At 36.2% G+C, this 288,358-nt stretch overlaps 2 protein-coding genes across 4 annotated transcripts; both read left to right on the top strand.

Annotated features, from left to right (window-relative positions):
• Positions 1–51,436: 51,436 nt before the first annotated feature.
• On the top strand, positions 51,437–261,344 carry LOC149566736 (U3 containing 90S pre-ribosomal complex subunit). 3 transcript variants are annotated; one of them, XR_016362294.1, is made up of 7 exons: positions 51,437–52,036; positions 102,540–102,735; positions 130,416–130,488; positions 140,229–140,278; positions 184,905–185,018; positions 253,515–253,600; positions 257,232–257,751. XR_016362294.1 is itself a non-coding variant. In XM_089820082.1 (6 exons), exons 1-6 carry the CDS (start codon positions 51,718–51,720, stop codon positions 260,947–260,949), a joined length of 831 nt encoding a protein of 276 aa, XP_089676208.1. In that variant the 5' UTR covers positions 51,437–51,717; the 3' UTR covers positions 260,950–261,344. The 3 variants fall into 3 exon arrangements, 2 of the variants coding, with proteins under 2 accessions (XP_089676208.1, XP_089676209.1); XM_089820082.1 differs by lacking the exons at positions 253,515–253,600; positions 257,232–257,751 and adding an exon at positions 260,871–261,344; XM_089820083.1 differs by lacking the exons at positions 253,515–253,600; positions 257,232–257,751 and adding an exon at positions 257,780–258,182.
• On the top strand, positions 255,820–256,929 carry LOC149566737 (uncharacterized). Its single transcript, XM_089817428.1, has 2 exons — positions 255,820–256,265; positions 256,392–256,929. Exons 1-2 carry the CDS (start codon positions 255,945–255,947, stop codon positions 256,512–256,514), a joined length of 444 nt encoding a protein of 147 aa, XP_089673554.1. The 5' UTR covers positions 255,820–255,944; the 3' UTR covers positions 256,515–256,929.
• Positions 261,345–288,358: the final 27,014 nt, after the last annotated feature.

Below are 288,358 nucleotides of genomic sequence, written 5' to 3'. Positions count from 1 at the left end.
GCAACCAATATGTTACAATTGCCAATAAAATAAATGCAAAAGGAATATATATACATTGAAACTATAATGTCAAATACCTATATTTCCCACACACAATAGTTTCCACACACATGCATATATCAATAAGCAATCAATTAATCAAATCAGTAGAGCGAAAATAATTTCATGAAGTCTAAGAATTTAAATACCTAAAGAAACAAGCCAGCCCACTGCCAAAACATCAAATGATACAAGGAAAAATCCTTACAAAAACCCCAAGTCTATGGATACATCCATATACATATACACACAATAATTAGACCCATTTGCACACACATAAAAATCGAAAATCAAAACATAGACATACATGCTGAAAATTCAAACACTCAAATTAATAGTGCAGATGACTTGTATATATGAGGAGTAATCCTTTTTAAAACCAAAATCAATGCACATATACATGTATCCATGCATATACACAATAATATCGCTACCTTACAATTACACTTAACTAAAAATTCAAACATGGGAAATGAACAAACCAATTAATATATATGCTTGTACACACAAACTGAAGATCCAACAACCAAAATAAATAGGGCAATTGACTGTGCCAGAACTCTAAATATTAGTGAATAAGAAATAATCATTACATATACTCAAATCAACACTACATCCGTCTTTGGGCGGGGGCCCTAGCTCGGTTGGCTAAATCTTCCCTGTTGCAGGGGGTTGGTCACGGGTTCTAATCTCCCCCGTCCCCGTGGTACCGGTGGGCATGTTGCGCCAGTGCTACCGGTCACGTTAAAAAGTTTACCCAGCGAATTAAAAGAGTTAAAAAAAAAACACTACATCCATCTTCAGCTATAAATGGATAATAAGCAATGCTTGTGAATACCCAAATCAACACAACATCCATGGAAATTTGTATAAATATCTAAAATGAATACATTCAAAAAATAGTCAATCGGGCACTCACCTTCACATCATTTTCCTGAAAATATATGAACATGAAATATCCAATGAATAAGCCAATTGAAATGCCAAATCCAAATTCAATAAGACTCAAAATAGCACTGAAAAAAACCCATCATCCCGAGCTAGACTTCTTTAGTTATAACTCAAATTCACAATATTTGTTATGTGGAAATTCAAAATGAGAATATGTGGAAATTCTCAAGATTTTAATATTGCATACTTCTCAAACCCAATGTTACTATCCACTACTCTCAAGCATCTACCCAAATTGAAAGATAGCAAACTCATGGTTATTGTTGACCAGTACTCATCCATGCCTTTTTGTTTGGAATAGAATGAAATGTTTATAATGTAAGATATCAGATAAGATATGAGCCAATCATGCTAACCATTTGACATAACACCTCTACGAAGATCAACTTGAGTGTGATGAAGTGACCAATCAAGATGAATAAAAAATAGAAGTAAAGTCTTTAATGAACAGTGTATTTTAATACATGGAATATAATATGACTATTATCTACATAATGGTTTAGTGAAGTCTTTTCTAATTATGTAGCCTTCTACCAACATACTCTTAAGAATAGTAGCCTTCCACCATAGATGATTTTTAGTCCCTAGATAGAATTAAATGTACAATTACAATAATAATTGTCATCTTACACCCACAATAACAAAAATTGTTACCATACCAATTATTCAACCACAATTGATTCATGTAAGCATTAGGCCTTAGAACATTGGTAAAGAAAATGGTAAGAAATAAGTATGGATAATTTTCATTACTTAAAAAGATTTTAAGCTTAGTCTCAAAACAAATAGGAGCTCCCATATCAAGTTGTTCAGATGGTGCCACAATGGCCCAGTATTTAACATCACAGATAAGAATAAGGAATGGAAAATCAAAAAAACTTGATAACCCTTTTTTTTTATTCTTTTAATGAAACAGAGGATATACATTACAAGTAGACTATCCTCAAAATTAGAGAGAATGTTTCTTAGCTCTTGGCATACTGCTAAAACATAGAATCATCCCATCAGATCATCATAAAGGTACCTTTTCAATACAGAGGGTAGATAAAAACATCCAGATTTTTAATTGCTATCCCAAGATCTAGAATGCTCTTTGACTATGAAAATAACATCTACAAACTTAATATTTTCCAAAAAACTCTACCCTCTTTTATCAACCATAATGTTCATGCCATTTTTGTAGAATTTAGATACTAGCTTGCAATTTTATATTCGATTTTTTGATGTAGTCACTCACAAGCCAAAGAAAAATACAATCCTCCATATTTTTCAATTTTTTTATTGTATAAGAATTTGAGTTTTCATTTCTTAAACTAATTTTATCATGTTTTTTCAAACTACATAGCCAGAAAATGACTTTTAACTTCCATAATATTTGACAATGTCTTTGGTATATTTCATTTTATGGGTAATAGTTGCCAGTAACGACAATTCATCTCTCAATCAACACAACATGAAATATGGTTCAAGTTTGATACAAAAGAAATACACTCAGCACAACCATCTCTTCAAATAATCTTGATTCTAGATCATAAAGTGCACAAACATCCAAGTAACTTACATCAGAGGATGGGTGTATGTGGAGGGTGGGGTTAATGGGCTGCCCACAGTGGTAGATTTAACCCAGGAGGATTCACATTTAGGTGGTATAACTATAAACACAAAATCCTATGAATTCCTTTTTGTAAACATGTGCTTTTGAAGATGGTAGCGCTGAATCTATTTTGTTGATATGGTATGAGTTAAAAGTTTGGATTTTAGAAACAAGTTGTCTTTGCAATGACATTAATATTTTGTCAACCTAAGCAATGTGTCAACCACATCAGTAATATTTTGTTGCAAGGAAAAAACATATAACCTGATTATCATTTCCACCTAATGCAAGCTACTGATTATCATACAACCATTTCAGCCCACATACCTGTGAACTAATATAAAAGTAGGCCATGACTCAATTTTCATTTGCAAAGAATGTGATTGGGACTTAAATGCCACAATAAATGGAGATTTATATATACAAGCAAATCTCTAGTCACTTTGTCAATATTATGGGTTTACCTCTGACTTGTGGCCTACAAGCTTGCTGACAAAGTCATCTTGAGCACGACTATCACGTTGAAGGATGTTTCAATCCCTGCTTCCTAAAGATAATATGTTGGAACTCCAAGCTAATGCCCCTACTCTAACACGGTGACCCTCTGTGGTCCAAACTTGTTTGCACTGAGCAGCATCCTCTTCAAAATATCAAGTTTTCAACTCCAACCATGAGCAAGCAAGGGTAGAACTAGAGCAAGCGCATCAAGTTTCCAACTCCAAAAAAATGCAAATGATCCTGCATGAAAAACAACAAATAGGAAATGTTTTTTGTTTTTCAAATTCCATCCCTGTGTTGGTCAAAATTTTGATCAACACATTCTAACCTATATGTGTTGGTCAAAATTTCAACCAGCACAGGCCTAAAATGTGAAAAAAAAAAATTGCCTTCTACATTCTAACCAACCTAAACTTTTTTAGTTGATGGTCAAAAATTTTGGTAGAAAAATGAGGTCAAATGAAGTAGTGGTGGGAAAAAAATTGTGTCATGATCAAAAATTTTCATTACAAAACTAAAACACAAGTACTCCCCCTTAGAATATAATCCATACCTTAACTCAGTATACACTATACATATTTTGGCTCTACACTTGGTATATACTTGTTCAAAATTGCAAAAGTTCAAATTTTCAAAAATTGTAAACTCCCAATCTATCCCCCTTTTTTGTCACATATGTATGTCAGGGTGGAGATGTCAAACAAAAATTATCCCAAAATGGTTTTTTAATTTGCAAAATACTGCTCAAAGTATTATCCCAGTCAGTCCTTATCGACTCAATAGCTTGAATCTCTAGCTCCAATTTTACTGCAAGATCCACCAAATTATCTACAAATGAAAATTTTGGATCAACGTGGACTAACTCCTTTGCATTCTTCAAATGCAACTACATAACCTCAAGGTGAGGTGTCATCATTGCTTGTATGGAGATTAATTTTACTCTAATCCTGCTATACTCAACACTAAACTTTGTAATCCTTTCCTATTGAAAATTTACCTAAGATAGGTGGAAAACACTAGAATTCGAATCTATGGTTAGTGCATTTACACTATACTGCAAGTTAGCTTCTAATTGATCCATCCTCTCTGTAATATCCTTTGTGTAATTTGAGCTATCATACAAATTTCTTAACATTATATTTACATTATTTGAAACTTGTTCCAAATTGCTCACAAGTTTAGATAGCTCAACCTATCTTACAAAAATTTCTACTGCTACCTTTTCCATCACTTTCTTTTTAAACTTTTCTTTTAACCATTGCATAAATTTCTCATTTCTATCAAAATCAGGGTCATTTATTTTTTCTACAATTTTAATCAACTAATAAAAAATGGAAGCATTCTCATCCAAATTATCAATAACAAAAGAATCAAAAAAAAAATATTTTATGTCATATAGCACCTATTTTGTGTTTGTTTTTGTTGGTGCTCTCTTCTTAGGTTGGCTTGTTTTTCCTTCCATGAAAATAGTTCACTTAATATTTTCATTTGGTGTTTAGTCAAAGTTGACTTGTCCCAATTTGGTTTAACTATGTCCTCATCAAGCATTGTAGACTTGGCTTGAAATGAAATAGGGGACTAGACTTTCTTCTTCTTAGTCCTTTTACATGCAGTTTTGGAGCTCAACATGGATACTTGAAAGCTTTGTTTTTGGAGCTCCAAACTTGGTGGTGCAGGAACACCTAGGTAAGGTTAACTAACAACCTAGAATTCCTAGTTGAGTTTTGGCTTATAGTAGCCTTAGCCAAGCCACTACTAGAATAAAAATTGATAGAGAGTCCTAGGGTAGGACTTAGCCATTAGGAGATCTAATTGGGCCTTCATTACTACCTAGTCATCCAAGTTGCTTAAGGTATTCAAATTATTGTCATTTTTTATAGAATGAAAATTATGCATCTATAGGGCTAGAGTAGGAAAATAAGGGGTGGAATGATGTTCTCATGTCATAAGTGACATAACTAGGCACTTGGTGGAGTTTCATGGGATTCGGACCAAGTTTGGCCTAACTAGGACAAAAATGGTAAAGTTGCTTGACAATTTTACAAAATTGCAAATATTGTCATGACAACTTTTCTTACAAAAGTGAAACTTCATTTAGATGGTTCTGTAACCACCTCTAAGTAGTTTTATTAGAGGTGATAGACCTTTATAAGTCCTCCCATGACTTGTCACAGGGTTTGGATGTAGTTTTGGAGGAAGAGTACCTTCTAAACGAGCAAGTTTTTTGAGCATTTTGATGTATTTCCTTATTAATGGTGTCTCGACAAATTGAACTTAGAATTGTGACTTTTGAATGAGATATTCCTTGTAATTATTAGATTATGTGTGTCTTCATTTATTATGTTTGGTTCAATTTCATTTATTTTGTAAAATATTTAGTTTTGTGCATTATCGTTGGTTTGAAATAGGTAGCTTGTGTAAATGGGGTTATAACTCACCATTCCACCTTGGCATGTATACAGGCTCTTACAATTGGTGAGATGACTCCTTGTACCATATGTGAGGATAATTTTAGGCCTTGGAAAGGTGGTTACCTATTTTTGCAATGATGCCCTAGGCGAGCCAGTAGAGCATGGCTAGGGAACACAAAGCACTGCAAGAGTCTTTTAGTGGATTAAATGCACTGGATGCTTCAATCTGAGCATTTGGAGAGGAAGAAAGAAGTGTGAGGAGGCTCCATTCCCAAGGAGAATTTTTGGTGATGATTTTTGGAAGATGAAAAAGTAAACCCTTGTGCAAACTGCTCAAAGTCTTTAAAACCCTTATTTTTAGGCTATAATAAAATATTCTAGTGTACAGACAATTTGATAAGTGGAGACCAATAAAATATTGAAGGGATCCATAAAGGGTATCAGGAAGTGAAACTTTTTTGACTTTTTGTTTCATAAAATTTGGAGTTATTGATCAAATATTAAGAAAGTAGGCCTAATTCCTTGTAGCCCAAATCAGGATAGTTTGGTGCTAGATTTTGAAACCGATAGGGATTTCAATGCAAGTAGGGTTGTTTGGTGTTGTAATGGACTAAAAAGCTTATAAATATGCCTTCCTCTCCATGGTTGATTTTTTTACCATATTTTGGTTATTCAGTATAGGGTATTCAGTATAGGGGATGCAAGAAGACATCCAAGGGCAAGTTTATGGTTTAGTTGGTTCTAATGATGATGTTGAAAAATTTAAGAGATGAGGTTCAAGTTAGGAACCCTCTTGAGTTAAGGTAGTGAAGAACCCTGATAGACTAGAGTAGTGGCCTAGAGAAGATGATAAGACAAATAGGGTCAGTGAGCAATATTTTTCATACATCAAAGTGGTATCAGAGCCCCAAAAGATTTGGGATTGTGGATAGATGTTTTAAACTGTAGAAGAGTCATTAGGTGAAATAAACATGGTGACTAATGCAGAGTTAGCCAAGAAGATGGGTGAGAAAAAGGGGAAAAATAAGATCCCTGAAGAAGCCGTAGAAGAAATGAAGACTAAGTTCAAAGAAGTTGTGGAAGCAGCCAAGAATAAAGATGAAGAAGGTGGAAGCAGTGAAAAAGTAAAGGCAAAGGTTGATGAGGAGGACATCATACCTAAACCAGACCCTCCATTGAATGAAGAACCATTCTTGAAGGCCATCAAAGCACTAGGAGGAAAATCCCTAGAAGGAATTCCATTATTTAATGGAAAGATGGACACTAATATAGTGATGGAATAGATTGAGGGGGTGGAGAACCATTTTGAATGTGAAGGTGTCACAGAGGCACGAAAGGTGAAGGTTTCCAAATCAAGACTTAAAGGATCAACATTGACATGGTGGAAATATTTGCAAGATGAAACAGTCAGCATGAGAAAGAAGCTTATAGCTAATTGGAATGCTATGGTGACCAAAGTTAAGGAGAACTATCTGCTAAAAGATTATGAAGTACAATTACATATAAAGAGGCAAGGTCTAAAGTAGAAGGACTTGGATGTGGCCTCTTATGCTGAGGAATTTTAAAGACTATGCTTAAGGTCCAAAATTCAAGAAGATGAACCTTTTAAGATAGAAAGATACTTGGGTGGACTTAAATGGGGCATCCAAGTGGAGCTAAGTCTATGGACCCCTACCACTATTGAGAAGTGTCATCAATTGGCACTTAAGGTGGAAGAGAAGAACATGAAGAAGGGTGATTGAAAATTCAAAGGTAGAGGTAGAGGAAGAGACAAAAGAGGGCATAGAGGTGGATACCAAGGCAGAGGTAGTGATAAGAGAAACCAAGGTGAGTCTAAACTAGTAGAGTAGGGCAGTAAAACTACTCCAAGGGGAGGTTATTCAAGAGGAAGATGCAATCAAGGAGGCTTAAATAGAGGAAGAGGTACAAGTAGGAGAAACTCATATTTTTAAAACATGAAGTGATATACTTGTGGTCAATTGGGCCACCCTGCCTATAAATGTCCTGATAAACCTACTTCTTCAAGTGGTGATAAGAAAGTTGCCTATGCTCAAGAGGACTCCTTGAGTTCTAAGGTATTTGAGGTGGATCATATTGAGTTAGAGAGAGGAGAGAACTTAATTTTCAAGAGAGTGTTGATCAAACAACCAGCTAATGATGAACCTAAGCATAGGAGGGCCTTGTTTAGAATTAGGTGCAAGATTTTGGGCAAGGTGTGCAAGGTGCTTGTGCATTTAGGCTCCATGGAAATATCATATAAGAAGAATTAGTGGAGAAGCTCAAGTATAAGAAGGTACCTTGTGTCAACCCATACAAAGTTACATGGTTGAACAAAGGACAAAGTGTGTTGGTGAATGAGTAAACTTTGGTTGAGTTTTCAATTACAGGCTACAAGGACAAATTACTTCGTGACATATTGCTTATGGATGCATTCCATCTACTATTGGGAAGACCTTGGCAATATGACAAAGGTGTTGTCTATGATGGGAAGGAGAATTCTATTTCTTTCAAGAAGGATGGAAAGACTTTTATGATTCAATCTTTATTGAAGGAGAATGAATCATAGTCCAAGACTCCTAGTGTGTTGTTGAGTATTGGGAAAGAGTTCATCAAGGCTCTTAAGCATTAAGACAATAAGGGATATGCCATACTCCTTAAGCCTAAGGATGAAGAGAAAAATAAGCAAGAGCCCTTACCTACTAAAATCCAAGATATGCTTCAGAAATATAAGGACATGGTAAGTGATGGGACACCTACAACTTTACCTCCAAGGAAAGTGATAAGTCATTAGATTAAATTTGTGCCTAGTTCTTCATTACCTAATAAGATAACCTATAAGCTTATCCTAGATCAGAACATAGAGGTAGGTAGGAAAGTGTATGAACTCCTAGATCATGGTCCGATAAAGAAGAGCATTAGCCCTTGTGTAGTGTTAGTAGTTTTAGCATCCAAGAAAGGAGGGAAATGGAGGCTTTGTATAGATTCAAGGGCCATCAACAAGATCACAATAAGGTATAGGTTTCCCATACTAAGAATTGAAGACTTGATAGATTGTCTTGGAGGAGCTCAATGTTTCACCAAGTTGGACCTCAAAAGTGGTTACCATCAGATAAGGATAAAGGAAGGTGATGAGTGGAAGACAATGTTTAAGACCATAGATGGATTGTACGAGTGGATTGTGATGCCATTTGGGCTCTCAAATGCTCCTAGAACATTCATGAGGCTCATGAATGAAGTATTGAAGTATTACAATGGAAGGTTTGTGGTTGTGTATCTTGATGATATACTCATTTTTAGCAAGACAAAAGAAGAAAACCTAGAGCATGTGGAGATGGTGTTAAGGAAGTTACATGAGGAGAAATTGGAAATCAATTTGGAGAAGTGTGAATTCATGAAGCAAGAGCTTGTATACCTAGGATTTGTAGTATCCAAGGGGTCTCTGAAGATGGACCAAGACAAGGTTACAACTATCCTAAATTTTCCACCTCCAACTATAGCAACAAAGTTAAGAATTTCCCATGGGTTAGATCAATTCTATAGGAAAATTATTAGGAATTTCACTGGTATTTGTGCACCAGTACTAGATACCATTAAGGGTGGAGTGAAAACCAAGTTTAGGTGGACTCTTGAAGAAGGAAATGCATTTGAAAGTTGAAAGAAAAAATAGCCACACAACCTATCCTAAAACTATCTATTTTTTATCAATTGTTTACCCTAGAGTGTGATGCAAGTGGGATGGAAGTAGGGAGGTGTTGAGTCAAGAAGGTAGGCCAGTAGACTTCTTCAGTGATAAGCTAAATGAAGCTAAGAAGAAGTACTCTTCTTATTACTTGGATTCATATGCTTTGGTTCAACCTCTTAGGAAATGGAGGCATTACCTTATACCCAAAGAGTTTTTGGTATTTACTAACAACCAAGCCCTTAGCTACATCAATACCCAAGAAAAGTTAAGAAATAGACATTTAAAGTGGATGGAATATCTTCAAGCATTCACATTCACCATCAATCATAAGAAAGGGCAGATGAACAAGGTTGTAGATGCACTAAGAAGGAGGATGTTGACCATCCAAGAAGTTCAACTCCATAGAATTGGTATGGAGAGTTTCAAAGACCTCTACAAGGATGATGAAGAATTTTTTGAAGCCTACAAGGTATGCTCTGAGTTTCAAAATCATTTTCATAGCTATTTTGTTGATTATACATTGTAGAGTGGACTATTGTTCAAAGGAAACTAGTTATGTGTTCCTAAGGATTCTATAAGAGAGAACCTTTTCCAAGAAAATCATAATGGAAGCCTAAGCAGACATTTTGGCATCAACAAGATCCTAGAGCTAGTTCAAAGGTTTTACTTTTGGCCAAAGTTGTCAAGGGATGTGACAAGATATGTTGAGCAGTGTATAGTATGCATGAAGGCAAAAGGAGGAGCTAGTAATGCAAGGTTATACCAACCTTTACCAATCCCTAGTAGACAATGGGAGTGTGTTAGCATGGACTTCATTATGTTACTACCCAAGACAAAATATGGCTATGATGGCATCTATGTAGTGGTAGAGAAATTTAGCAAGATGGGATACTTGATATATCTTGTAAGACTTCTCATGATGCTATCCATATAGCACATATGTTCTTCAAGGAGATTGCAAGGATCCATGGACTACCCCTAAGCATTGTGTCAGATAGGGATGTCAAGTTTATGTGTCATTCTTGGAAAACCTTGTGGAGTAGGTTGGGAACTAACCTATCTATTGGATGAGCTTACCATCCTCAAACTTATGGTCAAACTAACATGTTTAATAGGACATTGGGTAACTTATTAAGGTGCCTAACCAAAGAATATGGTCAGATGTGGGATGTGATTATTCCTCAAGCAGAATATGCATATAATGATAATATGAACAGGACAACAGGTAGGAGCCCATTTGAGATTATTTATGGGATGCATCCAAGGGGTGTGTGTAAACTTAGGGACCTTTGGGCTATAAAATACAAGAGTGGACAAGATAAATACTTCACTCAAACCATGAAGGATATTCAAGAATAGGTTAAGAAGACTATACAAGAAACTACATAAAAGTTGAAGGCTAAAGTGGATGAGAAGAGAAGGGATGTTCAATTTGTAGTAGGTGACTAATTCATGGTACATTTGAACAAGTTTATATTGAAGAGGGGGGTACCTATCAAACTACAGATGAAGAGAGTGGGACCTTGCAAGATCATGGCTAACTATGAAGCCAATGCATACAAGGTGGATCTACCTAAAGAATTGAACATCTCACCAGTCTTCAATGTAGCAGATCTAACCAAGTTCAAGAGGCCTCTAAGTGAAGTATATGGAAACATACATGAGGCCAACAAGGATGTAACATCTGATTTTCTACCTCCCAAGATACATCTAGAGTCAGAGCAGGTATTGGATTCAAGAGTCAAAAAGACTACTAGGCACAAGGTGTACATTGAACACCTCATCAAGTGGAGGAGTAAGCTAGAATCAGAGGCAACATGGGTTGTTGACACATATTTCAAGAAGATGGGAATAGCTTATGACATAATGTCTACAAGAGTGACATGATTTTCTCTTGTGGGGAGCATGGTGTAGGAGTGCTTAGGTAAGGTTAACTAACAACCTAGGGTTCCTAGTTGAGTTTTGGATTGTAGTGTTCTTAGTCAAGCCACTAGTGGAATAAGAGGAATAGAGATTACTAGGGTAGTACTTAGCCATTAGGAGGTCTAATTGGGTCTTCATTACTACCTAGTCATCCAAGTTGCTTAGTGTAGTCAAATTGTTACCATTGTTGATAAGAATGGAAATTGTGGATCTAGAGGGCTAGATTATGAAACTAAGAGGTGGAATGATGTTCTCATGTAATAAGTGACATAATTAAGCACTAGGTGGAGTTTCATGGGATTTGGACCAAGTTTGACCTAACTAGGACAAAAATTGTAAAGTTGCTTGACAATTTTGCAAAATCACAAAAATTGTTAGGACAACTTTCCTTCCAAAATAGCAACATCATTCAGATGGTTGTGTAACCACCTCTAAGTGATTGTATCAAAGGTGATAGACCTATATAAGGCCTCCCCTAACCTGTCAAAGGGTTTGAATGTAGTTTTGGAGGAAGAGTAACTTATGAATGAGCAAGTTTTCTGAGCATTTTGATGTATTTCCTTGTTAATGGTGTCTCGATAGATTGAACTCAACACTATGACATGTGAATGGGATTGTCCTTGTAATTAGTAGATTATGTGTGTGTTTAGTTAGTGTTTTTTTTTCATTTTCATTATTTTTGTAAATTCTTTAGTTTTGTGTACTATAGCTAGTCTATAACAGGCAGTTTGTGTAAATGGGATCATAACTCACCATTCCGCCCTAGTATCTTTACAGGCTCTTGGAATTGGTGAGAGAATACTTGTACCATATGTGAGGAGAATTTGGGCCCTAGAATGATGGTTACCTATTTTTGTAGTGATCCCCTAAGTGAGCCAGTAGGGCATGGCTAGGGAACACAGAGCATTGTAAGAGTCTTTTAGTGGATTGAATGCATTGAATGATTCAATTTAAGCATTTGGATAAGAAGAAAGAAGTGTGAGGAGGTGCCATACCCAAGGAGAAGTTTAGGTGATGAGTTTTGGAAGGTGAAAAAGTAAACCGTTGTGTAAACTATTCAGGGTCCTTGAAACCTTATTTTTAGGCTATAATATAGCATTCCATTGTACGGAGAGTTTGAGTTGAGACCAATAAAACATTGAAGGGCTCCATAAAGGGTATTAGGAAGTGAAAAAAATTTGACACTCTATTTGATAAAATTTGGAGTTATTGGTCAAATAGTAAGAAAGTAGGCCTAATTCCTTTTAGCCCAAGTTAGGATAGTTTGGTGCTAGATCTTGAAATCGATAGGGATTTCAATGCAAGTATGGTTGTTTGGTGTTGTAATGGACCCAAAACCTTAGAAATAAGCCTCCCTCTCCATGGTTGATTATTTTTTATCACATTTTGGTTATTCAGTATAGGGGATGCAAGAAGATATCCAAGGGCAAGTATATGGTTGAGTTGTTTCTAATGGTGATGTTGACAAATTGAAGAGGTGAGGTTACATTTAGGAACCCTCTTGAGTTAGGGCAATGAAGAACCCTAATAGGCTAGAGTAGTATTTTAGAGAAGACCCTAAGTAAAATAGGGTTACTGAGAAAGATTTTCCATACATTACTCAGTCTTTAAATAATTGCTTGTATGCCCTCAAAATTGTTTGGTTCATCTTGTGGTTTTTGCTCCTTGATCATTGTGAGCTCAACAATGGAACTTAGCTGAACCATCTCCTTTTTTCCCTCAATCTAAGGTCTTGAGACATTTTTCCTTTCACTACTAGGAGTAGATTTCTCTACTTTTTCATTTTGGCTCTCTTTCTCCTTAATCACATCTTGATTTCCCTTTTTGGAAACATATGTTTGATCTCTTCTTTCATTTTCCAAAGCACTCCACTACTCGACTATAGCAACATTTTTTGCCTTTGTTGGTACATGCACATTAGTATCAATAGTAATTGTAGTTGTATCAATTAGACTAATTTTTACCTATTTATATTGTTGCTACTCATCAATCTTAGGATATTCCTTGATCCGTACAACCACTGGATTGGTTTCTATCAATGCATCTTTGATTGATTTAGGAGCTTGTTCCTTCTTTTCTTACTCAACAAACGCATTCCTTTCTAACTCTTTCTCAGTAGTATTCACATGTGGTAATATATTTTATAGAGTTTGATCTTCTATAGTGACTACTTTAGTCTACTTCTCACTTGCTTGTGTCATCTTATGAATTAATTCAACCAACTTCTTGGCTTCATCATAGATATCTTCTTTGTTATCTAACTCTACTTCCCTTGCATCCTTCTCTTCCTTTCTTCTTGCTCCTCATCTCCAGGCATAAGACCAAAAACATTCTTCCATACTATCTTACTCTCATGTACAACTTCTCCTAGTTTATTTTAAATAATCTTATATGCCCTTCCCTTTAGCACAAACTTCTTAGCATAATCCTTCATAGCTATTGACATGTGATCTTTGCCTAAATTAGGCATAACTTGGGATAATGTGGCCTCTCTCATTTGTTTTTATGTGGTTAGTGCTCATTTCCACTTACAATCTATCTTATTATACAGTTCTTTAGGTAATCCTTGGCCTAATTCTATTGGTGTATACTTAAAATTCACCATCATGTCAATAATAGTTTTTTCAACCTTTTCTTTATCCATCTTTTCTAAGGTATCATATTTTATCTAACTAAATCCTGCTAAACATGCTAAACCTCTCAAGTTTTCACATACATTATCAATATCTTGAGGCTCTTTCCTTGGAATAATTTGGAATTGAATCAAGTCATTAGATCCAGTCAGTTCTACCTCATCCTCATCGTCATTAGGCTTAACTACCAATTTTCTTTCAGTTTCTTCTTCTGTTGGTTTTGCTCGACCCCTGTTGCATCTGATAACCTCTTCCTTGGAATTTTTCCTTTAAGTAACCTTGTGATCTTTACAATTCTTTTCTTTGATGTCTCAGTAGCTACATAACTTGTTGCCTTGGATCTTTGCCTAGTTATCCTCTGCGGTGTGGTTGTGGGCTTAACTTTCACCTTCTTCAAACTTTTCTTCACTTTTGGATCACCCACAAAAATCTCCTTTCCTTTGGATTCCTTAGGCTCAAAAACTACCAGTTATTTTCCTTAACCTTCATGTTCTTCTTCTTCATCACCTTCATCTCCTCCTTTACTCTTGAGGTCTTCACATTTACCCTCTGTAATCTATAGTGGTGCTTCACTGAGTTTACCTTCCAAGTCTTGAATCATTTTCTTTATTTTTCTATCCATTTTGGGAACCTTTGTTTTCATCATCATTTTAATCTTATTTGTCTCATATGTGTCAAAGGGTTCAACATTCTTTTTAATCTCCTTAGTTAGTAATGTTGTAATGAAAGTTGATACTTGATCAATATTTACCTCATAATTTAAAGGTCTTAGCCATGCCACTCTAGGAATTACAGCCTAAACATATGTGTAATTAGTATCAACAAGAAAATATATGTGATCATAATATTGGTCCATGACTGACTTAGGCATTTTGAGCTTGTTCTTCATCTTTTTTTTTGAATCTTTAAAATATTCATCCATAATTGTTTCAAAGTTATCACCTAACTAATTGATGAAATCATTTATCTATTTGGTGACTAGCCTCTTTCTATCCCATACTACATCTCTAATAGTGGGAAATTAATTTTGTGCGTAGAAGAATATATATACAATGAAAGAACCAAACTTACATGAAGTATTTTTTTCCTTCCTTATCACTCCTAAGTTCTCTACTAGTCGGATTAGTTATAACTTATTACATGAAGTATTTTTTTTCCTTCCTTATCACTCCTAGGTTCTCTACCAGTTGGATTAGTTATAACTTAGTCATATCATAACTGTGATTCTTCTTGAAAAGTTTGTATCCCATGTAAAAACCTATGCATGTCACACTATTCAATTGACTCGACCGATAAAAGTTGTATGCAATTACTCGAAAAACAAAATCAATCACATGATCTTCTATGGTGTTGATTGACATGACTCCACCATTCCATTTTTCCTTTGCAAGGTTTTCAATTACATCCCTTTCTTGACATCAAACGGTCTTCACTTCCTAGGTTCTCTACCTGTTGGATTAGTTATAACTTAGTCATATCATAACTGTGATTCTTCTTGAAAAGTTTGTATCCCATGTAAAAACCTATGCATGTCACACTATTCAATTGACTCGACCGATAAAACTTGTATGCAATTACTCGAACAACAAAATAAATCACATGATCTTCTATGGTGTTGATCAACATGCCTCTACCATTCCATTTTTCCTTTGTGAAGTTTTCAATCACATCCCTTTCTTGACATCAAATAGTCTTCACTTTGTCCAAAATAGGGTATCCAGTCACATGATGAATGATTTACTTTGTGATTCTAACTGGTCCACTCTCCAACCACAATTTCATGCCATATGTTCATCTTAGCACAATTTTTATCCATTCAACCTTAAATACCTTTGGAAATGCTAGGGAAAGAGTTAACCTTTTCTCATTCATGACCTTGATCTTGTCTTTCAACCTACCATTGTCACACGATTTATCATAAGCACTCCTCAACTTGAAGTCACCTATTTCTTCAATCTTACACATATAATATGACCTAACATTGTGTACCATGATCACTCTAGGTGTAATTAAAAACAACGCCTCTAAAGAATCTCCTATTAATTCAATATCTGGGTATGCCTTCAATTTTCATGGAGGACGTGCATCATTTTCAATAATCTATGCATTTCTATCCTTCAATACCTCCTTCTCACTAGCAAATGTCGATGATACCATCTTCACAATCTAGGTTTTCTAAACCAAACAACTTCACAACCTAGCTCAAATAATCTTGCACAACTTACTCGTTAAGCTAATGACACACACTTGAATCTCATTGCAACTTCAAATAAATTGCTCTGCAATTGTCTAAAAAAATTTCTCTGTAAATTTAAAAACTTGGTGAATAGAAATGAGCTTCAAAATCCACTATATAGGCTCAAACAATCAAGTTTAGTATCCATTAAATGTTCTATATGATTATTAGGTGTACAGTAAGTGCATAATAGTTTTCTTGACTTACCCAATAAAACTTGGTGCACATACATCCTTCAACTTTTCCTAGTCAATTTCATGGCTCAGTTCATACACACATTCAATATTGGCACTTGGTCTCTACCAAATTTTCAACTCGGTACCAAAAATCACTTCTCTTTTGAAACATTGGATTTGTCCTTGTGCATCTATCATACAAATTTGGACTTACATGCATACAGTATGAAGAACTAATGCATGATTTGGAAATTTGAAACATAGTTCCATACATACCTTGTCATCTAGTTTGAGGTGAGGGAATCACCTAATCCATTGGATTCAGTGATCACAACTTCTTCATTTGCACTACTGCCTCCATCTGACTTCTTTTTCCATGTTTGATTCATTTCATTCCTTACTTCTTCAAATTTTACCTTTTCCTTTCCATCGCTTACCTCAACATTTGGTGCTAGTGCTTAGTTCATACAATCATTGCTTAGATGACGGACCTTCGAACAATTGAAACATGCTGGTCCAAAATTTCTTCGATTGCTAGATCTTCCTCTGGGATGTATGCTAGCACAATTTTTTTGCAATGTGTCCATACTTGTCCACAATATTAATAATTTACCCAAGTATTTTAATCCCAATTTATGGTATTACCTTTCTTAGGTGGTTTGTCTTGATCCTTATGACTGTACTCCTAACATATTTAACATTAACCTTCAAATCTAGAAGCAGTTGGTGCTTTATTGACCTTTGATCTACACTTATGTGCTTGATGACCGTGTTTTTTGCAAATAAAACAAAAACCATTAACTTTGGCTTTAGGGTGATACATAAGAAAACATGGGTATAACCATTGACTTATACTCTTTGAAGTTGTTAGATAGTTGGCTTCAGCCTATAACAAACTAGGGAAGATGCACAAGCAAACATGGGTATGACCAATCACCATAGGGCATTTTGAGCTGAAGCAAAAATAAGACATTTCCACATATGAAATTAAATGGGACCAATACCCCTTAGATGATTATCTAGTGCCCCACCCCTACTTTAACAACATTGGGTTGTTCTAGCATCTTGTGGAAAGGGGGTTTATACCTGATGCAAAAATTGAAGGTCATTCGATGAACTGTATAGATGACTATGATGTTTGAGTCAAGAATTGTTATAGGATGAGTCTGTAACTTAAAAACAAGGCACTCAATTTGACTATACCCCTAAAGGTGTGGAACAAGGATAGCCTCAATGTATTGGACCTCCTCTAAAAAAGAGACAAAGTCTTTGAAAGACCCATAATGAATACAGAGATTGGTCAAGAGGAAAATGATGATATACAATATTAGGAAAGGCATGTCATTCAACTAAAAAAGGATTGGGTTAAGAAGTCATTCTACTTGGAACAAGTTCCCAATGTGCCAACCTTACAAGTTCCTAGACAACCTAAGAAGGGTAAAGGAACTAAGGTCACAATTCCAACACACCAAGAGAAGTCCCCTGTTAGGATAGAAATCATATATAAGCACGAGATAGAAGTGGCATGCTTTCACAATGACAAAATGAAGTAGAAGAAGAAGAGGAAGAGGTCCAACTAGAATAAACCCAACATGAAGAAGCCCCTACACAAATAGAGGCATCCTCGTCAATGCTCTAGAAGGCTAGGACAAAAATGGTGGTGGTAGGGGTGAAGAAGAGGAAATTGAAGAAGAAAAGCATTCCTTCACCCTGGATTCCTAAAACCATACCCAAGGAAAAGGGTGAAGAGAAAGAAGAAGAAATTGAATATCTCCCTCTAAACAAGAGGACCCAATCAACAAGGGCCAAAGAAGAAAAAAGGACAAGTTTGATGCAAATGCCATTAGACACCCAAGGATAGCTAATTTGGGTTGAAGAGTCTACGAACCAAGAATAGGAAGGTTGGACTGAGTTTGTGGAGGGAGATGGCCCAGATGTCTTTGATCTTATAGATTTTGATTGTATGCTCATAGGGACTCATTTGGAAGGAGGGGTGATAAAGGATACTCTACATAGATAATCATTGGGCAAGGGTTGGAATAAACTGCTTCCACTCCTACAAGATCCATTAGGCATACCTCCTCCACCTCCAATGAATCCACATTCTCTACTTCCTCCTCTACTAGAATAGTAGATCACCCTAGTACCCGCTACAATCATAGAGCCTAAAAGTCAGATGGTAGTGGGGGATGAATATGTCCAACTACACAAAGATGATGTCTCAAAAGAGGGGCACATTGTTGGAGAGGGAGAAAAAAATACCACCAATGGAAGAATCAAGATCCTCTTGTTTGAGAACCACGATGGTTGCCTTAGTAGTGGAGCCACTAAGAATAGAGAAAACCCCAGAGAGGAGTGGTAGGGGGAAAGAGCAAGCTTCAGAGACAACTTTATCATTAGGTTAGTATATGTCTCTTATGGGTATGACTCCAACATGGTTGAAACAATAAATATCATCTTGTCAAAAAAGGTATGTGGAGTATACAAAGTAGAAGGATTGGATGCCTTGACGAAGGCAATAAGAATACCAGCACTTGTTCATAGTGATCCTAAGAAATTGACCTTCATCATGAAGAACCAAAATGATGCATATTGTTATTTCCCCTCCTCATGTGGATATAGAATATGTTTCCCCAAAGGATTATCATATGAAGGAAGTAGTATTGGGGAAGGCCACCAGAGATACAACCAAAGTTTTGACTATCATGGGCCTCAAGAAAGTATTTTAATACTTGGATCAAGATGAGGCAAAGATCTTTGAATTCAAGAAATATAATGATCTATTGTGGGAGTATATAAAGGAGATAGTAGGTCCTTTGGACCTTGATCATCCTGAGATCACTTTAGCGGCTACCCTTGACAAACAAGTTTTGGCCGTAGTACATAGTCATTCATTTTTGGACTTGTGTAAAATATGGCAATATAGTTTTGAGGATAGAGGTGTATAGATAATTGAAGGAAACATGAACCTGTTACACAATATCCAAAGGAATGTTGGCAAGTTGGTTATAGTGGCTGACCAATATTTTGGGTTGATGGATGAAGTGGCCACCTGGACCAATGACTTGGAAGCACTAAAGATCATAAAGGGTCAAACATACCATATGCTATTAGATATATATTCGAAGGAGTAATTGGATAAAGTAGATGATTGGATGGAAAAAAATAGCAATGAGTAAAGGGTTATGATTGAATTGTATGAAGATATCTAGGATGTGAAGAAGAGGGATCTTGATCAATTTTTGGAAGTAGATAAATATTATAGAATTGCTAGCTTGGAGATTTTTGGAGATGACTATAGGGCACAATTGTGTTTAGTCAAAATAGATGTACAATCATTTTGAGTATTATTTTAGACATCATCCTCCAAAGGTGATGTTAGGCACATTTTCAAGACCAATGAATCATTAAAAGAGTTGGACTCCAATCTAGAAGATTTTAATGAAAATAGGCAAGAGGTTAGCAAAGACCACCAAGAAGTAAGAACCAAGTATGAGTCCCTTGACTTTCTAGATTATCAAGAGATTGCCATTTTTATCCAAAAGTTTAAAGTGACACATCCATACATCATTTTGGAAGAAGGGTGAGAAAACCCAAATGCTAAAAATTGAAATTTTGGGACTTAGACAAATTTTGCCAATTTTGGTCTTGCCACCTTTGAAGTTACGCACATGTGCTAGTGGGAAGGTGCACAAGTGCACCAATAGTTTTGGATTAGTTATGGTAGTGTCAACAGTTAACTTCTAGTTCTATTTTTTGAGTCTTTCATGCACCAAAAATGTGTTTTGGCGGTAGCTTAACTGATAGAGACACACAATGGAGCCTGAGTTTGCATCTAAAGAAGTGCCAAATACTCCCAAATCATCCCAAGTCTCCTCTCTTCTTACCTTCTCCTTCTTTATGAGTTTTTGAGTCATGTAAAGGTCCATGCGCCATGTAATTAATAAAATAAAGAGTGTGGGCCTACTTAGCACCTAGTTACAAGTATGTTTGTACACATTTTACTTAAAATTAGTGATTTTAGCATGTGTTTTGCAAGGAAAAATCCCTATATACAAAAATTGCATTAAGGATGGGATTTCCTATAAATATAGAGATGTATTATATACTCAAGGCCTATATTTTGATGTAATAAAGTATGTTATTGGTGCCCTCATTCTGTGTGTTGTGTTTCTTGTTGTAATGTGCATTTCCTTTATGAATTTTATGTTATTGAATACTGATAGTGCCAATGGTTTTATTGTATGTTAGCACTCGTGCGATCAATTAGTCTCAGTGTTTGTCATTTGCTAACAAATTCATCTAGCGTGACAAATTGGAGAAATGATCACCTTTGAGTTCTTGCATAAAAATTTGCCTCATGTAAGTGCACTTTTCATGGCTATATGATTTGATGAGTTGTGAAACATCCGATGGTTTTCATTGTTTCCCGTGACAATTGCATCGACAAAGTTGAGGATGCACTACTCCTAATTTCATTGGTTTTATTCTTGATCTCTTTCAAAAAATTAATTCACAAATGCATTGTGGCTATGACTCATGTCCATTAGGAATTTTATTTTCAGCAATTTACTTTAACTTTTTGCTACCTTATCTCTGTTATTTTCTTTTAAACATGTGGTCATAATAGGAACTCATATAGTTGCATTCATAGAATTCACATACATCATAAAATTGAAAAACAAAAAATTATATCAATTTGTGGTTGCATTTCTTCTAAAGAGTTTTTGCAAATTAAAGATACCAACAAATGCCTCCTTGTGAACATTCACATTTATCTTCAATTGAGCTACCTAGTGCATTAAAAAATAACCATCTCGAACCTTGGAGTTGGTTAAATCAGTCAACTTTTCAAGAGACAAATTTATAAGAATTTATATCATCGACATCATGCAAAATGACCGCTCAACAAACACAATTTATTTTATACATTTTATTTTAATTATGAAATATACAAATATATTTTAGGCAACAACCTACAAGATAATGTTAAATTGTGATGCTCTTATTTGGGAGGTCTTAGATTCGAATCTACTTGAGCTTAAAAAATAATAACAATAATAATTAATTTCAAGATTTGAAGATTTCACTAGAATTTTTTATATAAGAAAATAATAATATCTATTTTACCTATTTTTGAAAAAGAATAAATCTCAAAACATTTCTTTAAAAATAAAAATCATAGACAAAACTAATTGCCTATATTTCTAACGTTCGATTATTTTAAATTCCACAATTAAATATTTTAACTAAGCCTCTTAATCAAATATAAGTACTTATTTAATTTTCATTAATTAAATAACCTTATATTTATTATTTCTATGTTCCAAAAAAATATAATTAATTTAGAATTTAATTAATCTTATTTATTTTCTTTAGCTATCTTAATAACACAAACCACATGACATATGACAAACAAGACTAACTAAATCCAAAAATGTAAAACTATGCCCAAGAAAGAGTTCACGAATTCACGTCACCTTGATGAATTTGAATGGGTATTCAATTAGATATTTTCCCACTATTTTAAGATAAATGATAGACTCAATGTAAATTTCACGTAAACGATTTTCAATATAAAGTAAGCTTGCAAATATTATTTATACGTGCCTATGTGCCCTTGAACCATGTAAGAATGATATACTTATTTTTTGACATGCATATGTATATTTTTACATGTATAAATATATTTATTTACATGTATACATATATTATTTACATGCATATCAACATTGATTTACACACGGACATTTTTTTTTTTTTTTTTTTGAAAAAATAACCCTTTGTCAGTACAATTTATTTTATATAGTTTATTTTAATTATAAAATATATAAATATATTTTATACAACAATCTACAATATAATGGTAATGGTGAGCCTCTTATTTGGGAGGTCTTGGGTTTGAGTCTACTTGAGCTTAACAAATAATAATAAAATTATAGATTTGTAGATTTTACTAGAATTGTTTATACAAGAAAATAATAAATCTTTTTTTCCCAATTTTTTAAAAATAATAAATCTCAAAACAAAATCCAAAAATTAATAGACAAAACTAATTCACAATATTCTAACAATTGAATTAAGTACAACTTGAAAGACACAAGACAAGTTTTTTGAAAGTAATTTTTTTTAAAGATTTACACCAGTTGAATATGATGTAACACAAACCAAACATTCACAATCCAAAATACTCAAGCTTTTTAATAACTCTCTAACTTCATTGTTAGTTCAAAAACATGTAACCTTTGTGTAAACCTAAAAATTTTGACTTTGAAAGATGACTCCAAAATATGTATGTGTAAAATGACCAAAAATAACTCTAATAAACCTAACCCTCTAGGATTTCTAGATTTGCAAAATCTATAAAGGGAGAACTCAACTTAAAATTAAATAATAATTTTTTTAAAAATTTATTCTCTCCTTTGCATGCTAATTTAATTTTATTAATTTCTCACTTTATTAATGTAAGCATAGTTAAATTACACAATTAATATTTATAATATGCTAATGATATGCAAGCTCATAGTTAATTCATATTATATTAATTATGCATTAAATTTCAACATATCTGTACTGTTTAATTAAATTTTCAAATTTTATAATTAGACATTTTGACTAAGTCCCTTAATTAAATATAAACTATTTACTTGGTTTTCATTAATAAAATAACCTTATATTTAGCATTTCTACATTTCAACAGAATATAATTAGTTTAATATTTAACTAATCTTATTTATTTTCTTTAGCTCTCTTAATAACACAAACCACATGACATATGACAAGTGAGAAAACTAACTAAATTCAAAAATGTGAATCTATGCTCAAGGAAGAGTTCGTGAATTCATGTCACCTTGATGAATTTGAATGGGTAGTCAATTAGATATTTGCTGACTATTTCAAGATAAATAATAGCCAAATTAGGATTTAGGCATGCATGCTACCTCCTCTCTCTTATCATTGAGATAATCTGATAACACACACTCATCCTCACAATTTAGAGAAGTTGATGTCTAGTACCTACAAACTTACATAAAATTCAAGTGTGTATATACATATATAATAGAAAATGGTGGGGACTAGAGAATTTTACTCACAAGTAGGTTAATGTGACTCTACCCTCAACCACATCAAAAACATCAAACATAAATATAAAACATACATGATGACTATACACATGCGAGTATGGGATCAATAACATCATAAATATAAATATTATCATCATACACAAGTAATCATCATCATTATCCAACTATCAAGATATAAACATATCTGGGGGGAAATTCCCATCAATGAGTCTAATAGTGCAAACATGAGGCTAACACATTCTCCCTAAGTCATTCAATACAAGAGAAAGAGTGTCTTCCAAACATAACTCTCAGTATGACCTAGGCTAGATAAGTAAAACTCAAGTATGATAAAGAGATTCCAATACTAAACCCAAGCTATATTGAGGACATACACAAGAAAGGCATCTTTCATGCAATGTAATTTGATTAAAGATACTCAATGTAAATGAAAAATTGAACTATTTGATTAAATGAGAAGTATAAGATAGGTCTAGTTATTAAATATATACAATCAACCTAATTAAGATATATAAATAGGCCCACTCTAAAAGATGAAATAAATAATAAAGTACTCACCTCAAGATGTGCAAGGGAATGTGCCTTTTTACTTCAAAAATCATGGATTTGAGATAGTGACTAAACTTTTGATTGCAGATCACAATCATGATAGAAAACCCAAAAAATGTTATTTTTCTTAGACTTCCAAGAAGATGTCAAGTTGGTGGTAAAGTGTCTGAACACTTTACGAGAAGATGGACATGTTCCTAGGACACCACAACAAAGTCAACCCAACTTCTTTGAAAAAGTTTCGATGAGTACTTTCTAGATCTCTGGTCACAAATTTGATAACCTCCAAGTTTGTTATAGAATTGGTGTGTGTGGATGGCTATAAAGGGGTTTCCCTTAGTCAACCCCACTTTTGGTGAATTCTACCTCCATGAGTAGCCATTAGAAAAAAAATGTTATGTGTATATGTAGTGCTTGTGGGTCCTAGATTATAGATCTAGAATGTAAAAGAGCTAGGAAATGCTAATAATATACTCTAGGAGTGAAACCTTAGCATGTAAATGTAAATGTGTGCAAAATATGAAGAGAAAAAGATCACGTCTGAACATGGTATAGAAAGTATACCAAGCCCCCAAGGCTAAAAGTACTCTACCCTTCTTCATGATCCCCTTACATTTCCATGTTGCCATGTAATGATTAAATGCTTGAATTAAAGAAATGTTGATGAAGACCTCACTTTACAATGAAAAAATTAGATTCAACCCTTAGCTTCCACCTCGCAATTTATTTATGTCAGATTGGGATGTCCATGTGTGCTTTTACCTTGCTTCCATCATGTGCAAATGAGGCCCTTGATGCCCTTTCACAGTAAATTTCTAAATTTACCCTTCTGGGAGCCACCTATAGTGAGAAGGAATTAATCAACATTTAAAATAGGATAGGGACCGAATTTGTGTGACCACTAGGGAACATGTCAACTTGGGTCAACTCATTTTGAAAGAGGTTGACTAGGTTGATCTATTCCCTAGGAGGCTAGGGTCTTGGGTTTGTAACCAAGGATTTTAGGACTATAAAAGGTCCAGGTATAATGCACATGGGAATTGATAAACTGATATTAGGAAAGGGAAATGAGGATTCTTACAAATTAGATCCTACCTAGGAGAGAGAGAGAGAGAAATGGGGAAAGTGTGTGCTCCAAGTGCAATTGTGCAATGTAAACACACTAAAGAGGAGCTAAAAGGTCATAAATTGAAGTGCTTCTAATTGAAGATGATACAAACCAAATAACCTCAATATTGATACTATGGAAAATCCATAGATATTGTAATAACATTAAAAAAACATCAAATATCACAAAATATATAGCATGCACACAAAGAGTGGTTTGAAAATGTTTGACATTACAATGTACAATAATAGTAGAGGGTATTGTAGTTCTTGTGATGGAGATGTCCATCTTAGCCACTTCTATAGTTTTGATGGCAAATATTCTTATATATGTTATGTCATTTTTCATTTGTGTTCCTAGATGCATACTTTTCACTAGTCTTCCTAGGGCTCCCTAGCTACATGCTTATTATGGTAGTGGGTGGACTCATGAGGGGATAGTTTCCAATAAGAACAGTTGTTTTTTTTAAGAGCCTAGTTTCAATTTGTAGAATTTTTGGTTTTGTTTGATTCTAAGAAACTGGTGTTTGTAAGGGAGAATGATCTTTTGATGATATATGGTGTGAAAGAAGTGTCGAGATAACTAAAAATAGAGTTATACTCTTATTTTATGGAAGTGTTATTTATGATGGTACAATTTTAGTTGTGAGGAGGCTCGTTACTTATTTTGAAGGATTCTTGGGGTTCCTTTTGTCTCCCCTAGGAATGTGGCGGGTGTGGGTCATAAAGGTGTATACTTGCACTAGGCTTCTTGTTCAATGAGATTTGGTGTATGCCATGATGTGCTTCAATCACATGTGTGATTACATCTTTCTTTGAATGACAATATTGGTAGAGGAGCTCATTTTGGTTACCCTAGTTGTTGGTATTTTAAGGAGACGTTTGGAAGCTATATTAGGATTTGGAGAATGATGGCAGTTTTCTAGCACAAGCTATTATTTTGACTAATAGGCTCCTCATAGTCTAAGTTATTGAATTTGATTTAATGAACATATTCTTCTCTTTCATCCCTTTTCTTCTTTGTGTGGGACTATCCTTTTTATTTGGTTGTGACAACAATGTTTCTTTCTCTGGTGGCCAAGTGAATGTTGATAGTTTTCAAGGGCTCACTTTGGGGTTTCATTTTTTTGTTGAAGTTTGCAACTAGGTTGGAGAATTCTTTCAAGCCTTTGGTAATGTATAGTGTGTTGTTTTTCAAAAGGTGGACTTGGTACTCTCTATCAAATTATTTTTTCATGGTTTTATAGAGGTGGTATAATATCCTATTGAGGTGGAGATTACTTTTGCAAATTTAGAGGTGGAAAAGTTTCCTTTTGAGGTAGATATTTCCTAGGCTTCTTGTTTTGGGTATGTTGATAGGGGTATAATGGTTTGTTCCTTCTTGTGTTGATGATTTTCCTTGTTTTTCCTATTAATGTGGGACCCTTTACTATTAATATGCAAAAGGAGATTGTAGTTGGTGCTTGATTTGATAATCAAGGTGTTGTTGTTATGCACAAGAAGACCTATGCCATCCTTGTCTTTACTAAAGGAATGTGGAATGGTCCATTTCTTATAAATGGGCAACAATGTGATAACAATTGCCTCTTTTGGAACTTGCTTTGTGATGGTCAATTAGAGCCTTTGACTCGATGTTGTACTTGTTGACATTATAGTCAAGTATGTTATTAGTGACACACACTTATTCAAATAGTAAGTATCTACCGAGCTTATTTAACAGTATTAACCAAGAATTTTAGGCTTTACTAAGTTCTATAGTTGCTATCGAACTCAAGGAATAGTATTCAATTTGCATTGAGTAGTTTCTACCAGATTGACGATCAACGGTGTAAACTGAGCTTTGTGGTATTTACCAAGTTTCTTTGTGCAAATTGAGTTGTGCGATGCTTACCGAGTTTGCAATTGTAGTGATGTGAATCTAGTTTTGACTAAGCCATTGAGTGTTAACCAATTGATTCAGTTTATACTAAGCTCATAGTGATAGCATTGACTGATCTAAGCAGTATGAATCTAGTGATTCAATTTATATGTCGACTTTCACTGTATTCACCAAGTCACCAATGCAGACCAAATTTAGGCTACTTGGAAGTGATCAATATGGACGAAGCTTCTACATTTACCGAGTGCATGATTGTTGAGCATTGATAGTAGATGTTGAGTATCAGAACCTCACTAAGTTAGTCTTCGGAACCTGAGTTCCTGTGGTTGGGTTGACTTTGTGTATTTTGTGTAAACTTGTATTGTAGCCGACTTTGTTGAATTGTAATTTGGATTGGTATGTATGTAATGTATTGTGTCACATCCAAAATAATTATGAAAGTAATGTAACAAGAAGAGAACAACAAAAGTGTGAAGTACAAAGGCTATAGTAGTATAAGGAGCAAAAAAGACTTATCTATCACAGCAAGGTGATCATCACACTCAAAGGAATCTTGCTCAGCAAACCAAGTTGCAGATTAGAGATCAGCTATTGTTTCATCCTAATAGGTGGATTAGTTAAATCCTTTCACAAAGTAGACTTAACAGTATTTTGTAAATCTTTTTACCAAGTGCATACTTCATTGTATATTTGTAAATCCTTTTGCAAGGTATACCTAGCAATCCTTATTGCTCCTAATTGGGCAAATCATTAGAAGTGATAATTATAAGCCTTAATAGGCCAACTCTATACTACAGTACTAAAGCTTGTGGGTATCCTCCCCACCCCAGCTTTACTTTCTATTTGGAAGTTTTTTGGGTCACCATATTGTGTGTCAAAAGTGTTATGAATGTTTTAATGCTTTCAATTTCTTTTGCATGCAATTAGATTAGAATACACACAAGGATTAATTGGTAAATAAATGATTAAGTTTTATTAGCTAGTGATTCACCCCTCCCCTCTTAGTAACTTAGTCTATCATATATATTTGCAACAATCAGTATCAGAGCTTTTTGGTTCTCAGAGAAAAGTTTAATAGCTTGAGCAAAGATTAGAAGCTATGGAGGTATTCAAACTTGACAAGGCTATTGACAATGATAAGCTAGATATGGAATTGGCTATTGGGCAACTCAAGAAAGAAAATGAGTAACTTTCTCAATCCTTGAAAAGAAGAAAAGATCTTGCAATTCTGATGAATGACAAACTCCATATTGAAGAAAGAATTGAAGACATCAATTCAAAAAGCAATTCAGACGAAGCCAATGAAGCAATCAGAGAATTGTTAGAGAAAAATAGTAACCTTCAAGAAGAAGTAAGAAAGTTGAGAAGAGAGCAAGAAATCCAGTCAATAAGATTGTCTAAATTCATGGAAGAGAAAAATAAGATAAAAGAAGAGTTAGAAGGAAAGAATAATGAAATTCAACATTTATCCCTTCAGCAGGCAGACTTCATTAATCATCTCGCCAATACAAATGAAGAAATCATGAATCTAAGATAAGAGAATCAAAGATTGTAGAATGATCTAAACACTGGAAAGAAAACCAATGAGAGAATGATGAAATATCAAGCAGACATGGATCAAATAAATGAGAAAATCCAATATAGACAAGAATTAGATATACAGAAGAAGGTGATTCATCAAATCAAGGAGCTCAAAAGAATCAAAGACCTACTTGCAATCACTGTGGTAACATAGGACATATATCAAACAAATGTTGGAGCAATGGGAAAGCAAAATTCAATGGAAAATGCTACAATTGTAATCAACATGGTCATAGAGATAATGAATGCGAAGAAACACCTAAATTTGAAGGCAAATGTCACAAATGCAAGAAGCATGGGCACAAATCCTTTGAATGCAAAACTAAGATATTGAATCCAACAGAACAGATTGTAAAAGCTATATTTGGTTGGGACTATAAAAATTGGTGCAGATGTCATTACTATGGAGAATTTGGACACATTGGAATGAATTGTGTAAAACATCACATGAGGACAAGAGACTCCACTAGAAGATGTTTCATTTGCACAGAACTTGGGCATCTTGCCAAGAACTGTATGAATACTAGAAGAATTGAAGATGAAAAGAAGGCAAAAGATGATAATATTAGAAAGCGGATGAGACAACAATGGATTCAAAAATCTTTTGAGAATGCTAGTCCAAGCAATGAAGCAAATGTCACTCAAGAATTGGGTCACTCAAGCATTTCCTCTTGATCTCCCACAAGGAGAACTAGAACTAGGATTCTAAAGCAAACATCTTACATCAGTTCTAGTCAAAATAGAAAGATCCATATCAGCATTAAATATGCAAAGGGATCACTGAGTATCACAGAAAATGTTAGTTATTACCGAGCAAGGTCGAGTTGCAAGACCCTGTTGAGCAAGGTCGGGAGTAACTAAGTTTTATGAGGATACCAAGTACTGATCATTTAATGCAAGCCAAGTGGAAGACAATCTATCATCTAACAAGTGATTGTAGAGGCATTTATGGTGATTGAAAGGAGAAAGTTGTTTAAAAGGAAAAATTGAATTCATTTGTCACCGTGAATTTTCAAGAGCTATTTGTGCAGAATGATTTTAGTGTATCCAAGCGATCTATGAGAATTAATGTTAAAGATTTCCATGTCTTTGCAAACCCTACTGAGAAAATGACATCCTCCAACAGTAAGACAAAGAAAGGATAAGAAATGTTGGTTCGATGCATTGAATAGAAAGCACAAGATTTCAAGCTTAGTCTAGCTATTGCAAAAACCCTAGATCCAACTAGAGCACAATCCTAGATTCCATCCAAGGTACTATTGATTAACAATATTTATTCATATTTTTTATGTTCAATTCAAGATATTGGAACTCTAGAAATGGATGAGTTGTTGGAAAAATTGTGTGTGAATGTCATATTAAAAGTAGAAGATCAACACCTTGAAGCTAAGGGTTTGACTCACATTCCTCACATGCCATGAGACTTTTAGATTAAGTGGATAATATTTATTCTTAGTTGTGTGCATAATGGGTAGCTATGGATAGAGCAACCTATTTTGATAACAAATAAAATGATCCATTAGATAATAGGGCTTCTAATGTTGGCAAAAGCTAAAATGACCAAAACCCTAAGTCGAGTAGAATTAGAGAAGAAAACCCTTGCTGAGTGGGATGGAAGGGGAATGAAGATCAATTATGTCATAGATATGGAACTAAGATATGGAACTAAAGTTCAGTATACATGTCATTGCACATAAGATATATAGCTCAAGCAGACTAGATAGTGTATCTTGTGAAGCAGTGCATCTCGCATTCAAAGTGGTCGAGAACAATATGTCATTTGACCTAGTCGAGTTGATGTTGAATAGTTCAACAAGAATATGGAGAGCATAAGAACCTCAAAGAACAACCCTTGTAAGTTTGGTTCACTCTTAACTTGTCTATTTTTCTTTGTGCAAAAGTTCTTCCCATAAAAAGGTATAGTTGTGTGAAGAAAAGATGTATCCATTCTCTATCAAATTAATGAATATATAGCAAAAATGGGAGATAACTATGTTAGTATTATGGATAATTATTTTGATGCATTTAACAATTATATGAATAAAAAATTTAGAATCCATTAGAAACTTGTTGAAGACTACAAAGATGATTTTTTTTTCATGATTAATTGTGATAAAGTGTAGATACAAGTAGTAAGACCAAGAATTGTATGGGTCAAGCCTCTAGGTTATGAGGTTAATATTGATGAAACCAAGGATATCATTGAAGCATTATTAAATGAGCCTATTGATCCAAAAGCTACATTTTTTGGCACATATGAGGAAGCAAAAGCAAAAATTGAATTAGAGATAAAACTCCCTCAGGCGATCAACAAAGGGGAGAAGAGAATAGAAAAGTTGAAACAAACTAGCACCACACTCCTGTTGACTAAAGGTAAATAAGATGGCATTGAGGAAGATGATGCAAAAGATAAAGAGAAGTTAGAATAAGAAGAGCGTGTAAAGAAGAACTTGGTAAGGTTCTTATAACCAAACCTGCAAAATCATCTATTGCAGTGTTCACAAGGAGGACTTCCAAGAAGAAATTGAAGATGGGTGAAGAAGAAAGAGGATATAATTTCAAGAAGCCTCCTCCCACCTTTTAGGAAAGATTGAAGGAAATTGATTATGGTGTCAGCATAACAATCTTCAAAGAATTAAGGTATGAAACCAAAACTGCAGAGGAGAAGAAGCAAGTTGAAGACATGGTCATGTCTAAATTGGGAAAATGGAAATACTCTCCAGATCAACTTGTACAATAGAATCCAAATGAGTTAATGGAGAAGATTAAGCCTAGATGGGAGCATTCAAGACAAACTACTAAAGACATCTGTGAGCAGACCATGAGGCAACTTATGTCAAGTTTAAGTGATAAAGATGTAAAGGAATCTATCAAGAAGAATGAAGAAAAGCTTACATTGATATTCAACACTTGTCTGATATTGATTAATGACATTGAACATGTGGTAAGGAATGCCACCAACACATGGAAAAACATTTATAATATTCATAAGCAAAGTGATTTTTTTGTTAATGTCAGTGACAAGGAAGATGATGGTGAACATGACAAGGATGAGGAAATTAATGATGAACAAGTAACACATAATGATAATATAGATGATGAGGACTAGGAATAGGAATAAGAAGCCACTGAGGAAGATCTCCCTAAGGTTCAGAACATTGAGGAGACTGACCCTAAGAAGATTGCAATAGCAGTCATAGCCTCACTTCCTCATTCTCCGAGCAAAACATTGAAGACATCAAGCTCAGAGAAATCTATTGTCATGTTGGTTGCATCAAATATTGTAAATCCAAACACTCAACCAATCTCCACACTTGTTCAACTAAATATTTCATTGATAGAAGTGACAAGCACTTCATCTACTAAGTAGACAGTACTTCCTCCACCATCAATTTTGGTCACACAAGGTATTTCTTCAATAAGTGTAGTATCTACTTTTTCTACCAATCCTACTATTTCTACTATTGTTTGTATGCCTAGCATGTAAATAATAAGTACAAGGACAATTGAGACCAAGCCTCAACCAAGTAAAAAGGTTTTAAGTAAAGGCTAAGAAAATGAAGAAGAAATTTATCTTAATGAGGAGATAGTCATCCCGAATTGGGATATCTTCAATCTTAATCTTGATCAAATGCACATAATAGGAGAACTTCTTAAGAAGAAAGCTAAGTAGTAGAGGCTTAGAGATGAAAGAAATAAAGAATTTCAAGTGCTTGAAGATGCAACAAACATTCTTACAGAGGCACTGAGCACAGAGGTTGACACTTTTCAACCAATTTTGGCTTAGTTAGCAGAAGTAGTCCAAAAATTCAATAAATATTTGAATGGACAAGAGAAATTAGTGTAGAGAGTAGAGAATAAATTTGAGAATAAAGTTTTGGAGCTAGTAGCACAAAAGATTGCAATTCATCAAGTAGAATTGTCTACTATTCTAGGTTCATTAGAAACCTCTTGCAACAATGTGACTTCTTTATTTGGTAAACTCTTTGACACTTCCAATTTCACCAAGGAAATTAAAGATAAACTTTCAAAGATTGATGAAGATCTAAAGGCAAGTGCAAAATAGTTGCAACTTGACTCGAGCTACAACTCTGCCCACTATACAAAGATCATATTTCTAATTGATATGCAGGAAGAATTGTTAAAAGACGAAGCCAGGATAAGAGCTACATTGGTAGACATATAGGGCATGATTCTCTCAAACATGGATGCATTGCAGAAACATATTGCACATGCTAGAACCCTCATCCCTAATAACAACTTCTCTATTGCTAACCATATGATAGAACTATCAAAAGAAGTTCAGATTGCATTACACACAAGCAAGGTGTTGCAAGAAAATTGGGATAAGAAAATGACACTGATTTTTTGTCACATTTTGGTATTACTATATAGAATACACCTTTGGCATTTATGTCAAAAAGGGGGAGATGATGTATATAAAGCATATTGTAAAAGGGAAGAAGATGTAAATGTATATAACATGCAAAGCATGTGTGAAGGGGGAAGAGATGTGATGTATAAAGGGGAAAAGATGAGAATATGTATATAATATTACATATATATGTATGGGGAGCATCATAATATCATACTATCATACATATACATGTACAAATATTCAAAGAAACATCTCTTACAAAATCAATTTTGAAAAATCCCAAAAATAGTGTATGCTACTGAGTTGAAGACACAAGGATGAAGAATAAAGATTGTGTTTTGGAACTTTTGAGAATTCAGTTTTTTTTTATAAGTGTTTTTGTCACTAATGCCAAAGGGGGAGATTGTTGACATTGCAGTCAAGTTTGTTATTAGTGACACACACTTATTTAGATAGTAAGTATCTACTGAGCTTATTTAATAGTATTAACCAAGCATTTGAAGCTTTACCGAGTTCTACAGTTGCTACCAAATTCAAGGAATAGTATTCAGTTTGTGCTAGGCAGTTTCTACCAGATTGGTGATCAGCAGTGTAAACTAAGCTTCTTAGTATTTACTAAGTTTCTCAATGCAAACTGAGTTGTGCAGTGCTTACTGAGTTCACAGTTGTAGTGATGTGAATCTAGTGTTGACCGAGCCACTTAGTGTTAACCAAGTGATTTAGTTTATACTGAGCTCATAGTGATAGCATTGACTTTGCAATGTAGTATGAATCCAATGATTCAATTTATACGCCAAGTTTTGCAATATTCATTGAGTCACCAGTGCAGACCAAGTTTAGACTACTTTGAACTAATCAGTACAAACTGAGCTTCTATGTCTATCAAGTACATGACAATGTCAAGTATCAGAACCTCTCCAAGTTAGTCTTCAAAACCTGAGTTCTTGCAGTTGGACCGACTTTGTGTATTCTGTGTAAACTTGTATTGTAGCCGACTTTATTGAATTGTAATTTGGATTGGTATATATGTAATGTATTGTGTCACATCCAAAATAAGTATGAAAGTAATGTAACAAGTAGAGAAGAGTAGAAGTGCAAAGTACAAAGGCTACAATAGTATAAGGAGCAACACAAATTTATCTATCACAACAAGGTGATCATCACACTCAAAAGAATCTCACTCGGCAAACCAAGTTACAGATTAGAGATCAACCATCATTTCATCTTAATAGGTGGATTAGTTAAATCCTTTCACAAGGTAGACTTAACAATCTTTTGTAAATCTCTTTACCGAGTGCATACTCCATTGTATGTTTGTAAATCCTTTTGCAAGGTGGACCTAGCAGTCCTTATTGCTCCTAATAGGACAGATCATCAGAAGTGATCATTGTAAGCCTTAATAGGCCAACTTTATACTGTAGTACTAAAGCTTGTGGTTATCATCGCCACCTCAGTTTTACTTTCTATTTGGAAGGTTTCTGGGTCACCATATTGTGTGTCAAAAGTGTTATGAATGTTTTAATGTTTTTAGTTTTTTATGCATGCAATTAGATCAAAATACACACAAGGATTAATTGGTAAATAAAGGATTAAGTTTTATTAGTTATTGATTCACCCCTCCCCTCTCATTAACTTAGCCTATCATATATATTTCCAATAGTACTTGGCCTCTCTTGGTCTTTCATAGTATAAGTAAAATTTCTACTTTTTTTTTGTGCTCATTGTTTGTCGTTAGTGACATTATTTTTTATAATTCCTAGCACACTTTTTAGTGTTGTTATTTCTTTAACAATCCTATGATCATCAATCTATAAGGGCTCTCCCCTTATTAGGTTGATATTTTATCAAGAACATTATCATAAATTATAAATATAAACATAACCCTCATTGTATAAAAATTTAATTTTATTCTTAATTGAATAAACCATAACCCTAATCCCAACTTTATAACTAATGTTACTACTTATTGTAAATATATTCTCACCCCTAACCATGAACCAACCAAAGATAACTAATGTGGAGAAAAGGAAAGAAGTAAAGATCCAGAAAAAGATATGGAAACCTAAAGCAATATCTAAGGAGGTGACTAGGGAAAAATATATCCTTGAAAATCAAGAGTCAAGAATGCAGATAGACCTAGCTTTGGCCTCTCCTGTGCAAAGTAAAGAGAAAATGATAGATCCTATGAATCAGTTGGTTATCTACTAGAAAAAGGAATTAGAATGGGAATATCTAGAAGAATTAGAAGAGATAGAGGAAGGTGAAATTCTTGAGGAAAGGAGTAGATCTTTGGCTTTAGAGGAACAACAAATTGTTGTAATCCAATTTCTTGAGTCTCCCTTGTGTAAAGAGATTATATCCTTTAAAGATGGATTTGAAGTGGAAGGGAAATCTGAAAGGAACCTAAACCAAAATAGACTCATAAAGAAAAATAGAGAAGAAAGGTAACACTGTTTCAAAAGGAGTGAAGACTCGAAGCAGTAAATTGGAGTTGTTTCCAAAATTAAAGGAAAATGTTGGTACCCTAGAGAAACCTGGAAGGAAAACAAAAAAAAAAAAACTAGAGGAAGTGAAAGCTTACAAAATATTGTTGATGGGAAATAGGCAACTATTATGGATTTTACCCCTAAAAATTATAATGAATATTATAACTTGGAATATTAGGGGATTGAATAGTATCCATAAACTCGATATTGCTCAAAATCTTGTTAGGGAGCATAAACCAGATATCTTATTGCTCCAAGAAACTAAAATGGATAAAGTGAAGGCTAAGAAGATCAAGTCATTTAACAATTATTGTATAATGGCTAGTAGTTCAAAAGGAGCTTCAAGGGGAACAATGATTTTGTGGAAGAGATCTCTATTCTCAGGAACCTTGCTGGATGCTAACAAACATTTTATGGTGATTAAAATTAAAAATATTGACTAGAATAATGATTGGTATATTGTCAATATGTATGCACCTAACATCAAGAATGCTAGAAAAAAGGTGTGGGAAACTCTTTCTAACATAAAGAGTAAAGATTTCTATGGAAAATGGATTTTTTGGGGGGATTTTAATGTTCCTCTTTATGAGCATGAAAAAAAGGAGGAAATGCTAGTCATTTGGATGGGAGGCTGGATTTCATGGATTTTATTAACAAGGAAAGCTTAATGGATCAAGATCTACAAGGCATTTAGTTTACTTTGAGTAACAAAAGGATAGGTGTTGAGTGTATCCAAGCTTGCTTGGATAGAGTTCTTATTTCTCCAGACTGGATTAAAAACTTTTTGTGTAATCTTAAGGCAATTTAGAAGATTGGTTCAAACCACTTTCCTCTAATTTTCATTGTTGAGAATATCCATATCAAATAAAAAATTTCCTTTTAGATTTGAAAAAATGTGGTTGCAACATCCACAGTTTGAAGACCGTTTGGCTGAATGGTGGAACATTAACATTGATGGCATTGCTCTTTTTTGGGTAGCTTCTAAACTCAAAAATGTTAAAAAGAAAGTAAAAGTCTGGAATAAAAGATGTGTTGGTAACATTTTTTATAACAAATATATAATCAAAGAGGATATGAAATTAATCCAAGATAGGATTCAAAGTGAAGGATATTCTTTGGCTTTAGTGAGGGAAGAAAATGAGAAAATGGTGGAGTATCATGATATTGTTACTAAAGAAGAAACTTACTAGAGGTAAAGATCTAGATCTATTTGGTTGGATGAAGGAGACAAAAATACTTTTTTTTTTCATTTATCTACCCTAAAACATAGAGCTAAAACTCGTATTTCAAATCTTAAGAAGGGCAACATGAAGACAATTGAGGAAAAGGATATCATGGAGGAGATGGTCTCCTTTTTTTATTCTTTAATGACTTCAAATCCTAACATTGACCTAACTCATCAAGTTGAGTTATTAGATGTTATTCTCTCTTTGGTTACTGAAGAGAAAAATAGAATGTTGTTCTCTACTCTAAGGAAGAGGAAATTTATAAGGTTGTTTGTTCTTTAGGAGGGGATAAATCTCCAGTACCAGATGGTTTTCCTATGTTCTTTTTTTAGAAGGAATGGAAACTGATTGGGAAAGATGTGCGTGATGTTTTTAAAGAATTTAGGGCCAAAAAATGTTGGAGGAAATAAATTCCACTTTCCTATACCTTATTCCCAAAAAAGTTGGGCCTGACTCTTTGGAACAATTCAAGCCTATCAACTTATGCAACTCTTTTTATAAGATTATCTCAAAAGTTCTAACCTTGAGGTTGTTGCTTTTGCTACCCTCACTTATTTTTGAGAAATAAAATGGTTTTGTTCCTGGTAGACAAATCCTTAATTCTATTATTTATGTGCATGAGAATACCCATTCTTTATCTCTCTCTAATAATGAGGGTTTTATTATGAAAGTTGATATTGCAAAAGCTTATGATAGAGTTGAATGACCCTTTCTTCAGAAGATTTTAGTGGCTTTGGTTTTAGTATCAATGTAGTGAAGATTATCTTACAGATGATCTCTACTACTTTGATAGCTATCTTGGTTAATGGTTGTTCCTTAGAGTTCTTTAAACCTTATAGGGGATTGAGATAGGGAGATCCTTTATCTCCTATCTTATTCACTATTATGACTGACTGTTTGGGTAGATACATTGGGAATCTTGTTTCTTTAGGGGTTATTAAAGTATTTCAGCCTTCTTCTCATCCTCTTATTTGTTCCCATGAGCAATTTGTCGATGATACTATTTTCCTAGGTAAAGCAGAGGTTAGGGAAGCTAGGAATCTTAAAATGGCCCTTAACCTCTATACTTTTGCATTTGGTCAATTGATTAATTGGAATAAGAGTTCCTTGTATTTTATCAATACTCCAATATCCAAATAGAGTAAAATTCCTAAGATTTTTGGGTGTTTTATATGTTCTTTCGCTTGCATTTATCTAGGCCTCCCTTTGGGTCCTAATGCTTCAGACTCTTTTTGGGATGATCTTGTTAAAAAATTCAACAAGAAACTGACAAGATGGAAGGGTATTTTTTTGAGTTAAGTTGGTAAAATTATTCTCCTCAAGGCTAGTCTCCAAAGTATCCCTATGTATGTCTTGAGTCTCTCCAGGATTCTAGCTAAGTATGTTGATTATATTGATAAAATTCAAAGGAACTTCCTCTGCTCTAGTGCTAAGGAAAGGTAGAGAATGGCTTTAATTTCTTGGGATCAAATCTGTAAGCCTAAAATGAATGGTGGTATGGGAATAAGGTTGGCGAGAAGTATGAATAAATCTCTTCTTGCTAAGCAGGGGTGGAGAGTTTATCAAGATGATAAGGAATGGAGTACTATCTGGAAACCTAAATATCTCTTTAATGCTCCTTATTTGTCTGATTTTCTTGCTTATCTTAACATGTTATCTCCTTCTACCATTTGGGGAGTAGTACAAGGAGCTAAAAACATTTTAATTAAAGGTTTTTCTTGGAAAGTGAGTAACGGGCAAAAGATCAAGTTCTAGAATGATGCTTGGATTCTGAATCATCCCTTGATTGAGAATTTTGAGGATAGAACTCTGATTGGCAAAGTTAAACAGATGTTTGGTACTCTTGTGGAACATTATTGGATTAATAAAAATTGGGTTAACCTTGCTGATATTAATCAAGCTTTTCATAAAACTTAGTTAATCTTGAATGCTTTTAGCCTTTATCATCATATTGAAGAGAAAATAATTTGGGGTGCTGATGCTAGTGGTTGCTTTAAAGTCTCCTTTGTTTTTAGAACTAAGGAAATAGGTCCTCAACCTTTGTGGACCAAAGATTGGATAAAAGGTCTCACTCCTAAAATCAATTTTTTTTTTGGATCTTGCTTCAAAACAAAATTCTTACTTTGGATAATTTGCAAAAAAGAGGAATTAATGTGGTCAATAGATGCAACTTATGTAAAAAGGACTATGAAGAAAGAAACCATATTTTCTTAAATTGTAGCTACAATCAAAAAGTGTGAAGTTACATCCTTAACTATTGGAATTTGGATTGGGTTCATCACAATAAAATTGATCATTGCTTCTAGAGTTGGACTTGTCCATCTAATGAGGGTAATGTTGGTTTTTTTGTGGAAAATTACTATGCCCCATCTCTGGTGGGGAATCTAAAAAGAAAGAAATAATAGAATTTTTAGAGACAAAGAAATGCATGCGTGGGTTCTTGGGCATAACATGATTAGAGCTATCAAAGAAAACTTCAACTCACAAAAAATTTAGTGATGAATTCCAAATCAATAATCTTATGCAAACTAAAGGCTTTAAAATGATGATTGATGATCAAAGATAGAATGTCAAATGGAAGTCTCCACCTATAGGATGGATCAAAGGAAACATTGATGGTGCTGATAAAGGTAATCCTGGCAAAGCTGGTTGTGGAGGGGTTTTGAGGGACCATACTTGTAGAATTTTTGATGTTATTGTTATTCCTATAGGGATCTCTACTAGCCATAAAGATGAGGCTATGACAATGCTATATACTATGAGGCTGGCTATGGAAACTGGTTATTAGAATCTTTGGATGGAAGGAGATTTGCTTAATATTATTAATACGCTCAATAACAAGAATCTGATCACTTGATCTATTGAAGCTAGTTTAACGAAAATCAAAAACCTAATGAATAAATTTGATAATGTGATATTTTCTCATATTTTTCAAGAAGGAAATTTTGTTGCTAACTGGATTGCTAACCAAGCTATCTATTAAGAAAGTAAGCTGAGGTGGCATGCTGATCTAAGCAAGAGCTTGGAGCTAACAACGATTGTTAATAATGATAGGACAAATTCGAGAGAAGGAAAGATTTCCTAAGATTGGAAAGTTTATGAATAGTGGTGGGTTTATGGAGGATAGGTTGAGATTCCTAATGAAGCATAAGCATGCTATTATGATTTGCATTTGGCATGTAAGTATAGTTATTAGCTCCTTGGTAATATTCATTACTTTTCTTCATTTTCTGGGTTGTGCTACTCTAGTTTTCTATAGAGATTTTCAAGTTTTCAAGATGGGTGGTGAACCTAGAAAGCAAGAGTTGAGCAATTGTAGGGCTTGGAAGGAAAAGGTTTCTGTATGGAAAATCTTGCAAAAAGGAAATGTGATGACCTATTTGGAGTGGCTCCATGGTTATAAACCTCATATAACGAAAGCATTCTTCAAAAATTGGTTTGAAGATAGGGTGACTTTGCATGGGGTCATAGTGAATTTGACTAAAGATTTTATTGCAGATGTTACGTGGCTTCCAAATGAAGGGTTAAAATTCAGTAAGGAGACTAGCATTTCCAATGCGGCCTTCAAAAAATTTCCAAAGATAGAAGCCAAAGAGAAGAGGCTAGAGAAAAATGGGGATTTCTACAAATTGAAACAAATTAAAGTTATCTGGAGGGATGTGTTTTCTTGTATCTATGAGTATTTTATTATTGATGGTAGGGCTAAAAGGGTCCATAAATTTCACTTTGTTTTCCTAAATCATTTTAGGCACAAAGATAGGATTTCCTTCCTATTTTTTTTGAAATACTCTGTGCTTCTTAGTCTTTATGCTTATAGAAAAAAAAGAATCTCATCCTGTGTTGCATGAAGGTTTAATTTTACTTATTGAAAACTATTGTAAAAGTAAGGCTATAAAGCCCTCTCTGGTCAATGAGAAAAGGAAAGGGACTGGAAGTGTGACCTACCCTAAGAGAATTAAGGTTGAAGAAGGAGCAATTGTTAACAAGAAGGTTTCAAAACAAGAAAGAACTAAGAAACATAATAAGGAAATTACAGAGTTTGAGAAATTGGATAATAATGAGAAGATGGAAATGGACAATGATGAGAAAATGGAAATGGGGAATTTAAGTTCTAACCTGGATGGGTACTCTAGGAGTAAAGGAGTGTCTATTGGTAAAGATAATGTGGAGTGAAGTCATGATAGAAATATAGGGTTGGAATCCCACAGTGAGGAAGATGAGAAATAGAATGGTCACCCTTCATATAATGCCAGTGAGGAGAAAATGGAGGAGGAAATAGGAAAGGAGTATGAAGGAAAAGATCCTATTGGTAAGGATGATAGCTAGAGTAAAGGTGTGAACAAGGAGAGGACAAAGAATATGGACATAAATGTTGATACCAGATCAATACTGTTACTTCCTTTGAGCCCAGGCAGGAGGATGATAGGAGGGATGATGTTAAGCTCTCCTTTCTTCACACTACAAAGCTTAAGGCATAAACTTCTCTTAAGAGTGATTCATGGCTATATAATGAATTAGTGGCTCCCAAAAAAAAAATGGGGATAATGCAGAGAGATTTGGATGTTGAATGGGCTAAGATTACCTAACTAGAAGTACAAATCAGTAGCATTCTTGATAAGCTTAAAGAATATGAATAGGATCTTTGTCACCTTATTAAGGAAAGTGGGCTAAAAATGGAACAGGTAACTTCTAGTCTTTGTGCAGCGGCGACCAGTCTGGGAGAGAAAAGTACTGAAGAAATTATGTCTCCTCGTAATGCTGGAGTGGAGAGTCCTGGTGGGCCTAGTAAGAGAACAAGGCAGAGCACAAGGAAAAAGGATGATGAGGCTCTTGGGGGACATGTTCCTTTTCCTACTAACATTATCTAGATTATTGTGGAAGTAGGTAAAGAGGTGGCAAATATTATTAAGGAGTTGCTATAGGTACGAGCTGTGGATCGTGCATGTTGATTTCTAGTCTGGGTGATTTTGTTAGTTTTGTCCTTTTTCCTATTTGTTTAAACTCTAGGTTCCAAGTCCTTATAAAACTTGATCTTTTTATATGGTTTAAACTCTTGGTTTCAGGTCCTTGTAAAACATGGTTTGGTTGTTTTTGAACTTTGGGTTTCAGGTCCTTGTAAAACCTGGTAGTGTTTTAAATGTTTATCTTTAGATGTTTGTAAAGGGTTTCAGGTCCCTTCAAAACTTGCTTTTATTGTAATCTAAAACATTGTTTTGATTAAGTAAAAATAGGTTTGAAAGGAACCAAAACCTTTACAATAGTAGAGTTCTAGAGAGAAGCAGGATAAAAGAACAATAGAGAAAAGAAACCAAGAAAAAACATGAAACAGACCTTAGACAACAAAAGGAGGTCGCAGAGGATAGTGCTGGAAAAGACAACAAAAGTCTAGCAGAGGTACAACAATCGACTAGCTAAGGAGTATTATCAAATTCACAGCCTGGTCCACCAGAGAATGCATGGTTTCAGCAGCAGCTTTCACCTCGTCTTTCCTACTAGTTTCCTTGATCTTCTTTGAATGGGCTTGGGTACGCATACTAGGTCCTTGAGAATCAGCCCCCAGGGGAGAATCCTGGCTTTTATCTACCTCATTCTTCTTCAGGAAATTGGTTACTTTATCAACCATTTGCTTGAGTTGCTTATCCATGTTGCCAGTTGTAATCTAAAACATTGTTTCTAACTCAACAATAGTAATATTTATAACCAAAATTCAATTTTTGATCCTAATATTTAATTTTAATAATAATAAAAAATATATTACCATCAATATATATGCTCTAGTTATATTAAAAATATGATGTAAGATACATAAACCAAATCATCAAAATAGAAGCTAACTCCAAAGAAAAAGAATATATGAGGATAATGATATGAAAATGAGGGATACATGAATTTCTACATTCAACATACACATATGAACTATACATATAATATTTAGGATTCACATTAAAGAAATGAAACCACCATTAAAACATACACTAATAACATTCTTAGCAAAAATAAAACTCATAATATATTTTCCCATTGATGAAGTGAGTGCCATAGGGTCAAAGCTACAACTAAAAATAAGGACTAGGTTTTGTGAAGCCTTTCCACATAAAAAAATGTATATTTTGATGTTGTAATAATTCTAAATAGTAACTTCATGCAACCACCACTTGCAATAGACAAGCCTATCTAAATCACATTCAAATGTCAAAACATTGTGAGAATAATTTATGATAGGTGTCATCTTATAAACAATATTTTGTCAACAAAGAAAAAGTTACAAACACAACATTTTCAAGCATTGCAAAATATACTAATTGTAGAACCCAACACAAGATGATTGACAACTATAAATGAACCACACACAAAAAATCACAACTAAAAAGAACAATTTAACTACTAATAATATAGTAAAACTACACATTAGAAGAATACTCAAATTTTTGATCTATATCATTGCAATAAGTATTACAACTATAAGAAGTGAAATTTACATTGAAGGTAATGATGAATATATTGGTAAATAAGAGCTATCATATAGAGGCCAATAAATCATGCTCACAACCAACATATGGATACGAGTAGATCTTGTAATGGATCTCTTGGAAAATTCATTGATATCATTTGAAGTCTCGTCTCCAAGCCACTGAATGCTCCAATGTATGTTATTACAAGGATTGATAATTAGAGTGGGCTACTCAAGAATCAAGACGACCCCAAAATAATACCTATAGCACTAGGTAATTAAAGATAAATACTACTCACAATGACATGGTTTGCGACCATACACAAATCACAAAGTATAAACTACGAAAATAAATAATCAATTTTGCAAAAAATAAACGAGAAATATTGATAGTTACAACTATATCGAGAGTCAAACCATTGTTTTACCTCATCATTCAACCAACATTATTGTTCAAGTGATAGTCTAAGATATAAATTTCTCCATATGCAATCCCTTAAGAAATCAAGGTATGCAATTCCAAGTCCACTCTCCATCACACTTATTTTAATTCTTCACAATACACAAGTTTCACTTTTCCAAATTTTCATTTAGTAGATATTTTCTCCGAGCCACAAAAAACTCATCTTCGAGAAATCAATACCAAAAATGAAAAATACATATCTATGGCTAACAACAACTACACTCTACTTCTCATCTAAATTATATTTTCTTCATACAATTTCTATTATAAAACTTCAATTATATAAAATACATAAATTTAACTCTCTTAAAATTTCATTGTCTATGAATTGAATCAAATGAATGATATGGTTATCTTCAAAAGATAAACATCAACAACAAAGAATACATTCTGACAATGAAAACAAATGTATTCAATGTAATAATTTTCTTAAGTTAATCATTTTGATATGTTATAAAAATATTCTGAACAATTTATATTTTTTAATTACTTTACATTTATTAATATAGATATATTTTTGTATTCTAAAACTAATTCATTTACATTACAAATAATTATCACTTTAAAATATCATTTTTCATTTTTCATTTTGCATTTTCTAATGCAATTTTTGTTAGGATTTGACAGATCCAAAACAATATAAGAATAAATAGTAATATGCAAAAACAATAGAAGAAAACACAAAGAACACAGATAACACACATATTTAACATGGTTCACCCAAAACCTGGGCTGCATCCACCCACACAGCCTTCAACCTTTCTATTATCTAGCAAAAATGTTTACCAAACTTACAATGCATTATGCATCTCAGCCACTTATAACAACATTTTAGGGAAATCTCTAAAATCAACCCCCACTACATGATTAGTCACCATAATATCAACAATCTCCCAGTTGGAGATTGATCAAGCTCCGCACCAAATAATCTCCCACTTGGAGACTGAACCCATACCATAATGTAGTACATGCAACTCCCATAAGATAAAAAGCCTTGCTGTGTAGTACCTCCACAATCATCAATCAAGAAACCCAATAGAAGCTGAGCAAGAAACCAACTTCTCCTTGGGGAAATAGATATATTTTTGTATTCTAAAATTAATTCATTTACATTACAAATAATTATCACTTAAAAATATAATTTTTCATGTTTCATTTTGTATTTTCTAATGCAATTTTTGTTAGGATTCGACAGATCCATAACAATATAAGAATAAATAGTAATATGTAGAAACAATAGAAGAAAACACAAAGAACACATATAACACACATATTTAACATGGTTCATCCAAAACCTGGGTTGCATCCACCTACATAGCCTTCAACCTTTCTATTATCTAGTAAAAATGTTTACCAAACTTACAATGCATTATGCATCTCAGCCACTTATAACAACATTTTAGGGAAACCTCTAAAATCAACCCCCACTACATGATTAGTCGCCATAATATCAACAATCTCCCTATTGGAGATTGATCAGGCTCCGCACCAAACAATCTCCCACTTGGAGACTAAACCCATACCACAATGTAGTACATGCAACTCCCATCGAATAAAAAGCCTTGTTGTGTAGTACCTCGATGATCATCATCAAGAAGCCCAATAGGAGTTGAGCAAGAAACCAAGTTCTCCTTGGGGATTGTCTTCGTGAACATGTCTACAGGATTTTCACTTGCACGAATCTTTTCAAGCCACAATTGGCCATCCTCCAAAACAAACCTTATAAAAAGGTACCTGAGCTGTATGTGCTTTGTCCTTGAATGAAAAGCAAAATTCTTTGCAAGATGAATGGAACTCTGCGATCTTCCTACTTCTGACCCAATTCCTCCAAAAAACATAGTAACCAAATCATCTCCTTGCTAGCTTATGTAGCAACTACATACTCAACTTCAGTGGTTGAAAGTGCATCAACTTTCTACAATCTAGAAATCCAACTGATTGTAGTACCACCTACAGTGAAAACATACCCTGTAGTACTCCTCCTTGTATCAATATCTCCTACAAGATCAGAGTCAACAAATCCACTCAGACCAGAACTTGATCCTGTGAAATATAATGCCTTTGTCACAATACTTTTCAAATATTGAAGAATCCATTTGACAAAATTCTAATGTTCCATACCCCAATTTCTCATATACCTGCTGACAACTCCCACTCCATGAGCAATATCTGGCCATGTGCATACCATTGCATACATCAGACTTCCAACTGCTGATGAATACAGGATGTTAGACATTTTATCTACCTCTTCCTATGCCTTTGGGCACATTTCCTTAGTCAATTTGAAATGACTAGCCAAAGGTGTACTGAGTACTTTTGCATCCTACATATTAAATCTTTTGAACACCTTCTTTATATACTCACTTTGGGACAAATTTGAGGTTCCATTTTTCCTATCTCGTGTAATCCTCATACCAAGGATTTGCTTAGTAGCACCCAAATCCTTCATAGCAAATGAACTTGCTAATTTCTATTTAAGTTTTTTTTTTTTTGTTGCACATTAGACCCAACAAAAAGCATGTCATCAACATAGAGTAATAGGAGAATGTAACTGCCATTATCCAATCTCTTAAAATATACACAATGATCAGAATGACATGGTACCCTTGTTCAACCATGAAACTATCGAATTTTAAATGCCATTGTCGAGGTGCCTGCTTTAGGCCATACAAACTTTTCCTTAACCTACACACCAAATTCTCCTTACCCTTGACCTCATATCCCTCTAGTTGTTGTATGTAAATTTCTTCCTCCAAATCTCCATGGAGAAAAGTTGTCTTGACATCTAGTTGTTCAAGATGCAAGTCATTTGCAGCCACAAGACTTAGTACAGTTCTAACTAAAGTCATTTTTACAATAGGGGAGAATATTTCATCAAAATCTATAGCCTTTTTTGTGCAAAACCCTTCACCACAAGTCTGGCCTTATACCTTTTCTTTCCTCCATCTTCCTTCTTCAACCTATAAACCCATTTGTTAGGCAAGGGTCTTTTCCCTTAAGGTAGAGGGACTAAGTCCCAAGTCTTATTTTTCAACAAGGAGTCCATCTCCACTTTCATGCCCAACTTCCACTATTGTTTGGCATCCACTTGCATTGCTTCTTCATATTCTTCTAATTCACCAGAATCAATCAATAAAATGGAATACAAAGAAGGAGAAAACCTTTCAGGAGGTCTACTTGACCTTGTAGAACGTTTAACACTTACAGGAGTTTGTGGGATAACCTATTCTTGTTGAGCATCAGGTACTAGTGGCTTTCTAGTTTTAGAATCCAACACCCCATATTCTTGTTTGACCTATTCATGCTTCTTTTCCTACAACTATTCTTTATACACAACCTTCTCATTGATTATAACATCTCTACTTTTGATTATTTTAAGATTTTCAAAATCCCATAAGTAACAACCATAGTCATCTACTCCATATCTAATGAAGGTGCATTTATTATAGATTTAGCATCAAGCTTGGTTCTATTTTCTTTATCAACATGGACAAAAGATTCACAACCAAAAGTTTTCAGAAATGAATAATTTACCTTTTTTTTTAGTCCATGCTTCGTCTGGAATACCACTATCCAAAGGGGATGAAGGTCCTCTGTTTATCAAATAAATGACAGTGTTTACAACATCTATCTAGAAATGAAGAGGCAAACCAACATGCAATCTCATGCTCTTTACACGTTCAATGATTATCCTATTCATTCTTTCTGACACCCCATTGTCTTGTGGGGTTCCTGGAACTATTTTCTGCCTTCTAATTCCATCAATAGAATAGTAATCCTCAAAGGCTGTGCTATAATACTCACCTTCATTATTGGTTCTAAGATACTTCAACTTCTTTCCTGTCTCATTCTCAAACAAAGCTTTCCATTTCTAAGATATTTCAAAAACATCAAATTTGTGTTTCAAGAAATACATCCATGTTTTCCTGGTTGAATCATCTATAAAAATAACATAATAATGAGAGCTACCAAGTGATGATGCCTGAGTTGGTCCCCATACATCTAAATGCACTAGCTCTAACTTCTCACTCTTCTTTTCTTTCCCAACTCTAAGAAATCTGACTCCTTTTTTTGGTCATAAACACAATTTCATAGAACTCTAAATCAATATTTTTTAGTCTCGATAATAGAGTTTTAGGGTGAAGGATTTTCATCCCTTTCTCACTCATGTGTTGAAGCCTATGGTGCCACATTTTTGAATTTGTTCTTGCAACATCTATAGTAGCTTTCCCTGCATTAACATTATCAGTCACAACTAAGGTAGAATAAATGTTACCAGTACACAGATATAATGTGCCTACCTTTGCACCTTTAGCTACTACTAATGAACCTTTAGTGACCTTCTAGATATTGTCTGAAAACATGACTATGTATCCTTCACTACCAAGTTGTCTAGCATAAACTAAATTTCTTCTTAAATTAGGGACATGACTTACCTCCTATAGTATCCAGTCATTTCCGTTTGGAAACTTGATCTTTATTTTTCCTTTCTCAACAATGGGATAGAACTCATCATTGCCCAAATATACCTGTCCAAAAGATCATGTTGAACATAATCTTGAAAATATTTTCTATGGGGTGTAGCATGGAATGAAGCCCCATAATCTATTACGCAAGAATCATTAACATTATCCAAACATAAGATTAAAGCATCTTGTAAAGTATTACTTGCAACATTAGCTTCCTTGTTGTAATCTTCATTTTCGTCTCCTTGTTTATTTTTCTGAGACCAATAGTCTTTCTTTAGGTGATCAGGCTTTCCACAATACCAATGATCTTTCTTTCCTTTAGATTGAGAATGCCCTTTCCTTGAATTCCCTTGTGACTTTTCATGCGAAGGCCTTTTTCCTTTTTCCCTTGTTCTTCCTTTATTCTCCACATTTAAAGCGGAACCTGATGAGGTCAAAGTTTCATTTGTGCTTTTCCTTCACATTTCCTTGCTTAGGATAACACCAACAACTTCATCAAATTTTAAAGTATTTGAACCAGAGACAAAACTACTTACAACCACAACCAAGCTATTCTAGCTTTTTGGCAAAGAAAATGAGATTAAGAGAACCCTAACCTCTTCATCGAATGAAATTTGTACGGATGACAACTGACTAGTAACTATGTTAAATTCATTTAAATGGTTCGCTATAGATCCTCCCTCACCCATTTTCATATTAAACAGATGCTTCATAAGAAATACTTTATGGGTTTCTCGTATAACGTAGCCAATGTCTCCATCAATAGCTCTTCTGTCATTTTTGCCTTTGATATGTTGAATGTTATAGATGGTGCAAGGCATAGTCGAATAGATACTAGTGCTTTCCTATCTAAGATCTCCCAATCTTCGTATGTGATGGTTCCCTGTTTCTTCATTTTTCCTTCTAATGGCTTCCATAGATCCTTTTGATACATGTAATCTTCCATATGCATTTTCCATAACTAGAAATTTTGGCCATTGAATTTTTCAATCTTGAATATGGAATCCTCCATTGCTCCCACTCAAATCTAAAAGTCCTGTCAATCTACATCAACAAAACTTGCTTTGATACCAATTGTTAGGATTTGAAAGATTCAAAATAATATAAGAATAAACAGTTATATGCAAAAATAATAGAAGAAAACACAAAGAACACAAATAACACAGAGATTTAATGCGGTTCACCCAGAACCTAGGCTATGTCCACCTACACAACCTTCAACCTTTCTATTATCCAACAAAAATGTTTACCAACTTTACAATGCATTATGCATCTCAGCTGCTAATAAAAAACATTTTAGGGCAACCTCTAAAATCGACCCCCACTACATGATCAGTTGCCACAATTTTAGAATAGATTTTACATTGTGTAACCATTTCACCTTCTTTTGATACAAGTATTAGTTATATGATTTTATTTTTGATAAATAATGTCTCTCTCTATTAATATAAAATTGCTATTCACAAAATGTTAATGAAATATAAGTTCTACCTTCGAGAATATTACACTTAAGAAATAACATTATAAGTAGTGCCTCAAAAAATGAAATACAAATAAAACACAGAGAACAAATCAAACTAAAAACAACAATCACCACCTAAGCAACGAAAACAATACACAAAAAAAAAGTTTGAACTCTCATATAAGACATCAAATCAAAACCTTAGGTTTTCATTTTACATCCCCATGTCTAGACGAAGATAGATAAATAATTTTTATGCCCATAACATTTTTTTTTGGGTTGTCCCTATGAGCATCACATATGCTTTTCATGAACTTACTTAAAAAAAAGGGCTGATTTGATTCACACATACACTTCTTATTAGTTCCTGCCTTTGGTAGGAAAGTAGTGGAATCAATTCAATTTTTCAATTCAATTGACTGATCAACTCATAAGATTTTAAAGATTAAAAAAAACTTCAGATGTTTATATTTTTTTCTAATTTTGTCATTATTTTATAAATCACATTTTTCATTCATTCTATTGGACCATACTATTTTTGGTAGGGAGAACATTTAATTTTATCCAACAAAAATACAACTATTTTCTAACAAAGTCTATTATGCATTAATGAATGCATTGATTACAACTTTATTTTTCCACATTTTTCACAAGTGGATTAACTTTTCAATGTATATTTTTGTCATTTGTAAGAAAATACAAATATTTTCTAACATTTCTATCATGCATTAATGCATGCATTAATTACAACATTACCTTTTCCACTTTTCTGACAAGTGGATTAACTTTTCAAAAAAAAATCATTTTTATCTTCCACTTCACAAGTGATTGTCTAATTAATATTAATTAACACCATTATATATTTTATTTTAAATATATTGATTAGTTAGCTTTACATTGATGTTTATTTATGTCATTTGTAAAATGTTATTTCATTAAGTTTACACTATAGTTTACTGGGTACTATTTTACAATCTTATTCCAATTTTTTTTGAATACCATTTTACAAATTGTAAAACTAATACTACCCCTCAAACTAATTAGATATTTTGGTAATTTGAATTAAGTAATCAATGATTTGTTTTTTTAAATCAAATATTTCAACTTATAACTGAATTGGTAGAAATGACTAGTTCATTCATATTATATATTCTATTGTTATTTATACATAATTGAATATAATATAATTATTAATTTTAAAAAAATTTCCTTCAACTCTCTCTATCGTTCTAGCTTTAAGCTAGATAGAAAAAAAGATCTATTATGTCAAAGAATTTAATCCCATATGCAAACATGACGACAAAGCATATTTAGGAGCCGAGATCAAAGGAAAGACAAAAATCCTAATCGCTCAATTGGGATTAGGTTCCCACTGTTTGAGATGTGAAATTGGTAGATGGAAGGTCTCTAAGAAAGAGTGGGAGGACAAAATTTGTAGATTTTGTAACAAAGGTGTGGTGGAAATAGTGACACTATTTGAAGGATTGTACACCATACAAAGGCATTCATAGCCAACACAAAGAAATGTTAAAAGTGAACGACATAAAAGACTTTTTCGAAGGACCAAGACTCTTCAAAGGGGTTATTTTACTTATACAGATTCAAAACAAAAGAGACGGGCTAGAGAAAAGAGTGACTAGAAGTTTTATGTGGGTCTCTTAAGCTTGTAGCCTTGTGGATGTCATTAAAAATCTTTCATTCATTCATTGTCCATATAATATCATTCTCATTTTTAGCTCTCTCTTCATATCGTTCCTTTTGGCCCCGTTTGGTTGCTGGAAGATGAGGGCCAAAATCGGGTTATCAGAGGCAAAACCAGGTTTTGCAAAAAAACTTTGGTGTTTGGTTGGTTAAAATTATAACCTGGTTTTCAATTTCATCTTCCAATTTTGGTCAAAAATTGGAAGAAGTTTCTTCCAACAAAAAGGTGGAATTCGAAATTAAAACCAGGTTTTGAATTTTATGACAGTTTTTTTAATAATATTGTGGGGTCCACAGTATATTCATCTTCCGTGTCAACCAAACGGACCATTGGCTTTCCAAACCACAAAATCAGATTTTCGAAAACTTAATTATAAGATAACCTGGTTATGTCAAAAAATCATCTTCCCCAACCAAACGAGACCTTTAAGAGAACTTTTACGCATTGCGTCTGTTGTCACTTCTCTTTGTAAAATCAGTCTTCCTTGTCTTAGGGTTCCACCAAATTTGAACAAGCAAAAGAAATTGTCTTTCGAAGATTTTCCAACGGCGTCGAACGATTAAATTGAACAGCGAGGTGGGCGCTCACTAAAATAAACAAACAAATAATTGAAACCCATTATTACACGTTCGATTGATATACCATGGCGAATAGAAGAAAACTGAGCATAATAGATTTGTCGCAGGCTCTTCATTAGCACTAGCCAAAACTCAGTCGAGTCTAAACTGATTGAAAAATGGCCAAGAAGGTTGGTGAAAAGCAGAAGCAGGTCAAGAAAAAAAAACCTACCAAGTCTTCCTTCTCTAAACTCATTGTAAAGTCTAAGAAAATCCATGCTAGGCATCCTAAAAACGAAGAGGAAGAAAAATCGCCACCGAAGAAGTTGAAGGTCCTGACACAAGCAAAAGATGTTGCGGGCCCTGCAAAACTAAGTGATGCTGACATGAAAACTGTGGATTTTGGGAGTTCTGCAGAGCAGTTAGATTACTTTCTGAATGCCTTCCAAGCTGGCACTAGAACAAAGCTCTCTTCTTTGGAGTTGCAGGAGATCTCAGGTGCTTTCTTCAGTTTCTTAAACTAGAGTTTATGCCCTATTTCAAATATATAACCAAGTTTAAATGTAGGAGATTTTCCTAATTTAGTTTGGCCTTACAGTAAAGGTCCCATGGAGGGTATTAGGCTCCTATTTTCATGGAATAAGATGTCCCATGAACAACAAAAGAAATTACTATATGATTATTTGGAATTAGGAGGGCGGAGGGAAAATTAAGTTTGTCTATTTCTTGTCCATGTACAGCATTACAATTTTTTTAATTAATGTCTTTAAACAGTTGTATTTTATTTTTACTATGTACATGTTTCTTCGGTTTCTCTATATTCAGTGGCCATTTGTTTTTCTTATTTCGAAAATATCATATAGAGAAAATAATTACAAATGCATTGTTTTTTTTGGCAATCATTATGCAATGAGTGAAGCAGTAGAATTTTATTAGTGTTCAAGTACTATTATGAGATATAACTTTTTTGTTGAGATCAAATTTATTGAAAGACATTATAAGAAAAACCCAGGACACTCCTTCCTTAAGTTTTGAAGCTGAGCTTCATTAGAAATCAGCGGACCTCTAAGTTTAAAACATTCCTAAAAAATCTCTACAACAGCCTCTAAATTTTTTAGGAAATCCCCCTTATGGGACCCCACCTTACTTGGATGCTAGAATTGCTACCTATTCAAGCTGGACAAAGAGAGATTCCTCTATTGGTGGTACTAATACTTATTTTCTACAAGTGATTCATTAAATAATATATAGTTAAATAATTAGTCTGACATTCATTGTCACTGACAGAAGCCAATTGGTGCTCTCATCTTGTGGTGATGATATTTGAATTGAAAATTTGAAATTTATATAGTATCACACATGAATAATCAGATTAAGAGTGGGGTTCTATGGATTGGGGCTTTTTATAAATTTTCAGCAGGTGTTGCTTAGAGTTTTCAGGAATATTTTAAACCTGGCAGTCCCATGAATTTTATATGCAGATCAGTTTAAAAGTTTAAGCTTGGGAATATAAGGAAGCTAGGGATGAAAAAGAAATAGATAAGCTTAGTTTCTCTCTAGAAATTTGTTTTGGTAAGATTTTTTTCCCGTTTGGAAGGAATCTAAATTTTTAGAGGTTTGACAAGTGGAAATAACTTTCCAAAGCTGGTGGGGCAAGTTGTAGCCCCACCATATATTTTCTACTCAAATATGCAGCTTTAAAATGTAAGGCCTTTAATTTTCTTGGAAAAGATTCCAAATAATACTTAAGCAATTTGTTTTCTTCTTCATTGGACCTCCTCTTCCTTGAACATAGAAGCTTAATCCCCCTTATGGGATCCCACCCTTGGTTATTGAAACTGCAAGAAATAAACAATTTACTGTAAAAGTTTGTTATAGAAAGAAAGGTAAATCATAAATCACAATGAGCTCCTTAAACCTCTGGAATGGAGGTCGAATAAAAGAATCTAGAGATGAATACATAGAATTGTGTTGATGGCTCTTAACAATGCAAAGTCTGTGTTGGGTCATCCCTCTAATAAATAAAACAACACATTTTCTGCAGAACAAATTTCTTTCCACTTGATTCTCCTCTTTGTTTGGTTTTATTTTCTCCTCTGCCACTTCCTCTCTATAGCCAATATCACCTCCCCCCTTGGAATTTTAAAACAAAACAACTCTTATTATTTTCTAGACTACACCTTCACTCCAGTGGATTGGTTTCCTCAACTACTGCCACTTCCATTTTTATCCTCCGTTGATGTAACCCCCACTCATACCCTGTTTTTTACTTCACCGATCATTTGTTGCCACCCCAATCCATTATGTTTGGCAAGTCCCTTGATTTTTAACCCTTTCATACTATTTCCTAACTCTCATAAATGCCGCCAATTGAAGTTTGCAATAAGGGGTTAATGTTGCTGCATCAAGAAAACCTTTAATTTGAATGAATTCTTAAAATGAGTAGTAGTAATGAAAAGAAAGTAATATTTATATTCTTTTCAAAGGATGATGATAGAATTACTTTTAAATTAAATATATATATTTTATTTTATAGAACTTCAAGAAGTTGCAAGTAGAAAACTATAAATGTGTCATCTACACATAAAATGCAATGAAAGCTGATGCCAAACAAATGCTGCAAAATTGTCATTCAAGTTCAAAGTATATGTGCTTCAGAATGGATCTTTGAGCCTTACTTCATTCAGACACCTAAAGTACCCACATATTCTGATTTGGTTTTCCTCCTTAAGGATAATTATAATCAACAAGACCTACTTACTCATTTCTACATCAGAAATTATGCCCGTGCCTAACATTTTCAAATTTCCTCATACACCTTGGTGGCATAATTTTGTTCATCTTGCACGATCTATTTCATATTGTTGTGCACTAGGTACAAGGGGAATTATGTGTACGTTGAGCTCTGGTGGTGGGTATACTCTTCAAGTTCTTGTATGTCCAAGCGAAGGTGTCCTTATATTCCATGAATACTTTGAATGCAATTTTGCCTTCAGTATGAGGTCCTAGTCGTTATCAACCAAAATTACCTTCAAATTCTCTTTATTGCCCAATTTTTCTTTATGCTCGACTCTTCTTATTTTATTACCTTCTCTCTTTACAGCGATGGGTCAATGTATCATCCACTCATGCTACTCCCTTCTTCTACTCCTCTTACTCCAAAGGGAAGGTATTGCTCCTGATACCTTAGTTGCCTTTATTAATTTTCCCAATTTGTAGCATGTTGCATTTGTGGTGGAAGACCGGGTTCACTTTGTCTCCTCGACTTGATGAACAGTCGGAAATGAAGCAAGCAAGCGAGACTTATACTAAACTTAGCTATGGTAGCAGCCAAAATGTGTTAAGAATGGAAGATGATAGGGTGGACCCAATAACTTGGTTCCAATGAGTAGAGTCTTCCATTTGTTAGTGGAATAGTCCATTTAGGGAACTTCTCTCATCTTTAGACTAATCCTACATTTTTGAGTGCCCCTTCATTATTTGGTTCCATGCTTATTTTTCCTTCGTCAATACTTGACTCTCTATCTTCCAACTTTGATTTGGGGGATGCTAACTTCTCACACACTACCTATTTTCTCAGGCAATGACATACTTCTTGTACACTTGATCAAGAGCATGTTCCACTTCCAATTGTGATCTGCGTTGGCAACAATCAACCTTCCTCTTCCAAGTATCATGTCGTATACAAGATGACAACAAAGTTTGAGAGGAATTGTCGTGTCCCAATCATTACTTTCTGTGCTACCATTGCTCCAAATGACTTGATGCCATATTGGTCAATACCTACCAAGTTGAAGGTCGATGACTAGAGTGTGGTTTCCTAAGACACTTCTAGGTTTCCTTTGGAAACACATTGACTCCCAAGCTTCCATTGACAATGGTGTTTGTTAACTTTTCCCCTGTTATTTCCATCTTGACGATGGTGACTTCCTCTCAATGCACATTGTCAACAACATGGGATTAGTGGCTTAGTTACCTTCTGGTGGCGGTGGTTTGATTTTTAGTTCCCCATGTGACTTATATTGGTTCTGGCTAAGTGTGTTGTCACTTACTATATTTTAGATTGCCATTTTTAACTGTGGAATTGTTTGCAGAAGGTTTATCATATTTACATGTATTGTTGTTTGTAGCACTTGTTGTATCATGTTCTTCTTGGACTCCAATTGCTAAGGAGTATTTGTAAATTCATTGGGGGTTCTTCTCTCATTCGCCATCGCTTGTTCAATTTTTCTTTGGCTTCTCAAAGTGTAAGAGCCCTTCAGACTCTCCCTGTAGCTATTCTGAAGAATGTGTTTCTTTTGGTGTTTTTTTTTGGAATATGTAATTTTTTGGGTTTTTTTCAAAGATACGTGAAATGTTGAAATGAACAATTAAGCAAAAACACATAACAATGCCAATATAGAATCAATGACTTGCAATTTTATTACAAATAAGTTTCATGTATTTTGCAATTAAGAATAAAAACCTGATTGTAGGCGCCTAGACGAAACTTGCAATAGATTAAATTCCCAAAACCACACTAGTATATGTTTGCTAAGCAAGGAGACACTACTTGCATAGTGTTTCAGTCACCCATATAAACCAATAAACACCTACAGGATTCAAACTCAGACCTTACTCAATCATACTCTGCCTTATGATAGGTATTGTTAGATTTTGAGCCCAGAAAATAAGATGATAAACATCAATAAGAAAGAGCCAAAATTGAAACAATAAACACCAAAAATATCCTGGGAAAATCCTTCGAGAATGAAGGGAAAACCCCAACCACAAACAACAAAAGATCATTTTATTGATAATGAAATACAAGTGTACAATGTCTTTCACTTGATGCGATATATATAACAATAGGAGAGACTCTTCGTATTACAACCAAAGGTCTCTTGAGTTTTCCAAAATATAACTCTTTAAAATACAACTCTACGTATTTCCATGCTTCAATGCATGTTGAATGACACATGTCATAATATTTAATATTACAATTTAATCGTAAGTGTCCTCTTCAACTGAAGGTGACCATAATGATAATAATGTCCATATTTCCAGAAATAAAGATCTCTATGGCAGCTACATACTCCCAACACTCCCTATTAGCTAGGCTGAGATCTTTAATTGCTCAGTCACACAAGGTTGCAACCAAAATGTCAATGATAATATTTAATCACATAGAAAAATAAATGGAATCACTCAACATGAAAATCCTGCAAGAAACACAACCAAATTCTCTTATGATGCTAAGAGAACAATTTACTCATGGAATCACTCAACATTATAGACCTAAAACAATTACTCATAATCATGGAATTACTCAACACGATAGATTTGTAAGAATCCTAGCTAAGCCTTTAAACAAAGATTTTGTCCACATGAATTGTTATGGAATTACTCAACATGATCCAACTCCCATCACAGATTCTCTCCATGTGATGTCACCATGGATTCTCTCCACATGATAATCACTCCTAGAGCGAAAGAGTTATCATTGCTGATTCTTACAATCTTATTCATTCACACAAGAATAGAAGTAAGCATAAAAATGAGACTTAGTTCCATTTAAGTCTTAAATATTACAACTACCACAAGAATTATAAGCATATATCAGAATAAAGGGGATTACATAAGCACTCCCTCTTAATTATGAAGCCTCCCTTTGAAGCTAAAACATCTCCCTCTTAATCATTGCTTTTCTTGTTGCATCCTGCAACGAAGGGAGATGTTGAAAATTGATAAGATTAATTATAATGAAGAAATATATAGAGATCAATACCAAAAGAAAACACTAAAGAATTAGTCTTTAAGATATAATCAAAGAATACTTATCTCTTTGCACAAGAACTCAGCTCTCCTACAAAGCATTCTTATACTATAAAATAATGTGTTCTTGGCAAAAGTGAATATGAATTCAATGCAATCCTTAATTCTGATTTAGCATGCTGGAATTAAATCAACTTCATGTGCTTTGATATTATGCCCAATCAAAGGTACAAAAGCTCTCACACACTTCCCAAACCACAACCCCGTTGCTCCTCCTATGTGGATCATGCACAAGCACCGATCCTCAAATTGAAACATTATGAATACACTTGCTCTAGTTTCACACAGGCAATTAAATTGATCCAGTATGAGAATCTTGAGCTTCACCACAAACACCCAATCACTCATACAAAGAGCAACAACAACAACTTGTTTGTTAGGGAAGATACGCCCGAGAGAATCTGTAATAGCAGCCAAAGTACCACTAGGAGACAGTGCAAGCCTCTCACCTTTCCGAGGATAATCTTGTAAACATGTCATAAGTGATGTTGATGGTTGCCCTAGAGCTGAATGCATATTATGGATTATTGCAGAATGGTGATTCACCGAGTGCTCGCTGTTAGGTGTTCAACATTGTCAACCACTCCTCAAATTCTTGGTGTCACTACTGGAGATGCTTTTGCCTTGGTTCTTAGACCACACACTACCTGCTACTTTGTCTTCGGCTTGAGGAGAGATTTGTTGCTGGTCACGACTCAACCTAACTATAGCAGATGTCGACATCTCTTTCAAAAAACTCATTCAACTAGAGTATGCAACTCCTATCTTGTCAGTCACTTTTGTCATGATGACCACACTACTCACTATAGACATACAGTCTGCCAAGAAATGCATTGACTTCTCTTGAAACCTTAAACTCAACCACTTGCATAGACGACTTTTCATTCTTCTAGAGATAGTCACTACTGCTTTCAGGAAGCAATATTAGGGATTCCAAGTGCTACGTCCTCCAAGTATCAACTGGGCGAGAAGTTCACTACCAGTCTCGGAATGGTTTTCGAATTGACTCGTTCTTTCTTCATTCGTACTTTTTCTTTTTCAAGTCGTTGAAACAATAATCACCTAGATGGGCCAGCCGGTTCTCTGTTAAATGGCATAACCCAATGCTTTCAATAACCACTATCTCCCTCTAAATGCTCTCAAGCATCTGCAAATTTTTGCATGAACTGTGCATATAAAATAACACATCATCGTTACTCTACCTTAAACAATTGACCATTACAAAAATGACAATCTTGAAAGAAAACAACTGATGGGGGAAAAGATAAATGAGTGAAAATGGAAATGAACCGCCGCATAAACATGACAGGATGAATTAAAAATGGAAGCCATAACACAATATGGAATCAACAATAAAGGAAGATAAATTCCTGACGCAAACCACACAAAGGTTGAGGATGCACGATGAACATAAAAAATACAGAGCCGGTGAAAATGAAGACCTCCCATGAAAGCATATATAAGACCAGAAATTTTATACTAAAATAATACTTATACCATACAAACTTGCGAATATAAGCCCACAGGAGACTGCCAAAACAACTACCAAAGCACTCACAGAAGGAAAGCATTTACGGGTTTGAAGCAAATGCAATATTTGGTGGTTACCGTGTGAAAGGATGTTAAAAAACGAACATACTTAGCACTTCTTTTATGGCCAAAAAAGGGCCTGACATTCAGCTTCAAACACGATTTGAACATCCTCCTTTAGAGGCAATCACAACAATGCATTATAAAGTGACATTCTTACTAAACGGTCGACACATCAAAATAAAATAACCCTTAAGAATGAAATTAATATATACGAATGGAGCCCAAACAAACATGAGAACCATGATATCAAAGCAAATAAATGCCCAAAATACATAAGAAAGATCGCATATGCATATAGAAAAAAAGAAATGAGAAAGCTCTTTCTATGATAAATACCAAACATAGAGCGAACTATGTCAAAAGAGACTTGAATTAAATTTGTCATAGTCTCCATAATACAAAACAATTTCCTTATTAATGTTTATCAAACTTGGTTTTGATACCATGTTAGATTTTGAACCCAAAAAATAGGATGATAAACAGTAATAAGAAAGAGTCAAAACTGAAACAATAAACCTAGAAATACCTTGGGAAAACCCCTAGAGAATAAAGGGAAAAACCCAGCCACATAACAAAAGATCATTTTATTGATAATGAAATACAAGTGTACAATGTCTTTCGCTTGATGCGATATATATAACAATAGGAGAGACTCTTCGTATTACAACCAAAAGTCTTTTGAGTTTCCCAAAATATAACTCTTTAAAATACAACTTTATTTATTTCCATGCTTTAATACATGTTGAATGACACATGTCATAATATTTAATATTACAATTTAATCATAAGTGTCCTTTTCAGCTGAAAGTGGCTATAACGATAATAACATCCATATTTCTAGAAATAAAGATCTCTATCGCAGTTACAAACTCCAACAGGTATTTGCAGCCCTTTCAAACCCCATGATCACCTCTTAAATTGACCGCTCAGACCTCATGTACCTTTGCTGGTGAAGCATATCAATTTGCAGACCAAATAGGCGCCTTCAAGCAACAAAAAGAAACAGTAATGAAGGCTAAAAATGTATGGCGTCCAATAAAAAATTATTGCAGAAATGAAATTCCCCAACAACAGCCTGAGAATCAGGCCTTCAAAGCTACAACACTTTGTATAGAAATGAGGGCAAACTTGGCACCAAACCCCTGATCGATCTGCAGCAAACTATTGGATAATTTTGGTATACAACAGCACCAAAATTCCAAACAGAATCATCAGAATTACAGATCACAATTCACCATGTCTTCCAATGGTTCAAAGTGCAAAACATAGAGGAATCAGTGCTCACAAAAACCCTTGATGAAAACTTTAAGCAAATTCCCAATGTAATAAAATCAATAGGAAAGAATGAATCCCTTTCCTTCATGAAGTCTCTTTTATAATACAAAATGCAACTTGGATACTTCCTCACACTTTTCATTAAAGATGCTTCATCAAAACACTTTTCAATTAGTAGCTTTGCTTAAATAATTTTGAATAAATAACTCCCAAGGTAAAAGCTTCATGAAAACACTTTTCACTTAAAAGGCTTCTTCAACACACCATCAAATTATAACAATATAGTGATAAAGTTAATCATTAAGATAGCCTTGATAAATAACTTATAATATGAAGCTCCATTAAATGATCCAATCAAACCTTGATGATGCCAAACACTAGGTGCCTCCATTGTAGTGCTAAAAATAGTATTCTCCCACAGTTGCTGTACTATAAATAGCAAGTCAATCAACAAAGATCTTCAAAACTATCTGTCAACTCACGAGGGTCACAATGATGAACTGACCTCTCCTAGCTATAGGAACCTGCTAAAAATGGGTACATTATACAAAGTCTGTCCTTCCTATGGAGATCTTTGTACATTGCCTTCATTTGTAGCTTTGTGATGGCCATGGCTTTTTTATTCACATCCTCTAGACTAGTACATTCACTCCTTTCTCCAAGTGATTGGCATCTCATGGTTCTCGGTTTCATACTACTTGCACAACATGCTTGTGTTATTGTGATTACTTTGTCACTCTCGGGCAAAGTGATCCCATTTGTTGCATTTCTAACGTTGAATCATCGGTCTTACTTTCATGTCATTCTATAGTCTACTTCTCCAGGCACTGTTATTATTTCCTTGCCCACTGTGGTACTTGCTAGGTGATGCATTGGAGTTATCAGGTGGTTTTGGTGGTGTGGATTGTGGGGTTTATTATTGTGTGCTTCTTATTTTTAGGTTGTACGGGCATTTCTTGATGGATTGTCTTAGTACCCGACAAACGTTCCAAACAAAGTTTTTTAGATAGGTTGTTTCCATACGACCTACTTTATAATTAGTGCACCACTTTTCTTTGTTTTCCTTGGAATTTTCTTTCTCAACTTTCAATTGCTTCATCATGTACATCATATCTCGTTGCAGGGCTTGGACGGTTTTGGATTCATTTATCTTGGAACTCTTATCATCATCCCTTCTTTGGTTTCCTTGGGAAGATGTTTTGACTTTTCTCTTGCATTAGTGTACGATGACATATGTACTATCTTCAATATTTGTGTAGCGAGGTTATCAATCCCTCAATGAACCACCTTTTCTTTCAGCCATTAGTTGACTGGTTCTCTAGTCAATTTCATTGTCATCTCTTAACAATTTAAACTCTGTTTCAATTACCTTCTTTAGGGCTTCCTAGGAGTATTTGTCATTCAACCTTTAAGTCTAGTTAATGGCTGGTCCCTATAATGTTGTTGGAAATGCCCTAAGCCAATAATCTTTGTCCATTTGATTGCTTGTTGCCCAAATCACTTTGCACCAAAGTGCCACACTGGTTCCTTTGACTTGTTCCTCATGAACCTGGGGATTTTTTGCTTGGGGGAATCACCCAATGTTTTTCTCTTGACATTCCATTGCAACTCACAACCATGTTTAAGTCCTGTACATGTCCTCACTCAGTGCCCTTGTACCTTGGTTACCTTCCTCTTCATTCCTTTATTCTCTTCTTCCTAAGTTGTTTCTCCAATATGGATAGATGTTTGATACAATGTACTTTGCTCTCTAGTATCACTGCAAACTTCGTCACATGATTTTCTTATTCACCCTCTTTGTTTGATATTGAGTACCGATGGGTTGCCTCTTAACTTGAAAGAGCTTTGTACACTATGTTAGCGAGTGGTAGGTGTCTAGCAAGTTCTACCCATGTACTCTACTTTTGCTCATTGTGGGTGAGATTCCTTTTCCTCCCTTAGATACGACTATGACTAATGCCTTCGATTGACTAGGGCTTTGTGCCTCGGTGATTCTTTTTAACTATCTTTGTTGCTCACTTTGATTTCTTAATCAAAGAGATCTTACAAATTCCTCAACGATTCCTAATTGCCTAGTTTATGTCTTTATCCTTGTTAGGTTGTACAAGCATTGATTTTCAGGGTTGTCTTATGTTAATGGCATGCTCTTCTTCTTCCCTCCATTTTCATTTTTCATACGGCTGTCCCTTTCCTTTTAAAAAGTTGCAGAGGTTAGTGAGTTTATGTACCAACAACCTTGGCAATCTTGAAGGAATGATTGACTTCATTGTTTGTTGTTAAATGTCTCAGATGATGCTCTCGAGAACCACTTGTTGGAATGCCTTCTTAAATGTACAAGCTTTTGGATACTTCCTAGAAAAGCACCAAGTGTCGAGTGAGTTCATCTTCCGCTTTGTATTCCACTTCTTTGGTTTCATTTACTTTCAATTCTTCTATGAATTGAGCTATTACACTTCCATCCTATATTTCTAGGCTTCATATTGGCAACAATGCCAAATCCGTACGCAAATAAGTTAAAGTTATTTAATACACAGAGTAAACAAGAATATAACATACAACACATAGAATATTAAGCGAATGTAGTTTCTAGAAAGATAGAGCATGTATTTCATTCCAATGTTATGCAAATAAGTACAATCAACAAAGAGAGATAACTTGACAATAACCAACTACTAATAAAATGTACTGGGTTGATTAAGACTACAAATTGCTGGTAACATGCCAACTACCAACCATACATATTTGGGAACTGGTAATTTCTATTGTAATATCCCTAATGCAGAGCTTACTTGTTTTACCCTAAAATTCTCAATTAGGTTTTGACTTCGAATGGAAATGGCAATTTACCTAGTCTTTGAGATATTCCTTACTAGGTAGTTGTCAATTCCCAATGATCAGCATGCATCACTACGCATTTAAATCAGATTAAACAATTAATATTTAATACATTTGATTGTTAAGATACTTGGGCCCCTTTCCTTATCCTTTGAACTCTGGCTTAAGACTTTGATCAGATTGTTGAAGGTTGTGAATGTATAGTTGACATCTACATACCTTTAATTTAATATTAATATGCAGAGCTCGCATTTTGGGATTGCCCTAAAATTGCAAATTCCATTAAACGAGAATGGTCAGATGGTCATAGATATAACCTTACCAATAAAATGCCTTCTGAAAAAGTAAATTTCGATTTGGGCCTTGTAATCACCAAATAGGGAACAAGTGCATAAATACAACTAACTATAGTTTTAGAGTAATATAAACTTCCTTAAGCTTTACAATTTGATAGTACAAAGAATTATACAATCCTAAACTAGAGATTAGGTAAAAATATAACGCATAGTTAAGATTATGGAAGAAACTTACTTATAGAACTTAACCTTCAGGGCCTTAACCATAATGAGAAATGAGACAAGAAAGACATGATGAGGTGTCTTTATTGTCACCGTCCTAGGCCGAAGGGCAGATACTCTGCTCTCCTTGACACCTTATGGGGTTGGCATAACTAGTAGAATTACTATGCTGTTCTTCTCCATCGTTCTATATTATTTTTTACAATGTGGCTAAGGTTCTTTAACTTTTGTATAAACTCTACCATATGTGTTGGGGGAAGGATTACAATAGGGTGTCCTAACTCAACCCTAAGCCCAAGAGCAGTATCTCTTGTCCCTCTTGGCCTCATGCTTCATGAGCTGGTGTACTTAGTGAGACCTCACCGTTCCCCTTTATTGCAATTACTTCTCATCCATATGGACTATCATTCACAATCAATGCCTTTGTATGATGTAGCCCATGTCCATTCCATTGTGGCCTTATCCACTTGCCTTTGTATTATGTAGCTCAAGCCCATTCCACCACAGGACTCATCCCTTGCCTTTGTATGATGTAGCATGACCCATTCCATTGTAGGACTTATGTATCTTGTGAGGTATTAATATAATGCAATTAAGAATATAAATATACATAGCATTCCACCCAAGTCACATTTTCCATATGCTCATGCATCAATCTGTAGATAAGATAAGATAAGATAATGATATTAATGTCCAACAAAAGACCAAAAAGAGGTCTATGGGACTGAAAGATTACAACAAAGCAGGGCTGAAGCCAGCAGGAGCACACAAAGGTGTCCGAAGAAAAGCAACAACAACAAACAAATACAAGCAACAGAAAGCACTAGGAGTCTTTCTTGGGTGAGAAGAAATCAGTCATAGAATGATACACGTGTCAATGCGTAGAGGTACTACACTGTCTCCGACCTGTCCCAGAAGAGTGTCACTGGCGCCTATAAGCAGAACGGGATCTGACGCATCTAGAAAGATCACTAGGCCGAATAGAGCTAGAGGGCCTTTTCACACCACGCAAAGGTGTAAAAAAGGCAGTAATGAGCTGAGTAGATGAGTGCCGGTGTGGAAGTAGAGTCTGAATCATGTTATCCCGGAGCATAGTGGCCTCACGCAGATACAGTGCAAGGCATCTCTGATCATAGTAGCTGAAGAAATCATAGAGAGAGAAGCACTCTCTGAACAAACAAAAGAACCTCCCTCTGATCTCATAATAAATAGGGCATCGAAAAAGAAAGTGAGCCTCATCCTCCACCTCCCCTAAAGAACAAAACAAACAAGTCCGCTCCTCCTTGTCAATATGATGATCCAACTGAGCCCGAAGACGGTGGGAACCAACTCTGAAAGAACCTAAAGAGATCCGCAGGGCACGAGACCAGTGCTGTGAAAGATAGCTAGGTCGGGCAACAATCCTATCTGAGATCTCCAAAAAGTGTGTTGCATAAAATGACATCCGTGGGCGTAATCCACCAGGAGGGTTAACCCAGGTAGCAGTAATGTAACATCTATAAATATCAAGGCGAACATGCTCATTCAACTCCTGTCGAGAAGGGAGAAGATGAGTAGGGGCATCCAAAGAAAACTGAAAAGGGGGGAGACGATCAATATCAATCCCAATCGAACTCAACAAAGAAGAGACTTGTGCATACCAACACCGCGCACGAGCACCAGACTCAGCAGCCGCCATGGAAACCGAAGAGCAATAAGCTAAATAGGAGTAACGATCAAGGTCTCCAACCATATCAGCAAACCTACGAAGGCGATGAAGAAACCAAACTAAGTAAAAAATGGCTGCAAGTCTGAAAGGATGAGCCTCGAACTCAGCAAGAATGATACCATGAGGAGTAGATCTATGACATCTGATAATGCGCCGCAAGAACAAAGTTTGGACCCGCTCAATCGAGGCCCAATTAGTGCTAAGGAGAGAAGGACCCCAAACCACAGAACCATAAAGAACAGTCGGTTGAACAAGAGAATCTAGGAGAGATAGCTTAGACGAGGTATCCTGAAAATGATGTTTGAAACACTGTTTCTCAAGCAAAGCAAGAGAAGCCATGCCCTTATTCACTCTGGGCTGAATAGCAGGTCTCATGCTAAAACGCGGTCGGGAAAACATAACACCTAGACACAAATAGGATGAAGTAATCTCAATCTCCTGGGCCTGAAATGTGAAGTGAAGATGAGAGGTCTTTAAACAATTAAAGACCATGATCCGAGTCTTACCCAAGTTAATCACTAGTTCTCTCTGATCACAAAATAAAGCCAATCTATCAAGAAGTCTCTGTAACTTGTCAGGAGAGGAAGCAAGGAGAACAATATCATCCGCAAAGAGAAGGATCGAGATCAGAACTTGATGAAGATAACAACTGTCACTCGGGAGCGAAGACTCCAAGAGGAAGTCCTCCAGCTCATCAATATATAACCCAAATAAAGTAGGAGAGAGAGGACAACCCTGCTTAACTCCAATAGTACAATGGATCGGATCTGAGAAGCCAACAGGAGTCCGAAATCTGCCGACCACAGTCTCATATAATCTCATAATAGCAATACGTAGCATCTCGGAAATACCGATCTCCCTAAGTCTCTCAAACAGAGCCACCCTAGGAACAGAATCAAAAGCTTTGCGAAAATCAACAAAGCAACAGTATACCTTTTTCGATCTGTGTTTGGCCTTCTCAATAATAGCCTGTAGCATGAAGATGTGGTCCATAGTCTGATAATCCGTCCGAAAGCCCGCCTGTCCTCTAGCCCTACAACCAATCCTGTCGAGCTCCGCTGATAGCATAGTATTAAGAGCAGTAGCATACAGTTTGGCAAAGTGTGCCCAATCATGATGGTTCTGTAGTTGCCTGGATCAGAGACAGGCCCAGTCTTGTGAATGGGATGAATCAAGTGCCTAGAGCAAGAAGCCGGAAACCCAGTGTGAATCACTCTATTAAAAAGAATAGAGAGATAGGGACCCAGAACTGAGGCACCGAACTTGAAAAGCTCAGCCTGAAAAACTTCCTCATTAGCAGCTCTACTACATTTCATGGATCTGATAGCCTCATAAATGTGGGAAGGGGTGAAAAGGCGAACGAAAGGAGGCGAGGGGGGGGTGAATGGAAAGCTGCCCAAGAATATCATAAAGAGCCATGGTATGCAACGTAAGGGAGTGAAAGTCAAGGGTGGAAGGCGGAGGGGGATGACGGGGGAAAAGAGTACGCCAAAAGAGCTGGGGATTGCTAACCAGTGTGGAACAAAGTGACTTACACTTTGAGGTAGTGAAGTTATGCTTCTTACTCCGAAGCAAGCAGAGATAAGACGAGCGAATACTGGCCAAGTCAGTGGAGTGAGCCTCAAAAGCAGAGCGCATAGCACGATGAAAGGATTTGCAGTCTGAATCAAACCACTGGTTCATGGGGCAAGTATTATGACGCTTGCTACGAAGGAGCAAGGGAGGGCGGTGAGGGATGGAAAGGGTGGCAGACTTAAGAATAGCCGATGCGAGTAAGTCAAACATGGGGGTGGCCTCGAATGAGTTAGAGAAACCCGAAGGGCTGAGGAGTTTGGAAAGATGAGCGGAGAAGAGCTCCCAGTCACCATCAATGAAATGGAAGCGAATGGGCAAGTGAGCGGTAATAGAAGAATGATGAGGTGACATGAGTGAGGGCGCAAAAAAAGGGGAGAGGCTACAATGAATGCTGAGGAGAGAGTGATCCGCAAGAGGAAGGCGCAAGATGGTGAAACTGCGAAAACACGGGATGAAGGAGGGATAGGCAAGAACATAATCTACGACACTAGCACCACCACCATGAGGCCAACAAGTGAAGATCTCAGAACCAGGGAAGCAAGAGAGGCCATTCAGGATCACCAAACCAGAAGACTCACAAAACCGCAACAAATGTCTACCATACACGGATAACGGCCCAAGAGCATCCTCAGAAAGTGTATGAAGCCCTAAAGAAGTAGGATCAATCTCGGTGGAGCACAAGGGGTCAGAACGACGATCATAAAGTGGAGTCTGTAGTGCTTTGGTTCTCGCATTGAAATCCCCAAGAATAATAATGTCCCCTAAAGCAGTAAACTGAGAGATAGTCTCGGAAAGATCAATAAAAGGATCACCGTCATCGGTACCATGAATAGCATAGTGAGATACAGCCGGTGGAAAGTAGCAAGCAGCCAAGTAGATATCCCTCTGATGATAACACTTACGATCAATACGGACCCACATAAATCTGGCAAACAAATCTGAGTGTACGATAGAAGTGCTACTGAAAATATCATCCTTAATCAAACATGCCACACCCCTTGAACCCCGCACACCAACCGAAACGCGAACTTCCTCCCTAAAAACAGATAACCACTGGAAACCTGTGACACCTGGCAGAGGATGCACATGACTCTCGTGAGTCTCTGATATGACAAGAATATCGGCGGAACCCATAGCATCAAGAAGAAGACCAGGTAAGGACCATAAAGATCCATTACCATTCCAGCAGTTAACAAGAAGGGAGCAAGTGGGGGCCTCCCTCTTGTCCGACTGCTGGTGGGACCGTCATTTGGCCTTGGGGGCCTGCCTCTTTTCCCAACCACTTGGGGGGGAATCTCTAATAACAGCTCTCAAATTTCTGATAACAGCCCATTTACCATCTTGCCTAGCTTTAGCAACAATACCACGAGCATGTTTGAGCTCTGCAACCTGGGATTTCGTGAGATCTTCATCCAAGAAGATCTTCGAAGGAAGGGAAAACAACTTCCTCTTAGCATGGAGATCCTGAAGCCTGTCTGCAAGTGAAAAGAATCTGATAAAAAGGACCTCCCCCTGTCCAAACCAACACCTATCCAACGTAATCTCGTTAAGACCAAGTTGATCATAGAGGAAAGAGCGTCCCGCTGCGAGAGGATCATGGGTAGAGGGGAGTCCACGAACTCGTAGATTGAGCTCACGGACCCACCTCACACGCTCATCCTCAATCTTACCTTGCACCATTTTATCAATATTGGCCAGAGGTTGAGAAGTTGTGTTACTACAAAGAGAGGCCCATGTCTTGACTTTCTGTTCTGTATCAGAAATAAGAGAGGAGTGTTTAGCTGCTATGATGGATTGTTGTTCTTTAATGGCATCAAGACCCTCCAATTGTGCGATGATAGAATTGATATTAACTTGCAAACCTGCTGTCTCCTTGGCAAAAGTATCTGAGAAACATTGAAATCGAGCCGTATTAGAGGTGGTGGCACCCTTAAGTTCGGAAATGGTAATACTAAGGGAGGGAACCTGTTCTCTCAACTGAACATTGTCAGGATTCAAGTTTTGCAATTCTGTCACACAACCTCCTTTGGTAAGTGTTGATCTGCTGTCTCTAAGTTGAGTCTGATTCCATACAGTCTGCCATAACAGACAGGGAGCAGAATCACTGCCAATTGCCAGTATTCTGGAAATGTGCGTTGAATGCTGAAGTGGTACGAACTGGATGTATGCAGACCCGACGTCCTCAATATTCAACTCAGACTTGGTATATAAGCTCATAACCTGCTCCCGACGGATTTAAATGCCCTTTCTCAACACCTCCTGTGAATTTGTAATGACATCCATAAATGAAAAATGTCACTCTTGTTAAGTCGAGCTTGCTGGTGAAGACTTGGTTGTATGGAGTTGACTGTATAAACTCCCTAACATGCTGTAGACCCGAAACTGATACAACTTCCTTCCCATCGTTAATCCTTGCCTCCTCCAGTAGCGTAAGCTCGCAGAAACCTTCCCCACGACTTTCAATAGCCAAACCCGTAAACTGTAACTGATACAAATCGACAATTATCTAAACATAAGCACAATGCATCCTATCTCAAAAGTATGATACTATACGAATGTTTTCAGTGAGTAATATAAATATTCAAGTATTAATTTTATGCTCTCAATGATGAGCAATAATAATTACTATATCATGAATATTAGATACTCATACCAGATATCATAGATAATCTACTATAATGATTGTTGTATGTACTTTACCTTCTTTCTTTCTATTCGATCTATTCGATAATTATTTCCTTGTCTCTGCTAATGGTTCTCTAGTAATCTCTTATTCAATATTTTTATTTGCCGTGTTTTTTGTGTCTTCCATGCTTGGCATCTTGTTCTTCTCTCTTATATCTCCTTTGAGTGCAAGAAGTCACACCCTTTCATTTGTAAATGCTCTTATGAAAGGGTCAGACCCTTTGGTTATGAAAAGATCAAATGCTATTTCTCCCTTCTCAATTCTGTCCTTTGTACTTTTCAGATCTGCACATATCCCATTGAGTATCTGAACATCTTCTTCTTCTAGATCTTTATATCTTATTTTCTTATTTTCTTCTCCATTCTTATTTTAGATCCCTCCTTATACTTCTTCTGTCAATCTTGTCTACTGCCGCTCTTGGTATGCACTGTAATATGAATTATGCTGAAGCAACGACTGTACAAGGGTGTATAAAGATCACAAGTATATTTGTGAAGTAGAAAAGCAAGCAAGAGAAGGTAGTAACTCTGTTTGCGGTGGTATGCTTTGTTCGAGATGAGAATATTGTATATACTCAATGAGCTTTTGCACAAAAGACTTAGCCTTATTGGTTGCGTGCTCAGTTACGATCAAGATTGCAAAGGTGGCAAGAGTTATAGATACAAGGCCATCAGTTCGATGTGGCAATAAAATAAATATTAATGTGGCCACCCAAACAAAATAATATAGGGCCGATGGAAAACATTATAGAATATGGCCGCTCAAGATGAAAGATAAACTATTGCCAAGGAATAATATTAGCCCATGCTTTTTTACCTTAGCATAATAACATCATACTCCACCTACTTAAACTTGTGTATGTATGTACATATATATATGTGTGTGTATGTATATATGTATATATATATATATATATATATGTAGATATATATATACATATATATATGTAGATATATATATACATATATATATGTAGATATATATATACATATATATATGTATATGTATATATATGTATGTACATATATATGTACATACATATATGTATAGATATACATATATGTATATGTATGTATGTGTATATATACATATGTATGTATATATAGATATACATATATATAGATATGTATGTATATATATATATATATATATATATATATATGCATGGCATTTTAACAATGCATTTAACATATACGTCTTATATTGAGTGGACGTATACATACGTCTAATTCACATATGTATACATATATGTGTGTGTATATATACAAGCATACATAGATAATATGATAATATTGTACTAAGGCATGGCAATATCACATGAAGCTCTAAGATCATCAAAATCATAAGGTAACATATTTTAATTAAATGTTCAATGTTCTTTAATAATGCATATTTATTGACTGGGTGGCTTATGGTGGTTCTTAGTATATTCTTGCTTGACTAGCCGTTTACCCCTTAGCTTTGGTAGTTAGAATTCACACCTGTCGACTCATAGGTTAAGTGGTGTCCCTTGCCCAATTTCTTGGTAATGCTTCCCCCCTTCGACATGCTCCTGTAAGAAGAAATTCTCCACGATAATATCATATTCCTCAAATAATCATAATTTACTATAACAAGTTATTGTTATAAAACATCATAACGACTAACTACCATTTTGGTTCTCATGAATGAGTAATCATCTTTCTAATATTTCTAAATAACAATATAATAACATCGCAACAAATATAACATGTCATCTTCACATGAAATCCTAATGATTAACCATCTTACCATTTCACATGATTATAATTAATTTTAACAGTCAATTGACTTCATATGAAAGCGCAACGACTATATAAGCAATTTAAGATTTGATGAAAATTGGGATGTAACATACCCTCACCCTTGTGGTTCATCATCTTCGATGAATTGCACAAAAGAGAAAAAACAAAAAATACTGCATTTACATCTTATTTATCACTTTATCGGTTTTTGAATCAATATCTATTCATAATTCAAGTTTTTGCAATTAAATGTGGAAACTTCTGGAAGATTTCATCATAATCTTCCCAAGTAGCATTTTCTTCGGTATACTAGTCCCACTGGACCTTGCATTGGGTGATATCTCAATGCTTCAAGTGAAGCTTACACACCTCGAGTATTCTGAGTAGCTTTATTTCCACCACCCTTGGCTCTTGCACCTGCAAGAGATTTTAGTCAATAACATGTTCATGGCTGGTTACATATTTCTTAAGATAAGATATGTGAATACATTATGCATTCTGGTAAGGGTTGGAGGTAGAACAATTCTGTAGGCCACATTTATGACTTCCAACACCTCAAAGGGTCCCACATATCTTGGGGCTAATTTGACATTCCTACCAAACTTGATAGTACTTTTCTATGGTTTGACCTTTAAGAATACCTTTCCCCCATCGAGAACCCCAGTGATCCTCTTTGCATTTGCATTAATTTTCTTCTAGTCATTCCCTTCTTTAGTCTCTGACGGATCTAAACTACTTTTCTTCCATCTCTAGAAGCATCTTGGGCCCGACGATGATTTGGTCCTCAATTCTATTCCTACTTGTAAGGGTTCTACATTTATGCCTATATAGAGCCTCAAACTGTGTCATCTTAATAGCAGATTAATATAAGTTGTTATAGGCAAATTCAACCAAGGGAAGGTGCATCTCCCTCTAATATTGTCGATCCATGCAGTATACCCTTAAAAGATCCATTAACACTTGGTTTACCCTTTTTATTTGACCATCTGTCTCTAGATGTTTAGCTTTGTTCCTAAAGCTGAGAATATCTTTGCCAAAATCTAGATGTCATCCTAGCATTTTTGTTAGATATGATCTTTTTTGGGACTTCGTGAAGTCGGAAAATCTCTCTTACAAACTAATGAGCTATTTCTCGCGCTCCATCTATTAAATTTCCGGGGATGAAATGTGCTACCTTAGTTAGTCGATCCACAACTACCAGAATGGTATAATGCCCGTTTCGTGTCATGGGTAACCCTTGGATAAAATCCATTGTGATTATTTGCCATTTCCATTTGGGGACTTCGTTTAATTGTAGCAATCTGGTCAGGTATCGGTACTCTGTCTTAACCCTTTGGCATTCAAGGCATCTTGCCACATATTCTGCCGTTTCCTTCTTCATGCCTTTCCAGAAGTACAGGGGTTTTATATCAGCCAACATCTTGGTTACTCCCTGGTTTCCTAAGTAAGGGGCGACATGTGTCTACCCCAAAATCATCTTTCAGATCTCTGGATCATTAGGTATATACATCCTACTTTTATATCATAAGAGTCCATCTCTTACCAGTTGGTATCCTTCGTATTGGGGACTTGAGGATCCCTAAGGAGTGCTTGGCGAACCTCATTGTAAAAGTCATCTCTTGGTAGTAGCTAAAGTACCTGCTCTTTGAGCCCAATATTTATTGCTACCATGGCTGAAATGTGCCTTCTCTCACTCAAGGCATGAACTACTTTATTCTCTTTACCCTGGATATAACAAATCTCAAAATCATAATCTGCTAAGAATTCTACCCACCTTCTCTGATGAGCATTAAAGCTGTGTTGGGTGAATAGATACTTTAATCCATGATGATCTGACTTGAGTTCAAATAGTTTTATGATTAGGTAATGTCTCCACATCTATAGAGCATGGATAATAGCTACTAGTTCCAAGTCGTGTGGTGCATAGATTTGTTCATTGTTTTTAAGTTTTCTGGATTTATAAGTGATGACCTGGTCTTGTTGCATCAAGACACCCCCTAGTCCTTCTCTCGATGCGTTTGTTATAACCACAAAAGTATTGGTGCAAAGATCAACTTATCTTTTAAATATTCGAAGGCTGCTTGACATTTTTAAGATCATATAAATTTCTTCCCTTTTCTTTGTAGGGTGGTGATGGGATGTGCTATCCTAGAGAAATCCCTAACAAATTTCTTGTAGAAACCCGCCAAACCCATGAAGCTTCTGACTTTTGACACATTCCTAGTTACTGGCCACTCCTTGATTGCATTGATCTTGGCAAGATCCACTGCTGTTCCCTTGGCTGATATAATATGCCCTAAATATTGGATTTCTTTTTGGTAAACATAACACTAAGATAGTTTTCTGTACAACTTGTGTTCACGCAATATTTGCAGTACTATCTCAAGATGTTTTTGGTGCTCTTCCTCATTCTGGGAATATATGAGAATATCATCGATAAAAACTAGCACAAACTTGTCTATTAAACAGTCTTGGAATAGTATTCATGAGATTTCTAAAAGTAGTAGGGGCGTTAGTTAATCCGAAGGGTAAAACTGTGAACTCATAATGCCCATAGCAAGTTCTGAAGGCAGTTTTATAGATATCCTCTTGCTTAATTCGAAGATGGTGATTTCATCTTAGGTCAATTTTGGAAAATACTGCTATCCCCTAATTTGATCAAATAAATCATCTATCTTAGGGAGCGGATACTTGTTCTTGATGGTGACTTTGTTAAGCATTTTATAATCAATGCACGACCTCATGGTTCCATCCATTTTCTTGATGAATAGCACTAGGCTCCTTAAAGTGATACACTTGGGTGGATCAATTTCTTGTCTAGTGAATTCTGTAACTGAACCTGTAATTTGATCAGCTCTATTGTGGTCATGCGATACAGTGCTCTTGATATGGGCTTTGCCCCAAGTACTAGGTCTATGGTGAAATCAAATACCCTAGAAGGGGGTAGGCTGAGAAGTTCCTCTGAAAATATGTCCTAAAATTTTCTGAGATATGTATATTTTTCTTCAAAAGATTCCTTCAATCTTTCTCTAATCTCCCCATCTTTAAAGATGTAGTCATCCTGATAAGTGGCTTCTAGGGGTTCTCTCAAGTCTTCTATCTTTCTTGCAAAAATTCACACCCTTTCCTTCGGCATCTCTTAAGTTGCATGGCTGAGATTTGACAAAGTTTCACTTCATGCATTACCCCTTAAATGCTCACAGGATTTCCTCAATTGTCTAGATACTCTATTGTCTTTGCAAGGCAATTTACCTTTGCTTTGTGCTCACTGAGCCAATTTATTCCCATGATGATATTGTAGGACCCTAGAGGTGCTAGGTACAAATTAACTAGCATAGAAAAATTTGGAAAGTCTACCTGTGCCTCAAACAAATATTGATCTTCCCAGGCTTTTGATTGGTTTGCATATTCAACAATCCAAGGTTGGGCCATAAATCCTGTTCTCTCGAGAAATCTACTTAATAATTTTGGAGAGATGAAACATTTAGTAGCTCCAATATCGATTAAAATAGAGATAGGGTTATCGTAAATCTTACCAGGGGTTTCTATGGGGCCCAACTGCTGCTCTTCCTATCGGTTATCCATGGCTGCATGGATCTTTTGCTGAAAAACAACTTGTTGACGAGGTAAGGGAGGTCATGGTTGCTGTTTAGATATGCCCTAATTAGGACACCAGTTGATGTAGTGGTCTCCGCCACAAGTGAAACAACCTTTAGGTGGTCCTTTTCTCTCACCTCCCTTATTGCCACTACCACTGGTGGAGTTGCCTTCACACTCTTTATTATTGTTTCCCTTGTCTTCAGGCTTGTTGGGCTTAAGGTTTTTGAAACTCTTCTTGTGTGACCTGGAATCAGAACCATTGGTACTCCAATTCGTCTTCCTTTTGTTGTCGTGGATGGAATCATCCCTTTTCACCTTGTGTTCCCGAAAGATGGCTCTTTCAAGAGCTTCCTCCATAGTTTGTGGGGCAAGAACATCAAACGTTCCCTCGATTCTATTGTTTAACCCCATGACAAAATTTCTAACCTTCAGGCTCCTATCTTGTTGATATGGGGAACATATTTTAAGAGACGGTTAAACTTCTCCTAGCACTCGTGTATTGTCATACCTCCCTACTTAAGATTATGAAAGTCCAACAACTTCTAGTCGTAAAAGGTTTGGGGAAGCCATTTGTTCTTAAAAATGGAGAGAAACCTGTCCTAGGTGACATTAGTAGTCTTAAGATTGTAACATGCTAATTTTCCATACCCTATTTAACTATTGATTAAATGAAATACCTTACAATCTTAACCAAATGATATGAGTGACTGTTATATTAGTTATTCTACTCATTCACATGAAAGGGAAAACACGAATTAACTATAGCTTACAATTCACATATTGAAAGATAAACTAACATTTCAATTTCTAGGTTCTTATGAAGTTTAATTAAAACTACCACATCCATTGCATTTCCATGTAACATATATATATATATATATATATATATTTATATAAATTTTGTTATTTCTTTATTCTAACTGTCAAGATTCATTCTACTCATTTACATGAAAGGGAAAACACGAATTAACTATAGCTTACAATTCACATATTGAAAGATAAACTAACACTATATATATATATATATATATATATATATATATATATATATATATATATATATATATATATATATATATATATATATATATATGTAGTCAGTATTTAAATTTTGTTATTTCTCTATTCTAATTGTCAAGATTCAGTTACATGGAAATGCAATGGATGTGGTAGTTTTAATTAAACTTCATAAGAACCTAGAAATTGAAATGTTAGTTTATCTTTCAATATGTGAATTGTAAGCTATAGTTAATTCGTGTTTTCCCTTTCATGTGAATGAGTAGAATGAATCTTGACAGTTAGAATAAAGAAATAACAAAATTTAAATACTGACTATATATATATACATCAAATGAAATGTGGAAATATGAAATAAATACTTGAGAAAAATGCAGATAATGGCCTTGGGTTGTGCAAGTCTTGGCAATTGGAAGAGAGGAGAAACATTTCCATTAGCTTAACCTCCCAACCATGGACCCTTAAGTATCCCACACAATCTCTATCGAGAAAGGCCCTCCCTACCTTGGGTGTAGGCTTGGGACACTACTGTCGTGCCATTGAGCTTCCTGGTGATAGAGTGTCGGCTAGTTAGTTGACAAGGTAGTGGACACCTTCCATCAACCTATCTTCTAATAGTTAGCACTCTGACCTCTGGTGATCACAACAACATTCATGCCACTAACCTCCCTTGGCCAAGGATTTTGGATGGGCGTCATATAAGCCCAATTACAGACTGCTCAACTTGACAACAAGAAAATATACAAAGGATCCCATTAGTTGACTTATTTATTTAGATTTGATTATTGTTACTGATTTATGTTTACTTTTCTTTGTAGTGACATTCCAATTCACACCCTTCATCTTGACCATACCGGTCCTCATGAATGAATTCCTGGGTGATTGCTTAAGTGATATCTGGTTTATGAAATATAAACATTGCCATCTTTTCATGGCCAATCTAACCTATGGCATTACAAATGAGAATATACTTTCCTTTTGAATAATTCATTATCATATAGGTGCATCACTCATCTCAAAGGTATGTTGACACAACCCCTATATGAGTTGGCACTCTTTGACAGAGAACATATGCACGGTCATACTCGAAATGTTATCATGGACATGATCTTTTATTAACAAGATGACTTTGTATATAAGTTCAACAGAAAGAAAGAAATACGTAGGCTGAAATCATTCCAACTATGGACTCGAGAAAAGAAATAATGAAGCCTTCCTTTATAGGCAAATTGGGTAATTTATGCATGACTTCTGAAAGATAAAGAAAGAAAATCAGATTATAATGGATGGCCTGAGAATGGTATAGTGAGATTTGGAGAATGCAATCAATTGACATTGAGTATGTCAGCTCTCTTGTGGAAGTTGGATCTTGTGTCTACATCCAATATGGGGACACTGGGTAACTTAGCCAATGCTCGACTTTCCTAGAACAGTCATTGTTTATGATCACACATTAGCATGGAAAGAGCAGAAGCTATGGTGAGCAAAAATGATTAATGACAAGAAGCAAAAATGATACTTGGAAGTGCCGACTGAAATGGTAAGATGCAATGTTAATGAATCCGTCGCTGGGGCGAGCAAAGCTATGCATGCTTAGTTACGCAAGAAATTCTTGAGATGGCAATGACATTCACTAAGGCCATCGGTTCAAAATTATGATTAAATTATGACTGAATATAAGGCCATTCGGTGCCCCATTCCTAACTCCTATTTTGGCAATATTCCCCCCTTCAACGTGCTCCTGCAAAAGGAAAGGTCCCGGAGTAATAACATATTCCATAAATTTCAAAATATCAATTAAATTTCAAAATACCACATAATCTTTTTTATTCCATGCATAACAACTAACATGTCATATGAAATTCCAAAAAATAACATGTCATGAAATAATAACGATCAACAATAATTTCCATTTCACATGATCAAATATCTTAATAACTTTACCAGTCAACTAATTTCACATGAATTCTCAATGGCTTTAAGCAAAATTTGGGATGTAACAAACATTCAGTTCTATTTTGGTGCTTCCCCACCATGGGGTTGCCTCCCTCGAAAGGTTGTCAATTCTCCAGGTTTTAGAGGAACTTCTAATCTTGAAGTATCATTCCATCTCGGTTAACCAACTGTCATGTCCCCATTTTAAGATATAATTTTAATAATAATTAAATAAATAATGATAAGAAAAATCATATTCAAGTATAGAAATAAGAAATAACAAATAGCTGAACGGTGGAGAGTAGGGTTCCCGAGCAGGTATGAGGATGGTTACAGTAAACATGGTAGAAAATTTCAACATTCTAGAAGGTTTGAACCGTTCAAAAGGCATGAAGGTTTGAACTTTTGGGGGAATAGAAATGGGAGATGGCAGAGGGAGGAAAGAAACTTTCAAAAAAGGACTTAGTGGAAAAGTGTGGATCAGCAAAAGGAGGGACTTGGCAAAATGATGGAGAAAGAAACTGTTTTAATGGATAGAGAAGCCATCCAATGCAGAGGTTCACATCCTACAATTTGAGGGGTAAAGTGGATTTTTGAAGAGATTGCAAGGCGACTAAGGAAACCACAAGTAATGGTGAACCAAGAGAAGCAGCTGATTGAGGAACAACAAATGATAAGATGCACAGTAGAAAGGGTTGTGTTAGAAATAGGTCCTATGAATGAGAAGAGGAATCTTCTCGAAAAAGAATGCTTTCTTTTTGGAATGTGGAGGACCATGGCTTGCAATAGGGAAGATAAAAAGGTGGTGTGATGAGAAGAAGTGGGGAAAGGTGAAAGACTTCAAAACTCTGGAGAATGGGTTTTGTATGGTTATGGTGGAGATGGCTCAAGATAGAGATTGGATTCTAAATGGGGGACCATATTTTCTACAGGGGTTTGTCTTTTATATGAAAGCTTGGGTTCCAAACTTTGACCCCACAAAGGAAATAATAAAGCAATTCCCTATATGGGTGGTCCTGAGAAACCTTCCTCAGGAATATTGGACTGAACATTGTTATAGAAAGATTGGAAATAAATTGGGGACATTTATTAAGGTTGTGGAAATTGTTGATAAGGAAACTTTACAAATGTTTCCAAGAGTATGCATAATGTGGAATGATTGTCACTCTATATGATTGAGGTTTTTTGTGAGGGGGAGATATGGAGACAGCCTTTGTCTATGGAAGAAGGTCTGATGGTGTGTGAACATTGTTTATGTGAGGAGCACAATTCAGAAAAATGTAAGCAAGAGAGTTGACAAAAAGGGAAGGAGGACGAAAGGCTACTAAATAAGGCGGTTGAGATGGGTATTACAAAGGCAGGGATGTAGGGATAGAAAGAGAAGAGCTTAAAGGGGGCTGCTGCAGAAGTGGAAAGTGTTATGATCTGGAAGACCAGAGAAAATAATTGTCGAGATAGTGAAAAGGTTGAGGTTGAAAAAGTGGTGTTGGAGCAGGGGGTAGTGTTTGGTGAGCATGTGGCAAGGAATATACAACAGGAAATCCAGGAAGAGAAGGAAGGGGAGGCTATCCCGCAAACTAAAGTTATGGAAGGAAATGAGGGGAGTGTGTGCATGCAATGGTTGGGGGGGACAAAGAATTGGGGGATAATTCCAGTTTGAGGAAAGAACAATTAGCTATTGTTACTAGAGAGGAACCACAATTTTTTTGAAGTAATTTGTGCTAGGAAGATGATGGGGTTATAAGGACTGGGGAAGCACAAAAGGGTTTTGAGGAGGAAGAAGAGTATAAGACTATTTTAGAGGAGGAAGAGGAAAGATGTGAAGGTGAGGTTTTTAAAGATATTGAAATTTCCCCAATCAGAAACTTAAAAGGGAGCTATGGAGTTTCAAGTTCAGATGAGAGCTCGAATGAGGAAGATTTGGAAAGGGAGGAAGTAGTCGAAGAGGATTACCTGGGTTTGGAGGAGAAAATGGCTCTTAAAGAGAAAAGTACCCTAGAAAAATCAGAGAGTAAAAGGCATAAAGTTTAGGTGGGGGAGAGCCAAAAGAGAGGTAGGAGAACACTAAATGCTTTGATTCAAATTGCAGGAAGTGCAAGAGGCCAAACTAAGCTGAAATCGGGAAGGGGAAAAACCCCTCCCGAAAGGGATGAAGATCCTATCATGAAATATCAGGTGCTGTAATGCCCCTGACAAGTTTTGCTTGACCAAGAGAGGCATTGATCAAGCAATACCGGATGTGGTGCTATTTCAGGAAACAAAGATAAAAATAGATGATTTGGTAGGAGTTAAAAGGAAGTTTGTGAAATGGCAAAGTGACTGGGTTGCTGCAGAAGGAGCTTCAGGTGGAATAAATGTTTTATGGAAAGGAGATTCGGTGATTGGTGTAGTGATGCAGAAGGAGAAAAATTGGTAATGGAGCAAGGTAAGTTCAAAACAATTAGGGACAAGACTCAGTGCGATCAATGTGTATGGGCCTGTTTAGAGTAGGGAGAAAAGAGAGTTATGGAAATCTTTAACAAAAATATTAGAGATTCTAAAAGATGAAATAACAATCTTGGGTGGTGATTACAATGCTATTCTCTTTCCTAGGGAGAAAAAAGGGGGGGGGGGGGGGTGGTGCAGGAAGACTTCTCAGATTTTGTGATTAATAATGGATTAGTGAACATTTCTATTAAGGAAGGTGAATTCACTTGGAATAACAGAAGACCGGGGTTTGTGAATATACACAAAAGTTGGATAGGTTTCTTTTAGGGGGTGATTGGACGCAGGTGGAATGGATGGTAGAGGCTGAAATTTTACCAATCTATGGTTCAGATCATTTTCTAATTAGTTTGAGAATTCAGGAAGAATGTTCCCCAGATAGACGCCCTTTCAAATTTGAAGCAATGTGGCTAAGAGCGGATGGTTTTAAAGAGTTGGTTGAACAATGGTGGAAAAATGCCCCTTTTTGGGAGGGGAATAAAGCTTTCAATTTTTTTAAAAAGTACAACATATCAAAGGAAAGTTGAAGGTTTGGAATAGGGAATCTTTTCAAAAGGAAGGAAGAGTTGGAACTTTCTTTAAAAAATTTAAATGAAGGAATAATTCAGCAGGGAATGAAGGAGAACTTCCAAGAGGAAAAGAAGTTAAAAAAGGAATATGAAGAAATCCTATTAAGAGAAGTGTTTTGGAAGCAAAAATCAAGAGAAACATGGCTAAAAGAAGGTGATAGGAATATCAAGCTTTTCCATAATTCAGTCAAAGTTAGAAGAGCTCATAATAATATTTTTTTCACAGAAAATTTGGAAGGACTGTTGGTAAATGATCCAAAGGTGATTAAGGAGGAGGCAATAGACCCTTTCAAAGATAGAGGAAGGCTAGAGGATAAAGGGGGTGATTTGGAAGAGGAAGGCTTGGAGTGTATCCTGAAGTGTGTTACAGAGATGAAAAATGTAATGTTAAGTGCAGAAGTAACTAAAGAAGAGGTAAAAAAGGCTCTGTGGGAGTTAGGCAAGGATAAAAGCCCAAGTCTGGATGGTTTTACAGGAAGTTTTTTCAGATATTTTTGGGACTGCATGGGGGATGAAGTATGGGAGATGGTAGAGGAATCCAGGAGAGGTGGGTTTGTTTTAAAAGATATAAACAATACCTTCATTGCTCTAGTGCCAAGGAAAGAAGCGTGTAAGACTTTTGAAGATTTCAGGCCTATTTCTTTATGCAATACTTTGTATAAAATTATATCCAAAGTGATCGGTTAAAGTTGGTGGTTCTAAATGATGTAATCTCAACGGAGCAGAGTTGTTTTGCATCAGGGAGATCTATTTTTTAAGGGGTGATAATATCCCATGAAATGATTCATTCCATAAGAGTAAAGAAACTAAGTAAAATGATAGTGAAACTAGATATAAGGAGAGCCTATGATGAGGTGATTAGGGGATTTCTACTCAAAATTTTGAATAAGTTTGGTTTTAATGATGAATGGATTAGATGGGTTAAAAGTTGTTTGAGTTTTGTTAGATTCTCAGTTTTGGTAAATGGCAGCCCTCAAGGTTTGTTTGAGTTAGATAAAGGCATAAGACAAGGGGACCCATTATCCCCCTTTCTTTTTATCATTTTAGCAGAAGTTTTGGGGAGAATGATTCGAGAAAAAAGAATTAGAGGTTTGTTGAAAGGGGTGAAAGTGGCAAGGGGAGTGAATCCTATTTCTCATCTTTAGTTTGTGGATGACACATTTTTAATAGGAGAAGTTTCAGAGAAGGAAGCCAGAATGATGAAAAAGACTTTGGAGAATTATGGAAAAGTTTTAGGATAAAAGATTAATTGTGCAAAATCGGAAATCTTCTTCTTTGATATCGCTGTTAGTAAAAGAGTGGCAATATGCAGACTTCTGAATATAAAGCGAGGTTTACGTCCAAGTAGATATTTGGGGATCCCATTGTTTTAGGGTAGAAACAAAAGTGATATGTGGAAAGGTTTAGCAGAAAAGTGTTTTAAAAAAGTGGAGGGCTGGAAGGGTAAGTGGCTCACATGATGAAAAAACACGCAAAAAGAAGACGAAATGATTAAGCTTTTCAGCAAATGGAAAGTAGTGCAAAAAAGGAGACTAGTGACATGCTATAAATATAGTAGCTGAAAAGGAAATTTTTAACAAATCCAAACAATAATTTTAAGATTTGGTGAAAGCGACAGGAGAAAAAGAGAAGAAGATGGAAGCTACCTTCACTTTCAAAATGCCCAGACAATAGAAGGCGTTGTATGGCCTAGTTCAAAATCAGAGGTTGAGGTTGTTGTTGAAGTGCCCATCGCAAGGAGTCTTGGAGGCAGTTAAGGAAACGATGGGGGAATTGTTCCAAAATTCTACCCACCACTGGAAAATCAATGTAGATTTAGCAGCTATGGTGATGGCATGGGGTCTAGAATTGGCGTTTCCAGAAGATGAGGTGGAATGGGTGATAAGAATGTTATTCCCCAAGGACTTGATTGTAGGGATAGAATCTCTGTTGGAATGGGTGTGGCCGGGGTAGGGGTTTGATTATAGCGAGTGTTTTGAAAGTGAAGAAGAAGGCAATGCTCGAGGAAAATTTGGTTTCGTTTGGTGGCCAATGGGGGTGGATGAAGAAGCTTACAAAGCAAAGATCAAATTGGCATGGCTGCGATTGGTGGAAGAAATTTGCATTTTTAGGGAGAGGGAGGGACAAAAGGTGACGGGTTTCTTGGTCGCCCATCCAAAGCGGCGAAGGAGTGTTGGAAATAGGAGAATTCGTTGGGTGGTGAGGGTTCGATTCCCAGTGAATGTGGAAAAATAACTTGTAGAGGGAATGTCTTGTGGTTTTTTGCTTTTTCACTGATGAAGCCAGAGCAAGGTTTTGAAATTTTGATTTTGTAGAAAGGATTTGAAGGATAAACCTTGTAAATGAAAGTTGATGGGTGCCAATTTTGAGAGGAAGATTGGCTAATGTTAGATTTAGGGTAAAATTTTGAGGAGTTGGGTTTTGATGGAGATTACAGAAGGCAAAGCTTCACAGGATAATCCAGGAAAATTGGCCATGGCTAAAGTGGTTAACGAGCGGAGAAGTAAAGCGGTTGTAGCTGTTGGACACAAGCAGAGGAAGGACAGGTGGCAAAAATGTTATAGGGTCTTATGTGTAAATCGGTCTCGGATGAATATGTATTGTAAATGATGTGTAGCTCGTGAAAAGGGTCAATAGATGAATAGGGTAAAAAGATATATAGGAAGTTGATGAAAACTAAAGTTGTAATAGGGGAGGAAAAGCTAATTAAGATAGCCTATATATTTACTTATGTAAAATCTTTTATATAAATAAAGAAAAAATATTTCCAACCAAATCAAAAAATATTTAGTATAATCATTAAAATAATTAAATAATAATTTTTAAAAAATGAATAAATAAATAAATAGAATTATATACAAGAGAATATTGTAGAAAGTATGTTATCTTTCTAAATAAGATTTAATAAATGATAATAAATGCAAAATAGATAAATAAATAAATAATATAATATAAATTAACTAAATCTAATAAAAAGTAAAGAGATGTAATAAAAAAATTTGACTCTTTAAAATTAAGGTATAAAAAGGAGGAGAGTTCATTTTAAAGAGCATGAAAGAAGAGAAGAGTTAAAGAAGGATTATTAGAAGGGGAATGAGAAGAAAACAAACAACTTTTTCAAATATTTTCAATCATGAAAGGATGTGACTCTTTGAAAGGGTTGTGATTATGAATGGTTGACTCTTCAAAAATATTTTAACTATGAAGAGTTGTGAGTTTTCAAAAGGATTTTGATTATGAAAGGTTGTGACTTTTTGATAGTATTGTGATTATGAAGTATTGCAACTTTTTGGCAGTATTGTGATTATGAAGTGTTGTGACTTTTCAACGGATTTTGATTATGAAGTGTTATGACTTTTCCAAAGGATTGTGATTATGAAGGGTTGTGACTTTTCAAAAGTATTGTGATTATGAAGGTTTGCGTCTCTTTCGAAAGGACGTGGATTGTAAATAAAATATGGGAGGATAAAAAAACAATTATACCTAAGAGAGTTGAACTACAAAACCATCAGAATAGAGATTAGAGGGCATTCTTGATTGAATGTCAGGATTCTGAATTCGAACCCAGATAAAGATTTCTAGAGAATCTCTTGAAGACAATATATATTGTAGTGGTTAATTATATGCATATGTTAGAGACAAGAGGCTTGGTTATAGGTGGGATCTCTACCAAGTATGTATTGTTAATGAGTTCACTCATTAACAGAGATCCCAAAGGCCTTAGAAGGTGCTCTTATTATGATGATTTCCTAACTGAGAGTTACTCTTATTAGAGGGTTAGGTAAATCTGAGTAGAGCCTTCTTCAAAGGATTAGGTGGGTTTGGTGTGGGAATTAATACTTAGATGATTTTAATAATATTCATCTTGTTAATTTCTAATAATTGTTTTATACTCGTATATGTTTATGTTGTCTTGTCCATCTACTAACATTTGTTATAGGTTTTAAGCATCAAATACTCAAGATAGGAGAAGGGACATTACACCAAGTCTCTGCGGCTTCACCGGATTCAAATCCGAAAAATCTAGGAGGCTTTATCTTTTTAATATCAGTGGATAAATCATTGACTATCTTCTGTTTCTTTTGTTTTTCAAACTGTGTTCTAGGAGGTCTGATTTCATGTTTGCTATGAGCAGATATCTCTTGCTCAGTCCTAGGAGGGGGAGAGGAGTGGGTGTCCTCTTGACCTTGCCCAAGCTGAGCTTCCAGGGCATTTATTCTTTTCTCCACATTTCTATTCTAGTTTGAGTTTCTTGTAAAACTTGGACCAATAGGTTCATAGGGTTCGGTGGAGCGGAATTATGGGAACAAAATTCTGGGGAATGGTCTCATTGGACATGTCATTCTCTATGTTGTTTCCTTTGTTTGCCATGTTTTTTGTGTGCATGAAACATACAATTGGTTCTTTTTATCAATATTATGTTTTGATCCATTTACTCAAGAAGGGAAAATAAAGTTTAATTATTTGCTGAAACAATGCAAAATGCCATTTATTTTATTACAAAATAGAATATTTTCTCTTGTTACAATTGCAACCAATCTTATTGACAAAATTTCCTCTTCTAAGGATACATCAAAATAGCTCACATAGATCTTTTAAGAAATTGGACACCCTATTCTTGGGTATTCTGTCTGTTTCCATCTTTGGGCATATCCTGCACTTTACAAGGTTTTGAATAAATCATGAGTTGATTTGTTTGCTTGGCATTTCATGCCTCAATGAGTTTGGTTCTAAAGATTATGGAACAGAGAGAGTAGTCGTACGTTGGCACGTTTTTAATTAGAGAAAAGAATACGGAGTGACAGGGTTTCTTTTGAGGAGTTGTCCGGATATACATCCTATTTTCCATTTAACACTGCATTTTTCAGTTCTCTAGCTAGGATAGTGACGATTCTGAGGTTCAGTGCTAAACCCAGTGCTCTGATACCATATGTAACATGCTAAAAATTCATACTAATTTAATGAATTGGAAATATCTAAAAATAATATTTCTTTTCAATGTAATATGAAAGACAGTTATAACTACCTATGCATGGATATCGTTTTCCTTTCCATTTATACATAAACAAGTAAATGATTAATTGAATTAACTGTCTTCATCTACATTAAGAAAAGCTAACCATTTTGTCTAACTATAAAACTTAATTGAAAATGCAAAACATAAATATAAAGTAAAGTGTCCAAATTTCAAATGATTTCATAAAGACTTTGACCTTGAGTTGTACAAACCTTGGCTAGCGGAGGAGAGGAGAAGGATTGCCATTGGGCTTAACCTCCCAATAGTGGACCCTTTGGTACCCCCACACAATCTCTACTGAGAAAGGCCCTCCCTTCCCTGGGAATTAGGCTTGAGGCACCGCTGTCCAACCACCAAGCATCCTGGTGTTAGAGCGTTGGCTAAACAACTACCTAGGATTAGAATACCTTCCATACACCTATCTACCAATTGTTAGCACCTTGACCTCTAGCGATCACAGCAGCAAGCATGCCACTAACCCACCTTGGCAAAGGATTTGTGAGGGCACTATGTATCCGATCACCCACCGCTTGACAACAAGACTACACTAATGACTATCATGAGTTGACACAACTTTTTAAACAAATCATATTACTTGCTTGAGTTACAGATGGTTCTTTTATTTTTATCATGGAGGAGTAACCATAGTTCAATGATTTCTATTTCACACCCTTCATCTCAACCATGCTGGTCTTCTTGGATGATTCATTTGGTGGATGTATGAACAATTGAAATCACAAGCAATGTATCTGCCGAATTGGCCTTGGCATTATATAGTAATTCTAAATGTTAAAGCATTTATATGTACATCTGCCATTATGGCATTGGCATTACAAAAAGATATTTGATTGTTTAAGCATCCATATACATAGCCAATACATCTATTATTCTGGTGTTGGCAATGTAAAGATAGCTTTTAAATATCAAACACTTATATTTGCAGCCATTACATTTGCCATTCTCGCTCTATCATTATACAATGGTATTGAACTTAGAATGTATACCAATCTTGATTCACAAGGTGCAGTTCTCTTATCTCAGAGAGTATATTTCAAATGCCCCTGTATAAGTCGCACTCCCATTAGTTATGATTCTGAAAGAGATTTTCTTAAATGAGAAATGCTACAGTTTAGGGACATTTATATAGTGTGTGCATAGAGAATGAACATCAATTCATTTCATTTTCGATACAATTAGCAATATATTATCTTTCCAAACGGCTTCTGTTGAGCCTCGTGATTCATTTGAACATATATTCACAAGCAAAACAGAGATGATAACATGACTTGATTGACGGTCATGCTTGCACGTATGAACAACTCTTGAAAATGCTCGGAATACTCATCTCCGAAGGCTATAAAAGCAATAATCGGCACTGCCGCTTTGGGTATGCACTGTGTTATGAATTATGATTGAAGCAATGACTATAGAAGGGTGTGTAAAGATCGTAAGGATATTTTCGAAGTAGAAAAGACAACGAGAGAACATAGTTACTCTGTTCGTAGTGGCATGCTTTGCTAGAGATGAGAAGATTGTATATACTAAGCTTTCGCACAAAAGACTTAGCCTTCTTGGTTGCATGCTCATTTACAGGCAAGATTGCAAAGGTGGCAAGAATTACAAGATACAAGGCCATCAGTTTGATGTGGCAATACAATAAATATTAATGTAGCCACCCAAACAAAATAATACAAGGCCGATGGAAAACATTATAGAATACAACCACTCAAGATGAAAGATAAACCATTGTCAAGGAATAATATTAATCTATGCAATTTTACTCTAGCACAATAACATCATACTCCACCTTAAACTTGTGTATGTATGTATACACACGTGTGTGTGTGTGCGTGCGCGCGTGGTATTTTAACAACGTATATAACGTATACGTCTTATATTGAGTGAACGCATACATACATCTAATTCACACATGCATACGTGTGTGTGCGCGCGCGCGTGTACAAGCATACATAGATAATATGATAATATTGTACTAAGGCATGACAATATCACATGAAGCTCTAAGATCATCAAAATCATAAGGTAACATATTTTAATTAAATGTTTAGTGTTCTTTAATAATGCATATTCATTGACTGGGTAGCTCATGGTAGTCCTTAGTATACTCTTGCTTGCCTAAGTATTTACCCCGTAGCCTTGGTGGTTAGAATTCATACCTGTCAACTCATAGGTGGAGTGGTGTCCCTTGCCAAATTCCTTTCTTGGCAATGCTTCCCCCCTTCGATATGCTCCTGCAAGAAGAAATTCTCCACGATAATATAATATTCCTCAAATAATCATAATTTACCATAACAATTTATTGATTATAAAACATCATAACAGCTAACTACCATTTCATTTCTCATGAATGAGTAATCATCTTTCCAATATTTCTAAATAACAATATAGTAACATCATAACGAATAACTAGCATGTCATCTTCACATGAACTCCTAACGATCAACCATCTCATCATTTCACATGATTATAACTAATTTTAATAGTCAATTGACTTCACATGTATGTTCAACGACTATATAAGCAATGTAAGATTTGGCAAAAATTTGGATGTAACATCATGAATGATCTATATATACAAGATACAAGAGAATGATTCTATAACGAACAAGAGAGAGGAAATAGAAACATTCTTGTAGAGTGAAAAAGAAAGTTTCTATAACAAACATAAGGAGTTTATGGAAACATTACAAAAAGAGTGACCATTAGAAAAAGAAGAAAGATAGAGTAAATAGAAACTATCTAATATTGTAATGCCCTCCCTTAATGGTCAATCTATCTTCAAAAAACAAAAATTTGTATGTCCTCAAAAGGCATAAAAGGCAGCCTTGGGTTGATCAGAGAGGTTTGCATGTTCTTTAGTGGTGGCTTGTGGTTGAGAACCGCCTTGCTTCCGCATATCAAAAGCAATGCGAGCCTTGATACCATGTTATGATAAATTGATGTTGTTGTAGTTGTATTAAACAAAGGAGATGAAAGCTTCTTATATAGATTTACAAAGACAATGTGTCTAAAAGAAACAATTGTGAACTAATGACGGAAATAGAAATTGCATAATAAACTGAAGATTAACTAAGATGACCATTAAAGAAACATTAAAATATTCTAATACCCTCCCTTAATGGTCATTGTCTAAGTACTGTCTTTTGGTCACAAATTCTACAAAACATTTTGCTGTTGCTGAGACCCTCCCTGGATCTACAAAATGTTAGTGACCAAGAAACCAATATTCGTCCATAAAAGGTCAGAAAAGGGTGCCCCCTTCTTGAATGCTCTGCAAAACGAGACAAGAGCCCGCCACTAACTTTGCCATTGCGATAAGTTTGCCACTAACCTTGCCAGAATCAGCGGAACATATGACCATAAATCATCATAATAAACACCCAACCTGATGTTGGATAATGGAGCTGCTCTTCCTTGGAGACAAAGACAACCATTAAAAACAGCTAGCACGATTTTGCGGAAAAATCACCAAACCCTACAAACTATGCAGATGAGCATGATGCCCTCAGAAAGACTACAAAAAGGCATATTTTTTGGAGAAAAATCGGGAAAACTGAACATGATTTTTGAGGTGAAAAATTAATTAAAACTAGAAAATACAAAGCTTCGTTTTTTAGGAAAAGAAGTAAAAATCCACTAGATAATTTTTGAGGAAAAAATTATAAACCCACAAAAGAATCCAATGCAACTTTGCGAATTATGGAATCAGAAATTTTAAAAGGAAAAATAATAGAAACCCATAAGAAATTTTTTAAGGGAAAAAATTATGAAAACCCTTCAGAAAATTTTTAATGGATTTTTTTTTTTGAAAACCCATAATTTTTCTTTAGGGCGGCAAAACTTAAGACTTAACACGGTAAATTAACACATTCAAGTACATGCAAGCAACATGCAAGTACATGCAACCCTAAAAAACAAAGACGTTTGCTACAACCAAGAAATCGCGAGATCAAAACCCTTAACTAGGCTTGCGATTTTCAGCAAAAATCCTCGAAGACAAACCACATAAGTTTCATAAAATACCTCAAATGATTTTTATTTCTAAAAATCGGAAAACAAATTTCTGAAAAAAATTCAGATCAAAAGAGGCTCGAATTTTTTAAAGAAAAATTCGCCAAATTTTATGAAATCGCATTGACCTGCTCTTATACCATGTAAAATAATGAATGCGTTATTAAACAAAGGTCATGAATGATCTATGCATACAAGATACAAGAGAATGCTTCTATAACGAACAGGAGAGAGGAAATAGAAACATCCTTGTAGAGTGGAAAGGAAAGTTTCCATAATGAACAAAAGGAGTTTATGGAAACATTACAAAAATAGTGGCCATTAGAAAAAGAGGGAAGAGAGAGTAAATAGAAACTATCTAATATCGTAATAGTTACAACCCTTCATCATTACTATCTTTTGAAAGAGTCACTTCCCTTATTTTTTTACATTCATTTCTTCTTCTATTAATCCTTCTTTAATTCCTTGTTCTCCTCCTCTTCTTCCTTCTTCCATATCCCTTTCAAATGAACTATCCTCTTATATCTTATTTTAAGGGATTCACAACTCTAAATTATATAACTTTTGACCTTTCATTAAATGTAAGTTAATTTAATTTATTTTAATTAATTAATTTTATTTTAATTATTTATTATTAATTTCTAATTACAGACAGGACATTGTAAAATGATTCATAGAAAACAATTCTGGCAGATAAATCTCATTCCAGAATTTCTATTTGAAGTCTTTTTACTTCTTTGGAGTGTGGAACATCTACACAATTTTAATTTGATTGTTACGAGCAACTCTGGAAATCTTTAACCCCCTTATTGGTGGTTATTTTTATGTAGAACTGCAGGAAAAAATGTTCTTCCCTATTTTGTGTCTGTGTTGACACAGTGGAGTATTGATATCCAAGCCCATAGAAAAGAAATGGGATTATTACTTGATGATAAATGTGAAAAGTGAAACTTTTTTTGGAAGGTATGTAAAGCATCAAGAGGAATTACGAGATGAAATAGCTGTTGGAATTTGAACGAGAAATATAAAAGTTAAAGAATAAACTGAACAAACAATATTATCTTGGGAAAATCCCTTCTAAACGAGGGAAACAACCCAGCCTACCAAAATATGCACTTTATTACAAAAGGAATAATTACAATGTTCAGATACTTTATGGCCTTTTCACACAGACTGAATAATTTATGGCCCTTTCATATAGTATGAACATCAGATATAAAAACCTTTATAGAGATATACTGCATAAGCTAAGTGTAAACACCAATTACAAAAACTCATGATAATGACAATCAAACTGAATATTACTAGGTAACCTGAACAATCAGAATAATTTCCCTGAAGGATGAGATATGGTAGTGAATGCACAAAAAATCAATCTAATTGAGAACTCTGCACGTCAGGAATCATACCATATTATCAATTGCTCTTCACTATGTCGTCAGACCTGGAAAGATAGAGAGAGTGTAAAAACTGCACTTGAAACTTCTTACCCGTATATACAAAATCAACCTTTTAACATCCTCCATTGTGTTGTCTAGCTATCGAGATAGCATACAAAATGCCAACATGGAAGAACCATTACAAAGGAAGATGGACAGGGCAACCGACCATAATAAAGGAGAGCCTTCGAACCTCCAGTGAAGAGCTAAACAAGAAACGGAGCTGATATAAAATCTACCGTTGAAAGGTGACACATATCAATAACAGTTTTGCATGATAATAATAAGTCTTCTGTCCACATGACAGATATGAAAAACGACACATATAAATGCATATGAGAATAAGACAAAACACATGACATCCGGTCATGCGTTCTCTTATGGTAGCTTTTGTAATAATAAGTTAGCATGACTGGCAGTAGCTGAACAAATTAAATAGATTATAACAGAATCTAGGAATTTAAGAATTTCATAAGTACCTACTAATTTAACACTCCCTTTTAGCAAATATGAAATTTAGTAACTTTTTCTGTCATGGACTCTCTCAACATGACAATAAATCAACTTATTAATATTGAAAACAAAAATCATGGAATTACTCAACATGATAAGCCTGCAAGGAATGCTGTTAGCTTACATCACAAACTCTTTCAATGTGGTGCTGTCATGGAATCTCTCAACATGACATCTAACTCTCATCATAGAATTTCTCAACATGATGACATCATGGACTCTCTCTGCATGATGTTCACTATGATTTCCCTCTTAAGCGAAAGAGTTATCATAATTGTCCTTACAACTTTATTGATTTCACATTAATAAGATAGAAAAAATCACAACTGAGACTTGTTTCCAACAAGAGTCTCAAATTCTACAATACCTAACTTGTCTCTAAAATAAGATAACTTCACCTTGGTTAGAGGTTTGGTAAGGATATCGACAGCTTGTTCATTATTGTTGATATATTGCAACTCCACTAAATTTCATAAAGCCTTTTCTCTTAAATAATGATACTTGATTTCCACATGCTTGGACCTATCATAGAAAACATGATTGATTGAAAGTTTTATACAACTTTGATTACCGTAGAAGATTGTGGGAGATTCAAGAGTCTCCAAATAATCCAGCAAGAAGTTTTCGAAGCCACACAACTTCTCAAACAACTGTACAAGCTGCAACAAAGTCAGCTTCAACTGTACTTTGAGCAACACATCCTTGTTTCCTGCTGCACCAGGAAACCATAGCAGATCCAAGGCTGAAACAGAAACATGAGGTGCTCTTTTTGTCTGATACACATTCTGCCCCATCAGAATCAGAGAAACCATGAAGATGAAGATCATTTGACTTGGAAACATTCAAACCATAGTTAATTGTACCCCGAATACATCTTAGGATATGTTTGGCAGCAATAAGATGAAATCTTCTAGGCTCACTCACAAACTAAACTTAATGTGTTAATTGCATAGTGTTTATGTGAGTTTTGTTCCACTACAATATGCAGAATCGAATATTCACTGTTTCAAGGAGAAACACCGAACACTAAATCCTCTCTTGATATAAGGTCATCTCTCATGCTAAGCTTGCAAAGTAAGAGCATGAAATGACTTCAAGGTTCCTTCTTAATCATGTACTTCACTCAGTGAAATAATGTGATTTGTTGGTTATCACAAAGGGACTTACGCTATTCGTACAATGGAAATCAACTCTTGCACTTCTCAAGATTTGACTTTATAACGTGCAACAAAAATATAGTTAACTTTTCAATTCTCCAATTCAACTTAAACTTCTAACCTCTGTCTCTACGTCTACTTCTACTTCTAATTGGGAATGCAAAGAATCATGGATGAACTTGGACTCTACTAGATGTAATCTTGCTAGCGACTCCACCTGCCTAGTGCAAGCTTCTAAGGATATGCATAAATGGTTTTCAAATCAATATTCTTTCTCTAATCCCATCATCTGGATGCAAACCAAAGATTGAATATCAATTGATGTTGAGTGCATTCAATCATTAGCTTACATACAAGGCACCCTTACCATTGGCCCGAGGCTAATGGCCCAAATTTGTTTCAATCAAACAAGTAAACATCTACAATAGCTTCCATTCAACTAAAATAATTCAACATGAAAATAAATCTGCTCCAAGTGAAAGATTGAGGAAACATGCAATACTACAGAGCAATATTAAGTAATCCACCATGAAGAACCAACAATGAATTATCAATTACTTTGACAAGTATTATAGCAACAATTTGATCAAGTCTCTCCCTTACCTATCCTACTCTACTCTAGCTCTCTACGACTTTCAATCTCTAAGCTATACTAATCTAATGAATTACAAATGAGAAGGCCTTGGCCTTTTATAGTAGTTCCATTACAATGAAGGGCGAAGATTTATTAAAGATCAAGGGCTGAGATTTCTTCCCACAAATCCTAATTAGGGTTGCCGAATTTACAACCAATTACATGAAGGCACCAATTCGAGGGCCAATTAGAAAATTACAATAATTTTGATAGCCAATGAGAAAATGGGGCTCTTGGCACGATTTGATTGATTGTGCTTGAAATTGACTTTTTTGAATTGGAGGAGGCAAATAATTGCCACCTCATCCTTATCCTCTGCTTGATGTCTTGGCTTGAGAAGATGCTTGTTAAATTACAAATATTTCTCAATGTTTGAGATTTCTCTATCCTTTGAAATTTCCTCATGGAATTGATTTGATTCACTTGCATCTTTGTGAACTTGTGATCTTGATCTTTCTTGATTTTCCTTGGGTACGTCCTCATGTAGCTGGATCTTCTTTGCTTTCTAGAATTTTCTCTTGTTTGCAATCCGAATTTGCTTTTAATAGCTTAAACATGAATCCTTCCTTCTCACTTGAGTCCTCAGGCTTAAGCTATCTCCTTGTAGTATCCGTTTGAACTCTTGAGGCCTTGGTCATCACCTACCCTCTAGCTTCGTCTTCTTGAATTCACATTGCCAAAACAAAGGAGAAAAGCACTAAGCTTGTGAAAAAAAATCTGAAAATAAAAATCACATCAATAATAAACAAAATTCATTCTGATTTAAAACTAACCATTTTGCAAAGTCGAGGCAAATTTTAATCTCATCCCAATCCAAAACCATTTATTATTATTATTTTTATTTTTAATTCTCATCACTTTCTCTCTCCCTAATTTTTTCTTTTTTTTTAGGAGGGGTAGGGTCGTTTTGGCTATTAATTAATGATGAGAGCTGGCTGGGGGAAATCTTGGCAATTAGGAATTTCCCCCCAGGTAATCCTGAGAGTTGGGAATTTCCCTTGAACATGGTCTTTAAAATTTCTCAATTCAACATTCTTTAGTGATTCCTTGTTCTATTCTTGCTCATTATGTTGCCTTCATGCCATAAATCGGTCTTTAAATGGCTTAAAAGATGGTAAAATTTGGGAGACTCAATGTGGGGAAATTCTTGAGAGAAGTGAAATGTCCCGAGGAGGGAAATTCCTAAGAGATGTGAAATTCCCTAGGAGGGAGATTCTAGAGAGATGTGAAATTTCCCCAGGAGGGGAATTCTTGAGAGACGAAATTTCTCTAGGAGGAAAATTCCCGAGAGATGTAAAATTTTTTGAGCACTTGGTTCGCTCACAAAATTTGTCCCATTTCTCTAACATGCAAACCCTTCTCTCCTACACCAGAATTCCACTCTCCACTTGAATTCAAGCTACTACGAAAATCCCTCTAAGTGACATCAAAGTGCTCGCACAAACTTAAGACCAAAATTGCTTCCCAACAAGCCATAATTGCTCAAATTCATCCTGAACTTGGAGATTTGAAAAAGTTGCCAACTAAAACCACCTAAGGCAAAGACCCCTACTTCCTAAAGCAAAAGATGACGTTCCCATTTGCAAAGGGTTGATGGTGTGAAAATGTAAAAACCTTGTCTGGTTTAGCTAAATCAAGTGTCAGTTTCTTTCACATTTCAATTGTTTGACATTTTGTCAAACACTTGGCAAGCAACTTAATAATACTGATATGAATTCCAAATAGTTTAGAGATAAGGAAATTTCTGAATAACAATAATGATTGCCAAACCAATTCAGATTTCAATGGAACATTTTGCAAATTGTTTGCTAGGCCAAATGAAAGCGAAAATTCTGAAATTCTGAATGAACACTAGTTCTGAAATTTATTGCAAATATATACTTCTCTGAAATTTATTGCAAATATATACTTCAAACTAATAATGAAATCAGAATTTCAACATGAATTGCTTGGACCTGATGTTCACTACATACCGATTGCAGATTATTAGACCACTATAAAATGAGCAGCAAATCTGAAAATACTGAACCCCAAAGAAAAGAATGCAAACCTCCACAATTTTGAACGCAGGTCTGCTATTAAGTTTGCAGATTTGAAAGATGCCTTGAATGCTGATTACTTGGGCTGCCAAACAGCAGTGTTAATATGGTGTCCACTGCCAATCAGTCCACTCTCTGAATTATGAGAACCGCAACTTCAATCAGTAATTTCTTCAGCCAATAGCTGCCTCTCGACAACAACAAAACACAGATAAAAAGACGTCAAATGCATATAGATTCAATTGCCCAGCGCAATAGAATTCAGCTTGACCAATCCACAGTATGACATCTGCCACAAACTCTCAGCACCAGTGATTTACAACACAAGGGGAAGGATTCTCAATCCAATGCAATTAAAGTCGAACTCCAATCTACTATACCTCAGCAGCAGATGAAATGCAGAACTCAGAGATTCACAGCCCTCCTAGGAAATACCAAGCAATAAACAATATCTCCCAATTATAGTATATACAGCAAGAGATATAGATAATAATTTTCAGAACTTTAATCCATAATACCTCAGCTATGGTTTAAAGGCACATCCCAACTTTGAAACCTTTACACCTCAGCAAGGGCGTCAAAATTCAAAACATCAGAAAAAGTCACAAAGGTAACAAAAGCAAATAAATTATCCAAGCGTGCTTTCCTTAATAAATGGGCTTGTATTTATAACCTCCAAATTCTTTTTTGTTGCCAAAATTTAACTTCACTCAAGAAGCTTCTCCACACAACATTAATTAGAAGCTTTCATTAGATTCTCTCACTTGACTTGGCTTAACTAATTAATAAATGACACTTTCCAATGATAACTCAACTCTCAAGTGAAATTATAACTTTATAATAAGCCATTTAATAATTAATAATAATTTGGCCACTAAAAATATAATAACTCCCAAAATACTCATCATTTAAATATGTTGTCTGATATAGGAGTCATACCTATCATTTCTCCATGTGACCAAATGCATTTTTCAAAAATAGAAAGGGTCCATCTCGATCAACACCAACTTACCACAAATAGTAAGTACACAAAACTAAGCCCAAAAAAAGTCCGATCTGAGCCAAATGAAGACCAACTTGTAGCTTACTGAGATGTGGATAAGATAAGACCCTCCCAAGCCAAGCCACTGCCATAGAAAATCCTCTATCCACAATAATTAGCCTACAAAGATCACAATAATAGGCTAATCCCTGAAACTCTAATGCTGGGAAAAATGGGGACATTACAGAAAACGACACAATTACATAGAAAATATCAAGCTTGGTATTAACTAGATACATGAGAGAACCAATCCACTGTCATATAAGGTGCAATCATTTAAACTTGAAAGCAGCAACAACTTCTTGAAATTTCTTCAAATTTACGTCTATAAGAGTCACATTGGGTTTATAGTCGAGCATACCAAATCTCTTAAGAATTTCTTTTGCATATTTCCCTTGACCAAGTAGAATCTCATTTGGTCTTTGTCATTTTTCCAAATCAAGGAAATAATGTATTAAAGCAAGGTCCTTCATTTCAAATTCAGAAGTCAGCTCTTCCTTACATTTAGCGATAAAATCATCTTCGTCAGTTATAAAGAGATCATCAACATAGAGTACTAGAATCAACATAAGATTATTATACCTTTTGAAGTAAAGATTTGGACCAGTCTCATTTTTCATACAACACAAACTTAAAAGATAACCATTAATATGTTCATCCCATGCACGAGGAGCTTGTTTAAGGTCATATAGGGCCTTTTTCAGCTTGTACACATGTGACTCTTTGTCATGAATCGCAAACTCTGCAGGTTGCTCAACATAGCTTACTCTTCGATGACTCCATTTAGAAAGGCAATCATGGCATCCATTTGTTGTAGCTTCCATCTTTTAGTGTCTGCAATTGCAATGATCATTCTGATTCAAGTGTAGCTGGCTACTGGAGCAAAAGTCTTATCATAATCTATCTCTTCCTTTTGTGAGAAACCTCTAGCAAAAAACCTGACTTTCAATTTTTCCACACTACCATTAGCAGTATGTTCAGTTTTATTTAGCCATTTAGAAGAGATAACTGATTTGTTTTTAAGACGAACAACAATTTCCCAAACATCATTTTTCATAATGGATTCATATTCTTCCGACATAGCATCTCTCCATGCTGTCCTATAATTGCATCAAAACAAGAGGGTTCAAAACCAATAATATTACTCATGAATGCAACATAACCAACAAATTTCTGTAGCCTTTTACTTTCCTGAAAAGTTCCACGAGGAGCTGACAAGTTTTCAGCCTCTTGCATAGTATGCCTTACTCACAAAGGTCTCTTCTTTCCTTTCAAAGTCTCACTAGGACTGACAACTGAAACAATATGATTTTTAGGAGAATGTGGACAATCTGAAATAGGAGACTCCCTTTGAGAGTTACAAGGAGAGGTTGGAGCAGCAAGAGACAAGTCTTGAGGATCTTCAGAATCTTCCATTTCTAATTCTAAAGAAAGTTCATTAGATTTTACAAAATCAATATTTTCTTCGAAAGACACATCTATGCTTAATTCAATTAGCTTTTGACCCGAAACATAGACTCTATAAGCTTTGGAAGATTCGCTATATCCAACAAAAAATCTTTTCTTTCTAGAGGATTCTAATTTGGATCTTTTGTCTTTAGGAACATGAATGTAAACTGAACAACCAAAAACTTTTAGATGACTTACATCAGGTTTAGAACCAGTAAGGCTTCTTCTAGAGTCATGTCATTTAGAATCTTATGAGGGCACCTATTTTGAACATACACTGCTGTCGTGCAAGCCTCAACCCAAAGAAAAATCTGCAACCCTTGATCATGATTCATAGCTTTTGCTGCCTCAACTATGACCCTGTTTTCCCTTTCAACAATACCATTCTCTTGCAGGTTGTAGGGGACACAAAATTCCATCTTAATCCATGCTCTAACACAAAAGATTGAAATGCACTTGAGGTGTATTCACCTCCATTATCAGATCTAAGAATCTTGATTTTCTTATCTGAAAGATTTTCAACAAGAGCCTTGAATTCCTTAAACTTAGATAGTGCCTAATCTGATTCTTTGGATTTAAGAAGGTAGATCCATGTCTTACGAGAGAAATGATCAATAAAGGTTACATAGTACCAAAAACCACATAATGAAGCGGATGACATAGGCCCACATAAATCAGATCTAGAATGTGCTTGACCCTACTTTCACTAGAATGGAAAGGACTTTTCCTTTTTTCGCGCCTTGAATTCCTTAAACTCAGATAGTTTTTAATCTGATTCTTTGGATTTAAGAAAGTAAATCCATGTCTTACAAGAGAAATCATCAATAAAGGTTATATGGTACCAAAAACCACATAATGAAGCGGATGACATAGGCCCACATAAATCAGATCTAGAATGTGCTTGACCCTACTTTCACTAGAATGGAAAGGACTTTTAGTGTTTTTGCCCAATGCACAACCTTTGCAAATACCTTCATGTGCTGCACTTAGTTTAGGATGTCCTTCAACCAGCTTATACATAGAAGAAAGAGATCTGAAATTAAGGTGACCGAACCTTTTATGCCATAGCAAATTTTTTGTTAGAAGCATTATGACTCAAAACTTGTACTTGATTTGCTGAAAGTTTTTATATGCTTTCATGACGCTCCCCAATAACTTGAGCTGAATTAAAATCAGAATTTTTCTTCCAAGCAAACACGTTGCCATCAGCAAAAGTAACATTAATAAGCCTTATCCTCTAAGGCTGAAATAGAACTTCAATTCCTTTCGATGCCCAAAACAAACAAAAGTAAAACATTACTGAGATGTAAAGAAATATTAGAATTCAGTTTGAATGAAGTGTTACCAGCCCCTTTTATTGAGTAAGAAGCATAATCACCAATGATAACTTGTAAAGGAGAGCCTTTTTCAACTAAATTTGAAAGATGTTGCTTGTAGCCTGAAATATGGCGAGAGGCCCCATTGTCAATGAGCCATGTATTGCAATCAGCTGGTATCTTACTGAACAAGGCTGAAATGAGTAGGAATCCTTGTGAATTATCACTAGAGTCTGTAGATGGAGAGGAATCTTTGACATTTGAGGCAGCAGCTTGATGCTTTAGTTTCACTGTACAATTCCTAGCAAAATGACCATACTTTTCACACCTAAAACATTTCATTGTGGACAGATCTTTTTTCCTTTTAAAATCTGAAGATGCAGATGGGTCCTTGTTATAGTACTTGAAATTCTATTTTCTCCCTCTTTTGCTTGAAGTATGAGCAGCAAGTTCTTTATCTTCTTCATTGTGAGATTTACAAGAGTTCCCTCTAGCTTCCAGCTTGCATTCCTCGTGAATACAATCTGCCCTTAGTCTATCAAAAATTGACAATTCATCTCTACCACTGATACCTTGAATAAATGATTCCCATGAATGTGGAAAACCATTTATGGCAAGCATAACAAGTTCTTTGTCATCGATAGAATCTGTAATGGCACTCAGCCAATCTTTCAACTTAGCAATCCTTAAGAAAAAGGAAACAATAGAGTCTCATCTTTTTGTGAAGAAGCTGCTTTGCTAGTGTTATTGAATTCATACATGTTCTAAAGGCAGTCATACATTTCCTTTGCAGAGTTCAGCTTTAGAGATAATTGGGACTAAACAATCTTTTACAGAATCAATAAGAATTTTCTTTGCCACGATGCAATTCTTTTTCCAAGTAACTTTCTCTGAATCATTAGCTGGCATGTTTACATTAGATTCCCCATAGTTGAGAATATCATTCTCTTAAAAAACCATCAAAATTCTACACTTCCAGGATGTGAAGTTAGAAGCTCCATCGAATCTATCTTTGACTTTAAGACCAATCGCCATATTGGAACCTGGTGGAAGATAAATTGAAGCAAGAATACCCAAGGTTGGCTTGAAGAGTTAATTCTGGTTCAAACTTATTGGTTTGAACTTGGCTCTGATACCATGTTCGAATTTGAACCAGAAATATAAAAGCTAAAGAATAATCTGAACAAACAATATTATGCTGGGAAAAACCCTCCTCAACGAGGGAAACAACCCAGCCCGCCAAAATATGCACTTTATTGCAAAAGGAACAATTACAGTGTTCAGATACTTTACAGCCTTTTCACAGAGACTGAATAAATTATGGCCCTTTCATACAGTCTGAACAATCAGATATACAAAACTTTTCAGAGATATACTGCATAAGCTCAGTGTAAACACCAATTACTGAAGCTCATGATAATGACAATCAAACTGAATAATACTAGGTAGCCTGAACTATCAGAATAATTTCCCTGAAGGATGAGATATGGTGGTGAATGCACAAAACAATCAATCTGATTGAGAATTCTGCACGTCAGGAATCATTCCATATTATCAATTGCTCCACTATGTCAGCAGACCTGGAAAGATAGAGAGAATGTAAAAACTGCACTGGAAACTTCTTACCCTTATATACAAAATCAACCTCTTAACATCCTCCATTATATCGTCTAGCTGTCCAGAGAGCATACAAATGCCAATACAAAAGAACTGTTACAAAGGAAGACGGATGGGGCAATCACCGACCATAATAAAAGAGAGCCTTTGAATCTCTGATGAATAGTTAAACAAGAAATGGAGCAGATAAAAAATCCACTGTTGAAAACTGGCACATATCAATAACAGTTTCGCATGATAATTACAAGTCTTCTGTTCACATAACAGATATAAAAAAATGGCACATATAAATGCACATGAGAATAAGATGTAGCACATGACATCCAGTCACGTGTTCTCTTATGATAGCTTTAGTAATAATAAGTTAGCATGACCTGGCAGTAGCTGAACAAATGAAATTGGTTATAACAGAATCTAGGAATTTAAGAATTTCATAATTACCTACTAATTTAACAATAGCCACAGATTACAATAAATTTTATTATGTATACATGTGACTTCATGTCACTCTTCTCTAACAGTATGCAAGAAAATCTCGTAATAACAATGGACAAGCCCTAAAATATTTTACTGCAATTATTTATCTATAATAAAAATTGTTAACAGATTTGGCTGAATTCGGACAATTCTGTATCTTGATTGGGTCTTTCATTTTCTTTTACAAATTCTGGCCTTTCTTTTTTTGGGGTTTATTGTGTTAAAGATTTTCAACATTCTCATATATTTTTTGAAACAAAAAACTTCCTCTATCAACTATGAATGGTTATCCATATTTTGCTATAAGTAGAGAACTTACTTTTTTTATATTGGAGAAGAAATCAGCACCTTTTAGGTGGTTACAACATGGAATTTGCCATTGGACTAGATGTCCTTTGACAAGAGAACAATCTCGTAATAACAATGGACAAGCCCTAAAATATTTTACTGCAATTATTTATCTATAATAAAAATTATTAACAGATTTGGCTGAATTTGGACAATTCTGTATCTTGATTGGTTCTTTCATTTTCTTTTACAAATTCTGGCCTTTCTTTTTTTGGGGTTTATTGTGTTAAAGATTTTCAACATTCTCATATATATTTTGAAACAAAAAATTTCCTCTATCAACTATGAATGGTTATCCATATTTTGCTATAAGTAGAGAACTTACATTTTTTATATTGGAGAAGAAATCAGCACCTTTTAGGTGGTTACAACATGGAATTTGCCATTGGACCAGATGTCCTTTGACAAGAGAACTTTGCTTTTGGCTTCTGGAGTGTTTTCCTGCTTTTTCCTCAAATCTGTTATGTAAGGCTGAAAATTGTTTATGAGCTTATAAATTAACAGTTATTTTTTATTTTCATAGTTTACTTAATTGATGCAATATTGCAGGAAACTGTATGATAAAGCTATCGGATGAAATGGATCACAGTATTCAGAATCTTGGTAAACATGTAAAGGCCATGTTTGGGACTTCGTGGAAAGATGTTCTTTGTGCAGGGAACCTTATTGAAGGAAATGTAAAGCCTGGGAGCCCTGCTATTCTTGCGATTAGTAGCTCTGCTGCACGATGTGTGGAGGTTCTCAGGTTTCCCCTCTCCTAATTTACTTTTCTTTTCTATTTAGCTCACTGCAATTTATTGCTTGCATGAATTCAAGACAAGTTTGCCAATAAATGTTTTCTCAGTTATTGTGAATCTCAAATGCAACAAAGCTTTTAGCAACACTGTGTTTTCTGATCTAAGTTTAGTAAATACAGGTATTCATGAATTTTGAATATGTTTTTTTTCCTCAACTCAATAATGATGAAGTAAACCAAATTGCTAGATGATTCTTTAGAACTATGCAGAGAAATACTATGAGTAGGCTTCGAAATTAGTTTACTTAGCTGATTTCAGAAGACAGTTTATTTCTTCTAATAGGTGAATGTATGATACATTGAACACTAGTATTGTCAAGAATAATGTTAAATTCTAATTACATACTAAATGGAAACATTGCTGTTAAAAAAATGGCCAAATATGTTATTTCCAGAGAGTGATTTTTGCTGTATAAAATAATAATTTATAAAAACAATTCTTGGAAGGAATTTCTTCTTTTATTGTTGTCCACTGCAAAATATGACTGGTGAGGGCTTTATGCTCAGATTTTAAAATCTTCAAGATCCCAGTAAATTTTTGGTTCTTGAACAATCAGAATGTGCTTTTATAATAAAATACGTGGAATTTTTCATGGTTGTTAGTTCTCAAATCTTTGAGTATATTAATTTCATTTGTCAAAAAAATGGAATTTAGCTGGTTAATCAATAACATAGTGCTAATGGATACCTGCAATAGCAGGAATTGATGCCAATAAGGATGAAAAACCAAAAACAGTAATGAGATTGTGGGTGTTCCCTTGCTTGAGGAATGGGTTCAATGGGTTCAATGTTTGTTAGCATAATTGGTTGCAATTTGTATCTTGGTTTAAATATTGTTAAAAATGCTGGCTAGAAGGATGAGAACGGAATATGTTGCTGTGCATATAATGTATAAGCTAATAGGATTGTTGTTCCACATCTCTGCATGTCTCCCCATTTCCTAAATGCATCCTTGTCAAGCTCAGTTTACAGATGAAGTTGAACATCCCTCAGAGTGGTAACGACCTAGTTATGTGGATATGCTTCATCAATCTAGCCATTACACTCAACTTTAATTTATGCTAGGGTGTTATAACAAGTATTCTTTATTCCAATTCCTAGAATAAATTGATAGTTTTTGGCATTTCCCTATATTCAGTTGGGATCCTTGCAGCTTGCTCCAATTCTCACTTCTAACAGAATATCCTGTCTCATGCTAGGGGTAATGGTAAGTTATCTAATTCTTATGAAAGCCCCTCCTGCGGTTTATTATCATTAATAATTATGTTTCTATTGTGACAAGCAGTTTCAGTATGGTTCTCCTTGAAAGCTTTGAACCCAATAGTTATAGTGTCTAATTTAAATCTGCTATTTTTTCTTACGAGACTACTAGTTAACTTGGCCACCATCCTTTTTTGGGACTGTTAGCTAAATACTACCGACATCCCTTATCAGACTTTCAGCTAATAATTCTCATTTATTCAATTACCTAAGTTGCCGGTTTGGATTCAGGTGCAAAGTTCGTTCAATTTTTTTGGGTTGGGTTTGGATTTATTTTGGGTTCATTTATACAAAAATATGTTGTTAAATCTATATGCACAAACACAAACACATGTATATGTATATGGCAGCAAATAAGTTCATACATTACTATGCTAATATTAAAGCAACATAACAAATTACACCACCATATATATTAACGCTTTAATCCAAATGACAGACCAAAATGCCAAAATAAATAATTACACCATTGTTTCAGTTAAAAAATAATAATGTCAACATTAATGATCAGCCATCACTAATCAAACATCATAAAAAATCATCATTCAGCTGCTACAAATTAGAAGCACAAATGTTGCCACTAGCATTGGTAGTAGCAATGTCATCCTTAGGAGCATCATTAGGTAGCTTGTGACCATCATCATCAACTGCAAGTGGATCAAGGCAGGCAATCGAATCTTCCAACAATGAAGGCTTTGGTTCGACATCCCAATATGCTTTGCCTTTACTTCTTTGTAGGCATTTTCTTTGTGTGTTGTGAGCCTTAGTTTGAATGCACATAGACCAAGTCTTCAACCTTCTTGGAATGTAGTCTATGAACGTTTTATTGAGTGGATGAAGGAGTATGTCCTCTTGAAGGATGATGAACTAGCAATCTATATAGAATTCCAATTTTGAAATTAGAGAGTTAAGAGTTTTGAATAGTTTAAAAAAACAAAGTTCAACTTTTATCAACAATAATTTAGAAATTACAATCTTAAGAGCTAAGAACTAATTTGTGATAAAACTTTGATGGCAATGGGTTGTAGGTGCTAGTACATTTCTCCATGGAAGTACTACTATTATGAGCATCAACATTGTTCTTGTCTTCAAGAGCCTCATGACCATAATCATTGTTTCTTGTGAAACTCATGAATTTAGACCTCACTATAGGCCATATGTGATTGGGATAGGGTCAACAAAGGGCTTCCTTGTACCCATAAGCAACTTAAGGATTTCTGTAGTGGTACTCTCTTTAAAGACTGACTGACTAGAGTACTTGTGGCTCAATGCAAAGGCAAGAAGATACAAAAGCGTAGTTGTTTTCTTCCATATCTCCACCATAGTTTTTTGTAGTTCCTTGAAGAATCTTTCTTCAGGATCTTGTTCTTTCTCATTTATGATTTTTTTAATACCTTGAATAATGGAGTCTATGCCCTCATCTACCTCACCCAAGCAAGGCCTATTTATGTCAATGTGTCAGATCATGCACAATATAGGTTCAGTGAACCTCAGGAGGTACTCAACACGATACCGCCAAGTCATCTAATATCGTAGCTTAATGACAACTGCCTTTGTACTATTAGATTGTCTCCATATGCTCCAATTAGCATTGACTACCATTCTAGCCTTCACAAGGCATCTCGACACAATATTGTTGGAGGCAAAATGGGTCTTAACAACCTATTTTAAAATCAAAACAATAATAAATTAAAATTAAAAAACACAAATGGTGTAGTAAACTAAAGTCTAAAACTTGATTATAATTTAAATAATTTAACTTACCTTCAAGAGCTCCAATCTAAAGAATTGTCTAAATATGGCTTGCGTCAAATGGTGGTTTGTGATGAACATTTGGATCTCTTTTGTTTCTTTGTACATTTTTTTTGATCCACTCAATTCTATTGCTAATTTATTGCAGGATTAGGTTGTGTGAGTGGACAACACAAGGTATCCAAATAATGTGTTTGAAGTGCACCTCAACCAATAACCCAACAACCATACAATTTTTGGCATTGTTGGTCACTACCTTAACAACGTTTTGAGGGCCAACTTACTGCATGGCTTGGATGACAATGTTTGCAATAAATGGACCATCCTTCACCTCTCTTACACAATCCATAGCTCTCTAAAACATTGTACCTCTTATGGACACTGCAATAACATTGACCGAAGGGCAATTTTTTGCATCTTTCCATCTATCGTATACTATGGACACACTTGTTTCGATCCATTAATCCTTGATGGGTTGCATGGAGGCTTCTACATGGTATACCTCTCTGTACAATAAAGTGGTGGACACCTTCTCATAACTTGGGCCCTTGAACCCCCTTGGAGCCCCATTAATTGATCTTACCCTTTTTTGCCAATACATTTGATCAAATAACATTAAATGCCAATCCATTTGGATAGATGCATCTCGCTATGTCTTGCTTGGCAATGTCTCCAGCTTGATTTTGAAATGACATTTCCAAGGTCCCTTTTGCTTTCTTATTTGCAATGGGATCTTGAGGAACACACAAGAATGGATGGCCCTCTATAGGTTGTTCATTGGAAGTGGGAATTGAAGCCATGATATTTTTAAGTTTTACTTCTAGTCTTTTACTAAGGATGAGCATGTGCATTCCCAGCTGCTTCATCTACTTGTGTTTTCTATTGAATATGTTTGTTCATGATATGGTTCGCAAGAAGGGTTTTAGGTATTACCCGATCAACTCTTGGCTTCCCTCTACAAACTTTATACCTTTTGAGGGACACATCACAAATGTGCTTTCACTCTACTATTAAAAGCTACTATGTTCCTCATTTCAATGGCTGTAAATTCAAACATAACCTCCTTCACTTGGCATTTGCCAAACCGTTTCCACATATTTCCATAGTGAAGACCATGGATTTGTTTTGTGTTGGGAGTTTTTGGTGCTAGAGACAACTCCTATCCTATGAATCTACAAACAACATACAAAGCCACAAATCAAAATGGAAAAAAAAAACTAGAGAGCTCATTTCATTTTGTAACAAAAATGCAATTTTTTTTATAAAACAAACAAATTAAACAAAACCCTACCTCTTTAGTTGAAGCCTTCCTCCTCTATGTCTTTTGAGGAATTGTCTACACTTGCAACCAAGTAGGAATAGCTCAAAAACAAGCTTAGAGCATGGAATGATCACTTGTCAACATAACATGAGCAATGACAACCAAAAAAGAAAATTTAGCAATGGAGGCAAGAAGTTTTCTTTTTCATTCATAAATGACGTATAAACCAAGATTTTTGACCTTTTTAGGGGTCGCATTTAGGGTTAGAGAGTTGAATAGACCAAATTAGGCAAAAAAATAGCATTTTAAAAAAGTTAAAAAATGTTTTCCGACCAAAGTTGGCCTGGGTTCGTCCGATGGAAGAATTCACCACAAATTCTTCCGAATTTCTCTTGGGTATGTCTGTCAGAATTTGTGGCAGATTTCAGTGACCATGGCCAAATTTATAATTTGAAAAGGACCCAAGTTTGGACAGAATCAAACCCGACTTTAAGGGGTCTGGCAGCATATTTGGTAACTTAGTCGATTACTGATGTTTTTTTTGTCATCAATCCACAATCCCTTGCAGGGCTGTCATGTGAAGCATCTTATTGTCACTTTCATTATCCCTTTTGGGATACTAGCCAAATAGATCATGTCATAATATGATTAGGCTGTAAGCTTAAATCTGACTACATGTACATCCTTATGCCAAAGTTCTCTACAATGCAACTTTTTGCTTTTGCACACATTTTTGCATTTGTGCATTTCCACATGCTTGCACGCTTCATAATTGCATTTCTGTACCATTACACTTCTTTTTCAAGGCAATAATAATTGTACCCAACATGCACCAATTTCAGCCTAATCCATCTTCCGAATCAAGTGTTGCTTGCACCCAAGCATTTACAGTAAGATTGGCACCTCATGATATGTTTCTCTTGTTCACTAGATCATTATATTAGTTGTCTAATCAATTGGTGATATGTTTCTCTTGCACCCAAGCATTTACAGTAAAAATGCATATAATTAATGAAATATATGTCAGATGTGCAAATATGGCTGAGTTGAGAGTAATCAAGATATTTGCTTGAGTGGGTTACAAGAAAACAATGCCGTGACAACCTTGGTTTCCATGTGAAGGTTGACATGTTGTCACATGATCTTACAATGTTTATCAATGGCTGCAAAAAATTGCCTAAGATGCGAATGGTCAGGTAAAAATTAATATCTTTACACATATATGTGCATTTACAGTTAAATAAAAATTCAGTCCACCTAAAAATAGAAAGCTGCCAGATTGAGTGTTTTTGATGAAGGTGGAATATTTTAATGCCAGCTAAAAGGGATTAATAAATCTTCCAAAAAATGAATATTTGAAAAGATAACAAAATATTATTTATTATATTTGGGTTCTTAGGTGCATAGGTTCCTCATATTACTGAAAAGTAATTGGTTATTTTTTCTTGTATTTACAAATGATTAAACAGATCATTATAAAGAATTTACAAGAATACAATCTTATCTACATATTTTACATAATATACAAAAGATGACACATTGAATAGAAATATTTGAATATTCTAATACCTTCCCTTAATGGTCAATCTATCAACACCACCAAGCTGCCCCCTAAATTTATTAAACTTGTCTAGGCCAAGAGGCTTGGTGAGAATGTTTGCAATCTGATCCACAGTTAGAAGATACTTCAATTGAACTATGTCGTCTTCCACCAACTGCCGAATGTAATGACAATGAACATCATGTTTGGTTCTTTCATGAAAGATAGGTTTCTCGGCAAGTTTGAGAACTCCCTCATTATTAGAGAACAAGGGAGTCAGACCTGCTTGAGATATTCGCATATCCACAAGCATCTGGCAACACCAAACTACCTCACAAGCTGCTTCAACTACTCCTCGATACTCTACTTCTATAAAGGAGAGAGACACCGCCTATTGCTTTTTACTAGTCCATGTGACTACACCAAATCCCAAACTAACACATATCCAGAGGTTGATTTCTTATGAGCAACCAAACCTACCCAATTTGAATCTGTGAACCCATTAAGTCTAGGATCACGACTCCTAGCGTAAAGAAGTTGAATTTGTGAACCCATTAAGTCTAGGATCACGACTCCTAGCGTAAAGAAGTGCATAGTCAGAGCTGCTCTTTACATAATGTAGCACACGCTTCACTGCTACCCAATGATCAACCTTGGGGGCTGTCATAAAGCATGAAATGTAGCTCACCGCAAAATTGATATTAGGTCTAGTGGCAGTGAGATAGATGAGACTACCCACTATTTGCCTGAAAGTGGTTTCATCAATAGTAGAATTAGACTTGGCTAACAACTTCAGTCCTTTGTCCATAGGCGTGGAAGCAGGTTTACAATCTTGCATTCAAAACTTGTCAAGCAAGTTCCTGGCATACTTAGATTGGGAAATAAAAATGCTATTATCATTTTGCCAAACCTCGATGCCTAAACAATAATGAAGCCCCAAATTTGTCATATCAAAATTCTTGCAGAAGTCTTATTTGGTTTTGGCAATCAAATGTGTTGAACTGCCTATAATGATCAAGTCATCCACATAGAGAACATGAAATTGAGCATGACTACCAGAGTGTTTGATATAAAAAATATTATCAAAAGGGCTACATTGACAACCATGAGAAACCAAGTATTGGTCAATTTTTATGTACTATGCTCAAGGGGTTTGTTTGAGTCGACAAAGTACTTTCTTGAGCCGACATACTTGGGAGTCATTGCCAACAACCTTGAAACCAGGAGGCTGCATCATGTAGATGTCTTCTTGCATCTCACCGTTGAGAAAGACACTTTTAACATCCATGTGATGGAATTTCCATCCGAACTGAGCTACAATGGTGAGAAGAAGATGAATTGTACTCATCTTGGTAGTAGGAGCAAGACTCTTCTCATAGCTAATGCCCTCCTGTTGTGTGAATCCTCAAGCGATTAATCTGACCTTGTATTTATTTAAGGTACCAATTGCATGATAGTTGACCTTATACTCCTATTTGTAGCTAATGGGCTTCTTCCTTAGAGGAAAATTAGGCAGAATGTAGGTTTTGTTCTTCAAAAGATTGGTATTATGCATCCATTGGAATCCCTTTTCACCTCTACAAATGTTTGAGGCTCATAAATACTATGAATCTTGGCCATGAGAGCCAATCTAATTGTATTTTGTTGCTTACCCTTATTTTTAGAAGATCTACTCTCAATGAGCTCATTGGGATGAAGATTACTGATGGTCTTAGCCCACTATTTAGGCTAGAGAGTGAATTTGCCAACATCAAATCGACGAGGAATAAATGGTGTTGGAGAAGGAAGAGGATTTGGAATAGGTGGAAGATTAGAATTTGAAGGAAAGTTAGGTAGTGCATCATCAAATACAAAATTTGCATCATCCCTCCCATTAGGTCAACCCAATGGACAGTGGACACCAAAATTTGAAGCCTTTAAAGGTTGATTCTTAAAAATTCTCCTCAGACGAGGAAAGTTGAAATGATCCTCATTCTCCATCAATGACAACATCATGACTGAAGATAAGACGATTAATGTCTATCTCAATTAGCCAATAATCTTTATTGTTTATGTTGTATCTTGTAATAATAAGCTTCTAACTCTTGGAATCCAACTTGGAGTGTTGAGCATCTGGAATCCATACATATGCTAACGAGCCAAAAAATTTCAGATGGATGATTCTTGATTTACAAGCAGTCTAGGCTTCCCCAGGAGTCTTCCCCTTAACAACATGTGTCAATGATCTATTACAATGATAGATCGCAGTAAACTGCATCTGCCCAATATTCCTTGTGAACATTTCTTTGTTCCATCACAGACTTGGCCATGTTTGTAATTGCGTGGTTGTGACATTCTACAATGCTGTTTTGTTGAGGGGTGTATGGTGTTGTTAACTGATGTTTTATGCTATGTGTATCACAAAAAGTGGAGAAAGTAGTAGAGTGAAACTCCCCCCCATTATTACACTTAAGAGATATAATTTGATGTTTTCTGCCATGTGTATCACAGAAAGTGGATAAAGTAGTAGAGCAAAACTCCTTCCCATTATTAGACCTAAGAGACGTAATAGAACAACCAAACTCTTTTTCTAGTAAGGCCTTAAGTTTCTGAAATACAATAAACACATCTGATTTTTGTCTAAGAAAGTACACCCTCATTTTACGACTAGAATCATCAGCAAAAAGCAAGAAATACTTGCACCTAGTAATAGGAGTATTCATTAGACTACATACCTAAGTGTGGACCAAATGTAGTACCTTAGAGGCTCGCTATGAGTCACCATCCGTGAATGGTGTCCTGTGCTTCTTCCTAGCCTGGCAAGCTCCTCAAATGTGCAGATTCTAAGTTTGAATTTCAGGTAGCCATGTACTAAATCTTCTTGAACAAGCTGAGAAAGATAGTGAATGTTCAAGTGACCTTATCACCTGTGCTAGAGGTTGTTGATAAAAGATGATCTTGTTGCAAAGGATTGCTAAGAGAATCACTTGTATCTACAAGTCAATATAGACCATGTATTACGAAGTAATTGATAAAATACTTGCTTGTTATTAACAGAGGCTAAGAGGTCATTATATACAAAAGAATGGAACAATGTTTCCTTAGGATACAATCATAAAGAATATAAACATCATATTCTAGCTGAAAGAAAGCTAAAAAAGCTACAAGTAACTAAAGCTAACTAAATATTAGAATTCTAATATTTATAGTAGATTACAAAAAGATTACCATTAACTAATAATACAAGATTATATATTATTGTAATACCCTCCCTTAATGGTTAATCCATCTACAACACCAAGCTATCCTTTGAAATTGACAAACTTATCAGGACCAAGAGGCTTGGCGAGAATGTTTCTAGTCTGATCTGTGGTAGGAACATATTGCATATCTATTGTCCGTCTTCAACTAGTTGTCGTATTTAGTGGTAGTGAACATCTACATGCTTGGCTCATTCGTGGAAGACTGGATTTCAGGCTAACTTGATAACACCTTTGTTATCAACAAACATAGTAGTCAGTCCTGCGTATCCCTAAGCATCCGAAGAAGCCACACAACTTCACATCCTGCCTTAATAGTCCCTTTGTATTCAGCCTCTGTAGAGGAGAGAGAAACTGCCTACTGCTTCTTACTGGTCCATGTGACTGCATCGGATCCCAAAGTGAACACATCTAGAAGTTGATTTTTTATTGTCAACAGAGCCTGCCCAATCTGAATCTGTGAACCCACTGAGTCTAGAATTAGAACTTCAAGAGTAAAGAAGTCCATACTCTGAAGTGCCCTGCACATAAGGAAGCACACGCTTTGCTGCCATCCAATGATTAGCCTTTTGAGCTATCATAAAACAGAAGATGTAGCTGACTGCGAAGCTAATGTTAGGCCTAATAGCAGAGAGGTAGATGAGGTTGCCTACTAATTGCCTGTATGCAGTATCATCAATGGGAGGAGAACTAGACTTGGCTGATAACTTGAGACCTTTCTCCATAGGTGTAGATGCAGGCTTGCAATCCTGCATAGATAATTTATCTAACAGAGCCTTGCCATATTTGGATTGAGAGATGAATATACCTAAGTAATAATGCATGAGCCCAAGGTCACTCATATCAAAAGACTGGCATAAATTCTGTTTGGTTCCCTAAATCAAAGATGTCGAACTGCGAGTGATGATCAAATCATCCACATAAATAACCAGAAGGATGATGTCACCATCAGTAGTCTTGATGTACAAATTTGAGTTTGATGAACTCCTCTTGAAGCCTTGATCATTGATGTACTTATCAATTTTTATGTGCCATGCCCGAGGGGCCTGCTTCAAGCCATAGAGAGCTTTTACCAATCTAAGAACCTGATGGTCTTTACCAACAACCTTGAAACCAAGACGCTGCGTCATGTAGACCTCTTCATGGAGATCACTATTTAGGAAAGCACTCTTGACATTCATCTCGAAACTATGTTGCCATGGCTAGGACTAATCTGATTGTGCTCATCTTTGTAGTAGGAGCAAGGGTCTCCTCATAATCAATGCCCTGATGTTGAGAAAAGCCCTTCGCAACTAAATGAGCTTTGTACTTATCCAAAGTACCATTTGATTCGTATTTGATTTTGTAAACCCATTTGTAGCCAATGGGTTTCTTCCTTGGTGCAAGATCAGAAACGACCTAGGTGTTATTCTTCAGTAGGCTCTGGTGTTCAGATGTCATGGCCTGTTTCCACTCTGGAATTCTTTTAGCCTAACACATTGTGAATGTTGGGTATGAGAGCAAAGTTAATAGACCTTGTAGGTTTGCTCTTTTTCTGAGCAGTTCTCCCATCAATGAGCTCATCATAATGAAGATCAACAAGTGTCTTAGCCCACCACTTAGGCCAGAGAGGAGAACGACCAGTATTAGTATTAGGAAATGCTTGGTGATCAGGTTCCTCATTAGAAGAATCTAGATCAAACTTAGGTGAAGCATCTACAAATCGAGGTGATCCTACAAGAGAAGCTAAAGGTGTCTGTACAGGGATCATTGGTATAACTAGAGCTGCAGGAGCTACTGGAGCCCTCCCATCAGGTGGACCTAATGGAAGCCTAACTCCCAAATCACAAGCCTTCATATGCTGGTCTACTGGATTAGGAGTAGGAGAGACAAGCATGAAAGGTCCTCGCTTCTCATCAAAGACTACATAACGACTGTAGATGAGACGAGATGTCTCAACATCAATCAGGTGGTAGGCTTTGTGAAGACTACTGTATTCTACAAGCATGAGTTTTTGACTCTTGGCATCCAACTTGTTGCGTGACGCATCAGGGATCCAAACAAAAGCAAGGGATCCAAAAACCTTCAGGTGATTGATTATGGGCTTGCGACCTGACCAGGCCTCTCCTGGAGTTTTACCTTTGACCGCTACTGTGGGTGACTGGTTCAAAAGATAAATTGCAGTGTTGACTACTTCTGCCCAAAACTTCTTCAGAACATATCTGTGTTTGAGCATAGATTGAGCCATCTTGGTGATTGTTCTATTTTGTCGTTTAACTACACTGTTTTGTTGTGGTGTGTGGGGTGTGGTTAACTAGCGTTTGATGCCATGAGTATCCAAGAAACTAGAGAAATCATTAGAACAAAATTCCCCCCATTGTATGATCTAAGAGTAATAATAGATTTCCTAGACTCTTTCAACTAAAGGTTTAAACTTTTGAAATACAGGAAATGCATATGATTTCTTTTTAAGGAAATACACCCACATTTTTTTATTGAAATCATCAACAAACAGAAAATACCTGGACCCAAGAATAGGAGGAGTGGCCATAGGGCCGTAGATATTGACATGAACAAGTTGGAGTACCTGAGAAGCTCGCTATGAACCGCCACTGGTGAAAGGTGTGCGATATTGCTTCCCAGTGTGGCATGCATCACAAACTCCAAGCTGCTGAGTCTGAATCTTTGGCATCCAAAGACAAGCTCATCTTGAGCAAGCAGAGAGATAGTGTACATTTAAGTGCCCATATTGCTGATGCCAAAGTGTGCTAACAGAAGACCAGAGAGCAGCCATAGCTAAGTCTTGAGAATCATGAAAATCAGTAAGTTGGAAAAGACCATGATCCTCAAGACCCATTGCAATAGTAGATTGAGTCGCTCGATCAGTAATGGTACACCAATGTGAACTGAAGGTGACATCCAAGTGTGGAGAATGTCGCAGTAATTGATTGACTGAGAGTAGATTTAGTTCCATCTCTGGAACATAGTACACATTGAGGAAAATGAGATTCCTCCCAGTAGACTGAATCTGAATGTTGCCTTTGCCGACAACGGTGTACTCTTCTTCGCCACCAAAAATAACAGAATATGAATAAGGCTGGTAGTCAGTGAACCAGTCTTTGCAGTGAGTGAAGTGACAAGAGGCGCCTGAATCAATGTACCAGGCATATGACTTCATATGATTTGTAGGTCTTTTAGCCATGAAGGCGTAGAAGGCAGATTGCATCTGCTTAGTGTACTTTGGACTGTTCGCTTTGGGCTGCGAACATGATTGCTTAGATTGTGCAGCTAAGCGTTTTTGACATTCAACCTTCATGTGCCCAAACTTGTGGCAATAGTTGCAACGGATGTTCTTCTTCTGGGAGTCGTCTGAAGCTACAGTAGAAGACTTCTGTTGAGATGACTGTTGAAATTTGCCTTTATCCTTCTGAAATTATTTAGTGCCAAAGGCTTGCTTTGTGGAGGTGGAGTGGGAACTGGTACCAAACAGTTGTTTCCATCGATCTTGCTAAAGTAGAAGTGTGCAGAGATCAGCGAACTTCAAATCAACACCAGAAGATGTGGTGTTGAGTCTCGATAAAATGCTTATAGGACTTTGGTAAACTCCGAAGAGTGATAACCATAATGTCCTCTTCCTCCATCTTGTGACCGATGGCAAGCAACTAATCACGGATTTTCCGAATCCTATTCAGGTGTGCCTGGAGGGAGGTTCACTCATCCATGATAATAGAAAACAGTGTTCTTAAAAAAGAAAGCTCTGCTTTTGTCAGAAGTTTCATGAAGACCTTTGAGATGTGTCCAGATCTCGACAGCTGTCTTGCCGGATGGAATCTGAGAGAGCCGATTTGAGAAACATCACCACCTCTCCATTATTCGAATCCCATGTATCCTGACCAGTAGTAGGAGCAGTCAGATGCTTCGTTACACCCAAAACAACTTGATCTGTATTTTGATATTCAAAAACTGCTATGATCCGCTGCTTCCAAGTGCCATAATTTCGACCATTGAATTTTGAGCTGTGCTCGAGCAGAATGTTTGTCAGAGATGCCATGGCATGTTTTTCAACGAAAAGATAAATCTGTGAATGCACGTTCTTCGAGGCACAAAAATGGAAGACCCAAAAAATTTGAAGGATGACCCAGAAGAGAGCTCGAAAAACCCATAAACATGCTTGATTCAATGCAAAGAAGAAACCCACAAGTGTAGTCATAACCTCATAGTATCTCTATTGATGAGGCTTGACTTCCATCTTTAGTATTACTAAAATGTCTTAGATCATAGGGTCATGCACAAATGCAATCCAATAATCATTTCTAGTAACAACAACTGGATAACAATGATCTTACATAAGAGGTATGAATTGGTGATAATAGGAGACTTGAGCCAGTCTAACTTGAAAATCAAATAGTTATTATACACAAAAATACCAATTTATTTATAAAATAAAATAAAATCGCTTGTGATGTTAGTAACAAAATCATAGAAGAAAAAATATATTGAACAAAAACTAATTGGTAATAAGGATTAAGATTCAATAACATGAATGTTATGCTAATACTTATCTTTATTGATCATCAATTTATTAATGCCCCTTCATCTTTTAGGAAATTCTATTCTTTGTCCTTTTGTTGGACACAATGATACTTTAGTTTATCCGCAAAGTAGAAAGCTTTTATAAAGCAGCGACGATAATCATGCATCCAACACACCACCACAAGATTGTTATATACGCTCTTACTTAGGAGTTGCTCTGTGGTTATGTTAATGCTTGGTAGCTTTTGTCTGATAAGCCTAGTTTATATATATATAATGAGGTATAAATTTATATATATCTTAAGTATTTTTTATTTTTACTTTTTATCGATAAAAGGTAAATGTCCATTTTATTAATATTCAAAAACTTTACAATATTTACAAAAACCCTGTTCAAGTGTAGGCACCGGGGGAAAAAGAACGAGGTAAGCAAACCCCTGGTGTAGACCAGGACCGAAGTCCTATATACGTAGAAGTGCCCATTTAGGGGCTTGAAGAGAGCATTCCCTCTTTTACAACATTTCAAAGGCATACCCTCCATTATAAAGTTTGATAAAAAGTTTACAAATTGGAAGTTTACATATTTGATAAAATATTCACAAGTAATTCTTATGTGTCCCATAACAATAGGGAATGATAGGAGCCCAACACATAAGAGATTGGATGGAGAAGAATCTTCCAGGAAGTTGTTGTGTGGAGATTAGATCACCTGCAAAAATACTTGCCAAAAGACATACCAAAACATGGCAATGTCATTACATTTGCAGCAACCCTCAAACCATCAACATGGTATTAGAGTGAGGTTGCAAATGTAAGAGAAATCTCCTTACATGGAAATTTGCTTTGAATCCTATATGATCTTATCAATGCTACTGCCTTGGATTTCTTTGATTTAAATTGATTGCAGTATAGACTTTTGAAAACAAGGACATCAAGAAGAGTACTAATTAATGCAAAAAATTGGTGCACAGTTGTTCTTCCGCAGATAACAGAATAACTATCCATCGTTGTTGATTTTTAAATTTTTCTTTGTCCTTTTATTAGGATAGGAAACACGTCGCGTATAAGTTTTGGTCTTATAGGTAACTAACCTATTTAGTGATGCACCGACCTGATGGGCAGGTGACCAAATGATGTTTTCAATACAACTCTACAATGCATAGATCGAAGTTGTTTACGGGTGAGGAATTGAGTGCCTTCTAGACTTCACGTAGTTTCCCTAGTACATTGGAATGGTTATATAAGGCCTCACAAATAACACTTATTATATCGAAAATCAAAAGCAACTTATCCATTGTAAGGAAAACCATGGCTTCAAAGATTAAGAGCTCTGGAATGCTTTTGATGGTTTTTGCTATTGTGGGCGTATTAGTCGTTTTAGAATGCAGAAGTTGGGAGGAACATAAAAGAAGTCCAATTCCCATTTGGCACGGATACAGAGGAAGATAATATCTATTGAATATTTAACATTGAGCTGACCTCATCAGCAACATAACATTGGGATAGACAACTCTCATCAACAATCCCTTTCATATGGTACATGTGCGCCAAGTATTTTAAAAGAGGAGTACTGATAATATATAGAATAAGAGGATTGTGGGACCACCATTAATGTGTCATTAAATCTGCACAAGAACCAAGGAATTGAGGCTATAACCAAACACACAGGATATAAGTAGGGTGTTTAGTAAGTGCGAAACCAAAAGGGAATAATATATTTTAAATCAATTCCCTGTTTAATACATTGGATGTAGAGAGGACAAGTGCCAAGCCGATTCTTGGTGAAGGTATGATATGTATTTTATTTTATTCTAATGTTATAAATCAATTTATTCATACTATATGTATGTATGCGCGCGCACACACACACACATATATGAATTAATTATTATTAAGTATTATGTTACCATATAAAATTATGTTATTTTAATTTTATTATTGAAAATATAAATAAAGAGTTATGTTATAATCATTTATGTTGTTAGTAATAGACATGAGATAAATAACTAACATCTAAATTAATATTAACATTCTTATTTATTATTTTAATATATATTATAAGAACTATGTGCCTTGATCTTTTCGTCAGAGTACGTTATTGCAAGAAGAAGAGATTGAGATTTAGAGGGAGCCTGACATTTCATTAGAGGCAACCTTGAAAGAGAGGGAGTAGATAGTGGATATGGTTCAATCAACCTTCAACGATCTCGGTTGTTTGATTTAGAGGGAGTAGACCATGTTGAAGATGGATTTTGCAGTGATCAATAAATTGTAGTAGTCAAGAGGATTGTGATTCATGAGTGTACTTCATGACTATTTGGGCCTACCCCTTGTGTACATCATGAGGAAGTGACGACTTCCAAATGATTATCACTTGTATCTATAGAAGTTATTGAAAGGTGACGATCTTTCAATAACTTAACTTTCTATTGTGATAAACACTTTATGATGTTTGAAGTAGATCATAATAGATTGTAAACTTGCATGGTGGATTAAGTTCCTTAAATAGACCATGGCCTTCTATTGTGACAAACATCTTATGATGTCCAAGCAGATCAAAATATAAGATTATTTGCATGGTGAATTGAGCTTCCTAAATAGACTATGGCCTTCTATTATGATGGACATCTTATGATGTCCAAGAAGATCAAAATAGAAGATTATTTGCATGGTGGATTGAGTTCCTTAAACAAACCATGGTTGTTCATATGGTAAGCATTATGAGAATGTGTGCGCACATACCTTATGAACATTTTGAGTACATGGTGAATGTTATGCAAATTGATGTTCAAGAGGCCATTACACAGAATACTTGGTGAATATTATGTGACTTGATGTTCATGAGGCCATTACTCATAGTACTTGGTGAATATCTTGCAACTCGACAATTAGGAGACCATTGTTCAAAGAGTATTAGGTGAATATTATATGTTGATATTCTGGAGGCCAATACTCATGATATCAAATGTGATATCAAAATGTTGAATATCTTCTGATCAAAGATATTCTTATATTACATTGAGGTAATATATGGTCATGTGTTTATCCTCCCTAGCTAAGAGGGAATGTTAATGTTTGGTAGCTTCTATATATATTATGAGGTATAAATTAATATATATCTTAATTATTATTATTATTTTATAAATAAAAGGTAAATGCCCATTTTATTAATATTCAAAATCTTTACAATATTTACAAACACCTCGTTCAAATGTAGGCACTGGGAGAAAAAGAACGGGGTTAAGAAAACCCCTAGTGTAGACTGGGACCGAAGTCTTGTATAAGTTCAAGTGTCCATTTAGGGGCTTGAAGAGAGCATTCCTCTTTTACAACATTTCAAGGGCATACCCATCATTACAAAGCTTGATAAAAACTTTACAAATTGGAAGTTCACGTATTGATAGAATATTCACAAGTAATTCTTATGTGTCCCATTTCAATGGGGAATGATAGGAGCACAACACATAAGAGATTGGATGGAGAACAATCTTTTAGGAAGGTTTTTTCTGGAGATTAGATCACCTACAAAACTACTTGCCAAAAGACATACCAAAACATGGCAGTGCCATTACATTTGCGGAAACCCTCAAACCATCAACCGTTTAATCTCTAATTTTGGGAAACACAAAGGAGGAAAATGGAGCAAGCCAGAGGGCAGTAGTTACAGGGATCCACAATAACCTATTTCCAGAAATCTTGAGACCTTTGAGCAGCTATTATTGATTTTTAACATTTTTGAGCTCATGCCTCCACAACTAGAAATTAAGCTTGCATTTCAGTTCGGATTCACACGTGAATTTGTCCTAATTTTCTCATTTGAGATTTGCATCTTCTGCAAATATAAGATACCAACTAAATACACAAATGATATTGAAAACCAAAATAAGCAGAATACTCTGCAACACATGATTCACAAATCTCCATAAATAGCACATATGAAGCACACAATCAAATTCACTAACTTTGCAAAATATAAATGACGCACAATCTTTGTATCAAACATGTACAAAACACGAGCTCATTGGAATATATACATGAAGCACAAACTCTTCTTTTGCAAACAATAAATGTTTGAAATACGAACTCCAAAAAATAATAACCTCTCATGCATGACCATTTGCATTACCCAATGATGCCGAGCAATCATAAGATGCATGCACAAGCTCAGATTGAGTAGTCGATTTGGAAGGCCATCCGCTGTATTCTTATAATGTGTGAAATCAAGAAGAGTAACTTTTGACAATTTACTGCCATGTATATCACCGAAAAATTGGACACCAATGGCAGGAGAGGCTGCCAACTAGATGTTTCCAAAAAGACTCTCGATGACTTATATAAACACGGCCAAGCAAAGTTGTCACTGTAGATACAAAGAGAGAATGCATGAAGTACGTAAAGCAATTGGAGCACATGAAGGGTGACACAAAAAAAAAGAAACTGACATAGGAAGCAATCACGATGGCATGACAATATAACGTAAATGAAATAAAACTTGTATGTTTGCAAGAGACCCCATTTGTTTAATAAGACCGCAAACGGGATGTTCAAGTTGTCGATCTCCTGGTTTGCACACATATAGTCTGGCTCTGGTGTTTCCAACAATACTCAATTTTGTTGACTCCTCATGACAAATCCTAAATGTCTATTGGAGCTCTGCTTACCAAGAATTTGCTCCCTAATCATCCTTTGTTTGGTAGTTACATGTCATGAAAAAATCTCTGTGCTCACTTCCAAAATGCAAAGTGCGTTAGTTGAGTAGCACGATGCTGTTAATTGATTTTGTGAGCCCAGCAAATTTATCGCAGCAAATATGAATAGTTCTTCCTTACCAAAGAGACACGATATCAAAGCAAAAGCATGAAATGAGGCAAGAAATATTATCATACATAACAACATCCTTCAAGACTAGCTTCAAACATTGTCGGTACAGTGGGCACATGACAATTACATTTGAAAAAGGATCAGTTTCTGCAAAGTCGGGTTATGAATCTTTGACTTTGCTAGCTTTCAATACCACTAAAGATGCATGATAATCTTTCCAATGGAATATGTGTTGACCAAAAAGAAAAAAGAAGGGAGAGTATGAGAACACATATGGACCAATCTTACGAAAGGATCAAATGCCCCAAGATATGCAGTGATTGAACACTATATTCTCTTAGCAGAAAAACCTCACGCACAAATACAGATAGAGCTTCTCCCAATGCCTAGAAGACGCAAGAGATGAAGACATCCAAAGAAAAGGGGATGACCTTGATAACGCATAGACACGGTGAAAGAAAGTATCACCTAGCTACTCCAAACAGAACATCAGCCTAGGTGTTCGGGTTACTATTGATGTTGGTTATCTAGATTTGATAGCCAACTGACTGTAAATGGTTTATGTTGCCCAATTTATCTCTATGATCACACTATTGTCAAGAATTCATGATGCTCACAATTGAGCTCGGCAACTCGAACAATGTCCACCCATGCTAGACTAGTAATCTTCTATTGCACAAGAATTGTAAGTGACAATAAAACTTCTCCTCCATCTTTGCATTCCTGTGGCACAAGAATGGCCTTTGGTTATAGTAAAGAAGTTTATGAGATAATGTGAGTGATAATGTCATGGCTGGTATCATTTTTGTCACCGGTCTTAGCAAGCAAGTGAACACAAGGGCCACTATAATGAAAAACAACACATCATCAACGCATCCCTTCATTGCTGCTATAAACCTAACTCTGATACCATGTTAAGTTTTTGCCTAGTAATAAGATAAACAACAATAAAATAGGATAAACAATACACAAAAGACTCAATACATTTATCTTGGGAAAACCCTTCCACTTGAAGGAAAAAACCCAACCACACCAGCAAAAATCACTTTTATTGATAATCAAAATGTTAGGGTACAAGGCTTTCACTTGATTGATTTACAATATACCAAGCAATCACATAAATATATTGCATAAGACTTCATCTTTCACACAAAGTTCTCTTTGAGTCACAAAAATAAGACCCTTAATATTTCCACATATACAACATATCACATTCCCATACGCATGCCTCTTCGCATGACGTATGATACATGTTTGTTTACATAATATTAAGTTAAATATAATCACAAATATCTCTTTGAGCTAAAGATGACCATAACAGTCATAACAAACAAATTTGTATCTTATAAAATTAGAGATAAAGATCTCTATCGCAGCTACGAACTTCAACAACACCTTGCCATGCTAGACAAAAGATGACAACACAAGAGAGGGACATAGGGGAGACATTGGAAGAAATTGAGTTTATACATGTACAACAAGGGTCGCTATCTTGCACAATGCCAAAAAATGTGTTGGAGGTACCAAATGAGATCGTGACATAGGAGGTCCAAAAGGCGACACAAGAGTCAAAGATCATACAAAAGGAGTTGACTATACTAATGAAGGGTGCACGACACTACATAGTACTGATGGGAGGCATATGAGGGATGGTAGCCCATGCATGAGAAATGGCAATAGACAACAGGAAGATTGCAGTTGGTAGTGGGGAGATGGCATTTGGCACCCAAATGGCATTTTGCAGTGGGAAGATAGCAGTTGGCAGTAGGGAGATGGAAGAAGGCACAAGATGGCAGGAGATGATACATAAACAAGAAGGATACCTCAACAAACTATACCACACAGATCGCCACTCTTTCTAGATTAGGGGGCAAAGTGGATAGCATTTACACTATCACAACTGTTATTCGTCGTACACCTGGCCACGCTAGAGAAGTTACCAAAGGCTAAGGTGGTAGATCTTAGAACACATAAGGGAGAAGACTACACTATGAAGATCACCACCTTGCATAGAACTAAAAGAGCTCAACTTGCTGCACTTGTGGTCTTCCTTGCACCCGCATTGATACCTCACCTCAGTGACGACATACACCACTTCATTGGCACCACTAACACCGAATCCACATTCAAAGATGGATGGATGTGATCACGAAGGGGTAAATATGGATGTAGAAGTTAACAACTTACAGGTAAAATTCCAGATGGAGGTGCAATATCGCCATCCTCTCCCACCTTGATGATGGGTTACCGAGATAAGGAGGCTACCCAGGCCCAATGAGAGATTCTTGAAATTCAGGGAGGGAGTCAACATATGGGGAACAACAATTATTGGGAACCATTGGTGGAGAAAGTCCCAATCTCCTTTTAGAGACTCAACATAGAGATTCTTGGTAGAATTGGAGGCTATCGTAGTTGCTACGCAAGACATGACAAATCAAGCAAGGGAGTTGGATATGGGGATCTTTAACTATGGAAACAAAGGCATTATTGAGGTTTATGATAGAAGGTACTTCACAAATTCATTAAGTGTCATACAACATGGGTGGCTAGAAACAAATATACATGAGAAGGTCTAGGCATTGAGTATGCCACACGTCATGACAGGGCATAAAGGGCACGCATAGATGATGCACACCCTTACTAGCATGAAGAGACTTTCAGAGTTATATTTTTATAGTTGGAGTAGGCTAAATGGATGGCTTAGAAGTATGAGGAGGAGCATATGCTTTCTGGTTAGAAGGAGATTGGCCTATAGACTAAAGTGCAGGAGCTAGAGAGTGAGCTCACACAAGAGAGGTTGACATGGATGGAGAAGGAGCAAAAGTTGGGGACTGTTGAGAAGGATCTCATGAATACTCTCTAGTTGTTGAAGGCCACACGTGAGAAGAAAATGGTAGTTCATAGAGACTTGAAGATCATGCGTCAACAACTTCCATGCTCCACCACTTTGATGACTCTAGGGAGGTCCTCTTACCCATTCTAGTAGATTTTTTGATTTTTTTTGTCATCTAGAAGACGACAACTTTTGGGGAGGATGATGTAGGTGGTTATAATGCCATAAAATAATACTTTTGTTAATTAAAAGGTAGAATAATAAAATAGTTGTTTTCAAAGTGTCTGTGAGTGACGCTTTGCAGGCTTAACCAACTGTCGAACCTATTTATATTCACATTTGAACGAAGTAAGGGGTTTTGGGGGATTGGAGATTATAATGCTATGAAAGTTATGTCATTTGTGATTCATGTATAATATTATTGTCAATGGTTATAATTAAATTGTCTTGGTTAATACATTTCAAAGTAGGCATCCAACAAGCTTCCATAAACGAGGGCAACAAAAATGGTTTGCTATATTACTTGAAAGTGAAGTTACAAAATGAGTATACTTGGCATCAAGAATTCCTTAATATAAAACAAGTCCTTACATTTGGAAACGACTAAAAATGCTAGAAGAGAAAACTAAAACTCAGCTATAGACTAAACAAGGCTACGTTAGGCTCAATTAAAGCTCCACTAAGTGAACTTGAGCTAGGCATGCATTTGCTCAAGCGTATAATCAATTATGCATGAGCATGTGCACAAATATGAAATACAATAATATGCAAATATGCATGATGCAACAAATATGCAAGCTCTAACACCTTGCCTTGGGTTAAACTTAGGGAGAAGAAAAATGTTATAAGCATGAAATGCAAGAATGAATCTTGAAAACAAAAGGCTTGATGAGGTACTCATGTACAAAGAATGCAATTCTCCAATCGAGTGGGAGAATGCTCTCCAAAAGATTAAAAATGTGGATGAAGAAATAATAAGCCTACAACAAAATAGGAACATAAAGAATGTAGTGAGCCAACACTTTTATTGTCTTCACCATTGACATTAATTACAAAATATTCAACAAAGGGGTGGTCATCTTGTTCCAAAGGTCAACAATAATTGTTGCACAATTTTGGAAATGTATTCGTTGAGTCATGTTCCTTGGTCTATATTATTGCCGTTATTTTGTCCACCATGGTGGCCATGCCATCATAAATTTCACCAAAATACGGGGTGATCGATATCAGCATACCAAATCATGTTAATGATGGACTTGGTGAAAATCAACACATATTACACACAACCCTACCACTCATCATCAAGGATCCATGCTCTTATTTTTTGAGCTCTTCCCATGTTTGACTACTTCCACACACTTCACAAGGCATTGATGACCATAGTACTTAGGGCCAATTGCATCTTCAGAAGTTGTATTGAGATGACTGAGGGAGATACAAATGTCTTTTGGCAACCTAATATGGAAGAAAGAATATACGCCATATATCAACTATAAAAAACAAAAACTCAAAATTCAAAAATTAAAATTAAAATTACTTTCAACGACTCCAACTTCGAGAATGTCCTAATATAGCTTGTGATGTGTGATGATTAGTCACATTTGAATCTCCTCAGCCTTTGTCTAAACTTGTTTGATCTAGTCAATTTGTGTGCCAATCTTTTGCATGATTAAACTGAGCGTAGAGTGTGCTTGGTGTCCAAAAAATGCGATTATATTTAACATCCATTGTAGACCTAGCTTCCTCACAAATTTTTGTATTGTTTGTTATTTATGACTTGGATAACATTTTGAGGCCTCACCATGCCAATCGATTCTATGAGAATATTGGCGATGAAACTTGTTTCCTTTACTTGCCCCTCATAATCCACTGCCTTTGAAAACAGTCCCTCTTTGGGGGACACTGCTATAAAATTGATCAATGGCCTGTTCTTAAAATCTTTCCATCCATAAAAAATGATGGACACACCTATTTCGAAGCATGTTTCTTTGATCACTCTCAATGATGTCTTTATGGAAGCTTTCTCCTTCACAAATGAGTTTTTTTTGCACCTTTTCATACCTGGACTAACATAATCAGGATTTATATTACAAAAGGTATTGTTGACCATCTCTTGAAGGTGATCTTACAGAGTTGAAAAGAAGTCCATTGCCATGAATGCAATAAGAAATCCTTTGATCTCGAACTTCCTTGATTTAATTTTTGAAGGCCCTATCCAATGACCCTCTTTTTTGTGTAGCCGCAACATTTTTCGTTTAGAGAGTTGTGGCATTGACATGAAAGAATGTGGGCCAACCAATTTTGGAGAGCCACTAGGAAGCCTCTTCGAACTTGTCTTGGCATGAGAATGATCAATCTTTGATTTGTTGCTTTCACATTGGCTTTATCTTGTTCTCTAATATGATCTAGGATTAGACCTTATAGATATCTTTCTTATTTGGCCACTTATAAAATTTTTTCCCATGTTTAGAAACGACATCCTCAATAGCCTTCCACTCAATAGTTCAATCTTGTATATTTGTGCACCACAACAATATAACTGCCAAAGGAAATTCCCACCACGAAATATTTTCTTAATAATTGTTGTATAATGCCAAACTGGAGAACTTGCATTAGTTTTAAAAGGTTTCTACTTCTCTTCATTTCTGCTTTGGGAAACTAAACTAGAACTTCCACTTCTGGTCATTATGTATGAGTAATAACCCTAAAATAGAAAACACAAAACAAAATTAAAAAAAATTAGGCATCATAACCCCTTATTATGCATACAAAGTTCTAAAAACTATTCAAAACTTATGTGATGCCCCCATTTTAGCTCACATTGGGTTGCAGTTTGGATTTGCCCATTAATAATTGTCGTAGGCTAATTAGAGGGTTAGAAGGTCTAAATGGTCGAGACAGGGATTGTATTTATACTTTAGTGGGGTCATCGATAGAGCTTCCAATTTAGGACTTACTAGTTGTAGTTAGTTTAGCCAATTTCTATGTTAGGCAGGTTGTCTAGGCATTAGTAGAGGTACTTGGATTTCATATGCATCATTAATGTGATTTAAAGCTATTTATTTGGCTTATAATTATTTATTAAGGCTGGCTTAATTAATGATTAAATTTAAGTTTATTATCAAATATTACAAGTGCATTTATTATTTGGTTGACCAAGATGCCTAAGTCAAGTTTGGGGGCTTATAATGATTGAATAATTACTAATTAAGTTTTATTTAATTAATAAAGATAAATGGAGGCTTCTGCAAGTAAGGGCTTAATGTTTTATATGACCCTTTATTATATGTATTTGTACGTCATTTTTCTAAAGGAGGAAATTTTAATTTAACTTTTTAATTCAAACATTTGAATGAGGTGAGGAGATTGTGATTAAATAGTATAATTCATACATTAAAGTGGGGGAGGGAGAGATGTTTATTGGCACAATGATTCAAATAATTAAACTATATAACTTATGCCATGATTATCATTTGATAGCTGCTCATTCACAGGTCAACTAACATCAATCAAAGTTCTTTACAAGCTGCTGTGTTTTTAAATTTGAAGATAATATATATCATCTCAATCAATCCAGGTTCATTTTCCAATTTGAATTGAATAAGAAAGTGCTGTGTAAAAATTAGTAATTTTCTGCAATATAATGTACTGCATATAGGGATTCAGTGAATCAAAGTTTAGTAAATAGAATTTCCAATTGATTTCAGGTCTTGCATTGTAATGATGTGCATTTGAATTTAGATAGGAGTGCAAGCTTATATTGTACCTTCATGTATTGTAAAAATGCCAAAAAAAGTATATGCATTTGAAAAACCATTAAAACATATATTCCAAAATACAAAAAATTGCATAAAGAACACAAACTTTTCAAAATTAGTCAAAATCCAGAGCCAGAATTGAAGGCATAACCCGCTTGGGTTATTACAACTTAATTAAAATAAATAAATTGAAAAGTCATGGAAAAATTTGAAAACTTGAAAAATGACGATTCACTCACCTTTGATGGCTAAATCTTCCTTCCCCAACATTTCCTAGGCCTTTGGTGTGTGTCTCTCTCCTCTAAAGACTTCACCTTCGACCTTCAAAACAAGCTCAGAGGAAAAAAATGCAATTGGTGATGAAAAATGAGTGAAATGAGCAAAAGGAAGCATACGTAGGGGAAATTATTGTGTAGTATGGCTTTTTAGGTTTTGAAAGTGTTTTTATTTTAATTTAGTGGGATCTTTTTTTGGGCACCCACGATGTCAGATATACCTAGGTTCTTCCTAAGTGCCCGAATTCATTGCGGCTTTTGGAGGTTGAACCCATAGTGAATCTGGATACTTGAGTTGAACTAAAGACGAACCTTGGGGCAGACCTGGATGAAACCTAGCTTTAAATTGCATTTGGACTAGGATCGAGCCTTGGGGGCATGATTCTGGTTGGAGTATTCCAGATTATTTCAATTTGATTGTACTTGGAAAAGTCAAAGTTTCTTGGTAAAATGTCAAAGTTGTGTTGGGACATAATTATGATTAGAGACTTGATTCCATTGCTATACATCATTCAATCAACAATTATTATAAATAACTTTACCATAAATTCAAAATCAAAGTGCCAATTGTAGGAGTTGCAACCCCACTACTCAATATGTTGCAAATGTTTGGGTGACTTTAAATTTATTTAACAGTTTTATAAAGAAAATGACCAACATTGATGTAATTTTTGTCATTATGTAAGTTCAATAACAAAAGGTAAGTTATGCAAGGTGTGAAATCTCGCAAGAATTGAAGAATCACCAGCATTGGCCAGTGAAGAATACTTGACTTTAGGGAATAAATTTTGTGTTCAAGCTTTTTTCTGCATGGTTTCAGGCATTTGAAAGTTTTTTCAGAAGGAAATTTAATGCTAGGCAATGAACTTATATCAGGGGTTGATATGTTCAAGAAGTTATCATAATCGATCTTGCTTCATGATTACTTGAATTTGTTTGTTGTGAAATTGCTACGAAGGCAATGCAATAATTGTTCATAGATCAATGTTCTATGATACATAAAATCAAATGTTGTTTTATACAAAATGTTACAAAATTTTAAATATATAGATCAATGTGTCTTAGTAATTTTATGTAGGATTGTTTCATTGAATGACAATGCTAAGATTTTCACATGAAGCCAAATTCAAGTCAAGGCAAATTGAGCCAAAAATTGAAGTCAAACGTCTAATGTTTCATACTGTAACTTTTAATTATTATATAGAGGTGTAATATTAATTCATCCATATAATGAAGGTTTATTTATGAAGTTAGAAAGTGTTTGGAAAATTTGGTTGATGCATGAAGGTGGTTATGGAACTTTGGGTGAAACAGTATTGGTATAAAAGACTTGAAGATGAATTTCTTTACTCTGCTCTATGTAGGGTTTGCAGATTCTTATGAATGTTGATGGAATGTGCATGTAATGAGTAAGAAACAATATTACTTTTAGTGAATAACTAGTTCTTGTTTCTTCAAGAAAATCGGTTTTACTGTTAGATTGGGGAAGTATATCATTTTGCATTTGATAATATTCAGCTACATGCATTCATTTTCACCTCTATAAACAGTTTTCTATGAGTGTTTGAATGGTGAGTTGTGAATGAATCACATGTATGCCATCATATACTTAAAGTTTCTTAAGGAATATTTTTTCTTGTACTTACAAACACTTATCTTTATTTACAAATTGACTGTAGAGAGAGCACCCTTTCACTATTTCCATTTTCTCACAATAAGTAGTTGGTTCTTTGTATTTACTGTGTGGTGGGCCATTTTTCTTTTATTTTCACATTTTTGACCTTTCATGCTTCAGGTTAAAAGTTAAAAGAAAACCAAAATATATCGTACAAGGATCCCACTCACTAAATTGTGGGAATTCTCTTGTTCTAAGTGGTTTCTATAATTTTTGTTGTACACTGGGCATGAGTTGATGGAATCAGCAAAGCAGTGACAAATCTATATGCTAATATGAAGTGGTGTGGAAAGTACTGTACTTATATTGAATGATTTCAACGTGATAGACTAGCCATGGTGCTTGAAGTTCCATTTCAAGTAGTTTTTAAAGAGTCCCATACATTAGCTACTCACTTGTGGAAGGGAATTCATTTAATTCTGTGAACTCAGTTTAAACATGGAGTTCCTTTTGATGACTTAGTTTTTAGCCAAAAAAATAGAAGTGTTACAATGGTAACTTCAGGGATTGTTGAGTCATCAAATGGACTAAATAATGCAATAGTTTTTCTCATTGCCTTTCTTATTTTGTGGGGTGAAAAATCTCTTTTTACCATCATTGCTGCAGGAGTTTCTAATGTTAAAATTTTAAAGAAATGATAACAATACTTGATATTAATTGTACTGTTTAAACCATTAAAGTCTATTCTTCTTTGTTTTTGCAGGGGTTTGCGCGAATTTACGACTAATTGTCATTCTGCAAAATTGTTTGCAAAACACATAAAGATGGAGGAACAGGTAACTGATGAAATCATGAAATGGGGTTTTAATTTTGACATGAGCACAATAAACTAGATAAGAGAATATTTAAATGAAAATATGATTCAACCGGTTTGCTTTTAGAGCCTAATTGGTTCTTAACTTTGTAGTATGCTGGCAAATAAAATTAAATGTTGTTAATTGCATATGAAGCATCTTTACTTTTAAGCAAAAAACCAAAACTAATAGTGGAGTTAAACTTATATTCTAACGGTGTAAATGAGCACTCCATTGTACCCACGTTTATTGATGCAACCGTCCCTTCTATTTCCTACATCAATGTGAGGATCATGCCTGTGCCAACTTGATTATATTTTGCATGGAACTGTCCATTATAGGCCATACCTAGACTAGAGAAACAATATGCAAGTATTATAGAGGCAAATAGTATAGGGGCTTCCCTAATAATATTGCAAAAGATGATAACTGAGCATACATGATTCAAAAAAACTTTATCTGTATTTAATGAATGAAAATTCAGTTCATTTTATTTTTCTCTTCATGAAGTGTACTAATTACATAGTGATGGAGCTTTTAATTAGGCACCATAGTGGCAGAAGCCAGGAGTATCTATGGGCAAGATTTTAACGGCTTCTGGGGCTGCCTGGTCAACAGTTTATAAGGGCTAACCTAAACATGGGGTCGGATCTTACACAACTCTATTGTTCTACAACTTTGAAAGCAAGATATCAATAACTTTGTGAGCATTTGTATGAAACTGGCAAGAGTTCTATGATATGAATTTCTCAAAATGCAATTTCTCATTTGAAATATTTGCAATAATTAGATAGAAGTTTGTCTAAATTCATTATTTGGTCTGATTGATGTAAGCATATTAACTGATAGAATTCAGCTATCAATTAAACATTATATGAATATCATTATCTTGACAAACGAGCTAGTATATGAAAAGTTTTTAACAGCACTGGTCTAGAATACTCTACCTAGGAACCACATGATTTTAAAGGTGGTGCCATGTTATTATTGGAAACTTCCATGAGTTTGCACATTTGCTCATAAACAAATACTTTTCCTGTACTCTGTGTTTTGTCCACTTCCAATTCTATTTCTAGATGCTTTAGTTTTTTCTTGTTCTGAATTAATCTCCAAGGAAACAAATTTGCTACATTTTCAAGTTAGATTACTTGTCACTCCAAAAGTAAAATAAACCTCACTCAATTTGAACTTCAAGAATTTAATCCCTCTTCCCAAATAGGCTAGTGATTCCACACAAAAAGTAAGGATATCCTTATTGTATTCTATAGATGATATTGTGTTTGACTTTAACTATTCATGCAACCCCCTGAACACCTTCACTTTAGGTGAAATCATTACTCCTGAGTCCTAACACTTAGTCAAGGAAAGATGAAACTAAAAACTTTACAGAATCCATCATTGCAGCTTGATAACAAACGGTGATGCCAACCTGTACCATGTTAATATTACGGAAGTAATTGGTAAAATGCTTGTTATTAACAGAGACCGAAAAGTCAATTTATACAAAAGAATAAAACGATGTTTTTGTAGGAAACAATTGTAAAGAATAGAAACATTCTATTCTAATAGAGAGCAAAAAACGAAAGCAAACTAAAGCAAACTAAAGCTAATTAGATATTTACAATAGATAACCATTAACTAATAATAGATGACTATCTATTATCGTAATAGTTAATGCATATAACAAGGAATTAGTGCCCCTCATAGTGCTTTGATGACGTCCCGATGCGACATCCTGCAACGCGACCTCTCTCTCACGCTCGTGTCTGGTTATCTCTCTTCTGTGTTTGTCTTTCTCCTCCTCTCCTCTTCCGTGCCCAAGCTCGTATCTGTATCTGTGCATCGTCTTAATGATTTTTTACAATGGCATCTGTGATCTGTGCGATGACGGGAGTGTTCTCTTTGGTTGTGCGTTCTTTCTGTACTCTTTTTCTTGCATTTTTTGGTGCTTGTGTTGGTTACTGGTTCCGCTGTTTGTTAGTGCTCAAGGTTTACTGGTGTTCGTGAGGCCTCGCATTTGGTTGGCCACGGGTTCTTCTTTCTATTCTTTTTCATGCCCTACGTCTGCTGTTGCATCTTCTTCCTTCTATCAAGTGTGCTTTAGGATATAGTTTGTGGTTTGTTTCAGGATACAGTTTGCGGTTTACTGATGTTTATTGCTCTGCATGCGACTGTTCTTTGCTTGTGGTTCTTGTCTCCCCTTGCAGACACGGGTTTGTGGGTGGTTCACGGGTCTGTTGGTTATTGTGCTGCAGTCCGATTGGGTCTTCCTCCCTCCTGTTTGCGCTTGCTATTCTCTTCTTTCTCCGGTAGACTTGACCTGTGAATGGTACAGGTGTTAACAGGGTCTTTCTTCACCAGTTTTTATTACTTCCTCCAATGCCACAAGATCTTTCTTCACCAATTTTTACGGCATATCAGAGATGATTGGTCTTTGACCGCTACAATGACCACAGGGGACTGTTGCCCTCCACAACAGCAACAACATCAACTTCTGACCTACCAAAGGTTATGTGATTGGGTAACAAAGCTGGAAACCGATAATGCAACGCTTAGAGAATAGGTTGCTGCACTCACAATTGAATTGTCAGAGATCAAAATGTCTACAACAATGAACACCTCGAACATCAAACGATTTTCAGATGCCTTTATCTTTGAATCTGCTGGTTTAAACTCCAATGTTGAATTTGTTATTGAACAACTTGAAGGGTTGGATAAAATCAAGGAACAACAAACTGAAATGGCTAACAATACACTCTTCTCTAATTGCTGAAATTGAACAGAAGGTGAAATCACGGGCTTCTCTCTGTACCAACATAGATTCCATTGCACCCCGATTGAGCTTGGATAAGATTGTACAGGGAAAGATCGATGACGAGCGTGTACGTCGTGCACGTGAGCCGAACTTACGTGTTTGAGGTCTTGCACCCACTGCTGACGCTATTGCTGCTAGACATTCTTTCCTTTCTGACCAACTTGGTTTATCCGGTATCACCTTAGACAAGTGTTGGTTTGGTACTGGAGATCTCTTTATCAGGTTTCTCTATTTTTTCTGACAGACATAGGGCCCTTGGAGTGAAGAGAAAATTGTTTTCTGTCCCCTCTAAAATTTATCTTGATGAAGATCTCACGAAGGCATAGGTTACAGAGCCGAAACAAGCACTGGGAATTGTGGCAAACGCTAGGCGAGTTAGAAAGTGGGCTGTCATTAGGAATCTTAGAGCAGTTGTTCGTGATTCTCCTCCTACTGGGTGGGTAGAGAGGTTGACCTCCAAAACCGTATTACGGTTTGGGCAACAGTCTGACAAGAGGAAATCCCCTTCTCTTCTTGTCAACTGCTGGAATGGTAATGGCTTTTTATGGTTATTGCCTGGTCTTTGTCACGATGTGGTCGGGTTTGCTAATATTTTGGCCGTTATTGAGACTCACAAGAGTCCCATGCGCCCTCTTCCTGGATATCATGGATACCAATGGCTGTCAGTTTGCAGGGATGAGGTCTGTACTTCTGGTGGGGTCCGTGGGTTAGGTGGAGTTGCTTGTTTGATTAGAGATGATATTTTCAAGTCTACTTCAGTGGTTCATTATGATGCCTTTGCCAGATTCATGTGGGCCCGTATTGGGCGTCGTAATTATCGACAGAGGGACATCTTTCTTGCGGTGTGTTATTTTCCACCGACCTCTTCTCCATATGCCATTAATGATGTTGAGGATGGTGACCCTTTTTGTTGACCTTTAGAAGCGTATCTCGCAGTTTACTACCTTGGGTGATATCATTATTCTCGGAGACTTCAATGCACACACCAAGAACGTCCAGCCTCCTATACATGATCGTGGCACTGATTTGATCTACACTTCTGAGATTGATCAGACCAGTATGGGACTCTAGCGCACCTTTGATGATGTTTCTTGACCTCTTTCTTGCTATGGTCGGCACCTCCTTCAGCTCTGTGAGTCTTTTGGTTTGTTGATCTTGAATGGGTTATCCTTCTTCGCGGGCTCTGATCTCTTTACCTACTGGCCTCACTGTGGTGGTGCCAGTGTTGTGGATTATATCATTACCTCGTCTTCCTTCATCCCATTCATTTACTGTTTCACCATCTCTCGCCTCCCCTTTGCTGACCATGCTCTTTTTAGTATTGATGTCTGCTTTCTTTCTTGTCTGTCGCCTTCTTTGCAGCCCCACCCCATCCAGTCAAACCTTGTCTACACTTCTCGCTTTTTCTGTTTTGATGGTGATGGTGAGCTTTTTTCCTACCATCTTAAAAGACTCCTGACACCATCTAGTTTTAGTGATTTGCAGAGGGCCTCGATCATGTTTGATTTACTTGCTTATGTCATTTGTGAGTCTGCTCTCCTTTCTATTCCTCACTGCTCCCCTCCTCTTAGGTCTAAGCATCGGAATACTTGTCCTATGAATAAATGGTTTGATGACGATTGTAAAGCTTTTCATCAGTCTGTTCGCTTTGCTTTTGAGACTCACTCTCCAGTCTTCGTCCACCTATGTTTATCTTATATCTGCTTTCTTCGCCGCAAGAAGCATTCTTTTGCTTCTTATCAGTGTAGATCCCTTTGCTCCATACTTATCTAGAATCCCCAGAGCTTCTAGCGTACCCTTTTCCCTCGTTGTCCCCCCCTGCACTCTATCCTTGACTTCCACTCTTTGACTTCCCATACCATTTCGTTGTATGATATTCTAGGTTAGCCTTCCCTTCATTCCATTCCACCTCCTTACTGTCATCTGTTCACTTCCTCCAGTATCTTTGAGGCCATTAGATCCATGAGATGTAGTAGAGTTACGAATGAGGATGGTTTCCAGGCAGAACTTTTCAAACTTGGTGCTTTAGTTCTTGGCTCATATCTTCCTACACTCTTGAATAGAGTGGTTTGTACTGGGTTTCCTGAGACTTGGTTGCAGCATGTAATTTATCCTATTCATAAGTCTAGGCCTACTTCGAACCCTAGTAACTACAGGACTATCATGATCGGACATACATTTGCCAAACTTTACGCCACTACTTTAAACACCATGTTATCTAGATAGCTAGAAAGGAAAGGTTGTAGGGCTAAAGGACAAGCTGGTTTTCGTGTTGACCATCAAACTATGGATCACATCTTCACGATGAGGGCTATTATTTAGGAGGCTAGGTATCGCTCTGAGAAAGTCTAGTGTTGTTTTGTAGATTTTGTAAGGCTTTTGATTCTGTTCCTAGGATGGCTTTATTTCAGAGACTTAGTGAGATTGGGATCTCAGATATGTTATTTACTGCTATTATGAGACTGTATGAGAAGGTGACTGGTAGGCTTAGGACTCCAGAGGGTTTTTCAGATCCGATTCAGAGCACCATTGGGGTGAAGTAGGGCTGTCCTCTTTCTCCTACTCTGTTTGGATTGTATATTGACGAGCTTGAGAATTTTCTTGTGAACTCCTCGCAGCCTGGTGATGGGTGTTATTTGGATTAGGTTTTGATCTCCATTCTCCTTTTTGCTGATGATGTTGTTCTCCTAGCCTCTTCTCCTGATAGCTTACAAAGATTCCTTAGTGGTCTAGCCTCCTTTTGTGATCGGCGTTAGCTTGTGGCCAATTTGGCTAAGACTCGTGTTATGATCTTTAATTGCATAAAGACCTCTCATCTTCATTTCTTTTTCCAGTGGCAGGAGGTTGAGATCACTTCTTCATACATGTATCTCGGAGTTAAGTTTTCAGGACCCCGCTTCAGTTTGAGACTTGCTCTTCAATCCAGAATTAGTAAGAGCATGGGTTCTCTGGCCATGATCGAGAGACAGTGTTTCAGACATCATTTTCAAGACATTTCGTCCAAGCTGTCCCTCTTGGAGTCCTTAATTAGACCGACCATTCTTTATGGCTTGGGGGCCTTCTCTTCTTGCTTTGGATTGGGCCTTTATTGAGAGTGTTCAGATGTCGTTTTTACGGTGCATCATTAGATGTCACAAACTCACCCCCATAGCATTGTTCTAGTCAAGTTTGGAGCTCATCCTTATAGACTTGCGACCATTTTTGACTTGATATGGTTTCTCCACCGGTTTCGTGGTTTCATGAATTCTGATGTTGACCATCATAGATACTCTCATCTGGCATATATTTCTTTTGTTCAGATTATGAGATCCGACACTAGCACTGGATCTTGCTGTTGGTATGCCCTGGCCACCTCTTTGTTGGGTTTGATCGGGATTGACATTGATCGTCTCCCTCCATACCAGTTCTCGTTGGATGCTCCTGCTCATCTCCTCCCCTCTCATTAGGAGTTGAATGAGTATGTTAGACAGGATATCTACAAGCAGTATATTATCACTACTTGGTGTAATCCTCCTGGTGGATTACACCCTAAGATGACATTTTATACAGAGCATTTTCTTGAGATTTAGAATGGTATTATTGTGCGTCCTGCTTATTACTATCTATGTTGGTGTCACGCCCTTCGATTCTCGTTGGGCTCCTTTAGAGTTGGTTCTCATCATCTTCGAGTCTGGACTGATCACCATTTGGACAAAGAGGATCGGGTTTGTCAATTATGTACTTAGGTGGAGGTTAAGACTAAGACCCATTTCTTATTTCGTTGCCCTATCTATTATGAGATCAGAGGGAGATTTTGCTGTCTTTTTAGAGATTGTTTCTCTCTTTCTGAGTTCTTCAGCTATGTTGATCAGCTGTCTCTTGCGCTTTATCTTCGGGAGGCTACCCAGCTTTGTGAGCATACCCTTCACTCAGCCACATCTCAGGACCACACCTCAGACCAGCTCATCACCACCTTTTTCTCCCCCTTATCTTAGTCACAGGGTGTGAAAAGGCCTTCCAACATCACTCCTTCCAGATCGGTTAGACATTGTACTAGTCTTTCCAGGCAGCGACACTCCTCCAATAGATCTTAGCGGCGATTTATCACTTTGTGTCGTCCATGGTTATATCCTTCTGTGACTGACTACTTTGTACCAAGGAAGGATTCTTAGTCCTTACCTTGTGTTTTTTGGTTTTGTATTTGGTTTTGTTTTGTTTATTTTTTGCTAGCATTTGGTGATCCTGCTGCTGTCGGCTCTTCTGTTTGTATGCTCAGTTCCATAAACCTTTGTGATTTTTTGTTACATTAATATTATTATCTTATCTTATCTTATGAGCAATTGACCCATAAATGCTTTCTTTCAATTAATACAATAGCGTGAATGCTACTTCATGTCTTTAATAAAAGTATCGGTTAAGCAATTGTTTGATTTTTTCTTTGATTGCCACATATTTGATTGTATCTTTGGAGAATTGATTCTAGTATCATCATATATTTAGAATACAATAGAAAATACCATTAGTTGTCTTCAAGATTTCTTTGGGATCATCACAGTTTCTTGAACAAAAAGTTCTGCATGGGAACACTTATTGGTAATTGTGTTTTGATTTATCTAATATGATATTTTAGTGGCTTCATCATTGCTACTACCATATAATGTCCCCATTTTTGGCAAACTTCTGCAGTTGTATTAGTCAGTTCATTATATTGACCTTCGTGAGCTGATAGGGTGATTTGAGGGTCCCAGTTGTGGACTTATATTTTTAGTAAGTCTAATTTGGGTGGTTGCCATATTTGGCGGTGCAGTTGGTGGGCATGGGCTGTCAGTCATCACTGCATTGGATGAAGCTATTTATTGCGTAGGCTCATAATTATTAAGTTTATAGTGTCTTAATGGACTTTATTAGTATTAAATGTTATAAAGTGATGTTATGTTGGGGAAGCTTCTTAAGTGGAGTTCTGTTTGGGAAATAAGTGCTTTTGAGGGATAAAAAATATGAGCTCATTGAGAAGGAAAAACATTCGATTATCTAATTTGCTTTTGTTGATTTGGTGAGATTTGTGAGATTTTCTGAGGTTGATGATTTCTGTGCCCTTGCTGAAGGATAACGGTTTATAGCTGAGAAGTGCATTGTAATTCACAGATTAGGTATTGTGAATTAATTATGAGAATTGTTCCAGTTCTTCAATTATTTCCTATGGCTTTGGAAGGCATTGTTGTTGGAATTAACTTTAGGTATGGGTGTCTGATTTTGGGTGCCAACTGTGCCTGCTTATTGGCGTTTTGCTTTTCCAAATATTGAGTGAGTTCTATCTGAGATTGGGGTGTGATCTTATTCTGCAATTAGTGTTAATCTACCTGAGATTTAGTGTTGGAGTTTGTAGGTTTAGAATTGTGCTTTTGGGTGTCATTTCAATCTGGAAATTGGTGTAGGGAAAATCCTATTTTCTGGAGTTGGAATTCTCCTTTCTTGATATCACAAACTTGTGCTAATTTGGAGCTCGATACTCTTTGTAGCTGTGGGAGTCAACATCCTTATTTGAGTGCTGGCATTGTATGGTTCGAATCTGCATTTAGGGGGTGCTGTGATTGTGAGTCTGGGATGCCACTTTGGGTGATTACTCACCTGCTGTTGGCAATTCCTCTAATTGCCAAACCTGGGCGATATTGTCCTTGCTGTAGTGTCAATATCATCTGCAAATAAGCACTTGCATACTGAAATTGCAAGGACTGGGATTTGATTTTGTGCGTCTGAATCTACTGTCTTTGGGTGTTGACTGTGACTGGATATTGGAAGGAGTTTGGGCTGTGTGTAGGCTGGTCTGTCGTGCCTTCCTTGGGGCTTGCCGTTGAATGCCATCATTGGCATCATTTCAATATTGCAATAATTAGCCGACTGGCCTGCGGTTGGAGGAATTGAACAGGCTTTGCTCTTTGCAAATTCTGCTACAGGCCTGCGATTCATATTGGATGAAGAAGGCATTGGAAAATGGCAAATCACAGGTTCTTTTAATTGTAAAGTATAATTACTGGCACGCTGGAATGATTAGTTGTACGTAATAAAATTGCTAGCTGTTCCTGATATCAGTTATTTTCATTTCAATTTTATGAGTTTCATTGGTACATTCAGCATTACAAATTTGATTCTCATTTTTAGAATTGGCTTGGTTTGATGAATATTTAGTACTGTCATTTCTTTCCAACATATATCCAAAATTCAAACTAGAAGAATCATTTTAAGATCCCATAAGAAACTACAGGACAGTGAGGGTTGTTTGTTGTCAAAGTGTTTGAGGAAATGTCAAACCACTGAATTGGGAAGGAAATTGGTGCTTATTGAAGTTATACCCAGCTGGGGTTATTACATACCATTGATCTTTATGCAGTTTTGACAGTTTGCTTGGCCACTGAGAACATTTTCATTGATTGTTCTATATGGCTCATTTGATATTCACAGTCTCAAATCATAGAGTGAGGTAGTTCATTTCCTTGTTTGAATACTTAGAAGTTCTTTGATATTACCTTGTTGAAAAGGCTTGTTTGCCTTCCATTCTGAATGGATAGATCTGTGTATGTATCAGTCATTGTAAAGAAGTAAAATTTGTGCTTTCATTTTCATAATCTAAATTGTGTTAAAATTTATTTGTTCGGAAGGTTTTTGCATTTCTTGTTTAAATGTCGACCTAAGTCTTTGAGTGTATTTACAAAGTTCGAACACATGCATATGCATGTGTGTTTCCTTTTATCGGTGATAACATTTCCTTTTGCAAATTGTGTTTTGGATCAGATATAAATATCTGATCTACTTAGTTTTATCTGTGGGTTGAACTTTTACAAGATGTTGCAATTGATTGTCAATTCCTCTAAATTTCTTATATTATTGCTTGTAGTTATTAATTGATATCAATCTTCTAAAATATATCCAGGTTTCCATGTTGAAGGGGAGAGTAAATATTGCTGGTGGCACACCAAGCAGGTACTATGATAATCATAACTCTGATGCAATTTTATTGGAGTTTGGGTTATGAGCAGACTTGATAGTAAGATTCAGCTAGGAAAAATGAGCAGGAAACAGGAAAAAAATTTAAAAACTAAAGCCAAAAGGCTAAGACACTAAAAGGCACCTTTAAAACTTTAGTCTGCCATTCAAAGATACTTCTGTTTTTTGTTTTAATGCCATGGATTTTATAGTCCATGAGCTTTTTTCCTAAACACTTGCAAGAGTGTATATCGAAAAATGTTGTTTCCCGAAGCTCAAATCTTCTTTTGTACTGATTCAATGTAGCTTCTATTTGGTTCTTTTATTATGTCTTTAAAGTTGGTTAAATGAGGGTTGCATAGTAAAAGACTCAAATTCTTATAAAATATTTCTATTTCATTGGTTTATCAATATTTTGAGTTTGAGTGCCAAGCCCGAGTCTTGTAACTAAGCTTTGATGCTTTTCTTGTAGAAAAAAAGACAAGAAAAAATGGAAATACTTTACTAAAGACCAGTTTGCAATATATGATGACCCACTAGGCCAATTCAACAGTTAAAAGACTAATTCACCAAAAGTTCAACACAAAGAGAAGAGCTAATGCTAGAAAGAATCCACCACAGGCATCACCACAAAAGGCCCAGGGGATAAAGAGACACAAAAAAGATCTACGTCATTGACTGTTCATGTTCACAAAGTTTTAATGGGAGCGATCTATAAAACCAAAGAAATATTCCCAGCAATTTTTTTAATTACTGCCCAAGTATGTTGTCTAGTTAAAGACACTGACAAGTGGCACAGCTTTCGCTCTCTCATCAGCATCTTCTCTGCCAACATCACTGAGACCATGTGCTATGTCCCCAATATTTAAGGTGACATTAATTAAATTAATTTTTACTAAGCTGTAAAAATCAAATAAAATATTTAACTAATGACTTAATTTTAATTAATTTAATTAAATAATAGTATATTATTAAATATCACTATTAACAAAATTTCTCCAAGAAATATTATTAATTTTTAGGTCAGCTAAGTCAGCCTAATGTTCTAGATTCTTCTTGGAATTCATTATAAGGAGGCTTATGGAGGAAATAAGGAATGCTTTGTATTTGATAAACAATTTATGAATTTTGGAGATCAAAACCTTCAGGAATTTGACATAAGGGCTGGATGGAAACCTAGTTCTTCCAAAGAGGTGGATTTTGATGGAGTCTACATCCAGGCAAATTACTGAAGTCTACTTTGGGTACAAATTTGATATTTGATTTAAAAATGAAAGTAAAGATATTTTATCATATAATTATAATCTGGAAATGGACGGTTAAATATACGGAATATACTATTATTCACGGTCTGAAGTTTGGCTTATCACCTTGGGCCGGCCCAATTCTTGTCTGGTTATATTTTCCTATACTTTGGCATTTGAGTTCATTGGTATGATCATTAATGGTGGAGGTGGAGTTTATTTTCCTTGTTGAGTTGATGTTTTTGAAGTTATAATTTTATTGGGCTTTTGGAGGCAACAAGGATTGGTAAAGATATTAAAGACTTGCATGAATATTGTGAAGTGCAGCACCTATCTCTCTAATGTTTTAGCGGGTGATATTATGACTGCCGCATATTGATATTATTCACATGCTGGTTCATCTACTTCCTGAGCACTTGATTCATCTGAAACATTCTGTGTTTTTTCCTGTATTCTGTGGCGCCTCAGTCAAAGTCTCCATGAACATCACTATTAAGCAGAGGCATCAATAATTTGGGCATAAGCCTTGACAATAAACACTTCCAGTTTGGCTAGGAGGGTATTGTGGTTTTTTTAGAAGTTGTCGGCTTGAAGGAGGAATTAAAGAGATATCCTTTCTGCTATAATATGAATACTTAGTGCCTCCCAACACTAAAAGTATGAATATATCTCTACCACACTGGAACAAGCAGAGACAGCTGATGTTAAGGAACGTCAGTAGAAAGATAGAAACAATACTAGTTTGAGCTGTTATCTCAGTTACTATATTTTTCTGTCTTAGTTCACAGAGATATTAAATAAGAGGTCAGCATTCTGTTAGGCTTTTTTCTGCTATAGGTTTCTTATTTGTACTGAATGAAGCTAGAATTACATTTGCACTCTTTTCGGAGAAGTGAACTTAGCATTTGAACTGATATATTTATGAAATACATACCATTCTTCTTTTCATATAACTGCTTAGACATACAGTTTTCCATTGATGAAAGGATTTCAGGTTGAATGCCAACTGTTTGTTCAAATATCTTGGAAATAAAACTGCAAACTCTTGGTAGAAATCAGTCTGGGTCTTTACACCATGTTCTCTAACAACATGTTTGGAAGCCGTTTCTGTGATTTAGCAAACTATTGCACTATCGACTAGGTCTTTACCTTTGGTCTTTATCATGGTTACACCACCTTCTAGGATGGTTGAACAAAGGGCCTCAGTTTGGGGATGGCTGGGGCAGGGACGGTGCCGGGGAGTAGGGGCTGCCTAGTAAACTTAAACATAAGAACATATGAAAGAAGTTTGAAAAAAAATAACTGTGTCCCTTTGGTAAGATATACGTTTAAGTTTGTTACTTAGACATTGTCGCGCGGTGTGTGTGCGCGTGCGTGTGCACTATGCACCAATGCTCAAGATATCGTTATCAACAACTTATTGCTGAGGGCAAAAAAAAGATATCGGAAAATATCGGTGATAAGTCGAAAACTTCTCGGGAAAATATCGGGAACTTAAAATTTGTTTCTCCAATCAAAAATCTCTTTTGTCAATCTTGATGGAACCTTCTTTCTCCTCTTTGCCTTATCTCTCCTCTCCAAATCTGTTTTTCCAATCAAAAAATGTGTTTTTCCCTTGTCAAGCTGATCAGACAAAATATCACCGATGTTTTACCAAGTTCTCTGTGATATTTTGAAAATTCTTTGCAATGACTTATCCGAGATAAGTTGACGTTACTTATTGGGACCAAAAAATATCGTGATAAGTAGACTTATCACAGATATATCTGAGATGTTAAGAACTATGCTATATACCGTACATATGGTACCCAAAGTGCTAGTTATGAAAAGATTTATAGGACTTTAAGAAGTAAAATAAAAATTGCAAATGCCAGTTACTAAATAGTCAATACTTGAACATTGAACAATGGACATTAAAGTTTTCAGTATTGAATTACACATTAGAAATTAGGATACTCAATACAAAATGAAATTTTAAATTGTCGAATCAACAAAAGGAATATTTCTATTGTATGATATTAAAAGTATCTAATGGTAAAGATGATTACAATTAGTAGCATGATATCAAAATTAGTACAAAATCAAAATGTCAGGATGACAAAATGTAGTGAAGGGAGGTCGGCAAACTCCTCATCATTGGAACTACTGGACTCCCCAAGGTCAAGATACACGCAAGTGTAATGTCCCCAACCTGCTCCTATGGGATTTGGGGCCTTTCCTTGTATTTCAATTGCAAGAGACTTCTTTTTCTGCATGACTTATACTAAATCTCTAGCCTACCACAACTATATAGTACCAATATTCTTCAATGAATGATGTTTTAAAGCAAAGTGGGCTTCTTGATGCTTTGTCAGAATGTCCATCAATTTAGAATATTCCTTATGTTGAATAATATATATATATATATATATATATATATATAGATAGATATCAACATCTTTATATGTTTATTAAATGTAAAGTTGTTAACAACACCCTTTTCAATATCAATGACTTAGTAACCAAATCCTGAAGCAACTATACAAGGTATGAAATGAGTTGAAACAAAAATGACTTTAGTTGAAAGGTGCTGATTGGTATGAATCTAGTGTTGATTTACTAATATCTTTGATAGTACTCCCAGATTATTTGGTTACTTATTGTGCTCAGGTTTAGTACCTTGGTATGATTTCAAACTCCCATCAGCAACCCAAATAGTATTTGCTTGTGATTTGATCCATATTATATATCTTATAATTTAATTGGTTGCATCTTTTGATGTCTAAAAGACATGACTTTTCCTAACTGAGTCTCTCCACATTAGATCACATCTCTTCAATATGATTAAGTCATTGTAGCCTCTGGTATAGCGCTTAACAACCAATTAATTTAGTGTGTCCTAATTTAAGGTGGCAAGTCTCTTAATACTTCGATGCCTTGAAGGTATGTTACTGCACCATTTCCTTATTACTTCTCTTAAATACCGATCAACATACGATGCTCATCGCTCCTTCCCATCATTAATGTATATTTCATTCTTATTTGCCCATGAAAATTGCTGCATACTAACAATACAAATTTTGTTAGTATTCTAAAAGACATCGTCGCCTTAACAGTAATCACCTCCATACTAAGTATTGCATATTGCTACATTAATGACTACACCATATATATATATATATGTATATATATTATATCTACTATTATATCTCTTTCTTTTATATGATACCAGTTATTGACTTTTTGGAGGTGCTCTATCTTTGCGTGCTATCTTCGTATTACCACTGGTTTAATTTGATTATCCTTTATTTTATTATTAATTGCAGTGCTGGAGGTAATATAATCATCCCTGATTGATCTAATCAAGCAGTTGATATTCTTGATCAGATCATCATTCCTTAGTTAAGGACAAGATTGACCTCTGAGCTTCATTGCTAAATACAAAAGTGCTACTAAGTGATTATATGCCGATATTGTGAAATAAATGTTTCCCTTGATCGGAGTATTTGAGGACTAGAAAATAATCTCCCATGCCCTCTCTTTAATGGGAGTCATGTCTTTTCTATGTTGTAATGAACGTTGTAAAGACATGCCCCTTGCATTAGTCACCAGAAGGAGTGTCATATTTGCCAACAATAAGGGTTGTCTTTGTGCGGTAAACCCCCACAACCATGACTCGAGCATAGCATGTTTAAGATTTAAATATGCATGATATGTGAGATGTAACATATAGATCCATATAACAAGTAAAGCAACTATATACATGAAATAGGGATTAAATGAAAAGAATTTTATCGTAACAGTCTTAACATTTGAATAACAATTGTTCATTTATTTTAAGAAACTTTATGAAGAATTAAATTAAGTGTTGTAAACTATATGAAGAAACAGAGATGAGGTACAATAATGAAACCAAACTATGATGCATGAAATTAAATGAATATAACTAAATTACGGGATAGGATTAGGGTATCTTACTGCATCTAAATACTTGAGTTTTCCATTTTGTCCGCCTTTAGCTCCCTTGCATCCTGGGACAAAAAATATCAGTAGGGCATTTTTACCACCCATCCACAGATCTACTAATCCCCCTTGCTTACTTCCTACTCAAAGTGGGCCCAACCCTTTGCAGGGGTGTATACATGATCATGAGGTAAGGTCACCTAACTTTTAGTGGTTGACTCTACTCAATAAGCCAGTCACACACTATAGGCACTCCTAACTAGCATGGCCTCTTTATGTATTTGGTACCAATGAGTTGACTACCACTAACATATAGTGTACCTTGGCCAAGATGTTACTGTTGTGAGGTTTTCACACATTGCCCCAAATCTTGGGGACCCCCTTTTTCTTTTAATCACCTCGGCAAATTTTTGGATTGCCCAATTTTTTTTTTTGAGTTTTGAAAATTTCATGCCTTGGCACCTTCAGAACAAATTTGGGAGGCTTAGCTTATTTTCACCTTGTTTCAACTTGATTTTCTAGAGCTATCAATTTTATCCTTAGGCCGAATAATTTTCTAAGTTAAATTCAACTTGGCAGGATAAAGTTGTGAATTTTGTACTTAGACGTTTTCTTTTGAAAATTTGGTTTTAACTCTGTAAATTTGGATAATTCTCAAAAGAGAAATTTTAATTAGACTTAAGTTTTTGGAAAATCTCAAATTTTTCTTTGGTGAAATTTTTTTAATTTTGTTGAGGAAAAGTGCAAAAAATCGATTTTTGGTTCTAAATGAAATTTTATTTTTTTAATTTTTAGCTTGGCAAAATCGATTTGGTAGAAAATTGCAAAAAATTGGCTTTAATTGGATTAATTGCCTTGAAATTTTTTTAGTTTTTAATGAATTTAGTAATTTAATATTGAAAAAATGGCTTTTGGTTAGCCAAAATCCAAATTTAATGACGTATTAATTACTAAACCCTCATTAAATGGAAATATTTAACACCCTCAAGGCCATTTAATTTCGTTTTGCAATTGGAGCTAATTGGTAAATTTAAAAGTGCAATTTTCTTTTGGCAAAATTAATTTTTTTGAGCTAAGTATTTAATTGTGGGCCTTAACTTGAATTTAATTTTTGTTTTTTGTCTTCTCATAGACCAGGTTGGCTAGCTTTGAGGAGAAGAAAATTGGCTATAAAGGGAGTCTCCTCCCCATTTCATTTTCACAAATCACTTTTCTTCCTCTCCATGTGGGCGACTTTTGTGGAGGAGCAAATTTTTTTCCAGACTTGGGCGAATTTTGTGGGGGCGAATTTAGTGGAAGGCAGTTTTTTGCATGCTTGGGCAATTTTTGCTTGCATTTCTCCATTTTCAGACCTTGGCGATTTTTCTTGTGGGCAGATTCTTGCATATTTTGGTGGTTTTCACCTCCATTTGTGGGCTGCGATTTGTGCCCTAGTTAGCATTTTGGGCAGATTTCAGACTTCATGCTTGGGCGAATTTGAGACAAAGGCAAAATTTTCCATTCTTGGCATTTTATTGAGGCAGGCCTGATTCTGATTTTTGGGCACTTCATGGTGAAGGTCTGATTTTTTTTTTCCTATTTAGTACTGCATTTTTTATATCAAATTTTGGCAATTTTGTTGGGAGAAGAGATAAATATGAAAGTTTGATTTTTGCATAGAAGGCAAGTGTTGGATAGTTTTAGGAGTGTAAATTTCTAATTTGCAAAGGGATTTGAACTTCTTGAAAGTCATATCCTAGGTTCCGAAAAGTCACTGTAAGTTTATCGGTTAAGGTGAATTTTCATCATCTAGAGTTGCAAGGAGCGCTTAAGCTGACATCCATCTTTCGTTCTAGTCTAAGGATTGCTCCACTTGGTTCTTCTTGCCTTTTGGTCCACCACTCTACCATCTCGTAATAGGGCGACGAGCATGGAGGATGATGGTGCAAGTAAGAATCCCAAGAGGGCGAACACTAAGAAAGACAAAGAGGATATGATGCCCAAAACTTCATTCTTCTCGAAAATGAAGAGAATAACTGACACCAATATCTGTACAGTGGACATGATACGGATGAGGGACAGACTGAAGGAAGGAGAATCCCCCTTGGTAAAAAAGATTTACAAGAGTGGAATTGTACACGCAGCAGCCTTTCCTCCAACATTACCTTGTCCAGAATTGATTATGGAATGTGCATCTAGATTTGATCTAAACAGTAATTCCATCATTTTTGATGAAGGGAAGAGAGTGTTGGCCAGCATTGGCGAATAAGCAATTGAAGAAACATTTAACATTCCCCAGTACAAGGGCATGACAATTGTAATGATGGATCAAGCAACTAAATCATTTCAAGATAACCAAAAGGCCTATTACATGCATTTAAAGCAGAATTGGATACGCGAGGGAAGAAAAGGAGTTAACAGATCATCGAGGCTTACAGTGGCAGCTTTCAAACCAGAATATGGTGATCTCGTTGTTCTGCTCAGTCGGATCATGGGCCTAGCTCAAGGGACAAGATTTGAAAATTGGATGTACCTCTTCATTGATGAGATTGAGAAAGGGAAAAGAAGGTTTGATTGGGCCAAGATCATAAGTGAGAACTTAGAATTGCAACTCAGAACCGTGCAAAACCAAAGGCAATTCTACATGAGCTCCTATCTGTTCTACCTAATTGCTAGATTGTATAAAAGTCCGGGACTTAAGGCCTTAGGAGAAGTTGGTAGCGGACCGGGGCAATATTTGGTACATGAATGCTATCCGCAGCTCCATTTGCACAATAACAAAGATTACAAGATATTTTGCGATGCCTTCACCATGAAGACAGTAAGGGTATTACAAGGGACACCGGCTAAGAGACTTTCATCGGAAGCAAAGACAAGAATTAAGAAGTTTGAGAGTTGGTTCATCCAATTTCCGCAGTTTACATACATTAGAGTGGCAGGAAGTACAGTTTGTCCCAAGAAGCTTCCAAGGTACCCAGCCAACAATGTAGTTTTGTTAGAATTGGCTAGACAACTTGAGCACTATGATAGAATATTGAGAGACGAAGAAAAAACAGGCATTTCATTCTCAATCATAATTGGCAATGATAGTTGCCCAAATCGGGCCTCCTTTGAAGCCGCAAAAAAGGAATTGGATTGGTATCATCTAGGATGGTACAGAGCAAGGCAAGGGTTTGACCCTAATGGTCTTATCAAGGCATCTCATGGAAATGAATTCAAGCATGTTCCCACCATAGAAGACTTTTGGGCCAACGCCAAAGATGACTTTCATGTGAGAAAGCTAGCTTTCTCAAGGTTGACGGTGAACATGATGAGGGCTATTAGGTGGAGAGGCTTCGATGTTGCGGATCAACTGGAGGATGATGGAAATGTATTGAGAGAAGACTATGATACAGTAGAAGGAACAAAATTGAATCTAGTGGATTGGGATGACCATCAGGATCCTTCCTTGGAAGCACTTACGAGGGTAGTGGATTTACATACCGAGTCATGGTATAATGAAGGACTAAGGAAGCTACAAAGACAAAGGATTCCCCTTACCTATGAGATGATGAAGCCAAAAGAAAGACAAATAGAATTAGTTGGGCACAAGAATGAAGGAAATGGCCGGCAACAAGAAATAATTAGAAATGGCAAGAAGAAATTTGTGGAGGTAGAGAAGGGCATAGAACATCTAGAGCCTCCAGCCAAGAGACAGCATGCAGCACCATCAAGAGAGAGTACAGTTGAGACTAGGGGCCAAGAGGTCAATTCAAATGATAAGGGGTCGTGGTGGAGGTGAGCTCTGATTCGGAATCAAGTGGCTATAGTGAAAGCACCGAATACTCCCCTCTCTTGGAGAACCAGCAAGGAAATGATATGGAAGAAACTAGTAGAGAAGAAGATGGACCAATCGACATCGAGGCAATAAGTCAGGAACCCGAGGCCGTTGATGATGCTTTGTTAGTCGAACCAAATCCAGAGTTGGGGAGATGCACTACACCACTATGGTTAAGACAAATGCTTATGCCAAGAGGCGAGGTAGTAGCGGCCCATACAGCTGAGGACATACAAGGGTTAATAGAAAAGGGTGATAGCGAGAACCAAAAACAAATGGAAAGAACGGTGGCAAGGGTAAACAGGAGCGACAATGATGATCACCGAAAGGTTCAGATTGCTATTCCAACAGTCAACAAGGCAGTGAATGAGATTGTGGCCCAAGAATATGAAATAGTGGAACATAACTTGAGAAGGAATACAGATGATATGAAGTGTGAGGAGGTCCAGGAAGGTATGGCATCGATCAGAGAGAGGTTAAGGAAGGCAAATGAAAGGATAGTAAAGTTGGAAGCCCAGAACAAATATTGGAGAGATAGCCAGCCCATCCAACAGTTGCACCAGGTAGCCCTTCCTCAAGACAGCGGGAGCAATTCAGGAGAGATATCAGCTCAACTACACGAAGTCAGGGATTGGATCCATGATACAATCCAAGATGGGCGAAATTTCTTGCCTTCGTCTCGACATTCCAGTCATTAGTAAGCGTTAGAGACAAGTTCAGATTATTCGAAGAAGAGTGGAAAGGTTTCTTTCCCATCAGAGATTTGGCTATTCCTAGGCTACAAGCGTTCATTGGGCTACCAGAGGCACATTTGCAAAGGGCCAGGTTGGTTGATGAGAGAGGATTGAGTATAGTTGAATCTTGGTTTGTTGCATTGACTACCAGATTTAGAACACTTGAAGAGATACATAACGAGATTGCACGACACAGTCCAAGCGTCAACACTTCTATTTCAACCGTGATGAGCGACGTTGGGGTGGCACTTGATTTTGAGGATATCAGGGAAGAGGATGGCAATGAAACAGATTTCGGATTGAGATTGGATAAGTTGGGAAAGGTTGCTATAAAGAAGAAGCATTTGGGCACCCTGTCCTCTCTAAGTGCTTTTATTGGATTTGCGAAGGAATATGAGAAGGATCATGAAAGGATACTACAAGTAGCGAACAACGTGGCGAAATCAGCGGAACTCAAGGCGAAGCACACACCTTGTCCTCCTATGGAAGAAGTTAACGAAAGGCTAGCTAAGTTCATTTCCTTAGCTAAGAAGACGAAAGAAAAAGGAAGAGTTATATTAGAAGATCATTTGATGTAAGCCCAAGAGGCAAATTTCCCTTTCTTCTAGAATAGGACACGTGTCTATTTCTGATTGGCCACCATTTTGGTGCCTTCTCATTGGTTGCCACTTTTTACACTTTTTTCATTGGTCCATTGATGAGGTGGTGTCTTCTCATTGGCCGATGGGGTGGCAACCCTAATTAGGGTTTTGAGGATCCAATCTAGATCGTTGATCTTGTTTTGATCTCCACCATTCGTTGTATTTCTGGCCCCTATAAAAGGCCATTTGCTCTCATTTGTAAAGTGTCCGAGAAATTGTTGCGAAAATAATACCAAAATTGCTTTCTTTTTCATTGTTGCGATTGGCATGTTGATCAAGAACATTGGGTGTTATTGCATGTTTTCTACTTCCACTTAGTTAGATTTTCTTTCAAGTTGTTAAAGTTGGTTGCATTTGAAGTTGTTTAAATGAAGTTAAAGTAGATGAATAGTTGTATGGTAGCATTGGTAAATGTTTGATAGGGATCACTACTAGACCACTAGCATCCTAGCGGCTAGTTGGGAAGCTTTGTGTGGTAAACTAGTTCATTTTTCCTTTGAATCGTTGCACCTGTGGAAGTGAGGCCATTGGTCAGCTCTCATTAGGTTCAATCCCCGTCCATTTGCTAACCTTCCATTCGTAGGAATAGGAGTAGAATAGTGAGTAGTTGGGTAGTTGAAGTTTAGAGAGAAGAAAGTTAGAGTAGATCAAGTGATAGAACTCATCCATTCACCTTCCACAACCATCGCTTTCCCATCAACATCATCATCGGCAGACACACCCTCCATCATTGCAACCATCAACATTATCTGCTTCCGCACATTTCACAAACCGAGCCACCCTCACCTTCATCCCATCAAAGTCCAAGTCATCCTCAACAATTTACGTAAGGCCGCCTACATGATTATCAGCGAATCACATCGATAAAACTGAGCGAGTATCCAACGGTGTAAGGAACATTGGAGCTATTGTTTATGTCTTCATGAGTAATAACTTTTCAAGAGAGGAGTTGCATGTTTGATATCCCATATTGAATATTCAAATCCTAATATGTTATGTAAGTGATACAAAACTCGCATCAACAGTTACTAGTGCAAGCAGGACTATTTGTGCAGTCAATTCCACACCCTAATCAGGGTGGTTTCATAGCTCATGGTGAAATAGGAATGAGTTTTATTCTCTTAATTAAGGTTAATGTTTATACTTTCTACTCACAGGGTATCCTTTCTTTAGCATCATAGCATTGGTGAAATTGGAGTTACAAACTCTCATTCTCTATCACCTTAATTGATCTAACGAATTGGATTCCACCCCAATTATATAGTTAATTCACGTGTTTGAAACTTTTAGGGTTTAATAAGGGCATACTTTTGCATAAGCGTTCATGGTTTATTATAATTAATACTCAATTAGTACTGTGAAAACGGTTAAGAATATAGCTTAATTCGGATTGAAGTATTTATTGTTACTATGAATTTAATATTGATTGATACATATATATTTATATGTGATAAATAATAATTACACATACAATTATATATATATATATATATATATATATTTATGGATATATTAAATGTATTATGCATAGGCTGAATCAATTGTATCATTAGTCTAAGTCATGATTGGTTTATGACTTGATTTGTTTCTTGCCATCAGTTATGAAACGACATGAAAGGGAGTCACGACCATGAAGGGCTGTGTTTCCTGTCACAACTCTTCATGATTGTGACCCCCATTCCTTTTATTTATTGTCATCAAACGACTGTGTAATGAAATCAATAAAAACGGCAATTACATGATACAGCAAGCGTTGAACATTAATAGGTTTGAATCAATATATCAGTAATTATTGAACAGTAATTGGTTTGAATACATATATCAGTAATCTGCATACATCAAACGATCACTTTGGAAGTCACCTCCTATCATATAGATATTAAGACTGCAGTGTAAATGGAAGTAAACTTCAGATATACATTGGAATAAAGAACTGTTTTTTTCTCTATCATCAATCTATATTCCTTTAACATGGTATCAGAGCCTAGTTAGAGGAAAATTAATTCGAAACCTTATTATTTCGGACAAATTCAGAGACAAGTTTGGACTATCTATTGGAATCATATCAACATACAATCTTATCATATCTGTCAAAATAAAATGGTGAACAGGATCAAAGTAGAAGATAGATTAGAATGGGCTGGAAACTTCTCATCATGGAAAATACGGATTATTGCATTACTTGAAGAACTCGAGTTAGAATCCTACATAGAAAAAGATCTAAAGATGCCTGAAGAAGAACTTGAAAGAACCACTTGGAACAGACGAAATAAGAAAACCAAGAAAATCATAATCGACTCCGTTAGAGATCATATTCTCCCTTCAATAGCAAGATTGAAAACAACACTTGAAGTGTTCAAAACTTGAAAAGATAGATTTGAAATTAACAATGCAAGCAGAATATCAACCTCAAAGCAGCAACTCATGAATATAAAAAAAAACAGAGGAGAGGCAATAACAACTTACTTCTTAAGGATCTCTGAAATAAAGGATCAGCTTGCCACCATTGGAAACAATGTAGATGACTCAGAACTGTCACTGGTTCATGGGAATCATTCATTCAATGTGTAAGTCGAACCTTCTCTTCCTAAATTTGATTAACTAAAGGAATAGATACACTCAAGAAGAGTCACGTCTAATATCCAAAGGAATTGACACAAATAAGGAAGGAGAGATTCAAGCACTACATACAAACACTAACAAAGGCAAGAAGAGAAAATTCAAAAGAGGAAATAACTCTCAAAATCACAAACAAAAAGATCTATCCAAAGTACAATACTATCAATGTGGTAAGTTTGGTCACATCCGGAGATTTTGTCTAGAAAGGAAGGAAAATCAAGCCACTCTAGCTGAGTCTCATGAAGTTGAAAACCCTTTATTCTATTTAGCATTGTCAAGTGAATTAATACAAGTAATAATACTTGGATAAAAGATAGCGAAGCTTCAAGACATATAACTGGATTAAAAAATTAGTTTGAAACATTCAGAGAGTACTACATAGAAGAAGTCACAATTGGAGATAATTCTACTTATCCAGTAAAAGGAATTGGGACCTGCTCCTTACAAATAAAAATAGGAGAAACTATTGAATTAAAAGAAGTACTATTCATACTAGGGATAAAAAGAAACCTAATCTCCATTTCAGGTCTAGCTGATCAAGGATTTTGTGTCACATTCAATGAGGATAAAGTGTTACTATGGCCTAAAAACTCTAACATTAAAAATGCCATTAGTATAGGATCAAGAGATGGAAGCCTATACAAATTAAGTCTAAAACTCATGTTCTAAATCATGAAGTTCATAAATCAAATGAACTTTGGCATAGAAGATTAGGGTACCTTGGTTTTAGTGCCCTTCCTACCATAGGGAAAATCACCACTGGCATACCTTATCTCAAATCAGATCATGTTAGTATTTGTAAAGGATGTGCCCTAGGAAAGAATAATAAAGGATATTTTCCTTTAAGTAAACACAAGTCTAAAATCGTACTAGAACTTGTTCACACTACCCATGTCAACACCTTCACTAGGGGGTTTATTGTACTATGTGACTTTCATTGATGTTTACTCTAGGAAAACATGGATATACTTTCTTAAATTTAAAGAATCTAATGAAGTATTACAAAAATTCAAAGAATTTAAAGCTCTTGTAGAAAATCACACTGGAAAGAAAATAAAAACATTAAGGTCAGATAGTGGAGGTGAGTACACATCTGACATCTTCAAAGAAATTTGTATTTTTGTTGGGATTAAGAGGGAGACTAGAATACCTTATAATCCTCAACAAAATGGTGTTGCAGAAAGGAAAAATAGAACTATTATTGAAGCAACAAAAGCCATGATTCACGATCAAATTCTCCCTATGTCCTTCTAGGCCAAAGCAGCAAGTATAACAATATACATTCAAAACAGAAGTCCTCACGTAACATTAGAAAACGTAACTCCCGAAGAAGCCTTCACAGGGATCAAACCAGATCTGAGTCATCTAAGAATCTTCGGTTGTTTGGTCTACATTCATATTCCCAAAGAGAAAGGTCCAGCATTCCAGAAAGAAGGGCATATTCATTGGCTATAGTCAAACAACTAAAGGATACATAGTATATATTCTAGGACAAAAGTCTGTTGAAATCAGCAAGGATGTTAAGTTTGACGAACATATCACCTTCAAAACATCTTTATACAAAGAAGACGAGGCAATTGAGAATCAGAGGGAGTCTATCATAGAAGATGATCTTAATACTGAGAATTAGAGGTAGAACACTGTTAATGCATGCAACTTTGGTCTATTACTGTGGTAAGCACATATGTATGTATATATGTACAACAACATGATGCACACGCTGTTATACATGTATGCATACATACATGTTGTATCGTTCACAGTCTAAAACCGATGAGATATATATATGTTCTGAGATCATAAAGGCATGATCGAGATTATTTTTGGTTCCTTTGATGGTTAGATCATGATCTGTAATGTTCTGAATGATTGCGGTAATGTTCTCGAAAGTTTTGGAGATTTTTCGAACGGTTTCGGAGATGCTCTTGAACGATTTCTGCTTTGATGTTGCATTTGATGGATTGATTGATTTTATTATTGTAGTCTATCAAGATGATCTTATCGCCTACACCAGAAAAGAAGAGCACCATTGCAAACACTTAGAAAAAAAATTCACAAGAGTGCTTGAATATGGAATTTCCCCCAAATCCAAAAAATTGTCATTTCGAAGTCACGGGAGGGAAACGTTTAGGGCACTTTGTTTCTAAGGGGTAAGAATAGACCTCGAAAGAGTAGCCGCCGTTGACAATATTCAAATACCTAAAACAATTAAGGGCATCTAATCATTCTTTGGACAAATTAATTTTGTAAGAAGGTTCGTATCCAACTTCCCTGAAATCATTAAACCAATTGCTAGAATGCTCAAGAAAGGAGCTAAGATAGCATGAAATAACGAAGCTATAGAGGCATTCGTAAAAAATAAAGAAAGCTATGAAAGAAGCTCCTCTGCTCAAATCTCTTGACTTAAAAAAACCTTTTTGAATCTTCTCATTTGCCTCTGACCACACCATAGTTGTTGTAATGTTACAAAAGAATGAAGAAGGGCACGAGGAGCCGATTGTATTGTTTTAGTAAAAGCTTACAGGCTGCTGAACTTAATTATGATATCAATGGGAAGTAAGCCTATGCCCTTGTTGAAGCGGTCAAATCCTTTAGACCTTACTTAGTTGGAGAAAAATTGTTTCTTATGTGCCTAATGCAGCTATCAAAGACATATTTAGGCAATTTGAGACTACTAGACGAAGGTGCAGCTGGATTAATCGAATTCTGGAATTCAACATAGATATTCAAATTACAAAATTAGTCCGAGGACAAGGATTAGCTAAACTTATGGGAGAATCTACTTTGGAAGTTGTGCAAGTTAATCAAATCAATCTTGACCACACTAAGGTTAGTATTGAAAGGTATCCTTGGTATAGTGATATAGTCTACTATCTAAGACACATGAAATGTAATGATAATCTAAATGATAACCAAAAAAGAACCACTAAGCTACAAGCTACGAAGTATTTATTGATTCAAGGTGATTTGTATTGGAAGAACCGAGATGGTGTTTTACATTTCTGCTTAGATACGTATTGATCCGAAGTCATTCTCAAAGAAATGCACGAAGGAGTCTGCGGTAGCCATTTTTCAGCAAGGACTATAGGGCATAACATTTTATGAGCAGGTTATTACTGGTCCCATCTTTTTAATGATTGTCATGCATATGTACGAAAATGTAAGGCATGCCAAAAAAATTCAAGGAAGGTAAAATATGATGGTGCCCTCCCAATAATAACTTTACAAGCAGAGGAACTATTCCATATGTGGGGGATCGACTTCAACGGAGAAATTGGTGACAAATCAAGTGGAGGTCATAGCTGGATCCTGGTAGCAATTGATTATTTCACCAAATGGGTAGAAGCCATACCTATCGGACAATCTACAAGCAAAGTCGTGATCAAGTTCCTTATAGAGAATATTCTGACTAGGTTTGGGGTCTCCTGAAAGATTATAGCAGACAATGGCATGAATTTTCAGTCTAACGAGTTTACATACTTTTGTTGGAAATATAGTATAACTGTGCCATATTCATCATCATAGCCGAGTCTAGAAACAAAAATATCCGAAAGATTATTAGAAGGATGCTAGACAACAACAAGCATGCCTAGGACTCTAAATTAAAATTGGCGTTTTGAGTGGATAGGATTAGTGTGAAGAAGTCTATTGGTTTTTCCCCTTTTAACTTAGTTTATGGATAGGAAGCAAGAGTTCCTCTAAACAACTTACTTGCGTTTTACAAGTTTATCACCAAAGAACAACTAGGTGATATTGATTTCATGCAAAACAAATTAAAATGCGTTGGTTGAACTTGATGAAATCAGGAGGCGGGCACAAGAGCAAGATATTAATAAACAACAAGTCAAATTTCTTTATGACAAAAGAGCTCAAAACAGGTCTTTCAAGGTAGGTGATTGGGTTCTAAAATGGAATGCCAAGGATCAAGTGAAGGGCAAGCTGTCATGTCCCCACTCTAGCTCAGTCTAGCAGAGACATGTGAGTCAGCTTATTATGGGGTCTTGTAGGCTGACAGGGTTGGATAGAGACCTAGTGTGGTTATTCAGTGTTGGGGACTTGGTGTTCTGGCGGTTATTGATCAGTTGGGAGACGTTCCTTGTTTTTAGGAGACAGTTCCTATATTTATGGGGTTCATTCCTACTTTTTAGGAGGTATGATCATGCACAGGGTTGGGTTTCCATGAGTTTGCTCTTTGGGTTCAGTTTCAGAGGGATAGAGCTTGTTTCCTAAAATTTAGGAGCATCCCTAGATTTTAGGGATGAGACTGCCAGTGGATCCTTGATTTCCGACTTCAGTCACAGACAGGTGACAGGATGATTTTATGGTTTGTGATGTCAGTTGGGCATTTTGTAGCTATTTGGGTTATATTTTTAATATTTTCTAAGTTAGCGTTTAATAATTAAATAAGGCTAAGTTAATAGCCATTTTAGAGTAATAAGGGGAATTTTGACCTCATTTGGATGCGTACCCCTTGGTGTGATAGCTCATTGGAAAGGTCTTGAACTTTTCTAAATCTTTCTCTTTGGTCTCAGGGCGATTCAGTGAACGGATTTATGTCTATGGAGAAAAAGGGTCATTTTTAGTAACATTGCCACTTTAAAATAAGACTTAAATCACTTTTGTAACCCAACGCCTTTTGGAGTCACTTTAGGGTTCGATTTGCTTTGGAAGGGGTTATAAGGAGATGGAGGCACCATTCCTCATTCATATTATGCATTTTAAACTTGTTTACAAATTTGCTCTGCTTGGGCGATTTTATTCTGGGACGCAAACCCCAGGGTATTTACTGGCTAGGACGTAACCCTTAGCAGTATTTGGTCTTGGAATTTGCAGTGGTATCAGCTGTTATCAGGGAAGGAGGACGCCATTTCAGCTTGGGTCTGCAGTATTGTTTAGCTGGGCACGACTATTGGTACATGGGAAAGTGAGTCTTGCAGCAGTAGCCGCCATTTGCAGCACTTTGAAATATAGAGAGTTGGATAATCAGCAGCAGACGTTTGCATGTTCACAGTCCTTTTCCATCAGCCAGTTTCACGTCATTGTTAGGGAAAATGTACTGGATCCTTTATTTGGCTCTATAATTCAGAGATCTGCCTGGTACAATTTGTATCAATTCTAATTTTTCTGCATATTGTTATTTATTTTTAGACTCTTTTCATATCATTTGCTCCTTCTCATTTCTATGTTGAATAATCATCAAAAACGCAAAAACAAACAAACTCTTCTGCATTTCCGTCTAGTTCTGCAAGAAAACTTTAATAAACAGGAAAAAGAAAATTAAAAAGAAAAAATATAATTAAGCTACAGCAGATTAGCAGCAGAGATCCATCAGGGATCTTTCACAAGCATGGGAAGTTTGAAGCCCTGTGATTATGACAGTTTGTCATTTTTGAGAAGGTTGGAGAAAATTCTTATTTTTTGTAGGGCATGGATGGATGCATATAGAATTTCCTAGTACATGGACAGTACCTAGAGCCATTCTTCCAATAAGAACATCCAAGGAGTTCTCTTTCCTTTTTCTATTTTCCTTTCATACTTATTTGAGATTTCTTTGGTATTATTTCATGGACTAATTATTGCTTTTTGTTTTTGTTTTCACAAGTTTGCTTCACCTAGAGATAGCTGGGATTCTCATCAATGCCCACAAGGGGCATATGTTTGCAACAAGAGCCACTGATGGAGCCTTGATTTTTGCAAATCAGGGCCTCCATTTGAGCATCTTCTCAAATATTTTGTCATACAATTGATATTATATTTTGCTTATTAGAGCATGATTTAGTGACTTGCTAATGATCAACTAGATTATATTTTTCTCATCCTTCTAGATCATATCTTTATGTCATTATTTAGTATAAGCCTATTCTAAATTATCATTTCCAAGTCAGTAGGGCATGATACTACAAGATGTCTTATAGCCTAATTTGTCAAGAAGATGCATATCCTTATATCAAACTTTTCCAAATAGATGAACTTAAATTATTTGGCAAATGTTTCCAATTCTAGAGTCATTACAATTCTAGAGTAATGTCTTCGTCCTATAGACATTTGTTCATCTCAAATATAAGCAATGAATTCATGAAGAATCAAGATATTCTGAAAGTTTATGAACTGGACACATATGCTATCTACACAAGAATTGAGAGATTACCTAAAAAGAGGAGCGATGGAGAATATTGAGTATTCGTTATAGGAATACTGTGTTTCAAGGAGCAATTCATTATCAAGATTTTCACTAAACATATGAAATTTGGAATTGATTAAAATGTTTTCTGGCATATTTTCAATGATAGCATTGATTGAGCATGTGAATGATGTCAAATCAGTCATGATCTACATCTACTATATGTAGCCATAATAAAGCAATAAAAATTTATAGAGTGACTATGGGATCTTTGTCACTTGGATAAAATGAGCGGTAGGATTGAGAGTTTGCATCACCATTTCCATCCATGGGAAGTGATTTTAATAAGCACAAAGATAATTATTTTATAGATTTTGAAGTCTGTGGAATTCTGGGAACACATGTAGCATTCATTCGAGAATTGTAAGCAACAAGATTAAAAATAGAAAGCTTGTGCCAATGATATGTTGCCACCCAAGCTATAAATATACTCACATGATTCACCACCCAATTGCTAAACTAAATTGACATGCACAAATGGCATCGCTATGGTATGTTGGAATGTATGAGTCATCTCCATATCCATAATGATGGGATCTTCAATGCCCAAATTGCACATGGTGGCTTGTGGATATGATGGTAAAACAAATTTGTATTATGCCTAATAGTGGAGTTAAAATATTCAGAGGAATAGTTTCATGTGGAAATGAAAGAGGGTAACAAAATGACATGCTTTTTAGCTTGTGGATCATTCTCAGATCTCAGGATCAACAAAAATGTATTTGTTTTAGAGGGAATGTGTGTATTTTTGCTTTAATTATCGGTTCCACTAATTCCAGGATCATTCCTTTTCTATTGTGTGGTATTAATAAGAAGTATGTTTTTACCTTACGCTGAAGTTGGATTCCAATTGGAGAAACCCATGTGAATTCCTTGGTATCAATACCATGTGTTTGGACAATTTGAGGAATAGGCGGAGATGATTGTATGTGTTGGGTTCAAAGATTTTCTGTTCCATTTGAGAGTGAATTGAATTAGTGTCCTACAAATGTACTAGAGACACTATGAAGCCGTTGGAGCATTGATAATTACAAATCATTGTTGATGACTTAATGTCTAATGATTCTTTGTTTTTGACCCATATGGAGTATATGATGGAGAAGAATTGGAATGCTTAAGAGCAGTGACAAGAATATCAACATGTAAGGATGACTTCTTGGAATGACCATGATAATCCAATCTTGGAGTAGAATGCATGGACAATTATGGATGTGAAGCTTGAAGACTATTATGTGTAATGGCAATATTCGAATGTTTTAGGGATTTCACTATTATCAATTCTCCAACATGGTAAAGTGATTACTGTCGCAAGCAACAACGTGTTTAATGAAGTCGATAGTATATATGTTTGAAAGCAAATCTCCATTTCATGACAATTGAGGTATATTGAAATACACGTTGAAAAGGAAGTGGCGTTGCTTTAATATACAAGATTATAGATGGTCCTATCTCCTAAAGTTGGGTAACAATGAGACACTATGAAGTCGTTGGAGCATTGATAATCGCAAATCATTGTTGATCACTTATGTCTATCTAATGATTCTTTGTTTTTGGCCCACATTGTTTACCGTATGGATTAGTTAAGCAACGCACATAGGAAATCGACACGAACACCGAACAGCAAACAACAGAACTCTTATTATTATTCGCATATACCAACAGTACATTATGCTTTTATGATATGATATGATCTCCTCGAAGGGGTTATAAATATCTTCTGAAGAACTTTCTCGAAGGAGTCCGTCGGCCAGATACATTATGCCCGCTACAAACTGTTTACTCGTCGGCTACATAACAAGACTTTTACCGAAGGGACCAGTCGACTGATGCACAATTTCTACCGACAACATCATCCCCCCCAAAAAGAAAAGTCGTCTCCTGACGACTAGCAAAATTAGGAGACAACCCACAATCAAGAAAAAAGAAATACTAGAGAGAAGGAGGGGTCCCAGAAGAGTGCTGTTGACGATGCAACTCATACACCTGGTCAGTCCGGATGCGCAGATCTGTTTGAATCTGTGAATTAACTTCTACGGCCTCCTTCAGTAGAAGCGAAACATCCATAGCCTGCCTCTTGGCCAACTGCAACTCATGCTTTGCTGCATCTTTATCCAGGATAGCTGCGTCCTCCTGTACCACTGCTGCCATATCCTTCAATAGTTTTGCCCGCTCTGTTGCCCATGCTGCCTGCTTGTCGGCCAAATCAGTGGCTAACGTTTCTCTTGCCTCTTTTTCAACCGCTAGAGATCTTTGAGCTGCAACACTGTCTGCTTCCCTATTCGCCTTCGTGCGCTGCCACGCATAGTAAACTTCTTTGTACAGTCCCACGATCTCATGTGCCAACTTTATCATCGGAGTGTCACTCGGTCCCAACTCTGGCTCAGTGGCCCAATCTGCCAACATCTCTGGTGTCTCAACTGGTGGCCAACCTCTATCTACAAAACAAGTTTGAAATCTCTTAGGACAAATCCCACAAATATATGCTCGAATCAAATGACACTCCCTTTGCCGAGTTAGAGCCTGAATTGCCACATCATGCCCCTTCTTCAATGCAGACTTCATAGTCCTGAGGTAGTCCCGGCACCTATCCTCATCCGACCCGTAATCCTCCTTGGCGAAGTCCTCGAATGACCATTCGGGATCACTATTGTCCTCCTCATCAGCGGGAGCCATGCCCATATCCGGTGCCGCCTCTTCTGCTGTCGGCGCAATCACGACATGTGGCATTCCCTCCTGAGACTGAGGCTCTGGTACAGGTGCTACTCCGGAATAGCTGGGGGACTGGATGGACGGGCCACGCCTGTCAGGGACGAGTCAGAATTGCTGCCTCAGAAAAACACTGGCTCTATCCATGGCCTCTGGTTGTTCGGGCTGCGCTGGGTCCGTACACTCCTGTACTCCTCCGTCTGATACGTTCTCTATCGGAAGTGCTTGAGTTTCTGTTGACTATGCTACTGTAACAACTGTTGCTAGCTGACTTATGGCAGGTGCCACGGGTGTTGCTACCAGAAGTGCTTCAGAAGCTGAAGAAGTCTCTCAGTTGACGGGTGCGGTTAGGTGGGCAAAGCCGACCGCAAATCCTGCCCCCAGTCGAACAGGAGAAGGCCGTACCCCGTGTTGCCATGGTGCGGCTAGTGTGATTGCCTGGTGGGATCCTCTAGTCATCAATATTGGTCGCTGAGTTTGCCCAAATCCTGGAATGTGAGCCATGTGTAGACCTCGGGGTAACAACTTGGAAGTCATAGGAACTGTAGTATGCGGAAATAGCAAGGGGGTAGCCGTGACAATCTGAACCGCTTCATTATCCTTGCCCTCCCCTTCTTCCTCCACACTATCCTGCTCAGAAGATGTCTCCTGTCGGCCGCTGTCAGTATCATCTGCCATGTCCATCCGGGGCCTCTTTTGACCCGCTGAACCCTTCTGCCCAGAGATTGTGTCCAAGTGCTTCCATTGCATGATAGGAGGTTCTCCTGGAGCCAGTGGTCCAAGCCGTGCCTCTATCTCCTCCGTTGGAATCAACCGGGCGACAGCATCCAGAAATAGACCAATGGCGTAATGGGGCATATAGAAGGTCTTGTGCTGGAGAGTCATGAATTCATGCATCCGTGCAGCCAACACAGACGCCCAATCATACACTTTCCCAGTCATTATGCCGTTCATCATGGACACCTGCGGAAATGTGATATCCGATGCCCTAGAGGATCCCGTGAGCCTGCTTTTGACCAAGTCCATCAGACACCGCCATGGCCCTTCCGGAATGTCGATTTTCTTTAAACCCCTCCCCTTTGATGTCTTGGCTAATGCTGCCTGTTCTGCTTCAGTCAAATCTCCACATACTAATTTGATTAAAAATAGTTTCCCATCCTTTGGAATTTTCTTCAGCTGAATCTTTCTGCCCTGCTGCCCTGGAATGCCAAAAACCCGTGTGAAATCTGCTGCTTTGAATGATACCAGTAAGTTCCGTCCCAGGTACTGAAATGTGCTCCTGCGAGAAGCTCTGCCATATGTCTCAATCATGGTACTCAGATACCCTTCATAATCTCGAATGCAAAAAACCGGCATCTGAATGGCCCATTCCACGTGCGCTCTTCTGATGCTTGCTTTGACTGGATGGTCATCAGGGGTTTCTTGCCACCATTTCCGGCAATCCATTCCATTTAATCCCTCAAATTGTATAGTCTGTGGTGTGACTTCAGCTGCTGCAGGTGCTACAGTCTTACGCTTCTCCTTGCTGCTGCTCGAGCCTTCATTCAAATTACCTGTACCTGCCATGCTCCTGCCTTCCACAAGTTTGGACTGTGCTAATTGTTTTTTCCACTGCCGTTTACCTGCAGACTCCATTAATTATATTTATCTTTTCCTAACGGTCTCCCAAATCCATACAGTGAAGAATTCTTCCAAGTCCATATGGTGAATTGCAACCTTTGGAATGAGAAATCCGTACGCTGGAAAAGTTGGAAGGAAAAATCAAATTAAAAAAAAAAAAAAAGTACCAACAGAAGACCACAATATCGTACCACAGTTTGCCTTCCCCAAATCTGTACGGTACTAATTTCAATACCCTCCACTGATCATGGTATACCGCCTTGCTTATTGGTGAACTCTGTATCTTAACCTGGAAGATCCTACATTCAATAATCCGTACCCTACTCTTCAGAAGGAAACCGTACACTTGAAATGCTGGAAGCCTTCAGTATGGTTGGTGTTTTAACAAGCCGTACAGTGCCTTGCAAGTTGCATATGATAACTTGACCCTTTTGTGATGAAATCTGGGCTTCCAACTTGATGCAATCTAGATTTCAACCTTCTTGGAAGGCCGTACTTGCAATATCCCACTTGGTCTTTGAAAATCCGTACAATGGAAATTACAACTCTTTGGTTCCAAGTTCCGTACGTTAATCTTTTGAGGCTTCTTAAAAAAACCATACAGTGGTCTCAGTGTTAGAGAATGCAACTTTTAGAAACCGTACAGTGCAAGGAGAATCCGTACCATAAGAAAACCGTGTAGCAACTATGGAATCCGTACCTTATTTAAAAACCGTACCACAGCCATGGAATCCGTACTTCAACCTAAAATCCTTACAGTCTTTAAACAAACCGTACTACAATGGTCTGGAAAACCATACGCCAAGTCAAATATGGAAACCCGTACGGTGATGTCTCTTGTTAATATGAAACCGTACGGTGCTTCTTAAAAACCGTACGGTGCTTCCCAAAAACCATACGTTGCCTCCCAGAAACCGTACGGTGCTTTACTTTTTTTTTTTTTTTTTTGTTTCTTCTCTACAAGTCAGTTTACCTTTTTTCTGTCGCAGAAGTCTTCCGCTCATGATATACCTTCAACTTCGACCCATTCACCGTCTGAGGCAATTCGTGTCCATCCAAAGTCCATAATTTGATTGCTCCATTATCCCCTACTTCTTGAATCTGATACGGCCCAACCCACTTAATCGTGAACTTGCCCGGTTTGATCTCATTCCGGCCGTCGTACTTTAATACCCACTATCCGGGCTGAAACTTGTTTAGCTTCAGGTGCTTATCATGCCATGCCTTCCGCCTATTTTGCGTTACTTCAGTTGCCCACTGTGCTAATAATCGCTTTTCCTCTAACTTGTTCAGTTTATACAGCCGCTCCCTTAAGCTTTCCATGTCGCCCAACTTGTTTTCTAGTGCTATCCGCAAGCTTGATATCATAAATTCCGCTGGTACTACGGCCTCCTGTCCAAACATCAGCTGAAACGACGTGTGTCCTCTTGTGACTTTGTACGCCGTGCGGTAAGCCCATAGAGCAGAAGGTAATTTCTCCTCCCAATCCTCCCCTTTGACGGCGCAGGATTTGTATATAATTGATACCAAGATTTTGTTGGTAGCTTCGGCCTGTCCATTTGCCCTTGGGTAGTACGGACTTGACAGCGAATGGTAAATTTTGAACTCCGTGGTGAGCAGTCGGATCACATGGTTTACAAAATGTCCTCCTCTATCGCTTGTTACTTGTAATGGAATGCCGTACCTAGTAATAATTTGCTCATAAATAAACTGTGCTGTACTTACCGCTGAGTTGTCTGGTAGTGCACGCGCCTCCACCCATTTAGTCAAGTATTCCGTGGCAACCACAATGTAACGGCATCTTCTGGTTCGGCTCGTCTTCAGGGGTCCTATGAAATCCAAACCCCATCGTTTAAAAAGCTCCTGAGCATGAGAAGGATTCAGAGGCATGAAATCTCTTTTCAAGGGTTTTCCATCTCGTTGACATGTATCGCATGCAACAACCCATTCCCTGGCGTCATTGTATACTATTGGCCACCATAATCCTGCTAGAAGTATTTTTCGTGTAGTTGTGTCCGGCCCCATGTGTCCTCTTGCCGGTCCTTCGTGCGCTTCCTTCAGTACCCGTGGAATTTCTTCCTTCAGGATACAACGCTGCAGGATTTGATCGGGTCCCATTTTATACAACAATCCATTAATCAGCTGGAATGTTCCACTCCGTATCACCAACTTCCGTTTTTCATTCGGTGGCATGGTATTTGGAAATTGTCCTGTTGACAAGTATTCGCCAATGCTTGTATACCATTCTGGTAGGGCAGCAATCTGAAATAGTTGTGCGTCAGGAAAGTCATCATTTACACTGTCTGCCGGTTCTCCTATTCTGATACGTAATAAATGATCCGCGCTTACATGTTTCTTTGCTGGCCGTACGATAATCTTGAAAGTAAACTCCTGCAACAGGAGTAACCATCGGTTGATTCTTCCTTGAATGACTGGTTTGTTGATCATATACAACAGGGCCTGATGATCAACATAGAACACAAATGGAGTGGCCAACAAGTAATGTCGAAATTTCTGCACAGCATAGACCATCCCCAATGCTTCCCGTTCAGTTGTAATATAATTTTGTTCAGCTTTTGATAGCAAACGACTGGCGAAGTAGATCGGATGATCCAACCCGTGGCTTTCTGTCTGTGCGTGAGTTGCTTCGATCGCATAGTTTGATGCATCCACATGGACGTGAAACTCTGTCTTCCAATCAGGGTATGCCAAAATAGGTGCTGTAGCCAGTCGTACCTTGAGTCCTTCGAATGCTTCATCCTGTTCCTTGTCCCATCGAAACAATTCTGTCTTGGAAGTTAACCTATCCAACGGATAGGCTATCTTGGCAAAATTCTTGATAAAACGCCTATAATACCCTATATGCCCAAGGAAAGATTTTACCTCTGTCACATTGGTGGACGGCTGCATCTCCAATATGATTGGCACTTTGTCCGGATCTGTCTTCAGTCCTTCCTTACAGACTATGTGTCCGAGCAACCTTCCGTGTGGAACCATAAATCTGCACTTCTTCGGGTTGAGGGCCAAACGCGCACGGTAGCACCTTTCCATACACTCACCTAAGGCTGCCAAATGTTTGTCCTCCGCACTGAACACTGACCAATCATCCAAAAATGCCTTGAAGTTTCCGACGGACATCTTGTCAAAGATGTGTAGTATGATCTGCTGAAATGTTGCAAGCGCATTGCACAGACCGAACGACATCCGATTATAGGCATAGACCCCATCTTCTACGACAAATGTCGTCTTCACTTTATCCTCTTCTGCGATTGAGATCTGATTGTAGCCGGAAAAACCATCCATAAATGAGTAGATCTCATGTCCCGCCACCTCCTCGAGGATGCTATCCGTGAATGGGATCGGGAACAGATCCTTGATGGTGATTGCATTCAAGCATCGAAAATCAACAAATATTCGGATTTGAATGGAGTCCTTCTTCAGGGAGATCACAATCGGGGATACCCATTCACTGGTCTGTACCTTAAAAATAATTCCGGCTTCTAGCATCCGATTGATTTCTTCCGTAACCTGGGCCGCATAATTTTTGTTCATTCTGTAGGGCCTTTTCCGTATGGGTGTTGCTCCTTCGATCAATGGAATGTGGTGCACACACAAGTCAGGTGGTACGCCCTTCAGGTCTTTGTACATCCATGCAAAGACATCCTTATATTCTAAAAATATTTTGAATGCTGCTGCCTTTAATACTGGGTCCCAATTGTCCCCTACCAGTATGTTCCGTGGTTCTGCTTCGTCTCCCAAATTCATGGTCTGCAACGCAACTTCATTGTATTTGATGGGTTCTTCTTTAGTGAACTGATGTGCGGGGGTTACATTGAGTGATGCATCCCCTTCCGTTAGTTCAGTGAACTCCTTTGGAAATGCATTGGTATTGTTTTCTTCTATTGTCAGTACGTTGCAAGTTGGAAAGAATTCATAATCCTCTATTTGCCAATGGTATAGACCATTTACTGAATCCAAATCGTCATCTCCTTCCAGTCGTAAAACTCCTTCCTGATCCGGTTCCATAATTTGCCCCTTTTCATCCTCTTCTCCCTCAGAATCTGACGAGAGGGCTTCATCCCCGACCATCTGAGTGTGCAGATCAATGACATACTTCCGACCTTTGCTTTCGAGTGATAAAGTATTTTTCTTCCAATTGTGCTTTGCTTTTGCTTGTATCAGCCACCCTCGACCCAAAATAGCATTGTATCCCTTCCGCTTGAGAGGAATCACAACGAAGTCCAATAGGAATGGTTGTGTTCCGATTGTCACTGGTTGTGCTGTGAGTATTCCCAATGGCTTGATTCCATGTTGATCAGCCGTTAGCAATTGGAAGGTAGGTGGCCATAATGTCGGCCGGCCCAACTTCTTCCAAGTATCCTCTGGTAGCACATTGACACTGGATCCTCCGTCGACGATCGTGTCTGTTAGTACAGTCCCGAGAATGCCCATTTCAACAACTGCCGGATAGCGTCCAGAGGAAAGAGCTAACAACATCAGATCTTCTGCACTTGTACCCCCCTGTTTGTTGTTGTCTTGCTCTACGGGTTGCTTAGCACTCGGGACTATATTTGTGAGGGCCGTACGGATTTGAGGCATCGTGAGCAACAGATCATTTATCCTGACAGGGATCTCAGCTTGCAATATTTGCCGTACAATGTTCTGTTCTGCACAGTTCTTGACTGAGGTACTTGGCGGGTCCCTTAGGTGTGCCATTTCTGCCCGTGTTGCTTTTTGGATCTCTGCCCTTGCTTCCTCCAGTCGCTTTTTTTCTTCCGCTGGGTCAGGGTATAGCTTCGCCTGTTTCCGAGTGATTGCCAGAACTTCTTCTTCGTCTGTCCCTACAGTAATCAAGTTTACTCCGGACTTCGGACACTTAGTATCATCATGATCTCCAGGTCCACACCATCAGCATAGCAACTTCGGTGTGTTCGTCGTTGTGCACTCTCGAGCGAAGTGACCCCACAAATTGCATGCGCGGCATTGAACAATTGGCCGACCATTCGCATCGTACTGGATTCGACTCCTTCCTGCAGTGTTGTTGCCACCATTGTTGTTATTGCTGTTGTTGTTTGGACCGCGCCGGTTGTTTCTGTATCCACTTGATGTGGCACCTTCCGCACTGGTGTTCCCGTTCCCTCCTGACGGGGATGCCTCCTGTGACAAGAACACTTGCTGTGGTGTCCTTGTTTTTAAATTGAAAGGGCATTCCTTTACCGAGTGTTCGAGGATCTGGCAGATTTCACAAAATTGATCTTTCGGGTAGGATCCTTTCGTATGGCCTTCTTTCTTACACTCTGTGCACCATAGATCATTACCCTTAGTCTCCTTGTTCATGTTTTTGAATTCCTTCATCATCCGCATCATGTCCTTCTGAAGAGCACGAACTTTCTTGCTGCTTCCCTCGTCATCGTCGCTGCTATCTTCTCCTGAAGGCTCATCGTCATCTGAATCCGACGAGCTAGTCTTCTTCTTCTTTGTCTTTTGGTCATTTTCGAGGTTCATTGCCCTATTGTACGCTTCAATGTATGTCGATGGTGGCACTATCTTCATCTTTCTCTGCAGCTTCGGGTGAAGGCCTTCAATGAACCATCTTTTCTGGAGCCCATCTGCCGGTTTATTCTCCATTTTACTGATTAAGTCCTTCAATCTCCTAGCAAAGACCCGTACTGTTTCATTCTTCTTTTACTTGGTATTGAATATCTCGGCTACAATTTCATTATCATCACGCAAAAGTTGAAATTCCGCGAAGAACTCCTTAATATTATCCCAACTATTTAATTTCTGTGGATCAGCATCAGTAAACCAATCAATCGCAACACCCCGTAGGGTAGCAGGAAATTGTCGGATCCATTCGTTTGTATCTGTTATGCCATTTGCCCTCCAAATCGTTTCACATGTTTTACAATGTCGAATGGGATCAGCTGCTTCATCACCATCAAATTTAGGCAATTTTTCCTTCAGACCTACCATTATCACTGTATGTCGAGGGTTTTGTTGTGTACCTGCACTGTTTTGCACTCCCGCACTGTTTTGAGCACCTGTGCTGTTCTGAGCTCCCGTGCTGTTTTGAACACCCGCGCTGCTCTGCACACCCGCGCGGTTCTGGACACCCGCGTTGTTCTGCACACCTGCGCTGTTCTAGACACCCGCGCTATTTGGCACAATCGTGTTGTTTTTTGCTTCCGCGTTGTTTTCAACACCCGCGCTGTTTTCTGCTTTCGTGCTGTTTTCAACACCCGTGCTGTTTTCTGCTTCCGCGCTGTTTGGTGAAGAAGAGGGTTTGTCAACCGAAGCTGTCCGTTTCGGAAGTATATCTCGGATGAAGAGGTCACTCCACGCTCGTGCTCCTTCGGCACTCCGAGCCGTGCGAGTCGATCTCCTTCCGTCAGGATTCTCTTCCCGTGGCGTATGCAGGTTCAGAAACTCCTCCCTCGCTTCTTCCACCAAATCAAGCCATTGTCGAGTCTCCTTCAACAATCCTTCCGCGCTCTTGTTTTCGTTGGAAATCTTCTGAAACCTCCTTCGACGCTCTATCTGCTGAGCCAAAATTAAATTTTCCTGCGCAACGCGTATGTCATCTTTTTCCTTCAGCTTACTCTTATCTTTGTTCAACTGATTCGGCATCTAATTCATATCCGCATGCCTGCGTGCCAGATCCATTGGGCAACGGCGCCAAATGTTTACCGTATGGATTAATTAAGCAACGCACACATGAAATTGACACGAACATCGAACAACAAACAACAGAACTGTTATTATTATTCGCATATACCAACTAATACATTATGCTTTTATGATATGATATGATCTCCTCGAAGGGGTTATAAATATCTTCTGAAGAACTTTCCCGAAGGAGTCCGTCGGCCAGATACATTATGCCCGCTACAAACTGTTTACCCGTCGGCTACATAACAAGACTTTTACCGAAGGCTGATGCACAATTTCTACCGACGACACACGTATATGGAGTATATGATGGAGAAGAATTGGAATGTTGAAGAGCAGTGACAAGAATATCAACATGTAAGGATGACTTCTTGGAATGACCATGATAATCTAATCTTGGAGTAGAACGCATGGACAATTATGAATGTGAAGCTTGAAGACTATTATGTGTAATGGCAATATTCGAATGTTTCAGGGATTTCACTATTATCAATTCTCCAACAAGGAAAAGTGATTGCTGTCGCAAGCAACATCGTCTTTAATGAAGTCGGCAGTATATATGTTTGAAAGGAAATCTCCATTTCATGACAACCGAGGTATACTGAAATACATGTTGAAAAGGAAGCGGCATGGCTTTAATATACAGGATTATAGATGATCCTATCTCCTAAAGTTGGGTAACAATGAGAAACGATTAGCCTATGTCGTTATTTTCATCTAAACGACAACTAAATGTAATCTCAAAAAAAGGCGAGACAAAACCGTCACCATTTCCAGTTACATGCTAAGTAATCGTAACTTAATTTGTAAATGTGCAGTTGGGATTAGATTAGGAAATTTGAAGTGGTGTGATACTTCAGATTTGGTTGTAATACCTTTTCATCCTCATATTAATACAAGACGTAAAATAAAACAATAGACACAATTCGTACAAATTTTTGTATACAAAAAACTATTCATACAGCTCTTTTACCAGCAGATATTTTAGAAAGCTCTCTCATATCGTGCTAGGCTGATCCTTTAACTCTGTAATCTTCATAAAATATGAATTTACTTATTCCCCTCTAGCCATTTTACCATGCAGAAGTTGACGCCTTAGGGCTAGAGCTATGCTAGTGTTGTTGAAATTATAGATCATTTAGAGTTTGGAACATCTCCTTGGCTGAACACAACTTAGAAATAATGGGAACTAGATGATCTTTAGCCATATCAATCAAAATCTTCTTGGCCATGATCTTATTCTTTTTCCATTGACCTTTCTCAGCTTTTTGAGAAATTTTCACAGGATCAGAATTTACGTAATCAAGAATGTCATTCTCTTCAAGAACAATCAGAATCCTAAACTTCCACAAAGAGAAGTATGAAGAGCCATCTAATCTATCCTCAACTTTCAAACCGTTCACCATTTTGATAGTTGCAAACAGTCAACTGAAAGTAGAGCAAATAGAAAACATATAATAATACTTCTAGTTTTGGATCGATTCTTCAGACCTGCTCAGATACCATTGAACCAGAAATATAGTATGGCAACAATTGAAAAATCACAATTAAAAAATAATCAGATAACACATGTAGTTATCCTGGGGAAAACCCTCCTCTCCAAGGGAAACAACCCAACCCACACAATTGATGATGCCTCTATTCAAATTAATGCTAAATACAAAAATTTTCATTCTTATTGATGTCACAACTAGATAGTCAATAAGATTTGAGTTCACTTTGAAACAAATATTAACTATTCTTCACTGTGAATGATCATACACTGATCAGGAACACAAATTACTACAGACGGTTATTTTGAGTAATCACAATATACTTATATCCAATAATCACCAACAAAGTATAACAGAGTTACACATATAATAGCTTGATTCACACAGCATATAAAATAATGATTGCAGAACTTCAATATTCAGACATCACTTCTCTGAGAATAATCTCTCTGAAAATATCTGCAAAAAAAATGATAACTACAAAACACGGGCATAACCAAAAGACACACTGAGGAGAGAATGAACGAATGCAAATACATCCAGAAAAAATGCTGCATACAAAGAGTACCTTTTCCATTACAAACTATACACCGGCTTGCAATATGAAATAATACATCATTAAGAGTATCGAACAACAACAAGCAATAGATGTTAACTTCATTCATGTTATCGGTGATGCATGATAATAAACAAACACAAATAATAAACTCCCTCCACATAGATGCCAAGTCATCAAGAACTGCCAAAATGCCTTTGATGCCACAGAGAATATGATACCAGATATAAAATGCACAATCATCGTCAGGTAAAACATGAAAGTCTCCAAAGTAAATGAGATACATCCGCACAACAAAAAACTAAAGCAATGCTGAGATGCAGAAACATGAAGAATGAAATGAAATGAACAGAACAGGGACCGGAAAGAAGGCCAACATTGAATATGACATAGGCATCATCGCATCATCAGGGGTAAGGATCTGCTTCGCAGTACAGTATTTGTAAAGTTTCTACAAATTCTGATAACCAATACTGAAATAATGATTTAAGTCTTGCTGAAAATCAATCTCCTGAAAGTCTTGTCTAAATGTTATTGTTCAGGAAATCTGAAATGAATTCTGGAAATTATTATTTTATCTCTGATATAAATCCTTTGGAGCAGATTACTAGAAGAACAAACTTTGGTAATAATTGTGTGTCTTCTATCCATAAACATGTTCATATTTATATATAACCCAAGAGTATTGTCTTTCCAAAAGACATATCCCTTCTAGGTCGGCCTTCCATGAATTAATCTTTTCCTCATAACAAATCAGTGGCTTTAAACAGTTAACTAATAGTTAACAAAAATCAACTACAATAGTTTGTTAAGAGGCAAACAAGTATACCTCATGAGTCGCCGATGATGATGCTTGGAGAAGTATTAGTCATAAGGCAAATACAAAGAGCCATTTATGCATATGAGATCAAACTGATCAAAAATATCAGAACATTGCTATTATCGAGTTATAAGGATTTAACACTCCCTCTTAACTTGATAATATACATGAGAGAAACATAGCTAGCAACACAGATTAAGCATAGAATTGTACTCTATATCTATCTGATTCTTGCATGCATGTAGTATCATGATATACATGATAATTATATTACCAAACTTGTAATATGGATTATCACTAACACTAGTGATAACAGTATTGCAAAGCATACAATATGTGGGATAAAATCCAAAGAACAATTAAATTCTTCATTTATCCAAAGTGTTACTCATAGGTACTAGCATTCCTATATCACAACATGATCCTAAGTTAAGATCTACCAAAACACAGCATAAACTTTGGAGAAGAATTAAATTCTTCATTTATCCAAATAGTGATTCATAGACATAGAAATGTCTACATCACAATATGATCTTAAAATCATCTAGATCTAACAATAATTCTCTACTGTTCAACACATTATCTAAGAGATTGTCATCTCTCATAATGTCTTTTATACAAGTGTTCATTATCTCAGAGATCGTCACCTCTTAGATAATGAATACAAATGGTGAAGCCCATAACAGTCAATAGCCTGACAATTCATTTTATTAATAATTTAAAGAGTACAAATGTTTTATAATTCAACCATACCAAGTCTTTTCCTGAAGTGATCTATCTTCACTCGAGAGAGAGGTTTGGTAAGAATATCTGTTGTCTGTTTGGAGAGAGAGGCTTGGACCTATCATGGAAAATTGGATTTACAGAACCTTGATTATCACAATGAATAATAGTAGGATTCATGGGTTGACCAAGTAATCTCACAAGTAACTTTCTAAGCCAAACTGCTTTTGGAGAAGCCATTGCTGCTGCAATGTATTCAACTTCTGTGGAACTCTATGCTACTGATGACTACTTTTTGCATATCCATGATATCGTTGTTGATCCTACACCAAAACAACATCGTGAAGTGCTTTTTCTATGATTAACACTTCCACCCCTATTTGAGTCTGTGAGTCCATGTAAGTCTACGTCAACTTTCTCATATTTGAGCCCAAGCGTAAGAGTGCCTTGTAAGTATCTCATAATGTGTTTAAGTGCAACTAGGTGAATCTCCTTTGACTCACACATAAACTGACTTAAGGGATTAACAACATAGCAAATATCAAGTCTTGTATTTACCAAGTACTTAAGAGACCCAATCATTTGTCTGTAAAGAGTAGAATCTATGGAAGGTGATTCTGCTGCTGCTTCCTTAAGTTTATGTAGATTAGTCTCCATTGGAGAAGACATAGACTTGCAGTTCCACATTCCAAATCTCTTCAAGATGTCTAATGTATACTTTCCTTGATTAAGTATGATGTCAAAATTCTGCCATACTTTAGTCTTAGGAAGTAATGAAGGAGTCCTAAATCTTTCATCTCAAATTCTCTGATTAGATATTTCTTTCATTGATCTATAAGATGATCATCACCTGTTATTAGTAAATCATCAACATACAGTATTAAAATTACCATATCATCTTTGTCCCTTTTATAATATAGATTAGGATCAGCTTCAGTTTTGGAGAATGTAACATCCGGTTTTCCCGGGTCTAAATTAACTTCTAACAAACTCAAGAATACATTTATCACTTCATTTCATAGGAAGTTAGTTATATCATTCATGTTCATGTGAATAAGATTAACTGTTAAAATCAGTTAAACAAAATTTCTTAACTAAAAACTTGAAATACCATCAGATGAAATTACTACAGAAATTGAATATCACATACCTCGGAAAATTGAGACTAATAATCAAACCAAGGATGCTTCTGCAACCACCCGGATTAGTCCACAAATACTTTATAACAATTTCAAATGACGACTATCATCTAAAAACCACTATCTCAAAATCAAATGATGATTACTATTAAATACCACTATAATTAAAAATTAGGGCATCACAAAGCACTGTATCAATTACCATCGGTTCATTTAGGGCTTCTGATACCGCTTTACCACTTAGGGCTTCCACTACCCTGGATTCAATTTAGGGCTTCCACGACGACGAATTTAAACTAGGGCTTTCGTGTCGATAGATTCAAATAGGGTTTCAGATTTCTTTCCTTCTGATTGCCTAACTGTGACAGTAACTCAAGGTTAGAAATATACTTTGTTTGATATCCATATAAATGAAAAGCAATCCACGATTCTACATCTTGCATCTAGGTGTAAAATAACGGTAACAATAAACTAACTCAATTTAATCTTACCTCCTCATAATTAAAAATGATAATCCCTGTTTCCAATAACAATTGATTGCATAGCTTATCTTTGTTTGATGCATATCTGTCATCTTGAGAGAGGTGAAACATTGTCAGGGGCTTAACCACTCAACCTTGGACTACAACATATCCCCACATGATCTCTAACGAGAAAGACCCTCCCTACCCGGAATTGACAGGGGTCATCTTACCCTCCACTGGGCTTCCTGGTAATTAACTCACCATACAACTTGGCAGCAGGAGATCACAATAACCGGAATATACATGAGCTATTAATTAATTCATATTAAATGATAAATATTGAAATGTCATATCTGATATTGATTCATATTATTGATGATTTATTTCTTTCACCTCGTCACCATTCTTCTTGGCTACACATCCGGGTGAGTCCCAGGTATTCGGAATTCTCAGAGCAGATGACTCTAACAATTATTCAAGAAGTTTACACATCTATAGTATTTCACACTTTGTGATTTCATAATTATGTTCTTTAAAGATCTCAACAATTTGACAACATTCTTCAATGTTATTATTTATCATGTTTTTATCTTATCCTAATGACAATCTTGATTATTGAAGATTCTCTGCACCTCCTCACCTTTCTTAGGCCATCAAGCCGGTGACTCCCTGGTGCTATCAGATTAATTTACTATGGTACTTCACACCTTCTTCACCATATTCTGGCATTTCGCCTGGTGAATTCCTTGATGTTAACTTAATTAGATATTTGTATATGCAAATCAAGTTGTAATGGTTTTATAGTGGAATGATACACTTTTGATTTGAATCTTAAAGAATTCAAAGAAATTATCTTCTCTCTTATAAAGGAAAACAGCAAGCTTAAAATCTAAACAAGAAAGGCATCAGGCTTTATTATCTGTATTATGTTTTCCAATTAGGAACGACAGATTAAGAGTTATGATTCCCTTGTTACTTGAATAGAGACATAGCATCCCATGTTATTACTAAGAATCTCATTGAACATGTACGTAAGCTAAAGAGCAATTTCATATTTATTACCATTCAGGAAAGCAATGAAAAACGGTTTAATAGAATGTATTAGATTCTCTTACCATTGCTATGCTATTACATGTAGCAGTCAACTGATTTTTAAAAGATCACAATAAACTTAAAAGGATAATGACCGGCTTTCATCATTGCATTATATCACATTTAAGAAAATGACAAACTTTAAATAGAATACGATTAGCTTCAATCACAGATCATTGTCTTATCACAAAGGAAAACGATACAGTTGCAAAGAAAAACAGAGAACATATATTAGTGTAACATTATCACATAAGGAAAAATCAGATAATTAACACATTCGAATAATGAAGGAAAATGTCTGATTAAATACATATTATTGCAATGATATTAAAGAAAGCAATCGACAAACTAGAAACACGACAAACTTCAATGATTAAATCTAGAAACACGCATACTTCAATTCATAACCACAAGGAAAACGACTTACTGGTATTAAAGTACAGTAATCTTATGTACTGAAACAGGGTTTACTTACCTTATTAAACAACCGGCTCAAGGATTAAGTTTTTACATTCATAATACCAAGGAAGGCATAAAAGGATTTACAGAAGTAAGATCATCTTACATGACTCTCTCCAAATCCTGAGAAAAGCCCGCACTGGTATCAACTCGTCTATCCTGGCTTAGTGATTGTGGAAACAATATCATTTTGATTCAAGATGGAATTATATTCAGAATTGAGTTCAGCCTCTGCAAACAGCTAACAAGGAATTCGGGAAGCCAAGAGAAAGGAAGCCGATGAAGTACAGGAAAAAGAAAAGACTGCCGAAAGACCATAAGGAATCCATAATATAGAATGGGGTCAGACCTTTCAGCTACCATCGATTACAAGATTCAATTCAAAAATACCCTCAAATCGACTTAAGAGAAAATAAAGAAAGAATGGAGGGAAAAGAAAGAAAGAAGAAGATGAAAGGTTTTAAAGGTTATTATAATCATTAAAATCTAATATGTTCATCACTTAATTGATTATTAAATTATAATGGTGAAAAATGATTTTATATTTAAATGTACGAAATAAATAATTATTAAAAACAATATAACGAAAGATAAATTAAAATCTTTTAAGATACGTGTTATATTTTAACTCAAATGCTTTAATTAAATTATTAAATAACTCATGCAATTCTCGCAAATGTATTCTATTTCAAATCGTTGGGTCCTTTACCCGTTTGCCCAAAGATGGTGATGCCCTGCCTAATTCTTTTCTGACAATGTTTCCACTCCTTCGACATGCTCCCTGCAAGGAATTTCTTTGTAATTAAATTATAAATTATGTAATCATAACAATTAACCTTTCATCTTAATTCCATGAATTCGCTATTAAAGATCAACTAACATGTCATCTGCACTTGAATTCATAACGACCAACTATTTCACCGTTTTGCCAGATTATATCAAATTAAATTGCCAACTAACTTCATGTAAACCTCAACGGCTATATTTCAAGCCAGGTCAAAAATTGGGATGTAACAGAGAATCCTAAGTTGGTGAGATACTTATCAATTCTTTCATACCAAGCCATTGGAGCTTGTTTAAGCCCATAGAGAGCTTTATTGAGCCTGTAAATAAAACTTTAGGGTTATGAGTTTCAAATCCTTCAAGTTGCTCCAAATATACCTCTTCTATAATCTTTCCATTCAGAAATGTTGTTTTTACATCCATTTGATATACTTTTCATCCCTTCAATGCTGAAATAGCTAGGAGTGCTCTTACAGAGGTGTATCTAGCAATAGGAGCAAAGGTTTCTACATAATCAATTCCCTCTTTCTGAGAGAATCCCTTGGCTACAAATGTGTCTTTATTTTTTCCAATGCTACTGTCAGCAGCATGCTTGATTTTAAATATCCACTTAGAAGAAACAATGGATTTTCCTTCAAGTCTTGGAACAATTTCCCAAACATTATTCTTAATAATGGATTGGTATTCTTCCATCATGACATCCTTCCAAGCTGTATGTTTAATAGCATCTGAAACATTGGTTGGTTCTAATTTAGATAAATCACTCATGTTTGCTGCATAACTAGAAAATCTTTTGGGTCTTTTGCTTTCTCTGAAGGTTCCAGATGGTGTAGCAAAGTCTTGTGCTTTCTTTACTGTCTTAATGGCCCAAAGTGGTCTTTTCTTTAGAATTTGAGTTTCCTCAAGATTGAGATTTTGAATTTCATCTTCAATTTTTTCAATGTTCTCCTTTTGAAACTTGGATTCAGTAGTTTCTTTAGAACTAGGTAAGGGAGAGGGATCTTCAGAACTTAGGACTCTTTTGAATGCTAAATCTTCTTCAAATATTACATCCCTACTAAGTTGAATTTTTTTTCTGACCAGGTATGAAAATCCTATATGCTTTAGATGTTTCACTATACCCAAGAAAAATACCTTTCTTTGTGGAGGGTTCTAACTTAGTTCTCTTTTCCTTTGGAACATGTATCTATACTGGGCATCCAAATATCCTAAGATGGTTTATATTAGGTTTAACCTTAGTAAGGACTTCTTCAAGAGTTTTATCTTTAAGGTAGGAATGAGGACTCCTGTTTTTAATATAGACAGCAGCACAAGAGGCTTCTGCTCGAAGATAATATTCTAAATTTTGATCAAATATCATAGCTCTTGTTGCTTCTATAATTACTCTATTCTTCCGTTCCGCTACCCCATTTTGATGTGGGTTATAAGGAACAATATACTCCCTCTTAAGTCCTGCTTCTTTACAAAAAACTTTAAAAGTATCCCTTTCTTTGACCAATCAATTTTGATTTCTTAAATGAGGAGTTCTTGAACCAGGTTATTACTTTAACGTCCATGAATGCAACATTATGTCCATCATCTTGAAGTACTAAAATAGAGATTAGATTCCTTTTTATTCCTGGTACATAGAGTACTCCTTTGAGTTGTAGAGCACTACCCGACTTCAGTTTCAGGGTGTAATTCTCAATTCCTTTGCAGAATGAGTTGAATTATCATTGACGGTAACTTTGCCATCAACTTCTTTTGTTATAGAGTCTAGCACTTCTTCGTATCCTGTAATTTGTCCAGATGATCCAGTATCAATCACCCATGCTTTGCTAGATACTTCATTTGATAGTGTAGAATACAATACACGATTCCTAGGATCACAGATATCTTCTTTCCTAGTAATGTTTGTACAGTTTACTTGTTGCTTTGTATTCTTAGGGCAATTAGATCTGTAGTGTCTAAATTTTTCACATTTTATTTTGGATAGATCTTTCTTAGGTTTGTCATTCTTTTGATTACCCTTCTTTTCGAAGTGCTTCTTCTTGCCTTTATAGGAATTTTTGTTGAGAACATGAAGTTCTTCATCTTCAGTTTTCAACTTTTCCCCATCCTTAAGTTTTCTAGATTCTTCTTGAAGGCATTTCCCTTAAGTCTATTAAATTCAAGAAGATTGTCTCTAGCACTTACTCCTTGTTTGAGTGTTTCCCACGAATCTGGTAACCCATCTATAGCCATAAGTGTTAGTTCCTTGTCTTCAATTATGGTCCCTATACTTGCAAGATCATCTCTGAGACTAGAAACCCTTAAGAAGTATGAATTTATAGATTCTCCCTTCTTTATTTGTATATGATTTAGTTGCCTTTTTAGTGCAAGGGTTCTAGTTGCATTGTTAACCTCATATGCATTTAATAATGCATTCATCATAGTAAATGTTGTTTGATATTTCATTAGCATAGGTACTATTTTATTTTTCACTCCATCTAATATAATCTACATGGCTTTCCTATTTCCTTTACTCCAGATAGTACTATTAGGTTCAACAATAGGTTGCTTGGATGCTGAGTCAATGAAGTGTTTCACATCATTGTCTTCAAGAATCATCATGAGTCTGAATTTCCAAGCAACGAAGTGTTCTTTCCCATCAAACCAGACCTCGGGTCGGATTGTGCTTGCCATTGAAGATAGAAGGATGTTGCTAGATGTTCAAAGTCTAATTGTCAATTTGTAGAGCCTAGGTTTGACTACTAGAGCTCTGATGCCATGTAAAGTTTCTACAAATTCTGATAACCAATCTTGAAATAATGATTTAGGTCTTGCTAAAAATTGATCTCCTGCAAGTCTTGTATAAATATTATTGTTTAGGAAATCTGAAATGAATTCTGGAAATTATAATTTTATCTCTGATATAAATCCTTTAGAGCAGATTGCTAGAAGAACAAACTTTGGTAATAATTGTGTGTCTTCTATCCACAAACATGTTGCTAATTTTATATAACCTAAGGGTCTTGTCTTTCCAAAAGACATATCCCTTCTAGGTCGGCCCTCCATGAATTAATCTCTTTCTCATAACAAATCGGCGACTTTAAATAGTTAACTGATAGTTAACAAAAATCAACTACAATAGTTTTATTAAGAGGCAAACTAGTATACCTCATAAGTCACCGATGATTATGCTTGGAGAAGTATTAATCATAAGGCAAATACAAAGAACCATTTATATATATCGGATCAAGCTGATCAAGAATATCAGAACATTGCTATTATCAAGTTATAAGGATTTAATAGTATTCAATATGACACCTCCATTTAAACAAGCTTTCCCTTCAACTTTGAAATATGGTCGGCCCTAGGAGAAGGGGGGAGTAAATAAAAAAAATTTCCCCAAATGATATTTAGTTTATTCCTTTGGGCTCTCTGTAGGTATTTATTGATTCAATTCCTTGTCCCAAACAAAGGAACATTACAATCTTCCCTTCTTGAAGTTGCTTGCCCCAAGCAATCACATGTGTCAACAATCCCCATCTATTTTGGGATCGCAAGTCAATCTAAGGCCATGATATGTTATTGTGGTATTCTCCATTAAGCTTTTGCTACTTCATTTTGATATAAATGTCCATGTGTTTGGATTATTGATGTACTTATATTTCCACCAAAAAATTGCATCCATCATGTCACAAATTCCTTTGAATATAAAAGAACTCATTTTGGATGTATCATCAATAAGAACATCATCTATCCTGTTGAGAATTTCACGTCCGATGATACATCAAGTGTCTCCAATGGTGAGAGGTGTTAGGTACTTATTAGGATGCCACTCACCAATGTAAAAAGGATGAAACAAATGTCTACCACTCCTCTCATCAGCTTTTGACCTAATAGGACAAACTAAATCCTCTATGTTCAGCAGTACTGAACAACCCCATACCCCAATAGTGCATCAAAAGGAAGAAATGATTCATGAGTCTCCACTCGTTTTGGTAACAAAGAAGGAGCAAGTCTATCCTTGATGTGTACCCCCTCTTAGGCTAGTCTAAAATATGTAGGCTCCTCTATTTGAGGTCCTAGTAGAGATTGCCCCCCAAAATCTCCATGGATGACCAAAGGAAAATCTGGATTACTTACGATTCCCTTTGTGTGACCCAGTATGTCATTTGTGACTGACCTCCTGAGTGTGGGCTTTAGTATCACATCCTCATCATTGATTTGAACCTTCAACGAGCTTTCTAAAAGAGGAGACTCATGATACATGCTAGAATGTTCCACACATGCCTTTGTTCATGCAAGTCAACATGTTCCTCTTGTGACATGGTTATAATAAGATTATCCTTGTTGTGCTTCTTGTACTCTTCTATTCGAAGAAAGAGCAATCGAAGATTGGACTTACTTTGTTGACTTATCTGATCTGTTTGAATGCAGCTTGCTTTTGACTTATTCTATATAGCGTCTTACTTGGGCTTCCAACAACTTGGCCTTCCTTGCTCTTTGTATCCAATCATCACACATCTCTTGGGTCTTCAGGATACCCCCTTGGGGTGATGAACAATATCCAGTCCTTTGTGGCTTGAGTCCACAACCTAGTCCTCATGCTCAAATCCTCCATGTCTAAAAATTGCCTCGTTGTGCTTAGCAGAAGCATCACTAGATCCTCCCTTAGGCATGTCTTTCAACTTTCAAGACCACCTTCTTCCTGTCCACTTTGAATGTGAATTCTAATTTTTTGAAGCTTTGGGAATACTTGCCAAGAGGCTCCATCCATTGAATGCCCAAAATAACCTTTTTGTCATCCAGTGCTACTAGTTGTTGGTAATCTTATAATCACCTAGGCTGATGCTCAAATGGAGCACTAAGTGTATGCAAGGCAACTGATGACCACTAGCTTCCTTGGCGACAAAACCTTTGTGTTCTTTTGTATGTAACCCTCTTTTGGCAGCCAAGGTAGCACCTGTGGAATTGCAGGTGGCCTCACTATCAAGCATGACAATGATTTGATGTCCATGTAGTACACCTTGTACCCAAAAAATGGTATATCTCGAAGTACCAGATAGGTAGCAATAGTTCCACTCTCTTTCCCAAAGAGTGTTGAGTTCTCGAGAAGGGGTGGCTCCCCTGTTGACTCCTTGACCTTGTTGTTACTGATTTCTCCATCATCTGATATGACCTCGATGTTGGTAAATACATAACTTCAAAAAATATTTCATACAGCTAGATTGCAGTTCATGTTTAATATACCAACACAAAACTAACTAAAAGAGAAAAAGATATGAAAGCATAAGTCTTAGAGCATAATGTGCTATAATTAAATTTGATAATTTATAATTTCTTTGAAACCTCTAAATGAATTCCAGTTTAGCACTAGCAGTAGAGAAGTACCCATCATAAGCTGGTGGTAATTTATCTATGTAACACGGACATGCTCTTGCCTATTGACCCTTGCGTGTGTCCACCATACACTTGAAGTGTCTTTGAGACAGTGGTACAGCAGGAAACATCCCTTGGCTGTCCCTTGTCCATGTGCAGACCAGCGGATGTGTTCCCAAAACACCAACAATGGGGGCTCTGATGTCCCTTGGTCATTTGGCTTTCCTCTGGATGGTTGCAGCTAGGGATGCCTGACACGTGCCTTGACCATCTTGGAAGCTGTCCAACATCCCCCTTTTATGCAAGTCCGCACACCATCCCATGCCCCTAATCAATCCCAAGCATAACTCATTGCCCGCTAACACTTGCCTTGTCACAATCTTTTCTGAATCAAAAACAATAATAAAAAATGATATACTGCCGCTTGGCTCTGCTGGGGGCTTCTGTCCCAAAACCCTGACTCTGGTGTTAGGAAGAAAACAATCTAAAACTGTTTTGTGCTGCATCAATAGGAAAAGCAACGCTTTTCTTCTTATTTTTTTGCTCAAATCTCTGAATAATTGATTCCATTTATATATTGGTTTGCTAAGTCAATCCCAATTCTAGGTATTCCTACTGTGATACAATCATTTTGATTATTTACACCATTTGAAATTTTACAATGGACATTGAATCATCAATTCACATAACTTTGGATTCAATATTGTGCTTCTTGTGCAGCAAGAATTGGTTGGGGTCGCATTAGATGAGACACAACTTGATATAGATTTTCTCAAAACTATGGGCTGATTGATAACTAAGTGAGGAACACCTGTACTTAGACAATATTTTCTCACGTCTATTATCCTATCACCATTCCTATTTTTGGGCACTCAATCATTCATGATTTTGTAGCCCGGGGAAATGGGAATCTTTATCACAACAAAAGCAACAAAATCCTATTTTTTCTTTCTTCTGTACTTGAACCAATGAACATTGAATATCAAATGTGATACATTATATGAATGTCTAAATTTGAATATTGATGTTATGTAATGCTCAAATTGTAAAAATTTGAGTTTCCACACACACATGTATTGCATATCCTACTGTCCCCAAAAATTTCCCTTCATAGTGTTTTCCCTGAAATGTGCCCCACTATTACTGTCCTAGAAATGTGGTGAAACATAGTTATTTATGGCTGAAGTTCTTGTATATGGCAGCCGATGGCCTTGGTAGAATGAAGTAATGGGATTATGGTAGTGCTAAAATCTCTATATGCCACTTAGATTAAATACTCTTAAAGATTTGAGTGGCTTTGGTGTTAGATTATTATTTTGGTATATGCTGGGGTGCTTCCAGTAGTACTTATTTTCTTGATTTATGGTTTTCCAAGGCCATTCTGCACATAATAAGAGTTACAGTGTTAATTATTTGGCATTTTCTGAAGTTGCAATATAGATACAGTATGTAATTCAGGAACTTTTTATTCTTCCACTGAAAATGTGTGATGCTACTCATCTAGTATCCATAAGTGACTGGAAATTGGAAATCTAACATTGATGTAAAGTTTTAATGTATGGTAGATTCACCCATGTCTTTATTTGCCTTTGATAGGATTAAAAGCTTGATCGACAGTGATGCATTGAGGATCTCTCGGTTGTCAGTATTGCTGCTTGACATGCACAAAGATGCAAAAGGTCTAACTTTATTTAATCTTGCACAAGTTAGGTATGCCTTTTTCTCTAATTATAGAAATTGTCTGTATAAACATTTTTCCTGTTTTTGAAAGGACTATTGAATATTAGTGCTACATGAGAATCTGAATCCACATGAGGAATATCAATATCAAGTTTGGATGCATGCAAATTTGTGTTTGCACTGATGTCAATGCTTGCATGGTTTGGTTTTCATGGAATGACATAAATGCTATTATGAAATTGAAGTGCTTGGTGAAGTTCATCTTTTCTTTCTTCATAATTTCTTGATCAAGAATTTTGGGCTGCCATCTCAATATATAAAACAAGCTTTTGAAAATATTAGATGGGGGAATCTGGAGAATTCTTACAAACCAGGGAAATTGTTAAGGTTACCATTGTGTAGTGGATGGTGGAATACCAAGGAAGGGAATTCTTTTCATTTCTCAATTTCAAGTAGGTGAAGATAGAACATAAAAAAAAAACAGAATGACAGGCCATAGCAGAACTTGTGGCTTTCTGTAACCTGTTTGCAGATCAGAACTTGTTTTCATAGATGCATATTATGAAATTTGAAGAAATGTACAAGCTGGTAGATATCTGCTAAGTTAAGAATTGTGATGATTGGCACAAGAGAAGAATAATGTGATTGTGGAAATTCTATAAATTTATGTGCATGACAAAGGAAGTAATGTTTTGGCTAGCCACCCTGAACGCCTCAAATTTACTTATTACTGCACCTTTACCAAAAGAAAACGAGCTTCACAATCTCTTAAGAATATTAAAAACATCATGCCCACTCCCACGAAAGACAACACATCCTCGTCCATAAGATGGAATGACCAGATTCATACAGTCATCCAAAATAGTTGTGGCCCCAAAGATGACCAAGAAGCCAAACCATTTAAAGATATAGGCTTGCAAAGTGCTTTGGCTAACATTAATGATAACGTACAAGCTCTAATATATAGTTTGCAAACTCAAGCGCGGCAAAAACTCAGGAACTTAAAAAATTTGCTTAAATTTTTTTAAAAACACTTTTTTATTTTTTGTAAAATTTAGTGACAAAATATATCTAATGAGTCCACCATCTATGAGGACAAAAGTGTTTTCTGTCAAACTTGATTCATTTGAATACAAATCGAGTACAAAATTGCATCATCGTGCAAATCCTGAAGGCTGATACATTGTTAGTTGACAACAATTGTGAATTAGTGATAATTGTGTTTGGACCTTGTCATCATAATTTATGAAATTCATATTGTAAATTTTACATCTTTCAGTTCCTTAGTATCCTTGCACTCCATTTCAGCTCCTAGTTTGACATTGAAGGATGTTTTTGTGGCCATAACCTAAACAAATCCAAGACCTCCTTTGATTCGTTGTCTAACTTTCTTGTGCAAAGCTAAAGGTTGGGTTTTATTTTATAATAATATGGCCTTTGAATATTTGATACTGATAGTATGATAGCTCATATTTTATCAATGATATTATGATAGTGATAAATATAATTGTTTAAGTTGTCAATTTTGGTGTGCACTCCCACATCCCATCATCTAATCAAATTTCTTATATGACGAGAGATTCCAAAAACTAGTATAGGGTCTAGGACTGGAGATCCCAATGGGGTTGAGTGGTAGCATCCTACATGGGGGTTCAAGGCCAATGGCCCCAACATGGTCATGGGGTATTGCGGAGTGTGGAGGTCTAGGATAACACCCCAATGGAATTGAGAGACAACACCCCTCATGGGGTTTGGGGGCAATGTCTTACCATATTCCTTATTGGATTATAAGTTGGGGTTGAGGGGTGGTAGTGGTGGTGCATTGAGAATCCCTTGTAATATAGGGTGGGGTTGAGGGGCATTGCTCCTAGTGCATTTCTTGTTGCGATATAGGGCAGGGTCAAGGGGCAGAAGCCTCACCATGAAACCTGAATTAATACCTTTGAAACCACACAAGGCTTCATGTTGCATACCACTTTCGTAATTTATCACCTAAGGGAGAAATTAGGTATTTGGCACAAGTCATTTTGTGTCTGTCAATTGCTCTAGATTTTATCAGTTTTTATTTTAAATTCAAGATTTCTTCTTTATATTGACATTTTGAGCAAGTTAAGTATTCGGAACCTAGAAACTAAAAAGCTTGGAGACCATTGCACAATGTACCATCTCAACCTGAAAAGGGATAGTTGAAGCTTCAACACCAAACCCCTCATGTAGGAAGAAACATCAGGTTGTACTTGGAAGTGGAACTTGCTTGGGGTGGAAAGTAGGCACAACAATTTCCATATCCTTCTGTTAATTCCGTAACATCGATCTCATACTGATCTGATTGTACAGATCGTACAGTTCTAATAAAGCATGAAGTTCCTTTGAAGGGATTGGCCTCTTATATAATCTAACCTAATCGACATCTATCTTGGGAAGATATTATAATGTTCTTATGCATAGTTTTAGTTAGTATCTTTACTAACTAATATATTTCCTTGAAGATACCGATCTTGGCAAAGATATTCTCTAATTATATTGGGCCGACTTGGGAGGAGACACGTCCTTTCTAAGGACATGCCTCTTGAGTGCAATATAAAGATAAGGTAAGGATGAGGTTAGAGGACACACACGAAACAATTAAGTTTGCTCCTCTACATTACTTCCTTGTACGATTTATTGTAGAGAGAAGAATATGTCAAGAATAATTATTACATGACTTGGTTACACTTCTTATACAGAAACTTTACATGGTATCAAAGCCTATCCTTCTTGAAAGCTTAACAACTTGAAGAAAGATCCATTCAGATTTATGGACAGGACGCTATTCTAAAAGAGAAATGTCAAGGCACCAAGATCCATTCCAAATGTCACGTTACATATGTCATCAAAGGAAAATCGCTTGAGGACATCATACATATCCAATCAAATACTCTCCCTGTGGGAGAAACTTTTCTAAGGAGATGATGTGAATGTTATTAATGGTTACAGAACTTTGTATCGCCATCTGTTCATATGGAGAAGATGAATTAAATATTGTCGTGATCAGTAAATGATAAATTCAGAATCGCGCATCAAATTCAGTTTTATTCTGACCCTTTAGAAAATACAGGAGTGATCACTTCTTCATAAATGGCAGAGGCACTGTTAGCTGGGTTGAATTCTTTTTGAACGAATAAGGACAAACCTGAATGATGGAGGCACTTGTCCATTCGTAGGATAACACCACAACATATACCATGGATGTTGAGAAATGGGCATACTAGAAGTGGGAGCATTCAACTAATAATCAGAACAATAAAATTACTGATAATTGTATGTAATTTTGAATAACTGGTGCAAACATAAACTGGATTGAGAAATGGTAACTTATAAATTCTATCAATATAAGAATTGGATATCGCACAAAATAGGGGTCTACGATAGTGCAAATGATGGATCAGATTTGCGTCAAAGGAGATCTTAACAACTTTTGAGTAGCAATTGACAGATGTTTGTAGTGCTGTGAATCCCAAACATTGAACATGATAAAAGAATATGAGTTCCTCCACAAACATCATATAGATTTAAATAAAGTTGAACAATCATCTAGCCTCTAACCTTTATTTCCAGTCATATATAACTAAGGAAATGATTCCATCAAACAAACAAGAGTAAGGGAACAAATTAATTCATGGAAGGTCTTGCGTAGAGAGGCTACTTTGACTGTGAACTTTCAATGAGGCAGAAAAGAAGATCAATTTATCGACTTATTGGGGGAATTGGGGATTGAAATTATTCTTCTATATGCCAAATCAATGACTTGGCAATCAAACAATGATCTATAATGCATATGGTACAATTTGGATAGTTGATATCATATCTTGGAATTTGGTTAATGAAATCATATATTTGGTTGTTGGTTGCATTTATTGGTTCTAGCAAGTTTTAAGTCAAGAAAGGTATTGTGTTTTGTAAATTACCATATCTACATTGTGATTGGTAAGAAATGGCCGAACCTTTCAAAATATAAAATCATTGGAACTTGTCTTGTTCAATACACCCCGTGTTGATGGAGAATCATGGAATTCAACACGATATGTTATGTTGGGTATACAGCTCAACACCTAAAGGGTGACTCCTATTGTGAGATAGGCGACTCACCACACATACATATTTGTAACGTGCTAATGATTACAGATTCATAATAAGTTGAGACTCATGACAATATTTCATTGGTGATACTCGGAAGTTTTGGCTCTACAAAGTCACGTTTCAATATATTTCTCTTTTATATTTGTTCAAGCTACAAAGAGGGGTGATTATATATTCAATGAAGGATGAAAATTGTTTCATGTGTCATCTTTCCTATATGGGCTCACCTTATGAAAGGAAATATTTGAAACTCAAGGACGAAAGCTTATGGAATTGGTAAATCAAAGTGCACAGAGGAAGCCACCAAATTCGAATAGAATCATTTCCAAGAAAATTCAAACATTTCTAGGTGCACTCTAAACATAGTAGAATATTTTTCTGTTTAAGGTTGAATGTCAATAGGGATATTACATTATAGTCATTTCTGAGTATGTGTTAAAAAATTAAAACCGGTTGTATAAACCACTAATTTTGAGACAAATCTGGATTCTGGACTAAGTGACATAAACAAAAAATTCTCATGGTTTGATAATGACTCGTAACCCCTTGAGAAATTATCTGTAAACTTGGGCTAGATAACAGGAGGGGACCTTTCAGTGTAGACATTGAGAGGGAGTCCTACCCAAAAGTAGTTAAACCTAAACTTCAAAGGGAGCAGATAGGAAACTTGTAAACTCTTCACTAAGGGAGTAGATCTCATTAAGTGTCATGGACCCCTGTGTCATTAAGGACTCTTGTTACTCCAATTTGGTTTGACTTATTACAGTCTTGGATAAATCGAGAACTTGCATACGTGGATTGAATTCACCTTAGAGATGCTCAAAATTAAGAGGGAGTTTATTTGTAGGCCTTCTTTCACGTAGTTTTGCATTATAAACTCCTCCTTTGGGGATTCATATGTATAAGCATTTATTTTATATATTTTTATGGGCTATGTATTTAGCCAAGACTATATTTAGCCTAGGCTGCATTATTGGTTGCGTTTGTTATGATCATTGGCTATGTTATAGCAAAGACTAACCTCTTTTATATTGTTGAATTTATAATTGGATATTTTGCATGATCATGTCTTTGATATGTGAATATAGCAGAAACCATATTGGTTGCATATCTGGCTAAATTTATGTGATTATATTTTTATGATTTGTGGATAGTGGCGATCCATGGTTTGGATCTTCTCAACTCAAGGATTTAGTACTTGGTGAACTTAATGTCCGGATACCAGTACAATTAACATCAAGGATTTGATGTCAGATTTAGTACTATCAAACCAGAACCAAAATGAGTGATTTATCTAAATCAGAACCACCAATGTTTCAAATTTTGTTGTTTCTTCTAAATGGATATTTAAAATCAAGCATGCTGTTGACGGTAGCATTTAGCCAAATTCATAGCCAAAGGAATTCTCAGACAGAGGGAATTGTTATGAAGAAACCTTTGCTCCAAGTCGCCAGATACACCTCTGTAAGAGAAGCCCTTGCTATTGCAGCATCGAAGGGATGGAAAATACATCAGATAGGTGTGAAAAACAACATTTCTGAATGGAAAGATTACAAAAGAGGTATATTTGGAAAAACTTCAAGGATTTGAAACTCATAACCCTAAAATCTTTGTTTGCAAGCTCAAGTATGAGATAGTTGACTTGGACTTACATGGGTACACAGACTCAGATTGGGCTGGAAGTGTTTCTGATAGGAAAAACACTTCAAGATGTTGTTTCAGGTTAGGCTTAGCAATGAATCCAGTTTTCATGACAGGTCCAAGCATATTGAAATTCCTTACCATCATGTAAGAGATATGGTAGACAGGAATACTGTAAAATTAGAATACATGTGCACTGCAGATTAGACAACATATATATTGATCAAACCTCACTCTCAAATGAAGATAGATCACTTCAGGAAAAGACTTGGTATGGTTGAATTATAATACATTTGTACTCTTTAATTCTTAATGAAATAATTTTTAAAATTATTATTGTTAGGCTATTGACTGTAATGGGCTTCACCATTTGTGTTCATTATATAAGAGGTGACGATCTCTGAGATAATGAACACTTGTATAAAAGAGATTATGAGAGATGACGATCTCTTAGATGATGTATTGAACAGTAGAGAACTACTGTCAGATCTAGATGAGTTCAAAATCATATTGCGATGTAGACATTTCTATGTCTATGAGTCACAACTTGGATAAAGGAAGAATTTAATCATTCTTCGGAGTTTATCCTATGAACTAGTAGATCTTAACTCAGGATCATATTCTGATATAGGTATGCCAGTACCTATGAGTCACAACTTGGATAAAGGAAGAATTTAATCATTCTCCAAACTTTATCTTGTATAGTGCATTCCATGCAATACTTTTATCACAAGTGATAAGTCATATCACAGACATAGTAATATAACATAGTATCATGTGTGTTCAAATGATACCACATGCTTAGAAGATTCAGATAGATATAGAGTATCAATCTATACTTATTCATCTTAATTGGTGATGCTGGATATGTTATCTCTCAGTATGATTATCAAGTTAAGAGGGAGTGTTAATTCTGTAACTTCGATCTCATACTGATCTGATTGTACAGATTGTACAAATCTAATAAAGCATGAAGTTCCTTTGAAGGGATTGGCCTCTTATATAATCTAACCTAATCGGTGTCTATCTTGGGAAGATATTATAATGTTCTTATGCATAGTTTTAGTTAGTATCTTTACTAACTAATATATTTGCTTGAAGATGCCGATCTTGGCAAAGATATTCTCTAATTATATTGGGCCGACTTGGGAGGAGACACATCCTTTCTAAGGACATGCCTCTTGAGTGCAATATAAAGATAAGGTATAAGGATGAGGTTAGAAGACACACAAGAAACAATTAAGTCTGCTCCTCTACATTACTGCCTTGTACGATTTATTGTAGAGAGAAGAATATGTCAAGAATAATTATTACATGACTTGGTTACACTAATTATACAAAAACTTTGCACCTTCCACTAAAATGTCAATATACTTGTGGACATTGAAAGGCTTCAAAGATATGTGAATTGAATATTTGCTTGTTATTTATTTAATAGATTACTATGCTATTCCACTAGTTGGTTATTATGGCTAGCATACCAGCTTCCATTTACTTTTCTCATATTCTAAGTTACTAGGTTATTTAGTTTAAGTCCTTGTTATTGCTCTAGATAGGACAGATCTTGGCCCTAGCATGGGTCTGGTGTTGGCCTGGGAATGACCCTGCTATCTTGGCTACCCTGTAGGTATGTCCATTTCCCAATGCAATGACTTGTCACCCTAGGTACTTTGTGGGTATGTTTGGACATAAACATAGGGCAGCGAAAATGACAAACCATGCCTGTAGAGTAGGGTAACCAAGGGCCACGATGATAGGCAACTGCTTTAGGCAAACCCAATCTGGACCTAGGAAAAGCCAGTGCAAAACACATTTAAAACAATTAAAAAAAATAAATCCTACAAGCTCTGTAAACTTCACATTGTAAACTTTGTTACTTCCGTAACATCTTTTTACTAGCCACAACATTGCTGCAGATTTTTCTATTAAAGATTCATTTTTCCAGTAACATGGCTTTGTTTTAAGTCAAAGAAAATTTGTCTCTTCATTTTTTAAAAGGAATTTTAATTCTTTCATTTGATGTAAATTTTGAGACTATTTATTTGACATTTGAAGTAGATATTTATTTGTGTAAAACCAATTTGCTTTTACTTTTTCTAAATGATATTGTTTATTTTTTTTTAAAATTCATTTATTATTTGGATTATAGCATTTAAATTAAAAACGAATAAAAAGAATATAGTTGAACATTTTTAACTTTTGCAAGTTTAGATCTTTTTGAAGTTAAATGTATAAACCCTGTAATAATTCTAAATTTTTGAAAAGGCATGTATATCCAAGATCTGTTTTGTATATGCAACCTTTGGATATCCTATTTCTTGTCATGTCGCCTCTGTTCATTTTTATTTCTCAGTGGATAGAGAGACATGATTTTGGTAAGCATAGGGATGAAAGCCCTTTGATAGTGTGCTAGGCATCCTCATTTGGAAGACAGTTTGACAAGTTTATCTGCTACTTTGGTCTGCTCATGAAATAGAGCATACTCACTCCAAAGGTTGATCTTCTAGCATGCAACTCCTTTTAAATATTTCATTATCTCAATTATATAAAATATATAATTATAATCTCTTTATAAAAAATATATTTTGGAATATGTCAACTATGATGATTAATAGCAGCTATGTTTATTTGTTATAATTAGTTATAACAGAATATGTCATAAATTATAATGTAAGATGATATATTGACAAACTAATTTATTATTTATTTTTTAATATCATATATTGTACGGTCAAATGTAGCGGTATTCAATGTTGAATATTATAGCTGTGATAGAGATCAGTTTACCTATTTCAGTCAAGTTTCCTCAATTTTTGATGTGCTACTGTGAGATTTTTTTCTCCCAGTTACGTTCTTTGATGATGATCATTTAATATAAATGCTCTGTGTCTCCTTTGTTCATGTTCAAGCTCTTTCAATTGAAGACGGCTTCTATCATATCTGTTCCAGCATTTTATTTATCATATATGCTTGCCTTTATGATTTCATGTTCATATAAATTCAGCTGGCAGCATTATTCTATCTGTCTCCTTCGTGGCTATTTTGTAATGTCATGAAGATTATTTTTGTCTTATTGATGACCTGGGCATTTACAACAGCTCTTCAATATTTCTTATGGGTCATCGGTGTTCATTCATTATATATAAGTGCAAATTAATATCAATATGTAATGGCAGTCGGTTGAGTTTTAATTTTCACCGCTGAAGAGTTGATTATGTGTGATGTCCATTCAGTTGCATCTATTTTTGCTGAGATTAAAAGAAAGAGAGGTTTTGATATTCATATGTATGATATGCAAATTCATCGCTTCTGCAGTTAGTGTTAAGCAAAAATATTGAAAGTTATTGAAAGTTATTCCCAGTTCTGATTATTGTGGTTATTTCTTTGATAGATAGAATCGTGTCGTGTACACATTCTGAGCATGGTGAAGATTGTGATTTGGTCTATGCTCCATGTATCAATAACGAGTGTGCGCTTATCTTTTGCTTGATATATTGTGAGATGAAATAGCATTAATTTATTTTTATGAACTCTTGTTTGTTTGAGATCACTGAGTTTTTGAAGGCTTTGAACGGAGGAGAGTTCTTGTAATCTTGCTTTGAGAAACATGATAAAGTATTTATTTCTGATGGCCTGGGGAGTTTCCCTCAGTGAACAGAGTTTTTCCCAGGATAAAATCCTTAGTGTTATTTTAATTTGGAGTTTTGCATTTCATATTTCTGCTTGTTTCTGATTCAAAACTTAACATGGTATCAGAGCAGATCTAAAGAAATTCGATCCAGAACCAGAAGTATTCTGCATTTGTTTTCTTTGTTTCTCTTTCAATTATCATTCACAGTGTGTGAAAATGGTGAATGGTTTGAAAGCTGAAGATAAGTTAGATGGCTCTTCAAATTTTGCTTCATGGAAGCCCATTGTTCTTGTTGCTCTCGAAGAGAATGACCTTTTGGAATCATTTAGTCAACGATCATTTGATTCCTGTCATTTCAAAATAGGATTCATCCAAGGAGATATTCAAGACTCTCAATCATTTGTGTGAGTTAAACAATATAATAGAGTCCTTGCATTGAGATGTCAACTGCTGCATGTAAAGATGGCAAAGGGAAAATCTGTAGTTTCACACTTTATGAAAATTAAAGATTTGAAGGACCAGCTTAGTGGAATTGGTGAAACGTTTGCAGACAAAGATCTAGTTATGCTTGCTATGAATGGACTTCCCCATTCTTGGGTATCCTTCATTCAGGTTGTTATTGGATGAGATGAGCTTCCAAAATCTGACAAACTAAGAGTTGATTGCATTCAAGAAAAGTGCAAATTAGAAATCATCATGAAGATGACCATGTTCTTGCAACTTACACTTCCAAAGGAAAAGGGAAGATAGAAAACATCAAGAGATTCAAAGATTAAAACTTTGACTCCAAGAAAGGGAAAAGTGTTCTTTCCAGAGTCCAGTGCTTTAGATGTGACAAGTATATGCACTTTGCTAGAGATTGTTATTCTATACCAAAGTCTTAAGCTGCCGTTGCAAATGTAGAAAATCATTTTGTCAAAAGGAGTCAGGTCAAGATTTTGAGGGTTTCTTATTTATATCTGCACTCTCTAGCAATGTTCCTACAAACAATGATACATGGATGATTGACAGTGGTTCATCCCATCATATTACTGGTTACAAAGAACATCTCCTTAATTTGAAGAAAAATGATTCTCATCTACTAGTCATAATTGATGATAATGGAAATTATTAGTGAAGGGTGCCGGTTCTTCTTCCTTCAACTTAGATTCCAGAATTTCTCTTCATGAAGTGATGTATTGTTTGTACCTAGCATAAAGAGGAATCTGATTTCTACATCAGTATTAGAGGAAAAAGAACTATAGTATTTCTACATCTGATTTCTTGGCATGGAAAAAGAACTATAGTATTCAATTAGCTTGTGAGATTGGAGTCCATCATGATAGTTTCTACAAGCTTCCAACCTGTCCAATTCATGTACTTGCACGTGATACTTCAAATTGAAATGATCTTTGACACAAGAGGTTTGTGCATTGTAATGTCCCCATTTTGGAGGTAATTTGATTTAATTAATTTAATTAATTAAGTTGTCCAAAATAATGAATATTTTATGAGGATGACTAATTAATTATTTTAATTAAATAAATAAGTGGTATTAAGTTAATTATTTATAAAGTTATCAAATAAATAAATATTAAAAGGTAACTTTATATTTAATTAATTTAATAAAGTGACTTAAATAAAATAATATATCATAGAGTCACTTAATAAAAATAAAATAATTTCTGGAAGCTTCTAGATTTTGGGCCAACCTCTTGAGGAAAAAGTATAAATAGACATCATGGGCCTCATTCTCATCATCCAAGAATTGTTGTTTGAATTGATGACTTTTTGGTGGTGGAGAAGCCAACTAGGGTTTTAGCCATTGGAGGATCTTTGGGGACGAAAACCCTCATTGGTTACGCAATTTTAAGGCTGTGAGATACCAGCTGAATTATTGCTGATTTTGGGCTTTACTTCAGAAGTCTAATCTTGTGCTTCACGGTGGAGATTATTTGAGTACAATAGTTGATGCATTATTGTACTTGCAACAACTGATGTATTGTTGCATTTGATGGAGAAGTTACTTCAGTAGCTGATGTATTGCTGAGATTGATTATGTTATTGAGCAGGATCATTACAAACCTTCATAATTTGCTGTCATGGAGGTTGATCAGCCTATGTGAGTCTCATGTTTTTGCTCATACCTTTCGATTGAGGAGGCCAATCATTCTGAGTATTGTTGCATTCAATTCCTATTGTTGAGATAATGGTTTTAGGGGCAAATTGGAAGGCGTTTGGTGCTGCAATTAATTATCTAAACTTTTACTAGGCAAGAACAGGGGCAGTAGCTTGAGTATCTCGATTTGAGCTTGGAAGGTGCCTATCACATTGGATATTTATTGTTTCATCATCAACAACATTGGGCGTCATCATTACTAGGTTCTTCTTGCATTTACTAAGTAGTTTGCATTGTCATAAGTGAATACTCAGAAAATCAAATTTGGCACTGTTGTCAAACAATTGTAAGCCAAGAGTCTTGACCAATTCATAGCATCATTATAGTAGACATTTTATTGCAAAGAAGGAGATATAAGTTGTTGGTCAACTACTATTGTAATTGAATATGTTATTGCCATTCATGATCAACTTCTTAGTTTGCATGCCAATTGTTTGTCAAAATGTCAATTGGCTGTAGGTTCTCTTTTTAGTTTTTTGGCATAAATAATGTTATAATTATGCATACCAAATGTTTGTTAAAATACCACTTGGCTGTAAGTGCATAAATGTCATTTTAGGTTGCATCCAAAGTGTTTGCCATAATTACTAGTTGCTGTAGCTGCATATTGCAAGTAGTTTCAGTCACATATATGCATTGAATATTGTCAAAATAAGTTGCATATTCATGCTAGGTCATTGTTTAGTCAATTTAAAGTCATTTGTAAACATTCTCATTGATGCTAATTGAAGAAAAGAGTCATTAAAGCAAACTGGAATGTTATATCAGTCATATGACCCTTGTATGTGAGGTGTTTGACAAAATTTCCAAGGCCAAAAATCGAAAGTTTTCAATCAGATTTGAGCAGGGTCATTACATGCATTTAAATTTCAGAACTTTAGTCACTATAGAGAAGGTTGTGGTTGGTATTCCTAAGCTGAACCAAAACCATGAAGGAGTTTGGGAGGGATGCGCTCTAGGTAAGAACAATAAGACCACTTTTCATAGTAGTGAAGTAGAGCTAAAGATATATGAGTTAATTCGGTTATATTTGAGCGGTCCCATTCAGTTGCTTCTCTTAGTGGTTTTTGGTATTATGTTACATTCATAGATGATTTTTCTCATAGGTTTGAATAATTCAAAGCTCTTGTTGAAAACCTATCTAACAAAAAGATTGAGATCTTAAGGTTTGATAATAGAGGAGAATGTCTCCAGTATATTTCATGTTACTTGTGTTGTAGTGTAATGTCCTTCATTTGGGAGATTAGAGAAAATTAAGCCAAATGCATAACATATTTTAAAGTGAATTAAATGGAGCTTAAGGCAGATTGTTTAAACTTGTTTTAATATTAAAAAGGAGGTCATAAGGTGATGAAAGGCGAAGAAGGTGAAGGACAAAATGAAGGATGTGAAGAGTCACTAAGGTGAGCTTAAGATGGGGAGAGGAGCTTATTTGCAGACATGCTTGGATATTGATTTGGTAGTGAGTTTCTCTTGGAGAAATCTGTGAAGTGTAATGCATAACATATTTTAATGTGAATTAAATGGAGCTTAAGGAAGATTGTTTTAACTCGTTTTAATATTAAAAAGGTCATAAGGTGACGAAAGGGGAAGAAGGGGAAGGACAAAATAAAGAATGTGAAGAGTCACTAGGGTGAGCTTAAGATGGGGAGAGGAGCTCATTTGTAGACATGCTTGGATATTGATTTGGTATTGAGTTTCACTTGGAGAACCCTGTGAAGTGTTCAACTTCATATTCAGAACCTAAGGACAAAAACCTTCAGGTTCTATATCAGTGAATTGGACGCAAACCTGGTTCAATCTTGGAGGTGAATTTGTGATAGATAGATAGATAAAATTTTAACGTCCACGAGGCCAAAAATAGCCTATGGGACAGCAAGGCAACTCAAGCAGACTTAAGTAGCGCTGTTCGCCTCTTGTGTAGACTAATGATGAGCCCCCCCAATTGCTCAATGTACTCTTCGTTGAACATTTGAGTTACAGGTTCTTTCTTGGTTTTCCAATCTCACTGTTGTTACTGTACTAAGATTGGATATCTGGTTATGTAATTGTATTGCTGGTTCATAATGCAATAACAATTTTGAGGGAAATCTGAATTTGTGCATGCATTATCTATTTAAATTCTGGAATTATTTGTGAGAAGTTTTGTAAAAAATAATATCCTGGGTGGGATATTATGGTGGTATTAGAGCTAAAGATCTTGCCATCAAGTGGACTTATGTCAAAAACCAAATTACAAAAATTTGAACAGTGCTGAAAATATTATCGTGGGTGATTTTAGTAATATTGGTTAAGGTTTAGATAAATCATGAACAAATCAGATTATCCGGTTCTATGAATTTGGGAGAAACTCGTATCAGCGTATGAGTTGGGAAATATTATAATCAAGAAAATGAAATTTTCATTGCTCGATTATTGAAAGTGAAGGCTTAAAATTCTCCTTGTGGGCCCGATATAATTTGTAGATAAACAGAAAAATTAATTTTGAAGATTCCCCAATAGTTTGCAAAGACGTTTTGAATAGATGGTTATTCCGTTCATATTGCTTTGGTACATGCGTTGAAGGAAGAATTTAATTTTGTGAAGTTCCAGAGCGAGCGGCTCCAAAATTGTTGATTAAGATATTTGCTAGGAATGCAGATAGCAATTATTGATTTTACCGTTTCTGAGAGAGGAAATATTTTATGAAGTTCTATCAACTATTAGCATTGTTACTGGAACTAGGAAAATTGGTGATCTAATTATAAAGTGGAGGCATTAATAATATTTGCTAAGTCATAAAATATATGCTTTTTGTGTATCAATTGATAATTTGTCCTGTATACTATCGGCCTGTATACTTTTGCAAAACTTTAGAGAGACATTATAAACAATTCTTCCTTGGCGTATTCCGTGATTCATTCAAACTCTAGGACTATATTTATAAATTTTAAATGGATTTTGATTAAGGTTCAATGATTATGTGTTGAGTCTTGTGTGGGGGCCATGGGGCAGATTGGGTGATTATTATCTGGGTCTCTAAAGTTGGAAAATCACAAAGTTTTGGCATACCTGAAATCCTCTGGAGTTTGTCAGTTCTAAAGGAGATTGCTAATGCCTCTTAGAAGAAAGCTCAATAGACATAATTGATGAATGTCCGGGTGATGGCAGAAGATTTGAAATGATTATAATGAGCCGCATATAAAAATAGAAGCTTTAAAGATTTTGAGTTATAATGTTGTGTGATGATTCACTAATTTATTGCTGATTGGATTGTCAAATTCTGGGCACTAGCAGTTAGCGGGAACAATTAAATCAAATCAAATTGTGTTCTCTATAATATGCCGGATAAACAAAAAGGCTGGAAACAGTTTTGAAGAGTATTTTATAGTGCCGAACAGACTTTTTAAAGAGGTGTCATAAACAATACATTTTAGGGGCTAGTTAAAATAGTGCCGAACAGACTTTTTAAAGAGGTGTCATAAACAATACATTTTAGGGGCTAGTTATATGTTACTAGTCTTGGAATTTTTTAAAATGCGATCTTTATGTTCAACTAAACATTATACAGGTTGAAATTGTATATGATTTACTTTATTGTGGGAATTAAATTATTAATAAAAATATTAAGTCAATATTATTTTCCCACAATATTGCAATCAAATATTTCATTGAAACATTTGCGTGGATATTATCATTGGGCCTGATTGTCTATTGTCTTTATTGCCAAGTTTCTGTGTGCAGTTTATTAAAAATGGTCTCAAAAGATTAACGAGCAGTTCAAAAAATTTCGTCAGATATTCTCTAGAAAGTTAATTATAATTGGAGCATAATATTTGAGGAAATGTGGCGTCCTGTTGGTGCGAATAAGCTAGCAAAACATTGTTTTTAGAGCTAGTTCTTGTAATGACAGTAGTGTCATTGCCGTTAGAGAATACACATATTCTGGGTTTAATAGAGAACTTCATTGTGGATTATCTGTAGAAAAATGGCATTGTGTAATGTTTTCCTGGTATTCTGAGAAGTCACAGGAGGTGTTTTGACCAGTTGCATGACAGTGCTAGTATCCGCCGCATATCATGGTTGGAAGAAATCTCTCCATTTGATGTGAGGAATCCTCATATGGTAGCATTGAATGACAAAGTTTTACTACTTTCTCAAATGTATTTTCTGTTGCCAGGTTATATCTGCAGCGATACCTATAGATTTGAAGACCATATTGAATTACTGAACATCCATAGGCAGTCCCATTGTACTCTATGCATTCCATTTTGGGTACGCCCTTCACTGGAAGCAAACATGTGATTTGCATAATCCACTGGGTAACTAGAGTCCATATACAAACATTTGGACCGGCTATGTTCAAATAGACAAGTACTAGACTTACTGTTGGTGGGAATAGTACAAACCGTGGCTTTTGGTTAAGAACTCAGAGTTTATTGCAAAAACAACCCTTTGATGATTCTGAGAAGAGTTAAACCCATTAGCAACAAAACACTGTTTGAAATTTATGCGCAGATTTGACTTGCTGAGGATCATGACAGAAATTTTTGAGTCTTGAGGATGTTTTAATTCATAGGAGCAGTGTTTTATAATTCATCAGTGCTTCAGAGGTACAGTTTATCAACTCCATTACCTTTTAAAAAGTTTAAATTATATCTATGCAATTAATGTCACCTCTCTGAAACTGAATAAGTTTTTAAAAAGAAGCTTGCGACTGACTGAAAAAAGAAGCAAATTCCAACTGCAACTTTGTGAAAATTTTGACCTGAAGATTATATGTGCACTGTTTGATGAAATTTCTGAATACTATGCCATTGTGAAGTTCTCTATAGAAGTCTCAGAGTGGGCAAGATTCATGTAAATGTTACAACAGATTTTTATCAAAAGTAGTACAAACAGTTTGACCAAATTACAAGGCAGATTTAGTCTCAAAATAGGGGTTCTTTCAGTGACATAATAAGTACAATGGAAAATCTGAAACACAAAGTACTCTCAAAAGAATTTACTGACACCTTTAATGGTGAACAATCAAGAAACTTGCAGAAAGAAAAACCAATAGGGAATGAGCTGTATATTAGTGTATTGCAATTGGAATCCGTTAGATCACTCGATAGTCTTCTTGCTAAGTTGGAACAGGTGAATTCGTATTTAGCCAAAATACAGTAGTCCGATTGGAGGGTCTTAAATTGGGCCTTGCGGCCTTCAGTGGTTGCCTTAGCACAACACAGGTTACAGAAACATCCAAGAGAAGATGTGAGACGAACAGTCGCCTCTTGCCTTAGTGAGATTATTAGAATAACAACACCAGTCAAACCTTACAATGGCAACACATCAAAAGGGGTCTTACGACTGATAGTGGACAGCCTATATGGGTTACATGATCTTAGAACTCGTAGCAAAAGCTACATTTTTCATTATCATGTTAGATTTTAGCTGTGAAAAGATGATTCAACAATTGTTTCAATGCTTTCTAAGAGAGTTAAGGGAACATCTTCGTAACATTGTATGATCTTCCATTAAATCTATCATATCATTAATCCTAGATGAGGATGATGACATATGTGAGCAATTAAAATCAGATTTGTTGTGTCTATATGGAGAAGAGAGAATCAAATCTCACCGATAGCTTACAAGATTGTGTAGGAATTAATTGAACATACGTTTGACATGTTCATGGAATTTATGACTGAACGTGAGCTAAGATAAGCAGGCATACAGTTTGTAGGATCTTCAAATTTGAGTAGGAATCAAATGAGGAAAAAGCAGCTTTGTTTTAATTACATGCAAGCTTGGTCTCTTGGTCACTTTTGTGAGAAGAACAAGGAAGAAGAGTCATCTCATGTAGTGCAGATCAGCATTGAGAAAGTTGAGAACTCCATATTCCAGTTTCAACATGATGAACCCATGAGTGGGAACCGACTGTGGACGATGGTAAGGATTATACTAGCATCTTATTTGGTGAATTGGAAGTGGTTATTGACAAGCCTTTTCTCGAGAATTTTTATCTACAAGACATTTGCAAAATGAAAATGAAAATTGTTCCAGCCAAAGGGATGCCCATTCTAGAATTCAAGAGCTAGAGCAGGATGAAGTTACTGTAGGGGCTGATTTGAAGAACCAATCAGAAATTTTATGTCAAGATGATGATTTGCAGCATATAATTCAAAGGACAAGCTAAAAGTATCGGATGATATGGTCATTGCAGCCTTAGTGCATTTTGATAACATCCATAAATACATTGAAGAAGCTTTCTGGCAGGTTGAAGGTGTTGAAAAGGAGGAGGGGATAATGAATGAACTTAATAATGGCCACCTTCACACTTTTAAGAGGGTATTGGAAAGAATGAAATCAGATTACTCGAAGTTACTCAAAGATAGAGATGTGGCTATCAAACACATAGAAGAAAAACAAGAGACAAATAGGTTTTGCCTTCAATCGAGTATGACCCACTACTCCTTATTGTTAATTCTATATGACTCTGATATCATATTGTTTTGAACTACAGATCGTACAGATCTAGTAAAGCATGAATATCCTTAGAAAGAATTGACCTCTTAAATAACCTTATATGTTTTAACCAAATTGACGCCTTCCTTGGGAGCATTAAAAATGTTCTAATTCCATAGTTATAGTTAGTTTACTTGCTAACTAATTGTAATCCTGGGAACGCCGATCTTGGCAATATATTTAGTAATTTATATAGAGGGCCGAACTGGAAAGAGTCATGTCCTTTCTAAGGATAAGTAAGGGGTAAGAATGTGGATAAAGCACGAATTACGACAAGTCTTCTCCTTTAGCATTTACTGCCTCCTACGATTCATAACAGAAATAAATATTTATCAGAAATATACATCATAACCAGAACACTTGATATAAGAATCTGGTATATTTAAAGACCATCTTGAGCAAGTCCAAAGGCACTATATCAGCATGCAAGTTTAGAATTTGCAGAAACTTTACATGGTATCAGAGCTATAATAGTCGAACCTTGGCTCTGCAAATTAGTAATCAGACTTAATACATATCTAGCTTCATTCTTCTACCTACAATGGCTGCAACGGCTAATGCAATCAGCCTTGAAGATAGATTCGATGGTAAAGAACATTTCATTGCATGGAAATTCAGAATTATGATGGCTCTTGATGAAAATGATGTATCACAGTTTGTTGATAAGGAAGCCAAGCAACCTGACACCGAACCTAATAAAACTACCTGGATCAAAGGTAACAAGAAAGCCATGAGAATCATAATAGATGGAGTAAAAAATGAAATAGTACCTATGCTAATAAACATTAGACGACATTCAAAATGATGAGTGCACTAATCAATGCATATGAGGTTAATAATAAAACCAAAACCCTCTCACTAAAAAGGCAACTAAATCATATAAAAATAAGGAAGGGAGAATCTATTAATTCATACTTCCCAAGGGTGGCTAGTCTAAGTGATGAACTCTTACAAGCATTGGGTACATGATTGATGATGAAGAATTAACCATAATGGCAATAGATGGATTATCAGATTCATGAGAAATATTCTCACAAGGAGTAAGTGCTAGAGACAAACTTCCAGACTTTAATAGACTTAAAGGAGATTGCCTTCAAGAAGAATCTAGGCAACTCAAGAAAAGAGGAAAATTGAAAACCAAAGATGAAGAACTTCATGTTCTCAACACAAATTACAATAAAAGTAAGAAGATGAACTTCAAGAAGAAGAAGGGTAATCAAAGAAATGACAAACCTAAGAGAGATTTATCCAAAATAAAATGCTTCAAATGTGAAAAATTTGGACACTATAAATCTAATTGCCCTGAGAATATGAAGCAGCAAGTAAACTGTACAAACATTACTAGGAAAGAGGAAAACTATGATTCTGAGAAACATGTATTGTATTTAGCATTATCAAATGAAGTATCAAGAAAAGGATGGTAATTGATAGTGGATCATCTCGACACATTACAGAATACAAAGAAGTACGATACTCAATATTAGAAGAAGTTAATGACAAAGTTATTATAGGTGATAACTCCACTCATCTTGTAAAAGGAATTGGAAACTGCATTTTGAAACGGAAGTCACGTATTTCTCTCCATCTCAAAAGAATACTCTATGTACCAAGAATCAAGAGGAATCTAATCTCTATTAAAGCACTTGAAGATGATGGACATAATGTTGCATTCATGGATAGTAAAGTAATAACGTGGTCTAATGACTCTTCATTTAAGAAATCAAAGTTGATTGGTCAAAGAAAGGGATACTTGTATGAATTAAATATAGAACCTATTCAAGCCTTAATTCATGAAGCTGCTGATATAAACGAATTGTTGCATAGAAGGTTAGGACATCTAAACTTCACAGCCTTATTGAATATGGAGAAGATGGTTATTGGTTTACCTAAGTTGAATAAAGAACATTCAAGCACATGCAAAGGATTGATGTAGGAGCATCTTGGGTTGCCTTGTAATCCTACACTTTTTGCTCATTGTGTTAGTTCCTACCGAGTTCCAGTTTCAATTACTGCCGAGTGTCAATTGTTGCCGAGTTCTAGTGTGTGTCGAGCTATCTAGTATCTACCGAGTTATCTAGTATTAGTCGAGTGTTCCTTCATGTGCCGAGTGAGCCTATTATTTGTTGATGCTCAGTTCCTTCTTTAGCCAAGTTGTCTGTGTTTTGGTTCTTAGTGGGAGCCAACTTGCGTATTTAATTTTGATCATGAATTTAATGAGAGGATCTTATTTAGGGATGAGTGTTGACCATTTTGAGGTCGACCTTTCTGTTATGTAATGTTCTAGAATCTTCTGTAAGCCGTTTTGGCAAGTATAAACAAGGTATTTAGGCTTAGGTTAGAGGTAGAAGTGTGAGCAAGACTTGTAGAACTAAGAGGTTTTGAAGGTGGAATGCATATGTGTCTGAAAATGCGAATTTGAAGCTGGATCATGGATCTGGAAGTTGTATTTTGTATCTGGCTATAACCCAAAAGGCCTTACAGCTAGGCACGTATGTTGATTACTTGATGAATCAATAAAGTATTTTTGTTCTCTCTCTCCTTGGTGTTATTCACTATTGTTTGCTTTCATTGTGTTTACTTTGCAAAGTAGTTTGGATAGCTGGGTGTGCCCTTGGCCCTAGTTATTTCTTTCCTCCTTGCACCACGTGGTATTAGAGTTCAAGGTTCATCCTTGTGGAGTTTGGATTGTAAGTGAATTTGGTTGTGGGGTAGCAGATCTAAGGATTTGACCTACAACTTATAGAGGGTTACAATCTTGTAGGAACCTGATTTGTAAAGATGGTTTGAGGTAGAGGAAATGCTAATAATGCAATATTAGATACATTGAGGCAGATTGTAGCCAGATTAGATGCTGTAGAGACAGCCTAGAGGAGAGGAGTGCAACTTGATGATGTGAGTGATGATGAAGCAGTGGCACCAAACTCTAATCTAGAACCTGAAGAAGATCAAGATGAGGCAAGATTGTTGAAAGTATTGTCTCAGGCAAATTCAAAGCTTGCAGTAGAAGTTGTTCCTTATGATGGAAAATTGGATGCCAATGCTATGTTAGATTAGATCTTTGAAATGGAGAAGTTCTTTGAGTATGAGAAGACTCTTGATAATAGGAAGGTGAAGATTGCAGTTACTAGGTTGAAAAGACATGCCTCACTATGGTGGGAGCATTTGCAAACTGATAGACAAAGGAGAGGAAAGGAGAAGATCAGAACTTGGGTGAAAATGGTGAACAAGGTTAAGAACAAATTCCTTCCTGCTGATTACCAAGTTAGCTTGTTGAGAAAGATGAAAAATTTGAGACAAAGAGACATGACTGTAAAGGAGTATACTGAGGAATTCTATAGATTGGACATTAGATTTGGACGTGGATGATGATGTTGAGAAAATTGCAAGGTACATAAATGGATTGAGATCTGGAATTCAAGATGAGATAAGTTTTGTGAAATTGGGAAGTGTGGAGGAAGCATACCAATATGCCTTGAAAGCTGAAGAGATCTTGACAAAGAGGCATGAACAAAGGCAAAGAGGTAGAGGTAGTAGATTCCAGAGAGGTAGAGGTAGATCTTATGGAGAAGGTGGCAGATTTGACAATTCTATACAAGATAAGGGCAAATTTGAATGGAAGAATGATGACAAAGGCAAGACTGAGTGGAAAGGTGGCGATTCTTACCGAGAAGGTGGTGCTTCATACCGAGGGAGAGGTAATTCTTATTCTAGAGGTGGATTTTGTGGTAATTGTTTCAAATGTGGTAAAGAAGGGCATAGATCCTTTCAATGTAGATCCTCTGAAAGTGGGCAAGGTAGTAGAAATGTTGTAATTCAAGGAGAGACCAAGGGTTCACCAAGTGGACCTGAGGCTGGAGAAAATCTTATGGTGAGAAGAACCTTATGTAATAAGGGAAGCGATGAGGAACCTGTCCTTAGGAGAAATCTTTTCAAAACCAAATGTAAGATGGCTAGAAAATGTTGCAAGGTAATCATTGACAGTGGAAGTTCTATAAATTTGGCATCAGAAGAGCTAGTTACAAAGTTGCAATTGCAGAGGCTGAAGCATCCTAAACCCTATCATGTTTCATGGATAAACGGTGAGCATAAGATATTGGTAAGTGAACAATGTATTGTGAAGTTCAAGATTGGACATTACTTTGATGAAGTTCTATGTGATATTATGTCTATGGATTGTTGTCATATTTGTTGGGTAGACCTTGGCAATATGATAGATATGCTATACATGATGGAAGATTGAATCAATATACTCTTTGGGTAAATGGAAAAAAACAAATATTGTTGCCTTTGATTGAGAGTCCAGGTGAGGTTAATTGTATTATTGTACTATTGTGAAAATTTGCATGGTCAATGGGAAACAATTTGAAAAAGAAATGAAAAGGAACCAAGTTTGTTTTGCTATAATTCCTAGAGGACAGAGTTTTGGTGGTAATGACCGGGTGATAGTAGAAGCTGGTAATGACTGATGACTATGAGTATTTGTTGAAGTGGAAGAACAGACTAGTTGAAGATGCTACATAGATTTCTCAATCTGAGTTGGATTCAGCTCAGGTTGTGACACTTGCATGATTCAGGAGAATCGTTTCTTTCAACCCTGGTTGTCTGATGTAGGAGCATCCTGGGTTGCCTTGTAATCCTGCACTTTTTGTTCATTGTTCCAGTTGCTTGCGAGTTCTAGTTTTCAGTTACTGTTGACTACCAGTTGCTACCAAGTTCCAGTGTGTGCCGAGCTATCCAGTATGTGCCAAGTTATCCAGTATTGGCCGAGTGTTCTTTCATATGCCGAGTGAGCCAGTTATTTGCTGATGCTCAGTTCCTTCTTTAGCCGAGTTGTCTGTATTTTGGTTCTTAGTGGGAGCCAACTTGTGTATTTCATTTCGATTGTGAATTTAATGATAAAATATTGTTTAGGGATGAGTGTTGACCATTTTGAGGTCGGCCTTTCTGTTATGTAATGTTCTAGAATCTTCTATGAGCTGTTTGGCAAGTATAAATAGGGTATTTAGGCTTAGGTTAAAGGTAGAATTGTGAGTAGAACTTGTAGAACTGAGAGGGTTTTGAAGGTGGAATGCATGTGTCTGGAAATACGAATTTGAAGCTGGATCATGGATCTGGAAGTTGTATTTTGTATCTGGTCTTAACCTAGAAGGCCTTACAACTGGGCATGTATGTTGAGTACTTAATGAATCAATAAAGTATTTTTGTTCTCTCTCCTTGGTGTTATTCTTTGTGGTTTTCTTCCATTGTGTTTACTTTGCAAGGTGGTTTGGATAGCTGGGTGTACCCTTGGCCCTAGTTATTTCTTTCCTCCTTGCACCAAGGATGCACTCTAGCTAAGAACACGAAAAGTACATTTCAAGATAGCACCAAAAAAACTAACAATGTTTTAGAATTAGTCCACTCAGATTTATGTGGACTTATGTCTATTCCTTCTCTTGGAGGATTCTTGCACTATATACTTTTTATAGATGATATCTCTAGGAAAACATGGATTTACTTCTTAAAATGTAAAGAAACAGCTGAAATCCTTAAGAGATTTAAAGAATTCAAATCCCTAACTGAAAACCTATCAGGACACAAAATTAAAACTCTTAGGATTGATAATGGAGGGGAATATACTTAAAGATTTGTTTAAAGTTTTTTGTAAAGAAGCAGGACTTAAGAGGGAGTATATTGTTCCTTATAACTCACATCAAAATGGGGTAGTAGAATGGAAGAATAGAACAATTATAGAAGCAACAAGAGCTATGATATTTGATCAAAATTTAGAATATTATCTTTGGGCAGAAGCCTCATGTACTGCTATCTATATTTAGAACAGGAGTCCTCACTCCCACCATAGAGATAAAACTCCTGAAGAAGTCTTTTCTAAGGTTAAACCAAATATAAGTCATCTTAGGATATTTGGGTTCCTAGTATACATACATGTTCCAAAGGAAAAGAGAACTAAGTTAGAACCCTCTGGGAGGAAAGGTATTTTTGTCGGGTATATTGAAACATTCAAAGCATATAGAGTTTTCATACCTGGTCAGAAAAACATTGAACTTAGTAGGGATGTAATATTTGAAGAAGATTTAGCATTCAAACGAGCCCTAAGTTCAGAAGATCCTATACATATACTTAGTTTTGAAGAAAGTCATGAATCTAAGTTTCAGAAGACGAACATTGAAGAAATTGAAGGTGAAATTCAAAATCTTGATCTTGAGGAAACTCAAAATCCTAAGAAAAGAACATTTTGGCTATTAAGACTGTAGAGGAAGCACAAGACTTCACTGCACCATTTGGAACTTTCAAAGAAAGCAAACGACCCAAAAGATTTTCTAGTTATGCAACAAACATGAGTGATTTATCTAAATTAGAACCAACCAATGTTTCAGATGCTATTAAACATATAGCTTGGAAGGATTCCATGACGGAAGAATACCAATCCATTATTAAAAATGATGTTTGGGAAATAGTTCTAAGTGGATATTTTAAATCAAGTATGTTGCTGACAGTAGCATTGAAAAATATAAAGTCAGATTCATAGCTAAAGGATTCTCTCAGAAGGAGGGAATTGATTATGAAGAAACCTTTGCTCCAGTTGCCAGATTCACCTCCATAAGAGCAATCCTAGCTATTGCAGCATCGAAGGGATGGAAAGTACATCAAATCGATGTGAAAACATTTCTGAATGGAAAGATTACAAAAGAGGTATATTTGAAACAACCTGAAGGATTTGAAACTCATAATTCTAAATTCTTTGTTTGCAGACTCAAGAAAGCTCTCTATGGGCTTAAATAGGCTCCCAGGGCTTGGTATGAAAGAATTGATACATATCTCATCAGTTTAGGATTCTCTAAGAATGAAGCTGATCCAAATCTCTATTATAAAAGCAATAAAGATGATATGATAATTTTGATACTATATGTTGATCATTTACTAATAATAGGTGATGATCATCTTATAGATCAATGCAAGAAAGATCTAATCAAAGAATTTGATGTCAAAGATTTAGGACTCTTTCATTACTTCTTAGGACTGGATGTGTGGCAGAACTCTGACAACGTCATACTTAATCAAGGAAAGTGTACCTTAGACATCTTGAAGAGATGTGGAATGTGGAACAACAGACCTATGTCTTCTCCGATGGAGACTAATCTACACAAACTTAAGTAAGTAGCAGCAGAATCACCTTCCATAGATTCTACTCTTTACAGACAGATGATTGGGTCCCTAACGTACTTGGTAAATACAAGACTTGATATTTGCTATGTTGTTAGTGCCTTAAGTCAATTTATGTGTGAACCAAAGGAGATTCACCTAGGTGTAGTCAAACACATCATGAGATACAAGGCACTCTTTACCTTGGGCTCAAGTATGAGAAAGTTGATTTGGACTTACATGGGTTCACAAACTTAGATTGGGCTAGAAGTGTTACTGATAGGAAAAGCACTTCTGGATGTTGTCTCAGTTTAGGCTCAGCGATGATATCATGGATATGTAGAAAGCAGAGATCAGTAGCATAGAGTTCCACAAAAGTTGAATACATTGCAACAACAATGGCCTCTCAGGAAGCAGTTTGGCTTAGAAAGTTATTTGTGGGATTATTTGGTCAACCCTTGAATCCCACTATTATTCACTATGATAATCAGAGTTCCATCAAGCTTTCTATGAATCCAGTTTTTCATGACAGGTCCAAGCATATTGAAATTCCTTACCATTATGTAAGAGATATGGTAGATAGGCATACTGTAAAATTAGAGTACATTTGCACTGCAGTCTAGACAACAAATATTCTTACCAAACCTCTCTCTTGAGTGAGGATAGATCACTTAAGGAAAAGACTTGGTATGGTTGAATTGTAAAACATTTGTATTCTTTAAATTATTATTAAAATAACTTTTGTTAGGCTATTGATTGTTATGGGCTTCACCATTTGTATTCATTATCTAAGAGGTGACGATCTCTAAGATAACGAACACTTGTATATAAGACATTATGAGAGATGACGATCTGTTAGATAATGTGTTGAACAGTAGAGAACTATTGTCAGATCTAAATGAGTTTAAGATCATATTGTGATGTAGACATTTCTATGTCTATGAGTCACTATTTGGATAAATGAAGAAGTTAATTATTCTCCAGAGTTTATCTTGTATATTGGTAGATCTTAACTCAGGATCATATTGTGATATAGGTCTGCCAGTATCTATGAGTCACAACTTGGATAAACGAAGAATTTAATCACTCTTCGGATTTTATCCTGTATATTGCATTCCATGCAACATTGTTCTCACAAGTGATAAGTCATATCACATGTATAGTAATATGACATAGTGAATAATCAGACAGCAAGCAGATCAGACAACATATATTCTTACCAAACTTCTCTCTCGAGTGAAGATAGATCACTTCAGAAAAAGACTTGTTATGGTTGAATTATAATACATTTGTATTTTTTAATTATTAATAAAATAATTGTGTTAAAATTATTATTGTCAGGCTATTGACTATTATGCGCTTCACCATTTGTATAGTCATATCACATGTATAGTAATATGACATAGTGAATAATCAAACAGCAAGTAGATCAGACAACAGAGATTCTTACCAAATCTCTCTCTTGAGTGAAGATAGATCACTTTAGAAAAAGACTTGGTATGGTTGAATTATAATACATTTGTATTCATTATCTAAGAGGTGATGATTTCCGAGATAATGAACACTTGTATAAAAGACATTATGAGTGATGATGATTGCTAAGATAATGTACTAGACAGTAGAGAACTACTGTCAGATCTGGATGAGTTCAAGATCACATTGTTATGTAGACATTTATATGCCTATGAGTCACAACTTGGATAAAGGAAGAATTTAATCATTCTCCAAATTTTATCCTGTATACTGGTAGATCTTATCTCAGGATCATATTGTGATATAGGTCTGCTAGTACCTATGAGTCACAACTTGGATAAAAGAAGAATTTAATCACTCTCCGAATTTTATCTTGTATATTGCATTCCATGCAACACTGTTATCACAAGTGATAAGTCATATCACATGTATAGTAATATGATAGTATCATGTGTTCAATGATACCACATGCTTAGAAGATTCAGATAGATTTAGAGTATCAATCTATGCTTATTCATCTTAATTGATGGTGCTAGATATGTTATCTCTCAATATGATTATCAAGTTAAGGATTGTTAATTCTATATAACTCTGATATCATATTGTTCTGAACTACAAATCATACAGATCTAGTAAAGCATGAATATCCTTAGAAAGGATATACCTCTTAAATAACCTTATATGTTTAACCAAATCGGCACCTTCCTTGGGAGCTTTTAAAATATTCTAATTGCATAGTTATAGTTAGTTTACTTGCTAACTAATTGTAATCCTGGAAGAGGATGATCTTGGCAATATATTTAGTAATTTATATAGAGGCTGACCTCGAAAGAGTCATGTGTTTACCGTATGGGGTAAATAGTTTAATGCATCAAACAACAGACAAGAACATGTAACACAACAATACTTCTTTTATTATTCGCATATATGCCGAAGAGATTACATAGTGCTTCCCATGATGATTACATCCATAATCCAAAGTCCATTCCCAACAATGTACATATACCATTTCGAAGGGGTGACAACCGTCGCGCCCATTCGGATATAGTTAATTCTATTCATTGGCTACGTAATAATTACCGACAACATGCTAATCTATCCATCGGCTATTTTATAATTTTACCGACAACATCATCCCCCCAAAAAGAAAAGTCATCTTCGAACGACAATTACAAAATATCCACCTATGCCGCTTTATTTGCTTCCAACTCCTAGGTACATTGAGCCAAGTATCACTGTACTGCTTTTAACTGGATGATCAACTCCTCTCGAGCTCTCTATGCATCCACCAAGACAACTTCACGTCCAACACCAACTCCAAGTGCCTCAAAGCGTATCACCCCTCTTGAAAGGCTTGCTCTAGTGCTCTCTCTACCTCTAGTACACAGACACTCTATGCCTGCAACAGCTCCAGGTCTCATCAATTGGTCACACTTCCCACGACTGATAATTGCACCGACTGGGGGTCGAGGGGCAACGCCCCTGCTGCCAAGACCAAATTAACACTCTCAAACCCACACAAAAGTCCATGGAACACACTATTTTTGTGATTTTCTTTTGATCCCACACTCTTTCTGGCAATTGCTTATGTTTTACTACTTGTTTATTCCTTTCCCTTCCCTTGGGCATTATACATTATTCATTCTGAACATTTTTTATTTGTCATCATTTGTTTGTTTTTTTTTTTTTTTCTCCTTCCTCTATTTCTTTCTGCTATACGGCTACATCCTCTGCATCATTCACCTGTGCTGTAGCTTTTTACTGTGCTCTTTATGGACGTTTTTAATTGTTGCAGGGCCATACAGCCTCCCTCACCTCCTCCTGCGTTGACCATAGGGTGTGACAATCTACTTCTGAACGATTTGCCCTTTAAGGCCGTACAGTGGTGTTTAAACTGATGTCCTGCCATTTAGCAAATGTTATGCTCGTATGGTGGTGTATTTTAACTTCTCCCGTCTATATGGTGATTGGTATATTACCCCTACGCCCTTCTGTATAGTGCCTGCGTATCCCTTTCCTGAATCCGTACTGTGCATGCAGGATAACACTGGGAATCTGTATGGTGTAATGTCCTTGCCTTGAATTGTCGTACAGTTTACGGTCTTCTTCTGGTTTCGTTAAATCATTGTACGGTTTGTGGTGGTACTAAAGAAGCTGTACGGTGTTGTCCTTGAATGTGCAAGGGGTCCGTATGTATCCGTACGGTGTTCATAGAGTGGTGCCTCAACCTGCCATACGATGTGTGCAAAGAAGGGATCGTATGGTGTTTTTGAATGTGTTGTATGGTGTCCATACGGAGTCTTTATAACTTCTCTCTTTTTTATTTCAATTTTTTTTTCCTTTTTTCAATATATATATATTTCCATCTTTTGTACTACTGCTCCTCATTGTTTGTCGACGGGGGAACAACTTTGATATGGTATATTTTTAACTTGGAACCGTTCACCGTTTATAGAATTTCCTGCCCGTCCAATGTCCACAGCTTTATTGCTCCGTTGTTGCCCACTTCTCGGATTTGGTATGGTCCAACCCATTTCACTTTGAACTTTCTTGGTTTGATTTTGTTCTGTCCGCTATACTTCAATACTAGCTGTCCTGGCTGGAACTTGTTCAATTTTAGGTCCTTCACATGCCATGCTTTGCACTTGTTTTGTGTCACCTTCGTGGCCCATTGTGCCTGCAATTGTCGTTTATCAAGTTTATTTAAGTTACACAATCACTCCGTCAAGTTTTCCATATTGCTCAATTTGTTCTCGAAACTCGGTACCATGAATTTTGTCGACTGCCACTTCTTGCCGTCAATAACTATATTATTGATTTTAGAACCTTCACTCGATATTGCTGAAGCTTTTATTAAACCCTTCCTCTTTGTTTCTGGTGCAAACCATATGATGTGTTTTCCTTGCTGCTAGCACCCATTTACTATATTTGTGATTCGACATAACATTTTCTTTCTGCGTGGTCCGTTTATTGTGTACCGACGGTGGAATCTTTCCTTTTTCTGGGTTCATACTGTATGTTCTTCCCTTCAACTTTTGTCGTAACCGCCTTTCCTTCTTCCGCTTCTTTGTATTCCTTCAGACATTCATTTCCCTCTTCTTTCTCACCTTCATTGATCCTTAACATATTACAGCTCGGAAAGAGCTCATAATCCTCCATTTGCTAGTGGAAAAGGCCGTTCATCAAGTCCAAATCATCGTCCGTCGATCCACCTTCCAACCATAGGACTGCTTCCTCATTGGGTTCCAATCACTGCTTTCCTTCATCCTCTTCTTCGGAATCAGACGATATAGCTTCTTCGCCCACCATTTGTGTGTGTAAATCAATAATGAATTTTCGTCATTTGCTTTCCATTGATAGTGTATTCTTCTTGTAGTCATGCTTAACCTTTGCTTGTACTAGCTATCCTCGACTCAGAATGGCATCATATCCTCTCCTCTTCAGCGGAATGATGACAAAATCGAGTAGAAACGGTTGTGTTCCAATAGTCATTGGTTGTGCCATCAGGATCCCGAGAGGCTTAATGCCGTGTTGGTTTGCCATTAGTAATTGAAATGTAGGTGGCCACGTCAACTGTCCCAACTTCTTCCAAGTATCTTCTGGTAGGATGTTTACCCTGGATCCTCCGTCCACAATTGTGTCTGAAAGGACCGTTCCTAATATGCCCATCTCTACGACCATCAGATGTCGTTCGGATGTGAGGGTCAGCAGCATTGGGTCCGCTGTACTTGCTCCGCTTTCCTTTTCCTTTCCATGTTCTGTCGGTGGTTTAGCAATTGGAGCGATGTTTGTGAGTGTCGATCGAAGGTGAGGAATTGTGAGTAGCAAATTGTTTATTTTGATTGGTACTTCTGTTTGTAATATCTACCGTATGATGTTCTGTTCTACATAGTTCCTTGTTGAGGTATCGGTAGTGTCTTTCAATTGTGATTTCTTTTCCTGCGTTGCTTTCTCAATTTTCGTCTGCACTTCTTCCAATCTCTTCTTTTCTTTCATCGGGTCAGGGTACAGTTTTGCTTGTTTAAGGGTGATTGCTAAGACTTCTTTGTTTGCACTAATGCTGATCAGATTCAGTCTTGATTTCGAGCACTTGGCATCTTCATAATCTCCAGGACCGCACCATCTACATAACAACTTTGGTGTATTTGCTGATGTACAGTTTCGTGCAAAGTGGCCCCACAAATTGCATGCTCGACGTTGAACCATCGGGCGGCCGTTTGCATCGTACTGAATTTGGCTACGGCTCCTATAATTATTGTTGGTATTGTTGTTTTGCCCTCTTCTATTATTTTTGTACCCACCCGAAGTGGCACCATCATTGCTTGTGTTTCCGCTCCCTCTTGACACGGAAGCCTCCTGTGTCAAGAGCACTTGTTAATGCCCGCTTATTTTCATATTGAAGGGTCATTCTTTTGTGGAATGTCCCATAATCTGATAGATATCACATAATTGGTTTTTTGGACAGGACCCCTTTGTGTGACCTTCTGTCTTGCATTCTGTGCACCATAGCTCATTTCCCTTCGTCATATTCTTAAATTCCTTCATTATTCTGATCATATCTTTTTGGAGAGCTCGGACCTTCTTACTGTCCTTTTCATCACCACTACTATCTTCTTTCGAAGACGAGTCATCTGAGTCGAATGAGCTACTTTTTTTCTTTTTCGTTTTCTATTCACTCTCTAAGTCCATCGCCCGATTGTATGCTTCGGTGTATGATGATGGCGGCACAATCTTCATTTTCTTCCTTAACTCCGTGCTTAGTCCTTCAATAAACCATCTCTTTTTCAGCATATCTGTCGGCTTACTTTCCATTTTATTTATTAACTCTTTTAGTTTTCTGACATATACACGGACTATCTCATTTTTCCCTTACTTTGTTGTGTAGATTTCTGCTACGATCTCATTGTCGTCTTGTAGCAATTGAAACTCGATGATAAACTCCTTTTTAACTGTTGCCCAAGAAGTTAATTTTTGGGGATCGGCGTTGGCAAACCAATCAATTGCTACACCCCTTAGGGTTGCTGGAAATTGTCGGACCCATTCATCTATGTTAGTTACACCATTCGCCGTCCAAATTGTTTCGCATGTCTTACAGTGTTTGATTGGATCGGCCGTTCCATCACCATCAAACTTTGACAATTTTCCCTTTGGTCCAGCCATTACTATTCGAGTTGGAGGTGCTTATTGTGTACTTGCGCTATTTTGCACACCCGCACTGTTCTACACACTCGCGCTATTCTGCACACCCGCGTTGATCTATATACGCGCGCTGTTCTGCACACCCGCATTGTTTCAGACAGTCGTCTTATTTCCAACAGCCACATTACTTGGTGAAAAAAGGGTTTTCCTCAAGCGAAGTTGTTCCTTCCGGAAGTGTATCGCAGACGAAGAGTTCACTCCACGCTCGTGCTCCCTCGACACTCCGAGCTGTGCGAGTTAATTTCCTTCTGTCTGGATTCTCTTACCTCGGCATATACAAGTTAAGAAATTCCTCCCTTGTTTCTTCCCCCAAATTCAACCGCTGTTGAGTCTCTTCCAACAATTCCTCGGTGCTTCGGTGTCCGTCGGCAATCTGTTGAAACCTCTATTTGCGTTCGGCTTGTTGTGCCAAAATTAAAATTTTCTGTGTAGTGCGTATTTCATCTTTTTCCTTTAGCTTATTCTTATTTTTGTTCAGTTGATTCGGCATTAGTCTTCATTCCTCTGCCTTCGTTCCAAGTCCGTGGGGCAACGATGTCAAATGTTTACCGTATGGGGTAAATTGTTTAATGCATGCAGGCAATAGACAAGAACATGTAACACAGCAGTACTCCTTTTATTATTCGCATATATGCTGAAGAGATTACATAGTGCTTCCCATGATGATTACATCCATAATCCAAAGTCCATTCCGGACGGTGTACATATACCATTCCGAAGGGGTGACTCAACCATTGCGCCCATTTGGATATAATTAATTCTATTCGTCGGCTACATAATAATTACCGACAATATGCTAATCTACCCGTCGGCTATTTTATAATTTTACTGACAACATCATGTCCTTTCTAAGGACATGCCTCTTGGGTGCCATATAAGTAAAGGGGTAAGAATGTGGATAAAGGACACACGAATTACAACAAGTCTGCTCCTTTAGCATTTACTGCCTTCTATGAGTCATAGCAGAAATAAATATTTATCAGAAATATACATCATAACTAGAACACTTGATATAAGATCTGGTATATTTAAAGACCATCTTGAGCAAGTCCAAAGGCACTATATCAGCATCGAAGTTCAGAATTTGCAAAAACTCCACACTTGTATCAAACTGAAAATCAGATTTCTATGACAGCTACTTCCATGGAACATGGTCTTAAGTCTAAAGCCAAGCAAATCGTGCTCATGGTAGCAGGGATTCATACGCTTGGTGAGAATGAGGGTGAAAATAGTACTTCCACTTCACCTTATCCATATGAGGCACATTGTGCCAAATAAGACATTAAGGACCTACAAGAAGTCAACTGCGAGAATTTTGATTTTTAAATCAGCAATTATACATCTTCACATTTTCATGTGGATAAAGATGAATCAAGTGATACTTGTCATGTCCCCTAATTTCTTATAGTAGAATTTAATAAATAAATTGATAAAATAGTATAAGTAATAAATTATATAATTAAAATAATAAGAAAAAAGATAAGATATAAAATATTATTATATAAGTCATTATATATTATATTATTAATAATATAAAATATTACACTAATAAGAACATCAAATATATGATTATTTGTAAATTATTATTATAAAAAAAACATGTTATTAAATAATATTATTATTAAATAAACATAATATTAATTAATAATCAAGGTATTAACATGCTATAGTATAATTATATTAATTAATAATTAATCTATATTATTAGGGACTCAAAGAACAGTCACGACTGTTCAGGAAAGATATATAAAACATTAGTGGAACTTTTGGGGTGGGGGTGCCAATAAGGAAAAAAAATAAAGGGGGGAGAATGGTATTATGACAGCGAACAGTATATGGTAGACAGAGAAAATTGAATATATGGAGTAGCAGAGGTACCAAAATCCAAATCATTGAATCATACTAATAGGGAAGAGGTGAGACATCCAACACCAACTCTACCCAGCCAACACCAATTAGCACCCAATAGTATTATAACCGGCAGCCATAGGACCCATAACACATGCAGAATAGAAGGCAGCAACCGAGTCAGAGGGAGATCAAAAAAACAATAAATATTCAGGCGGTGATAAAAAAACGTGATGGAGAAATTGACATGGAAGGTGATATTAAGAGTACCTCATGTACCATCGAACATGAAAGAAAAAGATCTACCAACAGTTGTCGGACACCGGAGAAGAATTAATAAACTGCATCTCATGTCTTAGTAGACAGTCACCGATTGAATACCATATCTAAACATATCGCCATCAAAATACAACAATTACTCAGCATGGATATTGAGGGAAAATGAGAGGAAGGGTATGGAGGATAGACAAGATATAGATGAGGAAGCAGCTCGACGTAAAACTGAATTGCAAAGGAAGAGAAAGAATAATAGAGTTTTAAACAGCAGAAACCATTCTTATTCAGTAAGCAATGGTCATATACGTTCAAGTAGGGAAGATACATATAGTTGTATATCAGACGAAGATCTTACGTAGCTGACAACATATCCAATCACTGAGTCAGTAGTCCAAAACATATTGGAGTCTGGATCAAAATAAGGAGCAGATTTTTAAGAGAGCAGCAATGGATCGATTCAGGGCACAAGTCTGATAATCAATTGATAGGTCATTGGTTGAGATCAGTTCAGACATAGCATCCACTTTGAATTAATATAATTCTTAGCATGGAGGACACAATTTACACTATTATCATAATCAGTCCATTTGGAAATTCATATCACAGCAAGAATCAAACAATAGGGAATTATGAAAATATATTAGATATTGATCATATAGATCAGAAAAGTCTCATGATTATGAATAATTATTTATAGAATATCATACATGATATGGAAGAATCAGGGAATACACAATATATTGAATACTCTTATAAAGAAGAGATTTAGAAGGGGATGAATGATATTTTGTTACGAAACATATATGATGGAATGTAATCATATTTGAGTTTATCAAGGATAAAGACTAGGAATACATATCAAATATGGTGCACACCAACTTGTAAGAACAACGCACGATCCAAATCTTAAATAAAAGCTATTGAGTAAATTATTTGTGTTCCTAGGTGGGGACGCTACAATACTACTTCTGAAACTACTTGTGATGGTGATATTTGATTGATAGAGATGTAGATTTGATTGATAATAATTGTGGTTAGTCAGAAATGGAGTTTTCTTCAATGCATATTGAAGGATTCTACAGTCCAGCCAGAGTTTTGACACCGAGTTGATATGGTAATATGTAATATCCCCCTAATAGCGAATAGCCAGAATATATATATATAAACACTTCGTGAATCTATAGAAATCATAAGAGTCAACATTTATTAGAAATTGAGTACAGACTATTTTAATTATAAGTTAAATAGTTATATTATATTATTTAAATAAATTTGCTTTACATTTGATGAAATATGCATATAAATATTAGATTTTATTTTGGATTATTGAGAAGAAACAATAATAAATAATAAATTAATAAATAATAATAATAAAAATAATGAGTTATCAACGTATAAGAATGAGAGTTTGATAAAAAAAAATTATTGATTAAAACAACCACTCTCTAAGTAATCATCTATATAACATCGATAACAACTTACAAATGATGTCATTAATGATAATTGGTCAAATAGATGTAACCCATTCCAAACAACTCTTCACTAAGGCATAAGATGGTATCCGTATCATTTGTTCAAGGAAGAGAGTAAGATATGGATTAAAACATATCTAAGCCAAACAACCAGATATCAAAGGCATTTGTCTTGTATAAAGAGAATCTAGGCTGTAGCCAAATCATTGCATATATGACAACACTATCACCTTTGAAGCCACGTCAATACCAGGGAAGAAATCAACACAGCTAAGACTGCCCAATCATCAAAACTTCATTGCCACTAGTATCATCAAGCAAACACATAAGGAAGCCACTTGCGATTAGAATCGCTATCACTGATACATGGAAGAAGGAAGGCATCAAATAAAAAAAGATATACGATTGGAAGGAAGTGTTTCTTAAGGGACTCGGTTGCTTAGGATACCATCGCACGAATATATTGTGTCAGAATAAAGAGCCTGTCCACCAGGACACAATGCATCGATCAATAGGAAGATAAAGATGAGAACTCGATGTGGAGTGGGGAGTTCATAAGAAGCGACCATCAACTTAATTGGACCCTTCTTCCTTAACGTGGACGTCAAGCCATCAGACTCTTCCAACGTGGATCACAAGAGCAAGGAAATCCAAGAGATTAGAGATTGCACAAGCAACCCGATTAAAGTGAAGTAACGATAACTCCATATAAGTGTCACTAGGCTTAATCCAAACATTCATGATATTAGTATATACAGCTACCTTGGCCACCTACTTGAATGGGGAAGAGCAATGACCAAACCTACAACAAGACTATTAGATCATATAGCCCGATAAGCCTGTATTGAAGGAAATAAGTGGAAGCAACACAATGTTATACCAATTTCTGCAGACCGATAATAGTAGTGGTAGTGAATAAGAAATCTAGAGATATAACTACTATTTAGAGATCGTTGGAGGTATTCAATATTTGGATTTCAGAACTTTTAAGTATATAATAGAGAGGTTACGAATCAAAGATTGGTAATCCTATGTATAAGATGAGAACTTGACAGTTTCTCATAGAGACCAAATGAAAACTTGGTAGAGAGCATTCACTAAAATGTCGAGTTTCTCATGAAGAGAACTCAGGGTTTAGAGGGCATTCTATATGAATGTTGAGTTTCCGTATGGGAACCCAAAGAGAGATTTGTAGAGAATCTCTTAGAGACAATATATATTGTAGTGGTCAAGCATATGCATATGTCAGAGACGAGAGACTTGGTAGAGGTGGGATCTCTACCAAGTAATTAATCAGAGATCTCGAAGGAGGCCTTAGGATGATGCTCTTTATATGATGATTACCTAATCGGGAAGCAATTCTCACCAGAGGGTTAGGTGATCTGAGAAGAGTTTCTTTAGAAGGATTAAGAATGGGTAGCGTGGGTAGTACTTACTTAAATACAATATTGCTAATATGTTTACATATAGTTTTCGATATCGTATTGACAAATGACTGCAGGTTACAGCATTCGAACCTAATCGAGAAGCGAGGACATTTTAATGGTATTAGAGCATGATCTTGCCATCCTATAGGCTGAATATGATCATAAGCATTTGAATCAATACAAGATCAAACTATTAAGTATAGGTGATAATTTAGACAAGACACATGGCTATATAAATGAAGAATATAAGTTCATGAATAGAAGTAATTTCTTGTTAAGATGGGAAAAGTAGAATGAATCCTCATGAGATAGGTAGGTTCCAAGATAGGTAAGGATATGGGTTCCAATGCCTTGAGGAAAGATACCAAGAGAGGTACAATCATGCAATCCTAATGCATGGAGGGAACCTACTCATAGACCTGACAACATTGAAATTTTCATGTAAGAAGAAAGAGGACTTGAGTTCAAAATGCTAACTATTTCATTTTGAAGGCATATAGCAATCTTTGAAAGTAAACAATTTTCGTATAGGAGTCAATCTTCAAAGAGATCATTAAGAGAGTTATCAACCACAACAAAACGATATTCAAATCATGAAGAACTATCAGATAACATCTTTTATTTATGAAGTTATCAATCAATCATGCTTTGGGATCATTTGGACAACTCACCAACTTCAATACTATGAGATCTACTAATCAACCTATTAATAGCTATTGGATGTCATCCAATCATCAAATCCAACAAATTGATCACCAATCACTAAATTTTAAATAAAAAGATAAAACATCAAAGCTAAGTTAGTCATAGATTGTATTCATACATCCACCCTAACTCTTGATTATCACTCAAACTAAGGTAAAGAAAACTAATGAAGTTGTTATCAAAAGCTAAGGGTTTATTGAAATCTAGATGAAAATTGTAATTGCTTGACGGCAAGCAATTTTGGGAGGGTAGGACTCTAAGATTCCCCTAAAAGCGAATAGTTTGAATATATATATATATATATAAAAACACTTAGTGAATCTATAGAAATCATAAGAGTCAACATTAATTAGAAATTGAGTAAAGACTTTTAATTATAAGTTAAATAGTTGTATTATATTATTTAAATAAAATTGCTTTACATTTGTAATATGACATATGTATATAAATATTATATTTTATTTTGGATAATTGAGAAGAAATAAATATAAATAATAATAATATGAGTTATCAACTTATAAGAATGAAAGTTTGATTTAAAAAACCACTCTCTAAGTAATCATCTATATAACATCAATTGCAACTTACAAATGATGTCATTAACGATAACTGGTCAAACAGATGTAACCCATTCCAAACAACTCTTCACTTAGGCATAAGATGGTATCTGTATCATCTCTTCAAGAGGGAGAGGAAGATATGGATTAAAACATATCTAAGGAAGTCAACCAAATATCGAAGGCATTTGTCTTGTATAAGGAGAATCCAGGCTGCAGACAAATCATTGCATATATGACAATACTATCACCTCTAAAGCCACGTCAATACCATAGAAGAAATCAACACAGCTAAGATTGCCCAATCATCAAAACTTCATTGACACCAATATCATCTAGCAAACACATAAGGAAGCCACCTGTGATTAGAATTGCTATCACCAATACATGGAAGAAGAAAGGCATTGAATAGAAAAGGATATATGTTTGGAAGGAAGTGTTTCTTAAGGGACTCGGTTGCTTAGGATACCATCGCACAAATATATTGTTAGAATAAAGAGCCTGTCCACTAGGACACAATGCCTCGATCAAGGAAGATAAAGATGAGAACTCGATGTGGAGCAGGGAGTTCATAAGAAGCGACCATCAACTTAATTGGACCCTTCTTCCTTAACGTGGACATCAAACCATCAGACTCTGCGAATGTGGATCACAAGAGCAAGGAAATTCAAGAGATTAGAGATCGCACAAGCAACCCGATTAAAGTGAAGTAACAACTCCATATAAGTGACGCCAGGCTTAATCCAAACATTCGTGATATTAGTATATAGCTACGTTGACCACCCACCCGAATGGGGAAGAGCAACGTCCAAACCTACAACAAGACTATCAGATCATATAGCTCGATAAAAGCCTGCATTGAAGGAAATAAGTGGAAGCAACACAATGTAATACCAGTCTCTGTAGACCGATAATAGTAGTGGTAGTGAATAAGAAATTCAAAGATATAGCTACTATTTAGAGATCGCTAGAGGTATTCAATATTTGGATTTCAGAACTTCAAGTATATAATAGAAAGGTTACCAATCAAAGATTGGTAATCCTATGTATAAGATGAGAACTTGACAGTTTCTCATAGAGACCAAATTAAAACTTGGTAGAGGGCATTCACTAGAATGTTGAGTTTCTCATGAAGAGAACTCAAGGCTTAGAGGGCATTCTATATGAATGTTGAGTATCCGTATGGGAACCCAAAGAGAGATTAGTAGAGAATCTCTTAGAGACAATGTATATTGTTGTGGTCAAACATATGCATATGTCAGAGATGAGAGACTTGGTAGAGGTGGGATCTCTACCAAGTAATTAATCAGAGATCTCGAAAGAGGCCTTAGGATGATGCTCTTTATATGATGATTACCTAATCGGGAAGCAATTCTCACTAGAGGGTTAGGTGATCTGAGACGAGTTTCTTCCTAAAGATTAAGAAGGGGTAGCTTTGGTAGTATTTAGATTAGTATTTACTTAAATCCGATATTGCTAATATGTTTACATACAATATTCGATATCGTACTGATTAATGATTGCAAGTTACAGCATTCGAACCTAATCGAGAAGTAGGGACATTACATAATACAACTATTCATCTATTGTTTAGTGATACATTGCTCATGCATGCTTCAACTATTAGTGGTTATCCTATTTGGTCTATCAGCAAGAGAATTTTAGTTGCGTGAGTATGACTTGAGATTAGAAGTTGCACATGAGTTGGATTTCAGCGCTATGAATGGGAACAATGACACCTTCAACATTATTCTTCATGACAGTATATCCTATACCAGTGACATTTGGTGGCCGAATGGGTTGATCTTCATGCAAATCGGATGTATCTTTGGCATGGGTAGAGTAATATAATTGTGCAGTTGGATGATACAAGAGGATAGTGGATGGGTAGACCACTTTATTTTTACTCCCAGTATTGTGTTGATAGGATGATATGGGAGGTCCAAATATTTATAGGAGGAATGCTTTGTGCTATGTGGATTATGTTGTGATACTACATAGTTTGAGATTTGATTCAATTATGTACATAGTTTGAGATTTGATTCAATTATGATCAGATTCATGTAATCTACAGATGCAACACTATTTCACAAATTGGCATAGGATCTGAGGATCTTAGGATGGATGAGCTACATCCTTATTTTTGGTTTCGTAGTATGCCACATCTTGATTACATAGTTGCTAGTATGATCTGCAGAGTGGCTTGTAGATGGATATGAAACCCTGGTGTTGGTTTATGGCTTGAGGCGAGCAATCTCGAGGAGGGAGGATTGTAATGTCACCAATTTGGGACATAAGAGAAAATTAAGCCAAATGCATAACATATTTTAAGGTGAATTAAATGGAGCTTAAGGAAAATTATTTAAAGTCATTTAATATCAAAGAGGTCATAGGTGATGAAAGCGAAGCAAATGAAGGACAAAAGGAAGAATGTGAAGAGTTAACAGGGTGAGCTTAAGATGGGGGGAGGAGCTCTCTTGCAGACATGCTTGGATGTTGATTTGGTATTGAGTCTCTCTTGAAGAAATTTGTGAAGTGTTCATCTTCAAATTTAGAACCTGAGGATGGAAACTGTCAAGCTCTACATCAGCGGATCAAATGCTAACCCAATCCAATATTGGAGGTGAACTCGTGACAGAGTTCACATTGAAGTTACAGATTCTTTCTTGGTTTTCCAATCTGACTATTGTTACCATACAAAGAGTGGATATCTTGTTATGTTATTGTATTGCTGGTTTATATTGCAATAACAATACTGAGGGTTTATTTTACATATGAGCATTCGGTGCTTTTAAATCTGAATTTGTGCATACATTATCTGTTTAAATTCTGGAATTATTTATGAAAAGTTCGGTAAAAAATAATATCCCGAGTGGGATATTACATGAAATTGAGATCAAGAAGGAATTTTGTGCTCCCTATAATCCTCAACAAAATGGTGTAGCTGAAAGAAAGAACATGACAATTATTGAGGCAGCAAAGACAAAGATACATGATCAAAGCCTTCAAAATTTTCTACGGGTTGAGGCATGCACGACAAAAGTTCATATTTAGGATCCAGCCCTCATATGATTCTCGACAGCACGACTCTTGATGAAGGTTTTACAAGTATCAAATCAGACATTAGTTAAGAATTTTTGTGTGCCCTTTTTATATTCATTTTCCAAAAGATAGAAGATCAAAATTAGAGCCTTTAGAAAAGAAAGGTATCTCTGTTGGATATAGTGATTCTTTAAAAGCTTTCAAGAAATATGTTCCAAGTCAAAAACAAATTGAAATAAGTAGGGATGTTATTTTTAATGAATATGTAGCTTGCAAGATATCAAAAGTGTCAAAATGATAGGGAAGATTTTGAGCATCTTGAAGATTCAATGATGGCTAATCTAAATCCATCTTTAGAGATTCAGAGGGAGAATGTATATTTAGATGATTTAGCTAAACCAATTGATCCTATAGATCTTAGATACCGATGCACTTGGACCAAGGCTGGAGGCAGAGGCAAAAGCTGATTCTTGTGCGGATGCTAGCTAGAAGCCACACCCAAACAACTAGATGCGCGCAAAAGCCATTGTAGTGGCTTCCGTGCACATCTGGTTGGCCAGGAGTGGCTTCTGAGCAAGATCCAAATGTATCCGAGAGCCTCTGCCAGTTTTCATTCACCCGGACACGCTTTTTTTGACTTTTTGCCACTTAAAACACATAAAACACATGGAAAGTGCAAATCTAAACCTAATTTTAGCTTCTAAGCTCTATAATGACCCTAAAAGAAGCCATTCAACCACTCTTTGGTACTTTTTTTTTACAGCTACACTCTTTTCTCATTTGCTCTCCATTTTGGCATTTTGAAGGTAAGTTGATTATTTTTTAATGTAATGTTTCATTGTTTGACTAACCCTCAGGGAGAGGTTTATCAGTGTGTGAACTTGGTGAATGCCAGAATCAAATGCCAAACCAAATGTGCATAGGTCAAAGTGGTCGTACAGGGAAGCCTAAATAGGTCGTACGATATCTTCTCGGTGCTGTTGTGGAGGTCGCACATTAAAGTTGGAAGGCCATACGATAAGATGGAAGATCATGAGGAGGGGTGAACAGGTAGGCCGTACGGTAGAACTTGGAGGCCATACGACTGAGAAGGGGCAGGTCGTACAGTGTCTTAGGCCTTGGTTGTACGGTGTTGTAGGGTGGTCGTACGGTATGGAAAGTAGGCTGAGGGAGGTCATACGAAGATGTTTCACACTCTGTGCGGTGATGGTTGATGGATCCATGTGGTTGCAAGTAGATGGTGTATGGGTGGAGGGTGACAGAATGTGATCGGTATGCCAAAGTATTTTATGCATCCATGCAGAAAGACCACTCGTTTACAATAACTATTTGCAAATGATTGCACATAGAGAAATAACAATAGGACTTCAAATTTGCCAGATACAATGATAGATAAATTGCCGCTCCAATTTGCCAGATCCAAGCCAAACCATACAAACAGAATAGGGTGAGGGCTGAATCCCACTGAAACTAGAACAGCCAAGTAGGGAAGATCTTTCACTTCCGAAATGGCGAACAATAGAGAAATCCCAATGGGAATTCGCAATACAAAGAAATAATAAACCAAATCGCATGACAACTACTCCCTAGAAGTTGTGCTAAAATACCCGTCGGGGAAACCTTTCTGAGGGTGTACAAAGATAGCCGATGGCCACACTTGAATACAAAAATAATTAAATAAAATGGGTTCGAGATATACTAAATCAATCGGAATCACAAATACACATTATTAACTTGGGCCCTGTCTTAATTAATTAAATTAACTAACTAAAGGTCCTTTTATTATATTATTTAAATTTTGGGATCAATGAATTAATTAATTTAATTTAATTACTACATTAAAATTTGGGGACATGACATTGAAGAGGATTGTTTGCAAAGCAAGAGATAACTTCCACAAACAAGTTTTAAGCATCTAAGGTAAGTACTTGATCCCTTTCTTTTGTTCTTCATTATTGTTTTTTGAGATTTGTATGAATTTTTTGAAGTTTTTTAGTAACAAGTTTAGCTATCTATTTTAGTAGTTTTCTATCATTTTTGTGCACTTGTATGCTTGATGTTCATAGTTTTTTTCTAATTTAAATTTTTTTAATTTCTTATTATACGCATATCAAGAAATTATATTGTATTTTGGAAGAATAGCCACCACTGGTAGTCAAAGTTCACTGAGAGGGAAAGAAGCCGATAGTTTTAAAATTAATGTAGGATCTCCTTTATGGAGACATACCAAAATTATGTCCTAGGTTTTTGGAGGTGGGTCATTGCTGGCCCACAGATGGACCTCTATTTAAAACTTTTCAAAATCAACTTGCCCCATATGCATGCTAGGTCAATGAATACCCTTGTCTACAAATGTGTATGTTATTGGCCTTGAACTCTTTTGATCGAGTTTAATTTGACTCAGATCGATTCAAAGGGTTCGGAATGGTCCACTAGGTTCATCAAGTTTAAAGCTCGGAATTAGAGTCTGGGCCACTGATTTAATAAGCTTAGAAGGATGAAGTAATGGATTTTAGAGCTTTCATTATTATATTTGTTTCTGGATTTCTGCATACCCTTCAAAATTGTAACATTTGATGCTTTATCCCCAAAAAGAAGTTCAGTACAATGAATGAATAATGCATTGGATGAAACTTGTGGAGCACCATTTAAAGGGACATATGTAGGGAATTCATGGTTTTAGTTCCTGAAACTCCAACTTAAGAGAAACTATGTTGGTAATTTAGACTAAAATCTATTGTATTGAGAGCAATGACATTACAAGGAAATGCACCTCTTAGTCCTCCACTTCTCTATTTAATTCAATGTAACCCCAATACTGGGGTACATTGGGACAATGGGATGTCGGGACAAGTTTTTGGGACGTGGGGAATATAGACCTCATTTGCAGGATAGCGGGGGGATGGCAGGAAGGGGAGGATGGGGTGTTGTATAGTATATATAGAACTTGAAATGCTAGTTATGAGATGATGTTTTAGTACAACATACCAAATTAAAATACTTGAACATAGCAAAATTGCAACATGAACTACAATTATTGAACATTCAACAAAGTAACATATTACATACCCAATAGTAACATTCAAAAATCAAAATTCATATAGAAATTCAAATACCCATCCTAGTAGCGGCATGGTTACTAAATGGTGGAGGTGGAGTAATTGGGTACTCAAAGTACCCGGTGTCGGGACGTCTCGGGGACGAGTACTTCAAGGTTTGGGAGGGGGGTGTGAGTCCTCGGGTTACACTGGTTTAATTTGTCAAACGCGAGGCCCCTGCCTTTGTTAAGCCTCTGAGGTGGTTTTCTTATGTGGAACTTCAGGATGTCACAGATGATTTTTCTTAGGAAAATTTTTGGATGGAAGGTGTGCTTGGATCTGTTCATGGAGGGATTCTTCCAAGTGGCGAGACTGTAGCAATTAAATAACATAAACCTGCAAGCTCTTGAGAAGATTTGGAATTTTGTTTAGAGGCGGAAGTTTTGAGTTGTGGTCAACATAGAAATGTTGCGATGCTGATACTGAAAATAAGAAAAGGCTCCTTTCTTACGTGTATATTTGTAAGGGTTCAACAAACATGTTTATATAATCACAATCAGGAAACTCTAGAATAGTTTGTACGGGCTAGATTTTGCATGAGTGTCATGTTGGTTGTATAGTTTATTGTGATTTGCATTCCAATAACATTCTTCTAAGACAAGATTTCAAACCAATAGTTGGGGACTTTGGTCTTGTACAGGTGTGATATGAGTATTGGGTTGTTGCTCAACAGTGTTGATTTATAATAGTTTATAACATCACTAGAGTGAAAAAGGAATGTCTAGTTGTCTTGAAAACCACTAACTATTTTGTGGTCGTCAGCCATGTCAAACACAGGTAGACTGGTAGTATTCTCAAGCATAAAGGACCCAATCTTGGTACAAATCCAATGAATTCCTCATCCATTTTAATTGCATTGGTCATGGTTCAAGACACCATACTTAAAACTGCAGAGGATGGAAAGTGTTCAAGGTGGGGCTTCTAGTTGCATTAGATTAGAGCACAAATCAGAGTGATAATTCAGAATGGATGAGTTGTCAATAAGAAACAAAGTGGATTTGAACCTATATTGACCAAACTCAATGTGTATGAAACACAAGGATCCCACAAATCCAATGATCACGGTTGATATTCTGGCCCGTAATTGCCCACATATTAGAGGTTCAAAATACAAAGGACCATTTAGTAACATCTCCTATAGACGAGAAAATACTGCCCCAACTTTATAAGAAAGAGATGTAATTCATTTTGAATGTCATTAGTAATCATTCGATTACACCTCTCGAGGAACGATATCACTAGTAAATATGGATGATGCTATCGAGCCATCATTTGGTTATAAATTACAATGCAAATATATTGCTCAAGAATATACATCCAAATGCAAAGACTATGTTTGTAAAATTGTTGGCTGTTGCAATTCCTTACCTGTTTGCAGATTCTGGCCAATACTCCATGCAAGTGCAATGTGAAGATGAAAACTGGGGAACCCCTGCATAAAGGATAATGGGTTTGATCTATTCGGGTAATATGTAACGAGCTTTTTGACCATTTTTGTCAATGATCTCATAAGTAGCAATGAAATCTCAGTAAGGTATTTGAAAGATGTCAAGCATGCTTGCCAAGCATGAAACCTTCACTCAGGCAAGTTATTTCATGATTTGTTAATTGATATGGGTCGGCTAGTGGGGTCTTCGGGAGGTGTAAATAGGAGGAAATTTTTAATTTCACAAGCTCTTTCACATCAGGTGTTGTTTACCAATACCATCTCATTGCCAAAGGTGTTGATGTCTAGGTAATTGCACCCACAATGCCTAATCTACGAAATGAAGCAGTTGTGTGAAAACTATTGGACAAGTGACAACTATTACTATGGGGACAAGCATTGTTTTGAAGCATGTTGAATATTTAATAGTATGTGCATTTAGAAATTGCTTTCCTTTGAAAACCTAAACCAGCCCATGAAGATTCGTTCCCTATTGATCTTCGGATCCCTCGATTCCTCCTGTATTTGTAGCAGATGAATTGGGATAGTGGTCTGAGTGGAATAGCATGGACAAATTATCCAATTGAATAGCCCAATTCAATTGGTACGATATACTGCCATACTCAATGAGCGGGAGACCAAGATATTAAAATGTAAGGCGACATTGGAATATGGAAGTGACGAGCTTGGCATGAGAAGTAAGGTACCTAATCTGGAACTTGGTAGGAAATTTTGGACTGACACTCAGGCTACTATTATGCAGACTGCATATATACGAAGTATGTACACTCACCATTTGATATAGTACATTGAACTCCATTAAAAATCCACTAGCCAACACATGTGGAAATCAGTTCAAACCTTTTTCATAAGATGTATTCAAAGTATATTTATTGAATCCAACAACTAAATTTACAACTTTAATGATATATTTCATTTGGTTGTAATGTTTAACTAGTGTGAAAAGGTTAAACATTATATTAGTCGAGAAGAAGAATATAGTGGGAATGGAAGAGAAATAAATTTCCAATTCTCAGTTATGGGGTAGAAAGCTGAAAAGTTACAGTAAATGATTATTTAAGGGAATATTTTCAAGAAGAAAGGGTGCTCTTTTCCAAAACGTTAGTTGGTCATAGGAGGGGAATTTTTTGTTATCTATTTATAATGGAAGGGAGGAAGATAGATGTTTTATTTCAAACGGTAACTTGTGTGCAGAGTCCATAAGACTTGAAGTGTCTTTTTGTGTGTTCAGAGAGAGGAGATATCTGTATGCCAAATCTTCGTGTTTGGATGCTTGTCCTATGATTGAGATTAATCTTTGAATTATTTCAGTTTTCTCTGAATGTAACTCTGTCTCATTTAACTACGTATATGTTTATCACTTGGTCTTTGAGTCTTGATTATCCATGTACTTAGAAAGAATGACATGCCTTTCTCCGTTTGATTTCTCTGTAATGTAAATGCCGAATAAATGGTCTTTGTACTATTCAAATTCTTTCGCATCTATTCCATGTTTATGAATACAAGTTTTTGATCAACTAAAAAATGATTGCACCTCTGAAGAATCAAGACTGATTTCTAGAGGGATCATTCAAACATTCAAATTAAGAGGGAGAGAATCAAGTTATTTTCTCGGTCTCTAATAGCAAAGGGAAAAAGAGAAAATTCAAAGGAAAGAAAAATGATAAACGGAAAGGAAACAATAATTACAAAATAAATGACTTCTCCAAAGTTCAATGTTGCAAGTGTGAGAAATTCGGACATACCTTTAGACTTGTCCAGAAAGGGAAAAAATCCTAGCCTCCTTAGCCATGATAAAAGAAGAAGAAAATCTATTATTCTACTCAGCTCTATCAAGTGAGATGAAATCCAACGAAAATGTGTGGATAATAGATAGTGGCACATCCTGTCATATAACAGGGTTTAGATATAAGTTTGAAACTTTTGGAAGTTATACCACTGAAGGAGTCACCATTGGAGATAACTCCACCTATCCAATAAAAGGAATTGGGACCTGTTCTTAATACTAAAAACTGGAGTTACTTTAAACTTGAAAGATGTTCTTTTCGTACCTAGCATAAAAAGGAATCTAGTATCCATCTCTGGACTTGTTGATGAAGGGTATCAAGTCACCTTTAATGGAGACAAAGTGTTGTACTAGCCTAAAACTTCTAAGCTCAAGAAAGCTATCACCATAGGGTCTAGAGATGGAACTCTATATAAACTATGTAACATTCAAAAGCAGGACCTAAATCATGAAGTAACAAACCCTAATTAAATATGGCATAGAAGGCTTGGACATATTGGATTCAATACACAGCCAAATATAGGAAAAATCACCTCTGGAACACCTAACATAAATTCGAACCATATAGGCATTTGTAAAGGATGTGCTCTAGGAAAGAATGTAAAAAAAAACCTTTTCCTCCCTACCGAAAACAAGTCTAAATCAGTTCTGGAACTAGTCCACACTGATTTATGTGGACCCGTGTCAACACTTTCTCTAGGAGGATTCTCATACTACACAATCTTTATTGATGATTTTTCTAAGAAAACTTGGATTTACTTTCTAAAAGTCAAAGAACCAAATGAAATTCTACTGAAATTTAAAGAGTTCAAAGCAATAGTGGAAAATCAAATGTCAAAAAGAATAAAAACTCTAAGATCAGACAGTGGGGGTGAATATACCTCTGAAAACTTCAAAGACTTCTATACCTCTGTTGGGATTAAGAGGGAGTATATTTTACCTTATAATCCTTAACAAAATGGGATGGTAGAAAGGAAAACATAACCATTGTTGAAGCAGCAAAAGCCATGCTACATTATCAAAATTCACATTTTTCATTTTGGGCCGAGGCCACTAATACTGTTGTATATATTCAAAACAGATGCCCACACTCAATCCTAGAAAACACAACTCTTGAAGAAGCCTTTACAGGAATTAAATCTTGACCTAAGTCATCTCAGAATATTTGGTTGCCTCGTTTACATTCACATACCTAAAGAAAAAAGAATCAGGGTAGAACCATCTAGGAAGAAAGGAATATTTGTTGGGTACGGTGAAAACACCAAAGGGTATAGAGTCTATATACTTGAGCAAAGATCAGTTGAAATTAGCAGAGATGTCAAATTTGAAGAAAACACTGTCTTGAAACTATCCACTAGTATAGAAGATGAGCCCGTCACAGGATTAGATGAAATTTGCAAATTGGAAATCAAAGGGAGAACATATAAAAAGAGAATGATCTATTACTGAACACTGAAATCAGAGACATCTCTAATATCAAGAAAATGCCATTATGGGCAAAGAAAATGATTGAAGAAAATAATGTTGAACCAGATGAAATCTCCAGAGAGAGCAAGAAAACCAAAATTAAATCTTGTTACACTACACTAGTAACTGAGCTTACAAGATCTGAACCATTAACCGTTGAAGAAGCCTTATCTTTTCAAGCATGGAAAGATGCTATGGTCGAAGAATATCAATCCATATTACAAAACGATGTTTCGGATATTGTACCTAGGCCAAAAAAACAAATTAGTTGTTTCATCAAAATGGTTATACAAAATCAAGTATGCTTCAGATGGTAGCATTGAAAAACATAAAGCTAGATTTGTTGCTCGAGGTTTCTCTCAAAAGTCAGGTATCGATTATGAGGAAACATTTGCTTCAGTTGCTCGATACACCTCAATAAGGACAATTATTGCAATCGCAGCATCCAATGGATGGAAGATACATCAAATGGATGTCAAGACCACATTCCTAAATGGCGTCATTAATTAAGAAGTATATATCGAATAACCTAAAGGTTTTGTTATAAAAGATAGGAATCTATATTTATGTAAGCTTAAGAAAGCTCTCCATGGCCTCAAACAAGCACCACGAGCTTGGTATTGAAGGATAGATAGCTACCTTTCCAAACTAGGATACTCCAAAAATGAAGCTGATCCTAATATATATTTCAAAATATCTAATGGTGGCATATTAATATTTGTCTTATATGATGATGATCTATTGATAACAAGTCAAGATCACTTAATTGAAAAATGCAAATAAGATCTTATCACTGAATTTGAAATGAAGGATCTAGGCCTACTACACTATTTTTTGGGTCTAGAAGTATGTTAGAAGAAAGATCATATTTTTCTAAATTAAGAGAAGTACACCCATGACATCTTGGCTATATTTGGGTGATGGATAGAAAACCTCTAGTAAATCCAATGGAAACAAATCTACACAAGCTAAAAGAAGAAGTTGTGAATTTACAGTCTATTGACCCCACTCTCTACAGACAGATCATTGGATACTTATGTATCTAGTAAATACAGGCCTGATATCTGCTATGCCACCAATGTTTTAAGTCATTTCATGTGTGAACCAAAGAAGATTCATTTGATGGCTGCTAAACATATCTTGAGATATCTACATGGCGCTATTGGTCTTGGTTTGAAATACAAAAATGTTGAGATTAAACCTGAAGGATATACTGATTCTGATTGGGCTGGTTGTTCCATAAACCACAAGAGTACTACAAGGTATTGCTTCAGTCTTGGATTAGAAATGATATCTTGGTTCAGTAGAAAACAACCTACAGTTGCCTTGAGTTCCACCAAAGCTGAATTAGTGGAAGCCTCCATGGGAGCTCGCGAAGCAGTATGGTTGAGAAAGCTATTATTTGGACTCTTTGGAAAGCAACTAAGTCTCACAATAATTCATTGTGATAACTAGAGCTGCATCAAGCTTTCTACTAATCTTGTCTTCAACAATCGATCAAAGCACATCGAAACTCCATACCATTACATAAGAGACATGGTTGACAGAAATGTTATCAAGCTGATTTATGTCAACACTAATAAGCAAAATGTTGACAATTTCACCAAGTCTCTAACAAGTTTGAAAATAGAGTACCTCTGAGGTAAACTTGGTACGACAAATTTGTAAATACATTTGTAAGTTATATATATTCATGAATAAATTGAAGATTTAGATTGTTTGCAAACTTGGGTTCTGAAAGGTGACGATCTTTCATATGTGTGAGGTCTCTATTGTAAGGTGGAGATCTTATCAATAGTTGATCTATCTCTAACACCAAATGTGTGGGAGCAAGCGTTATCATGGTTCTTCAGGGTGGATTTTGTCGGACACCATCATTTGTTATGGTTCTTCGGGCCGGATCTTGCCGGACACCATAATTCAAGTTTCTCATCAAGGTTTTGTTTAATCTTGTATTATTTATTTATTTTCAATTTCCCTCTTGCTAAAGAGGGAGTGTTGAGTTTGTTGCCCTTATAGCAAATTGAAACTAAATATAGATATTTATGATTGATGATAAATCTATAATCTCAGTCTATAAAACTGGATCTGCTTACATATATATACTTGAATTACATCAGCACAAATACTGTAGAAAGGTGGTCTGCACACATCAACAAAATTATTATTATCAGTACAATATAAATGTATATGAGAAATCAGTATCAGAGCTGAAGATTGTTCAGATATTGAAAAATATAATGTAGTTAGTCTCCTTCAATAACGATCAATTAAATTTATTGTCTGAATTTGGGTTATTTGCTTCAAGAGAAAAAACTTAGTCCTCTTGCAACAGAGGACCAATGCGAGATGGGAGCTATCACATTGTGGTACCAGTCAATCGTTTAAGCATCTACAACCTCTCACAATCAAAATCCTCTCACAAGTAAGTTTTATTTATTTTTTGTTTATCACGTGTATTCTACAATTCTTTAAATTGATTTTCATTTTTATGTTTTACCATTGTGAACATTTTTGAGGTTGTAAGTCCTGCTGCTGAATGGAATTGGAGCACATAGTCCTTTATCCACTCAGTGAAGTGTAAGTAGTTGGGCTCTGAAAAAGATGATGACTTGGTTTACATTCATATCAACTTGCATCTTTTGTCATGTAAGGAGGATTACTATAAAGAAGGGGCAGCCAAACTTTGGGACATAGAAGCTAAGTGTGCAAACTTGGATGCAACAATTCAAGATCTTACTACAATAATGGATGTTGATGCTAATAACATTATGACACATGGTGTATCTAGCGCAAGTGGAACTACTTTCGGTTCAAATGATTTTGAACTTGTAGCTGTTGGAGATGTTGAGGATTCTTTTGCAAATCCATATGATTCGGATTCGGATTGATAAACATTGAATGATGAACTATATTTTGATTTTGTAATTGTGATGATTTGCTGATTTGCACTGGAATCGTGAACATAGATGTATATGATATCATTGATATGTTTTATAATCTTATTGAATATTCAAATATCTATTGGTGAAGTCACAAACCGTCAAATGTTGTAACTTAGTATATTCCTTTCATTTCTTTGCATATCCATAGTATAACTGTATATACAATATATATGCATCCATACGCATCCACATCCCCCCAAAAGACATTTGTGCATCCGCTCACCCGCTTCCCACATCTGCTTTTGGATCTGCATCAGAATCAGTAACTAAGCTATAGATCCTATTGACACTATAGTAGGTCCTAGTAATACTTAAGCCAACAGTAAAAGACCATTGTGGGCAAGAAACATTATAGAAGAAGTTGGACAATATGCAGCCCCATGTGGCACTTTGTAAAAGGCCTCATAAGTATGCTGGTTATGTAGCATTAATGAGCCACAGTATTGCATTTGAACCTTCCAATGTTAAAGAGGCTTCAAATCAGCAAGTATAGAAAGATGCCATGATGGAAGATTACCAGTCAATCATTAAAATCGATGTATGGGATATAGTTCCAAGACCAAAAGGTGAATAAAACTTTTCTTCTAATTGGTTGTTTAAGATTAAACATGTTGATGGTAGCATAGAAAAATATAAAGCCAAATTTGTTATTGGAGGTTTTTTACAAAAAGATGGCACAAACTATGAAGAAACCTTTGCAGTCATAGCCTGTTACACTTCCATTAGAACAATCATAGGTAATTGTTGGTTAACAGTTTGTTCTCCTAATTGGATTTATAACCCGACTCTTTTAATACCCAATGTTTTGGAGAAACCAAAAGATGTCACCAACAAATGGGTCAGTGTGTGTGTTCTATCACTGCCCTCTGAATTACAAGGTACAACTCCCTTAGGACTTGCAGTGATATGCAGTGAATGTTTTTCTTAGATCAGAAGTTTATGATAGAATAAGCTCTTAACTTGAGAGCAGTAAAGGCTAACCAAATTGCTTATAGACACAAATAATTCAAGCAAATTGGATAGGGACAACCTATCACACCTAATGAAATGACTGTAGTAGATTGTTTTGAAAATTTCCGACCCTTACTCCTATCCTAAATGTAGATTAATCATCTAAATGCAAAAGAGGAAAGGAAGAAGAGATGCACATGAGGGCAAATGGAATTGCTTTAACTATTAGACATAGGTGAAATGGAACCCAACAAGTTACTAATAGATTCATCCACATTTATTCTTCAATTCCCAATGAAACTACTTTTAACATGCCATGGAACAAACAAGAGGAGAAGAAGAATTGCATGTGAAAAAGTAATGGAATTACCTATACTGTAAATACCATAGTGAAACGGAATCCACGGGGTGTTCACAGAATCACATGTAATTGCCCTTCAACTCTCAATGCAGAACTAATCTATGAGAAGAACAGGCAACAACACATGAAGAGAAAATTTGGTAAATAGAATTACAAAGCCAATTCGCTATCAAGTTTGCTGACCTATTCATTATCGTCAAAAATTACATTTATAGTTTTCTGTCATTTCTCAATTCTAGTTGTGCAACAGTCACATAATAGAAAGAAAATATGAATAAAACATGAAAATATCTAATCTGTAACATTGTATGGACGTGTGGCATCTTTCCCAGCGATGATCTTGATCTCATGGCACCTCTGAGAACACCTGGCGACTGTTTATCTTCATGCGGCTTTAAAAACCTTGTGAAAATCTTCATTTCCTTCATATTCTATTGTTAGTGCCAAATCCATATAATTTGTATCTCAACGGTCATATAAGTTTGAATTCTCACTGTCGATCTCAAATCAACATTCACGATTAAAACCTAGCAATCCTCCTTATTTTAATCCTTGTCGCTTCTTCGCAACTATCATTCATATGATGCTTTTAAGCCGTGCAATCATGCGATAACTGTTTGACTTAACTGTTGCTACCTTTCGCACCTTGGCAACTCTAACCTCATATTACCCTTAACCACTTGTGATACTGTGACGGTTCAAAATTTGAATGCCTTGGGTTTTTTGCACCTTCACAACCTTATTTGAGAATTAACATTAACACCTTGCGATCCAGCGACGACCATCGAACTGAGTACCTCGGATCTTCGCTGCAGTTTGAGATTTAATATTTCTTTCACTTGCGATGTTGCGACAACCTAAACTTTAACCGTCATGTTGACCCTTTGCACCATCGCAACTTGAATTTCTTTAGGCCAGAACTGAGTCGCAATCATGCGTTCTTCAACCTTCACTGTTTCGCAACTTGAAAATCTTTACCTGCATTATTACCCGTGATGATGCGATCACTTCACACTTAACCGTCCAGATCACCTTTCACAACTCCACAACCCAAATTTAAAAGTCAACTTTAACATCTGCGACACTACAATGATTGAATAGAAGACCGTTACCATCCATCACAACCTTGCAACCTGAAACCTTGACTCATCTCCTAACCTTGCGAAGCTGCACATGCATGCTTTTTCTCTGTCGCAACACTAACCTCAATTCAACTCTAACCGCCTGCGACGATGCCATCTTCAGCTTTTGGTTGCTTTGCTGCCTTAACTCATGATTAACTTTAATTGCTTGCGATGGTGTGATTGTGAGCTTTTCATTGCTTCGTAGCCTAAACCATAGGTTAGCCTTAACTTCCTACAAAGCTGTGATAACCTTTGATTTGATCTTCATCTGACGGTCAGGGATCCATCTCCAAGGGCAATTGACTTTTCAACTGACCAATGGCATGCGTTCCTTTTGTTGATTGACTTTTCCAACCACTTACGTAACTATTAAGATCACATCTAGACCATTCAGGTGATAGATCAACGATGCATGTTTTCTCGCCTTTATATTTTAGTATATTTGAGGATTTTAACTTGGTTTTCTTCTAAAACAACTAGTTTCCCTGTATTTTTGAGCTCGATTGCCTGTGATATCTTCCATGGAAATGTAAACCACTATAGATCTTGGTCCTCAAAATCCTTCTGAATATCTAGATGATGAATCATTGGAATTTGTAGACCTTCTTCTCATCAAGGAAACACTTAAGACTAACCCACCAAACCCTAAATCATCTAGCCCTTGATCAGTGCAATGCTTACATGATTTCCTGCATAGGTTAGCTTGAAAGGGGATGATGGGAAGAGAGCTTATCCAAGGGGCATTTTAGACATAGAGTCAACATGGACATTGACTTGACTGCAACTTAGAGCAAAAAGAAATGGAACTGAAAATTGGGCAACAATTGGCTCTGTTTGGGGATTTAAGCCTGACAATGCTTAAAAGGATCCTAGTAATCTTTGGTTCACAAAATAGGATGACAACTTGGCAACAAAAAGAACAGACTAATCTAGGAAAATAACAACTAACTAAGGAAGCGAGCAACTAAACTAAAGCAAATTGCATGAAAGTAAAACCTACCTAACTAGCTACTATGTAGGGGTTACTTGCTTTCAATTTTACATTTGATACAACTTCAAATCCTGCCCATTATAAGAACATGATAGGGTTTCTCTAGTGGGATATGCCAAACTGAAAGAGTTGTTCTTGTTCACTTGCATGATTTGAAATGGCCCTTTCCACAAAGATTGAAACTTAGGAGTGCATTCCTCTTGGTTCATGCCTCTTATCCCATAGCAGGACCAAATCACCTTCCATGAATTTCTTTGGTGTTGCTCTTTTAGCAAATAACTTCTTGACTCTTCCTTGATGTTCAGTAATTTTATCTACCGTTTCTTCTCTTTCCTCTTGCAACTTGGTGAGATACAAAATTCTCTTTTCCAATATATCTTTGCATATGCCATCTTCAATCACAGTCTTCAATTTACAAGTGGCAAGCTCCAAAGGTAATGACAAGTTAGCTTCTACTCCATAAACTAACTCAAAAGTTGAGATAACAATGGCTCTTTTAGTTGTGGTTCTATCTACCCATAAAGCATCATGTATCTTCTTGTGCCAACTTTTTTGATTATCCGAGACCAACTTCTTCAAGATATTAATCAGATTCTTATTGCTAGATTCGGCTTGCCCATTTCCTTGAGGGAAATAATCAGAGGAATGACCAACTTTGATACCATTATCATAACAAAACTCAACAATCTTTAAGGAAGAAAAATAAGATGCATTGTCCATTATCAATTTCATAGGAACTCCAAATTTGACCAATATATGTTCTTTGAGAAACTCATATACCACCTCTAATGAAGTCTTCTTCATAGGTTTGGCTTCTACCCATTTACTAAAATAATCTGTGGCAGTTAGGATATAAGAATGTCCTTGGCTAGAAGGAGGATTGATTGGGCCTATAAAATCTAAACCCCATTGATGAAAAGGAGCTTCAATCACCATTGGCCTAAGAGGTAAAGCAACTAGCTGAGGTTTACTTGTAAACAACCTACATTTCTCACAATTGACAACCCACTTATATGCATACTTAAACATACCAAGCCAATAGTAGCATTACCTTAAAATTTTGAATGTGGTGATAGCGCTAGAAAAATGTCCTCCACATGCTTCGTCATGAAAAGATCATAACAGCTTCACCTATTGCTCCTTATCAACACACCTTAGAAATGTACCATCAATAGCTTTCTTATACAAGACATCATCATGAATTACATACTTTAAGGCCTTTGTTTTTAGATCTCTCCTTTGCTTAGCACTTAATCTATTAGGACTCTCACCATAGGTCAGAAAGTATGCAACATTTGAAAACCAAGGATCTTGAAGACTTGCCATAAGAACCTTTGGAGTATCTTCCTCTTCAACTTGTTGATCTTCTGCGAAGGCTTTACAGAGCGCATTTACTCTCACAAGTTCGGTTGGCTTGATCTCAATATCATACTCTTGGACCTTTGCTATCCAAGCTCCTCTATTATTGCAACAAACCTCTTGTTGTGTCAAGATACTTTTAATTGTAGGATCAGGCACATATATCACTGAATGGAATGCAACACATAGAATCTGAAATTCTTGAGTTCTCTCACCACAACATATGCATGTTTCTCGATTTGTGAGTATTTCAATTCTTGATTCTTCAATGGCATACTCATGAAAGCAATTGGGGCTTGTATTCCTTCTTTGTTGTCCTGCATCAATATGGTTGACATGGTATGCTTTGATGCATAACAATTAATGATGAACTCTTTAGTATAGTCTGGATGAACAAGAACAGGGGCTTTGACAATAGCACCTTTGATGTTTTCGAAAGCTCTTTTTTCAATATCACTCCATTTGAAAGCTTTAATACCTTCATCATATCTACTATACACCTAACTGTCTCAAAGAAATCAAGCACAAACTTTATTAAGAAATTTACCTGGCCAAAGAAAGACTTTACTCTGGTTTTGCTCAATGGCAGACTTAATTGCTGAATGGCTTTAACTCTATCGGGATCAATCTTCACGCCTTCTTGTGATACAATGTGACCAAGCAATTTACCTTCTATTACACAAAATACTAATTTCTTGGGATTCAATGAGACACCATGATCTGTACACCTTTGTAACACTCTTCCCAAGTCTTTGATGTGATCTTCCCTTTTCTTGGAGAAGATAGTCAAATCATCTAGGTTCACAACAATGAGTTTATCCTTCAAATCACCAAAAGCCAGATTCATTGCACATTGAAATGTTGCACCTGCATTAATTAAGCCAAAAGGAATCCTATGATATGCAAAAGTACCCCAAGGTGTGGTAAATGTTTCTTGAATTGATCTACCTCATCTACTTGAATCTGATTATACCCTGTAAAGCCATCTAACATAGACATCATCTCTGACCCTGCAATAGTCTGCAAGAGGTGATCTATGATGGGAAGTGCAAAGTTATCTTTGAGAGAAGCCTGATTTAGATTTCTAAAATCCACACAAATCCTTATCTCTCCATTTTTCTTCCTCATTGACACATTGTTAGCCACCCAAGTAGAGTGATGAATAGGATATATGATCCTAGCCTTCAACATTTTATCAATCTCCTTAAAGATTGCTCCTTCAACTATAGGGTTGTAGTTCCTTTGTTTCTATCTGAATGGTGTTGCTCCTAACTTAAAAGGAATTTCATGTTTGAATTTCCCATCTATGAATTTTTTTAGATCTTCATAGCTTCAAGCAAATACATCTTTATATTCAATAAGTAATTTTTTGATTTCTACCCTCTCCTTTTGTGTGCAACACTTACCTCTTTTTATCATTTTTGGACTAATTTCTCTCCCTATATTAATTCCATCATACTCACCTCGAGCTTTTGCTTTCTTATATCTTTTTCTCTTAATGTATGCATCATGTCAACAAAAAGCATTTCCAAAGAAATGAGATGAGATGGAATTTTGTTACCTTTCAATTGGATCATATCTGGCTTTGGTTTCCTTTTGCCATCTGTCAATGATTTACTACTTGAATTAGTGCTTCCTTCAAAATATAGACCTACAAAAGGTTCTGCCCCTTCAATGAATTGTTGTATGTGTTTGTCATCATCAAACACCTGCCAAGAATCTTCATTATCAGGATTATTAGACCTAAATAGAACTTTCACTTTATAGATTTGATCTTCGAAGTCAAGATGTGGTAGGAGCAAAGATGCAGAGACTACCAAAGAATCAGCTCTTGAATTCAATTCCCTTGGTACTGCTATAATTGAGAAAGTGTCCAAACTTTCAATCTCATCACACACCTTATTACGGTAGTTTTTAATCTTTGGTTCTTTACTGCATATTGGTTCTTCACTTGCCTTACCACCAATTTTGCATCTCCTTGAGCTTTGAGTATCTTTACCCCTTTCTATTTTGCTGCAATTATGCCAAGGAGAAGGGCTTCGTACTCTTCAGTATTCTTGGTATTCTTGAAATCTAACTTGTACACCAAACAAGTTGTTTCTCCACTAGGTGATGTCAAAACCACTCCTACACCTGAGCCAGCATTGGTACACCTGCCATCAAATTCTAAAGTCCACAAATGTTTACCATTAGTTTGCTCTGATTCTTCTTGAATATCAGGGGTATTAGAAAATAACATATAGTTACCAAATTGCATTTCTTGATATAAGATTTGAGACCTAGGATCATTTAATTTTAGGACAGTGAACTTTTCTTTTTCTTCTGGTTCTAGTTTCTCCGTTTTGTTCCTAACTAGGATGGTAGCATAGGACCAGTCTAATTTTATCTCTCCCCCTATGTCTTTGCAAAAACTTCTAATTAGGAGCATTCCATAACTTGTAGGGATGTCTACCACTAGGATGGTGAAATTTAGCCTTTTAGAAGGATAGGCAACTAGAGCAACTTGAGCATCTTTTATTTGTCCAAGCAAAGGCACTTGTTTTGCATCCATTGAGTAACAACGGGTCAAAATTTTTAGTCAGTGGTAGACCTAGAGCTTTGGCTACAGAGGCAGGCATCACATTATTAGAAGCCCCTAAGTCTACGATGCAATTACTCAACCTATTTCCATTGATAATCAAGGAAATGTATAAAGGATCTGGTTTTTTATTTGTAGAGGTGGCCAAGACAATGGATTCTTCTTCTTGAAACAATTTAGGTAGTGCAAGATCTTCATCAATCAAAGGAGTTCCACTAGTACTAGCTTTGTTTTGATGATCAATGTTAGCATTAATACTAACATGTCCTCCATCTTTATTATTACAGTGCTCAATTAACCTTTGCAATTGATCAGGATTAGACTTAAAGTAATCTAGTGGAGATATCTGAATTCTCACCTCTTTGCAGTATTGTATAATATCAAAGGAATTAGGTGCCTTACCTTTGTGCTCTTTTTGTGAAGTTGAAGGTACCACGTCACTGTCTTTATCTGCTTTGTTTGATGATACATGATTTTTAGCAGGCACTGAATTGGAGAATTGATTCCTATTCTTCTGACTTCTAGTCATGACTGTCAACTGAGGTTCATCTAGAGTTGCAAAACAGTCCCCTCCAGTCTCTGAATCTGATTCATATTCCAAATAAAAGTTTTCAAAGTCTTCATTAGGAGTATGATCATCTTCACTTTCTAGATATTCCAATGTTTGTTCTTTATTCTCCACCATCTGCTTATACTTGATCATATCAGCACATGTATCCCCATCAAGATCTGCTCTTAAGTGGAAAGAACACATGTTCTGTCTCTTTGAAGCAGCCTCAATTGCTAACCTCTATTGAGTAGGTGGTATTTGTAAAGTCTTACCTTCATTTTGATGCCTAGAACCTTCTTGATAAGGTTGATGAAAAGAATGAGTAGGTCTATTGATTTGTTTCTTTAATGAAATAACCTCGTTAGACAACTTTTGGAGCATGGGTTCTGTGTTATTTGAAATGCTAGCTGCATTACCTACGGTTCCAGATTGAAGTTCTCTTTTCCACTTACCATAGGCTATCATGTCATCTTCCATCTCCACAACTAGTGTTTGGGCAGCTTGTAAATTTGCTACATTAGCTCTCCTTATTTGATATCCCTGATCAGGAGGCATAGAGCTGATGGAGAAGGTCTTCTTATTGTCGTTTGTTGGTGCACTTGCAGTAGGTATTCTCTTGATGAGTTTGTTAAACTTTGCATTAAAATCCCTCATAGAGACGGATGATTCTTTCTTTATTTGTGCCAATTGTAGCAACAACACTTGTGCATCTTTTGTACTTTTATAGTGTTCTTCAAACTTTTGCTTCATGTCATTCCAATCTGTGATGCACCCTGTTGGTTCCCAAAATCGTAAATTAGAATCCTATGAGCCTTGCCTGCTTGATGTTGGGATATCTAATCGATTGTGGCCAACTTGACAAGATCAATCAATTTCATCTAGATCTTTTGCGCTTTTAGCTCTGCAAAACCAAGGCCGGTGCACCTGATCCTGGACAACAAACTTGGATCCAAAACATTTATAATAGATAGATTCAATGCAAAGACAGTTTTCTGAAATGGCAAGAGTTTAAGGAAACTTTTGGATTGCTAATAGTGAGTATTAATCTTCGAAAATATGATTACTTTAATAAATTTGTGAATGCTGAAATAAGATTAAAAATGAATTATTAAAACAAATAGATATCAAACCCTAAAAAGAAAAAGATTAGAATATTGCCAGCATATAGATTGACAATTATGAGTGAGTTAATGCTTAGTGCTGAAATTTAAAAGGGTGATAGAGTCAAAACTATATGTTTTCACATACAACTCTATGAGATTATGTATATTAAATCTATAAACAATTCAATTATCAGGATGTGTCAAATAACTTCGTATTTATGCGTATTTAAACCAGTCTATGATGTCTCAACCCTTATAAAGACAAAATAGATACAAATAGGGAAACGATCACAATATTTCACAATATTTGTATTTATCGAGTTTAAATAGCAACAAGCAATTTGATCCACTTATCCTAATAACAAATTATTAATAAAAAATAAAGATGATCACAAAAGATGAACTATATAGTAATTTAACTCTAAAGCAAATAAAAATCTTACTAATTATATTGCAGAAAAATCGTATTGAAGACACTCAAATGCTGATGCTCCACTCAACACAATTTTATCTCATACAATATCGAAATATATGCCCAATAATTTGTTATCCAATAGCTTGGTTCAAACTTCAATCTTCTTCAAGGAAGAATTTAAAATTCGTATAAGCTTTAGAGAGTTTTTTGGAAATAATGAACGGTGGCTTTGTTTGATTTTTCACTACATATTTATAGAGGATCAAAAGGTATCGGTTACTTTTCCAAACCTTGCACCTCTTCATTAGAAACTAATCAGTATTTAATTTTTAATATGATTTGAAGTATGTTGAATAATAACCAGCGGTTTAATCTTTTCCTTGGCTTATAACATCAGACACTATCTCCTTCACTCCCATGGGCGCCTCTCTGTGCAACTCCCATCCACCGAACAATGATTCGTAGACCATATTCTGCAATATCCACTCACATCATCTGTGTGGACCTCTCCTTCATTGCACACCATCAAAATTCTCGATTCTCTATCCTTGTGTGTCCTCGTCTAGGCATCTTGTGTTTGTTCTGATGCTTATATTGCTTCAAATACTCCTAGTCATGATGGTTCCCTTAGTCGAACGTACACCTGCCACAAATATACAGAGCACTATAAGTAGGTAAATTTTATTGGAAACACTACCAAAAGGCCCTGTGGAAGACACTGATGCTAAGGAGAACAAGTGCACTTTAATGGATTGCATATAGAGTCTCTTTGTGCACGACTTTTATGTCATCATTCAAATGTCTTGACCTATGACTTGGAGAATAATCGCAAATCTATACGTGCATTGGATATTCATCAATTTACGTTGTCATGGTTTGATATGGTCTCCCGTATCAGAAGCTCATCAATCTTTATGTTCCAAATTTCCTACGGTGCACAAATACTTCAATCATTATTTGGATACAAGTCACCGTATGTTCGATACACAACCTCACATTGTTATTTAGATATCCATGATGGCTCATCGTTTGTTTACTTTTAACTACTTATAATAACTCCTCCTTGAATGATATTCCTGTGTAGTGCATGTCTTCTACCAATATCGAACACCTGCAAATTATTTCGAATTCGAATTGCCATATGATGTCCGCAAATACTTGATATGATCGGCTTGAAGTTTTGAATGTGGGGTGAAAACGTCTTTTGGATGTGCAAAATCCAATATGCTTGTTGTATTGCTCGACATCTCTTTCTAACCTGCAGCTTCTTGTAGAATCAAGAGTGGCTCCTTCATGGTCTTTCCTTTTGAGCTGGTGTATCAGTTTTGATCGCTTCCTTCTACAAATAATGCTTGCACCATCTAAATTTTGTTTGAGAAGATGTCTGAGGTTTGGAAGACGTGTAGAGGATTTGGTTTAGAATGTTCATTAGTTCCTCAAATATTCTCTTCTATTAAAAAGTCTCTCCAAAGTTGTATGAAACTCTTCACGTATCCCATAAGTCATCTCTCCATGTACACTTAGTTCACCATTACTTTTTGGCTAAATTTCAATATGACTACGTTGCTGCTCAAAATGATTCCTTGACTTCGAACAAATTTTTCGAAACCATCAAAGATATCTCAAAAAAAATTGTGTTTAGAATGAATAGGCTTCATGTAACTACCCCCTTCATTTCCAGAATTGATTATTAGATATTACTGAACTCGGCTATTAGTTGTATAAGGCATAGTCACTATCTTTGAGTTTGGTATCGATGGATCCATTGAATACTTCTTTCTCTTATTACCATCAACAAACATCTTTATTGCCTCTAGAAACTTTAGTGAAGATTTTGCTAATTGTGGTGATCCTGACGATGGAGTTAATATTCCTATTCGGCACCAATATTAGTGAACTTGAAAACATACCAGCTGAGTTCAGCATTTCTTCCAAGTCGGTCTTGACATGAGTTAGTTTCTCAGAAACAACAACCACATCTGCATGTCTTTTGCCATGAACATCTACACAATTTAGATCACCTCTTGACTGAATTAGCAATTTTACGTCTTCAATAGCATAATGGAGGCTTTGATTTTTGCCAAAAATTGGGCTCCATCACACCCTACTTGGAAATCTTGGAACCGATTAGCAACATTACCTACAAGAGTATCTACAAACATCCTGACTGCTACATCTTCATGTTGATGGTTCACCACACCACAAGCTTTATGAAAAGCACTTAGGTGTTGTTATCACCATTGAATCTTGGGAAATTTTTCCTTAATGCTCTTGGCAAGTCATTATCAGCTCTAAGGTTGAGAGGACCAATAGCATTTCCCCAAGGAACTGCAATAGCTACTAGTACAATAATAGGTTTTTCTTGGAAAGTGACTGAAACAGGGAGTGCTATACCATGCAACGACAGAGAATTACAAATAGGAGAAATAGAAGTTCTAGCAATAGGAGGGGAAGAAGATTGACTTCTCCTTGTTCTAGTAAAAACAATTTCAGGCAAGTGAGTCTCTTGGAGTTTGTTAGCCACAGATTCCCTTATAAGCACTCTTCCTTTTCCAAAAATATCTGTTAGAATAGGAAAGTTGGCTTTCCTGAGTTCCTCATATATTGGGTCAATCCTTTCTCTTTCCTTGGCAGTCTTGGTATACTTGGGATCTAGGATGAATCAACTATTTAGAAAATGGTGTTTTGAGATTACCTTAACCCTGGTGATCAAGGAAACTATACCAGTCTTCAATTTTGAGTTAGCTTCTCCTTTTCTAGCAAGTTGAGGCTATAAAATTGGTATTAGGTTCTTATGGAAAACACCTCGCCTCCACAACACCTGTCTTACAACTCAAAATATATAAGGAATTAGAGTGCATACTAATTTTGAAGGGAAATTCTTCACAGCTTTTCCATTTTGAATTCTCCCCAATAGAGTCGCCAAAAACTGTTGGTTAACAATTTTTCTCCTATTAGGATTTATAACCTGACTCTTTTAATACCCAATGTTTTGGAGAAACAAAAGGATGTCACCAACAAATGGGTCAGTGTATGTGTTCTATCACTGCCCTCTAAATTACAAGGTATAACTCCCTTAGGACTTGCAGTGATATGCAATGAATGTCTTTCTTAGATTAGAAGTTTATGACAGAATAAGCTCTTAACCTGAAAGTAGTAAAGGCTAGCCAAATTGCTTGTAGACACAAACAATTCAGGCAAAATGGGTTGGGACAACCTATCACACCTAATGGAATGACTATAGTAGATTGTCTTGAAAATTTCTGACCCTTACTCCTATTCTAAATGTAGATTAATCATCTAAATGCAAAAGAGGAAAGGAAGAAGAGATGCACATGAGGGAAAATGGAATTGCTTTAACTATTAGACTTAGGTGAAATGGAAACCAACAAGAGGAGAAGCAGAACCGCATGCAAAAAAGTAAATGGAATTACATATACTATAAGTACCATAGTGAAATGGAACCCACAAGGTGATCACGGAATCATGTGTAGTCCTTCAACTCTCAATGCAAAACTAATCTATGAATTGAACGGGCAACAAAACATGAAGAGAAAATTAGGTAAATGGAATTACAGAGCCTATTCACTATCAAGTTTGCCAATCTTTTCATTATCATGAAAAATTACATTTATAGTTTTCTGTCATTCCTTAGTTCTGGTAGTGCAACAGTCACATAATAGAAAGAAAATATATAAAACATGCAAATATCTAATATGCAACATGGTATGGACGCGTGGCATCTTTCCCAGCAATGATCCTAATCTCATGGCACCTCTGATAACACCTGGTGACTGTTTATCTTCATGCGGCTTTAGAAACCCTGTGAAAATCTTCATTTCCTTCATATTTTGTTGTTAGCGCCAAATCCATATAATTCATATCTCAACGGTCACATGAGTTTGAATTCTCACCATCAATCTCAAATCAACGATCACGATAAAAACCTAGCAATCCTCCATATTTTAATCCTTGTTACTTCTTCGCAACTATCATTCATATGATGCTTTTAACCTGGGCAATCATGCGATAGCTGTTTTACTTAACTGTTGTTGCCTTTCGCACCTTGGCAACTCTAACCTCATATTACCCTTAACCACTTGCAATGGTGCAATGGTTCAAAATTTGAATGCCCTAGTTTGCTTTTTTGCACCTTCGCAGCCTTCTTTGAGAATTAACACTAACACCTTGTGATCTAGCGATGATCATCGAACTGACTACCTCGCATCTTCGCCGTGGTTTGAGATTTAACATTTCTTTCACTTGCAATGTTGTGACATCCTAAACTTTAACCATCATGTTCACCCTTTGCACCATCGCAACTTGAATTTCTTTAGGCCAGAACTGAGTTGCGATCATGCAATCTTCAACCTTCGTTTTTTCGCAACTTGAAAATCTTTAATTGCATTATTACCTGCGATGATGTAACCACTTCACACTTAACCGCCCAGATCACATTTTGCAGCTTCGCAGGCCCAAATTTGAAAGTCAGCCTTAACATTTGCAATGCTATAATGACTGCATAGAAGGCTGTTACCATCCATCACAACCTTGCAACCTGAGACCTTGACTCATCTCCTAACCCTGCGAAGCCACGAATGTATCCTTTCGCTTTGTCACAACACTAACCTCGAGTAAACTCTAATTGCCTGCGACGATGCGATCTTCAACTTTTCACTGCTTCTCTGCCTTAACTCATGTTTAACTTCAATTGCTTGCAATGGTGCGATGGTGCACTTTTCGTTGCTTTGCAATGTAAACCATAGGTTAGCCTTAACTTCGTGCAAAGCTGCGATACCCTTTGATTTGATCTTTGTCTAACGGTCAAGGATCCATCTCCAAGGGCAATTGACTTTTCAACCGACCAAGGGCATTCCTTTTGTTGATTGACTTTTCCAACCACCTACGTAACTATTAAGATAACATCTGGACCGTTCAGGTGACAAATCAACGACGCATGTTTTCTCGCCTTTATATTTCAATATATCTGAGGATTTTAAGTTAGTTTTCTATTGAAACAACTAGTTTCCCTATATTTCTGAGCTCGATCACCTATGATATCTTCCATGGAAATGCAAACCACTGTAGATCTTGGTCCTCAGAATCCTTCTGAATATCTAGATGATGAATCATTGGAATTTGTTGACCTTCTTCTCATCAAGGAAATGCTTAAGACTAACCCACCAAACCCTAAATCATCTAGCCTGTGATCAATGCAATGCTTACATGATTTCCTGCATAGGTTAGCTTGAAAGGGGATGATGAGAAGAGAGGTCATCCTAGGGGCATTCTAGACACAGACTCAACATGGACATTGACTTGACTACAACTTAGAGCAGAAAGGAATGGAACTGAAAACTGGGCAACAATAATGCAGTAGTAAAGGGCTCAAAATGTCACCAAATGGATGTAAAACAACCTTTCTAAATGAAGTAATTGAAGAGAAAGTTTACATTGAGCAGCCAGAAAGTTTTGTTATTCATGATAGGGTGTCTCATGTGTGCAAGCTGAAAAAGACATCATATGGTCTTAAGCAAGCTCCCCGTGCTTGGTATGAGAGAATTGATCACTATCTTTTTAAGTTTGGATTTTCATATGAACGACGCTGAGCGAAATTTATAATTCAAGGTAAATGATGACAAGGTGATCATTCTTATGCTTTATGTTGATGACTTATTTCTTATTGGTGATAACGATCTCAATGTGTAAGAAAGAGCTTACTTCAGAATTTGAAATGAAAGAACTGGCTTGTTGCATTATTTCCTTGGGCTTGAGGTATGGAAAAAATCAAACGAAATTATATTAAGCCAAGTTAAATATGCAATAGATATTTTGTAAAGATTTGGAATGCTAGAGTGTAAATTTGGCTTGAGCTATGGAAAAAATCAAACAAAACTATATTAAGTCAAGGTAAATATGCAATAGATATTCTGAAAAGAGTTGTAATGCTAGAGTGTAAATCTATGTTATTCCTATGGAAACAAATCTTAAAAAATTACATGAGGATGCAACTGTTTCAGATGTAGTTGATCCTGCCATGTACAAACAGCTAATTGGTTGCTTAATGTACTTGGTTAACATAAGACCTGATATATGTTTTGCATTTAATACATTTATTTTATGTGTGAACCAAGGCAAATTCATCTTGTGGCGGTCAAGCATTTATTGAGATATGTTTGAGGTACAATAGGATATGGATTAAAATATTATTCTGATGTTGAGCTAAACTTACAGGGGTTCTCTGATGCAGATTGGGCAGGGTGTGTGCCTAACAAGAAGAGTACTTCAGGATGTTGTTTAATTATAGGTTCAGTCATGATTTGTTGGTGCAGCAAGAAACATTCTTGTATGGCCCAAACTCCAGAGTATAGCTGGAGCAGAGTATGCTTTAATGTGTATGGATCCAAAAGAAGATGTGTGGCTACGGAAATTACTTGCAGATATTTTTGGCCAGCCTTTGGAACCTACTATGATTATGTGTAATAACCAAAGCTGCGTGAAGCTTTCAGTTTATCCAGTTTTTTATGATAGGACTCATAGGACAAAACATGTAGAAATTAAATACCATTCTTTGAGGGTTATGGTTCAAAGGAAAGCCATGGAGCTTAACTACATTTCTATAGAAGAGAAAACTGTGGACATTCTCACCAAGCCACTTCCAGAAGTGAAGTTTTTCTACTTCCAAGATAAGCTTGGTATAGTGGAAATGATGCTCTTACTAAGAGAGAATCTCAGCTTCAATAATTCTATGTATATGATTAATGGGTGCTTCTCTGTAAGAGAAATTCAAAGTGCAATTCTTTGTTAATGAGTTCTACTTTGTGAGAGAAGTTCAAGGTGCAATCCCTTGTTAATGAGTTTTTTTCTGCGAGAGAAGTTTGAGGTGAAATCCCTTGATCCACCCTCTGCGAGTATGCATGGTGGAAACACATTCTTCTTTGGGAGAAGTCTGAGGTGAAACCCTCGTTCCACCCTTTGCGTGTAGGTATGGTCAATCCACCCTCTGTGAGTTGGCATGGTGGAAGTTATATGGGTGTGACTCGATGTCTCTATTTTTATGATTTCATGATTCACCCTCTCAGAGTAGCTATGGTGAATATTGTTGTGCTTAAATAACAATTTTACCTAGAAAATTTGTGATAATATTTTTTAAAATTGTTTTTCCTTGCAGCTATGTGCAGTTGCTATGAGATGGCACTTCGAAGATCTCTCTCTTGCTAAAAGGGAGTGTTGAATATATTGCTGTGATAGAGATCTATTTTACCCTATGTTACTAGATTCGCACCCTGGAGCTCGGGTCCGGGTCCGGATTCGAGCCCGGGTCCGCGACGGGTCCGGGCAGGGTCCGCATTTTGGCCTGCGGGTCCTCTCGGGTCCGTGTTGCAGGCCAAAATGCGGACCCTGCCCGGACCCGTCGAGGACCTGGGTGAATCCGGGCGGACCCGTGGCAGGTGGGGCCAAAAAGTGGCCCAAAAAAGCATTAAAATTATGTTTTTTTCATTTTTTTTTTGCCAAACCCTAAAGTAAGGCCTATTAGATGCATTTCATTCATCTAATCTCTCATTTGCTTTGTCATTTTGCTCTCTCATTTTGGTGTGGCCATTTTGCAAGTTTGAAGAGAAGGTTGTAGAGATTGTTTGTGGAGTTTCAAATCCTTCAAATAATCGGTGCTGAGTGTTCCAAGTATGCATTTGATCCTTCCTTTTGCTTCTTTCGTAGTTTGTTTTTAGTTTTTTAAATTTTTTATATTTATTGTTCTAAATTTTTATCAAGTTTTGTATAAGTTTGAAATATTTTTTTAAATTTGTTTTTATAGATTGCAAGAATTCAAGAATGAGTAGTCAGGGTTTAGTGGGTGGGGTGGGATCCCAAACATTTAAAATTGATAAAGGCTCTCCTTTGTGGAAGTATACAACAAGAATTGAGCAATGTGCTGGTGGGGGAGGGTATATATGGAAATGCAATTTTTGCCAAAACCAATATAGAAGTTCCTATTTTCAGGTTAAACATCATTTGATAGGTCCACCAGGTCAAGGGATTTCCATGTGTGAGGGGCCCCCAGAGGGAGGTAAAAAAGGGTTGCCAGCTCCTCAAATAGCAGGCATGTTAAAAGAACAAGAAGAGGCTGATAGGTTTGTGTCAAAGGCAAAAAAAGATAAGTCAAAGCAAATACCAACAACACCACCCTCTTAAACAATTAGTAAACCACATCCCTTCCTACCTACCCCATCTATGGATGAAGATGAAATAGAAACACCCACATCCCGCAAGAGAGGCCCATTAGATACGGCATTTGAAAATGACAAGAGAGAAATTGTTGACATAGAGGTTGGGCGTTGCCTCATTACAAATGGTGTTTCATTCAATCTAGTGAGATCCTCTTATTGGAGAGAGATGGTGACAGCAATAAATGATGCACCTCATGGTTACCAATCCCCTGGATATGAAAAGTTGAGAATCACCATATTGCATAAGGAGAGAAAGAATGTAGAAAACCTCCTCAAACCAATAAGAGATTCTTGGATCCAAACGGGGGTGAGCATTGTCTCTGATGGATGGAAAGATTGCAAAAACCGTCCATTAAGAATGTGATTGCTGTTTGCCCCAAGGGGGCAATGTTTTTGAAGGCGGTTGATTGTGAAGGGCAAGTAAAGGATGCAAATTTTATTGCCCAACTTCTCATTGAATCCATAGAGTCTGTGGGAGTTGACAATGTTGTCCAAGTAATAAACGACAATGCTAAAGTTTGTAAGGCTACAAGTGCTTTGGTAGAAACATGATATGAGCATATCTTTTGGACACCATGCACTGTCCACACCTTGAACTTGGTGATGAAAACAATGGGCAGCCAAATTGAATGGATGAAAAATGTGTATGAGGAGGGTGAGCAGATCCAAATGTTTGTGACAAACCACCATATGTCACAAGCAATTTTCAGAACTTTCTCCCGCTTGGAATTATTGAAGGTAAATTTTAAACTTTATTTAGCTTCATTTATCATATTAATTTTTGTGTCATACTTTACAAAATTTAATACATATTCTTAAATTTTTTTGTTATCAACTTATCATATTAACTTACAATTTGAATTAACATGGTAATAGGTTGCTGAAACAAGGTTTGCTTCACACAAAATCGTCCTTAGACGACTTGTGAGGGTGAAAGAGGCATTGGGTCAAATGGTTATTAGCAACAAATGGGGTGGATGGAAGCAAGCTGATACAGAAAAGGCCAAAAGTGTAAAGGATTTGATCTTGAGTGATAATTTTTGGAATAGGGTGGAATATGCATTAGAACTCATCGAGCCCATCATGTCTATGCTTTGGTATGCCGACACGGATGAGCCTTGTTTGGGGAACATATATGATGCCATGGCCTCTATGCTAGAAAAAATGAAATCAGTAAGTTTAAATTTTTATACAATACTTCATCCTTGTTTATTGAGAGATTTTGATTTTTGATGTTAATTAAGTTATTAACACTACATCAAGATAACTTACATGTACATCATTTGACATCCCAGGTCATTCAGAGGAGAGAGCAGGATCCTGATACCTTGTACACTAAGGTGGAGAAAATCGTTCTACATCGTTGGAACAAGATGACTACACCTTTACACCTCTTGGCATATGCACTTTCTCCTAGATATTATAGCAGTGAGATACTTGCTATTCCTGGTAGAGTGGCACCATATAGAGATCCTGAAGTTGCTGCTGGGTATAAGAGGGCACTTAACAGGCTCTTTAGTGATCCTGATGTGGCATCAAATGTTAGGAGAGAGTTTGTTGATTTTGTCTCAAGCAAAAATGCAGAGCTTGATGCAATCAATGACCAAAGTAAATTGGATGCCATTGGATGGTGGTACTTACATGGGGAAAGTTACATGTACCTCCAACCTCTTGCCATTAAGATCTTGTCACAAGTATGTATTTAAGTTTTTTTTCCTTTTCTTATGGCCACTTAGCTTGTCGAATTAGCACTCTTAAATTCCTATTGTATTGTAAAATTACTTAGCTAATTTTTAAAAATTTGTTGGTTGTCTCTCTAGGTTGCAAGCTCTTTTGCTGCTGAGCGGAATTGGAGTACATACTCCTTTATCCACTCAGTGAAGCGTAACCGGTTGGGTTCGAAGAAAGCAGAGGACTTGGTATTTATTCACAACAACTGGTGACTCTTATCACACAAGGATCCAAGATATAAGAAGGGACCAGAGAAGTTGTGGGATGTACTACCTGAGACTTCTAACTTGGATATGACTGTCCAAGATATATCTAGAATTGCCTTGCTAGATGTTGAGGAGGACGAGGAGGAGGATGTGGCTGCATCTGGGGCTAGTGGAACCGGTTTGGGTTCCAATGATGTGGAAAATGTCGATGATATAGATGAGGATGAAGCCATTGATCCCTCATATTTTGATGACCCATTTGACCCTTGAAGAGCATTTGCATTTTTGATAAACTATGTTTAAACATTTGTCATTGACTCATTGAGTCATTTATGATTTATCACTATGTTTCACAGTTTCAAACTTTATTAAGTCATAATTTATTATCTATCAATCTGATGAAGTAGTCTATGTTTTGAAATTCCATTTTGCATTTTAGTATTTCAATGTATGATTTTATTTACAACATTAGCATAGATTAATGAGTGAGTATTTAATATTTATCTTTGACATTTGGCATTGATCAATAATCAAGTAACATTGATATATTCATACTATGGAATGACTTAGTTTTACTTTTACAACTATATGAGTTTATATTTTTTTTGCATATATATATATATATATATATATACACTAACGAACCCACCCACGAACTCAAATGGGAAAAAAAAAATTGCCCGAACCCACGAACCGAACCCCGAACCCGAATCAGCAACTTAGGTTTTACCTATTGCAGTCAAATTGCCTCCTAATTTTGATGTGCTACTCTGAGATCTCTGTTGTATGATCTCCTGGTTATGTTCTTCGATGATATCATTTAATATAAATGTCTCCTTTGTTCGTATTTGAGCTCTTTCAATTGAAGACGGCTTCTATCATAGATGTGCAAGCATTTTATTTATCGTATATGTTTGCTTTTATGATTTCATATTCATATAAACTCAACCGGCAGTATAATTCTATCTGTCTCCTCCATGGCTATTTTGTAATGTCGTGGAAGATTACTGTTGTCTTATTGATGACCTGTCATTTATGCGGTCCACCTCAGCATTTATGGCAGTTCTTCAATATGTCTTTTGGGTCACTGATGTTCATTCACTATATTTAAGTGCAAATTAATATCAATATGTAAGGATAGTCAGTTAAGTTTTTGTTTTCACCACTGAAGAGGTGATAATATGTGATGTCCATTCAGTTGCGTCTATTTTTTCTGAGATTTTAAAAAAGGGAAGTTTTGATATTGATATGTGAATTCATCTCTTCTGCAGTTGCCGTTAAGCAAGGAGATCAAGAGTTAGTTCTTAGTTCTTATTATCGTGGTTGTTTCTTAGACAGATAGAACTATATCATGCACACGTTCTGAGCATTGTGAAGATTTTAATTTGGTTTATGCTCCATGTATGAACAATGATGGTGTGCTTATCTTTTGCTTGATATATTGTGAGATTATATAGCATTACTTTGTTTTTATGAACTCTGATCTGTTTGAGATTGCTGAGTTTTTGAAGATTTTGAACAAAGCATAGTTCTTGTGATCTTGCTTTGAGAAACTTAATAAAGTATTTATTTCTGGTGGGCTGGGTTGTTTCCCTCGGTGAGGAGGGTTTTTCCCAGGATAAAGATCCTTGGTGACATTTTCTTTTGAAGTTTTGCATTTGATATTTCTGCTCATTTCTGGTTCAAAATTTAACAAAATGTTTATCATAATTTAAACTATGTTGCTAAGGAAAGTTTGTAGATAATAATTTTTCCTAGATGTGTCCATTTCATCATTACAATTGTATTTAAATGTATGTAATCGATAATAATCAACAACATTTATTTTTTAGGGTAGAGGAACAATATCCCAAGTTTTGTTCCTATTTGGAGCATTATATTTTAATTGTATTTGTATTCTTCCATTTGTATTCTCGTTTAGGTAATGAAAGAACTTGAACAATAGAAAAGTATAATGGAAACATGCTATAAATTAACGATGACAGATTTCTACAATCCATGGTATTATATTCTTAGCTCTCTTATCTTGATGATGAATCATTGAGTATGATCCAAAACGTTGATGTTGATAAACTCGCACACAATCTTACCTAGAAGCATGAATATAATGCTATAAATTCTTTACAATAATAAATCATTGAATGGGTTTACCTCTAAAGGACTTGAAGAACATAATTCACAATGTGATGATAGTAAATTGATCACTGCAAGATAATCAAAATTTAGAGGACTGTTTCTTGGAGAACTTTGCACAGCGCAAAATATAAACCATAGATGGACATAAGTGTGAGATTCTATTGATAATGCACATTAATAGTGTGACCAGTTTATAACAACTTATTTTCCATTTACAGAACACATTGACCTGATCTTTTTCAAAAATATATTTTTACCATCCAAAATAAAAAGGATGTATATTTAAACAATAATTCACCTTAGAGTTGAGACTTCTTTGTGATGTATGCATCAAGCAAGGTGTAGTATTGTCCATCCACATGTAGGTTTGTGTCTTAAATGTGCAAATTTTGATCCAACTACTTCTTGCCTTTCGAAAAATGATAAGGATTAGGACTGCATAGTAGATCTTTTTGGCTTTTCACACCTTCAGATGCCTATCTTCTTGTATCGTCCATGCAAGCTCTTCCTAGTTTACAACATTCTGAAGTTGTGAGCCTCTAGATTGTTGTGCAAGGGTAGGAGACTTTGAATTTTATGGCTGCATCTCCTGGCAGATATTCTCACACAATATTTCTAAGACAGTACAAGGATTTCTGTAGGGACACTTTGCAACAAGAAGATACAGCTTCGATTCCATTGTTCTCCTCTTGTGGCAGTGACATCGAGAAGGATGGAAACTCCAAAGGAATAGATTCAATTTAGAATGCTGAAAAATGAACTGAACCACAGTTGAACAGAAAATAATATACAAAACCACAACCACCAATTTTAGTGAGGTCTGCAATGCAAAGTCTGCAAGTTCAGGAAAGTAATACAATTTACTTAGCACACTTTTACAAGATCTCAAGAAAAGATTGTATCAACAATTGAAGCAGCATACAAACTAATCACTTCAAAAGAAAGGTGCTGACAGCTCTAATTGGCACTTATTTATAACCATTTGCAAAATTTTGCATTAGAATTAATAAAAAAACCTAAAACTTCGATGCTATGAATAGTTAGCTTCTGCATAATTAAGGTTAATACACGATTCGGTTTGCAAACTTAGTACTAAATCGAGAATCTTCAAACAGATTCCTGATAAGAACAAGTATCTCTACAGACAAACCTTTTGGAAATCCTTTGGGGTAGCAAGTTAATTGGGCTAAAGGGGCAATTCTACAATGAAGCACACTTGAGAATGGAGATGGGTGGCCTCATGAGAGTTCTTGATGCTTCACCCTTACAAACATCATCTAGATGCAATGAATGCTAAGTGGATCTTTCATTCTCATCAGAAATAGATTTCTCATATTTTCTTGCAATGTTCCCAGTCTAGTTGGCTTGGAAGATTCGGAACAATTATCTTGACTTTTCTCTTCTCACTAAAATTGGTATATAATCCTCTGCATTATAAATCTAATTTCCTCATATAGATACATGTTTGTCTGTCTTAAAAAAGGTACTCAATAATTTGTTTAAAACTTCATTCCATATAAAATTTAACTATTAACTAAAGATTATAACTTTTTCACAAAAACATGAACAAAGAGGGTATAGAGAGTATGGAATTTTAAAATTTTTTTTTAGGAAAGGGGTAAACACTTTGACCTGGAACTATGAACCAGTGAGGCCACAAACGGGGGACCTCATCCCCATTAGATTTGAACCTTGATGGCAAGGATAACAACTGAACAACTTAACCATCACAACATGCCACTATTGACATAGAGAGTATAGAATTATATTGAAGTGTATAAAGACATTTCTTATCATATAGTTTTGCCATCTAAGAAATATCAAAACTAGAATATAATGTTCCATCTATATTGTTTCCAGATCATCTATTAAATATGTCTTGTGACAATTAATTCCCAAACATTTTTGGCACCTGTAAAATCCCATTGAGCTGTCTACATGCAACAAGTGTAGGTATATTTAACAATAAATCTATCATACATACATACTAATGATTCTCTGTCTATATAAAGGTAGTCTAATAATTTGTTTAAAACTTTATTCTAAATAATTGAAAATTTTTCAGAAAACACGAATCAAGGAAGGCATAGAGATTATGAAATAGTATTGCTGGGAATATAGATGTTTCATATCATTTGTTTGCCATTAAATAATTAGAATATAAATTTTCATCTACATTTTTTCCAGATCATCTATTGAATATGTCTTGTGACTTGTCTATTGCAGCACCCAGTTTTGGGAGCTATATAAAACACACTTTCATAAACAAGTTATGCTTGGCAAGTTGCAGCTTTGTTTGTATTAAGAGCCTCTCTTGCTCAAAATTGCACCTGACGTCTCAGGAGTGCCGTACTATAGATGAATTAGTCATTTTGAGTTTTGACCTGGACGCGTAGGAGGAATAGATTTCTCTTTGCTAAGTTACTTTTCATGGCACATCACATTTTCATGTCTCTTCCTTGATGAAATGTTTTCAGAATTTGAGAAGTTTACAGTCTCGAATACATCTCAGAGAAATTTATTGCAGTTGCTTTGTATAAATCAGAGGTTGCTATTTAGACTTTAGAATTTTATGTATATATCATAGATCATAGATTACTATTCGAGTTTCATTTCTTTTTGTAGCAACATGGTTAGTGCACAAGCAACTACCTTTCTATATGAATGCAATTCAGAAAACGTAATCATTCAACTGTTACACTTTAGTTTGTTATGGTTGCTTTTTCAGTCCATACTAAAACAATTTCAGATTTTCTGCACCATTTTTGCACACCTTGTATCAGTGTTGGCAATGTGTCATTCCTTGGAAGAACATTTTGCATTGTTTTTATTGTTTTGATAGCTATATTCTTGGTATTCATACTCACTCTTATGGTATGGATTGAGATCAATAATAGTAGTCATATGAACTTTAGATGAGGACAGCAATGGTTCGATTGGTTTGGGTTCAGAAAAATGTATTCAACCATTTTGGATCTCCAGCTGCATCTCGACTTCAAAGTTTAGAGAGGTGTAATTACCATAAAAATAATAATCCCGGTCCTAGTCTTCATGTACGGTAAGATTGTTCTGATTTGTTAAACAAGTTCTTACTCGTGACTATCTAATAGATAATAATATCCATTAAAATATGAATAAATGACAACAATTATATATTCTTGCAAAACTTTATTTTTAAAAGACTGAAAGCATTTTGATAATAGAAAGGGAAGCTCTTTAAACAAGTTGTAGTTAATTAAAATGCAATGTAATTGTTGTAACTAAGAGGGGTAAAAATTTATTCCTATAGAGAAAGATACACAAAGCAAGAAGGGCCACTCACCCAATAAAGAAAAAGACATTGCATAGCTCTGTCAATTTCTACTAGGTGGTCCAACAGGACATCTCCAAAGATGAGTATCCCTTATCCACTATATTCCAGCCTTGCACATGATGAGAAACCCATTTGGCCAAACAATATGCAACACCATTCCACTAAAAGTGATGAATTCCAAGGTGCAACACAACCAAAGAATCTATCTAATCATCATAGCTAAGTGTCAATGAACATCATTTAACTACCACTCATTCAACAATGTTACCCCCACCTAAGCATTAGACTAAAAATAATCACAACTTCACTCTATTGCATACAAAAGCACAAGAGCCTCCATTAGATTATTAATATGCAAACCTTTATAATTGAGAAAATGAGCTGAATATCTCCAAGCCATCACAACCAACTCCACTAGTACTAGCATGATCAAGATTCCCTTGAGATGAAATGTCATTGTTGATTTTCAAAATTCCCATAAGAGAAGAGGACCAACAACCCTTCTTATTTATCCTTTGCAAAGGATGTCAACATTTGTGTCTCACGATTTTCCAAGCACACCTCCCCTAGGAGAAAGAGCACATCGCTAAATAGGAAAAAAAATGATCCCATTATAGATACCACCATCCCTGAGAGCCACTCCTCTATCAAAGTCACACTTTGCCAAGGCAATCTCAATTTTACATAAGTGTTGAACAACCATCCTAACATTGTGAAAAAACCTACAATTTATTTGCAACCAAATTTGCCAAATAATGTAAGTGGGGTCCAAGAGCCCAAGAAACTTGGAAAATAGAAGCCTTAATAGGGGGCCTACATAGGTGGGCCAAAAATTCAACTAGAGAAGAAACATGCTAGGAGACCTCATTCTAAATTCCCCACCAAAAATGCTAAATTTCCTTAAAGGAGCATTGAAAGAAGTCAGTAATGCACTTCTCATTATTGGGGCACAAAACACAATTGGAGGCACCCTAGAAGCTTAGCTTACACAAATTTTCCCAAGCAAGACATCGATTTTGGACCAACCACGTGTTGCCACCAAGGCACTCGACACCTCCAAATAATTGTCTTGTAAGTTCCAAGTACACAGCAGTAATAGAGTAATTGCTAGAAGAATCTTTATCCCATTCTAATATATCCTATCTTGGTAGGGAATTATAGTCTTGAGAAAAAAAAGTTTGAGCCAACTATTAATGAACCTTTTCTAAGCCACTTGGTGACCATTCTTGAGAATCCTAACATCCATAGTCACCAACCAGTCATAAATTCTAGACTATCTTATATTGTGAAATCATATCCCAACCCATTGCAATAAAACTATCACAAAGAGGTTGAAGATGTGAATACATGTAGAGGATAGGAAGATTGCCATCCCAAGAATTCGACCAAAAGAGAGCTTCAAAGCCCTTATTTCATATCTGAAATCAAGCACTCATAACTAGTTGAGCCCCAAACCCCCTTTCTTCCAAATGACAACGAGGAACATCCACAGAGTTAACTCCTTTTAGATACTTATATGTGACAATGTGTTACATCCCAATTGTCGGCCCAATTCTAAATGTCATTTATAACGTTCATTAAAATTTCAAAGTTCATTGATGACGATGAAACACAAGGGGATGTGTATATTACATTCGAATTTTTTACTCAATTTAAAAATGTTCATATAGTTGTTAAGGTTTCATGTGAAGTGAGTTGACAAGTAAAATTAGTTATGATCATGTGAAATGGTAAGATGGTTAATTGTTACAATTTCATATGAAGATGACATGTTAGTTAATCATGATGATGCTATTATATTGTTACCTTGAAATCTTGGAGAGTTTGGTTATTCATCATGGGAAGTGAAAGGTTGGTCAACCATTATGACGGTTTATGAATAATAACTTCTTATGGTAATTGTAAGTATATTGAGGAATATGATATAATTGTGGAGAATTTTATTTCCTTGCAATAGGCACCACCATCATTGGGTGAAAAGGTACGAGTCTTGAACCACCATCGTTGAGGGTAATGGCTAGGCAAGCAAGAGTGTACATTGGACGACCATGAGCTAATATGTTAAATTACATATCACTTAATAATAAAGAAATTGCCAAGCATGAATTAAAAATTGATCTAGTTGGTACCTTTATAATTGTGTTGTTTTTTGGAGCCTTCTGGTTTATAAACATGTCCTAACATATTGACACCATGATACCTAAATATCTATACATGTATATGTGTATATACTAAAACCGATTTTATAAATATATATAAGGACGTATACCCATACTTGATATTTGGTGTATATGTAAGAAATATATGGTTGGGGTTTACACATGTACACGTATATGCATACATACATATATAGGTATTTTAGATGTCATGATGTTATATACTGAGACAATAATATTATTTCTTTCACCTTGGCTATGGTTTAATATTATTTCATGTGTGACCACCTTTCATATTTCTATATTATTTTCCATTGGGTCTTATAATTTGAGATGGCCATTTTAAATATTTATGCTGATGACCTTTTTTATTTTCTTTATAGAATGTTGCCAAGTTATAGTCGATGGCTCCTTGTTTTCCATTGAAACTCACACCGCCACCATTTTTTTGTACTGGCTTGTAACCAAGCACATGGAAGAAGAAATTTATATATGGTAACTCCATTACCAAGGACCTCTCTATACCATAGTAATTACCAAGTATTGAAGCTCTGAGTTTTCCATCTTTCCCAATCACGATAGCTCTATTATTGCAATTGTTTTACTATCATGATAGCTCTATTCTTACGTGCAATTTTCCACCATGGTGGCTTTGTGATTTGCATTGACAGCAACCCTATTCTATAATTACATTGAGCAAAAACCTTTGGCTATAGAAGTGTGTTTATTGTCTGCAAGTGCATTGATTCTCCACTATGGGAGTTCAAAGTTTGCAAGTGCAAGGAACTCAATTGCACAACCAAGAGGTGATGTTCATTGCCAAGTTATGCATTACATTATTCCTTCATTAATGTTACATTAGTTTGATTGAATGATGATATCGTAGATGTGTTCGTATGGTGTCAATGATATATTGCAAGAAAATATGCTATGCACATGTTACTTACAAAGTATTATGTATGATATGATGTTCCAAAGTACCAAAGCACCTATTGTGCATATTGATAAAATACGCTGACTTGTATAGAGGTGTAGGCAATATGCCTCTGAGAGAAGTTTAGTATTTGAAGCCATGCTAAAATCCTTGTGCAATGACATGGATTTAGAAATGCAAATTAATATTAGTACTGAATTCTACTCAAGGGATCTCCTAGGAAGCACCCATAAGGGCTAGAATGGTCAAGATAAAGGGTGGGAGGAGAGAACATCCCTGCAATGGAAAAAACAAGATGAAATTAGTAGCGAAACTATAAATATAACAACATTAAATAACTGAGTCAGCTCTTGGTAGTCCAATGTTTTGATCTTGTTGTCTAGTCAAGCGGTGGGTTGATACTCTAATACCAGGATGCCCAGTGGTTGGATAGGGTGTCCCATGTCTATTTCCGAGTAGCGCCTTTCCTGGTTGAGATTGTATAGGGATATTTAAGGGTTCGTGGTTGGGTGGTTAAGCCCCTAACAATGATTCTCCTCTCCATCATAAGCTAAGGCTTGCACAAGATAGAGATATGATTTGTAGTAAATATTCTTTGGTAACGAGTATTTACTTTTGTGATATTTGGAATTTGGAGGTGAAGAAATGTTAGATGATTAGTATTGTTTAATCAGATATTCCCTTCAATGCTTAGAAATCAATTCCTCTTTAATGTATTCAAAAAATAGTTAAATCGGCTTATTTTCCAATTGAACAAGAAATATGTGTGCATGAGATAGGCTTTCTTGATGGTTGTTTTAACTATTATAGGGGATGTTACACAATGCCAAATCAAACTTGATTTTGACGAGTACAACACCATCAATATAATTTAGTAGCAAGAGATTGCCCACTTAAGAGAGCAAAACAAAGACCAAGACCCCCCTCCTTTGGCTTTCACACAAAGTTTCTCTTAACTAAGCTCTATTTACACTATGCGAGTTACCACTCCAAAGGAATTGGTGGGAAAGAGCATCAAATTCCTTAAGCAATTATATAGGAGTTTTCTGAACAAAACACTCGTGAATAGAAAATGCCTAGATGATGGATTGAAGAAGAGTTATACTTAGTTGTGGTAGATGAGCCCAATGAGTGGCCATCTGACATAGCTTGCCCAAAAAATCTTGCTACTATATGTGAAGACTATCACTAAGAAGAGGGATACCCAATTAGAGAAAGATAAGACAATTAATTTGAAACCTTAAAATGTTGGCAATCCTTCTCTAAATAGCTTCAAGAGTATTGAAAAAGTAAAGATTTATGCTCATTGAATTTTTGACGTGAAGCAACCAAATAAAAATGTGTTCTCTGTCTGAAAGATTCAACTTCCTGAAGATGAGAAACCCCATAAGAGTAGTATCATCCACAAATGGAAGGTGAGAAAGCTTAAGTAGTCAATGACCTTTGCTCCAACCCTTAATTAAGCCATGGGAGACGCAAGACATAATAAAACTACCCAAGCCCTTTGTCGTAAGATTAAACAAATAGGAAGAAATAGGACCCCCCTAATATAGGCTTCTAGAAGCTCCAAATAACTTAGGCAACTCTCAATTGATAATAAAAGAGAAGGATCAAGAAGAAATGCAACTTATTGTCCAAGGGGCCCACTTTTGACTAAAACTAAAGATGATAAGATTTTTTTGGCAAAAAACACCAATTCAATCTATCATAAGTTTTTGCCATATCAATTTTGATGAACATATATTTCTCCTTAGACCCCACAATAAAGTGAATGGATTCAAAAGACACCATCACCCCATTCAGAATTTGTCTACTTGCCACAAAAGGCCCTTGCTTATATGAGATCAAAGTTGGGAGCTAGGGTTTGAGCCTATCAACAATCAATTTAATAATAATTTTGCAAACAACGTTATATAGAGCAATGGCCCCAAAAAAATCAAGTCAATAACTTTCTTCATTTTAGGAATAAGAACAAAGAAAGTAGAATTCGAGGCCTAAAGCATTTGTTTGCTCCATAAGATTTTCAAACCACTTCTTGCAAATCCAAATTAACATTAGAATTCTTGAAAAATATCTACAGGAAACCCATTTGGATCTGGAGCTTTACTTTGGCACATCCCAAAAACAACCTCCAATTCAGATAAAGATATTGAATGCAAGAGAGATCATTCATCATATTGGTGACTAAAGAGGGGATATAAACAAATATTCTTCTCATCCTTAGTAAGAGGTGAGTCTTCAAAAAAATAGAGCAAAATATTATTAAGTAGCCTCATGAGACAAAGCTTGCAAAGAAAACAACTAAACTCCTTCTATCTTCACCAAGGAGGATATATAACTCCTATTTGGATGAGCTTGCACCAAAATGTGTAAAAAGTTGTATTTGTGTCACCTTCTTGAAGTCATTCAATTTGGGCTTTCTTCTACCAAGAAGTCTCCTCCCTAAGTTCCCACTTCAATTCTCTCACAACTTGGAACATTGTGTTGCCCAAGTTGTCTAAGAAACCATGATCCTGAATATGATGAGTGATAACATCAAGGCATGTTGAACATTCATGTTCATAGGATGCACATTACCAAAGCACAAACTATTCAAATTCTTTAGTGTCATTTGACAAATTACAATTTCTTAACAAAAGAATATATAATAGTATCATACGTAGGGTCACTATCTCTCAACTATTGATTGGTTAAATCATGAAGGGAAGAGTCACATGGCCACACGAGTTGTAGCTTAAAAGACATGAATTTTGGGAATTGCAACAAAAGTAATTGATAATTTGGTAGGCCAATGATTAGAACCCCTCTAATTAAGAATTTCAAAAGCAGTAGTCAAGCTCTCACCAACCCAAAAACAAGAATCGTATCCAACCATTTAGTTCAAACTTCAAAAACATCTTCTCCATGCCTTCTATTGTTCTAAGTAAATTAAATTCAGGAGGACCACATTCTCACGAAAGAGATCAAATAAAGGACCCAAGTGAGCCAACATTCCCCTTTTCTCCTCAATGCAAATTATTGTAGACATTACCCTACTATCTTTCAATGTTGAAATAGATTCTTATAAATATGATGCATGTCCATTAAGAATGAGAGTATATTTAGCAATCCAAAAAACATTAATACAAAAGGATTGCTACAGGTATATATATTGTGCCAATTACTACTTAAAGTATTATCATCTAAACCTTCTATAAAATTTATATACTTGATTAATAGCTTCCAAGGATACAACCTAACAAATATTGACCCTACAACTTGATGCCACAATTCATAAAAATGTAAAATTTAATTATCAATGATATCCTCAATATGCAAATAAAATAGGAGTGGATATTAAAACACTTGATCTAGAAGGCCCATGATCATTATCGTCATAAAAGCCCTTATTTAGCTAGTAGATTCACTAAGCATTTTAGTATGTTTCCCTCTTTTGGAAGTGTCTTCTCTATTAGAGGTCTCTAAAATGTCTTTCATATAGATTGTTTTTGAATTCAAAATAGCCAAAAACAAGGGGAATGACCTATTACAAGAGCAAGGGCTAACGTCAACTTATTTAACCATTCGCAACACTCAACAACATAACTAGTGTTGTCTAGAATTACAGATATCTTGTAAAACAAAGCAAAAAAGATTTTGTCCCAACAAAGTAGGCCAAACTCACGCTACAAATGAAGGACAAGAGTTCTTTCTACGCCATCAGATAATTGTCCAAGCGATATTATCCTTAGGTTCTCCAACAAATGAGACTTTGCTAGGCAGTCGTCAATACAATAACCAAACATCTAATGAAGTTGAGCGTCGTTGGCAAAAACATGAATCAAAAAGCAATAGAAGTAAAGGGAGCGGAAATATCCAGTTGTTCAGAGGGAACAATACTTTTAAAATTTGGACAAACAACAAGGGATGCAACAGGAACTTAACATAGAACAACTGTAGAGGCATAGATCTGATCATCAATATGGGAATTATTAAGATTCTGCGGGGGCTCTGTCATTGTCATATTGTGAATCCTTGAAGGACTCAAAAAGAGAGTCAATAGAACAAATTGTTAAATGATCATTACTTGCAACCTTCCACCAAGTAGCATCACCTTTACAACGTAGAACACAATCAGTGGCCATGTGACTAGTATAGGACCACCGCCAGCAACAGAAGGGAAGACCCTCATAATCCCATGCATGATTCCATGGTCTATCCTTCACCATGAGCAATAAATCCCTAGGAAGCAATTGAGAAAAATCCAAATCAATAAAAATTGTCACCATAGCTTCATCCATCTTTAAAAGACTGGCCAAGGGAGTTCCCAATAGCGTAAAAGAAAGACATTTCCCATAGATGGAGTGGGAGATTAGGAAGACATATCCATATTGAAGGCTCATCGAGTGGTTTAGTGAGAGGGTTGAAATATATTATCCCTGGTTTGGAAAAAAGGGAATGATTCACCCAAACCCACACGTTGATCAAAATCAAAATCTCGATCTTCTGTAGAAGCAAATGAAGCGAACCTCACAGCACAAGGGTAGAGTTCAATATCACCTAAGACAAGAGATTGCCAAGAGCTCGTAACCCAGTCCGAAAGGGAGAGCCAATGACTTGCAAATCTACCAACCAGCTCACGACATTGGTAGAATACCACATTTTCCACCACTCCAAGGCCATAGATGACCACAGATGATGCCTTGGCACAAGAAATGGGATGAGCTAATGCCTTGGATGACATGATACTCTTAGGTTTAGTAGCAAGAGCATAGGTCACACCTGTAGATGGCATAGCTTTGTGAGGGGGAGCCTCTTCCCTAGCACCTCCAAAAACACCGCTGATAGACAACATCAGAAGGAGCACCCAAAACTAAGATAGTACATGAGTCAGAGAGCCCACCACCATGATTAACACCCAAAGTGGTTGCAATTAGAGCAAAACCCAATGGTTGGTGGAGGGAAAGGAGTCACAGACAAAGTAGAACACCTAGACCTAGTGACTATTGGAGGGAAGGGGACTGCCACCATACTGAACACCAAGCCATTAGAGGCTAGATCCCTCGAAGTGCAAAAGCTATCCCTAGCAATAATGATTGACTCACACCTAGCATCCCCAATGGCATAAACAATCAATGAGGTAGAGGAGCTCCTAGATAAACCCATAGATAGAGAAGGGGCCAAAGTCACTGCACTAGAAGAGTCCCAATCACCACACCAATAGTGAAGGGGATCGAGGAAACAACCCTACCTGGAAGGAAACTGCTCACTAAAAAGGCTCCAATTACTCTCAACAGCACACGGTAGGAGTTAGTGGCGCTACACATAATATCCCACAAGAATCAACCGAGGAATGCAAGCATGACTCAGAAAAATCACCCCTACCAACAACCAATGGCATTGCAAGAGGAATAAGGGCCATAGAGGAGCATGCATTCAAATTTTGTAGTGAGTAGGAAGAGACATTGGAGTCCATAGTTGCTTTTAAGTTATAAATATTGTTTTCCATAAAGATTGTTACCTCTTGTTTTTCGTCCCATTCCCCACCTAGTTTAGGGAAACATTGCCAAAAGCTTTGGCAAGAATAGATAATTAGAATAATACAATCCAAACTTGTAAATATAACTTTTTAGCAAGTAGTTTTATGCTGTAATATTTATTTGACTCATGCAATAGATAACAGCGGGAAATTGCATTAGTAAGAGAAAAATCACAATATATTAGATGACTTACCTCTGGGCGACTCCCTTGTATGAAGAGATGCTTTTAAATTTTTGTTACTTTTAAAGTAGAAAGTATGTGATTGATCTATATTAGGAATTCAGATTACAATACCTGGTGTAGAACCTGTGATATTGTGACTAAATTGAAAATAATTAAAATGCAATAGTAGATGTTTTCGCAAGCCAAAAAAATTGATCCATTCATTTTTTTAAAAAAGAGTTTATACAAGTTTGATGGATCCCAATGATCACCATTATTCCTTGGAAATGAAAACGAAATGTCCACCAGCTAATTAATTAAAAAAATAAACTACAACTATAAAAACTACAAAAAACTATATAAAAAATTACGTCTACTTGTAGAAGTCATAACTTTCTACTCGTAGCTTGAAATCATGAACCATCAAAATTTCTAGAAAGATCTTCTAAAGGTCTACATTTATCATCCAAAGTTTCATCGCCGAAGCCCAAAAATGCCTCGGAGGCCTCCGAAAATGCCAAATACTAGAATATAGAAAATACTGAAAAAATTAATTTCAAATTTTTCTCATTTTTGCTTATGACAACATCCTTAGCATCTTCTTGGACTATGTTTTGATCAAGGAATGAAACAAGAATAGAGAATATCCATTAATTGATTTAAGTACATAAGGAAAGATCATATATGATCTTTTTCAATCCATTGTCAAATTTCTAGAACAACATTATGTGGGTGATCAATGATACTATCTCTAAGCTTAGACTTGAAGAAGTTGAGGAAGTTGTGTTTTTTTTTTTGGACAAATGAGGTGGAAAATTTATGAATGCATTAGGGGTGATCATGAAGTCATTCAAATGCTGAATGAAGTATAATGTTTCTAAGATAAGATAAGATAAATTTATTAATGTCCAACAGGAGACCAATGAGTGTCTAAGGGACTGAAAACAGTACAAAGGGAAAACACCAGCAGGGGGAAGTACCAAATGGTGTCTGTAGAAAGAATGTGAAAGGAAAACTACAGAAGAACCAAGAAAAGGAATAACAATAGCTAAGAACTCATGACAGGCGAGAAGTAGTCCAAAATGGAAAGGTGGACATTAGAGCAATTAGGTACTCTGGAAGGTCGCCTTTGAGGTCTACTAGAGGGATGCTGTCGAGTGCGATTTCTGCGAGGTCTCACAGATCTGGTGTGAACAAAGATAGTGTAGAGAGGTCGCTTCAATCCTTGAGTAGGAACCGTAGGACTGAAGAAAGAGGTGATGCGCTGCATAGGGGTCGATGTCAAGCAAAATTGAAGCTATATAGTGTGCTCGCAAAGCTGCATGGTCTCCTGAAGGTAGAGTGCAAGACAGTGTTGATCAATATATCTAAAAAATGAGGGAAAAGACTGACACTCCTTGAATAGACAGTAGAATCTCCCTTGGATCTCATAGTAAATGGGACAATGAAAAATAAAGCGAGACTCGGTCTCAACCTCCCTGAGGTGACAAAGCCGACAGATCTTGTCCTCTCTGTCGATTTGGTGATCAATTTGAATACGTTGCCGGTGAGATCCCACCCTAAAAGATCCCAAGGAGATGTGAAGAGTGTGAGTCCAATGACGAGTGAGGTACTAGGGGCGTAAGATGATCCAGTCCTGGATATCAAGAAAGTGCTCAGCATAGAAGGCCATACACAGATGGAGCCCACCTGGGGGATTCCTCCAAGTCGTGATGACATACTATTTGTAGATGTCAAGTCTAACATGCTCATTCAACTCCCACTGAGGTGGAAGAAGATGGGCTAGAGCGTCTAGAGAAAATTGAAAGTGGGGAAGACGATCCAAACTAATACCAATCAAAGCCCAAGAGGGTAGAGACCTGGGTGTACCAGCAACGAGACTTGTGACCAGAGTCCAAACCCGCAACCTCCATAGAGGAATAGTAAGACAAGTAGGAATATCTGTGACGATTGTTAGAGGAATCAGCGAAGCTCTGGAGCTGTGAAGAAGCCAAACTAAATCAAAGATGATCCCCAATCTAAAAAGGTGAGCACTAAACTCTTCTAGAACGATGATGTCCGGTGTGGACCAGTGACATTTGATAATGCGCCAAAGGAAAAGAGTTTGGACTCTCTCAACAGAGACCCAGTCAGAGTCCAAGAGGGAGGGGGCCCAAATAGTAGAGCCATAGAGGATAGTCGGCTTGACCAGGGAGTCAAGAAAGGACATCTTAGTTGTGGTGTCCTGGAAGTGGTGTCAAAAGCACTGTCACTCAAGAATAGCGAGGGAGTCGAGCCCCTTGTTGACTCTAGGTTGCATGGTTGGTCTCAGGTTGAACCGAGGTCTAGAAGACTTAACCCCCAAGTAAGTATATGAAGATGCAAGCTCGATCTCAGTACCCTAGAAGTAAAAATGGAGGTGTGATGTCCTCAAACAATTGAAGACCATTACCCAAGTCTTGCCCAGATTTACAACTAGCTCACGTGAGTTGTAGAAAGAGGCCAAGCCATCAAGGAGCCATTGAAGACCATTGGGGGAAGATGCTAGGAGAATCACATCATCAGCAAATAGGAGAAAAGAGATGAACACTTGATGTAAATAACAACCATCGCCAGGGAGCGAGCAATCACGGAGAAATGCCTCAAGCTCGTCGATGCAGATGCCAAAGAGAGTGGGGGAGAGAGGGCAGCCCTGTTTCACCTTGATAGTGCTCTGGATAGGGTTAGAGAAGCCCTGTGGAGTCCTGAATCTGCCCACAACGTACTTGTATAACCTCATAATAGTTTTAAGGAGAATCTTTAAGATCTCGATGTCCTTAAAACACAGAAAGAGAGTTGCCCGAGGAACAAAGTTGAAGGCTTTGCAAAAGTCAAAAAAATAGTAGTAAACTTTCATCGAGTGGTGGCAAGCCTCCTCAATGATGGCCCGTAAAGTCAAAATGTGATCAGTGGTCTGAAAATCTGTACGAAACCCAACTTGACCTCTAGCCTGGCAATGTCATTGATCAAGTTCTCTAGATAGGATATCGTTTAGCACAGTCGCATAGAGTTTGGCAAAGGTATGCCTAACCATGATGGTCCTGTAGTTCTCGGGGTCAGAAGCTGGCCTAGATTTATGGATCGAATAGATAATATGTCGTGACCAAGAGTCGGAAAAGCCGACACAAACCACTTGATTAAAAAGCACTGTAAGAAAGGGACCCAAGACAGAGATAACCCAACTTGAAGAATTCAGCTTGTAATCCTTCATCATCTAGAGTTCTGCTACTATTCATAACTCTAACTACCTCATTAATGTGAGAAAAGGAGAAGAGGTGACAACGGGTGGGGGGAGGATGAGATGGAGAGGGGGCTGGCCAGGAATATCATACAGGGTGGAGGTGTGGGAGGCAAGGGAGTGAAGGTCCAGAGGGGTGAGAGGGGGGGGGGAGGGGGGTGGCGAGGAAACATGGTGTGCCAAAAGAGCTTTGGAGACTAGAAGAATGTGGCATAAAGATATCTACACTGCAGCAAAGTGAACTTCTGTTTCTTATGGCGAAGAAAGCAGCGGCAGTCGAGCCTCGATTGAGAGGAAGAGGAGGAAGAGGTGGGTGGAGCAGAGCGAAGCATGTGGTGAAAGGATTTGCAGTCCTCATCGAACCATTGGTTCGTGGAGCAAGATTTGCGAGTGGGGTGAGGGGTGAGCAAGGAATGGAGAGAAGGGCAGACTCCCACAAGGCGGACGCAAGTGAGTGGAACATGGAGGTGACGTCCCTGAAGTTGGAGAAGGGATCCTCGGGAAGAAGTTGTCTGAGGTGATGGATGAAGAGCTCCGTGTTGCCATTGGTGAAGTGAAAAGAAGTGTGAGCATGGGGGAGAGAGGGGGGAGGCCGCTAGAAGTATAATTTTAAAAGGTATTTGTTGATTCTTGAGTGTTCGTCATTGATGTCAATGGTGTTTCATTAATCAGTCATCATTATCAGTTTTTTTTTTTTTTGCAGATTATACAGTCATATCAAATTTCATATCATTATTTGAAGGATTGCCTTCCAGCCATCCAGGCGACATAAATTATGTTTTTGAAAGTCAAACAACTATAAGAATAAAAGTTTAACTCATATAGAAATTCAAAGAATACTTAATTGCTTTGTTCATAATTACAGTGACAATCTTTAAATGGAACAACTACAGTTCACATCACTCTAGTCATTCATATTAAAGACAATTGCTCTGGTGATCAGTTTCATTGAAATGAAAGTTTTTAATGAAACCAATTTACAAAGTTTGATTTCACAACAGTAATGTCGATAACAAGATGACAATTCAATTTCTGTTAAGCAATTATAGGATATTCTTTGGAGTCGATTCTAATACAATAATAATACTCATGAAAATGTTTTTAATCTGTAGAAAAGATTTTAAAGAATATCATCTTGTCAAAGCTCAGTTTGGTAGCAATCGTTTTTGAGAAACCAATTTGGAATGATCAACATTAAACAAAGTTAATATACAGAACTTTTCATTTCCTTAAAATAAACGTTATAATTAAAAGAAGACTGATTATGGTTTCAAAAACATGAAGTTGGGAAAGTAAAAACAATACATATTGTATCGGTTTAAAAGACTCTTAAAAACCAAATCAAAAGACAATTATTTGTTTGGATACGGATTATGTTGGTTCACTATAATCAGTGCTTTTGCTTGGTTATAATCTTTAAAATTGATAGTTTTTGGCCTAAACAAAACCGGTTATGTAAGGTATCAGTTTTTTATTTGAAGGGACCGATTCATGGTAAAAGAAAAGTAAGACGTCGTGTATAATGTGAGTCTGTTTCAGATTACATTTAACAAGAAACCAATTTATAGAGTTTGTAATAAAGTTTATCTTCCATCTATAAAAGAATTTTACATTCTAGAAATGGGTGTAATTGGTGTTGTTATATCAATTCATTAAAAGGATACTAGTGTTCTCTTTCAGAATATGGAGAATGATAAACATTACTGTGTAATGTAACGTGTGAAGATTATTTCAAAGTATGGGCATTTCTTATCTAATCTGTGAATAAAGTATTGATGCAGAATTTTCATTTCGAAGATATAATATTACATGAGGACTTCTGAAAAAGATTGAGTAGGTGTGTAAGAACTGAAATTCTCAAATGTTGCCACATACACATAAGAACTATAAAATACAGAAATATCGAGTTGAAAAGTCAAATGTCGACTTCATACACATAATTACTTGTTTCATTTTCAAAATACAGTTGGAAATTATACATAACGAGATTTTGTCGAGTTCAAAATTGGTATCACAAGTCATAATTACATAAATACCATAATCTTTATATACATATGATATTACAATGTCGACCAAATGTCGATGTTATAAACTAACAAAAGTCATAAAGTCTACACATCTAACAATTGTCATAAGAATGCCGACCTACAAGTTGATCATAAGAATCCTGAGTATGTCATATAATATAAAAGGTATGATAATATAAACACAACAATTCACATGCCATCGGACTTGAGAGCCTATCTGCATATAGTCCTATATCCAAGCCATTGGAATGTTGTCCACCTACTATCATAAGACAGAAGAGTGGTCCAAGGGTTTTTACCTCCCATCCATGGAGTGGCTAGCTCCTCGAGGTTCTCTGGTTAAGAAGAACTACTCGACCCTAACACGAGAAGGCTAGCAACTCGGCACAATTGGATCGGAAAGATTCGGTGCAACCATGTGATCTAATCTACTCACACATAAGTCTAGTAGAAACATACACAAGGATGTGGAAGAGGGAAACACAAATATTAACCTTGCATTTATAACATATGCATTTACCAAGTTTGGCCAAACATTATGAACCAGTTTAGCGTAAAAGATTGACAAGTAATTTCCAAGTAATATCAAAACAACTTTTCCTCAATTAGCCTCCTCTATAAAACCCACATTCAGCACCCCTAAAATCAATACAATCTTTAAACAAAAATAAGATGTAAAGTCCAAAACATCACTACTTTCACATTTCCTTACATTTAGAGTTAAGATTTTATGCAAAAGATATTTAAACAGATATCATCTCAATTTCAATCTCATTAATGTCTCATTTTGATTGTAAGATGATACATCGTAACTTAGATATTATTCTTAAGTGATAACACATATTATCGAATTGATCTAAACAGTTTTAAATATTTAGTCAGATATGACCCAACAGCTGGCAAAATCCAAAACTAAGATCAAGTTATAATTATAAAGGGAAAAATACCCTAAATTCAAAGTTCTGATTTTGGTAGGAACTACTTGCGATCAGTTATACCCAATTTATATAGATTGTTTAAGCTTGTTGTGGAATTTATAATAAGATGGGGTAAACATATATAATGATTTACAAGAAAAAGGATAAAAATAGCTGTTATAAACCCAATAAGCTGCTAGTTGTTTTATGGGAATGGTTTTATTTATACATTCTTAATGGAATGAATGGTTGCAGACTATCAGCATAGATCACTGTGTATGTATTCCCGCACGTCTTCCACATGAAATGATTGGTTAAGTTGCAGAGTTTAAAATTGATTAAAGACTAGAAGTTTATTTATGCAAGCTCTCCAAGCCTATGAAACTACTGCCCAATGCCATTTGCAAAAGAGGCTATTTTGAATTCTTCAAACCTGCCACTACTCCATTCATGCAAGCCTAAGACCTTGCATTAAAATTATTTTGAAAAGCATTAATACACCATCTACTGACAAGGAAGAACCTATGTTTCCAAGCAATTGGCCCACACAACTGTTCAAACTAATAGCTTACTTGGATAGCCAAAACAAACAATGGTTTTGAACTAATCTTATCAACAACTAAAATATCTTTTGTTTTCTATGCAATATAGCCAAACAGTTTTCTTAAATTATCAAGGTGAATAAGCCGAATGACTTCCATCAAGTTCAAAATAGCACGTGGAAACCATCTTTCATAGATCTTAAACTTCCTTTTGTAAGTTTCAAAAAACCACACATCCAATTAAATCAAATAAAAATAAATAAAAAATCTAGAGCTCCTATAACAATTTCTCTTTATTTAGATGGAAATTGACTACCATTTTTCTATGACATGTAGAAAACAAACATTCATCATTTGTTCTTTCATTACAAACAACCCATAAAAATTAAAATATTGATAGCCATTTAAAGAAAGTAAATGAAGAACTTGGATTGTTTTTGGGGAACACACAGGGTCTTTGGAGCTTCTATACAAGAGTCGACTTCTCCCACAAGCCATTGCCTCCTCCTTTACTTCTTCAACCTTTATCTTACTCCCAATAAAACAAAATTCTGAGAAAAATGCACCCAAAACAATCTGCTTTCTCTCCCTCTTGCTCAAATACTACTCTTCCAACAGCTCAACTCTTTTTTTTTCCTTAATTGCTAACCTTCCTTTTCAAAACCCGCTATCCCTCTCCCTCTTACCTTCTACGATCTCATCTCTCACTTTAAAGCATAACTTCTTCCTCCCTCAAAACAGATCCTCTCACCCTCACTTTTAGCAACTAATCATGATGGATCATTAAAAAAAGTCTCACCATCATTCATTTTCTACTACTCATTGATATCGTTGGTCTTACACTTGGCATAACAAATTTTTAAAAACTTATAGTTCTATTAAAGTCATCATTATCTAAACTATGACCATAAGTTTTCAAATTGAAAACTTATTAAATACTTATATTAAATGAAAGAATACCTTTTCTTAACAATTATACATATATGAATTTAATGTTCCACTAGATTAGATAATAAACAAGTCCACACTTTTATTCATCTATGCTTATTCATTAATAAATTTCTAAAGCTAACTTACTTTGAAGTTAAATGATAATAGATTCAAAACAAAATAAATTAACTATGTGTGTGTGTGTGCGTGCGCGCGCATGACTACAACATACAAATTCTGGGCCAACCCTACCGAGGAGCTAAACTCCTCTACCTCAACCACCCTTCTACCTTGAGTACCTGCACACTCACAAACTTGCACAATTCAAAACATCATATTGCCATCATATAAATAAGAATATGTCATAGAATAAAATAAACAGGACATATCATATCGTAATTCATGTTTTCTTCAACATTTATACATAATGAATTGCAAACATTCAACTGCCTTATATACTCGAATTCGAAACATGATTTTAAATCAACCATTTTACATAATTAAATTGAAAGATAGCAATTTGTAAATATAACCATACAATATCCATCATGTCGAAATCTCATAAAGTCTAACATAAAACAATATCATGATAACGACTAGCAAGTTTGAATTTTATCCATCTAATATCATCGACTAATAAAGTCTAAACAAAATATAAAGGCATTCAACCTGAGTTGAGTTGTACAAAGTCAAACATAGTCTAAGAGTCGAACTGATAACATATCCTAATAAGTAGCATGTCAAAAAATGAGTCATGACATCCTTCCCCACTAGGAAGAGACATCAACCCAATGTCGACATCAATGTCTAATGATCAGAATAACATAAAAGAAACTATAAGATAAGATAAATTTGTTAATGTCCAATAGGAGACCACAACCGGGTCTAAGAGACTGAGAATACAAATAGGGGTCAGAAAGAAGCTAGACCACCAAATGGTGTCCGAGTACAACAAAACAAAATGGAAACAAGTAGAACAAGACAAAAAGAAAGAGGAATAATAACAAAAAGGGGGTTACAAAATCGCAAAACTAGCATTTCGTAACTGTGGAAAAGTAGCTCAAAACATAAGGATAGCTAATTGTGTGCAGAGAAATCTGAGCCCGACACTAAGTAGAGGAGGTACACTACTGCTGGTATTTCAAGTGGTTTCTGCATGGTCTCCTCGATCTGGTGTGAGTATCCATGGATGGGTACCGATGTCGCTTGGTTCCCCTAGGAGAGGTAATCAAGGTAAAGAAGGAAGTGATAAGTAGATGGAGAGATGCAGACCTAGTGGCAGACAACTCCCGAAGGGTGAAATCCCAAAGACGGAGAGCCTCCTGTAGAAAAAGAGAAAGGCACTGTCAGTCATCATACCTAAAAAAGAAGGACAAGGGCTTGCACTCTCTAAACAAGCAATGGAACCTCCCTCTAATTTCATAGTATATGGGACAATAGAATATAAATTTTATCTCGTTCTTGATTGCATCCATGTCACAACACTGGCAAATCCTCTCAACTTTGTTGGTCTGATGATTTGTTTGAATAGAAAGCTGATGAGAACCCGCTCTAAAAGAACCTAGCTGGATGCATAGGGCATGTAGCCATCAACAAGAAGAGTAGTAGGGACGAACAATGATATCGTTCTGGATGTCAATAAAATGCTCCACATAGAAGGCCATACAAGGACAAAGACCCTCCGACGGGTCGACCCAAGTCATTTGGATATACCACCTGTATATGTCCATTCTGGTAAACTTGTTCAACTTCAACCAAGGGGGAAGAAGACGAGTAGGAGCATCCAACAAATACTAAAAAGAGGAAAGGTGAGCAATATCAATACCAATAGTGTCGAGGAGCCTAGAAACTTGAGCATACCAGCAACGAGCATGACCAGTCAGATCCGAGGCAACAATCAAAGCTGAAGAATAGTAAGCCAGGTAAGAATAATGGTATCTTCCATCAACAGAGTTCGCAAAATCCTTGAGTCTATGAAGTAACCAAACTAGATCAAATATCATGCAGAGTCTGAAGGGATGAGCACCGAACTTAGCTAAGATAATACTAGTATGAGCAGTCAGCTAATAGTGGATGAGGCGTCGCAGAAGAAGAGCTTGGACTCTCTCCACCGAAGCCCAATTGGTGGCCAGGAGGGAGGTCCCCCAGACTGTGGAACCATAAAGGATAGTAGGTCTAATCAAGGAGTCTAAGATAGACATCTTAGATTTAGTATCTTGGAAATGATGTCTGAAGCACTGTCGCTCAAGCAAGGCCAGTGAGCCCAGCCCCTTATTTACATGCAACGTCATGGCTAGTCTCAAACTGAAACATGGTCCTTAAAACAAAATGCCCAAATAGGTTTAGTTGGAGCTCCTCTCGATCTTGGTCCCATTGAAAAAGAATTGGTGATCTGAGGTTTTTGAGCTATTTAAAACCATAACTCAGGTCTTACCCAAGTTGATCACCAATTGCTGAGAATCTTAAAAGGAGACCAAACCATCCAAAAGTCATTGTAAGTCATCAAGAGAGGAGGACAGAAGCACTACGTCATCTACAAAAATGAAGGGTGGACACCTAGACCTTGTGAAGTAACATCCATCCTTAGGATGTGAAATGCCCCTTAGAAAAGTCTCAAGCTCATCAATATAGATGTTGAAAAGCATAGGGGAAAGAGGGAATCCCTTCTTAACACTGATAGAAATCTAAATGAAGTCAGATAAGCCCTATGGAGTCCTAAGGCGTCCAACAACACTCTCGTAAAGTCTCATGATGGCAATGAGAAGAATCTTGAAAACCCTAATATCTCTGAGTCGCTAAAATAACACCACTCGGGGGACCAAATCAAAGGCTTTGTGAAAGTCAACGAAGCAGCAATAAACTTTCACTAAGTGGTGTTGAGCCTCCTCAATAATGGACCTAAGGGTGAGAATATGGTTGATAGTCTAAAAATTTGTTATGAAACTTGCCTAGCCTCTAGCCATGCAACCCAAGCTGTCCAGCTATCTCGTGAGAGTGATATGTAGCATTGTGGCATAGAGTTTGGCAAAGGTATGCTTGATCATAATAGTCTTGTAGTTGCTCAAATCAGACGTCGGACCAACTTTATGGATCGAGTGGATAATATGGTGAGACCAAGAAGGCAGAAAACTAGTGGAAACCACTCTGTTGAAAAGACATAAAGAGATGATTCAAGAACCAAGAGAAACCTTCCTCATCAGCAGCATTACTACAATTCATGGTTCTAATAGCCTCAGAGATGGTAGAGACGGTAAATATGATGTGGGAAAAGACGGAGCCAAAGTCTAGGTCCGTAGGAAGAGTGGCGGGGTGAGGAAAGAGTGTGCGCCAAATTTTTTTCAAGGAGATCAAAAGGGAGGAGCTAAGAGACCTACGATGCTTAAGGTAGAAGAGATGCTTCTTCTAGTGAAGAAAGTTATGGTAAGAGAGCCTGACTAGGGGAAAGGAGGGATCCAGAGCTGTGTGTGTGTGGAATGGAGCAGGCGATGGAAAGACTTGCAATCATCATCAAACCATTGATTCTAAGGACAGGAATTGGGGCAGGAGGGACAAGTAGCAAGAGTGACAGAGGAGTGAGGAAGGGAGAGGGTGGTTGACTCACGGATCACCATGAAGATAAGGTCAAACATGCTAGAGGCACAAGGCAGGTCGATGAGGGAAACAACCAGAAGGAGGTGTCAAAGGTGGGTGAGGAAGAGGTTTGGATAGGCATTAGTGAAGAAGGTGGTGTGATTGGGTGAGGGCAAAGCCAAAGAGCAAATGGGGTGGGGGTGTATGGGGGGAGAGGAAAGGGGGTTGAGTGAAGGGGCATGAAGGGTGAGACAAAGGAGGGAGTGGTCCACCAATGGAAGGTGGGAAACAAAGAAGCAACTAATGGAGGGGACGAAGGATGTGGATAGCAATAATATAAAACACTAATCTAAGTAAAAAGATGTGGAAAGGACTGGTGCATATCATCAGAATCTTCCCAAGTAGCATTGTCAATAGAGAACTGGTCTCATTGGACCTTATACTACATGATGTCTCTGGTATGCACTTGGATATTGTGTTCATCCATGAGGTGGGTAGGTAACACCTACACCACCCCTGAATCCTAAACTTGCAAAGCACGTCGATCAAGAATATGAGATGCATCAGGACGATATGGCTTTAACAATGAAACATGAAAATGGATATGGGCCAAAGCCAGTGGTAGAGCAAGTCGATAAGCCATAGGATTTATGACCTAAAAAACATCAAATGGTCCAACATATCTCCGCGCAAGATTAGAAGATTTTTCGAAGGATACTGAACTCTTATGTGGATGCACATGCAAGAACACCTTGTTCCCCACTTGAAACTATCTAAAAGTATGTTTCCTATCAATGTGGTTCTTCTACTTGTCTATAGCTTCCTTCAGGTGAGCATGAATCATAACCATCTGTTCTTCCATCTCCCTGAGCATCTCAGGGCCAATCACAACTCGATTCTTCACTTTATCCCAACTGATAGGAGTGCGACATTTACACCCATAAAGTGCCTCAAAAGGAGCCATTCCAATAGATGCATGATAAGAATTATTATAAGTGAACTCAACCAAAGGAAGGTATTCCTCCCATTTATACTGATGATCCATGCAATACATACGAAGTAGATCTTCTACAACATGATTCACCCTCTCTGTCTGACCATCAATCTGCGAATGATAAGAAGTGCTGAAATTTAACAGACTCCCCAAAGAAGCATTCAAGGTCATCAAGAACATTGATGTCATTCTCGTGTCCCTATTAGAGATGATAGTTCAGGTACACCATGTAACCTGAATACCTCTTGCATAAATTTCTTGTCGAATGCCAAAGATCCATCCTTCAAACTTCCAAGTATAAAATGTGCAACCTTAACCAACTTATCGACCACAACTAATATAACATCATGCCTTTGCCTAGTCATAGGTAAACCCTGAATAAAATCCATATAAATCACTTGCTATTTGTACTTCAATATGTCATGAGGATAAAACAATCATGTTGGATGAATATGCCCTGCCTTAACTCATTGACATTCTAAACACTTGGCAACAAAAGAGGTCACATCACGATTTAGCCCTAGTCAAAAGTAAAGTGGCCTCATATCTACAACCATCTTAGCCACTCCAGGGTGACCCGAATAAGAAGTACTATGTATTTCCTCCCTCACAATTTTCCTCAACCCTGCACGTCAGGAATATACATACATCCTTGATATCTCAGAAGATCCTCTCTGTCAAAGCGGTGATCAGATGGATCAGTGTGCGAAGTTGTTTTAACCGTCTTGTAATGGTCATCACCTGCAAGATTCTCTATAACGTGCTCTTTTAGTTGTGTTATGGTAGTAGATATAGCAAAGATATGCCTTCTTCTACTGAGACCATCAGCTAACCTGTTCTCTTTACCCTTAATGTACTCAATATTGAAATCATACTCACCGAGGAGCCAATGCCCTTGTTTGGTATTCAAAGTTAGTTGAGTGAAGATGTATCTCAAACTCATGTGATCTATTTTCAGCTCAAAAGTTTTACCAATAAGATAATGCCTCCATATCTACAACACATGAATAATGGAAGCCAACTCAAGATTGTAAGGCATGTAGTTAACCTCAAGCCACTTTAGCTTACAAGACTCATAAGCTACAACTCTACCTTCTTGCATCAATACTCCATCTAAACCATTTTCTAAAGCATTGGTGATCATGGTAAAATGCTTGTTGAGATTGGGAACCACAACAATAGGAGCAAAGGTGAGCTTTTGTTTCAATAACTGAACAACCCTCTCACACTCATCAGTCCACAAATATCTCTTCCATTTTCATTGTAGTGAGGTAATAGGTGTTGCAATCTTCGAAAATCCCTTTACAATTTTTTGATAGTAGCCCACCATGCCCATGAAGTTGTGAATTTCACTCACATTCTGAGGAACCAACCATTCAAGTATAACCCTAATCTTGGAAGGATCTACTGAAACTCCATCAGCAATGATGATGTATCCAAGGTAATGAATCTATTTCTGATAAAAAGTGCACTTGGTAAGCTTCGCATACAACTTCCTATCACGAAGACATTGCAAAACAATATGCAAGTGTTCTTCATGCTCCTCCGTAATTTTTTAATAAATCAAAATGGCATCAATAAAGATCTCAACAAACTTATCCAGACAATCTCAAAACACATTGTTCATAAGATTCATGAATGTTGCAGGTGCATTCGTAAGACCAAAAGGAAAAAACACAAATTCATAGTGCCCACCATGTCCAGAAAGTTGTCATAGGAATATCTTCATCATTTATCCTAAGTTGATGATACCCAAATCATAGATCTATCTTTGAAAACACCTTAGCTCCCTTCATCTGATCAAAAATCTCATCTATATGTGGAAGTGGGTATTTGTTCTTTATGGTAACCTTGTTCAACATCCTATAATAATGCATAGGCACAAGGTTCCATCCTTGTTTACAAAAACTACTGGTGCTCCCCACAGTGACACACTTGGATGTCTAAACCCTTTGTCCAACAACTCTTACAACTAAAACTTGAGCTCGTACATCTCGCTGGTGGTCATTCTATAAGGTGTCATAGATTGTGGCTCTACACCTGGCTTAATATCTATAGAGAAATTAGATTCTCTCTTAGGAGCCTGTAACTCAGGTAAATCTTCAAGAAAGACATCTCAAAACTCTTGTAATATTTGGTAATCGTTAATGGAAGGTATAGGATCTTCAAGATCTTTCACATGTACAACATACATCTAACAACCCTTCCTCTTAGCCTTCTTCAATTGCATAGCTGAAATATGGCTAAGCACAATAGGCCTCTTAACCCCATTCACTACTACTGGATTCCAAAGTCATTTGAGAATTCAACTTATCCTCACAATTCACTATTGCTTTATGCTCAGTAAGCCAATTTATGTTAAGTATGGCATCGTATGATCCAAGTGGAGCTACATATAAATTTACTTGCATGTGAAAATTTGGAAGTTCTAGCTCACTATAGGATAGACATTTCTCTACTCGTCGCTCTATCTTATTTCCATACTCAACTAACCAAGGTTTATCCATATAGCCAACTCTAATGGGAATTTTTTCTACTACACTAAGATCTACAAAAGACTCTATAGGACCAGTATCAATCAAAATAAAAACTTTGCAACCACAAAGCTTACCATTCAATTATAAAGGAGCTTCCTGAAAATCTTCTTGCCTATGGTCCATAGCTACATGAATTTGGTGTTGAACCTTTGATCCACCTCTAGGTGCATTGCGCTAAGGACATCTACTTGCATGGTGATCACCCCAACATACAAAAAAACCATCACAAGGTCCTAATTGAGCTGTCGATTTATCATTCCAGTTCTTGTTCCTATTATTATTACCACTCCTATTCCTATTATTATTACCACCTCTACCCCTATTCTATTCTTGGAAATTCCTATTACTGCTCTTTTGTGATTCTTCTCACCCCTTTCCTTTCATATTATTCATCTATTATCGACCACCTTGTTGCTTGTTATCCTGAAATTTTCTCTTGAAAGATCGATTATTATAGGCTTTTACTGGAGCACAATCTTTCAATTGTTGTTCCTATTTCAATGCCTTCCTCAATGCATAACCCATAGACTCTGGCTCATGTATTTCCACTTCATTATAGATCTTTGGTAGAAGACCCATGATGAACTTGTGAGTCCTAAACAAGTCATCATTTTGATACTAAGGAACATAGTTAACCAGATGACAAAACTGTTCATGATATTGCGTGACTAACTTGACTCCCTAGATCAACTTATAGAATTTTGATGCCTTCTTGTCATAAAACAATTGAGGCAACCATCACTTCTAGAAATGTTGTAGGAATTCTTCGCAAGATATCTCATCATGTTGTAACTTCTTCTCAGCCATAACATTTTTCCACCATGTTACTACTTCACCAACCAGTTGAAAGGTAGCCCATATTGCTCTGAATTTTTTGGTAAAATTTCGGACGTGAAAATATTTTTCCATGGTGGCTATCCAAGCTTCTGCCTCTTCACCTGTAGTCTTACCATTAAAGGTAGGAGGTGTGACCTTCTTAAGGTCGTTACTGAGATCTTCTTCAATTTGGACCCTCTCATGAACTATTCTAGACATCCTACAATCAACTTCTTTCTTATGTTGCTCTTCAATCCTTCGATCTTCCTCTTGTTTCCTCTGAGCCTCAAGCAATTGGTCCTCCTCTCTTTTCTTCCGTGCTTCTTCTTGTTGATGCATAGCTTCCCTGCGCTCATCCTCCTTGATCTGTCATCCTCTCATGGCATTCTCTATGTCATCCATGCATTGTCCCTACATAGTGAGGAGTGCCGCAATTTGGTCCAGCGTCTGGTTTCCAGGCTCATCCTAGGGACCACTGTTGCCTCCACCCCTATTACCTCTACGAGAATACATGATGAAAAATTACTCCTATTCCAAGAGTAAACTACTCAGCATTAGCATCAGTAAGACCTTAGGTCTTGGTGTTAAATACAACTCTGATACTACATGTAAGAATTGAAATTCTCAAATGTTGCCACATAAGCATAAGAACCATAAAATATGGAAATGTCCAGTTGAAAAGTCAAATGTTGACTTCATACACATAATTACTTTTTTCATTTTCAAAATATAATTAAAAATTATGCATAACAACATTTAGTCGAGTTGAAAATTGGTATCACAACTCATCATTACATAAACACCATAATGTTTATATACATTTGATATTACAATGTCGACCAAATGTCGATGTCATAAACTAACAAAAGTCATAAAGTCTACACATCTAACAGTTGTCATAAGTATGTAGACCTGCACATCAATCATAAGAATCCTAAGTACATCATATGATATAAAATGTATGATAATATAAACACAAAAATTAACATGTCATCGGACCTGACAGCCCATCTGCATATAGTCCTATCTCCAAGCCATCAGAATGTTTTCCATCTATTATCATGAGAGGGAAGAGTGGTCCAGGCACTTTTACCACCCAACCATGGAGTGGTTAGCATGCCAAGGTTCTATAGTTAAGAACTATCTGACCCTTGTCAAGAGAAGGCTAGCAACTCGGCACAATTGGATTGGAAAGATCTGGTGCAACTATGTGATCTAATCAACTTACACAAATGTCTAGTAAAAACATACACATGGATGTGAAAGAGGGAAAAACAAATATTAACCTTGCATTTCTAACATATGCATAATTGTTTTACCAAGCTTGGTGAAGCATCATGAACTAGTTTAGCATAAAAGACTAGCAAGTAATTTTTAAGCAATATCAAAACTAATTTTCCTCAATTACCCTCCTCTTTAAAACCCACATTCAACACCCTAAAAATCAATACGATATTTTAAGAAAAATAAGATGTAAAGTCCAAAACATCACTACTTCTACATTTCCTTACATTCAGAATTAAGATTTTATGCAAAAGATAATTAACCAAATATCATCACAATTTCTATCTCATTAATGTCTTATTTTGACTATAAGATGATACATTGTAACCTAGATATTATTCTTAACTAACAACACATATTATCTAATTGATCTAACAATTTTAAATATTCAGTTAGATATGACCCAATAGCCGGCAACATTCAAAACTAAAATCAACTTGTAATTATAAAGGGAAAAATACCTTAAATTCAAAGTTCTAATTTTGGCCGGAATTGTTTGCGATCAGTTATACCCAATTTACAGAGATTGTTTAAGTTTTTTTTGGAATTTATAATAAAATGGAGGTAACATATATAATGATTCACAAGAAAAAGATAAAAATAACTATGATAGTTGTATTACGGATATGGTTTTATTTATACATTCTTAATGGAACAAATGGTTGTAGACTATTAGCATAGATCATTGTGTATGTATTCCCACGTCTTCCACATGAAATGATTGGTTAAGTTGCAGTGTTTAAAATTGATTGAAGA

The sequence above is a fragment of the Cupressus sempervirens genome, chromosome 3 (assembly GCF_028749045.1).
Source record: "Cupressus sempervirens isolate cs-2001-9-10 chromosome 3, ASM2874904v1, whole genome shotgun sequence".
NCBI lineage: Eukaryota > Viridiplantae > Streptophyta > Pinopsida > Cupressales > Cupressaceae > Cupressus > Cupressus sempervirens.
This window is presented reverse-complemented; position numbering and strand designations above follow the sequence as displayed.

What these genes read in the sequence shown, in the direction of transcription:
- LOC149566736 (XM_089820082.1), top strand. Translation starts at nt 51,718, where the DNA reads ATGGCCAAGAAGGTTGGTGAAAAGCAGAAGCAGGTCAAGAAAAAAAAA. An exon ending in GGAGTTGCAGGAGATCTCAG is followed by an intron (nt 52,037 to 102,539) that starts GTGCTTTCTTCA and finishes GCAATATTGCAG; the next exon opens with GAAACTGTATGATAAAGCTA. An exon ending in ACATAAAGATGGAGGAACAG is followed by an intron (nt 130,489 to 140,228) that starts GTAACTGATGAA and finishes AAATATATCCAG; the next exon opens with GTTTCCATGTTGAAGGGGAG.
- LOC149566737 (XM_089817428.1), top strand. Translation starts at nt 255,945, where the DNA reads ATGACTACACCTTTACACCTCTTGGCATATGCACTTTCTCCTAGATAT. An exon ending in CCATTAAGATCTTGTCACAA is followed by an intron (nt 256,266 to 256,391) that starts GTATGTATTTAA and finishes TTGTCTCTCTAG; the next exon opens with GTTGCAAGCTCTTTTGCTGC.